The sequence below is a fragment of the Rutilus rutilus genome (assembly GCF_951802725.1).
Source record: "Rutilus rutilus genome assembly, chromosome: 17".
NCBI classification, from domain to species: Eukaryota; Metazoa; Chordata; class Actinopteri; order Cypriniformes; family Leuciscidae; genus Rutilus; species Rutilus rutilus.
The window spans coordinates 17,170,655-17,436,974 of NC_140230.1; the positions used below are offsets into that span (position 1 = coordinate 17,170,655).

At 38.5% G+C, this 266,320-nt stretch overlaps 17 protein-coding genes and 1 long non-coding RNA gene across 38 annotated transcripts; 10 read left to right on the forward strand and 8 right to left on the reverse strand.

Annotated features, from left to right (window-relative positions):
• The first annotated feature begins 849 nt into the window (after positions 1–849).
• lpcat3 (lysophosphatidylcholine acyltransferase 3) lies at positions 850–24,341 on the forward strand. Its single transcript, XM_084435303.1, has 13 exons — positions 850–1,039; positions 2,626–2,733; positions 5,149–5,255; positions 5,829–5,922; positions 6,639–6,673; positions 8,100–8,281; positions 9,362–9,470; positions 12,989–13,075; positions 14,373–14,539; positions 14,661–14,808; positions 20,879–21,034; positions 21,154–21,281; positions 22,958–24,341. The coding sequence occupies exons 1-12, from the start codon at positions 955–957 to the stop codon at positions 21,271–21,273; spliced, it is 1,398 nt and encodes a 465-aa protein (XP_084291429.1). The 5' UTR covers positions 850–954; the 3' UTR covers positions 21,274–21,281; positions 22,958–24,341.
• A 631-nt stretch (positions 24,342–24,972) lies between these two features.
• Positions 24,973–44,066, forward strand: clstn3 (calsyntenin 3). 3 transcript variants are annotated; one of them, XM_084435717.1, is made up of 19 exons: positions 24,973–25,280; positions 26,125–26,191; positions 28,841–28,963; positions 29,770–29,980; positions 30,095–30,303; positions 31,660–31,809; positions 31,922–32,107; positions 32,458–32,745; positions 32,947–33,059; positions 33,241–33,400; positions 36,593–36,652; positions 36,823–36,971; positions 37,225–37,373; positions 38,421–38,647; positions 39,130–39,291; positions 40,981–41,126; positions 41,300–41,435; positions 41,774–41,958; positions 42,526–44,066. In XM_084435717.1, the coding sequence occupies exons 2-19, from the start codon at positions 26,125–26,127 to the stop codon at positions 42,673–42,675; spliced, it is 2,871 nt and encodes a 956-aa protein (XP_084291843.1). In that variant the 5' UTR covers positions 24,973–25,280; the 3' UTR covers positions 42,676–44,066. The 3 variants fall into 3 exon arrangements, with proteins under 3 accessions (XP_084291843.1, XP_084291845.1, XP_084291844.1); XM_084435719.1 differs by having other exon boundaries at positions 24,990–25,084; XM_084435718.1 differs by having other exon boundaries at positions 25,012–25,218.
• Positions 44,067–45,206: 1,140 nt separating this feature from the next.
• Positions 45,207–60,850, forward strand: pex5 (peroxisomal biogenesis factor 5). Of its 3 annotated transcripts, XM_084384883.1 has the most exons (17): positions 45,207–45,488; positions 47,829–47,986; positions 48,611–48,649; positions 48,778–48,895; positions 48,966–49,109; positions 50,499–50,589; positions 51,581–51,671; positions 52,659–52,781; positions 54,263–54,373; positions 55,168–55,251; positions 55,357–55,476; positions 56,386–56,529; positions 56,655–56,725; positions 56,986–57,207; positions 58,370–58,535; positions 59,660–59,817; positions 59,895–60,847. In XM_084384883.1, exons 2-17 carry the CDS (start codon positions 47,873–47,875, stop codon positions 60,133–60,135), a joined length of 2,037 nt encoding a protein of 678 aa, XP_084241009.1. In that variant the 5' UTR covers positions 45,207–45,488; positions 47,829–47,872; the 3' UTR covers positions 60,136–60,847. The 3 variants fall into 3 exon arrangements, with proteins under 3 accessions (XP_084241009.1, XP_084241010.1, XP_084241011.1); XM_084384884.1 differs by lacking the exon at positions 54,263–54,373 and having other exon boundaries at positions 59,895–60,846; XM_084384885.1 differs by lacking the exons at positions 52,659–52,781; positions 54,263–54,373 and having other exon boundaries at positions 45,213–45,488; positions 59,895–60,850.
• Positions 60,851–61,177: 327 nt separating this feature from the next.
• cdca3 (cell division cycle associated 3) lies at positions 61,178–65,311 on the forward strand. The gene is made up of 7 exons (XM_084385010.1): positions 61,178–61,440; positions 61,614–61,765; positions 61,946–62,048; positions 62,743–63,335; positions 64,093–64,432; positions 64,877–64,956; positions 65,062–65,311. Exons 2-7 carry the CDS (start codon positions 61,628–61,630, stop codon positions 65,152–65,154), a joined length of 1,347 nt encoding a protein of 448 aa, XP_084241136.1. The 5' UTR covers positions 61,178–61,440; positions 61,614–61,627; the 3' UTR covers positions 65,155–65,311.
• Positions 65,312–70,187: 4,876 nt separating this feature from the next.
• On the reverse strand, positions 70,188–78,915 carry gnb3a (guanine nucleotide binding protein (G protein), beta polypeptide 3a). Of its 3 annotated transcripts, none has more exons than XM_084385869.1 (9): positions 78,671–78,915; positions 76,795–76,921; positions 76,551–76,696; positions 75,771–75,834; positions 74,302–74,464; positions 74,079–74,145; positions 73,751–73,952; positions 71,080–71,296; positions 70,188–70,969 (listed from the first exon to the last, which is right to left on the reverse strand). In XM_084385869.1, exons 2-9 carry the CDS (start codon positions 76,849–76,851, stop codon positions 70,863–70,865), a joined length of 1,023 nt encoding a protein of 340 aa, XP_084241995.1. In that variant the 5' UTR covers positions 76,852–76,921; positions 78,671–78,915; the 3' UTR covers positions 70,188–70,862. The 3 variants fall into 3 exon arrangements, with proteins under 3 accessions (XP_084241995.1, XP_084241994.1, XP_084241996.1); XM_084385868.1 differs by having other exon boundaries at positions 76,795–76,934; XM_084385870.1 differs by having other exon boundaries at positions 76,795–76,824; positions 78,671–78,811.
• p3h3 (prolyl 3-hydroxylase 3) lies at positions 78,806–90,698 on the reverse strand. The gene is made up of 17 exons (XM_084385867.1): positions 90,377–90,698; positions 89,984–90,168; positions 89,714–89,872; positions 88,932–89,118; positions 88,594–88,725; positions 86,983–87,125; positions 86,728–86,817; positions 86,566–86,618; positions 86,404–86,483; positions 86,162–86,289; positions 85,965–86,060; positions 85,708–85,858; positions 85,458–85,575; positions 84,894–84,969; positions 84,299–84,439; positions 84,060–84,223; positions 78,806–78,915 (listed from the first exon to the last, which is right to left on the reverse strand). The coding sequence occupies exons 1-17, from the start codon at positions 90,663–90,665 to the stop codon at positions 78,864–78,866; spliced, it is 2,244 nt and encodes a 747-aa protein (XP_084241993.1). The 5' UTR covers positions 90,666–90,698; the 3' UTR covers positions 78,806–78,863.
• Positions 90,699–91,882: 1,184 nt separating this feature from the next.
• usp5 (ubiquitin specific peptidase 5 (isopeptidase T)) lies at positions 91,883–103,687 on the forward strand. 4 transcript variants are annotated; one of them, XM_084385871.1, is made up of 20 exons: positions 91,883–92,210; positions 92,672–92,800; positions 94,237–94,303; positions 94,414–94,541; positions 94,760–94,905; positions 95,008–95,213; positions 95,712–95,806; positions 95,911–96,104; positions 96,692–96,763; positions 97,077–97,167; positions 97,340–97,465; positions 97,551–97,704; positions 97,815–97,989; positions 98,068–98,156; positions 98,435–98,620; positions 98,962–99,105; positions 99,201–99,343; positions 102,696–102,846; positions 102,941–103,025; positions 103,169–103,687. In XM_084385871.1, exons 1-20 carry the CDS (start codon positions 92,103–92,105, stop codon positions 103,260–103,262), a joined length of 2,583 nt encoding a protein of 860 aa, XP_084241997.1. In that variant the 5' UTR covers positions 91,883–92,102; the 3' UTR covers positions 103,263–103,687. The 4 variants fall into 4 exon arrangements, with proteins under 4 accessions (XP_084241997.1, XP_084241999.1, XP_084241998.1 ...); XM_084385873.1 differs by having other exon boundaries at positions 98,435–98,563; XM_084385872.1 differs by having other exon boundaries at positions 95,029–95,213.
• A 432-nt stretch (positions 103,688–104,119) lies between these two features.
• On the forward strand, positions 104,120–114,026 carry LOC311276289 (matrix-remodeling-associated protein 5-like). Of its 4 annotated transcripts, none has more exons than XM_084385875.1 (10): positions 104,120–104,536; positions 105,604–105,653; positions 105,792–105,953; positions 106,041–106,172; positions 106,298–106,519; positions 106,609–106,853; positions 107,197–107,299; positions 107,556–107,737; positions 107,819–107,898; positions 113,656–114,026. In XM_084385875.1, exons 2-10 carry the CDS (start codon positions 105,617–105,619, stop codon positions 113,783–113,785), a joined length of 1,293 nt encoding a protein of 430 aa, XP_084242001.1. In that variant the 5' UTR covers positions 104,120–104,536; positions 105,604–105,616; the 3' UTR covers positions 113,786–114,026. The 4 variants fall into 4 exon arrangements, with proteins under 4 accessions (XP_084242001.1, XP_084242004.1, XP_084242003.1 ...); XM_084385878.1 differs by having other exon boundaries at positions 107,822–107,898; XM_084385877.1 differs by having other exon boundaries at positions 106,612–106,853.
• A 1,509-nt stretch (positions 114,027–115,535) lies between these two features.
• On the forward strand, positions 115,536–133,748 carry cd4-1 (CD4-1 molecule). Its single transcript, XM_084435437.1, has 11 exons — positions 115,536–115,686; positions 123,840–123,955; positions 127,539–127,626; positions 127,727–127,882; positions 127,967–128,110; positions 129,657–129,914; positions 130,308–130,676; positions 131,865–132,101; positions 132,188–132,294; positions 132,371–132,417; positions 132,753–133,748. Exons 3-11 carry the CDS (start codon positions 127,572–127,574, stop codon positions 132,781–132,783), a joined length of 1,404 nt encoding a protein of 467 aa, XP_084291563.1. The 5' UTR covers positions 115,536–115,686; positions 123,840–123,955; positions 127,539–127,571; the 3' UTR covers positions 132,784–133,748.
• Positions 133,749–160,046: 26,298 nt separating this feature from the next.
• cxcr3.1 (chemokine (C-X-C motif) receptor 3, tandem duplicate 1) lies at positions 160,047–164,995 on the forward strand. Its single transcript, XM_084386118.1, has 3 exons — positions 160,047–160,127; positions 161,723–162,109; positions 162,993–164,995. Exons 2-3 carry the CDS (start codon positions 161,726–161,728, stop codon positions 163,710–163,712), a joined length of 1,104 nt encoding a protein of 367 aa, XP_084242244.1. The 5' UTR covers positions 160,047–160,127; positions 161,723–161,725; the 3' UTR covers positions 163,713–164,995.
• Positions 164,996–180,983: 15,988 nt separating this feature from the next.
• On the reverse strand, positions 180,984–184,496 carry LOC311275701 (uncharacterized protein). Of its 5 annotated transcripts, XM_084384890.1 has the most exons (5): positions 184,259–184,496; positions 184,130–184,179; positions 182,830–184,026; positions 181,582–182,636; positions 181,076–181,393 (listed from the first exon to the last, which is right to left on the reverse strand). In XM_084384890.1, exons 1-5 carry the CDS (start codon positions 184,285–184,287, stop codon positions 181,151–181,153), a joined length of 2,574 nt encoding a protein of 857 aa, XP_084241016.1. In that variant the 5' UTR covers positions 184,288–184,496; the 3' UTR covers positions 181,076–181,150. The 5 variants fall into 5 exon arrangements, with proteins under 5 accessions (XP_084241015.1, XP_084241014.1, XP_084241013.1 ...); XM_084384889.1 differs by having other exon boundaries at positions 180,984–182,780; positions 183,022–184,026; XM_084384888.1 differs by having other exon boundaries at positions 181,048–182,636.
• A 62-nt stretch (positions 184,497–184,558) lies between these two features.
• LOC311275896 (C-X-C chemokine receptor type 3-like) lies at positions 184,559–196,560 on the reverse strand. Its single transcript, XM_084385189.1, has 5 exons — positions 196,474–196,560; positions 195,234–195,276; positions 190,059–191,251; positions 189,184–189,540; positions 184,559–188,035 (listed from the first exon to the last, which is right to left on the reverse strand). The coding sequence occupies exons 3-5, from the start codon at positions 190,068–190,070 to the stop codon at positions 187,286–187,288; spliced, it is 1,119 nt and encodes a 372-aa protein (XP_084241315.1). The 5' UTR covers positions 190,071–191,251; positions 195,234–195,276; positions 196,474–196,560; the 3' UTR covers positions 184,559–187,285.
• Positions 196,561–197,022: 462 nt separating this feature from the next.
• On the forward strand, positions 197,023–204,526 carry LOC311275895 (uncharacterized protein). Of its 2 annotated transcripts, none has more exons than XM_084385187.1 (16): positions 197,023–197,114; positions 199,525–199,611; positions 199,724–199,835; positions 199,952–200,062; positions 200,147–200,188; positions 200,294–200,329; positions 200,477–200,545; positions 200,739–200,756; positions 200,834–200,893; positions 201,161–201,223; positions 201,378–201,410; positions 201,961–201,993; positions 202,125–202,342; positions 202,430–202,589; positions 202,838–202,941; positions 204,325–204,526. In XM_084385187.1, exons 1-16 carry the CDS (start codon positions 197,058–197,060, stop codon positions 204,358–204,360), a joined length of 1,239 nt encoding a protein of 412 aa, XP_084241313.1. In that variant the 5' UTR covers positions 197,023–197,057; the 3' UTR covers positions 204,361–204,526. The 2 variants fall into 2 exon arrangements, with proteins under 2 accessions (XP_084241313.1, XP_084241314.1); XM_084385188.1 differs by having other exon boundaries at positions 200,294–200,320.
• Positions 201,623–203,626, reverse strand: LOC311275897. Its single transcript, XR_014625006.1, has 4 exons — positions 203,524–203,626; positions 202,374–202,461; positions 202,167–202,280; positions 201,623–201,874 (listed from the first exon to the last, which is right to left on the reverse strand). It is a non-coding gene; the product is annotated as an uncharacterized lncRNA (long non-coding RNA).
• A 13,600-nt stretch (positions 204,527–218,126) lies between the features above and the next one.
• On the reverse strand, positions 218,127–221,522 carry LOC311275703 (uncharacterized protein). 4 transcript variants are annotated; one of them, XM_084384893.1, is made up of 4 exons: positions 221,354–221,522; positions 221,225–221,274; positions 219,157–221,121; positions 218,140–219,059 (listed from the first exon to the last, which is right to left on the reverse strand). In XM_084384893.1, exons 1-4 carry the CDS (start codon positions 221,380–221,382, stop codon positions 218,365–218,367), a joined length of 2,739 nt encoding a protein of 912 aa, XP_084241019.1. In that variant the 5' UTR covers positions 221,383–221,522; the 3' UTR covers positions 218,140–218,364. The 4 variants fall into 4 exon arrangements, with proteins under 4 accessions (XP_084241018.1, XP_084241019.1, XP_084241020.1 ...); XM_084384894.1 differs by having other exon boundaries at positions 218,167–219,796; positions 220,034–221,121; XM_084384895.1 differs by having other exon boundaries at positions 218,175–219,731; positions 219,925–221,121.
• Positions 221,523–223,022: 1,500 nt separating this feature from the next.
• LOC311275771 (C-X-C chemokine receptor type 3-like) lies at positions 223,023–227,506 on the reverse strand. The gene is made up of 3 exons (XM_084385011.1): positions 227,154–227,506; positions 226,279–226,635; positions 223,023–225,130 (listed from the first exon to the last, which is right to left on the reverse strand). Exons 1-3 carry the CDS (start codon positions 227,163–227,165, stop codon positions 224,381–224,383), a joined length of 1,119 nt encoding a protein of 372 aa, XP_084241137.1. The 5' UTR covers positions 227,166–227,506; the 3' UTR covers positions 223,023–224,380.
• Positions 227,507–242,743: 15,237 nt separating this feature from the next.
• Positions 242,744–245,917, reverse strand: cxcr3.2 (chemokine (C-X-C motif) receptor 3, tandem duplicate 2). The gene is made up of 3 exons (XM_084386119.1): positions 245,448–245,917; positions 244,513–244,631; positions 242,744–244,429 (listed from the first exon to the last, which is right to left on the reverse strand). The coding sequence occupies exons 2-3, from the start codon at positions 244,546–244,548 to the stop codon at positions 243,326–243,328; spliced, it is 1,140 nt and encodes a 379-aa protein (XP_084242245.1). The 5' UTR covers positions 244,549–244,631; positions 245,448–245,917; the 3' UTR covers positions 242,744–243,325.
• Positions 245,918–249,412: 3,495 nt separating this feature from the next.
• Positions 249,413–252,086, forward strand: LOC311276249 (uncharacterized protein). The gene is made up of 2 exons (XM_084385819.1): positions 249,413–250,319; positions 250,442–252,086. The coding sequence occupies exons 1-2, from the start codon at positions 250,267–250,269 to the stop codon at positions 251,412–251,414; spliced, it is 1,026 nt and encodes a 341-aa protein (XP_084241945.1). The 5' UTR covers positions 249,413–250,266; the 3' UTR covers positions 251,415–252,086.
• Positions 252,087–266,320: the final 14,234 nt, after the last annotated feature.

A 266,320-nucleotide genomic window follows, 5' to 3' on the forward strand; every position in this document is an offset into this window, starting at 1 on the left:
ATTATTGTACACTTGCGTACTACTGTATATCAATTATTTATTATATAGTTGTTTAAATATATATATTTTTTTTAAAGTTAGTGCTCTAAAAAGAAAATATGCCTACAGTAATAGTGGAAAATGAAGAAGAAGAAGAAAAAAAACACAGTAACAGTTTATTTTAAAGTGTCCTTGTGTACTTACCAAAGTAATAACAGTAAATTATGCATAATTACATGCAACTAACTCTCATCCTACCCTAACCCTATAGTAAGTACATGTTAATTCATATTACTCAGTGCTTATTTGTATAATTACACTGTAACAAGGATGGACACCTTAAAATAAAGTGTAACCAAAAAACAGGCGGGGATCAATACATTTTGCAAGTAATTTATAGTTGTAAGGCATTCCCTTTTTGAAGCAGCTTGAAGCATGTAAATAAAATGATCAAAAAAAATGTAAATGCGAAAACTTGGAGCTGGAAACAATACAAACAGTATGTAGAGCATGATGTGCAACAGGATAAGTGCAGCCAGGCCGTTTGGTTTGACAAACACTAGAGGGCAGTATTGTGAAGCTGCTATATTTTTTATCACTCTATTATTATTTTTACTGTCAAATTGAACAATAAGTCAGTTTCTGCGTATGTCATTCGTTCTATTTGTTCTTTTACTACACAAACCCAGTCTCGCGGACTAATAATGTTTCCATTATTCTAAACGGACTTCAGCTCTAAATAAACAATCTCATCCAAGTTTCGCGTCATTAAGGTGCTTGGCAATGAACTGAAATGGCACAAGGCGCAATATTGCGCAAGGCGTTTGCGAAAGCCGAGATTGAAGGTTCACTGTGAATGGTGTGAGAGGTGACGAGAGGAGGAGTAAGCAAAACGGAGTTAAGGAGCGCGCGAGACCTCACGAGCGCCACACACTCACGGAAACCCAACCGCAGCTACTTCCGCCCACACTAAAGATGGCGGCTCCCTTCTTGGAGAAAATAGCCGAATATTTCGGTTCACCCGAACCGGCGATTCGATTGATTTTGTCTGTTTTATTAGGTAAGTGAACGGCGCACAAGTGAGATCTTTTAGGCTCCGCGGAGAGCTTGTGATGAGTGTCGTTAGGAGTCATTAGAAGCGTGGACAGGTATGTTGTTGTAGTAGTTGTATTTGAAGTCTGCCCAAGTCACACCTCAAGTCTAACCTGTTCCCAGCTGCACTAAAGACACGGAACCAACACCAACTCTCTATTCACACCGACTCTAGCCAGAATCAACTGTCGACAAGGGTGACCTACATGTCACGGTTAACTCCACACATCTGCTAGGATTACAACTAGTTTAACTCGGTAGACCTCCATCTGACAGCTGTCTTTTCATTTTGCAACTGTATTTTAGTGCTTTGACCTACAGTTAGCTGTACGGATTCAATGCAAATGAAGCTGGGTTTCAAGTTACAGGTTGATAAGAATAGGGTTGTGAGAGCAGATAGCAGGGTTATTTGTACTTTGGCCAGGTGCATTGCAGTGGACTGGACTGCTAAACCATTTCAACCAGATGAATGACATATGTGGGCTATCTCATCTGACTGAGCTGGGAAAACATTTGCATGATTTCCATGGAATGACTGTTACAGTACTATTGTAGCGTTTCATGTGTTTGTAACATATATAGTGTTAATACAGTCCCTCAGCAGAGTTTTTACCTTGTGGATCATCAGAATGAAGCCTGCTAAACTTCCAGTTTTAACCTGTGCATGATACACATGTAGATGAAACTGTTTACAATGTAAAGCTGTATTCAATGAGGATGGTGTGAGGAAAACCGTCAAGACCGAAAGTTGAAAACATTTGAACTTTTTACTATGGATGCACAATATATTTTTACGTTTAGATCACCTTCAGCTGACACTCACTTAAATCAGAGTTGTTATTGTTGAACAAAACTATAAATACTATTTAAAACATTTTGATAATTGAAATGAAGTTAAAACAAAATCTAAATCTTAGAATAATTAGACTTGGCCACTAATACAATAGGTTTAAGCTGAAGTTCTATAATTGCTAAAACTGAGATAAAAACAACAACTAATGATACACATGATCAAGCAAAAATGAATCAAAACCTGAGAATGTAGGCTAAACATAACAGCTAATTCAAAATGTTAATAAATACTAATAAAAATGTATAAATACTAGTGCTCACATAAAGTTAGTCTTTAACAACACTAATCATATTAAATGTAATCTTTAGCATATCAAAGTGAATATCCATTTTTCACACTGTAGGCCTACATTAGAATTAAAATTCACCTGCAGTATTAAACCTGTAGTGTTTTTTTTGTAATTTGCTTTGGAGACCAATTAGTGTAGAATTTTAAGATCGGCCATATTGGTCGGTATTACATTATTAATTGGTCGATATTACATTATTAATATTAGATATTATTGGTGCATCCTCAACACAGATCTTACACATTCCTATGTCAAACGCTCCATCAAAACTTTCTCTAGTGTGTCGTGCCCTCAAGACTACAATTTAGCTTGTCAAGTTTATGTGCAATGACACACGCTCATGAAGGAAGCGTTTATCTACAGTTGCCACACATTATATGCCTAATCTGTTTTTCTTTCTTTTCCCCTGTAGGTTATCCCTTTGCACTGGTCTACCGGTGTTTTTTCTTTCATCAGTCTGCGACAGTTGTTCATCTCTTCCACGCATTCTCCGGCCTGGCACTGGCCACGTTTAATTTTGGTGAGATAGAGAACGAAGCAGGGAAGGAGTGAGGAGCTGAAAGATCTGATAACTAGTGTCTTTACAACTGTAACATGTTTAAGTGAGACCTACTAGCTTTTTTTTAGCAGTTAAACACTAGTGGTCATGTTTACGTGAATGTCAGCCTTGTGATTTACGCCAAGGCTCGGCAGTTAGCATCTGCCAGCCCATATTTAGACTGGAGCATTTTTCTGCCCATAGTTCAGTTCCCCTAGTTACTCACAATCTTGAACTTGCTTGTTCACACCGATTCGATTGCATCTTATCTAATCAAACTATAGAGTTGATTCTGGGTATGCTTGCAACATATGTCATTCTCAATATTGAACCACATCAAAGTGGGTTCAAACATAGTTTTCTCACTGAATGGGAGTTTTAAAAGGGAAGATTAAGATTTTTTTTGATTAAGTTTTAAAAGTATTATTAACGGAATATCACAGTTCTGTTTCAAACATTTTGTTTGCTTATGTGGTTCATTTTTGTCAAAGATAAGGGCTTTCCGCAGACCAGTTTCCTTATTACAAAACAGTTGCTCTAAAAATACTACACTACCGTTTAAAAGTTTGGGGTTGGTACGATTTTTTTTAAATGTTTCTGAAATAAGTCTCTTCTGTTCACCACGGCTGCATTATTTTATCTAAAATACAGTAAAAACAGTAATATTTTGAAATATTATACAATAAAAAAAAAGACTCATCCCAGATTTTGAAATGGTGGTGTATATTTCTCATCAGGGCTTGACATTAACACTTGTACTAGTCAGTACTAAATTGAGTTTTAAATTGAGTATTAAAACAGTCAAATACACACACAAAAAAAGGTCAAAATACCGGTCTTGGCGAGTATTCACATAGACACAGTCACTTGTGTTTTAAGTGAACGTAAACACGCATGTTTAACAGTAAAATGGCTCTGTCTCAAATTATGAAAAAACATCTATATGGCAGTTTTTCCCCATGCAATCAATGTCAAAATTGTGGCTGGTAACTTTGGAAAACCACTAGTCACAGTGGCTGGTGAGCAAAAAAGTTAATGCCAAGCCCTGTTTCTCATTCTCATAAAGGTAATAAACACAGGGCATTAAGGGTTTTTATTTTTTATTTTTCATGATATGTTAGTTGTCCAGTGAAAGTGCTTAATTATTTACTTTCGGCCTCCGTCAGATTTCCTCTTGAGGCTGTTCTCTGTAAAGTTATTTAGCATTTAGTGTCCTTGAGAATAATGGAGGGAAAATGAAGGGTATCCTGACTAACTGCTCTGTAGTCTGTGGTCAGGATTTCCTGGTGACTGTGGCTTTAAAGAAGATTGTGACAGAGAGACATGAGGTTTTGTCACCATGGCAATAACCCCTGGTGGTGAGAGAGTGGCTAATGAGAATATGAGTGGCAGGTTGAAAAGCAAGCTAATGAAAACAGATGAGTGTTGTGTTGAGAAATGGGAAAATTAACTTGTGCTTGTATTCTGTGTATTTGCTTTTTTTTTTGTGCTGCATTTGGATCTAATAGCAGGTCTGTCTCTCTTTGTCATTATCTGAGACGTTCTACTTTAGTTTGTCGTTGAGTCTGAGTCTTTCTCTAACTGTTTCCTCTGTTTCTGTTATTTTTTTTAAGGGGTAGTTCACTTTTAAGGGGTTATTATCATTTACTCACCCTCATGTTGTTTCAAACCCACTTGACTTTTCTCCCGTAGATCACAAAAGAAGAATTTTTTAAGAATATCCCAGCCCCTTTTTTTCCGTATAATGAATATGAATGGGAACAGGATTTGACAGGCTCCAAAATGTCAAAGAAATGCACCACTAAAGTATGAATTATCATATAGTCCATATTTCAGCCCTTCTAAAGTCATACAATATGTTTGTGTGATAAACATGCCAAAAATGTTGTTTTTCACTGATAATGTTCCCTTCCACCGTTCAGTGAAGCTTTACAGAATGGTACATCATACTCCATTGGTTCTCATGAGCAAGTCTTATTTATGTCAAAAATGGCATATTTGATTTGTCAGTGAATAAGTTTAAAATTCTGGTCCGTTCCAAAGCTTAGAATATAGCTCACTTTTATAGGCTTAATATATTGATCACTTTTATGATACTTTTAATGGTGTTTTTGTTATTTTGGAGCTTGACATACCCAGTGCTCATTTGTTGGCATGATATGGAAAAGAGAGACCGTCAAAAAATATTACTCATTCAATTACAAAAAAATTCTCCTTTTGTGCTCCACAGAAGAAAGAAAATGACACAAGGGTGAGTAAATGATGACGCAATTGGCATTTTGGCTGAAGTATTCTGTTCTATTAAAAATCTTCATATTGTAGATGAACTGTTGTAGTTATGTGATGGTCTGGTTCTGCTGGAATGCAATAACTCATCTCTCTATGTCCTTCTCTCAGGGTATCAGGTCGGTCACTCCTTCTTATGTATAATCATTCAGTTCTTGATGCTGAGGTTGATGGGAAGGACAGTCACATGCGTTCTGAGTAGCTTTATCTTTCAGATGGTGAGAAACACACACATTCACTTTTCTTTATCTCTTTATCAGTTCTTGTGCTCTTGACGTGATCTTGTGCATGAACTGCTGTAAGCTTAAAGCTACCATATTGGATCATGCATTTAATCCTTATTTTAATAGTTGGAAAAGTGCTTAACATTGCGATGCAGTGCATGCTTATTGAAGTACCAGACTGATACTTCATGACTTTTCTTACACTTATGAACTTATGACATGCTTCAGCCATCCTCCATGACAAATGTTATATTTTATGTCAGGGTCACGCAGACCCCAGTTAAAAAAAACATGATTAAATTCACATGATGAGATTTTCTGCCAGAGAGATACACTCCTGCCAGTTTTCTGGTTTAAAGTCTTTTCATATTTCTGAAAAATGCTTATCTGTTGCGAAAAATCTTTTATTAATGAGACCAGAGGAACCTAAAAGAATGTGAAGGGAAATTAAGAGCTTATTTTTTAAAGTTAACACACCTTTAGGATCTTTTTAACCCCAGACATAAAAACAGTAAAGTCAATGTCAACAGAACCTGAGGCTGTACACTGTCTCTTTTTGTGTGGCAGATATATCTGTTGATGGGTTATTACTACACAGCTACAGACGAGTATGATATCAAATGGACCATGCCTCACTGTGTCCTCACACTCAAACTCATCGGTATGATGCCTGCTTTTAATTGCCATCTCTTCCTTATCTATTATTTCCCTGACTTTATATATTTACAACTGCATTCTGTTAAACTATTTCTCACAAGGCAATCACAAGGTAAATTAACAGATAGTTACAAAATGCCATAGTACAGTAATGGTTGAAGTGTGTGTGTGTGTGTGTGTGTGTGTCTGTATATATTTATGTATATGATGACTGATAAGTGGAAGATGTTGAAAATAATGTTAAATCCTACAAGTGAATTTAGGAATCACATTATTATAATATACAGTATGTTCATTTTTTACAGTGTTATTAAATGATTAGTGTGTTTAAAAAGTGTTTTTGAGTATTAGAGAACAGCAAGGTAATGTAAACTTAAAAACAGTAGAAATTAACATGCACAATAAATATCCACTGCTAAAATTAATTAAAACGTTTCATACTGATAGAAAACAGATATGGTATGTGTTGTAAATCCCTGCTATAGATGTACCTAGGTATGTTTGCAAAACCATGGTATTTTTTACTCTGTACTATTGTAATTACCATTGTTATTACTATTTATTTGATACTTTATCACTATTTTGAAATTTTCCACTGTATAAAAGACGTATTGTCTGTAATATTGTTGTTATATGAGATCAGCATCACCTTTTTTTTCTCCTTCAGTGCTAGTGCTCATGTCATGTTAGTACTGACCATTATTCATTTTCTCATTGCAGGTTTAGCGCTTGATTACTATGACGGTGGAAAAGAAGTGAGTTTGACTTTATGAACTGCTGTTATCTTCCACCATTTCTGTCTTCCTTTGCTCAGTTTGTTCACCTTTCATCCTCTTATCATTATCTCACTGCTTTTCCTCTTCCTGCATCACTCTTTGTATTTTTATGCATGATTTGAGCACAAGGAACTGATGAGGAACCACAAAGTATCTTCTTCAGTTGTGTAGCAGACGTTCTGCTAAATGGCCACTATGGATCAGTGTAATGATTCCTGGCAAGGTGAAATGTAGTGAAGTTCCCCAAGATGTAATTGTGTAATCTTTTAGTTCTATACTGCAGTGATCTCATCTGTGGCTCATATTAAACGCCTCTGTCTAAATATTAATCGTAGCTGTGGCTTGACACAGTTGGCGTCTTCATGTGATTGTGTGAAAGGTTATATCTATTGATTATCTCCCTCTGTGTCAATAACTAGTCACTCAAGAAAGACAATTCCTACTCCTTTTAAAGCAATGTTTTATTGAGGGTGTAAAGATTACCTTATGACCGAAAATAGACTGTTTACACCTGGTATTAACATCCATCTCTGGTGATTTGATCAGTCAGATCGCGCGATGTTTACACCTGGTATCATGCGTCTCCTTTGACCAGCTGTGACATCACTTCACCTTACATCAATTTTTCTCTTAAATACTGTATATTTGTCATTTAAATCAAGTCACAAATGTGATGTTTCACCCTCAGAATGTGGTTTAAGTGAAAAAAGTCACTAAATGTTTTTGTCCCTGTATTAAATACTAACCACTTGATATGGATCTCGGTACCAAGTGTAAAAGTGCTTTTCTTTGTTCACTGGCATGACTATAGTGCATTCCAAACAAGAGTCTTAATTACACTACTGTTCAAAAGTTTTGGTCGGAAAGATTTTTTTGGAAAGAAATGAATTATTTTTTATTTAGCAAAGATGCATTAAATTGATCAAAAGTAACAGAAATCTTTTCTAACTTTATAAATGTCTTTTCAGAATCCTGAAAAAAATGCATCACCTTTTCCTAAACAAATGTTAAGAAGTCTGTTTTCAACATAATAAGATCTGTTTCTTGAGCACCAAATCAACATATTAAAATGATTTCTGAAGGATCATGTGACCCTGAAGTCTGGAGTAATAATGCTGAAAATTCAAATTTGTCACATTAGATTTTAAAATATATTACATTAGAAAACCTTTATTTTAAATGGTAATAATACTTAATAATATTACTGTTTATTCTGTGTTTTTGATCAAATAAACGCAGTCTTGATTACTATAAGAGACTTCTGTCATTAAAAAAATCTTACAGACCCCAAACTTTTAAGTGGAAGTGTATATCTGTTATCTTTATAGATTTGAATATTTTTGCAATATATCTTCTGCGGCCAGTTCCTGTCTTTTAATTCATTTACTCATTTTCTTTTATGTAGCAATCTCAGATAAACGCAGAACAGAAGAAGTCTGCCCTCAGCTCTACGCCGTCTCTGTTGGAGGTCTTTGGTTTCTCATACTTCTATGGAGGCTTTCTGGTAGGGCCTCAGTTCACACTGCGAAACTACCAGATGCTGGTGTCTCGAGAGATGTCCGATGTCCCCGGACAACCACCCAATAGGTAAGCGCACAAAATGTCACAAGTACAACAATACTAGCTTAGCTAAAGTCTGTCAAACCAATGATTTTACTTTCTATAAACAGTTTTTCATCCAAAGTGATTGCAGAATTAATATGTCCATTACAAGGACATTGACTTCTTTCACTTGCTCAAGGACAAAGTGATAATGAACAAGTCTTAGTAACTCACTCAATCTTTGTGTTTGACGTAAACCTTTAAGCTATAGGCATTCATATAGACACTGGATGCTCTAATGCTATTGGATTGGTGGCCATAGAGTTAGAAAATTTGGTCACACTTTAGTTTAGGGTCCAATTCTCACTATTTACTCTGACTTTTGTCTCAGTAAACTCCTAATTACTGCTTATTAATAGTTAGTAAGGCAGTTGTTAAGTTTAGGTATTTGGCTAGGATTAATATGTACTTTATAAGTACTAATAAAAAGCCAATATCCTAGTAATATGCATGCTAATAAGCAACTAGTTTATATAGTGAGAATTGGACCCTAAACTAAAGTTAATGTTAATGGAAGTTTAATTACAAATAAGACATATTACTGGTAAAAATAAGATATCAATCCATTTTGACAAGAAATCAGTTTTCTCACTGTTAAAAATGAACATTCTGTGTTTTGTTGTTTGTATATGAATTGCAATACATCATACCATGAAGAAGATAAATGATTACCAATGCATGAAAAGTCAATCAGAATGCAGACAGATTGTGACATGCTTTTCCACACATAATTTTTCCAATTATATCCCTGAGACAAATAATATAGAACAGCAAAACCCTTCACAATAACTTTATACTGAGAAATAGCATAGTCTTTACTCCCATTGTCACATGGTGTCTCTACTCATTTGCATAAAGTTATGGTTTTCTCAACTTTGTCGAATTGCTGGGCTCACCCATATCATGACTCCAATTGTCGCTTTAGCTTGAAATTGAAAATGAATGATATGCATTTTAGGCAGCACTGCTTTTGACCACAACTTAACTAGTACTGACCCATTAATGCATATTATAGTCCTCTGTTAATGAACTACTTAATCAAACAAACATTTCTTCCTCTTGCAGTGTGGTTCCAGCAATGAAGCGATTCGGTTTAGGTCTGATCACCCTATCTATCTTTGCGATGGGCGGGCCGCTCTACCCAGCTAACTACTATTTAACAGATGAGTTTGAGGTTAGTGGATTGTGACTGAACATACACAGTGTCACAAAATGAATGTTCAGTATTTAAGTTGTTAACAGCCTTGTATCTGTATCTCTTGAGCTGACACTTGTTTTTGTTCTGTGATCTTTTCAATGTGGCGCTGATGCCACAGAAAGCTCACAGTCTGAATAAGAGCACTCTTTAAAGGGTTAGTTCACCCAAAAATGAAAATTCTGTCAGTAATTACTCACCCTCATGTTGTTCCAACCCCGTAAGACTTTCATTCATCTTCGGAACACAAATTAAGATATTTTTGATTAAATCTGAGAGCTCGATCACTCCTCCATAGGCTTCTAAGACACTATAACTTGCTGGCCCAGAAAATGTATTAAAGACATCGTTAATATAGTCCAAGTGACTCCAGTGGCTCAATCTTAAGTTTATAAAGCGACGAGAATACTTTTTGTGCGCAAAAACAAACAAAAATAACGACTTTATTCCACTTTTCATTTCCTTCTCTCTGGGCCTCGAGTCTTTTCACGTAGTGTAATAGCGTAGCGCGTCTGTGTTGCACGTCACCACGTATCACACACATGACCAGCGTCGTCCAATAGTGAGCCTACGTGGTGACGTGCAACACAGACGCGCTACGCTTAAACACTACGTGAAAAGACTCGAGGCCCAGGGAGAAGGAAATGAAAAGTGGAATAAAGTCGTTATTTTTGTTTGTTTTTGCGCACAAAAAGTATTCTCGTCGCTTTATAAACTTAAGATTGAGCCACTGTAGTCACTTGGACTATATTAACGATGTCTTTAATACATTTTCTGGGCCAGCAAGTTATAGGGCCCTATTTTAACGATCTGAAACGTAAGTGTCAAAGCGCACAGCGCAAGTAACTTTGTGGGCGGGTCTTGGCGCTGTTGCTATTTTCCCGGCGGGATAAATGACTCTTGCGCCAGGCGCAAATCTAAAATGGGTTGGTCTGAAGTAGCTTCATTATTCATAGGTGTGGTTTGGGCGTAACGTGAAATAAACCAATCAGAGCGACATCTCACATTCCCTTTAAGAGCAGGCGCGCTTGTTCTAAAGCGGATTCCTATTATAACGGCGGATTTGCCAGGCGCACGCGAGGAGCGGTTCACAGCCAAGGAGAGCAACGCTCTCGTCAGGGACGTTGGGGATGGAGAAACCCACCCAAATTAACTTCGGTTAAAAAGGCGTATGATAATTTGGGTAAATGTGTAAGCTAGGTGTATGCTTTTATAATAAATTATCTATCTATCTATCTATCTATCTATCGTAATAATGTATGATTTGCAAAAATGAAAACTGCTGCTTCTGTGTAGATGAGAGAATCAAAGTGTATGCGCGTTGTGCACACGCTACATTGATTATGGCCAAGCATGCGCCCTTAAAATAGCATATGAATAACATCTGACTTTAAACAATTTTTTCCTGGTTAGTGGCGCAATTGTTTTCTAAACCTGCAAAATAGCATGAAGGAACGTTTGCGCCGGAACACGCCTCCTCTTTGCGCTGAACCGCCCCGGGGAGCGCAAGTTCATTCCCTAGTTTAGCGACGTGCTTCTGTGGAGGGAAAAGCGCGCTTTGCGCGGGTGCAAACTAGGAATGATACATGCGTCAGTGTACAAAGTCAAATGCGCTGGGTGCAAGATAGGGCCCATAGTGTCTTAGAAGCCTATGGAGGAGTGATCCAGCTCTCAGATTTAATCAAAAATATCTTAATTTGTGTTCCGAAGATGAACGAAGGTCTTACGGGGTTGGAACAACATGAGGGTGAGTAATTACTGACAGAATTTTCATTTTTGGGTGAACTAACCCTTTAAGTCTGTCAGGTATAGTCTTGGTGTGTATAGTAATTTTGGAAATGAAAAACGGTTACTGCGAGCCAAATTTTTGACTGAGGTTAAAATGCAGAGGAGCAAGTTAAAATGAGTTCACACAAACAGTGAAAAATTATTCATTGTTAGGGGTGTTCATGTATAACCAAGACTATAGTAATTAAATCAGTTCAGCTTATCAAATTTCAATTAACACATTTCAGCACAAACGTATGGAGCAATCATTCAAGCAGTGAGCTAAAGCTGTAGCTTGCACTGCATGTTACATGCGTATAGAAAGCATGGCTTGCGTATTCTTGCCTTGTAAAAGTAAAGCAGTCTTGATGTAATCATGTGTGGGAGCGCTTTACAAACAACGATTGCGTTTACTTCAAACATTGCGTGTTAAAGGGATAGTTCACCCAAAAATGAAAATTCTGTCATCCTTTACTCACCCAAGTCGTTTCAAACCTGTACGAGTTTCTTTCTTCTGCTGACCACAAAAGAAGATATTTTGAAGAATGTCGGTAATCAAACCGTTGATGGACCTTAGAATGGAATAAAAAAATTACGAAAACCATTGAGGCCCATCAACTGTTTGGTTACTGACGTTCCTTAAAATATCTTCTTTTATGTTCAGCAGAAGAAAGAAATTAAGTTCAGAACAACTTGAGGGTGAGTAAATGATGACAGAATTTTCATTTTTGGGTGAACTATCCCTTTTAAGTACAACATGACAACAAGCACCATAATCATATTGTTATACACGATACTCTTGTTGCGTGCTGTAATTTGGCATATTTTACAAACTATACAATACAATTTTATTGGACAAAGAGTCATATCTGTATTTTCTATAAGTATTATCATTATTGTTAGTAACATAGTGAGTTAAACTAACCTAAACCTAAAACAAAACATTGATTGATTTAACATTGCTCAAATACTTAAGACTAATACTTAATATTTCAGTAATTTCTTTTGACTTAAGTACAGTGAGATGATGTTTTAAATAATGTTTTCAAATTTTGAATGATTACATACAATTACTTTATACAGTAATATCACAATATTCTCAAACAGAATAATGGTCTTTATACAAAATATAGTTGTCTTTGTATTTTAGGAAGGATGCCCCTTGGAATATTTAATTGTTAATTTAATTAGTTGTTAATTTGGTAACATTTTACAGTGGTTTCATTAGTTAACAACTTAAGTTAACATGAACTAATTATAAACAATACTTCTACAGCATTTATTCATCTTATTTAATGTTAATTTCAGCACCTAATACATTTTTTTAAATCAAAAGTAGTATTTGTTAACATTAGCTAATGCACTGTAAACTAACATGAACAATGAACAACTCTATTTTTATTAACTAACATTAACAAAGATTCATGCATACTGTAACTAATGTATTGCTCATTGTTAGTTCATGATAGTTAATACATTAATGTTAACAAATGAGACCTTATTGTAAAGTGTTACCGTTAGTTTGAATGAAAAACAAGTATGAAAAGTCTTGACATCCCTATTCATTATCATTTAAACCTCTTTCTGCAGAAATACAGTAATCATTTGATTGCTGTACGGGACGCAAAATAAAATGAAAACATACTTTTTTTTTTTTTTTAATGGTTTTAAAAAGAAACATTTTTCATAATGCATCAGAAGTGATTAATTTCTTCTTATCTGTGATTCAGGCACATCCGTTCTGGTACAAGTGTGTGTACATCCTAGTGTGGGTGAAAGTAAATCTGTACAAGTACATCAGCTGCTGGCTGATCACGGTGAGTAAACAGCACAACCACAATCCTCCATTAAGAGCACACTTGTGGTAATTGAGAGCCATTACATATCATGCTGCGCACCGTCAATGAATCTTTACTCTCTTCTTGGTGAGGTGTTAGCTGTGAAAAAAGTCAATTACGGTCAAGACGTGGCTTTCTTTTTCTAGCTGAGAATGTGAAACTGAACCTCCTTAGGGTTCGGCAGACTAGACGTACAAGCCACACCTGATCAGGACGCTAAACAGGTTTTCTGGCTTAAAACTTTCTATAGATTGTGAGTTATAGGTGTGCTTGCATTGTTTTAATTGCTTTTTTGATGTTTGGAAAGGTTTCATTGACATTCAGTGGGCCAATTTCTATTGTATTTTACTTTTCTTTCTTTTTTTCTTTCTTTTTTTTGACTTAGGCCACACTTAAAATGTCTGAATGCCTAAATAAAGTCTCAGTTCTGAACAGCATATCTGTTGTTTTATGATTAATAACCAAACCACATCATATATAATTCCACTTGGTTTGATATTTTGTATCAAATGCAAACACATTCATACAGTTTTTAGATGTAACTTAATGGGATAGTTCAACCAAAAATGAAAATTAGCCCATGATTTACTCACCCTCAAGTCATCCTAGGTGTATATGACATTCTTCTTTCAGACAAATACAATCGGAGTTATATTAAAAAATGTCCTGGCTCTTCCAAGCTGAATAATGGCAATGAATGGTCGTATATTTTTTGAAGACCATAAAAGTGCATCCATCCATGATAAAAGTGCTCTACACAGCTCTGGGGGTTTAATAAAGGCCTTCTGAAGCAAAGCGATGCGTTTGTGTAAGAAAAATATCCATATTTAAAACTTTATAAATTTATACATTTTATAACTTTATAAAAAAAACTAGCCTCCGGCCAAACGAACATACGGATTCGACTTAACTGTAAAGTGCAACTTATGCGAGTAATGCGACGTACTGCTGATATTTACGCCACGCCATGACGCACTACGCTACTTCCGACGTCACAAGCTGCGTAAATTGCGCTTTAGGCGCAAGTAGACTGCGTATGTTCGTTTGGCCGGAAGCTAGAATTTTACTTTGTAACGTGATAAATATGAATATTTTCTTACACAAACGCTTCGCTTCAGAAGGCCTTTATTAACCCCTCGGAGCCGCGTGGAGCACCTTTTATGATGGATAGATGCACTTTAATGGACTTCAAACCAGAAACAGCCATTATACAGCTTGGAAGAGCCATAATCATTCCTAAATAAATATATAAATATATATCTCTCTATATTCTTAGGAAGGTGTGTGTATACTCTCCGGGCTGGGCTATAATGGGAAGAACGAAAAAGGGGAGCCCCAATGGGATGCCTGTGCCAATGTGAGGGTGTGGCTATTTGAGACCACGCCCCTCTTCACAGGCACCATCAATTCCTTCAACATCAACACAAATGCTTGGGTGGCCAGGTATGTGCTTTTTTTAATGTATTTGACATTTATTCACATCAGTGACTTTGAAAATCGTATTGTTTTTCTTTGCAATCTATGCGTCAATTTATTTTCTCTCCATTTCTCGTCTACAATACAGGCATGTGTTTAAGAGGTTGAAGTTTTTGGGTAACAAGTTGTTGTCTCAAATGTTCACATTGTTATTCCTGGCTGTCTGGCACGGCTTGCACTCGGGGTACCTCATCTGCTTCTCCGTGGAGTTCATCATTGTCAATGTGGAGAAGCAGGTAACCATGGCAACATTACTATACCAGACATGAGGCGTGAAGTTGTTTAGAATCTAGATGTCTAAAGTCTTTGAGTCACTTACTTTCATGCCAACAGAAGGCAGATCTAAAAGTTTACAGCTTTGAAGATATAGTGTTTCTGAGTTTAGTATCTCACTGAGTATTTATTTGAAATTATTGTCTTGCTCCGATATAATGGCGCTTTTCCACTGCATGGTACGGTACGGCTCGGTTCGGTACGACACGCTTTGGCGCTTTTCCACTGCATGGTACGGTACGGCTCGGTTCGGTACGGCACGCTTATGGCGCATTTCCACTGCATGGTACGGTACGGTACGGCTCGCTTCGGCTCGCTTTAAATGGTACCACCTCTGTTGAGGTTCCAAGCGTACCGTACCGGTACTAAAATGTGACGTGAAAACACTGAAGATCACTGATTGGTCAGACAGAATCGTCACTACCAGTGTCATTGTATTTGCGACACGAGACCATGCACGAGACAAACCCGCTAGATTTAAATAGCCAGTAGACAACAGCCAACGCTGTAGTGTCTTGCAGTTAAAAAGTTTCTTGTAAACTGTTTCTTGCAGTCAGGGGCGGCGCCGGATAATTTTTAACGCATGTGCTGAGGGCACACACACACATATGTGTGTGTGTGTATATATATATATATATATATATATATATATATATATATATATATATATATATATATATATATATATATATATATATATATATTATTAATAAATGAGCAAAACTTGGCCACAAAATATTTAATATTCAATTATTTTAATGATCACAATTAAAGTTTTAATTTTATTAAATTGAACAAGCGCAAAATTCAGCATTCAATCAAATATTCAAAAAGACTAAAAAAAATAATGTTATTTCTCTCTATAGGCGCGTTTACTACGAATATGGCGATCGTCAACTTCATCTTTGCCATGCACAGACAGAAAACACTATTTTATAAATAAAAATCACTGCACGCGTCCCTGGATTTACAAACGCACATCTTGCTTGTTGCACGCACATTATGTCGAAATAACGAGATATTATGTTGAAATAACATTATTATTATTAATTCTTTTTGAATATTTGATTGAATGCTGAATTTTGCGCTTGTTCAATTTAATAAAATTAGGCCTATATATAGCCTATATATATATATACTATTAATAAATGAGGCCATAAACCTTGGCCACAAAATATTTAATATTCAATTATTTTAATGATCACAATTAAAGTTTTAATTTTATTAAAACGCGTGCACTGATTTTTATTTATAAAATAGTGTTTTCTGTCAGTGTCTGTCTGTGCATGGCAAAGATGAAGTTGACGATCGCCATATTCGTAGTAAACGCGCCTATAGAGAGAAATGCACATAGGCCTAATAGATTACATAAGAGAGTAGCCTATTTCTTTTTGTTTTGAATTATTTCGTTTAAAGACATTTCAAGCTTTGTGTATTTGAGGATGAGATGCGCTCCAGTTAACGTACAAGTGACCGCTCGGGCGCCTCAATGATTAAATTGTCTATTTTGCATCTTATTCAATCCAGGCAATTGTTTGATTAAAAAATTATTAAAATTAAGATACAATTTATACAAAACGAAATTCACTTTAAAGAAATGCTTTCTACAAAACAAAACTTAATGAAGTGGTCAAAATTATGTCTGACTCGCTCCATGACCATGTCTCTCTACTCGTGCTGTTCACTTTTCATCAACATAGGCAGATGGAAAAAAAATAACATAACATTAACTAAATGCGCTTTTTTAATGGCAGTTACACATTAGGCCTACTTTCTATTTGTAAAGATTGCTGCACATTCATTTAATTCTGAATTTTGCACACACAAGTTGAAAGGCATTTGTTCAAATCAAGTTCACGGATAATTGTGCGTGCATTTATTAATCATTATGATACTAAAATCATAAAGTAGGCTATGCTATGTACAAAAAATCAGATGAGCCCAGAATATGAACGCAACGTTTAATTACACGTTAAGAATTTTCCTTCCATATAGGAAACCATTATAAGAACGTTTAATTTAAAAACATCCACATGCCGAGAATCAAGAGCACCATCCCCTGTGTTGTGCGTTTGAAATGTGGCGCGTTTACGATGATGTCATGGCAGTAGAGGCGGCAACTATAACGATCAGTCCCACCCATTTTGAAGCGGTACTAACTGCAATGGAAAAGCAACCGAGCTAAAGCGAACCGAACCGTGCCGTACCGAGTCGAGTCGTACCACGCAGTGGAAAAGCGAAGCGAGCCGAACCGTTCCGCGCCGAGTCGAACCGTACCGAGCCGAACCGTGCCGTACCATGCAGTGGAAAAGCGCCATAAGTGATGGAGCAAAAAAACTGCATTCTAGAGTCCTGATATATCAGCTATAAGTTAAAGGGATAGTTCACTTTGAAATTAAATTTTGGTATGTTTTAGCTTACCTCAAGGGCATCCAAGATGTAGGTGTCTTTTTTTCCGCAGTAGATTCAATTTTGATATTTTTAGGTCAAACCGTTCTTGTCTGTCAGTCATATAATGCAGGTCTGTGGTCACCACCTCAAAGAGCATGCACAGAGTCCAAATTAAAACAATTCCCCATCGTCCAAATTAAACAATTTCCCATCGTAAGTACACATTGATGGCCTGAGACACGAAACGAGCGGTTTGTGTCAGAAAACGAACAGTATTTATATCGTTTTTACCTTTTATACACAGCGACGTCCAAGTGATCTGAGGGCGCGGGCGCTTCCTAGTGTGTGACGTGTACGCAGACTGGTGTATAGATATATACACTAGATGTCGCCTTGGCGACGGCAGTTCATTGAACGAATGCCGTAGCCAAGGCGACATCTAGTGTATATATCTATGCACCAGTCTGCGTACACGTCAGGTCAGATCACTTGGACGTCGCTGTGTACAAAAGGTAAAAACGATATAAATACTGTTCGTTTTCTCACACAAACCGCTCGTTTCGTGTCTCAGGCCATCAATGTGTACTTACGATGGGAAATTGTTTAATTTGGACGATGGGGAATTGTTTTAATTTGGACTCTGTGCATGCTCTTTGAGACAGTGACCACAGACCTGCATTATATGACTGACAGACAAGAACGGTTTGACCTAAAAATATCAAAATTGAATCTACTGCGGAAAAAAAGACACCTACATCTTGGATGCCCTTGAGGTAAGCTAAAACATACCAAAATTTAATTTCAAAGTGAACTATCCCTTTAAACTTATCAAATATTAAATCTATTTTGAACGGTTTACACAGGATACATTACACACACACACACAACACTACTACTGTTCAAGAGTGTTTTATTCTCTTCATGCTCTTGTCTTATGCTCACCAAGGCAGCATTTATTTGATAAACAGTATCAGTAATATTGTGAAATATTAATACTATTTAATATATTTGAATATGTTTTAAAATGTAATTTATTCCTGTGATGGTAAAGCTGAATTTTCAGCATCATTACTCCAGTCTTCAGTGTCACATGATCTTTATAAGTCATTCTAATATACTGATTTGCTGCTCAAGAATAATTTCTTATTATTGTTATCAATGTTGAAAAAATTATATGATAAATAGTAGTGCTGTCAAATCGATTAATCGCATCTAACATAAAAGTTTTTGTTTACATAATATATGTGTGTATATATTATATTTTCATATTATATATATATATATATATATATATATATATATATATATATATATATATATATATATATATATATATATATATATATATATATATATAGCTTTCTGTCCCTCCACTGACAACAACGTCATTGCAACTTTCAAGGCCCAGAAAGGTAGTAAAAACATTGTTAAAATAGTCCATGTAACTACAGTGGTTCCACCTTAATATTATGAAGCGACCCAAAAAACACCCCAAATAACGACATTATTCAACAATCTCTTCTCCTCCACGTCATTCTCCTACACTGTTGACGTAGAGTAAACAGTACAACGCTTCTGGGTTCTATGTCGGAACGTAGGTTCACTATTGGCCAGAATCACACGCATCACACACATGACCAGCGTCGGCCAATAGTGAGTCTACGTTCTGACGAAATGTCTACGTTCAAATGTAGATGAGTTTCAAACATTGTGCGCTCAAAGCACACTATTGACGCTCAAACACAGATATGTTCTACGTCAGTGGTTCTCAATTCCAGTCCTCGGGATCCGCTGCTCTGCACATTTTGTATGTCTCCCTTATTTAACACACCTGAACCAGATCATCAGCTCATTAGGAGAGACTCCATGAACTGAACTGAGTGTGTCAGATAAGAGAGACATACAAAATGTGCAGAGCAAGGGGTCCCGAGGACTGGAATTGAGAACCACTGTTCTACGTGTTTAAAGTCTATACAAGATAGTCGTATAAACTCCATGATTTAGCTTAAAGGGTGAAACTGGCTTATGTTGTCCACAATGGTAGGTTTTGAGTGCTGCTCAAACTACGAGATAATAGATGCATGATGTGAAGGGCTTTATTTTCATCTAATTAAAATGCTAGTTTTTTTTTTCTTTCTATCAACCAATGATAATTCTGAAAGAACTCATTAACTGCGTCCGAAATCGCATACTGTCTGAGTAGGTACAACTTTTGAATTTGAACTTAATTTGCGACCATTAAAAGCACATTCTATATAGTATGAATATGGGTAGTATGAATGTAATCCGGACGTACTACACCAGCCATGTTGTCGTTATCATGTGACCTACCAGCGTCCCTTCACCTCCATTCATAAATCCTCTCCCGTGGCCTCATGGGATAGTAAAGTGTCCATTGAATGCGCACTTCAGAATCTCGGAGGTAGTAGTAGGTCATCCGGGGACTTTTCGCCTACTGTTTTTTGAATACTATATATTTGGACATACTACTCTCTTGGCGTACTGTTTTTCGCATACTATATAGTAGGGAAGTATTCAATTTCAGACGCAGCGATTGAGAGCACAGATCATTGGCTGAGATTCTTCTGTTTGACAGATCTAATTGACAGATATACCACACGCTCTTTATTTCAGTGTTGTTGTGGTTGTTTCAGTATGGTTTGCTTTACACATTCTGTGCAAAAGCATACAGTTAAAGTAAACTTCATCATTCAACTGAACTGTGCACGTCTTTTTCCATCTATGCAATAAATGCACATGCTCTAATGAGCGTATTTACTGCTGTGCTATGACCCATTTCAGGGGAAGCCAAAATTACAATTTAAAATCTATCAGAGATATAGAAATGTATCTGCATATTACAAACAAAGCTTCATATGATGAGAAGACTACTTTCTACAACCTTTATATCCTGTGGTCATGGTGAAATTAGGTTCCTCCAATCTTTCATTTAAAAAAAAAAGGAAAGAAAACAACGATGAGGAGGTCGACGATTCCCCAAATTTCTGAATCGATCAGAAGACTGTTGCAGCTGTTTTGAGTATCTATCTTTTTGTGCAACACAATCTTACAGGTTGAAGACAGCTGTGAGTATGTGAGGAGGCATCTCGCCCTTGTAGTCCTACTTTAAAATGTGAGACATCATTAAATGAAAGTCAATGGAACATTTACAATTGATATTTTCCTGTCTGAGCCAAACACATTTTTTTGATGAATGCTGATGGTACAGCGTGATCATTAACCTTCTCAGGAGAAAAACAAAACAAGTTGAAATGTAATATTATTCAGTGAAATATGGCTCTAGGCAAGATTGAAACATTGTGCATGTTTACTTGCGGTATGTGTCCACCGGTGCAGAGTGAGTGGAGCGAAGCGCTTTCGCTTAATTTTTTTATGGGATCTGAGCGACAGGCTCATATATGGAAACTTACATCGAGGCAAAGCAAGCAGTGTTTTTTTACAGCATTTATTAATGCTTAAATACTAAATTTGGACTGTTAATGTTCATTTATACAACTTGAAATTATAAAAAATGTATTAGCATTTTGGGCAGAATATTGAAGCGTTTCTTTCACGTACGTGGACACATGCCATTAAACAATGGCTAAATGTAATATAATTGCTATGTAAATATTTTTGCAGGCTCAGGCACTGGTGCGGGACAGTCCTTTACTGACATCCATCGCTCAGAGTCATCTGTATCCACTTGTATATTTAGTACAGCAGTTTTTTCACTGGCTATTTATGGGATACCCTCTGGTGCCATTCTGCCTCTTCACTTACGACAAGTGGCTCAAGGTGTGTACTTACTCCTCAGGGATTCGTTCATCATTAATCTGATGTTGTCCATGTTCCTAACCACCTTTATCAAAGTGTTTGCTATTGTCATTTACATTTTGAATGCATTTGTTTTCCAGGTTTACTCCTCCATTTATTTCTGTGGTCACATCTTTTTCTTCGCTGCCTTTCTCGTCCTGCCATACCTCCGCAAGGTGTTCGTGCCTCGAAAAAAAGGCAGTGAGAAAAAGGAGGATTAATTAAAAGGGTAAATTTAGCATCCGTCTCTTCTAGACTCTCTTTTGTTTGTGCTACCTGTCTGTTATCACTGTTTTTTTTTTTTGTATGTGTGTGAGAGAGTGGCATCTATTATTTCCTGTGTTTGCTGTTTCCTGTGCTTCAGATCATATTAGTAGTTGCATGAACACCGTCACAATGTCTGTATTACATTACATTACATTATCCATCCATTGTGAGCCGGTCTGACCGATCACAGAAATCATTTTAATATGCTGATTTGCTACGCAAGAAACATGTCTTATTATTATCAAGGTTGAAAACAGCTTTGCTGCCAATATTTTTGTGGAAATCAGTTGTTGTTTTTTCCACAGGATTTATTGAATGTCTTTACTTTTGCTTTTGATCAATTTAATGCATCCTTGTAGCCTGGCTAGCATCAGACCTCGTCTCATTGAGACGTGGTCTGGGAACCACATGTTCATTTTCTCGTATTTGAGGCGTGGTTTACGAATGCCCAGAGCCGTTTATTGAATGTCTATCAAATGCGCCTGTACGTAGCTCATAGCCAATCGTTTCAATTATACCAGATGACGTATGTAGAGCGACAGAAATTCGACGAGGAAGAAGACGATGGGTCAGAGATTGATGTGCACGATGGCGTTCAGCGACTAAACTACTTAGAACACTATCTAAGGCTGCATCGAAAGGTAACTTCGCATCTGAGGCCATGTTGGATCCATAGATATAAACAAACTGCTTCGGTGTGTCGCATAGACGTCATCATCGTCTTGCTGCTCCCTCCCCGTTCTGTGATTGGTTCCCTTTTTGAGGGGGAAATCTGGTCCATGGTGTCCAGGCTGCCTAGCAGCGTGAATAAAATCCCAGGCTAGCATCCTTGCTGAATAAACATTTTATTTATTTATTTTTAAAATTCTGACCCTAAACTTTTGAATGGTAGTGTACGTCACTTTATCCATGTTACTGCATGTTGATAAAGCACAAACAAATTCTAAACAAATGTAAAAAATGTAAACGAAAGCATTGAAAATAAAATCTGCGCACCATTCTTCCAAACCGTGCAAATATTCTTGAATTTTTATCTCGCCTTAAGGGTGATATTTCGAGCAGAATTCAGATAAAAATACAATTAAGTTTGTACATATTTTGTTTAGTTAAGATAAAGTTAAGATCAAGATGAATATATGAAAAAAGTGTCCATAATGCACGTCATTTGAATTCCACTAGCACAAAAAGAAAAAAGATTTGCAGTTTCCGTGTCCTTTCTATTCTGACCCAAATCACTTGAACCCACATCACATCTTAATTACGGCTCCCGAACACGTACGTAGGATCTTCCCAGGAGGACTTATAAGCAGCATAATCATACTTCATTAGATCATGGCTGATGATTCAGTTAGGATCAGTGTGACCATAAGCCATTTAATTCCAGTGGGAAAAATTGTATCATCCTTCTGTCTTCTTTTCACCGGCGCTGCGGCAATGTTTCATTCATCCAGGTCTTCATAAAATGTCTGTTTATTTGTTGCATCACAGTTTTTTTCCCCTCTCATCCAAGCGTTTTGTTTCTGATCATAATGAGTTTGTACTGATAACTGACAACTGATCTTTGACTAAAAATGGTTTAGAATTAGTGACTGTGAAAGTAAAATGATCATCCTTTTTCTTTCTCTTTGTCTTACACAGGTTTGTTTGCGGCCATCTAAGTTTGACTGGAGTGAACTGTGACTTTTAAAGAGCACCTGAAGAGGACAAATTTTAAGGCCTTTAGTAATATATTACTATTTACATACAGCACTGATGTATGTGTACAAATGTTAGTGCGTTGGAAAGTTTTCTCATTCTTTCTGACTAATGAAGAGGGTTAAAAGTTGCAGAAATGCAAGCATTTCTGAGGTTCGATATTCGTTAAATAAGATTTACTGATGTTTGGTGGCTGAAAATAATTATACTGTATCTGCTCATACCATTGCACTCATTACTCACAGGAAACAGGAAACGAGACCATTACTAATCAGAGAACTGGCTTTTGCTGTCGCTGAGGTCATGTGTGCACTTTTAGAGGGAATGTAGAGCATGTATTTGAAAGATGGAAACAAATGAGACCTTTTTTATTTTTCTTTGCTAGCAACTTCCAACTTGTGTACCTTTAGATAGAAAATAAGACACTGAAATGTGAAACACACATAAGAGTGAACAGTGACTGAACATTCACCATCGCCTGGCATTATAAATGAATGTTTTTCATTTTTATAACCTTTTTTTTTCTTGTGATCAGACAACTTCTGATGGGGGACCTTCTCTTTTTTTTTAGGAAGGAGTTTTATTGTGACTGCTTTTTTTTTTGACACGCTTTCATAAAAAGGCTCATTCTGTCATCTCATCCTCTCATTTAACACTGTCTGTCCATCCATCTGACCTTTTCTTATTCATTCCATTTTATCCAGTAAATCTTTTTGTCCTGTGTATGAGCACAAGCAAAACAGAAACACATCAACACTAAACACCGGAATCATATATATGAGGGTAAATTTGTGTCAGTATTATTTAGAGCAGAGTATTATATATTTAAATTATAAGTATTTTAGTGAGCAATGAACTAAACTGCACATAAAAAAACCCACAAAAAAACAACTGCTGTTATTCAGATTGATGAAGTGTGTGTGTGTGCGCGCGCAGTCCTAAAAAATGTCATTTTGTTTCATTGCACAGTGAAGTTATTTTTATACTTATAACTTTCATTCTCAACACTTCAGGATCATCATACATCAGGATCTTTTTTCTATGTGATCTGCTCTCAGTAATTGCTACACATATTTGCCTTCATATCTGTTCTGTATATGACATGACGTATTGAAGATCCTTGGCACAAATGTGCATCACTCTTCAGTGAGGACCGATTTTTAAAACCTGCACCCAGATTTAATCCGAGGGAACAGAGGCTCACTGTAGCAACGGAATTGTTTTATAATATTTATATATGTGGTTGCAAATTTTAATGATGTAAAAATTGTTTTTGGGAAACAACTACTACTGCCTTACTGCTACCAAATGTACAAAAAAAACAAAACAGAGAGAGAGAAAAAAAACAATTACTTTTAAATGAAAACGTTTTTTGTAATATTCATTAAAAAATGCTGGATTTTAACAAAATCTGCTCCAGAGTGTTGTGGTGTTTTTGAACTGTGGTGTCAGGGTTTTAGATCTGTCTGCTGTGGGAGCCGATATGACGTCATCTTGCAGTCTGGGCCCTATAGAGCTGAATCACAGTTGGTGACAGTGGGGAGTTCAAACGCATTCACAAATGTCCTTCGTTTTAGACTCGAGGTGGGAATATGTAGATTGAGGATGAGTAGTAGTTGACACGAGCCCTCCAGATGCTTCCCTCCCAGCCAGATGTATCACACAGCCAGCCATCGCTAATCGGGATGAAAAAAAAAAAGTTTCCTACTATTGACAATGCCTAGCTTATTAATATTAAATAGTTTATGTTAATGTAGCTTGTTAACTTCCTATAGAAACGGCTTGGTTGTTGCATATTAACTACTCCGCTATAACATCCTCCAATGAACACGCTTGGTTAATGAATATTAATTAGCTACGTTCTGACCTTCCAATGGCGGAGGGTTGTACTATGAATATTAAGAACCAAGCCTTCGTCGCAGTAGGATCTGTAAATTCGTTTACCGGGGGTGAGTCCTGAGAGCGAGAGAGACGCAGTGTGGGCGGGTTAAGAAACTGCGAGAGGGAGGAGATATAACACTGTCTTTTTTTCTCACGGCGTCCACCGAAAACGGGGGCATTGGTTTATTGGTATATAATATTCATATTCTTCCAGCTTCGCTCCTTTTCACAGTTCAAATCATTTCGTGAGGCACCGGAGGCCCCATCGCTCCACCCGTTGCGTTCGCTGTGCTCGTGTGTCGGCGGGCATCAGGCTGTCATAGGTGTGTGAGTGTGTGACGGATGCTTAGAGGAGACTGAGCAGGGTACCATCTCACACCTCACGGTAACGTGCATTTCATCCTAAAATAATATTTCTAATTCGATTCGTGCGCTTATGACAGGGGTTAATACCATCTTAACTGTTCTCTGCTTGTAGCCTACATATGTAATGATATGGTGATTTCGGGTCGCTTGAATTTATTTACAGGCTTGAAAAATCGATTCATGTTTGTCGCATATACATGTTACAAATATGAGTGAGCTGTAACATTTTAATAACGCGTTTGAAACACCAGTAGGTTATATCACATCTTCCCGTCATTCAAGTTGGCAGCTTTTCATCTTCATTTATTAAAAAAAAGAATAGCCTATTGATGTAGTTTATGTAAATGGCTTATACATGTTTTCAAAACAGATGTTATTCGAGGACATGTGTAATGAATCACATTTGATATTCTGTTAACAAACCTGCCTATGTGATATATACGCGTCCGCGCGCACAGTCTCGAGGATACACCTGCATGCGCGTGTAAACGAGGATGCGCAGACTTCTCACTTTCACGCGCACTCAAATCGCTTAATATTAAGGTTTTATTGATTGTTGATTGTCACTAGTAAATATGGACTATATATATTATCTCAGATGTAAGCCAGACCTACTCGGTCAAACTAGGCCATAAAGATGATGTCAAGGGTGTTACATATCATATTCACATGTAGCCTACCTCAGAGCTTGTATTAGTCTATATGTTTACGTTTAAAGAAATGCAAGCAAGGAGATATATCTCTGTCTCTCTGTCTCTGTCCTTGCACTTATCTGTTTCTCCTCTGTCCTCTATCTTAAACATGCTTTATATCAGGTTAATGCATGTTATTTCCCTCTGTCCTTCCCCTCCTTCCTCCCTCAGATGGCCAGAATGAGTTTTCTCTCCTTTCTCCTCTTTTGCTTGACTTCGGTTGCCCATGGCAACAAAGGTCAGTCTCCTCCATCCTTTTGAATGTTGATATTGAGCATTGTGTTGATGATGAAGTGCGAATGAGTGTATTAACATTTTCATTGGCAGCTTTTCGGCACGTACAGTTGATTGAAACCAGTAACTTGATTCATTTTGCTGCTGTTAAGTATGAAAACATGTCAGTTATTCAATATATGCCCCCTGTATGAATGACAACTTAGATTTTGTAGAGTACCACAAAAGGTAGGTCTCATCTCAAGGTGAAATGGGAAGAGACAACACTGAAAAAAGTGAAGAGACATGGAATGACACACTGGAAGATAAGAGTGAAGAGATGAAAGCTAATGACATAGATATGTAGACTAACTGGTGGGGGAGCAAAATTTGGAGGAGGACAGAGAGGATGCTTAGATATATATTGTAGGATCTCTGTGAGAAAAAGAGAGGGAGTGAGAGGTCGACTCTTGTCCTTGAAGAAAAGGGTGAAAGCTTATCTATTCTCGTCTTAGCTATTTTTAGAGATGTGGGAAACCGGAGATGCTGTATTTCTTAATTTACGGCTAATGTTTCTCCCGGGTGTGTGATCACAGACATGCGTAGCTCTTTCTGTCTATCCTCCGTCACAGCTGTTGTTAGAGTCGTTCAAAAAAACGCTCTGGTCAGTCTGTGTGAAAGCGGCACGTGTGATAAATGGAGGGAGTCTGTAATCCGAGGAGTAATCCAGTGGTCTGATGCTCAGATTAATGTTATATGGCTGAGTGAGGGATGAGAGGGAGGAAGGCAGGCGTGGGTGGGTGGGAGAGAGAGGGATAGGAAGAGAGATAAATGGCAAAAAAAAACACAGACTGACTTGAAATATGAGAGCGAGGTGGTCAGCATGCAGCCACACATGAAAAATCCTTACATGCAAGACTGGTCCATTGAGTTAGTGGTCAGCACACTGTCTAGTAGGATAATATAATATGACCAGAGTCATTTTAATCAAGCAGGGCACAATAATAAGGATTAGTAGTGATGATTTTACGTGCCTTGCCAACATTTTTACTGGCACAACCGCAAAATAATTATTGGTTTTTATTTTTAACAGTACGTATTTGCTAGAAATGATGTTTTATTAACAAAATTCGGGAGGAGCACGTTCAGATAATCGAACCAATCAGCATCAGAGAAGTTTTCCAGCATCCCTCCTCCACCCCAACTCCTTCTCTCGATTATTCCTATCCCAGCCAGGGATGGGGCTTACTCTGGGTTTGGACTGCACGCCAAATATGCATATTCTATATACTATATCTGATTATATGTTAGTGCGAACTCATGAAATATACATTTTTTAAAAGTTCATTAAATTGATATTTGTTTGCATTTATACTGATATATTTAATATATAAATATACACTGCCATTCAAATGTAGGGATCAGTAAGATTTTTAAATGTTTTTGATTGAAGTCTCTTATGCTCAGTTGCTCACCAAGGCTGCATTTATATGAGCAAAAATACCATAAAAACAGTAATACTTTGAAATATTGTTACTATTTAAAATACCTCTTTTCTATTTCAATATTGTAAAATGGAATTTAATCATGTGAGGGCTAATCTCCAGTCTTTACATCCCTTAGAAATCCTTCTAATGCTTTTTTTTTGGTGGATACTATGATTTTCAGGATTTGGCGTTAATAAAATTATACTGCTCAATGGGAAGTTTAAAAGAACAGCATTTATTTGAAATAGAAATTGTTCCAATTTGTTACAGTGTAAACATTTTTTAGTTTAATGCAAATAAAAGTATTCATTTATAAAAAAAACAAAAAAAAAACTGACTGAACCCAAAAATGTATTGAATGTATTACAAGAAAAAAGCAAATAAAACTTGAAATTATACACCTATAATGTAACACCAACACTCCATAAATAAAAAACTGGAAAACAATGGCATACAAATGCAAAAATATGATTGGTTTGCCGTTTTCAACACATAATGTTTTTAAGACAAGCTAGATAACATTATCTCATTGACAAATCTGGGGAATTTGCAACAACAATACAAAATACATCACAGAAAACCAAACATTTAAGTCAAGGCATAAAATGGGACATTCAAGATAATGATAATGCAGCGCCGACCGGCAAGACCCCAGGCCAGCAGGTCACCCTTATTGTTGAAGATTTCTCTTTTTCATGGAGTTTGATGTAGGTTTGCATGCTTCGGTCTTTCTCTGAGCGTTCACAGAGAGCTTTATGTCTGTACTTGAGTGATAGGTGCAATATACCTCACGGTGTGCGATCAGGCCAAACATCTCTACATCTAATTACTCTGCAAAGCAGCGATGCATATCATTCTGTGTGTTTGTGTGTGTCCATCACACAATTTTGGTGGATCACCATATGGGTATGTTTGTAACTTAATGTGCTAGTGTTTAATGCATACGTACAGCTGGCCGAACCATCGCACCATCTGCCAATAAAATTCAGCACGACATTTTTATTTGTTGCACATTCCTTCGACTTGATCTCCTTGTGTTCGTCTTTGAACCTCTGCTCACTCACCTTCATAACGGCGTGTTATAAATAGTCTTGTCAGAAAAAAAAATAGCCGTTTGTTCTGAATCGCAGTTTGTTCCTGTGTCTCTCACACCTGTCCCTTGCTTTTGTGATTGTTTTTTTTCTCAGCAAATAAACACAAGCCATGGATCGAGACGGAGTACCAAGGGATCGTCATGGAAAACGACAACACTGTCCTCCTCAACCCTCCTCTGTTCGCCCTGGATAAAGACGCACCGCTGCACTATGCAGGTAAAGATGTTGATAATGTCGCACCTTTACTTGTTATAGTCATGCTGTGATGATTAATCCACTTAAAGTCACATTAGCAAAGTTTAGTGGGCTCCATTGTCTTTTGTCAATAGCACAGCTCACACAGATGACACTGTCAAACCAAGCAGTTTTCTGTTGGTCAACGCACCGAATCGATGTGACCAACTTGAAACCGTTGCAAAATCAGCTTGGGGAAATCTATCGCCCATGAAATTCTTGACCGCATAGATTCCTATTAAAATGCCTGGCTTTCACTCCTGAAAATTCACAGAACAATGATGAATTCGCACCTTTAGTCGGTAGTTATAATCTTTTACACCCAAAGTGTGAAACGGAAGCAATAGTTGTGCATAATCATATTACTAATGTACTTCCAATTGACAGGGTCTAGTTAGGGGTTTGGTGTAAGGGTTATTTTGAAGGGGAGGAAGCAACTTTGAAGCTTCTTGCAGCTAGTTCAGTACTGCGGTAAGTAATTACATGTTATGTTTACACAAATTACATGAATTACACAGGGATTAAGGCTGACAGACCTTTCCCCTCCGCAGGCTGAGCTAACATTCACAGTGCCGTGTCATTTGTGACAGCACTTCCTGAACACAGACAAGTGTTTACTTCCAGAAGAACACTCAGCAGCCCTTTTCACATCATTTCACACATTAATGTTTTTCTCACTTGTGTAGTAATGGCACTTTAAATTAGGATTTTGGAAATGGATTGTCACGTACTTTATTATATTTTATTCAAATGTAATCAGTGCAGACTTCTTTTTCTCTTTTTTTTAGGGGAGATCTGTGGGTTTAGGGTTCACAACGGACCAGGTGGTTCTGGTTCGGCACAGTTTGAGGCCGTGGTGTTGGACCGCTCCACTGGAGAAGGTCTGGTTCGGTCCAAGGAGCCTCTGGACTGTGAAAGCCAGAAGGAGCACAGCTTCACCATCCAGGCGTATGACTGCGGTGAAGGTCCTGACGGCACCAACAGCAAGAAATCCCATAAGTAAGAGATTTTTTACTATTTAAATTCCTGGGTTTTGCAAGTTCATGAAAAAAACTGTTGTGGTCATCCATTTTGGATTCTAAATTGCACTCCTAACCATTTTTTTTCCCCAAGGGCCACCGTGCACGTTCGTGTAAATGACGTGAACGAGTTCTCTCCTGTCTTCGTTGAGCGTCGGTATGAGGCGTCGGTGCCTGAAGGTCGTCTGTTTGATCGGATTGTGCGGGTGGAAGCCGTGGATGCCGACTGCTCCCCACAGTACAGCCAGATCTGCTTCTATGACATCATCACACCCAACGTCCCTTTCACCATTGATAACGACGGTGAGAACTACAACTGCAAACAATATTGTTCTATATTTTAGTCTGGTGTTTTAAGTTTTGATGTCTTTAATTTCAAACTAATATCTATTTAATCTCCAGGTTGATGATTAAAATTTAGCATGAATAAAAGGTTTTCACTGTAGCTTCCATACAAGGTTTGATTAAGGCTGTGAGATTGGAAGCAATTTAACTCTAGTTATGAAATAAATAAAAAAAACTGTTGGACTGAATTGAACAATTAAATCTTTTGAACGCATGATGAACATTTTTTTCTCTGAAGTATGAAGGTAAAGGTTGTTTTTTACTAGCTATCTACATATTTTAACAAAAAGGATTTATATGACAAATCTGTATCATTTTCTTTTATGTCCCCTGTATGACTTTATTTCTTCTGTGGACATAAAATACAAAATGTATGTCAGTATTTTTTGTCCATACAATCGAAGTCAGTGGTCTGTTTAGTTCTGTTTAATTATTTAATTTTGATGATGGTGATAAAATTGCCCAAAACTGCTTCTACATTCACCCCCATAATATTATTGTAATATATAATATTGTAATCCTTCCCGTGAAGATCATCATTTTATACAATTGTTCCAAATAATTGTTTATCTCAAAAATGAGGTGGCATCTCAGTGTTAAGCTGGTTTTTAGGGTAACATCCAAGTTCTCTGAACATCCCAGTTTCTGCAGTGAGACTGAGGGATAGTGACCCATCCTGATCATTCAATGCAGATCAGAGCACCCATTGACAGACTGAGGGGGAGGCGATCAATAGCCGACATTTTGTAACATGACAAATGCTGATGAAGAAGGAACTGGCCGATGGAAAGAAAACGAAACAAGGGAGAAAGATACAAAGAGGAAGGCGCACAAGGAAGAGAAGTCCTCCTTTAAGCCATGACTTTGCAGATTTTTCTGCTGTAGTGTGTGTGGTTTGGTTTCGTAATTTGGGTCAGTCCGACTCAGGCTGTACCAGACACCACTGTGTGAATATCCTTTTATTTATTGTGCCACTTCAATATCGTTCTTTTACTCTCTCTCTCTCTCTCTCTTTCTCTCTCTCTCTCTCTCTCTCTCTCTCTCTCTCTCTCTCTCTCTCTCTCTCTCTCTCTCTCCCCTCCAGTTCAAATTTGGCCTTCACCTGTTGCTGTCGTCTTTCATTGCTTTGTTTGTTTTTGCTCTCATTTTCAGCTGCTTTTGAATCTTTTGCTTTCTTTATTTTATGCTCAGTGTCCCTAATCTGTTTTATAATTTCCAATTAGTCACCAAAGCCTCTGGCTTTCAAATATTGTAACATTCTATGTGCCTATCTAGCCATATAAATAAACCTCTCTCTATCTCTTAAAAATCAAGGGAACATAAAGAACACTGAGCCACTGGACTCCAAACGCCAGCGTGTCCACAGTTTCTGGGTGACAGCATTTGATTGTGGGAAGAATCGAGCTCAGGCTGATGCTCAAGTCATAGTCACAGTCAAACCTTCCTGCAAGCCAGGCTGGATCGGTAATTATATTTAAATGTATTTGGCTATGAATTCAACATGATTGAAAATCAACAACGTTATGTCTCAACATATGTTATTTCGTATTATTATATGTGTGTGTTTGAATCACAGGATGGACAAAGCGCATCGAGTATACTCCTGGTTCCGGCAGTATCCCTCTCTTTCCGAACCTGCACTTGGAGACCTGCGAGGAGACGGTTTGGAACATCCAGGCTACTGTTGAGCTTCAGACGGGTCACATTGGGAAGGGCTGTGACAGGGACAGCTACTCCGATCGATCTGTGCGCAGACTCTGTGGTACGTGTGCAAATGGTATCAATTTCTGATCTGGGAAAACGTTTCATTTTTCTGATAAATTGTCTACAGTTTGAATTTGATGATGGCAGACCCTTGTTCATTAGGATTAGACATGATTAGCGGACAGAAAATTGAGGACTTTGGAGTTTATCTGTTGGAGTGCTCACTGTCGCCCAACTGTTCATCTCATTTAGAGCAGATGGGAAAATATCACAAAACATTCCGTTCTCCTCAGATTAGCAGCAGGATGCAAATCCCTTCAAATTAGGGTTTACTCCATAATTCCATAGCTCTTGCTGACACCAGCCTTGTTTTCAAATCAATAATATGTCGGCTTTGAACATTTTCAGGTGCTGTGAGGGGTGAAGTCGACCTCCTTCCACCTCCATCTCCTGCAACCAATTGGACCGCCGCGCTGCCGACTCTACCATCCTCTGATTCATCCCTGGTCTTCTCCTTCAATGGCTCCACCCATGTTGCTGTAGTGCCTGATTCAGTTGCTTCAGCAGTATCCGGCGACCACTTCACCCTGCAGCTCTGGATGCGAAGAGGAGGTGCCAGCTCTCAACCACCAGCCAATCAGGCGAGGGGAACCCGTAAAGAGGAGGAGACTATTGTCTGCAGCACTGTAAAGAATGGTCAGTCTGTGCTAGCTTTGTCATCATGTCAACATTTCAGTAGTCGATACTAGTGCCAGTAAAATTCAAGTGTTGTGTTATTCACACTCTTTTATTTAAAAAGTTTTAATTCTGTTCAAAATTTTTGTATTCAATGGTCATAAATGGTCCCTGGTCATATTTGAGCTGCTCTACTAAACAGTGTTATGATATCATTTCCAGATGACACATACTCTCATTACTCTTTATCGGTACATGGCTGTCGTCTCTCTCTCTTCTATTGGCCGGATGTGTCCGCTGCAAGACCCGTCAAATTCCTTTGGAAACTGGAACAGGTAAATTAACCGTGACAGCAAATCTCAGTTACTCGAATTCTGTCACACACAGTCTGTCACAGGAACTAATTGAGATATCTTGTTTTGCATCATATAAACGCACATCTGCGTTTATATGCAGATTGCGTTTACAGACCCTTTTTTCAGAGCTTAGCTGAACTTTGACTTCTGTCTCTGATAGGTGTGTGACAGTGAGTGGCATCACCTGTCCCTTAGTGTGCAGTTCCCCTCTGTCACACTATATGTGGATGGTGTGACCTTCGACCCTGCACTCATCCATGACAACGGAGCTATCCCCAACCCCGCACCACACCAACGGCTGGTCATCGGAGCATGCTGGGGTAATTTTACAATTAGTCATATGTGATAAATCTTCAATTGGTGTGAAGATATCAGCAGTAGGTGGAGCAGAAATCTGTAGTACTGTTCTTTTCTGAGACTTTGTGTTTCAGCTATTAATAGACTCATATATTATTTAGCTAAACAGAACCGTTCTTACACACTGTGGCTCTCATTTAGAGTGTGTGTGGTGGAAAGATGCTCAAGCTTTCAATCTCCCTCTGTTCTGCCAACTGGGTCACATAGTCTGTGTTCATCACCTCTTAATGTTTTGACACTGAGCTGCGGCTTTAAGTAATAGTTAGCCTAATAATGACAGTTGAGTTATGCCATTATTTACTCACCCTCATGTCATTTCATACCATGAGCAGTAATTATAAAAAAAATAATTTGTGGAACTTGTTATTGTTATGCCGCTTTAGCCATATAAAACCAGTTCATAGTGACCAGGGACTCCATAAAAAACATTTTCCGCTCTGTGCGGGTTGCTTCTCTCCTGCTAAAGATGTTAACCGCCACATTAAGAGCTGCAGATGACGTGGTTATTTTAACAACAGTATCAGAAACGGTGAGCAGGAAAATAGATATTTTTGCTAAAACGCTGCAGAAAACAAGAACGCAGCTAATAGTTATTTTTGACCTGTCATACAGATGACTCAGATCGTTTAACTAAACCAGGTTTTTGACAAGAAGGTATTGTGAAGAATATGAGTAACCAAACAGTTGATGGACACCATTGACTTCCATAGTAGGAAAATAAATACTATGGAGGTCAATGGTGTACATTAACTGGTTACCAGCATTCTTCAAAATATCTTCTTTTGTGTTCAGCAGAAGAAAGAAATGTATACAGGTTTGGAACAAAGCAAATAATGACAGAATTGTCATTTTTGGGTGAACAATCCCTCCTTTAGATGTTTTGATTTTCCCCATACATTAATCAGCATGTTAAGAGCATTTCATAATAAACAATGTTATAATTTGGAACATTTATTTAGAGATGGCGAGGAAAGACAAAAAACTTTGAAATGACTAGTTTACTTTGTTTTGTGCTCATGATGAGAGTTTTGATTATTAAATTATATAAGTTGTTTGTTTTTAGTAGTAGCAAAATATAAAAATGGTCCATAATTTCCTTAAGAGGTAATCTGTGCACCCACAGTATGTTTTCTCAGTCCCAAGGCCTTTTATGAGCCATACACGTACATAGCTGTCTAAAAATAGTAGCCTGTTAAAACGGCTGATCTTACCTTTTCATATTCATAAACAGTTACTTTTTTTGGTAAATATTGGTAAAAAATTCTTAGACATCACTACTTTTGCTCTCGAGCCCAGGATTCTTATCTTTCATAACTATTCATGACTATCATAACTATTTTGAGTGTTTAGTATTTTTTCTTTTATAAAGTATTACGGTACGGCAACCCCGATGGAAATGTATAAGTGTTCCAAAAAAGCATTGCCCTGACCTCCGCTGGGAAAGAAATATAGAGACCGGACCTCTTGGAACTTTAATTGAAAAGAACATGTATATTGCTTTTTTTCTTCCAGTATAAATGACAGAATATAGACTACCATTCAGAAGTTTGGAGTTTTTTCAAAGAAATTAATACTGTTATTCAGCAAGGATGCATTAAAGTGATCAAAGTGACAGTAAAGACATTTATAATGTTACAAAAGATTTCTAATAAATTCATTTCAAATAAATGTTGTTCTTTTGAACATTCATTCATCGTAATCTTTAAAAAAAAAAAAAAAATCAATACTGTTTCCACAAAAATATTAAGCATCATAACTATTTTCAACATTGATGATGAGAAGAAATCTTTAATGAACACTAAACCAACACATTAGAATGATTGCTGAAGGATCATGTGACACTTAAAGGAGAAGTTCACTTTTAAAAAAACTTTTGCTGATAATTTACTCACCCCCATGTCATCCAAGATGTCCATGTCTTTCTTTCTTCAGTCGAAAAGAAATTAAGGTTTTTGATGAAAACATTCCAGGATTTTCCCCCATATTATGGATTCCAATGGGACCCAAACGGTTCAAGGTCCAAATGACAGTTTCAGTGCAGCTGCAAAGGGCTTTAAACGATACCAGACGATGAATAAGGGTCTTATCTAGCGAAACGATCGGTCATTTCAAAAATAAATAAAAAAGTTTAAGTTTTATAAGCACAAATGTTCGCCTTGCTCTGTTCTGTGATGCGCGTTCGTGACGTCACGTAATACGCAATTACGTTGAAAAGGTCACGCTTGAAAAATGTTCTTTTTGGCTTTTTAATATTAAAGCACCTAGGATACGCACACGAATGGGCATTTTAAACGTTAAACTGACACAAATACATTTTAAAATGTATATGGTCCTCCTCCCGCACATTTGTAAACACATCAAACTTGACCTTTTCAACGTAATTGCGTATTACGTGACGTCACGAACGCGCATCACAGAACAGAGCAAGGCGAACATTTGTGCTTATAAAACTTAAACTTTTTTATTTATTTTTGAAATGACCGATCGTTTCGATAGATAAGACCCTTATTCATCGTCTGGTATCGTTTAAAGCCCTTTGCAGCTGCACTGAAACTGTCATTTGGACCTTGAACCGTTTGGGTCCCATTAGAATCCATAATATGGGGAAAAATCCTGGAATGTTTTCATCAAAAACCTTAATTTCTTTTCGACTGAAGAAAGAAAGACATGGACATCTAGGATGACATGGGGGTGAGTAAATTATCAGCAAAAGTTTTTTTTAAAGTGAACTTCTCCTTTAAGACTGGAGTAATGATGCTGAAAATTCAGCTTTACCATAACAGGAATAAATTACATTTTAACGTATAATAAAATAGAAAACTTTTGAACTGTAGAGCAATTTATTTTCATATATTTTTATATATATGGTTTAAATACAGTTTATAACATTAAATATGAATTGTAATACATTAAAATAGCAAATAGTTATTTTTAAATATTTCACAATATTACTTTTTTTTTTTTTTTTACTATATTTTTGATCAAATAAATGCAGCTTTGGCGAGCATTAAAGACTTTTAAACGTTAATGTAAGTTTCAAATTACATGTATGTGAGTGAAGAATGACAGTTCTTTCCATTTTTAGATGAACTATTCCTTAAAAATGAATGAATACAGCTTTTTATTCACTTACTTTCCCTTATTCCTCCCTATAGAGCCAGAAGAGAAATCGAAAGACATTGTGAACAACACCATGCCAGAGAGTAAAGACACAGGTGAACATGCCTATGTTTGTGTGTGGATGAGGGTGTGCAAGTATGTGTTATTCATGAGCTTTCTGGGATCAATAGAGATACTCAGTTAAATGCCAGCATCTGTTTAATGTTCTTAAAATAGTCTGTATCTATATATTCATATTTATATATCTTCTCATTTTGGTCCACAGGGAAGTTTGTCAGTGGTTACAAAGGGCTTTTGTCAGGAGTAACAGTGCGTCCAGGAAATGTGGAGCCACACAGTGTAGTGGAGTGCCTGTATGCCTGTCGAGAGGGCCTTGATTTCGGAGACCTTGAGACTTTGGGCTCAGGCATGAAGGTACATTCAAACTATAATTTTTACCCATAACACAGCCCAGATTCCTTCTCAAAGGCCCATTTCCCCATTTCTTTTTAAATGCACTACTATAAATGTTCTGGTTTGTTTTTTTGTCTAACTGAGATGCAAAATTGTTTTCTGTAGTAATCTGTCAATAGTGCTCAAGTTGCATTTAACCTGGAAAATTCCTGTAACATTTAAACAAGCTCGATTTTTTTTTTCTATTTTACTAACCCTAGTTTATTTTCCTCAGGTGCATGTGAACCCTAGCCAGTCCGTACTGGTGTTAGAGGGAGACGACATTGAAAGTTTCAACCGTGCTGTTCAGCAGGTGACATACAGGAACTCTCTACGATTTGCCACCCCTGGTGTCCGTCCGCTCAAACTCACCACCTCTCTGAGGTACATGACGACCCACATGCTGAAATAGTGATCTTTCTTCAGCATTTCAAATTAACCAACATATCTAAAGTCTTATGAATTCAGACTCAATATTATTAGTCATTTTGTCAATTTACTGCAGTGGACAAGTAGGTTAGTGTTTACCTGCCTAAGCTAAAATTTAAATTAAAAGCGAATTAAAGAGAAGGCGATTAAACAACCAATTGCTAAGTGCAGAGTGAAGAAAATCTGTAAAGATGTTGGGATATCAAGTCAAAGGGTCGCGGTGAGCAGCTGTAGCATCAACAATAAATGTAACCAGCTGCTCACAACCAACATATTAATTAGCACATATTCACATAAACATATGGGCACACATTTCTACATACAGAAGCGTGAATACTGTCACACTATCAAATATTAATTAATAATATAACATACTGATTCATTAATCAAATGAACAACAATTAATCATATATACTTTACCATTTAAAAATTTGGGGTCAGTAAGATTTGTGTAGACTTTTAATTTGTAAAAAAAAAAAAACATTTCAAATGTTTTCACCATTGATAATAATAATAAATGTTTCTTGAGCAGAAAATCATCATATTAGAATGGTTTCTGAAGGATCATGTGACACTGAAGACTGGAATAACGATGCTAAAAAATTCAGCTTTGCCATCACAGATATAAATTACTTTTCAACATATATTAAAATAGTAAACAGTTATTTTAAATTGTAATAATATTTCACAATATTGCTGTTTTTACCGTATTTTTGATCAAACAAATGCAACCTTGGTGAGCATGAGAGACTTTCTTCAAAAATATAAAAAAATCCAACCCAACTCAAACTTATGAATGGTGGTGTAGATCAATAATTTATTACTTAAACCAGACCAAATAAAAATATGACATTATTATAGAAGACAAATCAGCCTAAAGCATTATTAAATGTGTTAGCTTTTAACACATCATAATCATAAAGCATTCCAGCAAAATGACACAAATACTTTATTCTCAAGTATCTAAATATTCAGTTTACACTTCTCTTTTTCCTTCTGCAGGTGTTTCAGTGAAGAGAGCTGTCTCTCTCTCAGACAGCTGGAGGGTTACCTGGTCGTGCTCCAGCCTGACGCCCCGCAGATCTCTCTGTCTGGGGTGGGACCCCACCTGGCCCGACCAGCCGCTGAATTTGAGGGTCCTCAAGGGGTTCCCTTGTTTCCTGAGCTCCGTATCGTCTGCTCCTTGTCTCATGCTGTGAACACAGCTGCTCAGGGCATGGAAGGAGGGGGTAAGCTTTGAACATCTCACCTAAAACTGTGAACTCACAGCTTGATGGATGACCTCTATATGGGCTTTTTTTATCAAAACGAATTCTTTTCATTTATTTCTGGAAAATGATCTCTACATCAGACCCTGTAATAGCCAAGAGGCTCACCTTGATGAATAACTAAGAACAAAAGATCTGCAGTCTAAGAGCGTGTTTTGGTTTTGTCTGGAGGTGGTGCAGCATAGATGGACTTTCTATTAAAGAAGTCAAGATCAATCATCAGATATTTGCAAGTTAGTATGCAAGCGTTGTCTGTCTATAGAAAATGTGAGCAAAACTAGCAATGGAATTGCTTATCTGCTTACAGGTTAACCTATACTCATTCTGTTATTCTGTAACTTTAAGCTTGTGCAATGCAGGAAACAGAACTTTGCTCTCCTCTCACTTCAGTGTTATGGCCAAAGGCTAGAGAGTTATTCAGTATTTTTCTGTCTCTTTATCAGCACTGATGTCAGATGCTGTGGCTCACACTCTGGATGGATGTGAAGTCCAGCCCTTGGGCGAGGAGCTAAACCCAGAAAGGGAGGAGCTTCTGGTTGACATGGAGGCGTTAAGAGAGAGAGGGCTGGACATCATTAACACAACGGCCTACATTGCCATCACTGGTAATTTTTCATCATTAACTTAACAGCTTACATTGCCATTAATTACAATAAAGTTTGTCTTAATTTTGAACAATATGTATAAATTGTTTTAGAAATTGAATAGTGTTTTGTGCTATTGTGCTCGTTTTTGTGCTTCTTCAAAATAAATGTCACTTGGTTTAATATTTTATTGAATAATTTAAAACATTTATACGTTTAAGTGTTACTTTAGAGCCCGGGTACTTTTAGGACTGTTGGTGTGTTCAAGTCATGTCGTCAAGATCGTACCCAGCAAGCAAAAGCTGTCATTTCACCGTCTAGATTAACTATAGACCTGATATAGTCCAGCTATGAGTAACCTACTTCTAGCCCAAATAATCTTGAATTTGGTTACATGGCGCTTGCGAGATGTATGATGTTCCATCATGTAAGCAAAGTCGACAGTGATTACAAGGTGTTTGGTTTAATTTCTTTGACATGTTCTATGGGTAGCCTGTGCTTCTATTCTTGGGCAATGGTTTTCACTGACAGCCCAGATTTTGTCTTGTTTTAGCCTATACGTCAGGGCTGTGTTTGGACGGCTGTTAGACATCTTTTAAAGGCAAAATTGCTTGCTGAGTATTTACGAGTTGAACGCACATGAATCCCACCACAGTGTCGTAAATACCAGTGGGGAGCTCAGGATTTTCTTTAAGCCCCGATCTGTACGAGTTGGGGGCGTGTAAGTGAGAAACATGGCGGAATACCACAATACTTGAGCAGTGATATTGTCAGGCTTTTCTATTAACAGCGCAGTAAGCTAGTTGCCTGCACAGAATATGATAGCATTATAATATAACAATATAATATGTAACACTAAAGTTTACAGTGTCTTCATAAATGAATTAAAAACATAAAAAAGCAAAACACACCTGATGCACATTCCTTGTTCTTCATTTTCTGGAAGCAGATTTTAAGAACCTTGCTGTGTTTTTGAGTAATTGATTAAGAGAAAGTACTCCGCCATCTTACTCCGACGAAAGTTCCCACCTCCTAAATACGAACTTCCCAGGAGGACATGAACGCACCATGTAAATGTAAATCATGTACACTATCGTTCAAAAGTTTGGGGTAAGATTTTTGATTAAGGCTGCACAATATATAATTTTAGCATCGATATCGCGTCCGCGATAGTCACAACAAGGATGTGCAATGTCAAATATAGGAATCAGCTGCTCCCTGGGTAGGAACGCGTTTGATTCGCAGATTAATTGCAAAGTTTATCCATCATAGAGTGAATGTTTATCATTTGCATGTGTTTTAAGTCCTGTCAGTTTAAGCATCAAGCGCAAAAAGACTGGAACTCGCGCGCTTTTTTATGTGTGCGCATTCAATTCTGTTCAGTTCTCTTTCTCTTTCTTTTGAGCTTGATCGGTCATGTGCACGCAACATGAAGTCAAAATGCCTGTTTCGGCAAGTCTCCTCGTAAACAGTCGGTTATGTGTTGTAAACAATTGAGTAAGAAAACGGATGCGAATCATTATATTGGATCCTTGCTTTAGTCTTAAAGTGACAGCAGCCTAATATACCCACAGATGCTTGTCACCAATGTTACTCAAACAACAAAAGAGAAAATCACTTTTGTAGCTTTAACAAAGATAATTTTTTGTTTCATGAACTCATTCTTATTTATTTCACAGGAAATATTCTTTAATCCTTTCTCTCTTTCAGGAGCGGAGTCTATCTCTGTGTACGAGGATGTGTTGCGCTCCATTCGCTATCGCTTAGCAAAGGGCTCTGCTCGTTTTGAAAGAAGATTCCGTCTGTCGTGCTCAGAAATGAACGGCCGGTACACCAGCAACGAGCTCACGCTGGAGGTAATAAACACCTCTGAACACACGCGACACTGATATGGATCCTTCAGCCTGACCTACTGACCTACAGCTGCACTAACCTAGTACACACACTTCTTGACAAAGAACACCATCGAAAGTTTACACTCTTAATGTTGATAATTAACACACAATCTCACTGTCTTTGACTTGCTCAGGTGAACTTCCTGCATTCTCTGGACAGTCTGTACCATCCGTCTCACCTGCTGGCGTCTCAGCAGCAGTTCCTCCACCCATCCCATCACACTGGAGAACTGAGTGGACACACACTCCCCAACCCACACCGCAACTCAGGTACATGTCTGAAATATGCAAACACAAATATTTACTGATATATCTCATTTTTCTTCTAGGTAAAATAGGATTAAAAGTGATTAAATGGTTAGTAAAGTTATTTAAGGGTTATTTAAGCTCTTAAGGTCAATTTATAATGTTAGTAAATTGTCTTTTTTTACTGCAAGAGTTTTGAGTTTTGAAACTTACAGTGTATTGTAATAGTATAATAAAATATTTTAAGTATGTCTTTCTCAAAAGACAGTTTATTCCTCATGATATAACCCTTTAAAAAAGTATAAACTATAAAGAATAAACAATGTCTCTCTCTCTCTCTCTCTCTCTCCTCATGCGTAAAGTTGTTCCAGGAGCTGCAACTGTCATCATCATGGTGTGCGTGGGTTTCTTGGTTGTCATGGTGATTCTTGGCGTCTTCCGCATCCGTTCCATCCACCGTCGTGGTGACGGAGCAAGAGGGGGAGGCAAAGAGGGCAGTAACCAATGGGATGATTCGGCCCTCACCATCATTGTGAACCCAATGGAGGTATGAATCCAAAAGTAGATACATGTACTACTGTTCAAAGCTTTGGGGTCGGTCATTTTTTTTGTTATATTTTTGAGAAAAATAATTGTATGCTCACCAAGGCTGCATTTATTTGATCGAAAATACTGGGGGAAAAAACTGTACTATTGTGAAATATAATTTAAAATAACTGTTTTCTATTTGAAAATGTCATTTATTCCTGTGATGGAGTCTTCAGAGTCACATGTTCCTTCAGAAATCATTCTAATATGCTGATTTGGTGCTCAAGAAACATTTCCTATTAATATATGGATCAGCTGTGCTGCTTAATATTTTTGTGGAAACTATGATTCCCCTTTTCCCAGGAATCCTTAATGAAAATGAAAAACAACATAATTTATTTGTAACATTATAAATAGATCTTTACTGTCAGTTTTGATTAATTTAATGCATCCTTGCTGAATGAAACTGTTATTTTTTTATGTTTTTTAATCTCTTACTCACCCAAACTTTTGTACTGTAGTGTATCAGCATTATTACTGATATGTGTGGTATCTTACACGTCTCTCTTTGCATTCTGTCTCTTAGACATACGAGAACCGCATGGGCATTGCAGCAGATATTGAAGGAGAGTGTGATGATGAGGAAGAAGTAGTGGATTCGCCCGGTGATACCAGTGATGACCAACGAATCATCATCAAGAAAGAGGGAAGAGACTCCGCCCCCAGGCGCTACTGAGCCAATTAGCCATGCCCACATTCTAAAACTCCTCCCACTCATTTAAAATACAGGAATATACACACACAGACTCACCATCAAAGATAATGAAAAAAGTGTCTAAAACACCTGTGACACAATTATAGGTTCTCAGCCTCTGTGAATGCAATGCTTCTCTCTGGAATGTACGCTCCCACAATGCACAAAGCATTCCCTAGTCATCACTCTCGAATCAGATCCCAATATTTATTAATGGCACAATTATGTTCATTCACCCTACAACCTCTCCAATTGATGTGCTCACAACACTGTATTAAACATAAGGAAAACACTAATTGTCAGCTCGTATAAACTAATTGACTCAGAATGTTTCAAATTACAGCCTTTTGTAACTAATCTAATGTCTAAGTACAAAACGACTTCAGAAGCTGTATTTCCTCTGCACAATCTGTCTCTTGATACATTCCTTGAACAAATTCACATGTACAGATATAGAGGACTAGTCAGTAAAGGTGTTTCGTAATAGTGATAGACTGCAGCTAGGTATGCAAGTGCTTTCTTTTAAGCATCACAATACACACGCATGCACGCACACACAAATCTTTTGTGCACCTCTTCTCACAACCTCACGAAAAACACAGTACAGTGCAATGCCCTCTGCTGTATCAGAATGTTAGCTCAACCTGGGCAGTTTTGATTGTACTTAAATGTGTGTAAATACAAATGACTACTACTATTATTATCATTTTTTGTTGTTTCATTATTTGCGTTAATTTTCAGTCTTTGCACTTTCAGATAGGCTAGGCTAGGAATTTTTTTCTAATATCTCTGGTAACATACTGGTAATATACAGTGACAATGACAATAATAGTATTAGTAATAAGAGCGGTAATGATTGGCTTGATGAATGTCTATTTATTTGTGTGTTCAATTGTGTAATTTAAAACTTGTTAATATCTGATTCACAGTGAAACAGAAAGGCACATTATTGTAATGCCTAAACACTCCCACTCTGCCATCATCCTCCCTCTCTCTTTTCTCCTCCGTCCTTTCTCCATCCTTACACTCTTTAGATACTGCCACTGCTTTTTTTGGTTTCTGAATGTACAACTGTGCCAACCCTTCCTCATTCCAGCTCGCACTTCCCTCTCTTTTCCTGTGACTATTTCTCTGTCTGTGTTAGTGTACAGTGGAAACCTGTCAGTAAATAAAGGCCTGTTGTTTTTGCAGTGTGATATTAAGAATGGATAAATTTGCATTAATAAGCTATATTATTTCAATGGTTACCATTGGGACAATTAACTATACTTATAGACACAATGACATGGATTATATGGATTGATTGATTGTTATTGATAACCGTCTGAAGAAATAACCTGTTCAAAAAATTCATAATAAAAACACACGGATGACGTCAGAAGGTGGTCTCTGGTTTTTTCATGTTATTCTTGAAGTTGGATAGTTGAATACAACAGTCAGAATGGCATAAACAGTCAATTTACAACAAGAAACTGACATGAAAGGCCCAAAACATCAGAACGATCAAATCCAAATCAGAAAAGATTAATAAATAAATTTAGGGTAAAAACTGACGGCACATGTTAGCAAGGGCTTCTAAAAATGGTTTAATTCATTTTATAAATATAACAAATGGAGTGGGGAGAGGGAGGTGGTAAGGAATCTACATTTATTTATTTTGCCAATATTATAATGCTATTAATAAAATAAAACAAAACACGGCCGTCTTTGGTTGTTCCATACATTCTATTTTATAAGGTGAAAGTAAAGTATCAGCAACCACAGCTTTCCTATTTGATTAATTTGAAAAAAAAGGTAACAGCCACAGTAAATATAAATAAATATACATATATATATATATATATATATACTGTATATATATATATATATATATGTTCATGTATTTATATATATATATATACGTACAAATAAATAAATATGGCACCGTTTTTTTTTTTTTTTAAAGAAAGCTACATACTTTTTTTAGCAAGAAAACAACTGTACAAATGCAATGGATTAAAAAATGGATTTAAAAAATCACAGAAATCTGAACAATATTATTAAAATTGCAACAAACTTGTTTATTCCCATCCTGTTTCCCAACCACAGCTTTCCTATTTGATTAATTTGAAAAAAAGGTAACAGCCACAATAAATATAAATAAATAAATATATATAACAAGCAAACTTGTTTATTCCCATCCTGTTGGGCAGCATGTTCATTTTCTTGCCATTGTGTTCTTTAAATTAATGAGCTTTACCAGTGTATCGTTCTGGTTGGCTAGCCGTTTATAGCAATACTCCCTTAAATTGCAAAATACACGTGGTATATTCATTTTCAAAAGTTACAGAAGTCAAAAGGTATTGCACAACAGGAATGAATTTAAATCCTTTAAAGCACATTTACCTTGATGTTGAAACAATAGGTTATCAACCTGTCAGTCAAGGCATGCGCTGTCACTTTAGGAACTTTACGTAACTTCAGCGTAAATCTCGCTCCGCCCGTCTTGATGCTCAGCACAGTTCAAAGCGCTTGTCTTTACGCAAACTGCGTTTGTGAATAGCCGGAGCGTAGCGTGTTCGTCTGGCTGGTTCGCTCATGTTTCAGTGGGCCACACGGGGAAGGTAAATAAAGACAGGACGGTCACCAGCGCAACATTTACCCGTCAGGAACCGACAACCGGGGGGCCGTTAACCTCAGCCGTCTTTTTGAGGGCCAGCTTCGTTCTGTCGTGTTTTGTTTTTGTCAAAACTGCATTACTCACGGGATAAAAGGAGAAAGAGAGGAGAAGAGAGGTGACAACATCGCCTGGGCAGGTGAGAGGAGTGAGTTTATTTAGCTTGTAAGCTAACTGTCTGCAGCATAGTTGACTTAGTTGACCTGCTAGCTTTATTGTTATGATTCATAACAGTTAGCTGCTGCACAAACAAGGCTGCGAATAGCTAACCGCTTGTGGTCTAGTACGTTGGGATGTTCATCTGCCATGTACACTTGGAAAAAGCGACACTTGCCCTCAGTAATGTTCCTGTGCTGAAGCCAAACTGACAGCAGACAAGAACCAGATCTGAGCATAAGAGTTATGCATGTATGTTTTCATAACAGTGATCAGATGGCCAACTCAACCGGTGGACACTCTTGTTCATCTCAATGATTTTTCATCAGAGGTGTCATCATGCACGAGGGAAGCTGGCTGTTTTGGAATATTGCATAAGGAAGGACAGCAAAGTAGACCTACACTGTTTGTGCACGTGCAATCTTGGTTAATTGTTAATAGATGTCTTCAGGAACAATGGAATCTGTGTAATCCTTCTAGTCTGGATAAGCTGATGAAACATATGTTTATGTCAGTGGAAAGGTAGCTCAGTCCACAGGATTAATCTCAAGCCGATGATTCATTGTCTTTCAGGCTCTGTTTAGGCTATAGCCTCACGATGATCGCAGTAACTTTCTATGCAACTAGGGCTACAACCTTTCTGATACCAGTCTAGAGGTTCTCAACCTCTTAACATTTAAACGAAGAGAAAACAACAATAAGCTTAAACAAAATCCCATATCATTTTAATTTCTAGACTTGTAAAAGTAATGTAGGCTAAATGATTGAAATGGACATTTTATAATGATTTACAGCATAACATGATGTGCTACATGTTCAAATCAAGTTTTGAGGTCAAAATTATAAATTATTGGTATTTATCTGCTCCGTGAATAATTATACATACCTTAGCAAATAATAATAATTATTATTCGTTACATTTATATAGTGCTTTTCTCTGCACTCAGGTCGCTTTATGTGGAAGGGGGGAATCTCCTCAACCACCACTAAAATTGTTTAGGTCTTTAAAATGAATAAAATAAAATAAGTGAATTGTAGAATAAACATTAGCCTGTTTATTTTCTAGCAACCGGTTAAAATTTACAACAGTGCATCATTTTCTGTCTAATTTTCGCATTGGTCTGAACAAAAACTGCTGACAGGTTGAATGAAAATGTAAATCCACTCTCTGACAGTAGGTGGCACTTATGGAACTGCAGAAATAGAGCCGTTTCCCCAGTAACTGCTGAACATAAAGAAGAATCACCCTAAAATGAAAATTAAGTCATTATTTACTCACCCTGGTGTTGTTCTAATGCCGTATAGCCTTCTTTCTTTTATGGACTACAAAAGGAGATTTAAAAAAAAATGTCCCGCTCACGCTTGTTATATAATGTGAATAGCGACCAGCATCAAGCTTCAAGCTTCAGCATCAAGACGCAACAGTATCACAGAATGATCCCATGTAACGTGTCGTATATTCCAAGTGTTCTGGAGGTATATGATATGTGTTTATCGTAACAAGATGTTATCGCATTCACCTCTGTCACCTGCCATTCTGACTGTCACCTGACAGCAGGAGGTATTTAACTATTTTTGGGATTTCTAGGCATTGTATTTGGTGTCACATTGTCGTTAATCTTGATTTCGAGTGGGACATTTAAAAAAAAAAATCTCCTTTTGTAGTCCATAAAAGAAAGAATGGTGAACGGCATTAGAACAACAGCAGGGTCAGTAATATATGACTTAATTTTCACTTCAGAGTGGTGAAGTATCCCTTTAAGACTTTTAGTCACTACACAGAGGTAAGATAAAAAGAAAATGCCTTTGAAACTTTTCAGAAGACAGTCAGTTCCCTTCATATAACATACAATAATATAATTAATTAATTCATATGTTCATTCACAAAATTTTCCTCAACATTCTTTTAAAACTGCTTATTGCCTCGCCATGTTTTTTATACAAATCAAAACCAATACTGCATGGTTCGCCTGCTTGAGACTATTGCTAACTTTGTTTAATGCTGGATTTTGAGTTTTTCAAATCGCAGTAATCAAATTTGGTTTAATGATAATTAAACTATGAAATGTTAATACTAACCGTCTGGTATTTTATCGTGGTTTATCGTCAAACCGGTAATCGTTTCATCCCTCACATAAATACTGATGAAAGCCTAAATATTAATGCCATTGAATATTTTCGAAAACAATACTAGGCCTATGGGGCCTTCGAATATTGTTGCGGTCAGTAGTGGGCTGAGAACCACTGATCTAGACCCTTAACCACTTCACTACTATCACTTTTATAACATGCCACTTAATGATGACATTTCATTTACCTGTAGATATCTCAAGGTGTTAGTTTGATCCAGCCTCACAGTGTGTTGCCATGGCGATGCGGGAGTTAGTGGATGCGGAATGTGGGGGAGCCAATCCCCTTATGAAACTGACTGGTCACATGACCCAAGAAGGAGGGGCTTGGAGACATCGATCAACACCCACTGTAAGTTCCTAAACTTTTTTTTTTTTTTTTTACCGGGGCAAATGTTTGGCTCAAACACAACTGAACAACTAATCAAGGTCTTCGGGATTATTAGAAAGCTACAGGCTGGTCAGCTTGATCAGAGTTGGAGCTAAACCCTTCAGGAAAGTGGACATAGAGGGCCAGAGTTGAGAACCTCTGATGTAAATATACTGATTTGCCAAGAATGTGTTTATTCATCATACTGTTTACAATCATCCCTAATGATGGTGGCTCCAGCTCTCAAGCATGCTGAAAATAAGACTTTATCCCCAAAAGTCTGATCATCTGATCACAGCCACCCTGTGCTGTTTGAATAAAACATTGACAGATTAATGGCAGAAGTTGTGGTTATTATTTATTGGTAAGCTAACCAAATGATTTATTGTCTGATCAGAAAGTAATTAATAGATTTATCTGAAAAATATTATTAGTTAGTTAGATTATTCATCTAAAAATGATTTCTTTTTGATGCATTAATCAATTATGTGCAGTGATTCATATATATAAATATGCAAATAATCAATAGTTGCTGCCTTGAAAATAATAAAATCTAATGATTAAATTAATATTAAAAGTTTTTTTTTACTCATTTCCCCCCCATAGATTCCTCCTACTCCAATTGAAATAGCCACGGAAGAGGAGGTGTGTATTTTGTTTTTTTAGTATTTCAAGGCGTTTTCAATTTCTATGACCTGATGTTTGTATCGGGTCAAGTAGTCTGTGATCATGTCCCGTGTTCTTACTGACATCCTGTTGCTTTTGAAATCCAGCTGGTCAATGAGTTTCTACAGGCCCCACAACGGCCTCCTCACAGTTTTGACATGGGTCAACTGCTGGAGGAAATGCAGCAGATAGATCAACAGAACTACAGACAGGCTCCACAGAGAGGTAGTGTGCACAAACACACATCCAGACAGCATGTTTAAGTGTGATATAACTATATGTTTTCTTTTCTCAGCTCCTGACGTGGCTGCTCTGGCGCTGTCTGGCGATTGGGCGGCAGAGTTCTTGTCCACTGGTGACTCCGCCTCTTCTTCTGGACAAGCTGGTCTTGATCCAGCTGATGCTGATTGGACCAGAGAATTCATCAATGAAGTTGCAGGTTAATACATTATATATATAATCATACAGTATATGTGTGTGTGTGTTATACAATATTATACACACACACACACCTAACAAAAGTTTTGGCAGTGACATCAATCAATTTTGTGTTTTGCAAAGTTTTTCTCATATTTCTATGGTATACTGGAAAACAATGGTAAGTATTCAATAAGTTTTAAAGGCTTTTATCGCCAAAAGGATTCGATATATGCAATATTTACAGTGATGACCCTTCTTCATAACCTCTGTAATTCACTCATGCTGGACTCATGCCAAATCCTGACTGATGGCGATCCATTCTTGACTTGTTAGTGCTCTGAGTTGATCACAATTTGTGGGCTTTTGGTTGTCCACTCGCCTTTTGAGGATTGACCACTGGTAGACCCCTTTTAAGGGATTAAGATCAGGGGAGGTCCCTGGCCACGGATCCAAAATTTCAATATAATAATCTCAGAGCCACTTCATTATCACTCTTTTCTTGTAACATGGTGCTCCATAATGCTGGAAAATGTATGGTTCATCACCAAATCGCTCCTGGATCATTGAGAGAAGTTGCACTTGCAGGATGTTTTGGTACCATTTTTATACATGGCAGTGTTTTGGGCAGAATTGTGAGAGAAACCACTACCATGGATGAAAAGCAACCCCACAGATGGATGGTCTCAGGATGCTTTACTGTTGGCACGACACATGACTCTTTTCTTCTCCGGAAGAAACAGTCAGTTTTCCAAATGTCCAAAACATTCGAAAGGGGGCTTCAATTGAGAACTTTCAACTTTGCACCAGTCTTCTGCTGTCAAATCCTTGTACTTTCTGTAGAATTTAAAAAGTGTTTTTCTTGGGAAGAAGTGGCTTTTTTTGCTGCCCTTCTTGACACCAGGCCGCTGTCCAAAAGTCTTGGGCTGCAGATGAACTCACACACCTGCTGCATATACTGAGCAAGCTCTACACTGGTGGTGACACGATTCCGTAGCCGAATCTGAAGCCGAAGGAGGAGGAGACACACTTTCCAATGTGCTAATGATATGATGATGTTAGCTGGCTATTGAGCCAGGGCCAAAAGATGACCAGTGATGCTTTTTACAATTACTTAAAATGCATCTGATCTGATCTAGAATCATCTAGAAATAATGTGAATCAACACAACAACTGAGGCAGCAAACTTTGCTAAACACAATTTATGTCACTGCCAAAACTGTTGTATATGGCATATATTATATCCTTTTTTAATTTAAGATGTTATTAGATGTCATTAAAATATCATTAGATGCCATTCAATGTCATTAGGTGACAATTGACAATTCTGACAAATCTTTACTTATCTTTGCCCAGCCATCCTTTCATTCTCCGTAGCTTCACTTTTTCTCACTTTCACTTTGTCTCATAGACCCCGGCCGCTGGGCAGAGGAGTACCTGGAGCAATCAGAGGAGAAGTTATGGCTTGGAGATTTGGGAGAAAGAGAACAGGACAAAGAATGGTATTTTATGTTTCTTAAAAGGAATAATATAGAGAGACTTGGCATAAGAATATTATACACTATCGTTTTTTTATGTTTCGAAAGAAGTCTCTTATACTCACCAAGGCTGCATTCATTTGATCACAAATACAGGTGCTGGTCATAAAATTTGAATATCATCAAAAAGTTGATAGTAATACCATGGTCATTGAACCAGGTTTTGGTTCTTTTGGCAGTGTGGGCAGGTGCAAATCCTGCTGGAAAATGAAGGAAGCATGAAGTGCTCTGAAAATGTCCTGGTAATAAAGCACAGTGGACCAAAGTCCTCTTTTCTGATGAGAGCAAATTTTGCTTCTCATTGGGAGTTCAGACTCAGAGTCTGGAGGAAGAATGGAGAGGCACACAATCCAAGATGCTTGAAGTCCAGCGTGAAGTTTCCACAGTCTGTTGGTTTGGGGAGCCATGTCATCGGCTGGTGTTGGTCCACTGTGCTGTCCACTCAACGCAGCCGTCTATCAGGACATTTTCAGAGCACTTCATGCTTCCTTCAGCAGACAAGCTTTATGGAGATGCTGACTTCATTTTCCAGCAGGATTTGCACCTGCCCACACTGCCAAAAGAACCAAAACCTGGTTCAATGACCATGGTATTACTGTGTAATTACTGTGTGATTTCATGTAATATTCAAATTTTCTGGGATTTTGATTTCGTGGGTTTCATAAGCTGTAAGCCATAATCATCAAAATTATAACAAATAAAGGCTTGAAATATCTCACTTTGCATGTAATGAGTCTATATAATATATTAGTTTCACCTGTTAAGTTGAATTCTTGAAATAAATCAATCTGTCACTTTTGATCAACTTAATGCATCCTTGCCTAATAAAAAAAAATCATATTCAAACATTTGAATGGTAACGTACATAGATTATACTAAGGTTAGATCAAGAGTAATAGATGTTTACAGAGTCCTGATCCTATCCTTACTTTAATGTATTTTTTTATACTATCAGGACACAAGAATACCAGTCAGGTGAAGAACTACGTCAAACAGCGAATGAACTCCTTGCCAAAGTGGACGACCCTAAACTCAAGAACACAGAGGTGAGAGCTAAAGGAAGGGTCTCCCTGCTGTCGGTGTTGTTTAAGTGTTCTTTGAACTGCACCTGAAACACTTTAGTCCAAGTCACCACATGCATTGATATATTAAACAAGCATGCACATATTGCAACTAAAACACAAATTGTAAACCAATAGTTCCAGTTCTAAAAAATATCATTTTAATATGAATAGTCCATTCTATATAAGTTGCTATGTTGCTTGATAACCACAAACTGCCTGCGGTTGGGTTAATAAACTGTTTTACTTGGTAGAAGAACTGTTTATTCTGATAGCTATTAATAAATAAATTTGACCACAAGTAAGACGTTTTTTGGCAATCCACCTTGGTAAAATCCCTGTGTCACATGGCTTCTCATGACATATTGCTGTATTAAATGCAGCAGCACTAGAACGTTGGTAACATAAGTTTATGAAAAAAAATTTTTGCTAGACATTTGACTAAAGTGTATCTATTTCAAAATAAATGCTTTCACTCTGCTTTCACCCATGCCACATCACAGAAATTATCCATCACAACGGAATCCCTCAAGTTAAGATAAAACTGTGTTAATGTTGTCTCAAGGGATCATTTTACATCCCAGAATGCACTTCTGGGTTATATTTAAAAGGTTAAGTAACACATTACTGACCACAGGTTCTCCATGGGATTAAAGATGATTATTATTTAAGTTAATTTTTGCCTTGTGGTTGATGATAAAGTGATGTGACATCGTTCACGTTTTCATGGGCATTTCTTCACTTATTCATTCTGTCTTTTTTCATTTAACTGCTCTGCTTTTGTCATATAATTTGGGATATGTTATGCTTTTGGCCGTTACTCCTTCCTCCTTGTGTCTGACCATAACTGTCAAGAAGAAACCACTGATGGACTTGTGTGTGTGTGTGTGTGTGTGTGTTCAATGCATCGCCAATGTGTTTCCTGTTAGCAGTAGATGTGTAATAGCTGTTGTTGTTGTTGTTATTGTGTAGTTCCTGCGGTTCATTAGGCAGATTGGCGATGGCAGTGTGACTGTGGAGGACAGAGCAGGAAAAGAGCACACTGATAAAGCACAGGCCAAGGAGGCACAGCACTGGGCCTCAAGCCTTACCCAGGTACGAGCCCTTCCCAGCTCCTCTGATAGAGGAAACACTGTGAAGGGTGACACTGCAGCCCTTTGGCAGCCATCTTGGCTCTTCTCAAGCTGTAACTACATGGCATACTGTAAATCCTTGCCGATTTGCACTGCACGGATTTAAATACTAACCCATGTGAAAATACAGTTTTGGATAGTTTCATTTGCTTCAGCGACTGAATTCTATACACACAATGGAGACTAAGACCTCATTTTAAATTTGGTACTCAAAATCATGTATATAAAATATACACTACCAAAAATTTAGAGTATTTGGTTTGAGTATACCAAAAATATACTTAAAAGTTTGGGGTCAGTAAGATTTTTTTTGTTTAAAGAAATTAATAGTTTTATTCAGCAATGATGCATTAAATTTATCAAAAGTGACCGTAAAGACATTTATAATGTATTTTTGATCAGCTTTGGTGAGCATATAAGACTTCTTTCAAAAACATTAAAAAAATCGTACTGACTCCAAACTTTTTAACTGTAGTGTAATCTAATTTCAAAATCATCTATCAAATTATTTGTAATATTTAATTATAAACATGTGACCCTGGACCACAAAACCAGTCACATGGGTCAATTTCTTGAAATTCAGATTTATACATCATCCGAAAGCTGAATAAATAAGCTTTCCATTGATGTATGGTTTGTTAGGATAGGACAATATCTGTCCGAGATACAACTATTTGAAAATCTGGAATCTGAGGGTGCAAAAAAATCGAAACATTGAGAAAATCATCTTTAAAGTTGTCCATTTATGTTCGCGATTGTGCTGCATTCACTCACAGAAATAAATGTTTTATATATTTACAGTAGAAAATTTACAAATTATCTTCATGGAACATGATCTTAATATCCTAATGATTTTTGGCATAAAAGAAAAATCGATAATTTTGACCCATACAATGTATTGTTGGCTATTGCCACAAATAGACCCGTGCGACTCGTGACTGGTTTTGTGATCCAGGGTCACATATTAGTTAATTATAAACATATTAGTTAAAATACTTCGATTTAATACAGTTTATAACAAAACATTATGATGTAAAATGAATAGTTAATGCAGCTTGAGTTTTCACTCAAATTGTTACGCAGATAATATAAATATGAATTGAATTAGAAACTGTATTTTCACTAGTGGTCTCGGACGTTTGGACCTCACTGTATATCAAGCCAAGTCCACGTTTTTTTCAAAGGATAAATCACAATTGTCCAGGTCTAGGTCTTGGAAACTGGCCAACTGAAACTCTTTGTTTTATCCCACGGTTCAAACGAGCAGTAGTTTGTGATATTTCCTTCTTCCTTCTATCATGGACGATCATCATGACATGATCCCTACATTTTAACCTCCATCCATATCTAAATTTTCCCGCTATCCCTAACAATCTCACACCAAACGCACACTATCCATAAATACCCCCTACCTGTACCCTCTGTCCCAAACTGGCTGCCCAGTTCCTGGAATCAAGGGAAAGGAATGTGGAAGTGGAAACCCGAGAGGGCAAAGAGAAGAATGACAAAGTTAAAGCTAAACAGGCAGAGCAGTGGGCTACTCTCGTCAGGCAGGTAGGACCCTGATCACCTGGCAACAGTGATGCAGTAGTCCTGCTATGTGTTTTGCCTGTGTAGGCTTATCATGTTCATTATGTTAACTAGCTCCTGCTGACCTGCTGCCTTAAAGAGAGCAGACTGTTGCTGTAGTTTAATAGTGCTTTTAACATAGTTATCACTGAAAGACGTGTACAGCTAAAACCCTGCTTTTCACTTGTGCCCAGCTACTGAAACCACTTTGACTTCCTGCAATAGTGAAGGTACACTGAGCATTGCTTGCTATTTTTAATATAGAGAGGAAAGGAAAGATGGATGAATGAGGGTGAGTTTTTTTTTCTTCCTCTGTTGGTCTCTCATGCCCTCTTTCTTTTTCCATTACATCCTTTCTTTTTTCCCCCCACTCTCATTCATCACAGTATGTTGTCTTTTTTTCCCTTCACCTGAGTATTATTTAAAGGTGCAGTAAGCAATTTCTGAAAAATGTTGAAAGGGGATCGGACTGAGCACCACAATAAACTTGTAGCCAATCAGCAGGAGGGGGCGTGTCCACTCATGATGGGAGAGGAGAGAGAGTGAGCAAGAGGGAGTATTATCTTGCTTCGCTTCTGCTCTAATAAAAGAAACACTCTTGCATTGTGTGTTCGTGCATTTTGGGGATGGGTGTGTTTGTTTGGGTTGGTTTCAAATATCAACAACGTGTTCAACAACGATTTTGAGAAATCGCTTATTGCACCTTTAAGCATTTGCAGGCTCTGTGATGTGTTAATATGGAGGCTGTTAACAGCCTGGCATGTCGCTGTGCTCGGTAGGTTTCGGCTGATTCTGCAGAATCATGGGTAGATGAATTCGCCACTTATGGGCCAGACTTCCAGCAGGCCAAAGCAGCGGTGGAGGTGAGCCAGGCTGCACACTTGCACACAGATACATGAACTTGAGTGTGATACCTTTGCATTCATTGGTGCTTGTGTTGTTGTGTGTGTGTGTGTGTGTGAGTTCAGAGTGATGTTGATTTCTGGGAGAAACTCCAGCAGGAGTGGGAGGAAATGGCGAAGAGGGATGCTGAAGCTCACCCTTGGCTCTCGGACTTCGACCAGATGCTCAGCAGTTCTTATGACAAGGTATCTGGATATACACCTGTGCCCATTTACAGCATGGATACTTCCATCTAACTGAAACCTTGAGCCCTTTCCCAGGCTGTTATCTGTGCTTTATTACAGTTTATTCAATGGTTAGTTCCGGTCTTTGATTCGTAGTAAAAATAGACAAAATAACTGGCAATATGATGCCTAGAATGTACGTTACTTAATATAAACCTCTTGTTGGACTGTTGTATAAGAGCAATATCATACTCTCAATCACGCTGTTAACTTATATTCAGAAGGACAGCATTTTAAATGTTGCATACTACATATTCACTTTTTTTAATACTAAGTTTAAATTTGCTGCACAAAAATCATTTAATAATTTTCTTTTCTTTAAGTAGATTTTTTTTATTGTTCAGATTCCACATTTTTAAATAAGTCTCTTGTGCTCACCAAGGCTGCATTTATTTGATAAAAAATATAGTAAAAAAAAAAAATTATAATAATAATAATAATAATACTGTGAAATATTATTACAATTTATATTTTTTATAGATTTCTAATTTAACTGAATTTAATTTAACAGCAGCCATTATTCCAGTCTTCAGTGTGATCCTTTAGAAATCATTTTATTTCACATTTTCAAATTTGAATAACTGTTAATGTTATTATTAAGATTATAAAGGTCTTTACTGTCACTTGTGATTAGCCTAATACACTCTTGCTGAATAAAATTATTAATTTATCTCACACACACACACACACACACACACACACACACACACACACACACACAAAAAAAACTTACTGACCCCAAACTTTTGAACAGTGGTGTGTTTTATTCAGATATCCAAACTTTTTAATTAAAAAAATATAATAAATATTTACTTTCATGTTGTTGGTCCCATTAAAATTAATGTGAAGATGCCTTTACTCTTATCCTAGGGATATCAATTTGAAGAAGACAACCCCTACCTGTCCCACGATGATCCGTTTGCCGAGGGCGTGAAGAGGATGGAGGCGGGGGACATTCCTGGAGCCGTACGTCTCTTCGAGAGCGCGGTTCAGAGAGAGCCAGACAACCAGCTGGTCAGAGCCTCATACGTATAAATCCGACATCCAAAAACTGATGATACATTTTGTCTCAAGGGACTCTAACTCTGTTCTACTTGTTTGTCTCTGTAAAACGCTGACTGTGTGTGACGATACTGCAGGCTTGGCAATATCTGGGCACCTGCCAGGCGGAGAACGAGCAAGAGTTTGCTGCTATCAGCGCCCTCCGCAGGTGAGAAGTATAACTGCAGTCTTGCTGTGCACATCAATTAAAGCTGCAGTCGGCAAGTCTGGCAGATTGAGGGGACTTAGCCAATATTTTGAATGTTTACAACTCTCATGCCCCTCCCCCACTATCACCGAGCACCCTCCCATCGAGTTTGCATCCTTCCCATCTGCAGCTTTAAATTCTCCTGACTAGTCTATGACAAATATGATTTATTAAAATACTGCTCCTGCCTTTTAAATTCAAGTCTCAATTGTTGTTTTCAGATGTATTGAGCTGAAAAAGGACAATCTGACGGCCCTCATGGCTCTAGCTGTGAGCTTCACCAATGAGTCACTGCACAGACAGGCCTGCGAGACGCTCCGTGATTGGTTGAGGCACAACCCCAAATACAGGCCTATCCTGGAGCAGCATGAACGAGAGAAGGAGAGGGAGGGTGTGAAAGAGAAGGAGAAAGAGAGGGAGAGATTTGGATCTCTTTTGCCAGAGTAAGAGGATTTTTGAATGCAGTTAAAAAAATACATTCTGGGTTCAAGGTCTGAAAAACTGATCCTGTTTATTTCCATTGTAACTGTGTGCTAACAAGATGCAAGCTATTAATGGCATCTCTTCTTGATAATCAGCTGCGATGAGGAACATTCGATTTTGTTGATTGCACCGGGTACAGGTTTCGCTCCTCATGTATACTGCCGTTCAAAAGTTTGAGTTCAATAAGATATTTCTGAAAGACATGAATACATTTATTCAGTACTTTTATTTCAAATAAATCCAGTTCTTTTTAACTTTTGATTCATCAAATGATACTACAAAAAGTAAGTTTTCTCTAAAATATTAAGCAGCACAAGCACAACTGTTTTGATAATAATAAAAAAGAAATGTTTCTTGAGCACCAAATCAGCATATTAGAAAATTCAGCTTTACTAAATGGTTAGGGCACATAACTGCAACCATGATATCTGCTTTAAAAAAAACTGATGGATGAGTCAGAATTATTTTACCACAAATATGCTGAAAACCTCTGTTAAATTCCGTTAAATCTTATTCATGATTATACAACACTGTGGATTGATCAGATGTGGAAGAAGCCTGTTTTCAGTGCCTGTCGACACCGGCATGAGATATGCATAAGTCACTGGACAGGGCATTGTAACCAAGCAACAGATTTACATTTGTCACCAATCATAAGCGAGCAGTGCTCTAAAAATACATCTAACACAAACACAGTTCCATCTGAGTTCCATCCAAGTGTTTTAATCAGTTGACAGTGCAGATATTAAAATACTTTTTGTATGACTCAAGAAGGATTATATTATATCTTTTCTTCATTAAAGAATATTTTTTTAAAGTAAAATCTACTCACCATTTTGTTCCAAACCTGCCTGACTGGCTAACTTCTGTGGAGCACAAAAGGAGGGATTTCAGAAGAATATTCTGGCCTAATGAAAGTGAATGAGCTCTGGGTTTCTTAAGCTTTTAAAGCACCATGAAAGTGTTTTAAAATTGACTGTATTCCAAGTCTTTTGAAGCTATATGATTGTTTTTTTGGTCATGCGGGCGAGTAAATAATGACAGTATTTGAGTTTTTTAGGTGGACTATCCCTTTGAGCTACAGACTAATCCAGTTCTTTCCTTCTTTCTTCTTCCTCTTAGGGCACTGTTCAGTGAAGTGCAGACGTTGTTTTTGAGTGCGGCGGCCGCTGACCCCGCACGGGTTGACCCTGATCTGCAGTGTGGTCTGGGCGTTCTCTTCAACCTCAGCGGAGAGTATGACAAGGCTGTAGACTGCTTCAGTGCCGCCCTGTCTGTGATGCCACAGGTTGGTTCATTCACACTTAAAAGTGGGGTAAGCGTTATTTGAAAAAACGCTGTTTGGAAGTTAGTCGGACCGACACACGAACAACAGCAGCAAACATTTGTAGCCAATCAGCATTAGCTGACGGTAGAGGAGAAAGAACGAGCAAGAGGGAGATTTGAAGAAAGACTGCAGAAATAGAGATGAGACACAATAAAAAAGAGAAATGCTCAGACGAAATCACTGGAAAATGAAGGGTTATGACTGGGCAAGAGCTTTAGGACTCGCTAGAGAATGCGGTGTTTAGCATCAATTTTAGTGCACTCGCATGCAGGGGGTTCAAGACCGACTCGAAGCAGGGCGGTTAGGATTGGAGGCTGAGTTTTGGAGGCGGAGCTTTGAAGAGAGGGGTGTGTTTGTTTGGGTTGATTTCAAATATCAACAATGTCCAACTGCGCTTTTGAAACATAGCTTACCCCACCTTCAAAGCAGTGACACCAAGAATGATAACTTAAACGATAAATGTAACTATAATATTTTATTAATCGTTCTAATTCTATGAGAATAGGGAAGTCCACACCACAGCTAAATATTATATAGTTATCAGCTAGTTATCATAACGACATAGAGAAATTATATTAAAAAAAAAATTCCAGCTGATGAACGATAAAAACATTGTCAGCCAATCAGAATCCACCCAATTTTTAAAGAGCTTGAGCGTTTAATGTCGGCATGAAATGCAAACATATTTTTCTTCCCTATTGTGACGTGTAGGACGGGACTTGATCTAGTTCATGGGGAATTCATTGGATTGTTGGATCGTTGTAGTTTGCTATTGCTGTGATGTCATGTGAGTGACAGGTTGTCCCACCCTCACGCTAGTTAACACAGGAGAAGAGAAGAGAAGCCGTTGCATTATTCCATAAAACATTACATTTGAATTTCATGGTGACTAAAGCAGCCAGCAACAAAACTGCAGCATGTGCTTATAACAAACAATGTTAATGTGGACACAGATATAGTTCATCATTATAGTTACCTTTATAGTTATTGTTGTTGGTGGGAACAGGTCTTTGTACATTGTTATATTCTACACATTGTTCATCAGTATTTTAGTTCACATTCTTCCTTCTCAACCCTATGTGAAGGATTATCTGCTGTGGAACAAGCTGGGAGCAACTCTTGCAAATGGTAATCGCTCCGAGGAAGCGGTCGCAGCTTACAGACGTGCACTGGAGTTACAGCCTGGATTTGTACGCAGCCGATACAACCTGGGCATCAGCTGTGTCAACCTGGGTGCGCACAGGTTAGTAAAAGAAGAAGGTTTCATTGGGGTAAACCAGCAAACAAAAAGCTAAATGACATTTGTTGTTTCTCCATCAGGGAGGCAGTAGAGCACTTCCTAGAAGCCCTTTCTCTGCAGCGACAGGCCGCCGGGGATGGAGAGGGAGGCGCGGGGCGAGGGCCAGGTACAGCAGTGACTGTGATGTCAGATAACATCTGGTCCACCTTACGCATGGCACTGAGCATGATGGGAGAAAGCTCGCTTTACTCAGCCGCCGACCGGCGAGATCTGGACACGCTGCTGGTGCACTTCTCCCCGAGAGAAGGAGAGACAGAATGAAGGATGGAGGAGTTGAAGGAGCGCATGAAGATAGAATGTGAGTGTGGAGAAGCCTGTTTTGGAGAGAAACATCAAGACTCGTGATGTACATTTCAACAAAGGGACATGACGCCGCTTCACTAAAAGAGTGAAAGCCCATTTAGCTCTAGCACTGCATTAATGGACAGACAGATGCCTGAGAAAAAGAGACATGTTGAAAAGCCCATGGTACAGTTTAAGAACACAACACTATTGCTATGGGTTGTCACAAGTTTACGCTTACAGAGAATCTGTTGTAATTTTTCCATTTTGTTAAACTTGACGATTACTGTTCTTTCCATTGTCCTTATCAAAATGACAGTAATATTTCTCTTATGGGGAAAGTAAGGTCCCTGCACTGTGAGCTCAAGAGTACTTGCCTCTGTTTGACAGAGAAGAGGGATATGGAGATCTAATTGTGTTCTACGTCACTACGGCTCCTGTACAAAGTAACAGTGATTTGCAAGCCTTAAAGTTATATTGGCACCTTCATTCGTAAGCGAGACTGAAAGACATGTCTGTAAGCACTCTTTCTTATCTGATATTTGCTCTTGCTGTAAAATTATTTGCTTAATTGTAAATTCGACTTGCCATATTGTGTATTGTACCATAATTATTAATGTTTTGCATATAGCCAATTCAAATTGCTATTACTTTAAGCAATAAAGCTTTGACAAAGATGCTTAGTAACTTGAGGAAAAAATTAATATTTCCAAGCATAAGTAAATTTATATAATTGTATGAGTTTATAATACACTTTATAATTACATGATTTTAAAAATATATAGATTTTTCTTTGTGGCATTTTAATCAGAGTTTGCTTTTAGCAATAATCAGAATACTAAAATATACTTGTTTTAATATTAATTAAATTCACTAAAGTATTCTTTGTAACAACAGAAGTGTGCAGCGCTTTTGTTTTTTGACTGTAAAGAAGGCGTCAGCATTCAACCAGTCAACACGCGGCTGTATTTCAAATCGCTGATACACGCCCAATAAAATGTATTCACCGTCTCGGCCAGTCAGAAGCGCCGAGGCAGGAACTCTCGTTCTCCTATTGGTCGGTTTAAAAGTCGCCGCAAACACAGAACGACCCATTTAAATCCTCTCACTCGAGTCACGAGGAGTTTGGATTAGAAGACGAAGACTGAAGCATTTATTTTCAGTTGTAATATCTGCTTTTTACATGTACATGTTTAAAACGTGACAGAAACATTCAATCTGATCTGGCGTGAAAGATAAAGGGAATATATAGTGAACTGAGCGTGGAAAACTTTGAGCTTTAAGGTGAGTTTGATTATTGAACAATAACGTTATATTGTTGGTAAAACGTAACATGACACGATGTGCTTGTTTATTTAATGTATTTTAAAAAATCATTAACGTTACCTTATGGGTTTAACTACTTTTTTCGCTTTTTACCATGCAAGTTTTTATAAACCGTGATGTTTTCTGAGTAGAATACAGAGTAAACATGGGATCCAGTGAAAGCAAGATGTCTGTGGCATCAACACCTCGGGTAGATCCGAGCCAGCGGCCGAAAGCAGCGCGTGTAGCGAGACTCGCAGACCCGCGTTCACCGTCCTGTGCTATCGACCGCACACCTTTACAGGTACAAACATACAGTTTAACAACGCTTACTTGTATTACAGTGTAGCCAGTTAAAGTGCTAAATCATTTAGTTGCTTATCGATAAGCCGGACTGTGAGGTGAATTTAGTCATATCTCAGGTTCCTAGTGAGCAATGTACAAAATAAAATAGTTGATTTTTTTACATGTATTTTTCCTGTAGGTGGGTGTGGCTTACTCTCCTCTACCTGCGGTGGAGTCAGTTGGGCCTGGATTTGTTGACCCCCGCTCACCCACGCCTGGCATTACTCGAACACCACTAAAGGGTAAGTCAAGTGTTCTCCATTACAGGTTCTGCATTCTTCATTCACAATAATTAAACCCTATGAAAGGAGCTCAAGCTGAGAGCTAATTAATATTCATTAGCTGAGCCCTTTAGAGTGCAACAGTAACTTGCAGACCATGAACCAAACCAGCCATCTGTGAGTTGAATCACATTTCTCACCAGGATTCATGCTGTTCTAATGCTGTTGTAAAATAATGTGGGCTGATGACTTCAACAAATGCATATACTGTTGATTTAACAACCTCATAGCTCACAGTAGATCAGTCTTTAAGGGTTTGTAATTTATTGTTAAAAATCAGTTTCCCTATGGAGAAAATGATTATTAATTCCAGAACCCGTTGCACTCTGTAGTAAACTCGCTGTCCTCAGCCCTTCCAAATTAAATTTGTGATTGATTGAAGTCGGAACAGGTCTTTTCTTCTTTGTGACATACATCCGAGTGAAACCGGTGATCAGAAAAGAAAATGCAGGGTGAGGATTTAGATCTGTCCATCAGTTGTTGATGGATGGAGGCAGATACTGTATATGAATGTGAGCTTGTAGTTGATTGGTAGAAAGGGGTGGGAGATTTGATAAATTACAGTGCTAATTTTTACAATAGAAATAAAAAAAATGAACCCTATGCATGGCTTAATAGTTCACAATAAGATCAATAACAAGCATCTCCTTTACAGTGAGCGTCACATCTCTCGCTCGGCGGCTGAGCACCTTCTTTCTCAATGATGTCAAGTCCGGTGGCGAGACTATTTCTCCTCTTCCTCCGGTTTCCTTTACCAAACACCCCAGCCTGCCCAATGGGGCTCAGCAAAATGATTCCGGCCCCAGAGAGCCCCTGCTCCCGATGGCAAAAGCTCAGAACTCCGCCTCCCTCAGGGAACACACCGATGCCGTGTTCACCCCTGCGCCGTCCTCTCCTTCACTGGGCTACGGCTCCATATGCAGCAGCCCGTTCGTGTTGATTGGACACGCACAGATGGAGGTAGAGGTGGATCCTGAGGCCTCACTGGAAGAGGCGGAGGAGGCTCTGCTGCTTGGGTCTTCGCCGTTAAAGAGAGAGCTCAGTTTGAGTCTTCTTGCGTGTCATGAAGGCGTTTACTCATCTTCTCTGGAGGAACGTCCTCTGACTCCTCTTCCTCCTGTTGAGACGCAAGCGAATGAAGATCATTCCTTCTCAGTCGCCCCACCACCCACAGAGTCCGAGCCTGTTGCTGAAGCTGTCGTGACCCCGGAGGAAGCTGAGGTCCCATCCCAGACGCCTGACGAACAGGTTTGTTTTTGAGATTGAGATGCCTTTCAAAGGTTTGAGAATATATTGTTTATAATGTTATTCAGCAAAGATGCAGTAAATTGATAAAAAGTGATTGTAGACATTTATAATTTTGCAAAAGAGATCCATTTCAAATAAATGCTGTTCTTTTGAACTTTCTATTCATCAGAATTCTGAAAAAATGTATCATGGTTTCCACAAAAATATTAGGCAGACATTGATAAAAAGAAATGTTTCCCAAGCAGCAAATCAGCATGTTAGAATGATTTCTGATGGATCATGTGACTCTTAAGACTGGAGTAATGATGCTGAAAATTCAGCTTTGCCATCACGAATAAATTATATTTTAAAAATGTATATCAAAGTAGAAATGTTATATAAAATTATATAAAACTGTTTTTACTGTATTTTTCAACAAATGATTACAGCCTTGACTTCAAAGCAATAAATCTTATTGATCTCCAATTTATTATTTATATATATTCGTTTTTGTTGTTGTCTTTTTAAAATAAATTTAACTTATTGCAAATTTATCAAATCATTTGATACATAATTTTATTTTTTTAAACTTATGAAATGGGGGGGGGATACATTTGTTTTTGTAGTTTTACTTAAACTTTAAATGGATTTTTTTTGTGTGTGTGTTGACCAATGAAAATTTCAGGGCCGGTGGGAATCTGAACTCTTTTATAGGCCTGTTTTGGCATCAGAAAAAATCCATACTGAGACTAAATGATGTGTGTCTCTCCTCCATCAGGTCACAGCTGCACTTCCTGAGTTACGCCATGAGCAGCCAGAGGTGAGCAAACCTCTCTCGCCTAGACCGGCTGTTGCCTCCAGCAAATCCAGCCCAGTGACCAGCGTCCAGGTCCAAACGGTGCAGTCTGACATCCATTGTCTGAGGTTTGACACCCGCAGCCCCAGTCAAGCCATTTTTAAGCCCCAGTGGTTGGGGGTGGGCTTCGGGACCGCTGGTGTCAGAGCAAGAAGGGTACAGGGACGTGGAAAAACGTCTGTCTCTTCACCGCTCTCCACCAAAAACACAGCCACAAACGAGAATAACAACATGGTTGTGCGCGCCAAACAAAGACCAAGAGGTGAGCGTGTCTCTCGGCCACATGCTTATGTGCATGCCACATGCTCGGCCACATTAATCGTTCTGATAGTTTCTGATGCTACTTCTGATCCACTTTATTTTTCATAACAGATTTTCTTTGAGTATGCAGGACTTCCAGTTCATTAGCCGCTATTGGTAAATAACTGGAAGAATGGCCATGCAGTAAAAGTTAACTATTTGTGCAGCAAAACAGTATGTTTATGATTGAAGTAATATTAAAACAAATACCAGTTTGCAATATTAAGCAGCACAAACGGATTTTGTTTTTTTACTGCTAAAATAACTGAAAACACTGACAATGGAAGCCTCGCGTATTCAAAAAAGTAAGGTGGATAGAAGACTAACACAAGGATAAATATGTATATTTACTTTTTCTCTGGTTATAAACTAGAAAATTGAGGCATTTGCTTGTTTAATATTACAGAAAAAGTTCTGATTGGTGAAGGCAGATCGCCTCTGCAGATCCTGAGGGAAGCCAATTCACCCAGAGACCGCAACTCTCAGGTAATTACACCGCTCTTAGTCACTACTTGAACATCAGTGCTCCTTTTACTGGAGACGTCCATGTTATGCATGTAATCACTTATGGATCTTCATGTTTCTCGTCAGATGAAGCTGAAAGTGTCCACCCCAGAAAAACAGAGATTCACCCAGATGGACAGGAGAGCTCTGATTCTGTCACTCAACAAGGAGAACGAGTGAGGAAAAACTGGGCACACCAGGATAAACCCAGACAACACTATGTGTATATACTACAATTTTAAGCCTTAAACTACATGATGATTCTATTTTTCCTTTTCTTTGTTGTTTCTTTGTAAATAAACACTGTTTTTAATGTAAATAAAATTAACACTTTTAATTTTGTTTCTTCTTTCTTGAGCTTGTCAGAGGACATTGGATGAAACTATTATTCACAAAAAAACATGCTTGAACAGATTTAAATTTTTGTCATTGCTAAAGACTGTTCACAAAGCAAGTGATAATGCTGCAATATACCACTACTGTAGCCCTGCAGTTATTGAAAAATATCAAAACTCTTCTGCACAATTTTGTCAGAGGTCTGTTAGTTATCAGATATTTGTCCAGGATCAGTGTTGTGCCTACCGTTCAATAGTTTGGGGTCCGTAAGAATTTGTTTTTGAAAGTCTCTTATGCTCACCAAGACCTATTTATTTTATTATAAATACAGTAAAACAATACTATGAAATATTACAATTTAAAGACTTTTAAAAATATATACTTTAAAATTGTAATTTATTGCTGTTGATGGCAAAGCTGAATTTTCAGCATTTTTACTTCAGGCTTCAGTGTGATCCTTCAGAAATCATTCTAATGTTCAAGAAAATGCTGCTTAATATTCTTGTGGAAACTGTGATGCATGTTTTTATAGGTTTCTTTGAATCAATTTTCTCATAGTATATTATATACACAATTTTTGTTTTCAATTCCATCAGATATGTATGGAAGCTTGTTTCCGCCACAGACAGGGTCCCCGCGGATCCTTAAAAGGTCTTAAATTAGATTTTTTTAATTTAACCCTCATGTGGTGTTCAAAACCCTATAACACCTGTGGTGTTCCCGGTCAAAAATGACAGGCCCATAAAAAAAAGCTTAGAAATCACTCATTATACCATATTTTCACCCAATCTTGGATTCAATCTTTTTGTCAACATGTTCTCTTTCAATTAGGACTGGTTTTATATTTTGATTTGCATCTGAATAATCATAGACTCTCATTTATTTGAGAGTAGGCATTTCATTTTTTGAGTAATTTTTGTAAAAAAAATGTTAAATGTTAAATAAAATCTGAAGAAAATTGGTATTGTTGATCACACTAGTCTACTCTAATGTTTCACCAGGAATTTTGTTTTGAAAAACTTTTATTTTGTACAAAATGGCACAGAGTTACTCTTGTGGTGTTCCACTGGGCCATTGAGGGCCATTGTTTCAGTTGGCCATTGAAAGTGATTGGGAGAGACGTGTTAGAAGTCCATGAGGAATATCTTTAGATCTGAGTGATGGATTATGGTTAGTTTGGGCTCTTTTTAATCTTAACAATTTCATGTAAATAATGATGTGCCATTTTCCACAATTTATGCATGCTTCATTGAGTTATGAGTTAAAACGCGACACAAGTGCTAGGCTACATCTATATTCAAGGCTCTGTGTGCGCCTGTTGGGGTTTGTGTGTTACAACTCCATTAGGAATATCTTTAGATCTGAGTGATGGATTATGCTGAGTTTGAGCTGTTTTTAATCATGATAGTCTGCTGAAAACAATGATGTACAGTTTTCTACGATCTGTGCATGCTTTGTGAAGTTATGAGCGAAAACCAAACGTGAGTGCTTCATGAGTATATACTTGGCTAGATGCGTCTGTGGTATTTTCTGTGTTAGAACGCCATGAGAAATATCTTTAGATCTGATCGATGGAATATATTGAGTTTGGGCTCTTTTTAATCGTGAGCTCCTGCTGTAAATAACGATGTGCCATTTTTCATGATCGATGTATGTTTCATGAAGATACGAGTAAAAAGGCCAAGTCTAAGCTACCTTGATTGGCTACGTGAGTCTGTGCGTCTGTGGTATTTTTTTGTGTTAGAACTCCATGAGGAATATCTTTAGTTTTGAGTGATGGATTATGTTGAGTATGGACTCATTTTAATTGTAAGCATCTGCTGTAAATAATGATGTGTCATTTTCCACAATCGGAGCATGGTTCATGAAGTTACGAGCGGAAATGTGTCTAAAATTCAGAATCCATACATGGTTTACACATGGGTCTCTTGAAGGGCTTCTTTTAGAAAAACCTAGCTCAAGTTTAATAAAAAGCCTGAAACAATTATGCTTGTTGTATTCTACTCATTGAGACCTTTCAAATGACATATGACACAGGACTATCTGAGCTGTATGATGTATTTGACATATTGCTGAATGTAATACAAAAAAGTAGTTTATAAATTATGATTTTTTTTCCCTTCTAATTATCAGCAAATAACTCGGCACTACTTAGGAGTTTATCAAATTGGCTACATTCATTGTAAATTTCAGACTCTAAGCTTTCAAATGACACCTATTTTAAGTTGATCAAGGTAATAGTTTTGAAAAATATTATGATTATTTATTTCGCAGCTAGGTGGCGCTTGCTGGGGGTACACTCAGTTTTAGAGTGATAACTCAGCAGTCGTTAGTAGTTGATCAAAGTGATTAGATGCATTAAAAAGCTGAGATTCTAAGCTTTAAAATGATACATATTTTCTGTTGTTCCATTCATTGGATGCATTGGTCTCTCCCATTCACTTTCAATGGCCCATTGAAACAATGGCCCACAATGGCCCTCAATGGCCCAGTGGAACACCACAAGTGTAACTCTGTGCCATATTGTACAAAATAAAAAAAATTCAAAACAAAATTCCTGGTGAAAAATTAAAGTAGACTAGTGTGATCAACAGTGCCAATTTTCTTCAGATTTTATTTAAAATTTCCAAAATTATTCAAAAATAATGTTTTTTTTACTAAAAAAATTAGATGCCTACTCTCAAATAAATGAGGCCTACGATTAATCAGATGCAAATAGAAATATAAAACCAGTCCTAATTGAAAGAGAACAAGTTGACAAAAAGATTGAATCCAATATTGGGTGATAATATAGCATAACAAGTGATTTATAAGCTATTTTGTGTAGGCTCGTCATTTTTGACCGGGAACACCACAAGTGTGACTCTGTGTCATTTTGTACAAAATAAAAGCATTTCAAAAGAAATTTCCTGGTTAAACATTAAAGTAGACTAGTGTGATCAACAGTGCAATTTATTTTCATATTTTTCTCAATATTGCCAAAATTATTAACAAATAATGCTTTTTTCACTCAAAAACTGAGGTGCATAAGCTCGGATAAATGACTCCTACAATTAAACTGTTTGAAAATTGAATACAAAACCAGTCCTAATTGAAAGAAAACAAGTTGATAAAAAGATTTAATCCAATTTTTGGGGATAATATAGCATAACGAGGGATTTATAAGCTATTTTGTGTAGGCCTGTCATTTTTGACCGGGAACACCATAGTGTAACAAGGTAAATAAAAAAACAAATAAAAAATAAAAATTTGGACAACTTGTTATAGTCTCTGTGAAGAAAGTCACTAAGTTTCAGTTCAATGCGATAAAATTAACTAGTATTTTCAGGAAAAAGAAAATCTTCTCCAGTCAAAAATGACATGAACACCACATGAGGGTTAAGGCCATAAAAAGTCTTAAGTCTTATTTTTACTTATGAAAGGTCTTACATTTTAGAATGACACTTTGACTTAGACTTATCTAAATGCTTTAGAAATTAAAACTATCTAATTAGCGTAGGTCTACGTATTATTTTTTTTATTCTATCTTTGTGGGTTTGCTTGTTCACGTGACAATTCGCGTCACTTACGGCAGTATATTAGTCTACGTCTGTCTCCTGCACACGAGAGGAGAGAAGAAAACGAGTAAATGTCAGTTCAATTGTAAGTTAATTCTTTATGTGCTTAGGAGTGTGCGATATTGTCTATGAACTATGATGATATTGTAATCATTGTTTTAACTATGTACGAGGCACTGCGAGTGCGAGCTGACATTGCGTTTCTCTCTCATGCTTGCTTTCACTGCGTGATGTGTCAGTGCAGTTGTTATAGATGTCCCCAAATGAGTTTTTGTCTTATATTTATATCATATTATGTTGTTTTATTAGAATATCACATGAGCAAGAGTGCCGTTTTCCTGTGCACAATTGCAAATGTGCTATTTATGTTATACAAAATTTAAGGTGGTTTTAGTTTCATATTTAAAGTGTCCTTTAATTAAAACGTTAAAATTATAAATCATTTCATATTTAAATATTGAATAGCTTTATTTATGCAATTGTAAATGAAGTGTAAATATAGTAGGCTAATGCCAGTTTTGATGCTGCTTCTGTGTCACCTCTGCACTGCAAGGATGGATTTTAATTTAATGATTTAATTTGACATTAGTACTGTGTTATTCTAATATAATTTAATTTGAATGTTAGAATGTGACATAAAAGGTGATGCATACCTTTAAATACGTTTAGAAACAATGTCCATAGGTAAAAATGCCCCTGGAGATCAATTTAAGGTGGCAAATATTACCCCTTAATAAAAATGTTAATTTCGGTCACTACTGTGAACTGACCACTGCATAGAATATAAAAAATATGAATATCTTCGTGAGTCTGCTGTCAACAACAGGCCTAAACCAGCCAGGATACCAGCAGGCTACAAAAACACAATCAGTAAAATATCATCTAATTATCAACAAAACTTTGAAAATATCGAGACATATTTTTGTCAATATTGCACACCCCTAATGTACGGTTTTAATTTTGATTTCTTCAGGTCTTAAAAAGGCCTTAAAAAGCCTTTAATTTGACTTTAAAAATTGTGCAGATACCTTGACAGAATAAAACCTTTTAAAAGATAATTGCGACTTTTTATCTCACAATTGCGAGTTTGCATCTCGCACTAAACTTGTTCAAATCTAACACTAAACTTGAAAGAATTGCGAGTCTATCTCACAATTCTGACTCTATAACACGCAATTCCGGCTTTATATCATGCAATTCTGAGATAAAAAGTCAGAATTGCGAGCTGTAAACTCGCAATTACCTTTTCTATTTTTTATTCTGTGGTGGAAACAAGCTTCCATAGATAAAATTGTATAGGAAAAAAAATTAGTCAAGTTTGTCAGTAGTTTTTATTTTATTGGCCTGAATAAGCAGAAAAAGACATGACACTATCAGTGAAAATCACAATCCAAAAAAATCTAACACTAAACTTGAAAGAAGTTTCAATCAGACAATCTCACTAAAACTCATTTAATCTATCTATAGTTTGTAAACCACATTTTATAAAAGTGAAAATTCTGTGTAGACTGAAATTGTATACTCGATCTTGCGCAACTATTTTTATTTGGCAACCTCTGTCATGTAGGTTTGATAGCACAGGATGCATTTAGATATCAGTAAGCTTGATTCAACTAGTGTTGAAGACTTATTTCATATGCTATATTGATAATATGCTGTAACACACCCTTGTGTTAATGACCCTATCCAAAAATTACCTCAAAAATCACCAAATAGGTCATGGCTTGGTAAATGCCCACTTTTGCAGTTAGCAGTCCCTGAAAAACTGTTTTCTGTTATTGCATGGTTTCTTTGACAAGACTATTCTACAGATCAAGCCCGTCTCTAAATGAGGTTTTCTTATTCACAATCTTTCTCGTTCTGACGGCACAACAAACACATCTCTTTCCCTCCCTACTTATACAACTATATCCCATAGTCCTGTTTCAATTGTCCCCTTTACATTTTACCCTGTCTTTGACATATTCTGATTTTGCCTCTTTTTGAGACGGCGTTTTAGTTCCAGATCTTCAGAAAGCTATCCCATGATCCCGTGCAGCAGGCCATCCCATCAGGTGTCACGCCAATACAGCTCACTCTGTTGTCATGACCAGACAACACTCCTGTAAAAGACAAACACTTATTTTATTACAGATATTTTTGCATCTGATATATATATTTATCGTTCTCCTGAAGTTCACATCCATCTTTGTATCTCTTTCCAGTGACTCACCCACTCTCTCCGCCTTAAGCGTGTCCCAGATGTTGCAGTTGAAGTCGTCGTACCCAGCGAGGATGAGTCTTCCAGAGAGAGAGGGAGCAAGGGAAGTCACTCCACACATGATGCTGGAGTCCTGGAACGTGATGAGCTCCTGGTCTGAACGCAGGTCGTACAGCTTGCAGGAAGCGTCGTCTGAACCTGTGATCACTGCATTGCCGTTGGGGAAAAACTGAAAAGTGACAGAGAGAAAAATGTATGTATAATATATTGCAAATCTCGCTGCCACTATGCTATGTGGTGGCTGTAAGGAGTTTTAGAGGTTGTTAGTGTGTTGCTATGCAGTTGCTAGGTGATTTCTAAGTTGTTCCAGGTCAAAAGATCCCACCCCGATGGCTGCATCTGAAATCGCATACTTACCTACTATATAGTAGGCTAAAAAGAAGTATGTTTGAATTCACAGTACTCATAAAAGTGTAGGCAGAAAGTACCCGGATGACACTTTACTATCCCATGAGGCCACGGGAAAGGATTTGTGAATGGCGGTGAAGCGATGTAACTGACGCTGGTAGGTCGTGTGATAAGGGCAGCATTGCGAATGTACATCCAGATTAAATTCATACTAAACACACTCCGTTTTTCTGGTCAACTAAAACCAGAAAACCTTTTATACATTTTGGCCATTCATTTACTCAATAGCGGCATTTTGGGGGACTGAAAACGCAAGCTTTTGAAAACGGGTATCAAAGTGCACGTTTTTGAAAACATGCATGCATTTTACATGTTCAGTCTCTAGGCGCATAGTTTTTCTTTACATATCGCCAACTACTGGCCTGGCAGCATAATACAGTGTTTTTAAGCGTGTGAACGGGATCATTTTGACAATGTTGCCGTCTGTATGCGAAAAATGCATTGTACATCATTGAACCCTGAAGCATCTAATTTATATAAAACGCAAGCTTTTGAAAACGGGATTCAAAGTGCAAGGTTTTGAAAATGATCCATTTACTGTCTCCATGTAAACGTCATGCGCATGCATATTACATGTTCACGTATGCAAATTATGTTGTTTCTTGACAAAGTGACATCGCCAACTACTGGCCTGGCATGCATAATACAGCCTTTTTAGCAAATCCATGTGAGCGGGGATCATTTTGACAATGTTGTCGTCTGTTTTTAGCACATCATTGTCGTGTAAACATACCCTAAGACAGGGGTGGGCAAACTACGGCCCGCGGGCCACACACAGTTAGGCTGTTTAATCCGGCCCGTCGAGTATTTAAAAAATTGTCTTAAGATCGCATTCATTTTGCCTTTTCCTTGCAATACTTTGCGTTATATATATATATATATATATATATATATATAGATAGATAGATAATATTGCGTTGCATATATTTGACAATTGGAATATCAGATATTTCATGCCATAGCTAACAAATGTAAAAAAGGAAAAATAACATAAAAGCAGATCATCATTCATTCAGCGCTGTTGTGGCTGCGGTGTGTCACGTATCAATGACGCGTCACCATGGAAACCAAACAGACAGCGACTTAAGCGCATAGACTTGTTGCACGTTAATGTTTTTTCCTTTTTTGGAAACTCACAGAGAAAAAAAATGTTTGGTAACCGCTTGCACACCTGTTTAGTTTTTCCTTTGATTTGTCTGCTATTTAGTTTCTTTGCTCCTCTGGATTTGTGGATGTATCCTGACTAATTCCGTTTACCAACCTTTATCGCCCGGCTTTCGACTACGCTCCCCTGTCTGCCATGTACAGAACCCGGTGTGGCCCTTGAGCCAAAAAGTTTGCCCACCCCTGCCCTAAGATCTTCAGGAGCACTTGATAATTACAGACAGGTGTGTTGGATTTTGGGGATTTTTGCTCATTGTATTAATGAAGCAAAAGCATCTCTCTAACAAACTGCACAGTTTAATGAATCATTCATGTTTATAGTACCAACGGTACCAAATAATCTTCATATCAACGTTAAATACATTGGTTTAGGGCAGTCGTTCTCAACCAGGGGGCCTCAAGATGACTTAAATGGTTTAAAATAAGACAAAACAAGCATTAAATTAAGCTTAAACAACTAAACAAAGATATTTCTTATTATAATTCACCCCCTCAAAGACTGTCTTTGTATAACCAGCTGGACTCTCACTGTCTTTGAAAACCTGTTTATATGAGATAATCTATCTCTAGACCTGAAAAGTCATGTAAATTAATAAAATAGAACTAAAACTATGAAAAATGTTTTCGCTGAGTGAAATAAAGCTGAAATCAAATAAAATATATACATTTTAAATATTAGATTAAAAAAAAAACTGAAATAATTTAAAGTGAATAAATATGAAACAAATAGAAATAAAAAACTAAATAAAATGACAAAAGCGTATAACAAAATGACTAAAAATTTAACAAAATTTTTAATAAATTAAAAAATATATCAAAATAAAAGTTAATTAACAATTGTAATAAATACTATAATATTATATATAATACTAATTGGGGATTTTTATAATGTGTATACATTTTTCTAGATATCAAACTAAACATTTGTAGTGGTGGAAACTGTTAGTAAACAATTTATCCAATTAAATTGGATATATATAATATAAAAAATATGTAAGTCATTTACTTATCCAGTCGACAATGGGGAGCCTTGGAGTCAAAAAGGTCTTACCCCAATGGCGTTGATGTCACTCTCATGCCCTCCAAAGGTCTGTCTGCACTGGCCGTCACGGATGTCCCACAGTTTGGCTGTGAAGTCACAAGCTCCTGAGATGAAAGTGTTGAAGTCAGGAGCAACACCCAGAGACATACAGTCTCCCAAATGTCCAGCGAAGACCGTCTTCTCTGTTCCTGTCTCAATGTCCCACAGAAGACTGGAGAAAGGTCAGAGGTCATGTTATTTATGAAAGTAAGATTTGCTGATCTGAATACATCATTTGTAGCAAAAATGTTCTTTGCTCTTTTAGGTTATAGCTCTTAGAAGTCTAAAGTGAATGTACCAGGTACAGTCTCCAGAGCTGGTGATGATCTCACTGTCACTCAGGAAGCGGCAGCAGGACAGGTAACCTGATCAAAACAAAATCATATACATTAAAAAAAACAGAGACTTCAAGACACAGCTATAGCTGATGTAAAGCATCTCATGGGCTAGATATTGCTCGTGTGGATTGCTAACTGGTTCTTAAATCGGTCTGCATGAGAAGTATTGGAAGTCATTCTCACCTGTGTGTGCTGCGAGCTCACGCATGACCTTCACGTTACCATCTTTAGCCTTCAGGTTATAGATGGAGCACATGTTGTCAAGTCCTCCACATGCCACCATGTTTCCTGAAGGTGCGTACGAACATGTCATCACCCATGAGGACTTCAGGGGGATTGCATGCACCTAAACAACAATCCGAGACAATGGTTTGTTAATATTCTACAGATTAACGTTTTTTTTGGCAAATGGTTATATGTACATTGGGCCTCATTCATGAAACTTCAGAGTAATTTTCAATGATACTTATTCATCAATGTAATTTATTTTCACATTTGACTAATTTGTTAAGCCCGATGCTAACAAGGCGATAAATAATAAATTAACTAACTAACTAATTGGTTAATTGGTTAACTAACTGGTTCACCCAGAAATTACATTTTTGTCATAATTTACTCTCCCTCATGTCATTCCAAGCCTGTATGCATTTCTTCTGCGAAACACACACACACACAAATATATATATTTTGAAGAATGTTGGTAACCAAACAGTTTTGATTTCCATTGTATTTTTTGTACATATAATGGAAGTCAATGGGAACCAAAACTGTTTGGTTACCAACAGTCTTCAAACTATCTTCTTTTATGTTCCAGAGAACAAAGAAAGTCATAAAGGTTTGGAACGACGTAAAGGTGAGTAAATAATAACAGAATTAAAACTTTTGGATGGACTATCCTTTTAACTGATTCATTTTGTTATAATATTATTATTATGGCAAATAGTGTTATTATTATCATCAAAATGCAGTGTCATCAATTAGCTTAAAAGAACACAAAATGGTATGTAATGTTTTTTCATAATAACTATTTTGAAAATATGAACACATTTATATCAAAGGTTTTGTGAACAATTTACATAAAAATGTATTCTACTCATGTTTCATGAATGAGGGCCAATATTTCACAATGGCAACTTTCTCTCATTTGAGACTTTATTTTTCATAATAGCTATGATTGTCATGTAATTGCATAATTTTACCATACTTTCTCATAAGTGTGCCTTTATCAACTGTGAGATTTAAAGTCACAATTGAAAGATACAAAGGCGAGTCAATTGTGAGAAATAAAGTTGCGATAGCACTAAATAAAATCAGAATGACCTTGGTTTATCATAAATATGTTGCATAAAGCAGCTTCCATGTTTTCAAAAAGAACTGAAAGCATCTCAGTCCTGCTTTCGTGCTTCATGCCATTTAAATGCGTCTCCTCCCTCTTGCACACAAATGTGACCACTGGCAGACACTGATTTTCTTAATAGCCTTCGCCAGAAACGATTTGCATTTAAATGTACGTGACAGCAGCTCCAAGTTAAAGCAACAGATTATGTCATTTATTACATCTGTAACAATTAGTAATGATAGGTTCAATGATTTTTTGCAGTTAAGTTCTAATATCACACTGAGGAAAAATTAACTGAAAAACCTTTCAATACCTTATTGGTGCTGTAGCTGTCCCATACAATCAGTTTACCGTCTTGAGATGCACTGACACACAGCCTGAAAGAGAGAGAGAGATTAAATATTTTAGGGGACCACAACAGTGTTATTTTAGTAATATTTATATATTATTTATTAATATTTTGAAGTAGCTTTTATTTTAGTTTTAGTAATTTTGCTATGTGCTTTTGTCATTTTTTTATTTAGCATTCATTTCTTTTTTATTTCCAGTGTTACCAAAGCAACATTTCTGTATTTATATATATATTTATATTTGATTTAAGCTTTAATTTAAATATCGAAAACCACAACTAGTGGATAATGCTGAAGGATGTCGCTAATATCATCAGGGTTATACTTTTGATTCTAAAAGGGAACACATGAATACTAAAATCTTAAGATCTTGAAGGCTACATATTAAATACTTATGACTTATTTTATTTTATCATACTTATGACCTAAACGCAATGCATAAATGCAAATGTATGAAAAATAAAGGTATGAAAAGACTTAATTCAGTGAATTTACTATCACACAAAAATCTGTATAAGCAAAAGATCTGATCCTTTTCCAGGTATTGGTGCAGGATTTTTATATGTATCCATCTGTTTATAATAACGTATCATTAATTTCACTTATCTTTGCCTAATTAAAGCGCAAGTCTATTAAAAATGACATATCAGTATCATGTAAATATGTGTATATCGATATCCTTGTAGACTAGTACATGTGGTACAGCCTGTTTTGCTTTTATTTGCATATATTATTGTGTTTACTTTGAGTCTGTCCCCCAGTGCATGGCATAGATTTTGGCCAGATGTCCTCTCAATGTCTTCCTGGTCTTTAGCTGGACACGTCCCACAACAGCTGTCCCCGCCACATGATCCTGCAGCGTGAGGTCCTGCACTGCTTTACGGGCCGCCTATAGAGCCCAAAACATACAGATATTACAGCTGATCTATAACTGAGAATGAGTCTGTGATGTTCTGTAAAGTTATTTAGGGAACTATTGACACTAACAGTGATGTCATCCTTCAGGCTCTCCGCCTCCTTTCGCAGTTGTTCCATTTCACCCATGGCAACGGTTGTCAGGCACGATCACCCACAGACACAGACAGGAAGTGAGGTCAGTAGATCCAAGAGAATGCTGGGGAAAACTCCTAAATGTGAATATACATTTAATTGTTACAGTAATCATGACAGTGCAATTTATTTGACTGCTTGTGGGAAGAGCTTGTTGTTGTTGCTTTCACTGTGATATATCTTCAGTTGCCCCTTCAACAGCTATTTGCAATTCAAACTCCCTTCGACCTGGTTTGCAAATCCTCACAAATAAGGATGCATGCAAAATTTCACTTGTACCACCACAAACATGCAAGGGCGTAATGAGTCAGAGTCAAGCACACTGACGTACACCTGCTCTCATTTATTCAGATATTACGCACATAGATAGTTTAGTTGATAAATATATTATATATATCTATAGTACATTCATTTTTGGCTAAGTCCAACTGCTCCCATGAAATAAAAGGGACTTTACTGTGTAACAATGATAAGTTTGACTCTATTTACACATTACAACTGCTTTAATTTGCTAAAAAAAAAAAAAAAAATGTGTTGATGAAAACACTTGAGATCTGAGATCCATGTTATATATTATTGACGAGGCTAAACTCTCTCAGTATTGTCATCTGTTATAATTTTGCCCTTCATTTTGGATGGTTAACCCCAGTTCGCTTTTATAATTAGTGTGCAGTCAGTCATCTTAATGAAAATATATTTTGGGAGTCAAGCCGTAACTCTTAAGTTTGAATATAATGTCTTACCTTACAAAAGAAGATTAATGCAAGCTATTTCCTTTTGTTGGATTCTTTTTTTTGAATCTTTGTGTATCTCCCGAGCTCTCATGACCAAATGACTTTTGCCTAAAATTTGTTTGAGAGGAGAAAGCGAGAGAACAGGGGTGTGGATGGGAGAGAGGTGGGCCGGTGGGAGGGAGCTGTCCTGTAAAGGACATCAATAAATAGTCCCTGTTCTAGAACTAAAGGTGAACTTCATACCTATTTGACATCAGTGTGAATTAAACAGCTAGAAAATGTTATTACCAACAAGACCGCGAGCACCAAACGCCATAACCAGAAAGAGATAATGAGAGAGAGAGAGAGCGAGAGAAAGAGAGAGAGAGTTTAAATCCACACTGCTGAGATTTTAAGGGAGGCCTTTTGAATCAAATCTGCTCTCATCCGATTATTGACTGCTCTTTGCATCTGGATAAGAGCTACAGCAGAGATGGGGAGGGGGGGTAGATGGATAGAAACAGAGAGAGAGAAAGAAAAAACTAGGAATGGGTGTGAAAGTGTGGCCTAGCCGTCATTTGAATTATTACTTTGTTGAAAGAACATTCTTACATAATATTATTCAGAAATTTACTAACTTTTCATGGTTAAAAAAGTCCTATAACTATTTATACAGAACCTTAAAGTTATTAATAATGTCTAGCTGATAATTTACATTCATTAAACTATGATTAACTATTAGGGCATTGGAAATTATTTAATTTGTTTAAAACAAGCTTTGTAATGTAGAGAAATTATTATTCATTTTGTACCAATATCCTTTTTATTCAATAGCTTGCCTCTTCTGATATCGTAGAAAATATTTATACGGACTAAAAATGACAGACCAACAAAAAAAAAGTCTATATTTTTATGGATTTAAAGCATAAAACTGATTGACACTTACGTTACGGTTTGGTTCTGACCTGAAGTGGACATTTCTGAGTGGAATTCATTATCATAATCTTAACTTTGCCATAATCATAAGGTAAAACTAAAGCAATCACAAACAAACCCAAAATATACCACTGAATAAGTGAAAAAAAAACTCCATCACTTACCAGTTCCTCTTGGATGTTTCTCCGCTCTATTTGTATTTCTTATACCTTTCCAATTCTCTATCCACTTGCCTTTTCTCGGGACAGTGTTCATTCAGGTTTTCTGCTTTACGCACCTTCTGATCCCCCTCTCTCTCTGTAAACTCTGTGGTGCTGTTGTGATGCCTAGATGAGGATTGGAGGGGATGAAGTGAGATCAGGGCTGAAGGGATAAAGCCTTGGATGGAGAGAGCGAGAGGGAGGGAAATCTGTTAGGAGAGGAGAGAACAGAGAGCAAAAGACAAGAGAACTAAATAGTGGAGAGAATCAGGTCATGGGGTCACATGACAAAAAACCCCCAAAAACAGGTGTGTGGAGGGCCAGGTGAGGGAACAGAGAGGACAATTTTACTTGTTTTCTTTTTCTATCTTTTTTTTTTTTTTTTTAGAGAATGCATATCCATCCATTTTCCCTGTTTAGAAAATAGCAATGCCAATGCCGGCTAAGTTTGCTTTGAGATGAATAGTGCTCATATAAGGTTGAAAAACCCTACAATGAAAAATGTATGGAACAGATTTTTCCAGACCTGATCCTAAAGGCCTTGGTGATGCATCCCTAAACTCTGAACATAGATGTCCCAGAGCACCAAAACTTTTTTAGATGAGGGTCATGGCTAAAGAAGCCTATTAGTCACGAATGAGCAGGCAGAACATCCACAACATTCTCACATGTCATTGTGATGCAAGGAAGCTGAAACCAGTAAATAATGGATTGGAGAGACATTTCTATGTATGGAATGATGAACGGTTTCAGATCACTGGGAGTTGGTGTTGCGTACACCTTGGAAACTGTTTCAAAATGAGTGATATTTATACTTTGAGATGAGCGGAAGGCTACAGTATAATTAGGCACAAGGTGCAATGCGTTTTGTAAATGCTATTGTAACAAAACATAAAACACATTGTTTTGGGAACAGAAATGAGTGAGGATGAATTCTGTGGAGCAAAAGAGCTTAAAAGCCTGTGAACATTTAAGGCTTTGCTTAAATCAATTTTAGCGTCCTGATTTAGAACAGACAAACTATCATTATCATAAATATAACTCGTCCTCCCCCACCTCACTGAGCCAGACAAAACATCACAGCATGGTGGATAAAATCATCACCCGATTTACCAAGGAGGGGGGACAAAGCGACCCATGGGTGGAAAGGATTATATTCTATTAGGACAAAAGGGAATGGTTTACTTTCGCATGGATGAACATTGAGGAAAAGTTATGTGCAGCATTAGGTTCAATGTCATGTAAAAAGCCCTTTGTTGTAATGTATAGTTATGTCGTGTGTATTCATATAGGATAGTCTGTCTCTGTGTGTGTGTGTGTTGGTGGGTCAGGTATTGCCTACATCATGGGGAGCAAATGTTTCCACATGGAAATTAGATCTTGGAAACTGCTAGATTGTGGAATCAGCCAAAATGTACACAAAGAAAACAGCTTATTAAACATGCAAAATAGTGTTTTAATGAAAAAAAGTTTAGGGGGAAACAAACATCACTAGCACAAATTAAAACAATAGAAGTTAATGGAAAGTCCTCACCATGAACAATGAAACTTCAGCTTTATGTTTGTAAATTTTATTTTTTATTTATTTATGTATATATATATATATATATATATATATATAATTTTTTATTTATTACTTAATTTTATACAGGTTAGTTCCTGCCCTTGAATTTGATTGGTCCAACAGCTTTCCAATCTCGCTTTTCACATTTTTGTTTGCGTAATTCACAGTATGTCAGGCTGGGAATTTTAGTGGTGGGAATTTTTCAGAGAGGTTACTTACTAATGCTGGAATTTCTTACTTCGAAACGATCCCTTGAACAATATTGACATTAGATACCATTTTCGATACCACCGGGAAAAACTGCCATTTATACCACCATACACTCTCAGAAAAAAAAGGTACAAAAGCTGTCACTGGGACAGTATCCTTCAAAAGGGTTCTAATATGTACCATTTAGGTACTAATATGTACACTTTTGGTACCAATATGTACCTTTGAGGGACTAAAATGCACTCTTTAGGTACAAATGTGTACCTTTTGAAAAGGTACCGCCACAGTGACAGCTTTTGTACCTTTTTTTCTGAGAGTGTACAGATAATTTATCTCAGAATTATTTTTATAATTTGGGTCATTTTGTTGTAATAGCTTACATACAGCATGGGGAGGCTTTATTTAAATCGTTGAACTAGATTTACACACAAAAAAAAACATCACAAGTAAACAGTCACAGTAACATCAACCGAAGCGAATGAGACGAGTGAGAGGAGATTGGTGTGTGTCAATTCGGAGAGAAGAGAGAGCGAGAGCGCACAGCTGGTAACGGTGTATCGATACTGCAGAAAAGGAGTATTGGAACCTATTCAGATAATTCAGTATTGTTGAATTTCGAAAAATCGATAAATTGACAACACTATTACTTACATAGTTACAACAGTATGTCTTTACGAATGTATCATTGAATCATTCATTTAACCAAATTATTGAACAACACTGATTTGTTTAGGAATGAAACACGACTAAATTATGTTGCTCAGAGATGCGGTTGATTCTGGTTTAGCTTTGTTGGGAAATATTTTCATTGGCAGCAAAAAAATTATACAAAGTATCTGACAATGCTTTGTCTAGTAAGTAAGTTACTCTTGTTTATTTAAAGTATTCATGAAACCAAAATTGGCCCTATTTACTTAGCGCACATTACTAGTCCAACTTAATTCAGAGAAAAAATGAATTTGTCTTTATAATCTTAAATCAGAATCTGAAAATTTGTAACATTCCATGTTCTTGATGGCGAGTTTGGCGTCTGTATCACTCACTGACTGTCCTTCAACCATCCGTCTGCTGTGAGCTAGAGATGGCGAAGAGGTGCGCTAAAATATATTTTTTTCTCAATCAGTATTCCATTTCATTTGGAATTACGTCACAATACTAAAGTCGTTAACAACTTCCGATTTACATGGACTTTAACTGTTATAAAAACAACATTATCACACTCACAATGGTAAATCACAGCTCTTGCTCTTGTGATATTGTTTAAACAATGATTGTTGGAATGTAAATAGACATTGAAGTGGAATCTCACTATGTACAGTTTCACGCTAAACTTTCTTAAAGGGATAGTTCACTTTGAAATAAAATTTTGGTATGTTTTAGCTAACCTCAAGGGCATCCAAGATGTAGGTGTCTTTTTTTCCGCAGAAGTTTCAATTTTGATATTTTTAGGTCAAACCGTTCTTGTCTGTCAGTCGTTTCATGCAGGTCTATGGTCACTGTCTCAAAGAGCATGCACAAAGTCCAAATTAAAACAATTCCCCATCGTCCAAATTAAACAATTCCCCATCGTAAGTACACATTGATGGCCTAAGACACAAAACGAGCGGTTTGTGTGAGAAAACGACCAGTATTTATATAGTTTTTACCTCTTGAACACAGCCGCGTCCAAATGATCTGAGGGCGCGGGCGGGTATAGATATATACATAGATGTCGCCTTGGCTACTGCAGTTCATTGGAACGAAACCGTAGCCAAGCGACATCTAGTGTATACATCTATACCCGCCCGCGGCTGTGTTCAAGAGGTAAAAACTATATAAATACTGGTCGTTTTCTCACACAAACCGCTCGTTTCGTGTCTTAGGCCATCAATGTGTACTTACGATGGGGAATTGTTTAATTTGGACGATGGGGAAATGTTTTAATTTGGACTCTGTGCATGCTCTTTGAGACAGTGACCATAGACCTGCATGAAATGACTGACAGACAAGAACGGTTTGACCTAAAAATATCAAAATTGAAACTACTGCGGAAAAAAAGACACCTACATCTTGGATGCCCTTGAGGTAAGCTAAAACATACTAAAATTTATTTTCAAAGTGAACTATCCCTTTAACACAGAAAAACACCACTATTTCACGTAGCCATTGTTGAGTGATTCTTGAAGCATCCGAGAGGACCCAGTCACTTGCCTGCAGCTGTGTGATTACATTGAGAAATCCAGGTTAAACAAAATGTCTCACTCTGGAAATACCTGGTTAAATGTATGAGAATGGAACATCAACGTTCCATTATCACTATTAATATCCATGCTCTTCAGCACTGGACAAAATCCTCCATAACACCAACATGTTGTGTAATGTTATATGTTGCCACGAGGGAGAAAGGGATTATTTATGAACACATCTCAGTGATAGTAAAACGTCATATGGAAACAGGTCAGAAGGGTCTTAGTCATTTACCTAAGAGGTAACTTCATACATCTGCATTGCTCTTAAACTCTTAACTGTTTTCCAGGCCTAAGGATCAGACACATAGGATCATATTAACACCTTTTGCGCCATTAGCCATTCTGCCCTCTATTTTACAGCACAATGTAGATGTACAGAGGATCAATGGCCGTTGTAAGTATAGCAAGAGTCTGCTTGTTGGCGCATTAGAGGAGGTTCAGTGATATTAGGGTTTGGCTTTAATGGAAGGGCGTCATGTTGAAATGGGGAGTCGGGTATGAATGATTACATGATTTCTTGCCTGGATTATTATTCCATACTCTAAATGGGAGATTTGTAAGCTTCATAAACAAATGCACTCATTTATGAGGGATTATCTATAATCTCGCTCTCCGTCTCTCTCCCACTCCCTCCCTCTTTTTCTCTCTCACTCGTTCCATCAGTGCTAATGTGCCACACCTCCCCTCCTCCCCCACTCCACACACTTGTTTTAATGTACCGTCGTCTAGATCTATTAAACACTTGAACCTTCTGTTTTTTTTCTCTCTTGGTTTTGATTCTGTGAAACAATAATAGATTAATGATAAATGTGCAGACAATCATTTTTTGTTTGCTGCGTTGATCGATATGACAGTGGTTTTGGATTTATATTGACGCCTAGTGGTGTGGATGCAGTTTCACGCAAAAACCCCTTTTAGCCGACCCGCGCCATGTAAAATAAATTAGAATTTATGTGGTTATGAATAGACCACATAGGTCTTGTGTGTACATAATATATTATTTTAAAAATACTATTCATTTTTGATAAGTAAAAGAAATTAGAGGAAAAAAATGTGTATGTCTTTAATAATTAATAAATAATAATTATAAAGAAGAATAAATTACTCCCTGAGTTACATAATTGCAGCATTTGCTGCTTCTTTATTCTTTGATACTTAAAAAACTAACCACAATCAAAACACAAGACATACTGAAACAAGGGCACACACACACACACACACACACACACACACACACACACACACACACACAGAGAGATGTAGAACAGGTCGACAGGGTGAATAAGCAGCATGGCATTTCATGTCCATGGATGTCTATTTTCTGATTGGCTCATTCATCTGTCATTCTTACAGTTCATCCCGTCTTCCTGTCACTCTATCTCTCTCTTTGCTCCTCTCTTTTCCTTGGCTTCTCCCACTGCGGGCAGATTTCACGGCGCTCTCAGTATCACCCTTTTCCTCTTTTACTACACTCTGTCCATCAGCTGCCCATAAGGCTTCAGCTTCCTCACGTTCCTGAAATGAAGTCAAACATATAAATAAGTGCACATAACACCTTTCCTCTTTTATCATCTCTTGAAGTTCCCATACCATATCTCTGTGGAGCTTTTCAGTAGTGAACCAGAGTGCCAGTGCACATCGCCGACCCTCCGTCACTGCAGTAACACCGTGTGGATTGACAGGTCCTGATGTAAATCCAACAAGTCGCCCACAGCTTGGCTTAACCTTGGCCTGAAAGAGAAACAATAGATATAGAGAAAGTCTCAGGCAAAAAAATTGGGTCTCATTCATGTGTGAACACACAAATTTGGGCATGAAATCTGCGTAGAAATGTTTTTTTGTGAGAAGTTATCCTGTGTATATAGACTGTAAAAGGTGTATACAAGTAATATACAAATAATCCACGCAATTATTAGTGAACGAGACTCATTTTCCCTACAATGGTAGTCAATGGGGCCTGAGATTTGTTTGGTTACCAACATTCTTCTAAAAATCTTCCTTTTGTGTAGCAGAACAAAGATATTCATACAGTTTTGGAACAACTTGAGGGGGAGTAAAAAAAACTGAATTTTCATTTTTGGGTGAACTATCCCTTTAATATATTGTTGTAGAGAATGCTTCTGAGAAATCTGTAAATATGGATAAAATAAAAATAAATTAGTGAATATTGGGAAATTAATCTTACAGTGACTGTTTTGGTGTCTCGATCAGTGAAGAAGAAATCACCTCCTTCAAAATCATCATTCAGGTAAACAACTGCACTGTAAAGGCAACAATACAAACAAATCACAGTATGTGCATAAAAGAAAAGTAAAGAAACAACAACAACTATTTCATTATTTTCCAAATGTTTTCCTTTCTATTCAAATGAGGTTCATTATAGAATATGCTGGATTCACAAAAGTCAGTGCTATACCTATTATAAGCAATGCTGCACAATTATTTCCAACAGAAAGCTGGCAGTAAGGAACGTTTGTTTAAATGTATCTAAATACATTATATTGAACATTTCCAGCAGTACTTGTAGCCAATTGAAGTAGATGTGTGACATTTTTACTAATTTTGTGTGTAAGAAGCTTGAATTTCTATTCTGAAATTTTAACCACACACTGTCTTTCATCACCTGAATCTAAATCTTCTGAATTAATTTTCTAGTAAATTAATTTATGCTAATGAAGGAAGCTATCAGCAAGCCTATTCGTTCTAAGTGAATTTCCTGTGTTTTGCCTACATCTACACATCTGTGCACCTGAGATCTCGATGCGTGAAAGCAGGAGCTTCTCTCCAGCACTGCCTGGTTTCTGGCTCCAGGATGCAGTTATCCACATGAACTGGGTGAGAAAGATCTGATCTCCCCTCTTGCTGTCCTTTGTACACAAAGTCATATATGCACTGAGCAAGACGTTAAAATAATAGACCTCATTTATAAAACGTGCGTATGCGCAGATTTGTTTATGTGTGAATAATTGTTCCTGTTGAAGCGCTATAGAGCGCTGTACCTGGGATGGCGGAGCGGCACACCAAGTGTGTGTAAGCAAAGTAGAGAGGAGAGTGACTTCTGAAGTATGAGTCCATCAGAACTTTTACGGTCTCCCCGATCTCGTGCAGCAGCCTGGCATCTGATTGGTTGACCTGTCCATCCTGGGCCAACTGGAAAACAGATATTTTCTAGTATATTATCTAGGATATTTGATGTGAGAATGTCTGTAATTTTATGAATCTTTCTAGTATGTGTCATGAGTGAGTAATATTTCACCTTTAGTGCTCTGAGAACAGTCAAACCCTCAAACTTCTCATGCGGCGTGTGAGGAGAGCGTCGCCCCCGGTAGCCATCACCAGCTGATGCGGCAACCTATTATCCACACATGCAGGATGTGAGGTGAGACTCTTTCAGCTGCTCTCTGCAACAGTAGTTCACATGGCAGATTTTTAAATGATTATTTAAAAGCTCACGGCAGCCAGCTGCGTCACACGGTCACATTCAGATTGGGATAAAACTCCATCCAGCACCACACGGTTGGTCCCGTTCAGCCCCTGATCATCCATCGTGATTGTTACGCCAACCACAGGAACAGGACCACCTGAGTCAAATTTTATATATGTTATTAATTCAGTTCAATAATTATATTACATTACACATTATAAATATTATAAAATGATGGAAGGAACAGGGTGGACAGAAACAGTGGTTGTACCTGCATAAAATCCGCTTTCATCCACTTCTTCTACTTTCTGGCCCTGCTTCAGTTTCTCATGAAGCTGCTCTTTCTCTGTTCTGAGAAGAAGAAAAGTTTGAAGCTGCCAGGAAATTAATCTCACCATTTCCTTTTTGTTATTTTTCCATTTCCCTGTCTCACCTCCAGGTTTCTCGCAGAGCTTCGGGCACAACGTCCTCGGGTGTCCACAGATCCTGATGAGGATAGAGAGTGAGTGAGACTGAGGCCTTTTTTGGCTAGTTTCAGTAAGGGGAACATAAGGTGAGAGGTGAAAGACTCCAGCAACACAAATGAGACATATACCGGGTCACTGAATTTAAAGTCCAAGTTTGCCATCCCAAAGTACAGCAGTCTCTTCTCTTGCAAAGCTCTGCTGACATACTTTGCAATTTCCTTTGAGAGAAAAAAAGATAAAATAGCCATTTTAAAGTCTGTATTGATTTTGCTCATTGACTCATCCATTCATCAAACAGACACACCCATCTATAAATGCAAACATTATTCTTTCTGCCCCATCTCCCATGTGTCATAGTTACTCCAGCAGTCCATTCATCATACCTGCATAGGGCCTGTTTCCTGAGCCTCCGTGTCGCCCTCTATAGTCTGAGAGTAGAGCTCCAGGTTACTAAGGGAGTCTGAATCTGTGGGGTAAAAGAGCAACAAGGAGCGCAAGGTCTCCACCGCCCCCTTCAGGTCACCAGCTGCGGGACACCAAAGAGTGGTATTAAAGACAGTTTTTAGTTAATGAAATTTCTCAAAATTTTCAAACAGAATAGCATTAAGATTTTTTTTTTTCTAACTGTGATCGGAGCTTGAGAACAATCAACACCACCAATTCACCAGTGTTGTTTGTGTTAACTAAAACTATTAAAAATAGTTTTGGTTAATTGAAATAAATCTGAAATAAAATATAGATATTAGATGAAAAACTTTAGAAATGTTGACTTATAACTAACCAAAATAAAATAAGTTTTAAGTACTAAAATGACTAAAACTGAAATAAAAGTAAATTAGAGCTAAATATAAATATAAAAAAATAATAATGGCAAAAGCACATAACAAAATTATTTAAAACTAAAAATTAAAACAAAAATAAAGGCTAAATAAAAATATTAATACTATAATAGTATATGAATAATACTAAGATAACACTGCTATTTACACCCACATTGCAACATAAAAAAAAATTTAGGCTATGCCTATGCGTGACATTGACAGAAATTAGAAATAAGCCAAGGAAAGATAAAAAATAACATATATATATTTGTAGTATTACAAAATTGAGTCATGTCACAAGAGGGAACCACTGTGTTAATGTATTACAATGGTGTCCATACATTAATATTTACTTTATTCAACCAAGTGCAATAGAGTGCAAAAGTGCCACTTTTTCAGCGGCGCTGGTTCCGGAAGTATTTTTTTCCATTCGTTTCTCCCAAAGGGATTTAGTTAAAGTCTTAGTTAAAGTGTTTTAAGCTATGAACCAAGCCAAGCAGCTACAAGGTGAATCACAACATTAGAAAAAAGTTTGATTTGAAGCAAAAACGTATTGAGGGAAAGAACTACAATCCCATGAAGCATTGCAAAAAAGCATAATCAAATTAAAAATGATGGAGAAATATAAAACTACTCATTTAAAAATGTTGATTTCATATATCAAATATTTTAAGTATTTTGAGACCATAGGGAGACATTTGTGGCATGGGAGTGGGTGGAGCTAGCAAGATTTTTTTGCTCTGATTGGTGGAATTTTCTGTACAGCATCATGGGTAATGTAGTTTTTCGCCATGAATTCTGCTATCACACACGATTATTTTAAAACTAAGTTGAAATGATGTGGGCTATCAGCTTCAACAGAAGCAAATACTATCGATTAACAACCTCATAGCTCACAGTGAGGCTGTCTTTAATAGTTAATAGTATCATTAAAAATCATGATTTACTTCTGGAACCGGACTGTTGCACATCTATTACTTTTTTGAAAAGGAAATAAACCAAAACACTGTTTATCTCCAAAAATAAACAGTGAAGAAAAGAGAAGAAAACATTATAATAAATCATTTTTTAAATAATTTAAATAACAAAAACACTGGCATTTGTGAGTAAACACGGGCAGGAAATATCAGTGCTTATGTATTAATAACATCTGATCTATAAATGATGTCTGACCTTTAAACTGTGCAATATGTAGATGCTCAAGCTGTAAGGGCAGAAAGTCCTCCACAGCAGAAACCCTTCCAGGTCGCGTTGACACTAAGGTCACGCACATCTGTTTGCATGACAGCAAGGAGAGAGAGAGGTCTAAAGAGACAAAGAAAGACTGAGTTTACTCTACTGTTATATAATAAACAAAATATGCCATGATGGTGCAACATATTATTTAACATATTCTTTGCAAGTGAGAGAGGAGTTACCAGTTTTACTTTCCCTTGAAATGAGCAGATGTTAAACTACTAATAGTGGCTGCAATAACTTGATAGACTTTGTAAATAAACATCCTTTTTGACCTGCAGCTCTCTCGTAAACTCCCGGTGCAATGTCTGGCTCCTCCGGAAAGACTCGTGGCGCCATCACACACTGAGCTCTGCACTCTTCCGTCTGCTTGAGCGTCTCATTCACACACTCCTTCCACTTCTTCACCGCCTTCACCCAATCAGACGAGCTCTCAGCCAGAACGGCTGCATCATACATCTCCTAAAAAATGATAAACAATGTGAAAAAAGATGGTAGAGAAAGGGGTATACAGGACAGCGAATGTGGTTCATTTCAGAACTTTTATCATTTTGTTTTAGGATTAGGAGAGAGAAAATAAGACGAGTGAGAACAATGAGGTGCAGAAGTATGTAATTTAAAAGAAGTCATCCACATATCCAGCAATTAAGACAAAATACGGCCTGGTCAATGTGGGAAGAAACTGTCAAAATAACAGCCTGCACAACACACTAGAAAAACAAAATAACTGTTATGACTCACAACACTACTAACAGTCATGCGAGCTGCTCAGATGCAATGCAATTTAAAAAAAAAATAGATTAATTTGGTGGTGGTGTTATATTAGTTTGTTTATCATCATCAAGATTTAGTTAGGTCCTCATACATAGTTTTCCAAAATTAACATACTTAATGTATATTAACCGGAAAAGGTGTAGGCTGAAGCCTTAGCTTATTTTACCTACCCCTTATTTCATTATAATTCTATTAAGCTTCACGTCCACTGCTAAATTGAATCTATACATAGTTTTAGTTAACAATAAAAACCCTGACTGCTTTTCTCTTCTGCTGAACTCACCCAGTGTTGCTCCTGCTCTCTCTCTCTGTCCTGGAAGGCTTCATCTTTCACTCCTATCATCCTCCTGTACTTCTCAATGTTGTTCCTCATCTCCAGGTGACTCGGATTGGCCACAAAGAACGTGTGAGCAGCTGAAGCTGCTTTGTCCATTTTATCCAACTGTACAGAGGGGGAAGAGAGCTTAAACTTACAAAACAAAAAGCCAGGGCAGGGTTACTCGTATCTGATTATTATTGGCCTGATTTCATATAAAATGATTACTGATTTTACCTTATAGTAGGTGACTTGCAGGTAGTTGTAAGGGTTTCGTGTTCCAAATTCATACTCGATGTCTGAAGATACTGGGAGCAGGGCAGCAGGAGAAGCACTTCTACCCATGCAGAACCTCACACACTCGGCCCGCACCTGGATCCAGTCTTGCACCCCCAGGTCCCAGAGACTACCATCCGCTGTGTCTACACACATTAACATGCAGTCAACAGGACAAGTCATGGAAAACTCCAGTCTCCAGTTTGCAGGGCATGTTTTGTACTGCTGCGTTAGTTGGACTGAGTTTCAAGCACTGTTATTGAATGAGTTACTGCAGGTCATTGAAACACTCACACAATATGATGGAGATACGCCGAACTCATTTGTCAATCTGTACAAAAAGTTAACGGTTACCTAGTTTGGAGACTTTGTCATCTTCTCCTGTTAAACACTCGTCGTGACATTTTCGTCTGGTCCGCAGGAGCATGTCTCGCGTGGAAATGGATTTCTCCAGGAACTCCGCCGCGCGCTCCCAGTCCTCCTTAAAATACGCCCGAACCCCGCGGTAATAGAGCTCATCGTAAGGGGATAAAAGTCCGGATGATCTCTCTGAAGATAGCCCACTGCCTGCAGTTATAGATACATAGTTGAGAATAAAGAGGAACGCCACGTATACAGGGCTTGTGTTTGAGTGTAGCGCCATAATGCTGGGACTGCAGCTGGGATGTCGGGTGGGAGGGAGTAGGTCCCACAGAGGAATGAGGGGAATACGTGACGACACCGGCAAGAAATATAGGTACAGCACGGGAGAGAAAACTGTGTGCGTCTGTGTGAGGACACATTTGCTTATAATATTGAGTAAATATTGATGTATTATTTTGTGTTTTATTACATTAATTTACTTAATATTGTAAATTATTACTAAAAAGATTTAACTTGTAAGGTTGGGGTTTATCTATAATTAACTAAAAACATAAAGTCAATTAATAATATATTTGTAAAAACTCTGTGGGTTTTTGTTTTTGTTTTCTTTGTATACGTTTTTAATACGTGTGGTACGTTATTATGCTTTGAGACAAACCATGATCAAATTCATCAGTCAACACCATTGAGTATTTTCCATTAAATCTAAAGTGTACTAAATAAAAAAAACGCCCTTAATTCCTAGCGTTAAATATGTGTAACTTACGTGTTACCCCCTGATGTAACCAATCGAACTTAAATTTGTTCTTCTGAAAAATGACTTTTAGAGCTAGGGTTAATTAAGGCCCGTTCACACCAAGGACATCTGTAACGATAGTAATGTTTTAATAATAGTTATAATAATTCTATGAGAATAGGCAAGCCCACACCACAACTATAACGATAATGACAGGAACGATATATTGGAATCACTTAAAAAAAATCTACAAAATCATTGACAACCAATCAGAATCCACCCAACTTTAAAGAGCTGGAGCGTTTAAAGTGACAGACAAAACTGCGTTATCTTTCTTGGTATTCGTGAACCAGGTATGAACTTACGGCCTTTAGGGTTTGTATCAGCCTGGTGTAATCATAATTAGTTGTCTACACTGAACCCACGTCATCCAATCCATATCTTTGATTATTTTTATTTAATAAAACTCCCAGCCGCATGAGGCCAGTATTGTTATTTACATGAGGTAACATTTTCCGCTTTCTCATTTTGTCAACTGTCATGGCTTCCATATTACCGTAATGCACAAAATACATGAGAATTCATAATATAGTTTAAAAAAGAAAGTGTTAGTTATGCCAAGATTACTATGTTGCATTAAACGATCATTTAAATCCTCTTCCATGAAAGACGCTAAACAAACGTGTACATTTGCAATTTTGTTTAAAAAAATTGAAATGTAAAAAAAATATGCGCGTATTTTAGACACTTTACGGTCAAGCATATGCGGATGTAATGAGTGCAGTGTGAGTGTGTGCAGCGCCCCTGGCCTCGAATAAAACACATTGGATCATCAGCAGCAGCTTTCATTGAGGGGAAACCGAGAAAGAAGGGGCTGTCAGAGACTTCAGGCGGACTGTATTTCAGGAGCGGGGGTCAAAAAAACCCAAGCGGGCAAGCGTGTGTGTGTGTAGGCAAGAAGGCAAATTGCGTTTAGCCAGAATGACGGAGGTTAGCGAGATATTGATGTCGGTTCTGTCTACGATTCGGGTTCCGAGGCCCGGAGATCGTGTTCACAAAGACGAGTGCGCCTTCTCATTCGCCAGCCCAGTGAGTTCAGTAGACTGCACAGTCATCGCGCACTTTCGGGAATTTTTATTGATTTATTTGCTTGTTTGTATAAGGTTGCTGTTTTGGGTTTGTCTTCTTACCATCTGTGAGAAGCGGATCGCTAACTAGCGCTCATTTAGTGCTCAAGTTTGCACTATTTTCCTTCATTAGGTCACGCGAGTCATCATTGCACTGTTGACTCTGCACACTTTGGTTACATCTCGATTAAGCCATTCATTTTCTGTAACTTTAAATGATCCGATTATATATAACTTTAGCTAGCTGTGAGCTAGTTATAACGCTAACTTTAGCTAGAAGCTGCAAAGTTTCTTATCTTGAGAAGCCTGTGTGCTTCTGTATCATGCGCGTGAATGTTATTTTGTGGTGTGACCGCCTCATTGAGCGCGTGGTGCTGCTGACAAACAGTTTTTTGTTATAACAGTTCTTTCCAATTGTTTCAGGAGAGTGAGGGAGGCTTGTATCTCTGTATGAACAGCTTTCTCGGCTATGGAAGTAAGTACGTAGACCGACACCACGCCAAAACTGGTCAGAGAGCTTACCTGCACATCACCAGGACCCGGAAAACACAGGTAAGCACATGACGCATCATTCAGTGAATTTATGAATAATAATGTATGATTTGAGTACATGTTCATAAATCTTTAAAGCCACTTTAAAGTCTCCATTCTCCAAACAGAATTGTAAAAAAAGAAAATAGATTGATGACAAACAGGTTTCCCTAACACTCCTCCTGTCTTACATTGGCCAGACAAGCAAAGTCCCGCCCCCAGACTCGTGCCATTGGTTTAGCCAGTGTTGCTGTTTCGGGCTGGGTGGGACAAAGCAATTATTAATGTTCAACCTTTGGGTTGGGAAGTAAAAATTCCATTAATTAATGATATTTTAATAACCATTAAAGCCAGACTTATTGTGAGCTACAAGGTTATTAATAAATGATATATTGAAGCCATTTGTTGAAACCATCAGCCTAGATTTTCAACAAATTTGTCTAACAGTGGAATTCCTGTTGAAGAACTACATTAAACATTATCCATGAATGTCCAAAGAAATCTCCACCAATCAGGGAATTGTGACTAGCAAATCACGCAGAAACACCTCTCCGTGATCACCCGCTTCAATAAAGCACTGCAAATGTTGTAACAGTCAATCTCCCTACACTCTCAAACTAATTAAATATTTGTTTGCATATTTTGCAATAAATGTAAATAAACTGCTCTATGTATGTAAGCAACATTCGTCATTTGTCATTTGCAATGCTATATGGGATTGTAGTTCAACAAAGCCGCTAAGGTCGGATTGAAATGAAAATTCATCTTGTCTACTTAATGCATGCTATAGATCTAATTGAGAACAATTCATGCCTATGTTTCATTTACTTTTTTTTACCTAGTATAATGTTTAATAAAAATGACATTACAGGTCTTTCCTGTGAAAATAACAGGCTTTCTGCAAGTTCATGTTCATCCACCTCCACTTTTTATTGCAACACCCACATCTTAAAATCCACATAAACCGATGCATAGAACCAATAATTATTTTTTTTTATGTTCTGTTATACTCAGATATGTATCACAATACTTAAGATAAGATCTGTCGCCACTTCCGTTTCATTACGACTTTAATTACTCTATGCAGTCTTGTACCTTTTGTATTTTTGTCTGATTTTCCCCTATGGGAAAATTTAATGTAAAAAATACCGTAACCAAGGCTGCAAAAAAATAATAATGGTGTGGGCGCTGTATAGCTGCACAGTTCATTGACTTTTCTGGAAAATCAACATACACGACATGTGGCTTATTTATGTCTCTGCATATTAATATGATATAGGAAAAATTATTTGAATGAGAAACATATTAGAACTTGAATTCACCGTAGTTGATGTGCGACTCTTCATGTCAATGCTTTTGAACTAAGCAAATACGAATTTGCACAACCAAGCTTTGTAGTGTTTCATTTCTTGTGCTGTTCTTCTGGCAAATGTAGACTAACCTTGTCTGTCCATCAGAAGGAGGATGATCCCAATTCTGGATCCGGTGATCCTCCCAAAAAGAAGCCCACAAGACTGGCCATTGGTAAGCACTTGCTTTCTTTTGCCCTATTTTAGTCCACGCTAGTTTTTATTGTAAGTAAGCTTATTTTATGAAACACAAAAGGATGTAAAGCTTTCATGTTTTTCTTGTAGGAATTGAGGGAGGATTTGATGTTGATCAGGAGCAATATGAGGAAGAAGTCAAGGTGGTTCTGTTCCCAGACCGACAGGAAGTCACATCAGAGGATCTAGCCTCCATGCCAGATGTTGTTCGGGAGCGGGTGAATATCATTTTATATTATTGTATTTTGTAACATTATTTTTCACTATGTAATGACTTGTGGATGGCATGTTAATTTTCTTATTAAGCTGTAATAGTCCATTTATAGACTGTCAACTTTTTATTTATTTACCAGATATAATGCTATATAGTCATAATTAAGTGTAAGCTGAATTTTCTAACTGTCATTCGCTGTGTTGTTGTCATTCTGGCTTGCAGGTGTCTCTGTCGATGGCGGGGCTGCAGGCAGCAGACTCCGTGTCCCACGCTCTGCAGGTGCAGCAGTGGGACGGTGAAGTGCGACAGGAGTCAAAATACGCAGCTGAACTTAAACAACTCGACAATGGGGTCAAAATCCCTCCGAGGTATGCACACGTGCAAATGTTGTTGACACATTTGATATGTACTGCTAAGCTCTGAGAATATGATCCCAGAGGAAGTTACAGTAATTGATTGTTTGCATTTAGATGCTCCTATCTTTCTTTTAGTGGTTGGAAGTGTGAGGTCTGTGACCTCCAGGAGAACATCTGGATGAATCTGACAGATGGGAAGGTTTTGTGTGGGCGGAGGTATTTTGATGGATCGGGAGGAAATAACCACGCCCTCTTGCACTACCAGCAGACCGGATACCCATTGGCTGTCAAACTCGGCACAATAACACCTGACGGAGCAGGTGAGACTATCACACAAAATCTACTGGAGTCGAATTAAATGGTCTCTTCTGCTCACCAAGGCTGCATTTATGTATTCAAAAATACAGTCAAACTATAATGTAAAATATCATTACATTTCAAAACATCTTTCAAAATATTTTAAAATCTAATTTATTTCTATGGTGGCAAAGCTGAATTTTCAGCATCATTACTCCAGTTTTCAGTCACATGATCCTTCAGAAATCATTCTAATAAATATACTGATTTGGTTATTGTTATCATCAATGTTGAAAAAAGTTGTGCTGCTTAATGTTTTTGTGAAAATCATGATACAAGTTTTCCAGGATTATTTGATGAATATAAAGAAGAATTTTTGTTTTAAATAGAAGGCTTTTTTGTCTTCAATGTATTTATTCTCACTTTTGATCAATTTACAGTGTGCTCTTTTCTGTAAAAGAAAAAAAAGGACTGACTGTGTATATTTGAAGACATTGTGTGCTGTGTGTCTGTCTTTGCAGATGTCTATTCATATGATGAAGATGATATGGTATTAGATTCTAAGCTTCCAGAACACCTTTCTCACTTTGGCATCGATATGATGACTATGGAAAAGGTACAGTCATTCCTAAAATCTCTGCAAGATGGGTTTTCATTCTTGAAGTGCTTAGGAAGCTGTTCAGAAAAGCTGGTGTTAAAGCGTGTTCCTCCCTCTGTCAGACGGAAAGAACCATGACTGAGCTGGAGATCGCAGTGAACCAGCGTGTGGGAGAGTGGGAGGTGATTCAGGAGTCGGGCACCACTCTGAGGCCCATGTGGGGCCCGGGGCTCACCGGTATGAAGAACCTGGGAAACAGCTGCTACCTCAACTCTGTCATGCAAGTGCTCTTCACCATCCCAGACTTCCAGACCAAGTTAGTGTCTTTCAGAGTGCTTTTGAGAATGTGTGGGATTTTAGTGGTTTTTCCATGTTTTTCATATACACTACCGATCAAAAGTTTTAGGGTCAGTAAGATTACATTTTTCTATTTAAACTCTTTCTATTTCATATAAATGCTGTTCTTTTGAACTTTTTATTAATCAAAAAATCCTGAAAAAATGTTTCAAATATATTAAGCCAAACGGTTTTCAACATTGATAATCAGAAATGTTTTTCAAGCACCAAATCAGCATTTTAGAATGATTTCTGAAGGATCATGTGACACTGAAGAGTAATGATGCTGAAAATCATTACATTTTAAAATAGAAAATAGTTATTTTAAATCGTAATAATATTTCACAATATTACATTTTTGTGTTTTTGATCAAATAAATGCGCCATAAAGGGCTTATTTTAAAAACATAAAAAAATCTTACAGACCCCAAAGTTTTGAATGGTAGTGTGTGTGTGTGTATTAGACATGAATGTTTTATATATTTTTATATTCATAAGTTAACTATTGCTGAAATAAAATGAAGTCTCTAAATACGTCTTTGGTTCCTCTCGCTCTTTAACTGTCAGATACGTTTCCAACATTGACAAGGTCTTTGCTGAGGCGCCCAGTGACCCTACCCAGGACTTTAAGACTCAAGTGTGAGTACCTGACCTACAAACCTTTAAAATAGGGGTGTGTGTTTAGTGATCGTCCACCCCAAAATCTTTTGGAACAACTTGAAGTTGAGTGACAGAATTTTCCTTTTTGGCTGAACTATCCCTTTTATACCATACTTCCAGCAGAGGTCACTATACATCAGTTCTCTCTCTCTCTGCTACCTGAAAGAAAGCAGTGAAAAAACATGAACATCTACTTAGAATTTTTTTTTCAAAAAGCTTAAACACTACAGCAATTTGATGAAATAACCAAAAATGTTTTCTTTCTTCCTTCCTTTTCACTCTTTAATATCAGAGCAAAGCTGGGCTATGGCCTTCTGTCAGGAGAGTACTCTAAGCCGGCCCCGGACCCCGGAGATGACCCCAGTGCCTCCACCGAACCCAGGGTACACGCGCGCACACACCCACCTTTTAACAATTCTAATTCACCGGGTCTCATTCAGGAAAGAAGAGCAGAATTTATGTGCAAATCTTTCATAAATTGTTTCTAATGAAATGTCATTCTGTTTATGTTTAGTTGTTGAGATAAGCCATTCATAAATGATTTTGTTTGTACAGGGTGACCAGGTTGGGATAGCACCTCGCATGTTCAAAGCTCTGGTTGGGCGAGGCCACCCGGAGTTCTCGACCAATCGGCAGCAGGATGCGCAGGAGTTTCTTCTTCACTTTATAAATATGGTGGAGGTAATGATGATGACTTTCTCCTGCTATCTTTGTTTTTCTCTACTTGTGCATTCGCTCAATTCAGCTTTTCTTTTATGTTGGCCAGAGGAACTGTCGGTCTGGCATGAATCCCTCAGAAGCTTTCCGCTTCCTGGTGGAAGAGAAGATCGTATGCCAGCAGTCACAAAAGGCCAAGTATACGCAACGAGTGGACTACATTGTCCAGCTGCCCGTTCCCATGGACCAGGCAACTAATATGGGTTAGACACTTATTGGAATGTAGTTGACTTAATTTCCAGGAAAGACTGGATAAAATAATACTCCATTTTATCCTTCCTCTCATTTATCATCTTCTCTTCCTGTTTATCAGAGGAGCTACAAGAAGCGGAGCGTCGCCGTGATGAGGCGGAGTCATCTGGAGCCCCTCCCCCCCCTGTGACACGTGCTCAAATCCCATTTGCTGCCTGTTTGGCTGCTCTCAGCGAACCAGAAACACTCACAGATTTCTGGAGCTCTGCAGTGCAGGCCAAAACCACTGCCACAAAGTAATAATAATATTCATTTACATTTTTTTTAGTCAGTCTTTGGGTTTCTTCTGTGTGTTAATATATCTTTGTTTCTAGGACCACTCGCTTTGCTTCATTTCCTGACCATCTTGTTATCCAAATCAAGAAATTTACTTTTGGCCTGGATTGGGTTCCTAAAAAACTAGGTGAATACTCTCTCTCTCTCTCTCTCTCTCTCTATATGTATGTATGTATGTATGTATGTATGTATGTATGTGTATATATATATATATATATATATATATATATATATATATATATATATATATATATATATATATATATATATGTATATGTATGTATATGTATTTAAGACCTCTGCTAAAACATGTTCATTCTTTACAAATACATCTATAAATGAAAATAATTCAGTTAATTGGTTTACAGCCATAGTTTGAAGACTAATATATGATCATTTTATTAGATGTGAGCATTGACGTTCCTGACACGCTGGATCTGAGCACGCTCCGGGCCATGGGACAGCAGCCAGGGGAGGAGCTTCTGCCAGAGGTGGCCCCGCCTCCTCTCATGACCCCCGATGTGGAGGTTAAAGGTATCCTGGGTTCCCACGGCAACGAGGAGGACGACTCTCTCTACTCCCCACTGCTGTGTCAGTCTGTCTTTTCTCCTCTTTCCGACTGCATCTGTCTTCACTTGAGCCTGTCTTTCATTCTTTTTCTTTTTCCTTTGCTTTCTTCTTTTTGTCTTCTTTTGTTCATTAAATTAATTTGCTTTAGTTCAAGATAAACACTTTTTTTATGTGGTGCTTTCTATATACATGATGTATCATACAGCCTCAGTATTTAGTTTTCAATTCAATGGAATTTGTCTTGGATTTAAGCATTGGTTAAACTTTTTTTCATTTAATTTTGATTAGCATTCAGTCTATGTAATGATTCCTTGCATCAAAAGCTGTGTGTAGACCACTCTCTTTCTCTGTCTGTCTCTCAGCTCCGGTGTTGGATGACTCAACAGTGTCTCAGCTCTGTGAGATGGGTTTTCCTCTGGAAGCTTGCCGGAAGGCCGTGTACTACACGGGCAACACTGGCATCGACGCTGCTATGAACTGGGTGATGGGGCACATGGATGACCCTGGTAAATACATTCATCAATGAGTGTCAGCTGTAAAGAGGATTTAAAGCAGTATGCAGATTTAGAGTAATAATTCTCTGTGTGTGGTTTTTCTGCAGATTTTTCCGCACCTTTAGTGTTGCCTGGCTCTAGTTCTGCTCCTGGCACAACACCCACTGAGAGTGTACCTGAGGAACACCTTGCAACCATCGTTTCTATGGGCTTCAGTCGAGACCAGGCCACTCGTGCTCTCAGAGCTACGGTGAGAGGCAAAAATATATTGATGCATAGATCTGATTTTTTTTCCAACAAAATTTTTATAGATAAACCTACTGATAGCTACCGTAATCTGTTTCCTCAAATTTTTAAGAATTATTAGATATGTTAGAAAAATAAATGCTCAGATATCTTATGCTCAGATACACTTTTTCCACCGTGACCGTTCTGTTGCGGGTTCCCGGCCTGTGTCCATTCTCAAACCGTATAGTTTGCCGATAGTGCTGCGCGGATCATCATAATCCACGGGTCGGGCGGGCCAAGTAATAAAAACATAACATTTTAAATTAATGAAGGGCGGATGACAGATAAATCATTATAATGTGTTGAGTTTAATAAAGACACAGAACTCTCATCATGGTAAAACGCAATGAACGTGCATCACTCTTTTACTTTCGTTTTCAACAACGTAATTCTCTTCAGGGAAAACCAATCAAGGAAAACATATCAGGGCTCGACATTAACGCTTGTCCGGGACATGTGTTTTTTTTTTTTTTTTTTTTTTTGAAGGGACAAGTGAGAGAAAATTGTACTTGCCCAATCGGACAAATGCCCTGATTAAAACGCCAATATCAAAAAATAAAATAAAAAAATAACAAGGGAATAACCGAAAACGTGATTTCATTTAATGTAAGTGGCGATTGATAGCCTATAGTTGATAATAATATAAATGTCTTACCGTGTTTCCTAACCTTTTGATTGTTAACAGCCTAGTGTCTTATTCTAATTGAATGTATTGATCAAATTGAAGAATTTGAAATGAAAGATGGAGCATACATTTAATAAAATTAGGAAAAAAAACTTTATAAAGGTAAAAAAAAAAAATTCTGATAAGAGTGTTTTCCAACAGTGATGTAATGACAATTTAAGTTTGACAATTGACAATTTGACAATTTAAGTTTGAAGGGAATAAAGCCTCTGTTTAGGTTATTAAGGAAATTTAATTTTGCCAAAAGAAGAACTTTTAATTTAAATAAATGTTAATTTTAAATCAGCCTACTTCACTGTGATATGTTGCCATATTATCATGCTTAACACTGAGAATTTGAATAATTGTAATGTGATGATCAGATGCAGACATCTAAAGATATCAAATTATCATATTTATTTTTAACAGCGGATTTGGGTGACTCAAAGTGCACCAGATTAATGAATTTATCTTTAAAATGTACAACATTTTCTTCCGGGGGGGGGGGGGGCATGCCTCCAGACCCCCATAGAGGTACTGAGGTCCACCCACAAAAAAACTGTGGGAAACATGTATTATGATGATATATGATGGTCTACGAAAAATACTACTTAAACTAAAATGTATTTACTATTAAAATACATGATCAGGATTTTACCACCTCCACCTCGTTTTGAGCCAGGGAAAACCCTGATATATTTCTGTATCGTTAAGCCCCTTTCACAGAGATTCCGGAAAATACACTGATAATGTGTCCCGGGATTTGTCCTGGGAATCGTTTGATTTTGGTTCATTCACACTGCCAGTGATTTTCTGGAATCTGTGCATGTGTTCACACACATCCCGTACAAGACATGTGACATCAAGATGTGATGTATAATGTACGCGTCAACAACGCATTAGCTAGTGTTGTAGAACTAAAGAGAGAGGCTCCCAGGAGCGCGCTTAAACGTCGCACTTTTGATTTTCCCAGCAAAAACGTCCAGTGTCCTTCACTTAAAATCAGTCAAAATTTCTTCTTTGTTAATGTGTAACGTGGACCTTAATCTGCATTTAAAACCCCCGGTCAAAGAGTCGCCCGATAACTACGTAATTTTGATGACACTTCACTAAAACACATCCCTTACGGCATTGGTCCTGCCTTTTGTTCACACAGCAGGGCACGTTCCGGGACTGATCCCAGCAATGTTACTAGGTCTCCATCCCGGGATCAATCCCAGGACGTGTTTCCGTTCACAGAGAAGGCACTCTAGCAATTATATGGCAATTTTCTGGGATCAACGCTCTGTGTGAAAGGGGCTTTAGTTAATGTAAGAAATATTTAATCTTTTTAATAGTTCTCACAACAACAAAAAACTTGCAATTACTCAAGCTACTTCTATATTGCACTGAACAATTAATAATATACAACAATACACTACGCACAAAAGTTTGGGATTGATTTACGTTGAAAAATTTTTTTTTGGAAAGTGTTTATGCCCACCAAGGCTGCATTTATTTGATTTGGTCAGAAAACGGTAATATCATGAAATATCATAAATTATGTGATGCAAAGCTGCATTTTCAACAAGAATTACTCCAGTGACTTCACATGATCCTTCAGAAATCATTCTTATGCTGATTTGGCGCTCAGGAAACATTTCTTATAATCAATTAGGGCTGCCCTCGACTAAAGATTTTTCTAGTTGACAAGTCGTTCATTTAAACGATTAGTCGACTAATCACGCGTTCATATTAACAATCCATAAATCATAACAACGAGCCTTTAATTGCCTATATATTACTAATCAGCGCTCAAACGCAAGCATAAATCTTGCCACAGCACACCGGCAAACATAATGATTATGAGTGTGTCGTGAAAAAACAGGAGGAGACTGTCTAAACATTTAAATAATTTATTGATAATGTTTTGGCTGGAGAGATTAAGTCACGCTGCTGACTCGTCATCTCTGCAGCAGTGGGGAAATATTTTTTGTTAGATTATAAATCTCTTTAATGTCACTTTTGGTCAATTTAATGTCGATGCTGAATAAAATAATTAATTTTATTCACCAAAAAAAAAAAATCTGACTGACCCCAAAACTTTTTAACAGTTGTATAATCTTATGAACTGATATTCCATGAATTGTTGCAGTAAAAAAATATTTCTTATGGTTAAATAAATGACCAAAAGCATAACATTGCCCCCAATTTTGCATGCAAGCTAGTTAAGCACACTGTTTTTACCTCACTGCCATAAATATTACATTCCTTTTAATTTGTGAGACCCAAGAAGTAACAAAAATGATCATTACTTACTCACCCTCAAGTTGTTCCAAACCTGTACGAGTTTCTTTCTTCTTTTGTACACGAAGGAAGATATTTTAAAGAATGGCTGCTGGCAGCTGTCGGGTCACCAACGTTCTTCAAAATATCTTCTTCTTTTTTTTGCTTATTCTTGGGTGAACAATCCCTTTCATGTTAAAAAAAGAAACTCACACAAATCGACGTCTTAAATGTTGGTAATAGGTTACAAAAATTGCAAACGTCAAATAAAGTGAACAGAAAATAAAACCGTCAGTATGTGAATGCAGTGCTCTTTTTCAAAGGCCATTTGTTATCTCCTTCTTTTAAGAGATTCAAGCCCATATTTTTCAATTTCTGTTTGTAGAATAATGTTCTAGAGCGTGCTGTGGACTGGATCTTCTCTCATCTGGATGATCTGGAGTCCATGGATGTGTCTGAGGGTGGACGCTCAGAGGGAGGAAGTGAAGCCAGTCGGGAACCTCCTCCAGGACCACGTGTCCGTGATGGACCAGGAAGTAAGCGTGTTTGTGTGGCATTTTATTTTATTTTTTCTTAAATATTATGCTCTCTTCTAATGATTCAAATCTTTCCCATCCTTTTGTCCTGAAGAGTATGAGCTTTTTGCGTTCATCAGTCACATGGGATCGAGCACAATGTGTGGTCATTATGTCTGCCACATCAAGAAGGACCAACAGTGAGTGAAGTTCTCTCTCCATCAGTGGGCTCCAATCCCTCTATTATTATTCATATGCAGCTCTTGTACAGCAATATCACCTTCTCAGTATTAATTTTCTTCTCAGTGGTTTTATATCCAGCGTCTGTCTTTGTTTCTTTCAGGTGGGTAATCTTTAACGATCAGAAAGTTTGTGCCTCTGAGAAGCCACCTAAGGACCTGGGCTACCTGTACTTTTACAGGAGAGTGGTGGAATAAAGTAAACTAGAATAGTATCTTTCTCTCTCTTTCACCCAGACACACACTCACACACTTCTCTATCTGATCCACTGGAAAAGTAGGTAACAGACTCCTGCTTCTGAACCGATGCGCCATTTAATAAGTCAAAGCACTTCTCCATCGAATTTATTCACTACCGAGAGAAACCAGACGTAATAAAATGGAAGGAAAAAAAAGAGATGTAGGATGTGCGGATTAGAGTGTTCTTACTCGAAACGCCCATATGTTGTACAATGCCTTACCACACACTAGTCTCCTTCGTGCCTCCCCCTGATTGGATTGTGACTATTGTGACATCATCGCTTCTAGAGCTAAGCTCCACCTTCCTTCCCTTTATGTGTTCCAGAATGTTTCTGCAAAATGTTTAATGACAAGTAACTATCACTAAATCACACACACACACACACACAAAAAACAGCTAAATATTATATATTGGAATTTTAAATTTAAAAAAAAAAAATGAATGCAAAAGGTATTGTGCGGTTTCACTTTTTTCCTTATGGTTTGTTCTCCTTTTTTGGGGGAGGAATGAATTCATTTTGTTCTTTTTGCTTTAAAATAAAAAATGTCTCTTTGCTTCTTCTGACTCTGTGTATTGTGATTATGGGTGTGTATTAAACGAACTTTGTTAGCACTATGATCGTATTACAGGAAGGACTGGAACGAACTGAAAGTGCAAAGATTGTTGATAAATGTGAAAGCAATGAATTAAACATGAATTAAATGTAAAAACGACACGAATGACATTTAATTAAGCAAATCTGGTTAACAACGGAAAGTTAAGTTCAAAGGTCAAGCTTTGACGGTAAGTAAATTACAAAGCTCTTTGAATCTTAAGTGAATCTACATTGCGTATCACATTTGCGAGCTTCGTCTGTAATGAAATGTCACTACTGAGATTAATGTGCACATGCTATTTATTTAGGCCTGTTGATTTGGGTGTAAAATACTCATATCGATTAATGTTTAACGTTTTAACCGTAATTCTCAAATCTATCAAGGATTTCCCACTGCGAAGTAGGCCTAACGTTACATGTGAGAGGCGTTTTCTGCCCTACATTGGTTTGTGCTCTCCAAAAACACTTTTTTTTTTTTTTCTTTCTTCCGCTGTCTTGTCTCATTTGAGATTCTGGTGCAGGTTAAGGTTTTCGTCTCGGCTGGTTTCTCACACGCGCTGGTTTTTGCCAGTTGGATTAAAGGCTCATAAACATTTTTTGAAACTTTGTTAACAAAGCAGAAAACGGCATTCAAACGTGAGTATAAACAGCAGAGCTTTCAACTATGAAATCTATTATCTAACTTGTCTTGCATACGCGAAATACGGTTTTAAATAAAAAGCGTCAAACAAACAAATGATGCAACTGAATTATGTTTTTTTATTTATTTTTTAAAGAAAAATCTGTCTTCAATTCCTAGGTGAGATACAGATATATTATTTTAGAACCAAAAGAGGATAATATTTCTTTAACACTCGATCATGATGCTCATTTATATATATATATATTATTGTTTTAATATAGGCTAGCCTATATATTTTTTGGTTTTCTTTTCGTTAACTTTAATGATTTTAAAATATATCGTCATATATAAGGACCGACTTGCACTAATAATAAATGTAACTTAAAAAGTAAAAAACATATGTATATAATTGCTAATTTTAAGAATTGAAAAGTAAACGAAATAAACGATTACAAGATTATAACGTAAGCACAGTATTTTGCAGGATTTATGAAAATGTTTCAGCTTGTCATAGGCTAATAACTAGGCTGATAAAAAACACAAATCTGTAATAAAAACAGCAGATTGAAATAGAAATGCTTATTCGCACCACAGACACTGTAAGGGAAATGTATATTACTATGCATTGAAGATACAATATAAAGCTTTGATAAAAAAAAAAAAAAGTACAATAAACATTTTTATTCATTTTCTACCAATGTGTGTATAATTTGGAGGCATCATATAGCCTATTTTGTTGATGATAACTTGTTTAGCTTAATAGTAATACAAGTGTCTTGGATATTTATCTCAAATTATTCAAATTTCATTTAAATCATTTAAATTAGGACTATATTTACAGAGAAAAAAAAATATTTTAGGTTAAGAGAGAATGAAACAAAATTACCGAAAGCAGTTGCACTTGTGGCTCACAGCCACATTATGTTGATTTCCTGTTTGCCCCTTTTTTTTTCTTAGTTGTTAAAGCATGGGCCTCTTATATACAAACAAAGATTATCAGATAGGATTTTCTCATGGAAATGAAACTCTGGGCTTTTGATTTAAAAAGAAACTTTACATTTCATTCAATATTTTTTTTTAGAAAAAGGAACAGAATGCCAACTTGCAAGATCCTCTTTTTTCTCCTTCTTGGTGAGCATAAATAAACTCATAAAGTGCATTGTAATATTCTGAAGTACCTTTTGTTTTTTTTAAACAGTCTATAATACTCTGCCTGCACAGCTTTTCTTTCTTTAACCCTCCCTTATTCTCCAACATTCTCTCCTTCAGCACTGTGTACATTGTGTGGGAAATGTGATGTATTATATCAGAAAGTGGGGGGTGACATTTACATGGATTGTGGAGCCCTACGTCCGAGAAGTGATGTAGAATGGAGATTGGACGGCACTCACATTGTTACCATTAAGGGCAGAACTGGAACTAAAGCGATGGGTATCAGTTTCTTCTCCTTTTGACACAAAAATGATTGAATATGAAGTATTGTGAGGAGTCATGCTATAATTGATTTTATTTTTAAAGGTAATACCCATATTAAGGATAAAATAAGGGTAAATGATGGAACTTTGAAGGTTCCCAAACTGGAGACAAGAGACTCTGGAGATTATACCTGTGTTCAGACAGGGAAAAAATACACTCTGCGTGTTGTGTCAGGTAAGAGACGACAGCAGTGGCGAGAACCTAGACTTGGCTTTTTTATGTATGTATGTATTTATTTATTTATTTATTTTTAGAATGATTGTATTTTTCATATTTGCTCCCTTTTCTCTCTCTCTCAGTCTTTGCTACACCAGCAGTGCTGGTGCAGTCCAGTAAAGCAGAGCTGCGCTGTGACATTACAGGAGAGCCGAATGCTGAAGTAAAGTGGCTGAATCCCTCTAAAGAAGAAATAAATGAAAAAAAACAAGTGATACAGCTGAAGTCTGTGACTTCAAAAGATAATGGCCAGTGGACATGTCAGGTCAAGGGTTTGGAGATCAGTTTACAATTGACTGTTGTCGGTTAGTGTCCCTAATAGTTAATAAAAGTGTTTATATTATTATAATATTTCACATTTCATGCTATAAATGACATTTGTCTGGGTCTCCAGCAGGTCTCCAGACCAAAGCTGTTGAAGTTGCTGAAGGGCAGAATGCAGTGCTGCCCTGTTCTCTTCCTCAGAGTGTATCTCAACGTGTTGTGGGTGGGAAGTGGAAAGCTGACCACCTCCCTTCCACAGTCTCTTTCCCAACCCTGACGAACTCAGGAAGCTTAAACTGGAATGGCATGAATTCATCAAAAGTCACATTTACTAGTGGACAACTCAGCACAAACTATGATGTCACATTGATGAAAGTGAATACCTTACACTGATCTTGCTTTGAATAAACTATACATAACATTTTCATGTTACACTCTTAAAAAATGAAGGTTCCAATTTTTTTTTGGAAAAAAATAATTTGCATAATATATTAGTATAATTTGGGTTCCACAAATAACGTTTAAGTGAAGAGTTATGAAAAAGAAAAAAAATGTTTGTGCGTGTGAATAATTTTATAAAATGCATAATCTAAAGAGCTTTTAGTGCAATGAAAAAGTTCCATTGATGTTTAAGATTGTTCATGGAACCATAGATCATGCCAATAAAGAACCTTTATTTTAAGAGTTGACAGTCATTTCCTCTCTTATTCTCTCTCAGGCGCAGCCTAGTGATGCAGGGGACTATGTGTGTACAGTGCAGTTCGATGGAGGAGCAGAGCTAACTGCAAAGACGAATTTGACGGTTGTGCCCAAACCTTCAGGTGAAACAAATCTACATTTCACAACTTTACAAAATCAGTCTTGTATATGGATGCACTTTATATATCAGAACCGCATCAGTTATAGTTATTGGCCAAATTGATTATCAGCTTATAGGTATCAGCCAGAATTTTAATATCGCTGCATTCCTATCATAATATAATTTCACAATAGAAAGGATGCACTTTATGTGCATTGTGCACTAAGCAAAATCCTAGATCAACAGCCCAGTCTTAATTTATAATGATCATTGAACAGGTGGAAGTGAACAGGGAGGCACTAAAGTGAGAGGAAAAAACTCTGCAGGTGGGGTACCATGGAACAAGGTGATACATGGCTTACAGCTGTGGATCTGGATTGCCGTAGGAGCCAGTGCTGTGGTTCTGATCGGACTTGTCGTTGTGGTTGTTTTCGTCCTGCGAAGGAACAAACGAATGAAGGTGAGAGGAAGAAAGCCAGCAAGCAAGCAAGCAAGAAAGGAAGTGGCTCATTTAATGTTTTTTTTTTTTTCTTTTATCTAGAAGAGAGTGAAAAAGCTGAGATCCATGCGGCAGCCTCTTACAGCCAAAGACTACTGCCAATGCAACTGCCAATACAACAGGTAGCTCCTCTTCCTTTACTACACAGTGATACTTGTATTACTCACAGTCAGGCTTACTGAGCGTTTGTATGGTCTTTATGTTGCTTTAAAGGGATAGTTCACCTTAAAATAAAAAATGAGTCAGTTTTTTGTCAATGAAAGTCAACGGGGTTCTAAGTGTCTTCAAAATATCTGCTATCGTTCTACAGAAGAAAGAAAGTAATAAAGGTTTGGAATGACATGAGGGTGAGTCAGTGATATCAAAATTTTCATTTTTGGATGAACTTATCCCTTTTTCTAATGCTGCCATTTTGTTATATATTCTCTTCAAATTAATGAAATTTTACATTGTTATTTTTAATGTATCAGTTGATATTGCTTATTTAATGGTTTCTTCTCATTTCCCTATTGTTACATTTATTGTTACATTCCCATTGCCTTTTTCATAATGTTCATAACTATGCCTATAATAAAATAAAATAATAAAAATTCACTTTCAAGCATTTCAAGAGATTTGGACAAACTTATTTGGACAAAATGGTGTAGAATAGTGTAGTAGGATTTAAATAATCTGCCATTCATCTGTTATACGAAACAAATATAATTTTTTATAATTATGCATCCCTATTGTTTATACCAAGGTTATTTTCGTAAACGAAAACTGAAACTAAGACTAAAACTATTGGTCAAAAAACATTTTCGGAAAATTAAATAAAGTAGAAATTTCAACAAAAATGAAAAACTAAAACTAAACGAAACTAACAACAGTTACTGAAAAACTAACTGAAATAAAATAATAATTAGCAAAAATAAATAATCGGTAATAATAAGCTCTCATCTTGTTCCGGAAAATCACTTTTTTCCATTTCATTGCACTACTGTGGCAAGCCAACTAAACATTTAATCCTTAAAACATACTAGTATCTATTTTCATGCTACTAGTGCTTATTTTTTAATACTAGTATCTATTCCATAGTACTAGTGCTTATTCCAATAATGTCTAGTATTTAATTATACATAACTTGTTAAGAAACAATAGAACTAGTGTTTATTTTTTAGTTACATTTTAGATCAAAGATATCCTTACCCTAATAGATACTAGGACTATTTAAATAATCACTATGCAAATAATATGTTGAGACAACATGAGAGAGAGACGACACAGGAAATGGACTGAATTGAACAAGGCCGTTTTTATAATAACAATATAATAATAGCATACCTTTTTAATGGTATTAGAATAAAAAATATATAATAAGCATATGTATATAGTGCATATATACTCTTATTTTGACATGACTCGTGTTCTCAGTTTGATAAATATTAGATACATTTTTTACTTAATATTATTATTATTTAATATTAAAGATTAATATTCAGAATTTTTTATTAAGGAATTATGAATGCTCTCCAAAAGTTCCAATCTCTGGGTTTTGTGGTTGTTTGGCTGGTGGGTATGAATCTGTTTTTGGATCTACTTAACTGTTGTTTGGATTTTATTATTGTCAGTTAAGTCTTTATTATGGCCTACTGTACAGTCAAACCAATAAATGTCACATTAAACACATCTTTTATCGCGTTCATGCTAACCAATTAGCTAGATAAACCAACAAAGCCAGTAACAATGTTCTATAGCCTTAGTTTAGCCTGCATTACCATATGAACTCTGATGTTCATATGGTAATGCAGGTTTGAGAGGTGGCGCCCTGCCAAATCACGACTTGCTTTACGTCACATACTTCAACAACATATGAAGCAGCCTCTATTCAGACGTGCTCTATTCAGACTACTCATTTCAGACGTGAATCATGGCAGAGTTGACGAAGAAAGCGTGGTCAGAAGAGTCAAGGAAAAGAAAACAAGAAACGTACTTACGACAGTAACGTTAAATACAAGTACTCCACAGCGACTCTAGGGGTCGCTGTTTGACAAAAACGATAACTGATATTAATGCCTTTAATATTTAGGGCCCAAGCCCTGAAAGGGCGAAGGCCCTATTGTTTCCGGAAGGGTTTTTCATTATTTATTTTTTTGCCTTTTTGCCACTTTTGGGGCCCTTAACATGCTCAAAAACTCTTGAAATTTTGCACACACGTCAGAACCCGCAGCCATCAGGACTGAAGCTGGTACCCGGGCGTGGCAGGGGGGCTCGACAGCGCCCCCTGGAATGGTGTCCGAAAACTTGGTCCATAAATCAAACACGCTTGCATGTAATAATATGAAACTCAGTACACATATAGATCTCACCGGGCAGAACAACTTTCGTGGTCTAAGTTTTACAAAAGCCCAACAGGAAGTCGGTTATTATACGTTGTTTGGAAAATGCATACAATGGAATGTGAAATACTCCTCCTAGGGAATTCATCCGATCGCCACCAAACTCGGTGTGAATGAAGTCTATTCCATTTAATCTTTGTTTTTCAAGGTTTCAGTGGCTTTTGGGGCCCTTGACATGCTCAAAAACTCTTGAAACTTTGCACACAGGTCAGAACCCGCGGCCATCAGGGCCGGGCTGAAACTGGTACCCGTGCGTGGCAGGGGGGCTCAACAGCGCCCCCTTAAACACGGTCTGAAAACTTGGTCCATATATCAAACACGCTTGCATGAATTAATATGAAACTCGGTACACATATAGATCTCATCAGGCCGAACAACTTCCGCACTCTAAGTTATTAGCTCCGCCCAATAGGAAGTCGGCTATTATGGGTTGTTTGAAAAACGCATGCTGTGGAATTTGATGTACTCCTCCTAGAGAATTCATCCACTCGCCTCCAAACTCGGTCAGCATGAAGTCAAGACATTGAGGATGCTAAATTGCGGACGGATTTTTGATATCTCGAACGGTTTGGCCGTGGCGAGGAAACGAATTTATGGCGAGAAAAGATAAAAACGAAGTGTTAGAACTTCTGCATACATTAACTGATCTTGATGAAACTTCAGCAGTGTGTTCGTGGTAAGAGGCCGATCACATGTATGTAACTATTGTGAGTCAAAGTTATAGCGCCACCAACTGGCAGCAGGAAGTGTGTCACTTTCTAAATGCTTTTGACAAAAATGAAGGGGTTAATTTTATATACAGTCACAAAAATCAGTACGTATATTGGTCTCATCGAGCCGGACAACTTTCTCATTTACAGTCATTAGCTCTGACCAACAGGAAGTCAGATATTTTGGTTTGAATGTGGATTTCTTTGCAAAATCAGCCTCTGTATTTTTACCCACTCCTCTTAAGTGGTTTATACATTTTTTTGTTACATTTATTATATATATATATATAAATATAGCTGCGAGCAGCGATGGAGGGCCCAAGCCGGTGACACCGCCACCCCGGTGGCTTTAGTGTAACTAAAGGCACCAGGGTGGCGTTGCCACCGGCTTGGGCCCGCAATCGCTGCTCGCAGCTATATTTTCTTATTAGTTCCTTAAAGCAACACTATGTAATATTTTTTACCTTAAAATAATGTTTCCAAAATCGTTTCAGTGGTTCATCAAGTCGTAACAGGGTGAAAGACACTTAAGCCTCTGCCTTTGCGGTCCGCGTTTCTGTAGTTCTAATGAGACATAAGAAAACTACAAATTTGACTTGCTTTACGGCAAGCGTTACAATAGTCATTATTTTGTTTTTCTCTGTTTCTGATGTCGCAATACATCATACTTTCATAAAATCATGCATCACACTCTACCTTGTCTGTGGACATCATTCATTCCAAAGCCAGTGCTGGATAAACAGTGGGCATGCCTGCGTGCGACAGTAGGCTGCGGTAGGCTAAATGATTTACGACAGCGGTAATGGACAATTCCGCTTCCAACCTGTAGGGGGACCGCAGAGGAAAAGTTCCATAGTGTTGCTTTAAGAGGTTGAAGATATCTGCAAATTAATAGATACTAGTAGCTATTAGTTTTGATATAATAGCCTATATTAATTTATGACATGTAACTATTCCAATTTTGACTAGTATCTTTTTAAATATTACTAGTAAGTTTCCGTTAGATACTTAGTACTTATTTATTAAATGCTTTTATTTTTCATTAGATACTAGTACCTATTTTATAGATACTAGTAGTTATTCATTAGGTACTAGTACTTACTTATTAGACACTAGTATCTTTTGTAATTGTTACTAGTAACTATTCTTATTTTACTAGTCACAGCTGCTTTTTTACTCGTCTTATGTTAGTCAGAACAGCCACTGGAGAGTTCAATTAAAAATCTTACTAGTAAAAAATCTTACTAGTAACATTTGGAATAAATATTAGTATCTAATAAATAGGTACTAGTATCTATTCAATAAGTACTAGTAGCTAATTAATAAGTACTGGTATCTAATTAAAAGGTATTAGTAGCTAATGAATAAGTACTATAGCTAATGAATAAGTACTAGTATCTAATGAATAAGTACTAGTGTCTATTTAATAGGTACTAGTATCTAATGAATAAGTACTAGTGTCTATTTAATAGGTACTAGTATCTAATGAATGAGTACCAGTATCTAAAAAATAAGAACTATTTCTAATGAATAACGACTAGTATCTATTAAAAAGGTACTAGCATCTAGAATAGGCACTTGTAGCTAATGAATAAGCACTAGTACTTAATGGAATAGATACTAGTATCTAAAAAATAAGTACTAGTAGCATGAAAATAGATACTAGTAGGTTTTAGGGATTACATGTTAAAACGGCTTGCCATAGCCCGCGGCTTTTTTCCGTTTTTCAAAGCAAATTAGCAAAACTGCTCTCTTCTTCTCCTAAGAAGCAGAAATGGCCAAATAAGTATATCCATCATGACTAGACTTTTTGTAAATACAGCTGTACCTTAATTCCAGGTAAGATAACCAACTCATGTGAAACTAAACAAGATACCAATCATATTAGACCAGAGACCACACTAAGCAGAAAACGGAAAAAACAAACAGCATGTCTAGCCCAGAAATAGACCTACATTGGTCAGAATAATAATGTTTGAAAAATGTTTGAAAGGATTAATCATATAAATAACCTTAAAGAATAATCATACGCTTATTTTTTTCTTTTTCTTATACGCCCGTTTAACAAGATTTCATTTTTAATGTGAATGAGAATGAATGAATATTTATTTTTATTATTAAGAGGTTTTCACAAGAGTTAACTATAAACTGCAAACATTAAACTGGAAGTGTTCTGTTAACTGTTAGTTCTGCTAAACTATAATTACTAAATAGAAATGTGTTCACAAAATAAAAACTAAACTAAAACTAACAAAACCATTAATGGAACTAACTAAAACTAAACTGAAATTTATAGGAAATTTGAAAATTATATTAAAATAAAAACTAATAAAAAAATGCAAAATTATAATAACCTTGGTTTACACCAAATCGTAGTTGCTGGTATAATGTCAAAATGAGTAAATGCAGGGATGTTCAGTGTTTGGCAAAGCTACCTTTAAAAGCAATGCTTTAAAGTATTGCATTACTTGTTAAAAAATAACTAATTAGGTTACTTTTTATAGAAAGTTACATTTGCATTGCTTTTTGTCACCTGGTTGCTTGCTTGCTTGTTTGTTTTTTAATAACAAAGTAATTCATTACTTTACTAGTTACTTCAAAAAAGTAATCGGATTACTTGTAATGCATTACCCCCAACACTGGTTATATTTACACAGTTACACATTTGGTTAGTAATATTTCCTTATTCATATAGTTAATAATCCATATCAGTTTAAAGCATAAATGAACGCAGTGTTAAAGCAATAATACTACAGTATTACAGATTTTCACAGCATTTGTTTGTTTGTAGAGCTGAGGCAGAGGTGGAGTTTGGACAGCAAGAGAGGCCGCTTCCAGTGCCCAGAAAACAGCGCAACCCGCGTACACATCCATCAGCCCCAAACTATACATTCGACAAGAGCCGAGAGCAAGACTACTGAGGAAAAAATAAATAAAAATCATGCCACGCTAAGCCTGTGCTTTTAAATGTGCTTCTTGCTTAATGATGCCAACAATGCAAATGAATGAATATGCCATGATTACTGTACTTTTAAATCAAATCTTGCATTTTGCAGAATATATAATATAAATATTTCAGCAACTATACTTTTTGAATGACAATAATGTTGAATGTTGCCGTTTTTCTTTCAAAAAATAAAAATTTTATATTCTTTTAACATGCTTCTACTGTACATGTGTGGGTTTCTCTCTCTCTCTCTCTCTCTCTCTCTCTCTCTCTCTCTCTCTCTGTGTGTGTGTGTGTGTGTGTGTGTGTGTCCGTTTTCAAAGCAAATTAGCAAAACTGCTCTCTTCTTCTCCTAAGAAGCAGAAATGGCCAAATAAGTATATCCATCATGACTAGACTTTTTGTAAATACAGCTGTACCTTAATTCCAGGTAAGATAACCAACTCATGTGAAACTAAACAAGATACCAATCATATTAGACCAGAGACCACACTAAGCAGAAAACGGAAAAAACAAACAGCATGTCTAGCCCAGAAATAGACCTACATTGGTCAGAATAATAATGTTTGAAAGGATTAATCATATAAATGACCTTAAAGAATAATCATAATAATCATACGTTTATTTTTTTTTATTTTTCTTCTACGCCCCGTTTAACAAGATTTCATTTTTAATGTGAATGAGAATGAATGAATATTTTTTTCTTTTTAGTTGCATTTGTTTGGTTCTTTGTTCATCCTCAAACAATTATTTTATTTTTATTATTAAGAGGTTTTCACAAGAGTTAACTATAAACTGCAAACATTAAACTCTGCTGAAATTAAATGTCTTTAACTGGAAGTGTTCTGTTAACTCTGCTAAACTATAATTACTAAAACTAAAACTGAAACTAAACATATAAAAACTAAATAGAAATGTGTTCACAAAATAAAAACTAAACTAAAACTAACAAAACCATTAATGGAACTAACTAAAACTAAACTGAAATTTATAGGAAATTTGAAAATTATATTAAAATAAAAACAATTGAATGTTGCCGTTTTTCTTTCAAAAAATAAAATTTGTATATTCCTTTAACATGCTTCTACTGTACATGTGTGGGTTTCTCTCTCTCTCTCTCTCTCTCTCTCTCTCTCTCTGTGTGTGTGTGTGTGTATGCACTATAGCTTTAATGAACAGAATTAAACTGGTGCAGCTGGCATTTTTTTTTAGTTCACAGGTGTCCATACATGCACAGCTGTTCTTAGACGTCAAAAACAACAAATGACTCAAATGTTTCTTTTTTATGTGATTATATAGCCTACAGCAATTAATAAATTATACTTTCATATTAAGAACATTCATCTGATTTGAGTACAAAAGTGTGTCTGTGTTTTGGCGTAGGATAACATAAATATGCACTGTAAAGAAAGTTTAATTTCTTGAGCGCAACGTTTGTAGAACGCAGTGTCATGCGCAAAGACGCGAGCTCAACGGTCACACACACTCGTCCGTCTAGCGCGCGTTTACATTGAAAAATAATGGAAAAATAGCGCAGTGGAATGGAAAAACGCGTTCTGTGTTAACGGCCCCAAAAGACGTTAGAATGCAAGAGAAAAGAGCTCTAGGAAAGGCTCGCTGATGCAGACGGAAGGCCTTTGGTGTGTTAAATGATGTGTGGCACTGATATAAAGGTAGTAATACTGAACTGTCAAAGTAAAAACAAAGGCATATGCTACGACACCACAGACAGATAAGTGTAGAGCTGCGCAAATCACGTTGCAGTTTCCTGTCCCATGTGTGTGACTGAGTGTGTTTGGAAGAAAATGTCAGTGTAGCTCTGAGATCCTGAACAGAACAGAACATACACACACACACACCCATTTCATCAGAACTGTAAGTATTGCTCTGTTACTATGATGACAAACACAAACTATGCTACTTTTTGTTATTAGTCTGCATGCCTGATATGTGTTTTCTCGTATAAAGCCAAAGGTGTTTTGTCTTCAGCTAAATGTCTGACACAAACGATGAGCTATCAAATATACCATACAAAATGACAGTGGTGGAGATCTTGTTCGTTAATGATGTTTACAAGCAGCTAGTTTTGTTCATTAAAATAATATGGTCCTATATACTGTTTTAAAATTGTATTGTAGTGTGAAGTTCAGCGTAGATGCTTCGGATGCCGATCTGTTGTTTTTGGTGTGCTGTCTGTCTGTAATCATAAAACTCAACGATCAAAAGTTGAATAGCTGAATGATAACATGAATAACCAATTCAAGAGACATTGTTAGGTGTAGCCTATTGATATAGCCTACAGACATAGCTACTATACTAAATATTTCGGGTTGTTTTATTTTTTGGAAGTCTTAGCCTACTGCATAATAAGTTATTTTGTGTCAGTGTGCATGTATGTTGTATTACTCCTATTATTGTTGACATACAGTAGGCTATTTAAACGTGTCAGCCTTTACTGTGTAGAATATTAACAGATTAGACATCGTATTATTAAGTCACTTCTGTTTAATTCTAACCGTCATGTAGGCCAAGGCCTAAATTACTTGAAATTCACAATTATTTGTTGTCGACAGACAAACTCTTAGGCTATAAACTGGGTGAAGATGAAGTCAAAGACTTTAAGCACTGTTCAGGTTTAGTGTTTTGTAGTCTTGTGTGATAAGCTGAAGGTTTGGTGAAGTTTCAACAGTTTCGTAATACGTTAAATGTTCACAGTCCGATTGAATAGCACTTTTTTGCATTTGCTACATTTACTTTAAAACATTTGAGGTCACTGAGATATCAATATAAAACAAAAAAAGGTGTATATTTAGGTAATATTGAACAGAAACAGCACATTTTCATAAACGTAATTTACAATATTAGACATTTTTACATTTAAATTGGAAAAGGGTTCATGTTTAAGTCACTAGTATACCTATATCACATAATGTAGCCTATATATTGCTTCAAAATTTCAAGGTATGGGTTGCTCTAACTGCTAGCCTTTCCCTGTTTGAAACGAAGACTGTGAACAGCTTTTACACTATGAATTATTCATTTTAATAGACACCATCCTCCACCCAGTTTTACTAATGGAAATCCATCCACATAAATTGTAATTTATCAGAACGTATTGTATACAGTGCCCACTTAAAAATGAATGCCATTGCATTAGATAGAAAATATCAATGTAAGCGGCATCTGCAAACAAAATGCTGCTAGAGCGTTCGTCAACTAACTCTTCTGATTCCTGTAGCTCAAACAAGGCTTAATTCCCAGGGCCTGCAGGAACCTGATCAAATGCAATAGAATGCAATGTAAATTGTTTTGGATGAGTGTGTGCCAAATTCAAAACTGGTATTAAGATGCTTTTTAGTGGATGTATATGAAGTCAGCTCCCAAGTTCACACAGGTGTCCAACCAGAGTAACCACAAGAGCTCATCACATTAACTCGTCTGACAATCCAAAAGTATCCAAACATAATTTGAACAGTAAATCTATTTTTTTATCACTTAAATAGTTTGCTTGAAAATTGTGCAACAATGCCATTTAATATGATATTTTATTATCTAATGCAATGGTATTTATTTGTTTAAGTTTGGCTTTGGTGTCCAAATACGTTCTGAGGCCACAACAAATTTGCGATACAAATACAAACGGATGCCCGATCATAAAAAAAACAACTGTGCGTCATTGTCAGACATCACTGCCTTTTGTTAAAGATCTCTTTTTGTGTGTGGATTGTTGAGGAAAATCACAAACAAAACATAGAAGTAGGTCTGCTATCCATCGCGACAACATCAATATAAGGATTTTTATATTGATTGCGTTCCCTCAGGTGAATAAAACGTAGCAAAACGTGCAAGCATGTCGAAGGTGTCATGGAGAGATAATGTTTGTCAGGGTATAGCAATGTAGTCGCAAATGTCTGGGTATGGTTATCTTACATGCTTTTTATATCATGCTAATTTTATTCTGAAAATATAATTCCAGCATAACTGACTTTATAGATGTGCACCGACTTTATGCAACATTAAACTATTCTCGTGTTAGCGGCACGTATAGAGACTGCTGTACTGTAGGAGCCTGATTAGATTTTGGCGACTTTGTCTCAGTCATGATGAGAAAAATATCAATTTACATGCAAATCGTCAAAACATCTTTCCGAAATTCAACCCCTCAAGAACGCTTTTGACCTCAGGTGCAGCTCACGGTGCACAGTGAAAAAATGTCAAATAAACTATTGACTTTTTTTTTAATAATCACCTTTGGTTACACTTTATTTTGAGGTGACATTGTTACAGTGTAATTACACAAATGAGTACTACTTTTTAATTAATTAACTACATGTACTTATAGGGTTTGATTTAGTTGCTTGTAATTATGCATAATTTACTATTATTGCTACAGTAAGTACATGTAACATGTAACTACATCACCTTAAAAAGTGTTACCTCAACTTGTGTTGTCAGTGGTTATAAAAAAGCAGTATTAATGATCACAGTATAAAACAATATAGCAGTGGATTTGGACTCTAGCCGTTTGCTGTTTAATGCAGCGGCCTGTAGTTGTGGAGCGGCACTTGTTCAGTGATTGAAACAAATCTCTGAAATGGAGAACAGACAAATTCTTCAAGACACTAACACAATGACAAAAATCGGAATCTAAATTATTTCATGAGCACAACCATCAGCTGTTTGCGCACACATTGCGTATACCAAATGCATTACAATGGGTAATGCAAAATGCAAAAACAGGTTCGTTTTCTCAGACAAGGATTTATTTGGCTGCTGTCTTTCGTTATCATTAGCCATTTTAAATAATATGATATTTATATCCATGCAAGCATACACTCAGTTCAACTTTGTGCATGCGTGCATTTTGTCAGCTTATGAAAGGGAGTTTGGACAATGTACAAGAAATATGCCATAATCATATTATTTGATATGATTAAATAATAATAATAATCTTTGATATAATGGCAATCCTGCATTAAATTAAGTTCAGTCAGTAGTTGCTTTGACCCAAAATTTAAGGAATCAACATGAAACAAAGGGATCAGTCAGACAAATTATGTGGAACGAGTCGTTAACGGCACAATGATGTTACATTTTTAGAGCATTTATTTCATTACAATCTAAAGAACCTTAGGTTATGACCTTTTCCTTATGTTAATTATTTCAGTAGCTTGGATTTTTAGAGTCATTAGGTATTATCAATATAATGAGAGTTATGATTGGTTTAAAAATATTTTATGTACATTTAAATAAGATCACCGGACAACATCTCTTGATCTTCTGAGAATTCAATCCAGCGTTCTTCTTCTGACTGTAAAGGACGAAAAATAAGCCAGTAAATAATTCAAGGGATAGTTCACCCAAAAATGAAAATTCTGTCATAATTTACTCACCCTCAAATTGTTCCAAACCTGTATACATTTCTTTCTTCTGCTGATCACAAAAGAAGATATTTTGAAGAATGTCGGACACCAACCAGTTGATGAGCCCTATTGACTTCCATAGTATTTTTTAATTTCCATACTATGGAAGTCAATGGGGTCCATCAACTGTTTGGATACCTATATTCTTCAAAATATCTTCTGTTGTGTTCAGCAGAAGAAACAAACTCATACAGGTTAGGAACAATTTGAGGGTGAGTATCCTTTGAAGTCAGCATCCTGATTCCAGAATAGATATGTGTTTCATAGATTCTACATTGGATGTGGAATTAAAAGAATAGGATAAGTGTGTTTTAATGACCAAGGAAACAGCCTTTTTGGATGGTCCAGTGTTACATCACAATGGGCGTGACCCTTCATTTTTAAAACGGCAACACTTGACCTAGGAGTGTGAAACAGTGACCTCAATAAGTTTGAAAATACAGGGTGAATCTGTGTTTGATTTTGTTGTTAGAGTGCTGCTTTTATGAAGGAGGGAGCGATTATCATAATGAGAGCAGGATTCCCTCTTTCACAAAGTGTGTCATACAGACATTTTTCTCTGTTTCTCATCCTCTCACTTCAGCGTTGTCCCACACACATACCACACAATTTGTCAGAGTGTTTTCCAACCTAACAGGTAGTTTCATTCTGGATAGGAAATATGTAATTCATGAGAAAGGAGACAACAGATCTGTCTTTATGGATGGTCTGGGTCTACTGTTATGGAAGAGGCATTTAATAGGCAGTCTTTTTTTGAATGTTTCATATTTTTTACTTCTCTCAGAAGACACATGTCAGGTGTTTCATTCACCTCAATAAAGTAAACAAGTGTCATCTTAACCAGATGTGAATTGTATGGCAGCCACAAATTTTTTTTTTTTAATGTAGGCTATATTGTGCATTCAATGGAATTCCACTTGAAAATGAAAACGAGAACAAGTGTATATATCGGAAATTACACTATAGATGACAAATTTCTGAAAATATGTATGACTTTTTTAAGCATTTCTGTGAAAATTTATGAATAGAGAGGGCCATTTACAGATAGGCCCATCAGCAGAAAAACACAGCATGACGTGAACGCAACAATTACACAATGGAACAAAATCATCGTTTATACTGTGAGGTTCTGAAATATGATCTAATCATCTGTAAATTACTCTAAAAATACACATTTTTGTAAGCCTCACACCAAATGTCAGTAATCTCTCGTTCTGTCGACATCTCTTTCCACTGACATTTACTTGCATTTCAAACCTACAGGACTTCATTAAATGGAGGAGGTTTGCAACTGAAAACTCAAGAATGAAAGCAATATGTCTTTCTATGTCATTTCCACTCACTTTTCCAAAACACCATGTGAAACTCTTAGACTAGAAAACCCAGAAGCTGTTGCCTGCAATGGCGTCCATCTTAGCCTTCTTCAGCTCTCTGCCCTCCTCAGACTTCTTCAACATTTCCGACAGCCCACAGTCTTAGCAGATGAATGTGAATCACTAAACGTTTCTGAAATTTCAGATCTGGTAGAGGATCCCCTGTTAGTCACGCAGGCTTAGCGAATCTCTCACAAAACAGTATTAGGCCTACAATTATCGCTAATTTTAGCACACCAGACAAAGATAGTAGATAAAATGGCAAGAAAAAAGAAAAATTTTGATTATTTCCCCCTGAAAAGTTCTTCATACTAGTTATAAGGTAAGATGTGTGGGAGACGAAGACAATATCAGTCCTCTTCAGTCGAGTACACACAGAAATGACTTGCTGAAGGGGAAACACGTAACGAAAACCTGTATGGGACATATTGAAATAAATCGCCCACTTTTCTTGCTTGCTTTCTTTCAGTAATGATTATGTTGGTGTCTCGACACCTTTTCAGTCTTTGTGAGTAATGAGGGATCCCTCTAAAATGGGTCTTTCCTTACAGCTTCGAGAGAAAAAGGAGAATCAGGGAGAATGTGGATATATATATATATATAGAGAGAGAGAGAGGTAGTGAGAATAGAGTTATCTAAGAGTTCTAAGTAGTAAAGAACTACATGGAGCTAAAGGTATTTTTTGAAGAAGATGAACTGAGCACGGCAGGAAGAGCGAAAATGACAGAGAGGTGAAACCTCAGACACAGATGTGAGGCAGGCAACATGTTTGTTTCGACCTTCATGTGGTTCCCCTTAGCAAACCACTCCTGTTCATACAGCGCTGAAAGATGCTCTCTCTCGCTTTTCTTTAATGCATTTGTTCTTTTACAGCAGGATGCCTTATTCACTCTTAAACATGTTAGAGTTTTACACACTGATGTCGTAGGACAGTCTTTGAAGTTCCACGAAGTGTAGGTCTTAACAAAATCAATGCACTTGTGCTTTAAAGAACCCAGAAAATACAAGGCTTACCCGGAGTAATCATAATGTAAGATGAAGATGTTTCTTCATCAGTAAAAAATAAGCATATAGCCAACTCAAAAACCTTTCAGCGTTAGTTCCTATTAAGAAAAGCGTTCTTTGCCAAACCCAGTGTGCTGCAAAAAATGTCCGAAGTACCTTCAGTGAGCAACTATTAAATTGCTAAGGAGCATTCTCTGGTGTGCGGACTCATTGTTCATCTTTGCGAAGTACCTTCATTACCTTCACCTATACAAGTGCAGCTTGTTTAAATTGGTGTGTATGAAGACTTGTGAATTGCTTGGGCTTTCTAGATCATCTTTAATGCAAATCTAACACAGTAATCAGAATAAGAAGTCAGAAGAATCAGAAGTCATTGAATTTGTGCTTATGAGGCATTTGATTTGGGGAGTTACAAACTATAAATGTAAGAGATAAATCTAAAGAGAAGAGCGAGATCTAAAGAGACGTCTTGTGCAGAAAGATGCTGACTTGACTTGAAAAAAGCATTGTTCTCTTTTCCTAATCATCATTTGTATTCCCGATCGTATCCATTAGCTTTCATTTCAGTATTTGTTTAGTTTAAGGAACTGCATTGGTTTGAATTAGTTCATCTTATAGCAGAAGTGATACAGAGAAACCTTTTAGTCATTAAAAAATAAAGTTAAGCCTGTAAGAGATCGGTCCATTTTTAGAGGAAGTTGGGTTGTGCTAATTTATTTGAATAATATAAGAAACAGTTTGGGTTTATCAGTTAAACAGTCTATAGTTTATCCATGACAGTGCTTCTTTAATGCATTTTAAACTTCATATATTGCCTCATAATTGCATATTACATAAGTATAAATTAAATGAATCTTTTGTACTTTTTTTTTTTTTTAAGAAAAAACATTTAAATTAAGAAAATATTTCCTGTGATTTAACTAGGCATCTACATTTTATTCAAATTCTTTGTCAAGTCAAATTTATCTGAACGTACAGCTGAACAATTTAAAATATTGTATATGTGGTGTTATATGCTGTTTTAGCACACTGAGAACATTTGTACAAGTTACAATTTTTAAAGTTCTTATACAAATTAAATTGAATTATCTGTTCATACCCTAGTGAAAAAAACCTATACCAAAATACCAATACACTTACTGATATAAATATTATAATTAAACTTTATTTGGAGTACTTCTTTACCTCACAGTGCGCATTTCTTAATATTAAGCCTAAAATGTGTTTTAATACTATTAGTAAGGATAGTATGATCTCTTTATAATATCAGTCTTTAAATGCAAGATATTTAAAGTGTACCTAAATTAGTTGTTCCAAATTAGCAAACTTTAAGTATATCAAATTAGTATACCAAAAGTGCAATTGTAGGGTATTTATATCAAGTACATAAATATGTAAATGTATTTGTAGTATACTTAGCATAAAATGTATTTCAAATACATCTTGGTACATTTATTTTTCTCTAGGGTAGCGCAGTCATTATATGTTGTTACATTCCACTCATATTTGCTCAAGCCGCGTACGCACTCCAGTTCCAAGTGCGGGTTAATATTATAGGCATCGGATCTCTGTAAACAGATGATAGATATTTTAATTTTATGTAATGCATGTAAAGGAAAATGGAACAACTGAAAGACAACAGAGGAATAGAAATCGTTAGAGTTTATTCTGTCGGGCTCGGAGCGTTGCATGCTGATAAAGATGTTCATTTATAATAAAATGTTTTAGATAACATCAATAGCTTTAAAACACTGGTTACTAATAGGATACTGACATTTAAAAGTCAGTTAAACAAAAAATTTATCTCAAAAACAGAAAAACCTAAATATAAAATAAGCTTTTCAGAATACATACGGTTACACAAAACATGTTGTCCTCTATATGATAATATTTATTGCAGACTAGAACAACCTATTCAGAACTTTTTTGGGCGTAACAGGACGATGTCTACATTTTTCTGGTTATCATTGGAAACCTTAGGAAACTTTAACATTTTGTCATTTAATTGTTGTCACTGAAACTTTTCCGACATTAATCTGATTGAAAAATTCACTACGAATTATAAATTTACTATGAATTATTATATTGTTCTAACAATCATGTTTGGGAGGAGCTCATTTTCAAGTGATAACTCGGAAAAAGCCACCCAAAAAAAAAAAAAAAAAAAAAAAAAAATTGATTTCAACAGCCTCATGTAAATAACCGGACGTATTCTTTTACCTCTCAGGCCAATCAGACTGAGGGGAGGCGTCAACAGAGGTTAAATAGAAATATTTTGGCCTGTAAGTGAACACATCCGCTGCACAACTTTGAAGAGGAACGATAAAGCATTTTGCTCATAAGGTGAGTATATTTACACAAAGACGTACATTTAATTATAAACTGTTTTATTTACACATGGCAGCTTTAATCAGTTCTTATTATGGATGATTTTATTTGATCTATTTTTATGCTTCTCTAGATCAGAATAGAGGATAAATTCCTTTTTCTACCTTTTTGTAAGTTAAAAACGTAATGAAGCTGCATTATTTACTGTGAAGTCTATAATACTGAATATGCTGAATTACAGAAAGCAAATTTAACAGGAATGAAGCTTTGCACTCTTTATATTTTCGGTTCGATTACTTTGACGGCATACATGTTACATGGTTAAAAACGTGTTTCATACAGAAACAAGAAAACTTTCCAATCCACAATATATAACAAGACATCATATGTACAAGGGATGTTAAACAGACGCATATTTTTTTGGTGAATACAATGCTGGGAAAATGAACTGAAAGACTGTCTTCGGATCTATTATAACATGAACAGTTAATCACATACATGATATTAGAACATCAGTGTTTATATTTCCACAGTCCTTAGTACTAAACTGAATTCATAGCACTCGAGTAGGGCTCTAAAATAGCTTTGAATTACATTAGAATAATTGTATCTCAATCTTAAAAACAACAACAACAAAAACAACATGCTTATTTCATAAAGTCCTTGACTTTTGACTTCTGAAAGCTTTGTTTCAAGTTCTTGGTCTTACTAATGTTCCCCTCCCTTCTCTCCTCCATCTCTGTGTGTCTGTTTACTGTTTAACCTCCATCCTGACCACAGCCCAGATCATCTGTCTTTCTGGGTTAGTTGTTCAGGTGCAGTCTCTGGCTGTCTTTATCTCTACATCTATCGTTTGTGTGCTTCTTCTCTTCTTCCTCTGTTCTGTTTCACATTCTTCACAGACTTCTCCCTCATTTCTTACACATTTCTTTGCTCCACTAGACTTAAAATGTTCATCAGATTACAATTGCTAAGTTCACTATTAGACAGTTTTGTAATAAATGGCAGCAAAATGAAGGAACATTTTAATTCAGATTGAGAGCAATAAACACATGTGGACCTTACGTACTGTGGCTGACTTAAGTTTACCTGTGTCGTCTCCTGATCGACGCTTACAACTCTGTCCTCAAATTTATCTTCTAGGACGTCGCCCGACTCAGCCGACGTCCCTTTTAAACTATAACTTGGGAATAAGATCTCTAGTGTCCAATAACCTGCTGCACAGCAATAATTAAACATACTCCAGACAATGCCTTTGAATATGCTTTAATCACGGCGGGAGAGCCTCAGACCAATTTCAGAGAGAATCCCACCAGCAAAAAGAATACAACAATTTTTATAGAATAGGAGCATGGCAGTAGTGACATGATTCATTACATCGTTTTTCTACAATATGATTGGTTCTTCATATGTATAATTCAGCAAACCCTTCTGTTACTAGGTTTACTAAAAGGAAAATCTGATTTCTTGATTACTTCACTTTGTTACTCAAAGTCATGAGTTTATATATTTAGACATCCGTCTAGTTTCATTTCAAACTTTTGTAATATTCTGACATGATTCAGACATAAACACACTTTCTTTGGCCAAAGTGCATTGTAAAAAAAAAAAAAAAGTTGAGAAAACTTAAAAGTTTCAGGGGCCGCTCACATATCGCGCATAAAAACGCGTCGAAAACGCTAGGTGCGCCGCGTTCTCCTTTTTCCAAAGCGCTCGGGTGGTTGCGCTCCGGAGGCGTCTGTCGTTGCTAAGCTTGGTTCTTGTCACGTGACCTGCGGTGCGCTTGCGGCATTCTGAAAAGTTGAGATGTTTTTATCTCGATGCGGCGCGGACGCGCTTGGAAAAAACGAGCGCGTCGCACCGCGACCGCGTCGCTTCCATTATGAGCGCGCATACCGCGCGGCTACATTTGAAATAACGAACTTGCGCGCGCAAAAGACGCGATATGTGAGCGGCCCCTAAGGCAACCAGCCGCAGGACATTTTTGAGTTTTCTCAACTTACGTGTTTGAGTTATCTCAACTTTTCTCAACTTTTTTCATGTTAAATAGTTGAATAAACTTTAAAAACTGAATTTGTCATACAAACCGTAAGTTGGATTTTTTACTGTGTGTTTGGGAACATTTAGGTTTCAAAAGCATATAAATGTTATTCCTGCAAGAAAAAGAAATGTTAGTTATGGTTAATTAAAAAATTCTATCACAGTACAAAATGGTTGAAACTATTATAACTGCATGTCTCAATTAATGGTGTAAATTCATAGCAGTTTTTTATTCATACAGCAGATGTTTTTATCCAAAGCAACTTCCAATCCCAGAATGCTGCTAATTAATGATTTCATTAGCCATTGATAAGACAGTGTGCCTGTAAATCTTTTATTTATTTGAAAATTGCACTTTTTCATACTGAAATGAACTAATTTAAGACATATCATACATTCATAAATAGCCTTTACCACTCCGCATGAACATGTATATTCCATATGGCTAATTATTTTGAACTATACGTTGTTGGATTTTTAGTACTTTTAATAAAAATGTAACTGCCATTAACAAAAAGTCAAACTGTTCTTTGCAGTATACTTTTGGTTCTTAACTATATTGGTGCAAATTCTACCTCGCAGAAGTTATATTTAAGAAGGTCCTACTTTTTTCATAATAGCTTTATCTTGTTTTATTTTATATATAAATTCAGTGCATTCTATCAATCTAAATAAATAGCCACTTTTTGTTCTCAGTGGTGGACAGGCAAAAATATAAATATTATAAAACATAATTTTACAACCAAAACTGTGAAAAAATCTAGTTGGAACAATATAATTTCCCGTTATATAATTCGATTTTCTTGAATGTGCATTCATGTTTGAGCTTGTTTATCTTAAAATAGTCATAATTTACATTTATCTATTTGGCCGACGATTATTCCAAAGCGATGTGCATTGCAATTAACTTATTAATTTAGAAATCTAAATATGATAAATATAAATATTATGGCAAATGAAAGTAAAAAACTAAAGGATTTACAGAGTGCACATTGTAAAAAATCAGTCTGCATTTTTGTTTGAATCATCAATCTCTTCAGAAGGAGTAAAAGGAGAGATTTCTGTGTATCTCATGCACAAAAAGAGAAAAAAGCCAAGATCAGATATAACAGACATAATGCACACCGCACTCCAAGCTCAGCGACAGCACCAGCAGCGCCATGTGGTGTTTTTTTTCTGTGTGTAAGCGTGGAGAGAGATCCGCCTTTCGTGGAACAACGGAGGAAGAGAGGGGGTGTTTTGGAGGAGGAGGTGAAGAGGTGAAAACGAGAGGGATACGAATCTACTCCCCGCACAATCTCAGCCCACCACAGACACACCTCTCTGCGTCTTTGTCTCGCCGTCTTTCTAGCTGTTGTTCTTTCATGTTTCTTCACTGGTACTTGTCTCCCTTTATGTCTGTAACCCAAAGCCCACTACAAAGCTTCTGTCTCCCCCTCACCATCCTGCAGTTTCTGTTACTGTTTCCCTCAATCACTCAAACAAATCTGAGCCCACCACAAGCCCCCTTCCTTCCTCTATGCTATGTGATGCATTTCTCTATGGCTATGTCTTACAGATCACCATTCATCCTCTCTGCTCTGAGGAAAGAATGATGTTTAGTTGGATACTAATATCGCTGCTTGTTGGATTTCTCAAAGCGCAAGGTAAGTTGCAAATATCTTGACAGTTGTTACATGGCGAAGAGCATGAAATCCAGCCTGTATAAGCATTCTTCTTCTGACCGATGTGTTCTTCTATCATCAGAAAGCCACATGGTAGTTTACGCACAGATTGGAGGGAACGTTACCCTACCTAGATCTGTATGGGGGAAAACAGATAATGTTTATGTGAACTGGTACCGTGGGTCTGACGAAACTCCAACTATCAGCAGGAACCCTGCTGTCAGTGGAGCTCAAAAGGGTGAGATGCATACCGTTTTACGCCGCCATAATAATCAGGCTACCGTGTTTGATATAACTGCACATGTATGTTTGTCTTTTGTAGGGAAAGATATGAAGACACATGCCTCTCTGTCGTCGGATTTCTCTCTCCGAATCTCACCAGTACAAGATTTCGATTTTGAAGTTTGGCGCTGTGAACAGCATGAATTAACGTCTAAATCCTCCAAGACCTACAGACTGTACCGGGGTAAGGCAGAGAAAGTGTGAGTGAGAAACCAAAAGTAGAAAAAGATCCAAATTTTACAGTATCAAAATCTCTTAAAGCAATATTTGACTCAAAAAATGCTTCATTATGTCACTCCTTTTTCTGCGCAACACAAAAGAAGAACTGTTTTTGTCCATTCAATGAAAATCAGTGGGGTCCAAAAACAGCACTGGACCCCACTGAGTTTCATTTTAGGACAAATTAAGGACAATTAATTCCTTTGTTTTCCCCACAAGGAAGTGTTTATTTGAAAGAAATGGTGGGTTATATGTTCAAATAATGTATAATTGTGACAAAAAAAAAAAAAAATCACTTTATGTTAAGGCAAGGTGTATTTTAATAAAAAAAGTATTTTTTTTTTAAAGAAGACCGAAGCCTCAAGTTTAACTTTTTTTTATTATCTAATTTATTAAACAATTGTATAAATGATGGACCAAACAAAACTGCTAAAAACAGTGGTTTAACTTTATTTGTTTAAAACAAAAACAAAAAAAACATTAGTAACAGGAATGAACACTGGGTAATAGGAATGAGTGTCCATATGTGTGTGAGAGAGAGTGTACATGACCGTGTGTGCATGTGTGCTAGTAGTACTTCACAGCAAATGAGGTGGAAAGAGAAAGATGGAGAGAGAGGAGAAGAGAGAGGAAGGGAGAGAGAAGGAAGGAAAGACAAAAAGGAGGGGAAAGAGAGGGTTTGCGGGTGTGTTTCGCTCCTTCCCTTGCAGCATGCCATGGGTGGTTGTTTCTGGCACCTGCATAGTAAGGGTTCTCTCCATCTTCTACAAAATATTAGAAAGATGAAGACAAAAAGTTTGTCACTTCGTGGTCGACTGGCTCACTGTAAGAATGGTATTCACATTGTAAAACTAATACTAAATGTCTACAAAGTAATTGCAACTGTAAAAGTCACAAATCAGGTGAATAGTATTATATCAACTAATATTCACACTAATAAATCAACAAAACAGAGGACTCTACAACTCTAGTCACACAACAATGCAAAAAAAAAAAAAAGATTTCTGAAAGATTTTAATGATTATATTTCATGATAAAGGTTCAGATGTAACAAAAGATACTTTTTAGTGTTTTTTTTATAAATGTTTTAAATTATATATTTTAAATTTACAGTTATAATAATGTTCAGGACATTTTGCTTAATAATAAAATGTATTTTCATGCACATTTATACATACAAATTCGGTGGAATCTACTGTTGAGCTCAATTCAGGATGTACACACTGCAGAAGTAGTCTGTCTCCCTGTGTCATAGGGCTGAACTGCAAAAAAATTTAAAATACATGAAAAAATAATCTATGAATGTATTCTATAATCATCTATCTCCATACTACACTCATAAAGGCAATGATTAAGTCGTATAATTTAACCACTAGAATTATTTTTATCTAAATTCTAAACTGCATATTTGGCATTATGAACAGGATTAACTCCACTCTTATATACACTTAGATATTTTTGCCTATAACTATACACATTACATAATAAGACTCTTTTTTTCTCTGTTTTAGTCACTATACCCAAGGTACCGGCCCTGATTCTTGGTGACTCTCTGTATCTGGAATGTAAACCGGATCCTAGTTCAGCTCAGCCCAGAGTAACATGGATTCCACCTCAAAACTCTTGTCAACAAATCAAGCATAACAGAGAGACGATTTCAGTCACAGATGTGGCCTTGTGTCATGGTGGTGTTTGGACATGCAAGGTGGAGTATGATCGGGATCGGAGAAAAGCTGAAGCAACAACATCTACAATTGTGTCTGTAATAGGTGAGACTCCATGAGTTAAACACACAGTGTATCTATCAATTTATTGGAGTTTTCACATTCTGAGAGTTGCTTACTAAGCAATAAGAAAATGTATAATACACAAGAAACATAAAAGATAATTACAGTCAAGACCTATAAGAATGACGAATATGGTGAAATATGTCAAATTTAATGATGGATCACTGATGAAAGTTATAAAACGTACCTTTTTTTGTAATGCTAAATGTAAATAGATAATATATTTAATATAATTTCAATATCATAATTATACACCTGTTGTTTTTTTATTTGTATTATGTTATTAACAATTGTTTATTTTATGTCCAAAGCTGGTACAAATTGCTAATAGTAATGATAGTGATAATGTTCCTTTTTCATCTCTTTTTTTTCTAGGCCTCTCCCCTTCTCCACCAGATCCCGTTTATACCTCGTTATCATCGTACCCTACAGTCAGCATTCCTTGCTCCCTGTCTTCCAACATTCCCTGGTCCGGGTTAAATGAGTCTGGCCTTCAGGGTGGTAGCTGGAGCTTCACTCCTCTCAGTAACCAAATCCAGTCGCAGACTCTCCTCAGCCTCAGCGTTGGTCCCGTGGTCAGATGGGATAGCACAGACAGCAGGGTCATGGGAAGAGAGTTAAAAGACCAGGATCTATCAATTCATAAACTGCCTGTATCAGTGAAGATCAGGGGGGAGTACAACTGTAACCTGAACTTCAAACGCAATACCCTCAGCAGTAAAGTCAAGGTGGAGGTTCTGCAGGGTAGGTGATAAAGACAAGTTTTGGGGTCTAGTAACTAACCACACTACTAACTTTGCTACTTTCAGTCAATATTGTGACAGCACTTCCATTATGGTGTAGCGTTACAAAGTTACATTTCAAGGAAAGTCTACTCTGCGGCCATATTTGCAACACCTCTGGACAACTATTTCAGGCCAAGACCAAGTCCTATCTTCTTGAATGGGAATATCCTGAAAACTCACAAAATGTACAAACATACATTTAAAGGTATAGCGGAGGATCTTTCCGAATTTTAGATAAGACCCGCCCTCTCCACTTTTTGAATAAGTTTGATTGATTCACCAGAATGATTGACAATTAGGAGGACCAATAGTATAGGTGATCCACCCGAAGTAAAAAATCCTCCGCTATACCTTTAAATAATTTCCACTGGTATTGTCTACACTGGACATTACAATAAATAAGTCAAGATATAACAGAAATCTTGGACTTATACTGACACCTAGTGGCGTGGGTGCAAAAAAACGTTTTACTAGTATTAATTTATACAAGTAAAAGTGTGCATTTTAGGAGTTAAGCAGGTTAGCAACAGCTACTAATATTAGTCTGGTTATGTGATCTCATATAAAATAAATCAGCTTTTCTTAGACTATCCCCCGGTTTCACAAAGGCTTAAGCCTTGTCCCAGACTAACATGCATATTTGAGCTGTTTTAATGGAAAGCAATTTGCATTGACATATCTTAAAATACGTCAGTGTCTTTGTTTTGTCTCAAGATGCACATCAGTAATGTTTTTTTTTCTAAGACACGTTTATAAAAGCTACTTAAATGTCACCTAATTTAACTAAGGCTGAATCCTGGCTTAGTCCGTGAAACCAGGCCTATGACTGTAGTTACCACATATGTGAGTACATGATTTTAAAACATATTTTCAAAAATGTTATTCAAATTAAAACTTTTAATAAGGAGAAAAGTACAGTGTTCCTTTAAATTATGAGTAACTTGTAGCTTCAAAGTTGATTCCCAACAAAATTGACACTGGACATTGAAATGACTTTGGATGAATAAAGGTTCACTGTGCGTTAATAATTACAAAATTTTGGTTCGAAACCACAAATGTTTACGTTTCAAACACTTCATAATCCATTTACAATGCAAACTTTTCTTGGCTTATTCATTCTGAACTCTGCAATTTCTCCTTCTCTTAGTTACCTCATCTGTAGGTTCTCAAGTTAAAGAAGGCCAAATGGTGAATCTGACGTGCACATTAGGACATCCACTTGACCCTGACCTTGAGGTGAAATGGAGATTTCGCTCCTCCACTTTTCCCTCTTCACCTTTTCTGTCCATTCCTGAAGTAAAAATGGAACACAGTGGCCAATGGAAATGTGAACTCTGGAAAAATAAGACGAAGTTGACAGATGCTGTGCTATCATTAAAGATTGGTAAGAGAAGTGAAAGAAAGAGGGAGAGAGTGATGCATGTGAAATTAAATGCGTAACGCTTCTGCCGTCAATCATTTGTTTCACAGAGAAAGCCCCAGTGGACACCTGGCTTTGTGTTGCCATCAGCAGTGGAGTTGTGCTCTTCATCTTGCTCCTTGTTATCGCCATCATAGGCATCCGCAGACACAGACAGGTAATTTGTTTGTCATTCGTGAAGTGTTTGAAAGGTGAAAATCAAATGCCTTATTTCTTTTAATTCTTCTTTACAGATGATGATGTACAGACGACGAAAGACCAGATTCTGCTGCTGCAAAACGTGAGTTTGGTGGTTGTTAGATATGCTAGACATGCTTATAATAACACATACTGTAGCCACAAAACGTGTTTGGACACTTAAAATATATGAATGGCACTGCATTATATAACAAAATTTAGATACGGACCATTTTTGGTTGAATTATGACATGATTAATTACACCTGTGATTAATAGCACACCTGTTTGAACTTGAGGGCCTATAGCATAATTTGTTTGCAAATAACACATTCTGATAATGCATTGAAATCACGTCTACACACTGCATTTATCGTTACTGTACCTATGAACATGCATCATCCTCATCCTCATGTTTGGTTGTCTCTCTCTGTCTCAGTCCTCAGCCAAAGGGATTCTACAAGACCTGAGGATCCTCTGCTTTTCAGTTTTATTACTGATTTACTAAATAATCATGTTAATGTACAGTTGCCTGAACAAAGCCTCTCATAACAGAACTGGCTGTCTTCATTGTGCAGAGGATGCTGGTATTTCTTTGTTGTTGTGTGAAATACACTCATACTATATATAATTGAGCATGCTTGATAGGAACCAATATTAAATGCAACACAGTATGCAGTATCTCTAAAGGTGTAAATAACATGACATATTATAAAGCTTGTCTGGAAGATAAATGTGCCTAGAACATATTGTTACAATAAGGAACCTATACCTGTACATTTTATATTAAAATGGCCCAAAGTGCCTCCTTATATTGTGCTAATATTTTTCATTGACTTCTGTTTACTTATCATTTTATCCTCTGAATGCTCTTTTGCATTTGCAAATGAACTTTCCCCCCTCTTTTTTGCTTTATTATCTTTTTATCTTTATTTAACGAAAAAAGCAACTGAAAAATATTGATAATGTAAAATAAAATAAAAACCATGAAACAAAATTGTATGATCATTCTCACTCCAAAATGTCTTCATTTAAAGCTGATAGAGAAGCGTGATTGTAATATACCATTGAGAAGAAGTACCTTTGGCCTGTTATAAATATTTTTTTCTGAGGACCCCATGACTAGAATAGACTTCCAACAGAACTAAAAGTATTAAAACATATAACATGTCATTGTGGCTTCTCTAAAAGTTGAAAATGTGGTTGCTGTCAAATCAAATTGTGAGCATTTGTAGAGATTCTGGTATGGTAGGTTTGTATTTGTTTGATGAAATCTTTTCTTGTTTGTTTTCATTTCTTTCTTCTTTTTTTTCTCTTCTTTTTTTTTTTAAACATCAACCTGCCTAGGGTCTACAGATGAAAATCTGGCATATTTTACATTTTTTACCATGTAGTATTAATGTGTAATGTGATTAAATAAACCAATAAACAACAATGTTGTGATAGTCTTTTCTTCCCCATTGTGATTAAAGGTTACGAGGGCATATTCATTTAAAATAAATAAAAGTGCACAGATCGTCCTTCGGATGAGACGTTAAACCGAGGTCCTGACTCTCTGTGGTCATTAAAAATCCCATGGCACTTCTCGTAAAGAGTAGGGGTGTAACCCCGGTGTCCTGGCCACATTCCACCCATTGGCCCTTACCAATCATGGCCTCCTAATAATCCCCTTACATTGAATTGGCTCTATCACTCTCTCTCCTCTCCACCTGTAGCTGGTGTGTGGTGAGCGCACTGGCGCCGTTGTACTGTGGCTGCCGTCGCATCATCCAAGTGGATGCTGCACACTGGTGGGGGTTGAGGAGAGATTCCCTGATATGACTGTAAAAAGCGCTTTGGGTGTACAGTAGTACATATGAAAGCGCTATATAAATGCCTCATTCTATAAATCATTTATATAAATGCTGCAATAATCCATAAAAAAAGAACAAGATTTGTCAATTTTAATTTCAATGTGACTTAAATTCCATGCTTGCTCTGATTTGATCCACTAATGTCTGCAGTCTCATCTTGTTTAATAATGTACAGTAGTGGCCAAAATGATCCAGCCTTGGAAAATTGACATCTTCACCCTTTATTCAAATGTTATTTAAAATGTGTTAAAGATTGTGTAAGCATATTGCGTAGTTGTGCTGGATTCAGTTGTTTTATTTGCAGTCAACATTTTTGGACAGGCTGTCATGCAAAACAATTATGAACACATGCAAAAACCAGAGAGAACCAGTGTATGCTTTTTCATGTAAGCTTTTGGTTTTCTATGCATTTTTTGCACAGTAAAATAAGACATGTAGTTTGCCCTTTTTTTTTGCCAATTAATTTGTCAGAAAAATACCTTAGTTTAGTGTTTTGTTTTTCCCTTATTTAATAAAACTTGTACGGTCATTAAAAACAAATTACCCCTCCAGACATCAGTTTTGGCCACTACAGTAGTACATATATGAATATATATGTGTGTGTGTGTGTGTGTGTGTGTGTGTGTGTGTGTAGGATATATATATATATAAATATATATATCCTATATATATTTATTTGACCTATTATTGATTTAACACAAAAGCTATAAATCAGGGTAACTCTTGCTTATCTCCACTAGATGGCAGCAGAGCCAATAAAACGCTGAGGTTTGGAGAGAAATGCTGGCACATCCTGAAACCAAAGTTATAAAAGCTGCAACCTCACATATTATGCAGTATATTTGTATTCAGTGTTTTAGTTGTATTTGATATCTTTAAATATTCAAAAATGTATCTACAAAAAAGTCGGTACCACGCAAGGTAGCCTGCTAACAACATTAGGATCTTAAAAGTCACTGATGAATCAGCAAAGTCATGGAAATAAGTGAGAATAATGAATACCAAATGTCAAAACAGAAATTCATTGAAAAACTTTCTTCTTTTTTTTTTTACTTACATTTTGCGACTTGGAGCAGCTGGACCCCATTGCTTCACAGTCTAACCACTGAAAGATCTAAGACATTTTCTAAAATAACTGAAAATGTGTTCGTCTGAAAAAAGATACAACATATGCATCTCGAACGGCTTGAGGGTGAGTAAATCATGGCTTAAATATCATTTTTGGGCGAACTATCCCACTCTACAAGCAACACAGAACTCTGAGCGCTTGTTCTTTTGTAACCAGCTCCTTTCCTCAGCTTCAATTAGACCAGATGTTCCCAAACTTTTTTTGTCAGAAGAACGCTCCGATTTTAACTTAATATTTCAATAATTCCACACACATTCGCATGTTCATGGTTTTCTGACGTTGGGAACAGTCAGAAGAGACATGCAGGTAAACTGAACTTCGTATTTTGAGCACTTCTTGCATTGTTTTTTTGCCTCTTCACGATGACTCGCTTAATTTAGTCCTAATTTGTAAGTCGCTTTGGACAAAAGCGTCTGCTAAATGACTAAAAATTGCTCAACAGTCCTCAATCTATCAACTTAGCCTACTGTTGATTGTGGACTCCATAACATCCACCTATGGTGAGGTGTGCACTGCTCTGCTGTTATTTTTGACATTACTAAATAACTAAAACCTTTCATTCAAGTTAAATGAACACCATTGGTTCAAGTTGATTTTATTGAGTTTTATTTGTTCCTATTTTGTTAAGATTAGCCTACTTGTTTTAATCACGTGGAACCACTGTCCATGAATGAATGAGTGTGACAGTGCATACCCTGTTGGCTATTTGGAGACTGCAGTTCACCCCACTACAATAATGCATGGGTGAAGGGAGTCAGAGATTGGGGCCATTTGTCTGAATTTTTTTTTTTTTTGAATACACGAGTCCTCTCAGTTTCATGATCAAGCCTGCAGGAAAACACTTGCTGCTTGCTGTTTGTCTTTCAGCTGCAGTCTGGGATGTGTGTGAATGCGGGCCGAGCTCCGGTGTCCCTTCTTTAAATAGCTCTTTATTGGCTGAGACTTTCGCTTACGGCCATACCACCCTGAACACGCCCGATCTCGTAAGCTAAGCAGGGTCGGGCCTGGTTAGTACTTGGATGGGAGACCGCCTGATGACCCCCCCAAGTACATATTCCTCAACCCTGGGATCGATCGAAAATGATCAAAACGGATGGTGCAATCTGGTGGTCAACGTCCTGAAGTGTTATTTACAGAAATTGTCATGTACAATGCCTAGTTTATTGAAATCCACTAGTCTGCTGAATGTTTTGTTTATTATTTTCATAGTTTGAGTTCATGTAACTGATGAGATTCATATAGTCAAGTGGAAAAGTGTGCAATTGTTACATTTTTGGGCTGAATTAAGAAAGGGTGCAATGTATCAGTGCACTCTCACTTTGAAGACATAAGAGCCGTTCACAGAACTCATTGTTGTGACCACCCAGGGGGTACAGCCAGCGCACAGTGTATTCACACCTCTGGTAGTGGCGGAGAAGACACAAGGACTATTGCTTTGATGTGTTTTTTTTTTTACACTATCCCACCCCTTCTGAAACCCAAGCATACAGAGACTCCAAAATACTTGAAATACTTTTACAACTTTTATTTTTCACCCAGAATGTTTCATTTAAAAGGCAATGCATGAAAACACAAGTAAACAAGATCTGTTTGGTTTAAAGCTCGCTCACCACGACAAGGTACAGATCTACGAGCGAGAACACGAGAGACAAACATTTACTACCATTTGCAAACATTTAGTTAAACATGGAGCTGACAGACATACAAACATCACAAGGACACACACACATAAATAGCATTAATAATAATCAAAAACACTTAACAATTAAAAACACAAACTTGTACTTAAGATAAAAATTAACAATTGGTTTGTACAGGCCAAAGCCCAATAAAGACCAGGATTATCCAAAGACTCAGGTCACCAATCAACAAATAAAGGCTCAAGCCATTCCTGTCTGTTACATTTTTTGTGTGTGTTTTCTTTGACAAACTTTTGTTAAACATGAAGCAGACAAAGACATACAAACATCACAAAGACATGAAGCTGACAAAGACAAACAAACAACACGCATGACAAAAACACAGATTATCTGAACATGAACAACCACTAAAGGGTATGTAAACTGATTGTGTTAGATCAGAACTGATTAAGGTTAAAATGATTGCGTTTAGATTGGCCTTGATATTGAACATAGGCCAGAACATGTTTATATAAAATATACTACAAAGTGCATTTTAACAGCAACATAAATAATAATAAAAAACAAAGACAAGAACATTCTTAAGTAAAACTGTAAAGTGCATTTTTTTGAACTATATAAATAAATAGATTGTACTTGCTGAAGCACTTTGAAACACAAACAAACACACACACACACAAACACAAACAAACAAACAAGCCCCTTTCTCTCTCCTACATATGGCACAGGAGAAGTGGCATCACACAGGTAAGTTATTTACACAGTTATTTACAGTTATTTACACAGTTCTCCTCTTTTCCAACTCCGCATCCACCACACTTTTAAAGTGTTCAAAGCTGCTGTACACCACATTATCAAACCCAGAGGTGGTGGATTTCCTAGTGGATGGACAGTAGGAAAATATCTTCTGGGTGCTTCCAGCCACTTTGTCCTTGGAAGGTGTGTACCTCTTCCGCTGTCCACCTCAATTAGGCACGTGGCAAGCCCCACATGGCCGCGAGGACTTGTTCGGCATGAATGCCTTGACTGTTGGTGCAGGAGGTACAAAGCTCTGGCTGCACGATGGCCCACGAAACAGGACAGAGGGAGCCTGTGGCTGTGCGGGGAGAACCAGCAGTATGGGTGCTGCCGACACAGGGGGTGGTCCATAGGTGGGCGCAGCAGGCTTTGGCTGGAGGTGGGTGGATGCAGCAGGCCTTGGCAGAATGGGGGTGGGCGCAGCAGGCTTTGGCCGAGTGGAGGAGGACGACGCCATGGGCTGAACAGGCTGGTTCACAGGAGGCACAGGCTCTGGCTCGTCAACAAATAATCTGGAAATATAAAATACACATGTAATGAGTATTGATATGATGTGTGTGCTATTTGCTTTCCACAGCCAACAGGTGAAACAAAGTGCTTATGACAACTTACCTCCGCGTCTCACCACGCCTTTTTCCAGCCTTGTGATGAACGTGCTGGTACTGGACCTGAGGCCGGTCTGGCGGTGGGAGGGATGTTGGCAGCGCAGGAGCTTCCGGGAACGGTGCGTCCGACAGCACTTTCAGGTGAGGCGTCACCTTCGGCAGTACCGTCGCCCCGTAGTTGGCCTTTTTCTCCTCCCTGGCAATGAAGGTCGAGATGGATTTGGCGTTCAAGTTGGGCAGTGGAATGGCGAGACCGCCGAGGATGGGGTCGTCTCGGACTCGGTCTGCAATCCTCTTATACTGTCCCTTCAAAGAAGCCGTGACCTTGCTGGGGGAGGTGAGCTGATTGGCCGGCGCTAGGTTCTTCAGCATCTTGAGGAGGAGGTAGAGCAGGCGACTGTCCTCGGTCACCTGTGCCGCCTGAGCGTACCTCATGCAGCCAAACTTGGTCTTCTGGGCTGCTCTGGTCTCGGGAGAGTCCGCCCCAAGGCACCGACCGAACAAGGTGTAGCTCCACCTGGACTCGTACCACTTGACGAAGCGGGCGGTGGTCTTGTCGTGGTCGTGGAGAGAGCTGGCGGCGGCGGCGATCTTCTGCCTGAGGTCAGCCGGCACTAGGTGGTGGTCGCTGTTGTGGGCCAGTTCTAGGAGGAGCAAGGCCAGTGCCTCCACTTCCTCTATACCTGGCAGATGCAGATGTCGATGGCTCATCAGCACGTCTTGCAGGGCAGGACTGTCCTCCTCTTCCGCCTGTTCTGCCTGGGTGAGGACGACGTGCTTCCCACAGACTCTGTCTATCGGGTCCTCCTCTGTATCAGAAGACATGCCGAGACCCTCGTCCGCCATCTCGTCGTCTCCCTGCTCAGCCGACGACTCCTCCTCCTCCTGCGACTGCTCTTCCTCAACTGCAAATATGTAATTGTACTAATCACAAACATATCTACACAACAATAGTTTTTTTTTTTTTTACCAGGTTTGTCATCATTGTTTAAGTGTGTGTTCAAGTACTGTACCTTTCTGCACGTAGTAGTCCCTGGCAGTGAAGCTGGTGGACTGGCACATGGCGTACTCGACACCAAGGAGCTCCTCCTCGTCGGGGTGCTCGTACGCTTCGGGGACCGGCATCGGTGCAGCAAAGTTGGGCTCTAGGACGTGCTCCTTGCCGAAGAGAACCTCGGCATGCTGGTTGACGCGCTGGATCTGCCGCACGTCCAAGCACGACGTCTGCCGGCCATGACCACCAGCGACACGGAGCGATGCCATGCGGTGGTTCCACTGCACGGCAAAGGACACCAAGTATACCTGAAACACATTTCCATTTTGACTGTTATTGTGTACAATGTTTACAAGTGATGACTGGAGCTGTGAAATAAAATGTATCATTGAAATTATCATTGACACTTTTCTTTTTAAATTATACTGCTATATGAACATGTGTCTGCAATAAAGCTTTATATATATTATGTTTTAATCACTCACTTGGAATGGCATAATCCCACATCGCTGTGAAGGGACGGTGTTGAACAGGTGGGCATGCAACCCCTCCAGAGAGTTGCTGCCTCGCCGGCACTTGTGCTTGTTCAGTCGGACGCCGTTCATCACCACCACCTTCACAGACACATACAGCGGTATGCCAGGGGGATCCTGTAACACACAACATATTGTAAGGTCCTTATTTATTCTGGTGTCCTTTTGAAATGTTGCCATATACAAGTTTGAATGGTTTTGACGCACGATGACCGCAAAGACATTAACCCACCTGCATGCAATTGAGGTGCTTGCTCGCAATTGCCCAGTGAGCGTCGACTGCCTCTGGCGACTTGAACAGGTGAATGCCATCGATGTCAAGGCCGGCTGGTCCCCGGAACTCAGCAAGGATGGACTCTATCACCAAAGCAGTCTCCTGTAACACATAGGATATATTCTCAGCGTCGAGTGTTTAATAGATCTGGATCAGTTGAATCCATATGTGAATATGAAAGCCACACTTACCACAACCCCACGGGTAATACGCCTCACATACGACCTGATCTGATGAGGCTTGAGGAAGGCCATCATCTCCTCATCAGAGTACCTGCCGTAGAGCTCTGGGTTACCGTTCCTGACCGCCTGGACCAGGAGCATCATGTCCGCCTTGTTGTAGGCGAGCACGGCACCCGCCATGGCACTCATGAAAGCCCCGTACTTGCCGTGGCTCTGCTTGATCACGACGGCGTCCCAGCGGTGCAGCCAGTGGCGGATGTCCAGCCTGTACCCCTCTTCACCCAGTCACCAAACAGATTCTCCAAGAACGACGAACCGCTGTCACTGAAAATGATATCATGACATTTTGTGTAGGTGTGTTAACATGTTGGATTATCCATTTCATCATAGGTTTCAACTGCTATTGAACTCACCGACAGCAGTTGTTGTCCGCGTACACCACCTTTGGAGCAGGAGCGTTGGCACGGCGAAAGCGGGCGACCAGACCTCTGGCCATGCGTGCGTAGCACCCCTCAGACTCGGACGCCACCACCACTTTGGTCAAGAACTGACCCCACTCATTCAGCACGCTGGTGACGTACTGTATGGTGCCCTGGCCGTCGCCGTAGATCTTCTTGAGAATCTATAAAAACAAAGCAGAACATTCATTGTGTGGTGTTTATCAACAGTCAGCCTGTTCCATATGATCACAAGTACTTTATGCTGTACATACCTTCCTCGTGCCGTCGATACACAAGATTTCCCCAGTCGTACTGAGGATTTGGTCCCTGTACACGGGCATCTTCTCCATCTCCAGGATCAGTTGCGCACGCCTCAGGACCCGAGCAGAAGGAAGGGGAGACGGGGCGATGGGAGGGGTGTAAGTGCCGGCTGCTCTGGCAAACGACAGGATGCCTCGCTGAGACGAAGACGATCCAGCCGCCGACATGTGGGCATCGTACAGGAGAGTCTGGTACAGGTCCCGACGCTCCACGTACCACTCGTCATGGCCCTGCTGCAGCAGCCTCTGCACCTTGTTCATTGAGACAGCGTTGAGTCGGTCGCTCATCAGGGTGACCACACTCCTGTCCACAGCACGCTTGCCGCAGATTATGGCAGGGAACATGCTTCTGACGGCCGGGGCGAGGTTCATCAGAATTTTCGGACTGTACGCCAGCCAGGTGTACTGCTGCTGGGCACGGTGGGCGCCGTCCTCCTCGTCGTCGTAGTCGTCACTGTCGTCCGCGTGTGCCTGGCTCGGCTCCTCCCTCAGCTTGAGACAGTGTTTGCACATCAACCTCTCGGTCAGCAGGGTGTAATGGAAGTTCATGCCGCACACTTGCCTGGCGTAGCTGCCGTACCCTCTCTTCTCCAGGTAGTACTCTGGTGGTGCGGGGCAGTTGGTGTTGGGGCAGCGGATCAATGCCTTCATCACGCCGACCGGGCGCCAGAAGAAGGCAGGGGAGGTGAAGAAGGAGAGCATATTGGGCACAGCTCCCTTGACGGCCATAGGAGGTGGGGGCGGGTGGAAGTCCATCTTCTCCTTAAAGAGCTTCCTCTCGGCCATCTCTCCCCTGACATTCTTGTACTTGGACGCCCTCTCGAACAGCCCGTAGGTCTCGTTGGTCTTCAGCCACTTGATGTTCGCGGGGGCTATACCAAGGGCTTGGGCGGATTCAGGCGGCTGCTCCCAGAACTTCTGCCAGCCCTCCAGCACGACGCCACCGGGTTCCGAGGTCTCTCGGAGGGACGAGGGTCCGGGCCTGTCGTCCTGGCACACAGAGCTGGCGAGGTCTCCCCAGGTGGTCAGCTGCGTGCTGACCGACGCCTCAGACCTGTCCAGGACACTCTCTGAAGAGGAGAACACCACAAAAATGTATCAGCTGCACTGCTCGATACATACTGATGAATTTCACGTGGCACAAACACAAGTCCTAGCAGCTCCACAGCATACTACAAAGCCATTTCATGTTCATTTCAGCATAATACTACTATACCTGCAGCAGCCAATAACTCTGCATCGCTGGCGTAGTTGAGGTCCTGCTGAGAGAGGTCGGGGACAGTCGGAGGAGCCCGGTCTTTCTTCGATTGCGCTTTCTGCAGAAAATAAAACACAACCATAGAATAATCTCATAAAATAATACTTTTACTAATACTGGTTACTGCTTAACATCAATTACTCAGGTCTAAAAGGTAACTGAGTTTATCTTACCTTCAACCTCCTGTCAAGGTTCCATGTGACAGGAGGGAACTCTCTGGCGTACTCGAGCAGTCGCTCCTTCTGCCACTTCAGCAGCTCGTTCTGCTCTCCCTGCTGGCAGTACTGGAACAGCAACCACACCAGCCAGCCGACATCGTTTTCTAAAAGCCACCTGAAGGTCTGACCGGCGTACTTCCCGAACACGATGACCAGCTGACCTTTCCACAGCTCACCCCCGGACCTCTTGGCAGCCGCCTCTGCTGTCTTGGGATCCAGCCATGTAGGGTCAACAACGGTGCTGGGGGCCTCTGCCACAGACTTTGCTGCCTCTGTACACTGCAGCCTGGCCTCTCCTTGCCGGTACAAAACGATGTTGGGGTACTGGTGTTGCTGTTGATGGCTGACCAGCAATGATTTGGTGGTCAAGCTCTTCCTGCAGACATCACAGTCAAAGGTCTCCCTAGCGATGGCATGGATCTTCAGATGCCTCGTCAGGTTGGACTTTTCAGTGAAAGTCTTGTCGCACACGTCACACCGATGTCTAGGCTTCTCCATGTTTCATCTGGTACAGTAAAACATGAATAAATGAGTAAAACTAAAAGCAGATGAGGGCTTAAATACATTTTTAGAGACCCTGCAGCCCTCGTAAAAGTAGTAACCAAAAACAGCCCATTTATTCATCACTTTGTTTTTAGAATGCAAATCATGGTTGTCATGTTTACACTTCTAAAGCATATTTACACATCGAATTTCAACTCCACACTGTTGTAACACCATCTCTATGGTCTTAAGAAGTGAGCTAGAGTGTCTGATCACGTTTTTGAAGTATTTCCAGGCATCGTCAGGTCATTACAGCGGCGATTGGTAGCCTCCCAAGCCACGCCTACCGGTAAGAGAGAGTCTCCGTGACGAGTTTGCCCGGGATTTCGAGATCGCCCAAAATGTCCGGGATTCGGCTTTTGCGTTCTACAGTCGCCATTCATCATGTTTACTGTGGCAAGCAGGACGAGGCTGAAGGGCGCGGGAGAACGGCGCGAGGCCGGTGGCGTGATTACTGATGAGCGAGACCTGTGAGACGCACCGGTCTTGCATCTCACGGAGGTGCGGGAATTTTCTTAGCAATGTTAAAATGCACATCAACCGATCACTTGTTTAGCGTTCATGTAAACACTACATTAAGATTCACCAATCGGAATGAATTCAGTTAGATTGAAACAAAAGGTGAGCATGTAAACAATGAATGGCGACTGCAGAAAGCAAACGCCGAATCCCGGACATTTTGGACGATCTCGACGGCCGGACATGTCTGGGAAAAAGTGTATGGTAACCCCTACTACTCAGCTTTCTTCGTCCATGTTTTGTGCAGGTTTCTGCCGGTGAATTCAAACGCACTGGCACTGATCTGTGATAGGTCTGTTAGCGCATTAGGTCCAACCCCCAATGGGCGGGTTTGAAAGGGTGGGAACTAGTGCTTGTAGTCTTAACAGAAATCCCCCGCTCTTACACTTCCTCCTACAATGACGCAAAATGACGATTTTTGCGTCATTGTAGGAGGAAGTGTAAAGAGGTAAATACAGATTTCTCTTGTCTCAGGGGAAAATGAGAAAATGTTGCACGACCATTCAATAGTATGACTGGGTTTCTAACATTGCAAAGCTTAATGCAAATGGGTGGAGTGTTCCTTTAAGAGGTGGCGCCCGACAAATCTCGCAAGAATCACGACTTGCTTTAAGGCACGACGTCACATACATCAACAACAAATGTGCGGAACACTATGCAGTTTCCGTTTTTCTCAAACTGCAACCCCTAGAGTCACTGTGGAGTAGGCTACTTGTATTTAACTTTACTAACGTAAATACCACTCACATGGAGCCGTCTCTGCACTCTTCCGACCGCGCTTTCTTCGTTTTCTTCTTCGGCTCTGCCATGGTTCACGACTGAAATGCGAGCTAGTGTCTTCCATAGAGGCTGCTTCATATGTTGTTGATGTATGTGATGTCATGCTGTAAAGCAAGTTGTGATTCTCGCGAGATTTGATGGGGCGCCACCTCTCAAACCTGCATTGCTGGTTTTGCCAGCGGTGTCCCCCCCTGCTTTGCTATCGGGATGATTCGCCCTACTACGAGTTCGTTTACCATCAAAATGATTTCGAAGCTGTTATATTAAGGTAAAAATCTTTAAGCACCCGTGTGTATGGCTTTGCTGCATGGCACCAAGCTCTGCTAGAAATGAATGGAAGAAATTCTGCATTTCTCAGCCACATGTAAGGGTGCGTTAAATCTGACTAAAGGGATTAATAGAGCATATATTGATCTAGTGGAAAACGAAATATTGACACAATTTACTGTACCGTTATTTTTTAATTGACCATTAGTTTTAAATGGGACAATGCATCCATCCGTCCTTTTAGTTGTGCAGTTTCTCGGCCGCCACAGAGGGAGCTTTAAAGTGGACAAATGTGCATTATAGTACAGCTACTCCTTTACTTAAATCCAAATTTTAAGCAGTTTTTGCTGTGTAATAATTTTTTTATGAAGCTTTTGAGCTTGCACATTACACAATGCACAAAGAGCCGCCTGTTGCATTTTCTGCACATTTCGCGGCGCTGTTTCTCGGCCGCAACAGAGGGTGCGTTAAAGTTGACATAAGCCCATTAGGGCCTATTCACATATCGCGTCTTTTGCGCGCGCAAGTTCGTTATTTCAAATTTAGGCGCGCGGTATGCGCGCTCAGGGGCCGCTCACATATCGCGTCTTTTGCGCGCGCAAGTTCGTTATTTCAAATGTAGCCGCGCGGTATGCGCGCTCATAATGGAAGCGACGCGGTCGCGGTGCGACGCGCTCGTTTTTTCCAAGCGCGTCCGCGCCGCATCGAGATAAAAACATCTCAACTTTTCAGAATGCCGCAAGCGCACCGCAGGTCACGTGACAAGAACCAACCAAGCGCAGCTGATAGTTGCTTAGCAACGACAGACGCCTCCGGAGCGCAACCACCCGAGCGCTTTGGAAAAAAGGAGAACGCGGCGCGCCTAGCGTTTTCGACGCGTTTTTATGCGCGATATGTGAGCGGCCCCTCATAATGGAAGCGACGGGCTCGCGGTGCGACGCGCTAGTTTTTTCCAAGAGCGTCCGCGCCGCATCGAGATAAAAACATCTCAACTTTTCAGAATGCCGCAAGCGCACCGCAGGTCACGTGACAAGAACCAAGCTTAGCAACGACAGACGCCTCCGGAGCGCAACCACCCGAGCGCTTTGGAAAAAGGAGAACGTGGCGCGCCTAGCGTTTTCTATGCGTTTTTAGGCGCGATATGTGAACGCCGCCTTATAGGACTAGGAGTGCTGCTCCTCTAATTAAATTCAAATTTTAAGCACTTCTTACTGTGGAATTCATTTTTTATGAAGCTTTGAACTTGACATTACACAATGCACAATGAACCGCCTATTGTATTTTCTGTACATTTCGTGGCACTGTTTTTCAGCCACCTCAGAGGGTACGTTAAAGTGGAGATGAGCCCTTTATAGTAGAGCTACTCCTCTAAATATATCAAAATTTTAAGCAGTTTTTACTGTGGAATTATTTTTTTTATGATGCTTTGAAATTGACATTGCAAAATGATCCGACTATCGCATTTTTTGCCCAATACGCGGCGCTGTTTCTTGGCCGCATCAGAGGGTGCATTAATGTGGACATAAGCCTCCTAGTAGCCCCGCTCTGGAGGGACCAGACGTGGTTTTCGGAGCTGATGCAGCTACCGGGAACAGCTCCGTGGCCGATTCCGGTGAGGAGAGACCTCCTCTCCCAGGCCAAAAGGAAGCTCTGGCATCCTCATCCCGAGCTGTGGGCCCTGCATGTATGGGCCCTCAACGGGTACCCGTTAACCTCCCAGAGGGAGTTTTAAACACTACCACAGAGGCCAGAGCTCCCTCTACTAGACGCCTCTACGCCTTAAAGTGGTCAGTGTTCTCTAACTGGTGCTCAGCGAGGAACTTACAACCTCAATGCTGTGGAATACCGGAGGTGCTCTCCTTCCTCCAAGAGCTTTTGGACGTGGGTAGATCCACCTCCACGCTCAAAGTATATGTGTCAGCCATAGTGGCATTTGTAACGCCGGCGTCTGGCCAGTCACTGGGGAGAAACGACTTAGTCATCCGTTTCCTCAGGGGAGCGAGGAGGTTAAACCCTCCTCGACCCCCTTCGGTTCCCGTTTGGGACCTCTCCACGGTCCTGGAGGCCATGAAAGGTGACCCATTCGAACCAATGCAGACTGTAGATCTGAAATATCTCTCACTCAAAACTGTTTTTCTGTTGGCTCTTGCCTCAGTCAAGCGTGTGGGTGACCTGCACGCGCTCTCTGTGAGCGCTACCTGTCTTGAATTTGGGCCTAATGACACCAAAGTCATCCTCAAACCGAGACATGGTTATGTTCCTAAAATACTCCCTTCAGAATGCAAGTTATTTCCCTATCTGCTGTCCCTACATCTGACTATGAAAGGGACGCAAACGTTCTCTGCCCTGTTAGGGCTCTTAGGATTTATGTGGAGCGATCTGCTGGTTTCAGACAATCAGAACAGCTCTTTGTATCCTTCGGTGGCCGCACTAAAGGTTTGGCCACCACTAAACAAAGCCTTTCACATTGGATAGTCGATGCTATTTCATTGGCTTACGCGTCCAAAGGTCTCTCTTGCCCCCTGGGTGTCAGAGCTCATTCTACTAGAGGCATGGCCTCTTCCTGGGCTTGGTCCAGTGGGATTTCGCTTCATGATATTTGTATGGCGGCAGACTGGGCCTCCCCGTCTACATTTATCAGGTTTTACAATCTAGAAGTCCCCGCCTTACAGGCTAGACTGCTTTCGGTTTAACCATGTTGCTACAGTTACCTGCCCGACTTAGATCTGGCATATCTGTACTATAATGTATTAAGCACCATTCATTCACATTAGCTTACTCGTCTTATGAGCCCCGGGCACTTGCCCTGGGACGCTGACCGAGAAAGTTTTATTGAGCACGCACAGCGTTTTACATAGGGTTCCCGTAGCGTAAGCTAAAGGCCTCATTATACTTCTGCGTCGGACATACGCCGGAGCCTATACGCCGTAGGCAACGTGTTGGTTTTAATTTATACTTCTGTGTCGTTGTCCGCGTTGACGCGCACCTGGGGAGCATAAAACCCCGAGGGAGGGGTTCTGGCAGACCAATCACAGCGCTTGTGTCCGCGTAGAATTGACGCGTTGTTACATTTTTGGAGAGGTGCACGTCAGGGTACGCCGAAGGGTACGCGCGCTACACACGGCTTACGCAACACGAGAGTACTCTCGAAAGAGAACTTCTCGTTTACTAACGTAACCTCGGTTCCCTGAGATGAGGGAACGAGTGTTGCGTAACCTTGCCGTGCTTGTGCTCTGATACGTGATCGCTTCAGTCGATGAAAACAAAGCACCTATGGTAGGGCGCGGTTTATATAGCCTCGGCCACAACCGTTTTGTCACCGCTGCCTCTCCATAGGTTGCAGCAGTTGCAGCAGAGCAGCCAATAAGCGTGCTAAGCCGCCTCGCTTAGGTCTGCTGCTGCAGCAAGTGCGTTTTAAATTATTACAAATTATAGGATAATTTTGGCTTCAATCTTCTCGAGAAAAAGGGGTTTCCCGTAGCGTAAGCTAAGGCTTACGCAACACTCGTTCCCTCATCTCAGGGAACCGAGGTTACGTTAGTAACCGAGACGAATCTTCACACGCGATACGGACTCCTCCTTTTACCCCGGTCATAATTTACTTTGTTATTTGTTAAATTAAGTCTCTCATAATTTATTTTTGTTTTTGCCTTAACCCTCTGGGCTTCTTCGGGCAAAAATGCCAGAAAAAGTTAATTTTTTGGCTTAATCGGACGGGTATGAAACTTGGTGACTTTTGTTATATTACCTATGTGAACACAGAAAAAAATCAAGGAGATGATTCAGATATGTTAAAGGGTCGTAAAAAAAAAAGTCACTCTTAGCTTCCTTCGGGCAAAAATGACCGACCATAGGAAATGAATGGGAAATAGGAAAACTCAGAGAAACTTTTGATCGTACAAACTACAGATCAGCCACTGAGCAGAAAAAAAGTGTACAGCAATGAAGGGGTGACACTCTAAATAAAAAAATAATAATAAAAGGTGTAGAAATCATATCTATAAGCCTCTCTATGTATTTCTATAGGGAGCTATTGGCAGCCTACTGGCGTTACATGGCATTGCACTGCACTTCTTGTTTAGCGCCACTAAATGGCGCTCTTCTCATGTCAAATTTTTTTTTTTTCTAGATCTACACTCCATTCTAATGGAAAATGTTGTATTTATTGAAAACAAATTAATAAAATTATATAAAAAATATATATTAATTATATATTAATTCTAATGGAAAAATAGCTCAAAACAATTATATAATTAATGCAAAGTACCATAAAAATCTTTAAAAATTCTAAATAAAGATCAAAAAATATTATTGAACAAAAATACATTTAATTGGTTTTCATGGGAAAAACAAAAATTAAATTATAAGGCTTCGTCCCTTTTTGCCTGAAAGGAAGCCGAGAGTGTATTAATGAGGAAGCCCAGAGGATTAAAAGGAACTTTATTTGTGACCCGAGTATTCATTCAAGCCAGCAAATTTCCAACGAAAAATCCCATTCAACTTAAAAATGCACTTCAGGTGTCTTTCACTTACGTACCCCATGTCTTAATGCCAGAGACCGCACTTCCTAATTCAATGTAAAATGTTATTTCATCAGTCATCTCCATCTCCGACTGCTGTAGCCTATATGGTTACAGTATTGACCGGTGTGGTTCCCTCAACATAGATCGTGGCTACGAGAAATAGATGTTGTTTTCTCAAAATATGAAGTCGTGGCCACGAGAAAAATATATTGTTCCCTCAACATATGATCTCGATGCCACGACTTTAGGCTACATCGCGTGGCCACACCATATCATTACCTTAAAAAAAAAGATCTCGTGGCCACGATTTATTATCACGTTCCCACGACTTAATATGACGTTCCCACAAATATCGTGACATTGGTGGCAACAACATTATCATGTTCCCACGAGTTTATATGATGTGGCCATGACAAAACTAAGTGAAACGAATATGTCCCCCTCCCGGTCACCATTATTACGAGCTCTGTTTGGAGTTTTTTTAAAACAGGTGATTTCCCAGAAGTTCGAGATTTAGCTGCTCCATGTCAAACTTTCTCGATCGTTGTGACAATTAACCTGCCACTCCCACACCATACACTCCTCAAAGCCGCAGTAACTTTTCTCTATTTACGGATATGACGACTGCGAGACACACACAGGTGAGTGATGTGTGTACGCAATTTTTCTGTGAAACCATCCTAACAGGTCACTTAAAATAATCCCAATATAAGCACTAATAAAAGGCTTACCATAGTGAATCAAGGTAAGACAAAAACACATTTTGGAAGAATGATTGATGATGTATTGACTCATTATTACCATTATAATAATAATAATAATAATAATGCATTTTATTTAATGGCGACTTATCATAACACCCAAGGTCACCTCACAAGCAATATACAGGTCACTGCATAATACAATACACACAACAAACAAGCCGCATATACGGATAAAGTGTATTAGAGACTCAATACAACATGTTATAAAAACGCTTGTATAAAAAGATATGTCTTAAGACGCGTTTTAAAAGTCAACAAGCAATCGCTATTGCGAACATCAAGGGGAAGAGAGTTCCATAGGTGGGCGGCAGCATAACTAAAAGATCTGGCACCCATGGTGGTTAGTCGAATCCGAGGTTCCACAAGAGAAATTGAAGATGAAGATCTGAGAGCACGTGAAGGAGTGTAAACATGGAGAAGTTGTGTAAGGTATTGGGGTGCAAGATTATGAAGTGCCTTATAAGTAAGTAGCAAGATCTTGAATTCAACTCTATACTTTACTGGAAGCCAGTGCAATTGCTGAAGAACTGGAGAAATGTGCTCAGTAGAAGGTGTTCTAGATAGAACACGAGCTGCAGAATTCTGAACCAACTGAAGCTTATGTAGCAATTTGGAGGGAACACCTGTGAGAAGAGCATTACAGTAATCTATACGTGAAGTGACTAGTGCACGAATGAGAACTGCAGTATTATTATTTGAAAGAAAGCGACGGAGACGGTTAATATTACGCAAGTGGAAGTATGCAATCCGCGTGATATTATTAATTTGAGCTTCAAAGGATAGTGTGCTATCCATGATGACACCCAAACTTTTAACCTGTGAAGAAGGACAGATTGCATGTATTGTCAGTGTACAAAGAAAGACAATTGGATTTAGACAAAACAGATCTAGTGCCAACAAGCAAAGCCTCAATTTTGTTGCCATTTACCTTCAAGAAGTTAGCTGAAAGCCAATCTTTAATTTCAGCTAAACAGCTGGACAAAGATGGTGGTGGAAAAGAACCAGTGGGTTTGGCAGACAGGTAAAGTTGGGTGTCATCCGCATAACATTGGAAATTAACACCATATTTCCTCAAAATATAACCAAAAGGGAGCATATAAATAATGAAAAGAACCCTGGGGAACACCAGTGGTGACTGTAGATGTTCTTGATCGAAAACCCTTTAATTGAATATGCTGACTGCGTCCAGATAGATATGACCTAAACCAAGACAGAGCAGTGCCAGTAATACCAATAGAAGCTAACCTGTCAAGAAGTATCTCATGCGAGACAGTATCAAAGGCAGTGCTCAAGTCTAGAAGGACAAGTATGGTTAAAAGCCCAGAGTCAGCTTCCAACAGTAGATCATTGGTTATTCTGACAAGAGCAGTCTCAGTGCTATGGTGGGGACGAAAGCCAGATTGAAATTGTTCATACAAGTTATTATTGGAAAGATGTTCATGAATTTGAATTGCAATACACTTTTCCACTACCTTAGAGATAAATGGTAAATTTGAAATTGGACGAAAATTATCAAAATTAAATGGATCACCCCCTGGTTTCTTAAGTATGGGAGTAATAATAGCAGATTTGAGATATGGAGATACAGAACCAGAAACAAGTGAAGCATGAACAATTTTAGTAATCAATGGTGACAGGGCTGGTAAACAAGCTTTCACTAAAGGAGTTGGTAGAGGGTCTAACTGACAAGTCGCAGATTTAGATTTACCTATCAGACCCACTATCTCTGAAGTAGTTGGTAGTGTAAAGTTAGAGAAAACAGAGTGGGGAGGTATGTGAGTGATAGACTGACAGGAGTCATTGTGAAGCCTACCAGTAAGTAATTGCTGATGTACATTTTCAACCTTAGATGCAAAAAAAAGTCAAAAAGGGATCACATAAGTCAGTGGAATACATATCAGATGGAAAAGAATCAGGTGGTTGCAGAATATTGTTTACCATCAAGAAATGGAACCTGGAGTTCCCATTGCTAACTCCAATTATGTTGGAGTAGTAATCAGATTTAGCCTTGGACAGTGCTTTTTTATAATTTTGAATATGTTCAGCATACATTTCTTTATGAACAGTAAGGCCAGACCTGACGTGCAACCGCTCTAACTTACGGCCTTTAGTTTTAAGTTCACGCAGTTCAGGTGTAAACCAAGGAGCTGAATGTACAAATGAAACAGTTTGAGTTTTTACAGGTGCGAATTCATCTAAAATCATGTTCAGTCCATCATTGTAGTATCTAACCAGTTCATCAACAGTAGAGAAATCAGATTTACTGGAGAAGATGGCAAGTTCATCAGCAAGAGTAGGCACATCAATGTTCTTAATATTCTGAAATGTGATCGGACGACACAGGTTTACCTTAAAAACTGCAAGCTTGGCACAAAAGGACACCAGCAGGTGATCTGATATGGACAGATCATAAACAGTACAATTATAAGGTGTTATACCAGAACAACAAACAAGATCAAGAGTATGCCCCTAGTGTGAGTGGGCAGTGTGTTAAATTGTTGAATACCAAAGCAATTCAAACATGATAAAAATTCACATGTAAATGCATTACTGACATTGTCTATATGACTGTTAAAATCACCCAGAATGATTACATTTGGAGACATGGAAGATAGATAAGTCAAAAGTTCAGATAGTTCAGTTAAAAAAGCATTATTGCTCTTGGGAGGACGGTAAATAGTTGTGAGGATGGTAGGAATTGCACCATTGATTTTTAAGGCAATTGTTTCAAAAGAAGAATATGTAGACAAAGTTAACTGAGATACTTTCAATTTCTCTTTATGAAGTATTGCTAGCCCCCCTCCCCGTCCCCTATCACGTGATTTACAAACATAACTATATCCTGGGGGAACAGACTGGTTTAGATGAAAAATTATGTTCATTTTGAACCAAAAAAGTTACATAATGTACCTTGAAATCAATTGCATATGGCTACACTTCTTTCAAGCAAAAAAAATCTCTCAATACAAAAGAATATTTTACCATTTACTCACCATCATGTCATTCTAAACCATGACTTTCTTTCTTCTGAAGAACCAAAAAAAAAAAAAAAAAAAATGACTGTTTTAACTAAAGTAAATGGGAAATAATAAAAGATTTTTCATTTTTGGAAGAAATATTCCTTATAAAAATTTGAAACTAGTGAAAGACCACAGAATACTGGGTTATATTGTGCTTGATCTTGCCTTATATGATTCTAAGTGAACTTTAGATTTTCTTCAGGGGAAAAGATCCATCAGCACTCATTTTCTCTTAACATGATACTAAGATGATACCAACTTTTGATGTTTACAAGTAGAGAATTGAGAAATTATGTCCTTTATATCAAGGGTGCTCAATGGTGATCTGCCCTGCTGAATAGTTTTATTTATCTTTTTTTTTTGGTGAGTTTGACTCGAGTGGGAACTATGTAACTAAAGAAAATCATAGTTTATATTATGCAAAGTATTTGTAGGAAGTTCAAGAGTTAACACACATTTACCATATGCACTGAAAAGGGGGCCAAACGCTTAAGAAGAAAAGTTATATTTCCTGTCTGCTGGGGTTTTTTTTTTTTCTCGCACAGCACAGGAAACCACAGAGGTGTAGAGGGCATGGAGACTCAAAGATGTCTTTTTTTTTTTTTTTTACAGTTGTCACTTTTGTCATAGTAACAGTCCTTTTAAGAGCCTTACAGAGCAAATATTCACATCACCTGACAGGTTAAAATCACAGGTCAGGGGTGGAGAAAAAGTTTGTTGTGCGGTCATACTCACTGCCACAGTTCCTCCATCCCACCTCTCAAAATGGGTGAGAACGTGGTAATGTGGTGGAGGACATAATCTTCTCATCATGTATATCGAGGAAGTGAGGTTTTTTTTTTTTATTATCAATATGGCAATGTTTGTGTTTGTTTCTATGATTGTATTTTAAGTTTGTCTGAAACTGTATTTCCCTACAGAAACATTCAGCTGTCATAAAAAAAAAAAAAAAGAAAGAAGCATAAAATACTTAATAACCAAACCCATTTCCTATAAATAAAGATAAACAGCAGTTTTCCCTTAGCCTCAGCAATTCCCTCTTTTTCCACTTCTCTATTTTTTTTAAAAGCCAGCCTTCATGATTTGTCAGGGGTCTTGCTGTTGCATCCTTAAACCTTGCGGTACAGCTTTTGTCATGTGCCTAACTACTAAAAACAAACAAACATTATTCTTTGAGCAGCAAAAAAAACAAAAAACAAAACAGTGGCATTTCTGCAGGATATTACCATGACAATACTGTTACCCAAGAGTAACAATTACATGAGAGTCTTGTTATAAAAGTTGTGCAGTGTCATGAAAGTTACTTATTGTCTTCTCAGTTCCTTAAATGAAACAAGACCATGGCATCAACACCTGCTGCACTATTATTTTGTTTTACATCACAGAACAACCCATATGGACATGATATATTTATGGAAAACAAGTATATATATATATATATATATATAACTAATTTCCATTTTTTATTTGCTGTCAAACATTTCAAAAAGATAAAAAGTCAAGTTTGTGAATGAAATTTAAAATATTAAAATATACCCTGAGATGCACAAACAAGATAAGTTATTTTCTAGTTTTAGTTTCTATTCTCATTCTTAATCTAACAACCTCCAGAGAGATTTATTTTTCAGTGACTGACACACATGCAAAGTACCTACCGACTCACCAATGTCACAATCCAGAAATAGATGTCATCATTAGCCTTCAGTTTACTGGCACATTATTTTTAAAAATAAGGTAACATCATAGCAACATGTTTGCAAGTGTACATTACCTAATATGAAATGCTATTATTGTTTTAACCACTTATTTTATGTATAGGCAATACTACCACATGTATACTTAGCATTTTAACACAGAAACAAACATTTTATAGGGGTACATTTGATATCCATAATTTGTTGCTGCGCAATTTCAGCTGCAGAATTAGGTCAGACTTCCTCTGACCGCAGGTTTAATTACTCAAATGTTGCCACTGCTAAAGAGGTTATTAGTGGTAGCAAACACCATGTGAATCCTGTTCTGCTGTGGAGAGGCAGTGCCTCCTCAAAAAATTTAATGAGAAAATAATCAACAGTACAAAAATAAAACAACGTAAATAGCCTATTACAAAATGTGATAATAAAAAGTGTGTAAATCACTCCTTTTTTTATATTCTCACAATTTTTCTAAAGTGACACTGTCCAAAAGTGACACCAGCAGTTAAAGTTACAGCGTGAGGCAGCGTCTCTCTGGCCTCCTGTGAGCCCATTGAGTTTTAAAGCATCCCGTGGGTTTGGCGGAGGTAATGAATGGGCAAAAGTTGGCTATTCCTGCAATAAATCCCACTTCTTGTTTCTGTGTGTGGGTTCCATGTCTGCAAATCAGTCTGAATGAACAATTAATGGTGAAGAATTATTAAAAAGTAAGTAAACAACTCACCCACTTGGATATTTTTACTTGATGTCAAGTCAAAATCACTTGAAATTACTAACACATTATTTAGTGAGCAATCAGCTTGGTAAAACACAACATGTCTGAGATCATCATGACACTTGCACCATTTACCGATCCCTAAAGTTGACTATAAAAGAACATCTGAACATCAGTTCACAAATAAAATATACATCAAATATTAAATGTGTTGCTGCATTCTTATAGAATGCTTAAAAGGCACTAACTTAATGAGAAATATACTTGGTTTTAATAAATAGAACATTACATTGTTTGTGTAAAAATAACTATTGTTTATTTATTTAACCTGTGAAAGAGTAACTGCAACATGAATTTACATTGGATTAAAAATATATATATATATAAAGCTGTGAGGCCTCCTCATTTCAGAACACCACTGTTTTGTAGGGGAAAGTGGGGCAAGAATAGAAGTGAAATGTTATTACATGCCCCATTGGTGGGGCACCTTGTAACATGTGAGAGGCATGTTGTAACATGACCATAAGACAGCTTAAAATGTTATATGATTTAATAAAAAAAATACAAGAGAAACTAAAATATTTTGTCAATGAAATACAGTAATAAACATTTTCCATATAAAATATATATATATTTTTTTTAACAATTAAAAATAAACAAAATTTGGAGTTTGACAATGAACACTGCAAAACGCAGCTATACCGCATTGTTCAAAAACAATGTGTGCAAATAGATGAAGAAACACATTCAGACATTCAGAACACAACTAACACAACTAACACAACACCCCTCCCTTCCTCTACACACAGCTCTCACAGAACAGGACACAAAGACACCCTATTTTCAGGTTTTTTTTTTTACTGTACTTTAAAGATAATGTTGTAAAGTACGCTTTACAGATATATTTATTGGAAAGGGTTTACAAAATGTCTTTTTATGATGGTTCAATGAACCATAAACAGTTATTGCACACGCACCTGTGGAACAGTCCTTAAGACACTAACAGTTTACAGGCGATAGACAATTAAGGTTACCGTTCCAATAACTTATAGGACATTAAAGAGACATTTCTACTGACTCTGAAAAACACCAGGAGAAAGATGCCCAGACAGAGTCCCTGATCACCTGCCATAGTCCCGCTGAAGGAAGGCACGAGGACTGCAGAGGTGAACAGAACAATAAACTGCAATGTCCGTAATGTAAGTGCGCTACAGGGAGACAGGAAGGACAGCTGATCGTTCGCGCAGTTCTAAACCACATGTAACCATATTTGTGCTTTGGTGAAAGAGTGGAGTAACATCTCACAGCAAGAACTGGCAAACCTGTCGCCGTCCATGAAGATGAGATGCACTGCAACACTTATAGCTGGTGGACACATCGTTATAATGACTGCTACTTTTGATATTGACACCTTTGTTCAGGGACTCTTTATTTTATTTCTGTTTGTGTAATTTGTTCAGTTTATGTCTAAGTTGTTGAATCATTCATATAAATATTTACACATGTTAAATTTGCTGGAACAAAAGCAGTTGAAAGTAGCCTGGAAATCCAGACCTAAATCTGAAAGATTAAGGGTCTGGCGTCGACTAATGAAAATCGGCCAGCTCGAGGGGCGGCACCAAACATGCATTTGAAAATCTCACTGCACGCAATTGGATAACACTACGACCAATCACAACAAGCCCCATACGCTTAGAGCTAACTGTAGATTAGACTCTTGCTGTATCCGGTCGGCAATGACTGCAGAGCCGGAGGCTGCATTTTCAGGACCCCACTTCTAGGACCGCATTTCTAGGACCCTAGGTTTTTAGTGACAGCGCCACCTACCGACTCGGAGAACCATAGTTTTTTTGTGACAGCGCCACCTACCGACTCGGAGAACCCTAGTTTTTTTTGTGACAGCGCCACCTACCGACTCGGAGAACCGCAGTCTCAGGAACGCATTTCCAGGACCCTAGTTGTGCCAGGCAGTATTTCCACCCACCCAGTTTTAACTACATTAGAGTTTTACAGCTTTATTACACCCAAATACTACTTTATTTATTGATGTTGTGGGAACAAAGGTTCTAGAAACACTCATGTCAATAAAGCCCATCTCAACTGAGAAAAAAAAATAATAGAGAGATGCAAGAAATCTGAATAGAAATATCATTGACACAACTTTTTTTCTGACCACACACACACACACACATATATATATATATATATATATATATACACACACACATTTACATATGTATATAATATTTAAAGCACACATTGTGATGTATGCAGCAGCACTACCTACCACCTGGATGCTTTCCCCTCTTTTCGCAATTGTTTTTCTATCAGCCTATTAAATTCTTCAACTTCACTGAAATAGTAAATGGAGAACATAATCACTGCTAGGTTAACAGAAATACTGTTAATGCTTAAACCAATATCTCAACCAACATTATAAAACCATGTCAAAATGAAGAGACGGCTACACATAACATGTATTGTGGGTAACGTTAAACAGGCTGACTGTGAGCACGTGACAGTGAAAACATTAAGATTATTTTAACTGAATTAAAATGGAAAAACAATGAGTAATTAACAAGCTTTCAGAACGAACATGCTACAGTTTTATTGTGCTGTCAATAAGTCAACACAGGCTTAGCATGCAACAGTTCCGTTAAATGAACGTGCTAACAATTCATTTTACAGCATTAGAGGCTAAATACTTTGGCTATGCATTCAAGACTATTTATTTAGCAAATCACCATCACGTTTGCTACGTTAACTTTCCAATTAAATGCATCGCAATTGTAAAAATTGATTCGCATTTGATACTCACACTCTGGTTGTCGTCCATCTTCGCTGCTTCACTGGTCCTCTAATTCGGTAGGTGGCGCTGTCACTAAAAACCTAGGGTCCTAGAAATGCGGTCCTAGAAGTGGGGTCCTGAAAATGCAGCCTCCGGCTCTGCAGGCAGACCCTACTCGGCATTTGGCTACTCGGCATAACAGCAAAAACGCCCTTCTTGCAAAGGAACGTTTCTAGCGCCGTCTTCTGTTCCTCTTTTAGATAAAAAGCCAAGTCTGACTCGTTCATTGTAGCGGCCAAAGCCGTTTCAAACAACTGGTATTCATCCATAGCCATCTTGCAATGTTTACTAATGACTTCGACATCACAGCGCTGTCGCCATCTGTTAAGCTCGCCTCTGGCCCGCCTATATCAGATAACCTGATGTGATTGGTGCAGCTCGGATACAAGGGCATATTTAATGAGCATCATTACTCGACGCCAGAGTAAACTCGCTGAGCAAATTCAATTTGTGCTCTCGCGAGAGAACATTTTTTTTAGTTGTTGCTGAGTTTATGTGTGAATGACATCGCTAACATCCTAAAATAGCATAGGAGACACCGTGTATGTTTAAAGAGTATTTTAAAACGGCTTTGAATGCAGCTCAGCCAATCATAATCAAAGACCTCAATTTGAACCTTTTTTATGGACGACAGAATTTCTATTCTTTAAACAATTTAAAAGTGATGGAAGTCCTATGAAACAATTTGACTAGGGCAATAGAGTAAGGTTTAAAAATGGTTTCAAAAGAGACATTTCCTTATAAGAGTGTGTTGCCCTGAATAGACCAGTGAGAAGTTTTTGGTTGGTGTGGGTTGGTGTTTTAAGGTCTGAGGCTGTAAGAAAGTAAAACAAAAATTGACAGGTGGCACCTCATAACCCAATGTGCAACTTCAACAGTGTTTGACATATAGGTCTACTGTCTGTCTAAGAAATGAATATTTTGTCAAGATTACCAGTCTTTGTCTTTAGCTATCACCACTCTCTAAAGCTATGCTCATCGTCTCCCGGTTCCCTTTTCTTCTGCTTAAAAGAACTCTGCCAGATTTCTCTTCTCTATTCTCCTTCAAACATTCTCATTTGTAGCTTTCACTTGGCCTTTAATAGTAACAAGTACAACCTGACACAATCTAAACAAAATCTCTGCACATAAGGTAGAAAACCAAAACCAGACAACAAAAGTACAAATTAAAATACGTGAGCAGTGATGTGTGCAAGTGAGAATGGCAAGAAATGAAGAACAGGACGTGGTGTAAAGGTGTGAAAAAAACATCCCGTCGCATGTGCATCTGTGACATAAGGATGAAACAAGTAGATGGAACATCTACTTTGCAACAAGTTTGCTTTGCAACGATTACTTTTATAAAATCAGCTTCATACTGATGGAAAACAAACACATTTTTGTAATATGAAAACAGATAACTGTTAACATCAGATAACTAATAACAAAGTTGGCTTGAATTTATTGTTTTCTGACTGAAAAGTTGAAAAAGCTTATAATTTGCAAATACACAAGGCTGAAATGTTATAGCATACAGAACAATAATTACAATTTCTCTGTAGTTGTCAACTTTTTCGTTGCTAGACAAGATCATCTTTAAGAATGATGAACAATACTAATGGACAATCTATGTTTGCCAGCTTGTAACATGCATCCTATTTCTGCATTTCCCTAAGCAAACCATTTCATTGAGAAAGCAAAATCAAAATTTTAAACAGAATTGTGAATGAGTGACAACTGATCGTTATCATATTTCCTCTTTTGAACCCATGGTGCTCCCTGCCACTGTCTCCTCCTCCTCTCTCTCTCTCTTCAGTGCATCTGCATGCCATGACCTTTAGGTCTAATAATGAGTAACACTCAATGTACCAATCATTTCAGCGCCTCTCAACTACTGTGAGATCATTCACTTACACAGGTACGTTTTCTTCCTTCCAAATAACCACAGATCGATTGATGATCACATTGTTGCTGAAATTAATGTTTAATTGTTGTATTAATTTTACATTTGAAGATTATCAGTGATCATCTCTTTTTATTTCAATATTATTGGATTTATTTCTTGCCATAATATTTAGAGCATTTTGCTTCGCTTTATTTGATATCCAATTCAAAAGAGTTTCAAAGGAGCTTCACTTCCAATTACGATGAAATATTTTAAGATTTCGATTTTTTAAAAGTTAAATGTGCATTTCCAGCACAAACAGATTGACATTATTGCGACTGCAGGATGATAAATAAGGGGAAATTCCAGGGGTGACAAATATCACCTACAGAGATTTCAGGTTTCAATCACAGACATTCAGAACATTATTGTAAATAACATGGTTTCGCATAAATTGATCAGGAGACTAGGTACACTCTTAAAAAATAAAGGTTCTAAAAGTGGGTTTTTGCAAACATTTTGGGGTCCCCAAAAACCATTCATTGAACAGTTCTTTAGAGACTTTTTTTTTCTTAGTGTGAAGAACATTTTAATAATCTAAAGAAACTTCTTCCACTAAAGGTGGTTAAAGAACCTTTATTTTTAAGAGTTTATATCCAAACTCAGTCTCATTTTCAAAGAAATGGTTTTTTACCAGGAATGCCCACTCATGGAGGTGTTAGACCGGTTCGTCAGCAACAAACCTGAAAGTCATAGTTGATTCAACTTAGTCTCATCAATGATGAGAATCTGAATTGCATTATGACTGATAGACATCAGTGATGAATGTGCTTTGTGGCCACAGTGTGGTTTTTCATTTTCTCTTATCTGTTCAATCGATCAATTCACAGAATATGAAAACGCTTGATTTGAAAAACAACAGTGTGTACCAAAGCCGCTGTAAATTCACTTATAAAATCTTGGATTTGTCAGTGCGGGAATAAAAATTAATAGGCTATATGAAAAGGCTATAATCCTATGCATCAATATACAACATTCGGTTACATCTTATTTCAAACCTATAGAAACATTCCTTCACAGGATTACAGAAGAAGATACATTTTTATGAATGTTTAAATTGTTTTGTCCATACAGTAAAGGTCAGTGGGGTCCAAAAATCATTTGACCCTACTTTCATTTTATGGACAAAACAAACAAACGAACGAAAACAGAATATCTTCTTTTGTGTCCCAAAGAAGCAAAAAAGTCATAAAGGGTTGGAGCGACATGAGGGTGAGTAAACGATGACAGAATTATTATTTTGGGCGAAGGATTCCTTTATTTTGAGCTTGAAGGTTTTATGCCCCCTTCTGGCCAAAGTATACGTTACTTCAGAAAAAGTTACTTCTTCAGACGTAAACTATAAACTTGAATAAATGTATGGATAAATTGAAATTTTACCCTCAGACTTTAAACCGCACGTTCAGACAAAATCCTGCCAAACACACAAATAGCACATTCTAGTTTAACGTCTCACACTTGAAACATTCATTAAATTATTATATTTCTAAATAAATAAAATAATAAATACACTTATTGAAAATAAATGATAGAAAAAGATACTAATTCTGATGTATGTTTCTTTGCAGAAGATGCATTTTGATGAAAAGACCACCATGACCGCGGATGAACTTAATTTCTCAAGTGTTGATTACGGCAACTACTCAGAGTATGACGAGGACTGCTGTGGAGGAGCAGGACTTGTCTGTGATCAGAGCTCTAGCATGCACTTTGATTCTATTTTTATTCCGGTCCTTTACTCTCTGGTGCTAGTAGTGGGGCTAGTGGGAAATGGGTTGGTTCTGGTGATACTGTGGAAGAAAAGGCAGAGCTTGAATGTTACAGACATCTTCATCCTTCACCTGAGTTTAGCAGACACTCTGCTGGTGCTGACGCTGCCCTTCTGGGCTGTACAGGCAGTGAAGGGCTGGATCTTCGGCAAAGCGCTCTGCAAACTGAACGGAGCTCTGTTCAAGGTGGGCAAAATCTTTGTTGTTTATGTTGTGTTTTTAAATGTTGATTTTATGAAATTTTATTGTTTTATGCATACATTCTGTGATGGAATTGCATGAATGACAATACATTAATAGACATTCACACTAGTAACCTAACCGAAAAATTATAACATCTAAATTAAATGCATTCATTTATACTAATAAAATCTACTTTTATGAGTTTAAACAAGTAAAACACAGCTAATGTTACAATTGCAGCTTACCTTTTACAGTAAAGTTGGAAATACATTCATTTAATCATATCAATTTACAAAGGAGAACAAGAAGCAATCAAACCAACAATAGAGCAACAATATGTAACTGCTGTGTAAGTCCCAGTTAGCACAGTACACATAGCAAGGTTTTTTTTTTTTTTATAAGTTTTTTTATAAATAGAATAGAATAGTTAGTGTTAGTATTAATGGTAGTATTCATTTTGCCTTTTGTGCAATTGATCTTATTATTTATTTATAGATTCTTTTTTCAAATTGATTATTATTATTTGAGCTGTATAGCTGTTTAAATCATTTTCATGGTAACAGTTGTAAAATTGTATATAACTTTACACGGAAAAGGTTAAAAGGTTAATAAGGGATATTTTCACATTAAAATCATGTTAATATATTGTTTATATCTTGTGGCTATACTATTGAAAAAGTGAGCATTTTAGCTGATTTTACGGATCAGCTACTTCCATTGTTCCTCAATGTAACCCTGATTTTTGCTTTTTTTAAGAAGTGTAACATAATTTTTGTGTTAAATAACAAATGCTGTTGATTGAGCCTAACTTGTACAGAAACCAGGAATATTACTTTAAGAATCAACTTCAGGTTTGCAGTCTCTTATTGTCACGTTTCTCCATCAGATCAATTTCTACTGTGGGATTTTCATGCTCTCCTGCATCAGTCTTGACCGCTTCCTGTCCATCGTCTATGCAGTGCAGATGTATTCTCGTAAAAAGCCTATGGTGACTCACTGTTGCTGCCTGATGGTCTGGCTCTTCTGCATTCTTCTCTCCATTCCTGACTTGAAATTCCTTGAGGACTTCGAGGACAGCAGACGACAGGATAAAATAGAATGTGTTGCGGTTTACCCCTCTGATAATTGGCGTCTGTACTCTCGTCTGCTCTACCATATTTTGGGTTTTGCTTTTCCAGCAATAATGATGTTGTTCTGTTACTCTTGCATCCTCGTGCGGCTGCGACGTGGCTCTCAGGGCATGCAGAAGAAGAGGGCCATCCGTGTCATCATAGCCCTCGTACTGGCCTTCTTCATCTGCTGGACACCCTTCAACATCACCCTCATCGTTGACACCATGAAAAACAACCAAACCGTCAGTAACCAAACATCCTGTGATAGCACCACAGCATTGGATGTAGCTCTTACAGCAACTTCCACATTGGGCTACTTACACTGCTGTCTCAACCCAGTGCTTTACGCTTTTGTGGGGGTGAAATTTCGCCAGCAGTTGCGGGACACACTAAGACCGCTGGGCTTCACGCTGAAGGGCCCAGCAGGCCTGGTGTCGCGGAAAAGCTCTGTATGGTCAGAGTCAGTGGAGACATCATACATGTCTGCTATCTGAAAGATCAAACCCATATATGTACAGTCAGTGACCATCTCCTCTTTTTCTGCAACCTTTAACATCTGTATCAGTATTATGTGAAAATAGTTTGGCTTTAAGTACACAAGTGTTTCTGTTCACACCAAGAAGGGTAACTATTAATTGTTCTAATTCTGTGAGAATAGTAAAGTCCACACCACATCTATAACGATAAAGACACAGAAGAACTCCGACTTTCCCAGCTGATGAATGATAAAACCATTAACAGACAATCCGAATCCACCCAACTTTAAAGATGAATTATGTAAGATATATTCTCTTAATCCAGTTTATTGTTCATTGACTACTATTGTTATGCTATGGGTTTATCTCCCCTGAAAGGGTACAAATTTAGCCTCACAGGCACCATTAAAACATTGAGAGTGGTCCACTCAAATCCGTCAATCCCTTTCCAGCTCAACGTATAGCGTGAGTTTGTGGTGTGGCTACATTCAGCTTCAGAAGTACAAGCCTTTTATTTTAGACCTAATAAACAGGTCGTGAAAGCGACAAAGCAAACTGGTCATTGCGATGCTACGCGCTACAATGGACGTTTCAGTATCATACAGCATCATCATGCACCCGTTCAGAAAGACAAATGTACAATGTGCCCAGTGTAAACAGCCTCCAACAGTTCACATGTCAAAAATGAACCCTGGGAATCCTGAAATCTCAAAAACTGTTTGCTGAACTTGCATTTAAATAACATTTTAAATCAGCAGCAAAATCTGACATGAACTGTCTAATTGTTGATTCTTATGCTCAAATAGTGTAAAAAAAAAACAAAAAAAAAAAACTTATTTTCAGGCTAGACCAGCCAATATTTTTTATTGATTTTTTATTTTAGATAAGGCAGTAGTAGGACAGACAGGAGGAGGGAATTGGACCAGGAGAGGGCCCGGAGTCGAGACTTAAACCTATAGATAAATCTTTATTTCTCTTCTCACATGTGGCAGCTACTTTAGGTTATGTTTTGCATTTCTCATACTTGATTTCTTCCTCGCACATTTTGGAGAGAGATAAAACAAATCTGAATTTTACTGTTATACATTTTGAAATTCTGGAGTTATTGTACAGTGTCTACAATTGTTCCAATTGTCTTATGTTTTTATTTTTTTATGATGTTTTTAAATATATTGATTTGCTGTAAATATTTAAAACATATTGAAGGCATACTTGTCATAAGAAGCAGAACTGCAAATGTGTATTTTTTTTGTACTGTCGTCTTATATTTTGAATATTAAAGGTTAACTTCTTTTGTTGAACCTTTGTTTTTTCAGTTGTGTTAGCATAAAACTTCCAGCTACAATGTAAGATGTCTGTCTCATTAATGCTGTAAAACTGCAATACAATAAAATAGAAGAAAATTACAAACACAGTATATGACTTAATGCTATTATGCTTTTTCTACTTTAGTTTGTGTGTAGTGTTGCTGTTTGAGCATTAAAAAGATCCGAAAGGTTACAAAACTCAAAGTCCACTTCAAAGGGAGATATTTTATTTAACAGTTCTAATCCACTTTTCAAGAACTACAACAAACGGCTCGTTTCCGGATCTTATGAAGTCTTCCTCATTTAAATAATCCCCGCCCACGGAATACGCAAAAAAGTTCCAGAGTTTCAAGAGAAGAGGCTTGTTTGAGATGAGCAAAATCTGCGCAGATGCATGCCGATGAAATGTTTCCGTGTGTGGTCCGAGCCAGGGCCGAAAAATTCAGCCCTGGCACTGTAGCCACACCAGCCCACATTACCTCACAGACACGCGCATTCAAATGTGAGGTACGTAAGGGGGTTCGGGGGTATGCTCCCCCGAGAAAATGTGGATTTCTCGGACGCTCCGAGTCGGACCTACATATGTGCATTTTAAGGTGTTTGAAGGCCAAAAAAATTGGATAACAAATAGCTTTAAAAGCATGTCAGTGGGCAGTAGCATAAATTATTTGTCAAGCAGTTGACAGGTGAAAAACACATTCGAGGACCATACAAATATATAAAAATTCATCAACTCATCAACTTATAAATATAGGCTATATTTATACTTATGAATTATCAAGCTGACTAAATCACACGACTGCGCAGCAGTTCACATGCACTCACAATAAAAATACAATATAATTTAAACCAAAGACAAGCTCATTATACAAAGGAAAAAATATTACAGATCTAGACAAATTGAGTTGCTTATAGTTAAAAGAATGTCATGAACGATCGTTTCAGTTAGATATTGAAGAGTGCGAGCCTCGAGCACACGGCTGACACGACAGGAAAGTTCGTTTTTCTTAGTTTTAGTCTATATTCTGACATAGCCTATACCGTGACAACATCTCATCTGACAGAGGACTGTGCGGCGCTGCTGACTGCGTTATTTATAAAAAAAAAAAAAAAAATTGATGTGAGATTGTTCGCTGTTGCGCGCAAATCCTGGAGATATTCTAGGCTGAAATCACTCACGTGGTGCGTCTCTGTGTGAGACAGATTTCAACTATGACCAGAGACAGCAGCAAAGCCAAAGCACATTGAAAATAAGGCAACTTATGATTTACATGGTTTACATAGGCTATTGTCCGGTTTCATATTTGTCAGTCAACTTTTCAAAAAACATTCGGGGCTACACTCAAAACATTCGGGGCTGAAGCCCCGGCAAAATCGGCTGGCGCCGCCACCCGGTCCGACTTGCTCTCTGATGTCATGCTGACATATGTCAAAAAATTCTCGCGACTACAACCCAGACGTGTCGGATTCTGCAGTCGAGCGCAGTTGCTCTCCTCCGACTGCGCTGATCAAAAGCACGATGGGAAACGACTTGCTGACGACACTGTTTAATGCTGGTTTAAACCACCGCGATGTGTTGATCTCTTTTAAAATGTTTTATTTTAAAACTCTGAAATCATATTTTTATGTGGATAAATTATGTGTGAGTACTCCCAAACTCTGACAGTGAGATCTCAATGGGTTATGTGATTGTCATTTTTATAAAAAATAATAATGTCTGTATTAAAGTAAAAATTATTGATAAACACGTATTTGGAATGAAATGAAATAAGTAGCCTACTTTGGGTGTCTTGTTCATCATATTTATTTTCATATAAAAGCAACATAACTTAAATTACATTCAGTTTAATAGAAACACCGTAAAGGCTTGTTCACATCACACAGCTCTGTGCAGACCGATCGGCGGCTGACTTGAAGCAGTATAGTTAAGCCGCCTTTCCACTGGCACTGCACCGACAGCCGTCGGACCGGAAGTTATTAATTTCCAATGGAGAGTCGTACGGGAGCTGCGGGGAGTTCCGATCATATACATGCTATGCGGAAATTTCGGATCCGATTTGAGCTTCGGATGCGTTGAAATATCTGAACTTCTGCGGCTAGACGTATGCGACCGGTCGACCGGATGTGATGTATTCTAATCAAAACTATGAGCGCGAAGCTAGAATTATCAGTAGGCTTGTTTGAGATGCGCCTTGCCTCGCCTGAAATGTAGTCGAGAGTTAGGGTCGGGATGGTGAAATGAAGCCTCGTGAATCACTGAGGCTTTCCCCTGACTGTTCCGGGGAAAGATTGAAAGCTTCGAGAGTGTCGAGAACAGCGCCATCTGGTGCTTATTTAAAATAAAGCAGCCATAAGCCTGTGTTAGAAGCTCTGGCAGATGAAGCAACCACAACACACTCCAGTTTCAATGTTATGTGTACAAATAAAAGCCTTACATGTTTGTGTTTGATTTGTTCATTAAATAAATTCATTTTCTGTCCTCACAAACACATCAACAACGTTAAATAAGATCTGGGGCCGGTTTCACAAAGCTATTTTAGACTGGTCTATAGTGTTAGACAAGTCTAAAATTTGCTCATAGACTAGTCTAATGCAAGTTAGACTGTTTCACAAAAACAAAGACTGACTTAATTTAGACCAAAAAAATTAGACACCTTACCCCCAGGCTAACTTACGCCCGTTTCACAAATACTCCGTTTACAGTGCATATGCGGTGCGTATTTTTTTCCGTACCCATAGCTCACACTGCACGCGGTTGCAGTCCGTCGATCCGTTCCGTTCCAGTACGCTGAATTAAAGTGACAGCGCATGTTTCGTGGTCAAAATGAACACAGATTGACCTGAAAATTTTGTAATTTCCCCATAAATGTGTTTAATGAAATAAAATATAGAAATCTCACCATAAATGTATTTAATTAAATACAACTTTTTTTCACAGTGATTTTTTTTTTACTTTAAGACCAGGGTAAAGCAAGGAAAACTACAATTTACCTCAACAAGGCGACATAATGAACAACACTTGTCTCATTCATGGAGGTGGAAAAACAAGTTCTTTGTGACATGCAAGATTTATTGTATTAAAATTTAAATGCAAAAGAAAAGTCAAGAGAGTCGGCTGTTTTTGTCAATTTTAAGTTTTAATTTAAAATGTTTGCGATTTCAATATAAGTACATGGTTAAATATTTGACCACTTGCTTGAGCAACTTAATATAAGTAGAAGTAATGCATGGAAAAATAGGCCTACGTTGTTTAAATTGTGTTTAAACGTGCATACGTCCATTAAAGAGTGTATATGTGTACAAAGAGAATTGCAATGCTGACAAAACTTTTTTTTTAATAAAAGTTGCTGCATAACTTATGGATTTGAAATAAAAATAGTATTGTGTTTGCCGTGGATAAGTTATGCACTGCAAACGCAGCATATGTGAAAGCACTAGGCTACAGCGCGTGCTGCTCCTGCACCGCATACGCACTGCGCACATGGAGTAGCCTATGTGTGAAACGGACGTTAGACTCGATGTTACCTTGGCAACCAGCAGTAACAATCAGTTACATTACAAACAACCAAAAGAAAAGGGAAAATGGCTCATAATTTAAACTTTTCTTCTTGTTACTACATTCTCCGCTAAATTTCCCAAGTAAAATGTCCTTGTAACTGTTATACTCCTCCCACAAACACATATTTTCCGCTGGGGTAAACTCATAGACAGTAGGCCTATAAACTGGACACAGCGACCCCATTGGATTCAACGGAGACAAGTGAAGTCAATTAGAAGCACTAACTTCCTGATGGTCGAGCGTACTGCGCAGACTCAAACTGAGCTTGACGACGTAGATGTGACGTGAGCAACCCGTCTGTCTTCTAGCAGCTGTGCCAAGCGAAATCTGAATCATTCCCTTCCGCATCTTGCAGAGACGGAGAGTGTGAGTAGAAGCTGTCCATGAGCTAGGAGCAGGAGTAACTTTTGCTAAGTATTTTGATTAATTACTTTGTCACTTTGCCTCCACGTCCCCCCGATTGCGCGCGAGCTTCTCCTCCTGTCCATATGGTAATTCTTTACTGTGCGACAGAGAGTCGCGTGGTTATGACGCAATCGTTAGCCTATTTTTACAAAAACTGCATCTACGGGGCCATAACGTAAGATACAAGGTAATGGAGCCTTTTATACATTTTCGTGTTTCTCTAGAAATAAATAATGGACAAATGGAGTCTGTAAACGGCTCAGATGTAAAGTTATTCGCTGTCAAAGTGACGCCAAAATGAATGGGAGTCAATGGGATGCTAACAGCAGGTGATGGTCTGCTAGCCAATGGCGGCGCCCGGGGAAGCTTCAATGTTTTCCGAAACATTGGGGGCTTGGGTAAACTGCACTGAGCGGTTGAATGCGCTTACTCGATCCGCCATGTTTTTTTTTGTTTTGAAAAGTGTCTTATTTTACCCAGAATGCATTGCAGTGTAGTCCTACTTATGATAGTCAGAGTCTTAAGTGCTTTGTGCAACGGTCTGATTTAGATGTCTATCTGAAGTCTGACTATCTACTATATCTAAGCCATAGTCAAAGTCTATCTTTGTGAAACCAGCCCCTGGGCTTCGAGCCTTCTGACACCCAAAGAGAAACGCGCACGTGATTGGACAGTAAGTGAGGCTTCATTTGTCGTCGATCACGTGACTCTAGTAAACCAATACACACCCCGATACAGGGCTTCACTAGAAATTGTTTCGCATGTGCGATACGCACATCAAAGCTTCAGTGTCATACGTTACATCACTATCGAGAGTAGGCGGCTGCAGTTAGAGGAGGCGTGAAAAAAGCGCAGGCAAGACAGACAGTTCTCTCTTCTCGCAGTGGATCTATGGAAGGCCAAAAGGGCCAAAACGTGTGAAACTGTCGTGTAAACACGTTGTTGCGGCGATCTGCCGGGAGGTGTGTCTGCGCGCGAGTGCATGTGACAGCAGTCTTGCTTCTACATGCGCGTAACAGCGAGCGTGCAGCTCCGCAGCGCGCCTCAGCAGGTGAGCCAAATTAGATTAATTAGTAGCACACGCCAGAGACCGTCAGACAATAGAAGCGGTGCGAGTTTGTTCAGGTTGGCAACGTAGCTAAGAACAGCAGAAGGAAGAAGTCGCTAAAGAAGGACGGAATTAAAACTTATGGGAAAAGGAAAAGATCAAAAGGGCTACCGGTAAGCTCACATCTCCTTACTGGACTCTGAAGTAGGACTCTGGACTCTGGCTACGTAGTAGTTTGAATGGGCAAGTGAAATGTATGGTCTGTTGATAGAGATGCATTGTTAATTGCACTGTTAATAGATTGAAGCTAAAACATTTCTGTACATTGGGTAAATGTTTAGCTTTGTACAAAGAGACTTAACCATTTCTGAACAGAAATAATCTTATGTTAATCTACAGTAAAATCGTTTGGAATGCTTGATTTCCTTTAGGGTGAAATTATGAATGCAATATGTCATATATAAATTCTGTGTAGAATGAGAGGTTAAACAGAGAATAACAGGTTAATTTAAAAGTAAATGGGTCTAAAAGTAGAGCTGACTTTCTGGTTATTCAATGCCTGATTTACATTGTTTACCTGGGTTGATATATAATGAAGTAATGGTTAATCTAAGTGTAAAATATACATACCCTTTGCCTGATGTACTTTGCTGTGCTTTATTGTATTTGATGTGAAATATTGAACTTTATTTAATTTGTTATATTTGTTGTATGTTTAAAGGTTTTTCACCTTCCTTGTTTACTGGTCAAATAAACTGAAGAACGAGTGAAATCCTGAGTCTGATCAAGTCCTTCCCTTTTCAAGTGTGGGAAGCCATGAAGTTTTAAATACACTTGACACACGTAGTTAGGCGTTAACGCGCAATTTACGTGTTAACACGTCATTTACGCATTAACACGTAATGACGTGTTAACACGTAAATCTCGTGTTAACACGTAAATCTCGTGTTAACGCGTAAATTAACACGCAATTTACATGTTAACACGCGATTTACGTGTTAACACGTCATTAAGTGTTAATGCGTAAATGACGTGTTAACACGTAAATTGCGTGTTAACACGTAAAATGCGCGTTAACGCGTAACTACGTGTTTACACAACAGTTTCATACGTTTTGGCCCTTTTGGCCTTCCATACTGGCTGAGTTCTCCGGCTACTCTCAAATCGCTCTCGCGGTACTTTGATGGCACACGTCACAGTCACGTGGCATCGGCGCTGCATCAAGACGGACAAAATTTCTAACCGGCATGCACTGCTTCAAGTCAGCCGCCGATCGGTCTGCGCAGAGCTGCATGAAGTCGAACAAGCCTAAAAGCATGATGGGAAACGACTTACTGACGACACAGCTTAATACTCATTGGTTTAAACAACTGTGGATGTATTGTTGTCTTTTAAAATGTTTGATTTTAAAACTCTAATATCATGTTTTATGTGTATAGCCTATGTTATGTGTGAATATTTCCAAACTATCTGACAGTGCGATCTCTTTGGGTTATGCAATTAAATTTTTTATAAAAAAAATAAAATAAAATAAAAACATATATGTCTGTATTAAAGAAAAAAGTAAACATGTATTTGGAATGGAATTAAATAACAAGTACTTTGGGTGTCTTGTTCATTTTATTTATTTTCATATAGAAGCAACAGAACTTAAATTCCATCCAGTTTATTGGCAACACAGTGCACGAGCGTGAATCCCGTGAATCCCGCGATATCCATCTTTGATCTCACAGGTGTCAGATCCACTGCGTGAAGAGAGAACTGTCCGGCTTGCCTGCTCTTTTTTCACTCCTCTCACTGCAGCCGCCTACTCTCGACTACATTTCAGGCGAGGCAAGGCGCATCTCAAACAAGCCTATTCCGACACCCGTCTCAACGGTGACACCTCGTGGTCACTTGCAGGTGTTGATCTGAAACAACCTTGACAACGAGCCATTCAATTATTATTTTTTTATTATTATTGTATTTTTTCTAATATGTGAAGCTTGTAACCATAGGCTCCTCACTGTGCATAATGTTGTTTCGAAACATCTGCGCTTCGGGATCTCGAAAAGCTTCGGAACGTCAGTTTCCCGTCAGCCATCCGTACCTTGCGCTCGCGAGTGTTTTTTGATATACGTCAGCATGACATCAGAGCCAGGCGGACCGCACTAGGACACATTTCTAACCGGCATGCATCTCGCGGTGATCGGTTCAGTGCAGATTTTGCTCATCTCAAACAAGCCTAATGTCCGACTTGGGACAGCGCTGACGCCACCTGACTGTGACGTAGCCTATTATATCAAAGTACCGCGAGGGCGATTCGATAGCAAGCGGTGGACTCAGCCAGCGCATCTTCTCAGGAGCGACTGCAGGAGCTCTGATTCAAGGTGTGTTCGATATCGGCTGCGGCTGGATGCACCCGATCGGCGAGAGTAGCCGCGTGCAGGCGAGGAGGAGCTGCAAACGGAGACGTGAAGTCGGACACATTCTGGTTCCCGTGGTGACCGCTCACGTGGTGTTTGCATACTTTACCACAGTTGAAGTGAAATAAATGCAATATTTGCCAAATAATAGATGTTTCAGAGACATTTTCATTCAATACTTTATGTACTGCTTCATACAGTGTTTGAACAAGAATAAAGTTCAACATAAGCTACTATCAATGAAGTGGAGTCTACGTTTTTTAATCAGTTTTAATTTGATAAACATGACACAATATAACATCGCAACGACATGAAAAGAGTGTTTACTTTTATAAAAAAAAGATTGAATCCGGCCAATCGTGGAACAGCTGTGTCGTCATCAGCCCTCGTGCAGCCCAGTGCAGCCGCTCTTGAGAAGCTGCACTGGCTGAGTTCTTCGGCTACTCTCGAATAGCTCTCGCGGTACTTTGATGGCATACGTCACAGTCACGTGGTGTCGGCGCTGTATCAAGTCGGACAAAATTTCTAACCGGCATGCACTGCTTCAAGTCAACCGACGATCGGTCTGCGCAGAGCTGCATGAAGTCGAACAAGCCTGAAGACACAACTGTTCCACGATTAGCCGAATGCACCGATGGCAACGATCACGTGTGTTTCGTGTTTTTTACAGTCTATGGTTTATTAGAACACCTTAAGTTCCATGTTCACAAATCTGTTTTTTTTTTATAACAGTAACATCTTTTCATGTAGTTGCGATGTGATTGTGTCATGTTTATCAAAATAAAACTAATAAAAAAACGTAGACCCCACTACATTGGTATTTAAATAATATAGGCTTATGTTGAACTTTTTTCTTGTACAAACAGACGCAGTATTTAGCAGGCTACATAAAGTTTGGAAACCTATCTGAAATGTTTGTGTATCTGGCAAATATTGCATTTATTTCACTTCATCTGTGGTAGAGTATTCTAATACCACGTGAGCAGAAAGTGTCCAATTTCAGCTCCTCCACTCCTGCACGCTGCAACTCTCGCCAATCGGTTACATCCAGCCGCAGACGTAGTCAAACAAACAAACGTAGTGTTTTCTCTGTTTTTTCCACACTGGAAAAAGTTTGTCCTAAGGCTGACAAACTTAGAGTGGTTAAAATTTATTTTAAAACAATGTTCCTGGACATTATAACTTCAACGTTTGTGTGTGCACTGCACATTTTTACGGGAAACAGCAGACAGACTGCCTACAATGTAGGCTATACGCACAAAAGCTTAAAGGGATAGTTCACCCAAAAATGAAAATTAGCCCATGATTTACTCACCCTCAAGTCATCTTAGGTGTATATGACATTCTTCTTACAATCTGAGTTATATTAAAAAAATGTCCTGGCTCTTCCAAGCTTTATAATGGCAATGAATGGTCGTATATTTAGGAAGTTTCTTCGTGTCGCCTATAAAGGCACATGTTACGAATTCACAGTCCTACCCTTTGGGCTCGCACTCAGCCCTCAGACTTTCTGTCTTGTGTGCAGAGGTGGGCTTAGCTCCCCTGAAAATCTCAGGTCAGCAGATTTTGACACACATAGACGATTGGCTTATTATAGCCGAATCGAAGGAGAAAGTGTTGCAGGACACCCGTGTGCTCACACATATCACATCTCTCGGTTTCAGGGTGAATGTGAACAATAGCAACCTTACACCCAGTCATAGTGTGATTTTCTCATGCAAACTCAGTCTCCATGCAAGGGTCTCTCTCAAGAGTCCTGTCTGTCGCAGTTCAGAGAGGGGGTGGAAGTGCAGTATCGCACATGGCTCAGGCTGCAGGGTCTTATGGCTTCATCTATCCAGGTTTTGCCCTTAGGACTCTGCCCCTGAGAATGAAAGTGTTTATGAAATTGGTTTGCACGGCAGCTCTGCGCCACTGGAAGAGCACAGACTTTTACGCACAGGGAACCCCTCTGGGCACAGTGATGTTGTAAGTCTTGACGACAGATGCGTCCTTAACAGGCTGAGGGCAGGGCAGAGGAGGGCAGAACGGTGAGCGGTTTGTGGCCGAGCAGACTACGTTCAGCGCACATAAATAATTTAGAGCTTGACCATATGGAAAGCTCTGAATTATTTTCTGCCTTGCCTGCAGGGACATCATGTGCTCGCACGCTGTGACAATACCACAGTAATGGCATACATTAATCATCAGGGCAGCTCTAGCTCACAAGTTTTTGGTGTGGAGCATGCGAGTTTTCCTGTCGTGGATTTCTCCACTCGATTTCAGAGAACAGGGGTTACAACAGTAAACTATTGTTATTGTTATTGGTGCTTTAGTTTCGTGATTGTGGTGATTAAAGGACAAGTTCGGTATTTTACACTTAAAGCCCTGTTTACAGATCATTTCTGATGAAATAGAACGGTTAAGATTAAAATTTGGACACATGCTGCTGTCCCGAGAATTTTAGGTTTATTTCGCTTTCCCCAAAACCTCTAGAATAGGTGCATAGGTGCACTCGAACATATCCTTCCTAAAACGCATTAAACTTTCGTTTACAAAGAGATGAAACTCACCGAGTGGTCAGGGGTGTTCACTGATATGCTCATACAAAAATCGCTGCAAAAGATGCTTTCCAACAGGTGTTTTACCATTCGTTGTAAAACTGTGGATCTATTTTTCCAAACGTCTCACACCCGTAGATTCTTCCGTTGAGAGCTTGAATAATAGACACTCCAGCCCAGTTGGTGGCGATAATGCACCTTTGCCAATTGCAAGCAAACCGCTGGCATTTCATTGAATCAGAGCCCGTCTACGGAGAGCCTTGGCACTTCCTATTAGCCCCATTGTATCGATCTTGGTTGCAGTTCCAGTAGAATTCCACTGGAGGTGATCGCGGGCGAGTGCAGACTGAATGGGAGTCTATGGGGCTAGACGGCTAAATGTGTCTCTTTCACCCGATTGCCGTTGAGAAATCTCAGACTTTATTGTAGGTTTTGCAAGTTCAACATGGGTTATAGGTCGAAAGTTGAATGAACGAGTACTTATTTCTTTTCGATTTCTTACAGGTTGAGTTGTTGTTGCCCATAACACAGCATTCTGACGTCATTGACATTTTAAAAGACTTTTTAAACCAAATAAGTGGCTCTAAAAAATCTAACACCCAGCAATGTGTAATTTCTTTGCATCTCCTTTCGAATACAACATTCAAATTACTAGACAAAAAATTATATCCTGAGAAAAGTGGATTTTGAGGGTTTTTCGCCATAGACCTCCATTCATTCTGCACTCGCCTGCGAGCGCCCCCGCATGGACAGAGACGTGTTACTGCAGCCAGTCCAGAAACCGGAAGTAAGCAGAGAGTGCCAATTCTCTTCCTATTAGACATTCTCTGATTGAATACACAGAAGAAGCAGAAGAAGAAGCGGCGGAGTAATACCAGAGCCCGTCTACGGAGAGCCTGCCCACTCCCTATTAAGCCCTATTGTACCGAATTTTGGCTGTAGTACCACCAGAGTTCCACTGGGGGCGATCGCCATGAGTGCAAAATGAATGGGAGTCAATGGGGCTAGACAGCTAAATTTGTCTCTTTCACCCGACTGCCGTTGAGAAATCTCAGATCTGATTGTAGATTTTGCAAGTTCAACATGGGTTTTAGGTCGAAAGTTGAATGAACGAGTACTTATGTCGTTTTGATTTCTTACAGGTTGAGTTGTTGTTGCCCATAACACGCTAGCATTCTGCTAATGACGTCAGCATTCTGACGTCATTGACATTTTGAAAGACTTTTTAAAGCAAATAAGTGACTCTAAAAAAGCTAACACCCAGCAATGTGTAATTTCTTTGCATCTCCTTTCGAATACAACATTCAAATTACTGGACAAAAAATTATATCCTGAGAAAAGTGGATTTTGAGGGGTATACCGCCATTGACCTCCATTCATTCTGCACTCGTCCTGTGAGCGCCCTCATATGGAATCAGAGTGGAACTGCAACCAGTTCAGAAGCCGGAAGTGTAGTGAGAGTGAAACTTCTCGCCATATTAGACATTCTCTGGTAATACCGTACCTCACACAGCTCTTTCAATACAAGTCAATGGAGTTGGACAAAAACTACGATAAAACCTGTTGGAAAGCATATTTTGCAGCGATTTTTGTATGAGCATATCAGTGAACACCCCTGACCACTCGGTGAGTTTCATCTCTTTGTAAACGAAAGTTTAATGCGTTTTAGGAAGGATATGTTCGAGTGCACCTATGCACCCATTCTGTAGGTGGGGGGGAAAGCGAAATAAACCTAAAATTCTCGGGACAGCAGCATGTGTCAAAATTTTTATCTTAACCGTTCTATTTCATCAGAAACGATCTGTAAACAGGGCTTTAAGTGTAAAATACCGAACTTGTCCTTTAACATGCAAACTGCATAATAAACATGCATATATTCTTGAATATACAAGAAAAATATTTAAAGAAATAGTGTCCCTTTAATTAAAGACCATATATGCTCTGAAAGTGTAAACCCATTGACCACAGCACAATTAAGTTTAAAGCCTTTATCTGAGGCCGTCTGGCGAGCAGGGGTGCCGTGTAAAAACTCCTTCAAACATTTTAAAATTGCTAAAATGTGTAAAAAATTATTCATTATGTAGCCTACCATCAATCTTGGATGTCTCTAATAACAACAACTAACGCACACAAATGTATAATAAAAATGTAAATCGTAAGTTTTCGGCGTTTAATTGCGGGGTGCTGTATGATTTCATTCCTGTGCTTCATTCCCAGTGCACAAAGCTGCCTCTTTTTCATTGGTTGTTGCGCTTACGGTCAAATCACACGAAAAGTCTGTGTTGCCACGTATTCACATAAATTCAGACTTTGGTTATGTCCCTGCTGTCAACGATAACGCATGCGATTAATGTTTTTTCAGTTTAGCGTATTAAACATATTTAACACAATTAACGCAGCATCCGTTTTTTTTTTTCTGTGATCCTTTGGCTAGCGTTACATTATATGATCACGTTCTTCTTCATGCAAATACTTGTAAACCTTTAAAGCGACAAGACAAAAGAGAACGCGCTGTTTTGTCCAGCTGACACACATGACAGGAAGACACGTGCCAGAATCGACTCTCTCGCACTTGAACGAATAATAACAGAAAACTAGATAAAAAAGTTTGTAGACGAACTTTAAGTTGTCATGAAAAAAAGCCTTGCCAGAAAGTTTGATGAAGTTTTAAAAGCCTGAAGTTTGAAGGTGTTTAGTTTTAAATAGTTTAATTTTTAGTTTAGCAGGCTAATTATAAAAGTTTGAATGCTTTCAGTTTGAAATAGTTTAAGTTTTAGTTTAGTTGTTTTAAAAGTATGAATGTTTTCAGTTTGAAATAGTTTAAGTTTTAGTTTTAGTTTAGTAGTTTGAAGTTTGAAGTTTGAAGGTCTAGTCTAGGGTTAGGGTTAGCTAATGGAGTCTAAAGGGGGTCGCACACCGGACGAGAAGCGCAGCGCCACGTCTTTAAGATTCGAACACATTATTATGACCGCCGCTAGCGTAGCTAGCGAAAGCGGTCATATAGGGATTGTCAAAGTTTTTTTTTTTCTTTTTTTTCTGTCAATCTACTGAATTTTCCGTCAACGATACCAGGGACACCGAAACACCGGGGAACATGAAATTTGGTGAGCATGTAGCCCCACTAGACTTTTACGGAAAAATTTCGTTTGGTCCCCGGGGGCCACTCCCCCCCCCCCCCCCCCCCCGCGCTGGGCCCCCCCAAACCCAAAAAATGCAGTTTTTCCTAAATAACTACTTGAACCGTGGAACCGAGGATGAAGAAATTTTTATGGTATGTTGGTCTTAAGGGCCCACATCAACCTAGCCCATAATTACTCATTTGTGATTTGCGCCCCTCCCATAAAAAATGAAAATGCAATATTATTCTGCTTTAATCGCCCCTATCTTCAGTGGAAATGTTCAGAACTGCACCATATTTCATGTGTATGATTAACTTGACATCCTCTGGGGGTATGCTAAGTTTCGTAGAATTTCATCCATGGGGGGGTATAAAATAAATTCATTTATGTGCACATTTAGTGACTGTACACTCATCGGCCTGTAGATGGTGCTGTTGAGCGAAGGGTTGCTGGTTTAGGATGATACTGTCACACACACACACATGCAGGAATACAAACAAACACAAGCATGCACACACACTGACATCCACACGCACAGACACACACCCATACACACACATACAAATCCACATGCACAGACACACACACACAAACACACATGCGCACACACAAACACACACACATACACACACACACAGACAGACATGCACATACTACTACTTTTTATAGGTATATACATAAACACGCAATACAGCCAAATTGCTCCACGTCATTTATTTTTGTGGAAAGCCAGTGCAGGCCTGAGCGGCGGTCATATTTTGTACCGCCATGCGGTACATCTAGTTCTCTATCAGTGTACACACACCGGCGGCGCCATTCGGCGTCTGTCCGCGGCGCCCAGCTACGGCTCAGGACCTTGTTCAAAATCCTGCCGCGACACAGAGCGCCATACATAGTTTTATATTAAATGTAGCCTACATTTATTTGTCTCAAATTGTTGTTAATGTTTATGCTGACTTCACCCTGTGCTGCAATATACATTTATTTTTACATTAATTTACAGAAATCAGCTGCGTGGATGAAAACTGCTGATGTTATCGGATTTTCAGGTGATAGCCTATTCTCAATTCATTCAGTTAACGGACGCTCTGAGGTAAAGTGAATTCAGACTGCAATATTTGTATTTAATTATACAGTACAATCATAACATAGTAGGCTACAGACATTATCTTAATTACATAATGTCCTTGAACATAACAATATTGCTGGCCATAAACTGAGAACGATGTGCGATACCTCGAGTTGCGCTTCTCGTCCGGTGTGCGACCCCCTTTAGGACCTCTCCAACTGTCAAAATTTGAATTTAGTTTGGAGTTAGAATGAAAGAAAGAAAGATTAGTTAGAAAGAAAGAAAGTTTTAAAAGATTTAAGGTTAAAGTAGTTTATAGATAGATAGATAGATAGATAGATAGATAGATGGATAGAGTAGAAATATTATAATGGAAGCTTAAATGAGTCTTGATTGATTAGAAATAGTAGGCTACATAGAATGGCAGCTAATGGACTCTAATCTGCCTATTTTTGAATTTAGACAGTTGGAGTTTATAGATAGATAGATAGATAGATAGATAGATAGATAGATAGATAGATAGATAGATAGAAATAGTCAGATGATAGATAGATAGATTTTAGTCTCAGAATAATAATAATAATAATAATAATAATCTTAAATAGCCTACAATATCAGTAAGTTGGCTTTTTCAAGCCAACTTAAGTATGCAAGAACAATAGTGATACCTTGCCTTTGGCAAGCACCACTAATAATAATAATCTTAAGTACAATATCAGTAAGTTGGCTTTTCCAAGCCAGCTTAATTATGCCAATGTCCTGTTTGTTGAGTATCCTCATAAGAGCAGTCTTAAATGAGCGTAAAGAGTTGTGAGAAAATGGGACGCGCAGAAGTGACAGCAGAATCAAAGAACACAGGTATAACAGAGAAAATTACTTACTGCTCTTGACTAAAGAACACTTGTAGCTTTAATAAGGATTAATCTATATTTAATTTATCATTTATGCAGTGAAGACTAAAGTGTTTGATAACTTTATTCAATTTCTGTGTAATTTCTACCTGTTAGACAGGAGGGGCACAGGTAAACATGACATTTATGGCTTATGTGAAGATTATTTTAAGTTCACTTACATTAAAAGTTATTTTGGAGCCTATAAATGTTAAAATTGATAGATTTCAATACACTGTAATGTTGAATGGTGATAAATGTTTCAAAGTGAAAAAATAAATTAAAAATTCACTCAAGACATCAGTAGCAGTATTGGTATCATTGATACTGGCCTTTATTCACAAAAAGATGCCATTAAACAAGTATTTAAAATATACTGTCTTTATATTGTTTCTACATTAATTTAGAGATTAACTGAACTTATTACATTATAAAATATAATTAAAAAACAAGCTATCTTGTGCAATTACAACAAAATTATCTCAATATAAAAACAAATACACTGAGTGAGCAAACATTTAAGTGAGATTTGCAACAGTTATTGAGCAATGTTTATAAATGAATAAAAGCCTTAAACGTCATAAAGTGATCTCTTCAGAAGAAATGACTGATTCCTAGACTTTCAATGGATGAAAATATAGAAAAAAAATATATTTAGGCTATGACCGTATAGGTGCTTCCCCGTGGTATAGAAAATTGATACATTTCAAGATAACGTATCAAAGTAGTATCATGACAACACTAGTGTAGGGTGCCACAAAATCTTGAAGGGTGCTATGACTGAAAAAGGGTTGTGAAACACTGGTTTACACTATGAAAGCAATCCAGTCAAATGCATTAGACTACCTCTGGAAGTTGTTGAAAGTGGACAAGCGCAGAACATTTTAGACACCTGTTTTTAGCATCCACTTTTTTGATCTGATCAACCAAAAAGGCATCTCCTGTTTAAACAGGGCATAAGAAAGAAAAAAGCAGATTATGTCAAACAAAGATGAGGTCATGCTAATGCAGCACAAACAATACTAAGACTCCCAGGAGACAAGGTTACAAGTTTGTTTATTTTTCAAAAACAAAGAGCAAACAGTAAATGAAGAAAACAAGGCCAAGTATGCAGCTATGACTTCACTTTATGCAACAACCTCAATATGCCTGGAGATAAATGCTTAGTTTGAGTAGTCTGAGAATACAGAGGTGCTGGACCTTGAAAGCCTGGCTGGACTGACTGCATCAGACTCATAGCTTTAAGTGGTATTTTACTGGGTTTCTCCAAAGGTTTGGAACCAAGAACTGCTGACTGCAGGCCACTGGGCTGGACCACAGACTGGTAACAGGCTTGTGCTGACTGCAGGCCACTGGGCTGGACCACAGACTGGTAACGGGCTTGTGTTGACTGCAGGCCACTGGACTGGGACACAGACTGGTAACGGGATTGTGCTGACTGCAGGCCACTGGGCTGGACCACAGACTGGTAACGGGCTTGTGCTGACTGCAGGCCACTGGGCTGGACCACAGACTGGTAACGGGATTGTGTTGACTGCAGGCCACTGGACTGGGACACAGACTGGTAACGGGCTTGTGCTGACTGCAGGCCACTGGGCTGGACCACAGACTGGTAACGGGATTGTGCTGACTGCAGGCCACTGGGCTGGACCACAGACTGGAAGCGGGATTGTGCTGACTGCAGGCCACTGGGCTGGACCACAGACTGGTAACGGGATTGTGCTGACTGCAGGCCACTGGGCTGGGACACAGACTGGTAGCGGGCTTGTGCTGACTGCAGGCCACTGGGCTGGGACACAGACTGGTAACGGGATTGTGCTGACTGCAGGCCACTGGGCTGGGACACAGACTGGTAACGGGATTGTGCTGACTGCAGGTCACTGGGCTGGGACACAGACTGGTAACGGGATTGTGCTGACTGCAGGCCACTGGGCTGGACCGCAGTCTGGTAACGGGATTGTGCTGACTGCAGGACACTGGGCTGGTCCACAGACTGGTAACGGGCTTGTGCTGACTGCAGGCCACTGGGCTGGACCACAGACTGGTAACGGGATTGTGCTGACTGCAGGCCACTGGGCTGGGACACAGACTGGTAACGGGATTGTGCTGACTGCAGGCCACTGGGCTGGACCGCAGTCTGGTAACGGGATTGTGCTGACTGCAGGCCACTGGGCTGGTCCACAGACTGGTAACGGGCTTGTGCTGACTGCAGGACACTGGGCTGGACCGCAGACTGGTAACGGGCTTGTGCTGACTGCAGGACACTGGGCTGGACCGCAGACTGGTAACGGGATTGTGCTGACTGCAGGCCACTGGGCTGGACCGCAGACTGGTAACGGGATTGTGCTGACTGCAGGCCACTGGGCTGGACCACAGACTGGTAACGGGATTGTGCTGACTGCAGGCCACTGGGCTGGACCACAGACTGGTAGCGGGCTTGTGCTGACTGCAGGCCACTGGGCTGGTCCACAGACTGGTAACGGGATTGTGCTGACTGCAGGCCACTGGGCTGGACCACAGACTGGTAGCGGGCTTGTGCTGACTGCAGGCCACTGGGCTGGACCACAGACTGGTAACGGGATTGTGCTGACTGCAGGCCACTGGACTGGGACACAGACTGGTAACGGGATTGTGGTGACTGCAGGCCACTGGGCTGGACCACAGACTGGTAACGGGATTGTGGTGACTGCAGGCCACTGGGCTGGACCACAGACTGGTAACGGGATTGTGCTGACTGTAGGCCACTGGGCTGAACCATAGACTGGTAACGGGATTGTGGTGACTGCAGGCCACTGGGCTGGACCACAGACTGGTAACGGGATTGTGGTGACTGCAGGCCACTGGGCTGGACCACAGACTGGTAACGGGCTTGTGCTGACTGCAGGCCACTGGGCTGGGACACAGACTGGTAACGGGATAGTGCTGACTGCAGGACACTGGGCTGGGACACAGACTGGTAACGGGCTTGTGCTGACTGCAGGACACTGGGCTGGGACACAGACTGGTAACGGGATTGTGCTGACTGTAGGCCACTGGGCTGAACCATAGACTGGTAGCAGTCCTGTCCTGGATTTTGGCCACTAGGCCAGACAACAGACTGGTATCTAGCTTGAGCTAACTGCAGACCACTGGGCCAGTCCACTGATTGTGAGCCAGTTTGTGTAGGTTTTTGTAAACCAAGCTGGAGCAGAAACTGTGAGCTGGCTTGGGCTGGTTGTTGGATGCCAGATTGTGAGCTGGCTTGGGCTGGTTGCTGGATGCCAGACTGGTCCACAGACTGTGAGCTGGCTTGGGCGGGTTGTTGGATGCCAGACTGTGAGCTGGTTTGGGCTGGTTGTTGGATGCCAGACTGGGAGGTGGTTTGAGCTAGTTGTTGCATGCCAGACTGGGAGGTGGTTTGGGCTGGTTGTTGCATGCCAGACTGGGAGGTGGTTTGGGCTGGTTGTTGCATGCTAGACTGGGAGGTGGTTTGGGCTGGTTGTTGCATGCTAGACTGGTCCACAGACTGTGAGCTGGTTTGGGCTGGTTGTTGCATGCCAGACTGGGAGGTGGTTTGGGCTGGTTGTTGCATGCCAGACTGGGAGGTGGTTTGGGCTGGTTGTTGCATGCCAGACTGGGAGGTGGTTTGGGCTGGTTGTTGCATGCCAGACTGGTCCACAGACTGTGAGTTGGCTTGCACTGTAGACTGGTAACTGACTTCCACTAATTGGCCACTGGACTGGGGGCTGTTCTGCACCATTTCCTGGCTACTAGACACCACAGACTCGTTACTAGACTGTAATGGAGTTTCATAGTTGAGCTGTGTCGGCTCAGGTAGAGACTCAATGTGCATACTTGTACCCATTGCAGTGGTCACAGAACCAGAAACAAGACTGCCACTACCAGCTGAAGAGATCAGAGATCCTTGAAGTTCATTACTAGCATTAGAGTCAGAACCAGGCTCATGTGCATTAGTCACTGATCCAAAACCACTCCTGACAAAGCCACCAACTAGAAGAAAAAAAAAGTAAAAAAGGGGAAAATAAATAAAATAAAGACTCAAACAGACATGCTAGCAAACATGAATTATAGAATTTGCCTGGATAAACCTTACCACTTCCAATATGGTCACAGACACAAAGACTGAGAAGTGCCAAAGAAAACCTAAACACACACACACACACAAAAAAAAATTATTAGATGAATGCCAATTGTTAGCAAATACTACAATTTATCAGCATACCTTAAGAGTCGGCTAGTGGTACCCTCCATGGCCAAACAAAAATACAACAACTAACCACCTCAATAACATCACTAAAAAAACCATACAAAACATACTTGACTTCCAACACATATTAGTGTTGCCAAACGGGACTTTAGTGCTGGCAACTGCCATTTACCAATTGTTTACTGACAATCAGTTGTCATGGGGACATGTAATACTCAATTATTAGGTTCAGGTGTTTCAACTCTTGACAGCTGCCATCTCATTCAAGATATTTGCTTTTTTATACTATGATTAGGCCTACTGGACAAAAAGACAGCACACAAAATACTTTTTTGGGATTAATTAAAATACTTTATTTTTTGTTCAGTGAGAATAAATTTAGCATTTAAGGAAGCAGTAGAATGCTCACTGTTCAAATGTCTTAGTCTAGTCTAAACATGTGAAGGGAAATAAACTGCTGTACCCAAAATAACCACACGATGTCACTATTACGGCAACCATTTTACAGTGCATTCAAAAAATATTGAAGTCCATTTTCTTTACATTATGTTACAGGCAGCCTTATGCTAAAATGCTTAAAACATTTAAATAATAATAAATAAATAACAACAAAGCAAAAAGGCAGATCTGTGATAACTTTGAAAATGTAAATTTATTAAAAAGTTAAAGAAAAAAAAATCTTAACACTTAAAATTCAGCTCATCCCATTTCTCTGGATCATCTTTGAAATGTTTCTACACTTTAACTGGGGTCCACATGTGGCAAATTCAATTGATTGGACATAATTTTAAAAGAAACACACCTGTCTATAAATGGACTAAAAGCTGGAAATATTAAGAAAAATAAGCCATGATGAGGTCCTAGAGCTGCAGAGGCCATATATGGTTTTCCTTTTCATTGAAGCCTCTAGGGGGCAGCTGAGGAGTGCAAATGAATATGAACACACTGCCATAATATTATTGGTCTCATAATAACCTTTATATTCATATTTGTTAATTTGCTAATGCTATAACTGTGTTTACCTCTGTTTACCACATATAATACCGGTGTGGATAGCTTACACACATGACCCAGTTCTCAAAGGTTGACAGACCAGTTATACCATGTCAAAACAGGTCTGTGTAGACAATTACTGTAGGCCTAATGAAACTCGTGATATTCAATATATTCAGTCACTCTACCAGGGTTATGACAGTACACACAGTACTTTTTTTGCTATGGTCTGGCTAAAAACAATAAAAAATTCAAAACACTGGATGCAAAAACTGGGCAAACAGCACTGACTATCTGTCCACACTAGAAAAAGAGATGAATAGAAAATGATCTACATGACTCTTAACAATATTGCATTTCACAAATGTCAGTAAAAACTTTCATCCACATGCACACAAACACAACAGGAAATTAACACAGAAACTTGCAAAAATGCATGTTCCTCACACCGAAAGTGATGTTTATAACTGAGATTCTCAAAATCTATTTTTATATATTAACAATATAACAATACATTTTGGACAGTTTTCTTCATGTAATGACTCATGGGAAATATCTAATGAATACTGATGATATCAGATCGCATGACAGTGCAATCATACTGTCTTTCTACACAATAATGGTAATCACATGTTCTGCTTCAGGAAAAGGAACTGAGTAGGGTGAGACGCATGTGGTTATTTTTGTGTTTATATACCAGAAAGTCTTACTGTACCATAGAACAGTCAAATTTCACTACCTTTATAGAACTTTCTAAGAAAACTGTTTGTTGAAAGTTCACTCTGTTGTCAAAGTCATTGGGGTGGATCACATGTATTAAAATGTGCTTTGGCAGTTTACGGAAAAGTAAAACAAAAATCTTAATGTTTTCTCTCTGCGTTCTACACACAGGCCCTTCTGTTGTTCAAGATGATGATATGCTTTAAGTATTTAGAAGAACAATACACTGCAGTACATTACAAGGACTAGAGCAAATACAAATCCCCTCTTTTTCTTCTCTCTGTCATCATTTCTGTCCTTGGGGATATTCCACTCATGAGAAGGGAAAATTATTTATGCCTAAAAATACCAACAACGGTCTTTCCCAATTACCAATTCACCCTGTAAGAACATACTTCCCCCAAAAGATTTGAGAGGAAAACTTGCTTATGCAACATGGGGAAAGAATCTTTCATGACCCCATCTCACAGGAAACTACAAAACCGTCAAATCATTATTCCTCATTTGACGAGCAATTAATAAACCAAAATTTATTTCTAATATTCTTTTTTCTTTCATAAACATTTACTTAATATTTGAACTTTAACAGAAGTAGCAGAACATAATAAGCTTTCACTTGAAAGTGAAGATAAGAATTTGGGACATTAAAATAGCACTGTGATGGGACCCACCCTTCTAGAGACCACTGAAACATCTAAAAAAATACATGTCATTGTTAAGAAACTGAGATGACTTCCTGTCATGAGAGCAGAAATGATCTTGTTCATCTGCAGACCCGCTGATGGTGGTGATGAAATTCTGACATTTCAAAACTATTTCTCCCAGCTACACCAGACTTTATATAAAAAAATAAATGTATGGTTCATACATGAATGCATGCAACAGTTGACATTTACAATTGCAATATGACAAGGCTGATTTTGAAATTGACAAGTGGAAACGAACAGCTCTATTATCAAGCAAGTAGGCACAGTATATCGGCCAAAATGGCAAATACACTTACAGTACAGCGAAAAAATGAATAAATATCACATTGGACAGAGCAATAATCACCAGCATGATCATTTTACTGAATCAGAAGTGCAAATGAGTTGGCCAGCATTTCTTAATAAGAGCATAATGTTTTACTTCATTATCTAGTACAAAGGAGAATTTACCAGATTGCATGTACAAAACCCTTTGAAGGACTCTGTCGTCCAACATAATTATTCCATACATAGTAATGTCAATTATCTAATGCCTATGTGCTATGTTAAATAAAGAATTCATAAAATATTATGAGATTCAGAGCATCCAGTAGTCAATTATTGTTTTCATTGTATTCATGATTCATGTATCATCCTGTGTTTTTATTGTTGGTTTAAAGTCATTCATAGGTTGAAGTGAACCTTGCTCCTCTTGGACAGAAGCACTACTGTTTACTCCACTAGAGTCCCAAAGCGAAACCTCATTACTGTCTGTTTTACAAGCACTGAACTTCATCAAAGTCAGTGCGCGTCGCCGGAACTCTTTAGAGAGACAGAGGTAAATAACAGGATTGACAACGCAATGGAGAAGTCCGAAAATGGCCGTTATTTTGCTAGCTGTCCACTGCCTCCCTTCACACTCATCTGCCCCTGCTGAGGAGACCCTCTCCACCGGCTGAGCCGTGTTCACGATGAAGGCAATGTTGTAGGGTGTCCAGCAGATGAAAAAAGCCAGCACAAGTGCTGCAATGACAGATGTACTTCGGCCCTTCTTCTTCTTCTGGCATTTGGAGTCGTGCCATAGCTTCAGCAGGACGAAGAAACAACAGAACAGCAGCACAAGTAGAACAAAGCTCACAAGATGTGGAAACCGGGAGGCAAGACGCCAGGAATCAGGTGGATAAAAGTGAACACATTCCCCTTTACCCTTTAAGTGGCTCAGAAAGATCCAATCAGGGATTGAAAGGATCAGGCAAAAGATCCAGATAAGCAGGCAGGAACCGTAAACCACCATAGGTTTTTTACAGGAAAACATCTGTACTCCAGGGACGATGGACAGGTAGCAGTCAACACTGATGCAGGCCAACGTGAAGATACCACAGTAGAAATTGATCTGAAGAGATTTTGAAAGAGAATAGTTATTACAATACTATAGCAGACAGTCATTGACAAATTAGAATGTCCACAATACAAACAAGGAAATACAGTTTAAAAACACAGTATGTTGGTCTCATGTGGTTTTCAAAAACTTTCAAGAAAAGTTTACGTTTATTCATTTTCATAAAATACACACACACACGCAACAGCTTACAAGCAAAATATTAAGGAAAAAAACACTAAACTTGGTTAAGGTATTTATCTGACAATTTTTTTGGCAAAAAAAAAAAAGCAAACTACAGCTACAGGTTTAATTTGACTATGCAAAACAACAACAACTGCATCGAAAAACTACAACAAAAAGTTCACAAGAACAAGCATAAGCTGACCATAATCAATCATTAAAATGTTGTTGGTTCTCTCTTGTTTTTGCATGTATTAATTCATGTTTTCTTTGTATGACAGGCCTGACCAAATATTATGTTATTTTTTACAAATATTATGAATTATTATTAATTCATAAGTATCATTAATATATCAAGTCTTTGGGGAGTCGCACCACATGACATTTTACAATCTGAACTAACCTTGCCATAAAAAGGTCAAATTATCTGATAATTTAAGTTATATTGACCTTGATACAGTCATAAAGGTCTGGAGGGGTCTTTCTATGATATAATTTCTTGTTTTATATTTTTATTCTTCATGTTGGTCATACCAAACAACTTAGATTAAGCAGACAATTTAAAAAGAATGATACGAAATATTAAAGTTTTTTTTTAAGAAAATGGATAAAAACATGCTTATTATTATAGAAGAGGTGTATACAAGTGATTTTAAGTGAATGTTTTTACAAATAAAATAAAAGATAATTAGCTCACGTCATAGCCTCATGTCACTGTTAAAAATAAATTCACATTACACAAAACGTTATTTGTTCTAAAAACAACGGTCTCTTTACCAGATCCCGTCAGAAGATATCAATTTTGTCTGATAACTAAAACCTGTCATTCCAATCCATACTATGCTAACCTGAATTTCAGAGTCTCATTAACTCTTCCAACCATGTCTGATGATTGTGGCCGTTTATACAATAAAAATGGCATTCAACCCAGTAAAGTCTACAGACTTATCAGAGAGATACAGAAGCCTACAGTAACTCACCTTGAAAAGAGCACCAGCCAGTTTGCAGAGTCCTGTGCCCATGTTCCATCCCTTAACCGCATCTACAGCCCAGAGAGGCAGTGTGAGCAGCAGCAGTGTGTCTGATACACTCAGATGAGAGATGAAGATGTCCATCACACTCAGGTTCAGCCTCTTACGCCAAAGTATTACCAGCACCAGTCCGTTTCCCAGCAGCCCCCAGAAGAGCCCCACAGAGTAAAGCAGGGGAATGAAGACCGCCAAAGCACCAGAGACTGTGCTGGACGGGCAGATCACCTCCTTGTACTCATAATCGTAATTATAGTCGAAGGTTTTGTTTTCCTCAAACAGTCCGCGCAGGTCTACCTCCATGTTTGACTAAAATAAAAACAACAGACTTTAGCAAGGGTCAACAAACTGTAGAATGTCTGATACAAGTATGAGTGGACTTATAAAGAGCGGTAAGTGTTAAATGTGCAGTCACATGCTGGGTTTTCACATGATGTTGCAACAATAGCGAAATGGAAAGTAAAACATGGTGGGAGTGGGACAGCTGACTGCTGTTACAGAGAAAACAGATGAGATGAATACGCGCGCGCGCACATAAAAAAAACAAAAAACGAAACCTGTTTTGACATTGAGCTGCTGATCAGCTGAGTTTGCTAATGCATTCAGATATGTTGGGGGGTTTTAAGTTTGCAAAAGTTTTTAAGCTGCTCTCAATCTACACTTGTTTTTTGTCGTTTTTTTTGTTAAACGCGGTCTGTTGTCAGTGATCCAATTATAGCTATATAGGCTTCAACAAAGGTTAAACACAATACAGTAGCTCGTGTTTGAACAGGAGACATAATCATAAAACTAAAACTGTATAATATACAAGGCTGAGATCAACTTACAGGTGTTGCCATGTTCTTGATTCTCTTTGTCTCTTTCTCTTTCTTTCTATGCAGTCCGCATTTTCTTTAGTTTTACGTAATCCATCTGCTGAGAATCGTATGTTTGCTCATTGCAAATACATGAATGTCCGAACGTCCACTTATGTCCTCATTTGGTCCGCTTTGTAACGTTCGGTGCAGGACGTTCCGAGGACGTCCACTTACGTCCGCATTTGGTCCGCTTTGTAACGTTCGGTGCGGGACGTTCCGAGGACATCCACTTACGTCCGCATTTGGTCCGCTTTGTAACGTTCGGTGCGGGACATTCCGAGGACATCCACTTACGTCCGCATTTGGTCCGCTTTGTAACGTTCGGTGCGGGACATTCCGAGGACATCCACTTACGTCCGCATTTGGTCCGCTTTGTAACGTTCGGTGCGGGACGTTCCGAGGACATCCACTTATGTCTGCTGGTTTAAATTGTGGTTCCTTAAAAATCCCTTTAAAGCAATTTTGATAATGGATTTTATGCAGAAACCACGTTCTTAAGTAGGCTATCTTACGTAAGATGGGAAAAAAATATTGATTTTCTTAATATTGGGCTACTCAATATGCTGTTAAAAATGGCCTTTTAAATATTATATTACAAAGAGCCAACTAAACCAGTTTATATTTGCACTATAAAAATTGTACTGTTTTAAAAATGAATAAAAATATCCAAAGCCATGTAATTGTTTACATTAAATCATTTTCCCCACCATTATTATTTTTAAAAACTGTCTATTTAATGTGTGCTTCATAATGTAAATCACAGTTCACATATTCATGCAATAGTTAAAAGAATCCACCATTGTGCAGTGATTTTTGTAACAGATTAAACGTTTGAATAAATGTATGACAATGCTTATTAATGGTTCTTTTTCATGCCTCTGCATTCATGCATATATATATCTTTGCATCCTCCTCCTATATATGAAGTGCTGTGAAAAATAATTGTCACACAGCAAATCTCCACACAAGCACATTAAATCAAGATAAAACAAACTTGACTGTACAACTATAACCAAAATGGAAAACACTTTTATTATTGCTAAGGGTTCAAAATGTAAGCAGAGTAATGCAAACAGAAATGCAGATTGACAGCCGCTGAATCAGATGAAAGCAATGACTTAAAATGCAGGAGGCCCCAAAAAGGATGGAAACGAGTCCAATTGCTGAAAGAAAAGAAAAAAATGCAGGTAAGACATACATTCTCATGTAATCTTGGGGTAATTTAAATTTAAACTGACAAACTGTTGGTCAGGCTGCAAAAGGTTTGTTGCTTGTAATGTTTTTTTCCTCTTTGTTATTTAAAATTCTTAACATGTAATTGTATTAATTTAGTGTTTTAATGTGTAATTATTTTTTAAAAGTAGCCTACTTATAATTACATATGTAATTAAATATTTTAACTTTTTTTAAAATTAATAATTAATTAATAAGAAAACAAAGTTGATCAGCTCATGAGGTGCCTAAAAATTGCCATCCATATTTTACAATGATTTATACTACAGGGCCGTTGAATGCTTGAATCTGATTGGTTGACGAACGTTCTAAGGTGTGCAATTATTTTCAGGGAAACGCACGGCTAAAGTAGTTCCAGGCAGGTCTTGACCGCATTACAGCTCCATATCACTTCGCATAGTCAACTGTAATAGCGGAAAATAGGATACAATTCATAACAAGAAAAAACATTTAGCCCCATGCGCTTGATCTGCAATTTTCAATGTCTAGCTCAACAATCAATGGAAACATGCAGTTTAATTAATAAGTTAAATAAGTATATAGTATAAGTATATAGTCCTATCTATAATCAATATAAAATTAAACTGAATATAGGCTAAATAAATGGATAGTTCTGCAGCACTGATTTTTATTGCAGATAATATAACAAATGAATATTTATTGATAGGCCTACTTGTTAAAAGGGCTTTGTGTTTCATTTATTCGGCTATAGTCTACTGTCATCTGTCAATAATAGGAAAAAAAAGAATGAACAAATTAATTAAATCGAATTGAATTAATAAATAATATTGACGCACATGCTTTTCGGTCTCATTATTACAGCGTCTCTCTCTAATAACTGCATTAATAACTGCATATTATAATGAATGTAATTTGATACTTATGACTGATCATGCCCAAACGCGTTTTCAGTCAGTGTTCAAAGTCGGTGTTTAAAATCTGCTGCAGTCGATGAAAACAGTCAGAGAATGTGTCAGCTAGTCGTGTGTCCCCAGCATTAGTCTGCTATCAGTGGCTCAAACCTCCGTTACTAATCAGCAACGGAGCATGGGATTAGATGCGTAAGAAATTAGTCCTACAAGAGCGTTTTAATGACAAAAACTTTACAAACGTCTTGAAATACATAATCTGAACAATGTTTCAAGGTGTGGTAACTGTAGTATAAGCGGAATAATTGACAACAGGCCGTTGAATTATTAGAAAAATAATGCTTCGCGTCGTGACCGCATTGCAACCTTGGGTGTGCATTATTTTTCTAATAATTCAACGGCCTGTCGTCAATTATTCCTTACTTATTGCTAGTCTTTGTTGAATAATAGAAATGATAAAGAGCTAAAGAGCCTATTAAATCGCAATATTGGTAAAAAATAATACCGCAATATTGGTAAAAATAATTATTTTCCAAAATCATTCAGCCCTAGATATAACTGAGAAGGGTCTGGTGTTAAAGGGATACTTCACCTCTGGAAAAGATGAATGTGTATTTAAAATGGGTAATTTATGTAGTAGAAATGTGAATTTTTTGAATTTTTAGTCTTCTACACTGAGAAAAGCCAGAAAATAATGTTGTTTTTCATCCACAAGCTAAAAATACAACTCCCAGAATGCACTTGCTTCGCTGTCCGAGGAGGCCACGCCTACCGGTAAGAGAGCGCAGTTAAACTCAAGGCGGCTAGCTACTAGTGGGTCTCCGTGATGAGTCTGACAGGGATTTCGAGATCACCCAAATGTCTGGGATTCAGCTTTTGTGTTCTACAGTCTCCATTCATTATTCTACTGATACAAATCTTAATGCTAAATCCAATCACCGCAGATTAGCATCACGCAAAGCAGGGATTTTGGAAAAATGAATCGTTGAACGAATCATTCTGGAGTCGCTGAGCAAATCAGGTAAAAATAAATGACTTTTATAAGACAACAAAAGTGTTTTTTTGTCATTGCATGCATGTAAAACTATTGTTGTGGACTCCCAAAGCAATATTAGGAAAATTTTAAATGCCATAATAGGGGCCCTTTAACCAGGCTACAAAAAATGAGCTTTCAGTAAGATTTTGTATTGGGCGCAGTACCACAAATTCTCCATTAGATGCCAGCAAAACTCCACTGGGACACAGAGGTTTAATTTGTTATTTAGAGTGGAGTTTTTCCTCTCAAATTACACACATTGGGTCTCATTCATGAAACAGGAGCAGAACGAATTTGTGTAAATCGTGTGTAAAATGGTTCTGGTGTAAATTTTAGGATTCATTAAAATGTTCGTATTTCCCAAATGTTAGTTGGTACGAAAGAAATCTACACCTGCTCCCAGCCACGCGTAAATAGTGCGTTTAACATCCGAACGTTTTGCTCATTAATAAGGCTGCCTTTTAATTCACCGTAATCGGGTACATATTTACACAGCATTTAAAAAAAATATTATATATAGTAATTACATACGGTTTTTCTTTTAACTTTTATTACGAGAGCCAGTAATAGCATCTGCAAACGGAACACAAGTCCACAAGTATTTTTCTTTTATTTTTTTTATATTCAAGCTGTTCATTCTTTTTCAAGTCACAAAGGTTGCAGTCAAGCTTCATGTCGAACCATTTTCTTTTCACTTCTGGGACTGTTCGATGAAACTCCATTAACTGCATCTGTAATATTCTGCCAAGCATTTTTACCTAAAGCATTTAGGTATTACCTAAAAAATCCTTTTTTTTTAGGACCTGATACGCCACTATGTACGCTTGAAAATAAAATGTGGCGTTTTGAATGAACTTCTGATAATAAAACTTCAATTTCTGCATCTGAGAAATTTCTCTTCTTCATTTGCTTTTGAGAAGACATGTTGAAATCCTTTGTTTGGTGTCATAATATGATGCCCATATATAGTTGTCAGTCGGTTTTAATGGACGGGATTTATGGTAATTAAGAATGAGCGTGCACGCGCGTCCCATTTACGACTGATTGGAATTCATTAACCCACACACACATTTCACTATCACATCTGACGTTTACGAAGTATTTGTGAATCAGGAGAAGAATTTTCGGGAATGTCTCTTTACGTGCAAATCACTCACATATTTACTTGTATATTCATGAATGAGACCCATTCACATTTTACTTTACTATTACACGCATTCAAACCACACGGAGGAGTAGAAGCATAAAAGGAGGTGTGACGAGATCGAGAGATCGTCGTGAGGGCTGTAGGGAAAAACTTGTAAAACTTTTTTTATTGGAACAAATATATGAATTATACAAATTTATAGCAATTGGTAAAAATTAATTTCATTTATAATTATCATTGGCATAAATTAAAATAATCTGACAGTGAGACCACGGTAACCACAGGTAAAATAGGCATGGCTACTCGCTCACTACCACTGTGTAAGAATTGATAAATTACACAATTCCGGACAGTCTGTTTCGAGGGTGACCCTGGGTGGTCCTCTTTGGTGTTTACCATTTGAACTGGCACTCGTGCACCATCAAGACGAAAGTCTCACCTCCGAATCAACTTCATCTACATCTCTTTCCCTCTCCCTTCACCCCCTCTCTCATGCCTCTCTCATGCTCTGATGATCACCTGATTTCACCCAAGAAAATGTATAGTTTAATGTGAATGATTATTTATCACAGAGTATTTTCATGTTTGGTATCACTTAAAATGTTACAGTGCGACTGGTACAAATGTACCAGAATAAGTAAACAAAGAAAAGAATAAGTAAAACAAAAGGTTTTTAAAGGAGAACTCCGGTCAATTTTAACATTGAGCTCATTTTTTTGTACATTTGGAGTGCTGTCAGTACAGCACACTAAAAATATATGATATATTTAACTTTATTGATTGATAATACTTCAAATGCACAAAAAAATTATAATAGTGATACGGTATCAAGTAGTGGTGTGGCATATTAATTTGCTTACCTACAGCTTCATCCTTCAAGCCACGAAGTAAACTCATCAGGCACTTGAACACAGAAACAGAGGACACAGTAATGAGCATCAATTGTTAGGTTGTGTGAATGCGCTCTAAACAATTTCCCCATGAACTATGCATGTATACACAGAGCAACAGCCTCAACATTAGCTGCAGGGTCATCATCATCATCCTAGATGTTATACATGAATCCCAGAACATCTTCTGGTGGTGAGGCAGCATCCATCTTGCTTCAGCTGGACACTGGATCCCCTCTAATGTCTCTCATCCTTTTCTTTCAATCTAGACATCCTTCACAAGCTATAACTTATCTGCATGTCATAATCCCCTGACCCGGTTAGGGTTGTAAAGTTATACTGGTATAATGATATTTCATGGTACACACACAATTAAACTGAGGGGCTTATTAGTGCACTACATATGGCCTTCACCAAGTTCCAAACAAGTTGCCTATTACATCATATGTCCAGTAAGAGCGGCATTAAGACATTTAAAATGTTCCTCGTCACTCAGTGATACTAAATAACTGTCATAACGGAATTAATGTTTGTTGGTTGAAGACGGTGGTGGAAATAGACGAGCTCGAGTTGATTTCATATTTGTTTCATATAAATTGCGCGAATTTTGTAGTTAATTGTTAGACAAGTTAGTTGCTTCGTTTGATTTACATTATAGGATTAATTAGTTACCATATATTGTATTTATATTAGTTGTGTACAGTTTGATAAGGTTGATTTTCAATAGGTTATAGTTTTTTACCCTTAGATTTAGTGTACAGTTAAGTTGTGTGTATATATAAGCTGTTTACGTGTTTGTGTATATAAGATTAGCTAGTTTATACGCCGTTTGTAGCTTTATTTACTTCTTTGTTTTGTTAGGCCTAACGTTACGCGTCGTGTTCATATAGTAAGGCCTATATTGTTTTCGTAATTTAAGTTTTTTAATTCAGGTCCATTACACCACTGTCCCCGTGAAAACAGTTACATTTGTGGTAAGTACGTTAAATTTATTAATATATTACCCTTTCGTCCACAGCTAACGTTATACGCTGCGGGTCAAGTGCGCGAGACGATTAGCAGCTACATTTCTTGCGCGAGATCATGCAATCCAGAGCTCGCGACGCAAGATCTATGATCTATATAATTGCTTCTTGAATAAAAGAAAGCTAACATTTGATGTAGTTATAATTAAACACATAATTAACGTTTAAATTATGAAACGTCTTACCTTTTAAAGGTGTTTCTGTAGCCGCAGTCTTCCAGATAGCCAGCCGTGTGTGTGTGCGACCGTGTATATGGCCGTGTATAGTTCCTGTTTACCATAGGGGGTTTACTGGCAGACACATAACGTTACTGTCTATCACAGCACACTATACCGCCTCCTATTGTACTGGAGTTTAATTAAAATGAGCTCTAGGGCTGAATACTGTGCAAACACACTGACAAGTAAAGCGGACTATAAAAACAATAGGCGTCCCAGTGCAAGTAGTTTTTTGGCCAAATCACAATAATAGCCTAATTCACCTTTGTTTGTAGAAAGATGTGGTTCACTTCTTGAACATATTACTAAGGTCACAGCTGAGTGTAGATTGTGCAGACCATTCAGCCTGATACATATCTTTATGGAATCATCTTTGAACCTTTATTCATTATATTAACATTTAAATTAATTCAATTTATATTTAAATTATAAATTTAAGCAAACAAATCTAAATAGGGACAATTTACAAATTGTTTAATTAAAAAAAAACATGCTACGACTTTAGTTTAAATATGCTTTGTCACAAAAAAGTTGCTTATATATATTAATTTATGCTTATTTTTATTTTCTCAGCCAGTATACTTCTTGCAAATATGTCATCCAAAAAGGTAAGTTCAGAAGCAAAACAAGTTATATGATTGATACTGGTAGTTTGAGGGGGGAATAAATAGATTAAATCTACAAGTTTACTGAAAAACATAATTTATTGGATCATTGGCAGAGACACCAGTACAGTAGCTTGATGACATCCAAAGAGCGTAGGAGGCAGTACAAAAGAATTTGGACTAGAGTGTCAAGGGCACAAAAGAAGGCAGCCAACAAACCAACTGTCAGTTCAGATGAGATGGCCAGCATTCCTGAAACTGACAGTTTTAGTCACAACCAGCTCTTTGAGGAGGAAAATTGTGTGGTTTCAGATCCAACCCTGTCAAGTTCTGAGAGTGAACAAGACAGTACACCCATGCTGCTCAGAGAACAACTTTCAGAATGGGCATGTGTGTTTCAAATTAAACATAACGCTGTGGATGCTCTCTTGAGCATACTTAAAAAACATGGACATGAAGAACTCCCCCAAACTGCAAGGACACTCTTTGGAAACGAAAACCACTACGAACTTTCTAACAAAGATGGTGTCGAGAGTGTTAAGTTTAATGTGGCAGATCAGCTGTCAAAACATCTGAGCAGATATCCTGCATCTGTGACAGAGCATCTGCAGTCACTTGACCTTTCGATGAACGTTGATGGGCTACCATTATTCAAAAGCACGAACCTATCCCTCTGGCCAGTTCTCTGTTCCATAAACCTGTCACCCGAATGCATTTTCCCCCTCTGCATATCCATTGCTGCATCCAAACCCAAAACACTCAACTTTGTTGATGACATTGTTCAGGAATTGGGAAAACTAATCCAGGATGGTCTAACCTGGGGAGGCAGATGCTTAAACATCCAAGTAAGATGTATTACCTGCGATGCCCCAGCAAAAGCTATGGTCAAGTGTGTAAAGCAGTTTTCTGGATACTATGGGTGCGATAGATGCAACCAGAGGGGATCCTGGCATGGTAGGATTACATATCAAGAAACAAATAACCTGACCATGAGGACAGATGAATCATTCAGGGAGTGCTGGCAACCTGAACACCATCAAGAAGAGCAGATCTCACCCTTCTCTGTCCTCCCGATTGACATGATAAAATCCTTCCCCATAGATTATATGCACCAGAGCTGTCTTGGGGTAATGAAAAAGTTGCTGCTTTTGTGGACAAGAGGTAGAACAGATTTCCGGATGTCATCAGGAGATGTGACCAGTGTAAGCGAGAGGCTGGTGACACTAAAGAAGTCCATTCCTGATTGTTTTGCCAGGAAGCCAAGGGGTTTGGAGGAAATTGAACGCTGGAAAGCAACAGAGTTCAGACAGTTTGCTTTGTACACTGGGAAGATCGTTCTAAAGGGAGTTCTCAACGATCAGCTGTATGAACACTTCTTGTGTTTCAGCACAGCTCTTTGCATTTTAGTGAGCCCAGACCTTACAAAGTCACAAGTACCTTATGCAAACCAGCTGCTGACATATTTTGTGGAGAGAGGACGGGAGCTGTATGGAGAGACATTTTTGGTCTACAATGTCCATTCCTTGCTGCACCTTGCAGAAGATGCCCAAACCTTTGGCAGCCTTGACAACTGCAGTGCATTTAAATTTGAGAGCTATCTTCATCAGGTGAAGAAAATGGTGCGCTCTGGGAAAAACATTTTGGCACAAGTTGCAAATCGCCTGGAGGAAAGATCAAAGTCCAAGATGGAAAACAAGACAAACTTGATGTCATTCAAGAGCCCAAACAATGTGTTTGTGTTAAGCCCTGAACAATGTTGCGAGGTGGTGGCAGAAGAAGAAGACAACACAGTGTTATGCAGAGTCTACACAAATCTACAGCCATATCTGATGACACCGTGTGATTCACGTCTCTACGGAACATACACCGTTAACACTAGGCATTCTCAAATGCTCTGCTTAGAAAGACAGTCACTTCAGAGGAGGGCATTCATTGTGGACGAAAACTATGGGACCAAAATTGTGGTGTCCATTCTTCATACTTTCTAGAGCTTTCTTGACAATGATGAGAGAATGACAATTTGAGTAAGAATACATACTTGAAGTATTCCTTTCGTCCCCTGAGTCTCTACATCTTTCATCCCTGAGTCTCCGCCTCCTAAAGCTTTCCCCTCTGAGTGTCTAACGCCTTTGGCTTCATCCCTGAGTGTCTGGGTCCTGAAGCTTTGCACCCTGAGTCTCTGCCTTTAGAAGATTTGCCCCATGAGTTCCTGCCTCCTGTCTTCTATCCAGCGCCATTAACTTTTGAAAACCTAGATGTTTCCAGTACAACAAAAAATACAACATCAGAAAAACATAATTTAAGCATGAGGTTAGAGAAAGTAGCCAATAATTGTCTATTAATAGGTAATTGTGTACATTAAATTTGTGTATTGCAAGCTGAACTAACAGAGTTATCTGAATTTTACTTACAGATTTATCTCCGCTACGTAGTACTCAATTTCATTGAGCAAAATGAGGTTGAGGTGGCACCATCCTCATGGCTAGAGTGGATCGATGGGGTAAGATTTAGATGATATATATATATTTTTATAATACATAAATGATAAACATTAAAACAAGTCAACTATATACAGAAAACATTAAGTAAACATACTTGTTTCTGTCTGAAAGGTACTGTTTTGCTATTGGCCCAATTCAAATGTTGGGACCAAGGTCAAAAAATGTGCCATTCGAGACGAACACCTCTGGACAAAATATGCAGTCAGAGTATTTTCTGACACAGGTAAAGGAAAAAAAACAAGGCTATCTTCAAGCTCAATAAATACTGGCAACCATTCATAAAATATAAATTGTTTATATAATGTATATTAAGCAAAAGTTGTGCTATTTTGAGAACAGACAGTTACAACCTGGCAAGATACCGGGTCCAAAAAGCACTGGAAACCTCTCATGTTGAGGACTCTGATGAAAACAGTGTACGAAAGATCATCCCACCAAGACGATTCAGAGGTATTAGATCTGTGCTAATACTGTAAATAAACTAAGGTTGGTCACATTAAAAGACAATTTCAGTTTTAACTTTGTTTCTTGCAGAAGAAGAAATCCAGCCCAGAAGAGCACAACAGACACAACACTGTAAGTATACATACAGCATTAAACAAATGAAGTTGAAATGATCAAGGAAAGTCAAATGCATGTCGTCTATAAATATTTTCTTTAAATTATCATTTTGTTTTACAGTTCAGGAGGACAGTGAATCATCACAAGGTGAAATCAGTATGTTACTGTCATTGTATCCATTGTTAAATATTGATAAATTGTTAAACAGTGGGGATGATAAAGGATTTAGAACAGAGACATTTTGCATCTGTTTCTAATTTATATAAAAAAAAATTTCTTACCCTATTGTTTTTAATTCTGAAGATGAGATGTCCTGCTTGAGAGCAAAGAAAACCAAAAAACGGTCAAGATCGACACCAATTAGACCTGAGTGTAAGTAGTGTGTTAAAAAAATTAACTGTTGAATATTTGATTATAATAATGTTAGATGATAATCTAAAGAGTACAGAGAAGTCCCTTTCTATGTTGTGCAAAAATGACTCAATTTAAGAAGGCCTACACATTTAGAAATGTTAAAAAAAAAAAACTTTCAAAGACTGTTAATGCTGTTGTTGTTGTTTTTTAGCTGAGGAGCCTGATGAAGGTAAAATCAATCGAATTTACTTTGATATGTTTATTCTATTATTACTTTTCTACTTACGGTTTTTTTCCTTATGTTAGATGAGGTACAACCTATAACAAAACATACAAAAAGATCCATGTTGCCTGAAGCACCTCGCTGTAAGTGAATTTAAATGTTTTCAGTCATATAGTTGTACTTCCATTGAATTAAAGGAATATTCCAGTATTTGTGGTATAATACTGTATACTTGTTTTCAAATGTATAGTCACATGATTTACACATATGCTAATAACATTTTTATGGCTTATAAAAAGAAAAAGAAAAAAACTACAGATCAAGCATGTACAAGAGTGCAACTGTTGGACTAAAAATGGGTCTTACAGACATTTTTTCTTAATCTAATGATTTATTTTATGTGTTTAAAGTTCCATCTCCTTCATCACAACTGCTGCCACATCAGTCCATTTCTGCCAACTTTCAGAATCAAGGTATACATTAAAATGTTTGTTTTTTGTGTCGACTTTGGAGTCTCCCTGCTAAAATTCGCACTCAGCCTCTGTGAATATATTTGTTGTTGTTTTTTTTATAACTAGACACATGGATACAGATATTAATCTGAATAATGTTTTTGTAACTTGTTAGGAAGTGTGAATGATCCACAATCTCTTCGAGATGGTAACTATTTAATTAATTTCATCATAATTATCTTACAGTCAGTTTTATTAATTGTCTCCCAAACAGACGTATATGTTAATTTTTTGTATTGCTTTAGTTAGTTATGTCATTAATTTCAAAACAAATTCTGAACAGAAATATTAACTGAAGGCTACAAATTTTACTATATTAATTCTCAATATGTAAACATTAATTTTTAATCTTTTGCCTAACATGATGAAAACGGCTTCATGTTCCTTGTCCCCTCACAATGACAGTAAACTAATTATTAGGCTGCATTACATGAATCACGTTACAAAGGCCCATTTTCAGTTCAAAATGTTATAACGTTTAACATTTATAATATAAAACAGTTGTCAAATATGAAATGTTTAGTTTAGGTACTGTACTTACATCTCATCTCGCACTTGACCATGAACACGTGTCGACTTTGGAGTCTCCCTGCTAAAATTCGCACTCAGCCTCTGTGAATATATTTGTTGTTGTTTTTTTTATAACTAGACACATGGATACAGATATTAATCTGAATAATGTTTTTGTAACTTGTTAGGAAGTGTGAATGATCCACAATCTCTTCGAGATGGTAACTATTTAATTTCATCATAATTATCTTACAGTCAGTTTTATTAATTGTCTCCCAAACAGACGTATATGTAAATTTTTTGAATTGCTGTAGTTAGTTATGTCATTAATTTCAAAACAAATTCTGAACAGAAATATACAAGTTATTTGAGAATTTGGAGAGGAGAATCGTACTGAAACTGGACGCAATTCAGGAAAACATCACATCAGCGGTCAGAATGCAGAATATGAGGCAGCCAAACACCTCTGTCTCTGATCTCACAGAGGTGCTAGAGGAACCCTGTAAGACTGTGGAGGAATTAGAAGAGCTGTGTGAGAAGCTAAAGGATGCTGACCTTCGAAAGAAGATGGTAGTGCCACAACACAAGTAACATTACTAACCTGAAATACTAAACAATCCACTCTTGTGATCAATTGCTGTTTTTTGTTGTTTGTAGATTCGTTATCTGTGTCTTCAGAGTGGAGGCACCTTGGGAGATGGAATAAGGAGAATGTTAAAAAAAATTGGAGATAACTCTTTATGGAAACATTACAGCTACAAAGGGAGAAAAGGAAAACTTAAATTTCAGCAGCTCCTAATTAATGATGTGATCATACGTAAGTTTCAAAACTTGCCACTAATGACTAATAATGTGCCAATCCCCAAAATCACAATATTTGGAATGTAAATAAGTTTGTTCATCGTAAATGTATAATTGTAAAATTTGTTAGTTCTCAGTACTTAGCGTTCAGACTCATAGCACTCATTTTGAAAACAAAATGTAATGTTTGAAGCGTTTTAATAGAACTTTCAACATCTATCTGAGTGCAAGTTTTAATAACTGTGATCTCTGTATGTAATCAAGGTGCCTGCAGTAAGGCATATCCACACCAAAAAACCCAGAGTGTGGAGGAAATGATTGCTGTGACCCTGAAACATGCCCCAGATCGTGCAAAAACAGCAACTCAGGCAAGTGCATAGCATTTAATTCTAGCAGTTATAATAGGTTAGATTACATTAGATAGGTACATTGTAACATGACCATATGACAGATTAAAATGTTATCTGATCTAATAAAAAATATACAGGCTGCAAAACAAACTATAATATTTTGTCAATAAAAAACAACTATTACGTTTTTTCATATAAAATGCATTTCAAGACATTTGAAGGATAAGAAATAGCTTTAAAACCATGTCAGCGAGCAGTAGATTATTTGTCAATACCTTATCACCTCTTATGCTATCCATAAGTCCTTATCTTTCTCTCAGTCTTTGCATAGAGCTGAACTTTTTTAATTTACTGAAGGCTACAAATTTTACTATATTAATTCTCAATATGTAAACATTAATTTTTAATCTTTTGCCTAACATGATGAAAACGGCTTCATGTTCCTTGTCCCCTCACAATGACAGTAAACTAATTATTAGGCTGCATTACATGAATCACGTTACAAAGGCCCATTTTCAGTTCAAAATGTTATAACGTTTAACATTTATAATATAAAACAGTTGTCAAATATGAAATGTTTAGTTTAGGTAGGCTACTTACATCTCATCTCGCACTTGACCGTAAACACGTGTCGACTGTGAAGTCTCCCTGCTAAAATTCGCGCTCAGCCTCTGTGAATATAAAAGCCCTCCTACTTTGATTTGATTGGTCATCTCAAATATTTCTGACATTGACGAGCAGTAACAGACCAATGAAGCTCAGTTGAACACGCACACACAAACACACCCTGTCCTCTGTATCTGACGTGTGATTGAATAACGCGCTGATTATAAGATGGGGTTTTTTTCTTTGAAAAAAGAAGTGTAATCAGCAACATTTTAATAATAATAATATCTAACATTTCATAGGAATATTGGTGCATAGCCTAATTTATTTCCATATTCACTTGTTGGGTCTCCCAAAATGGCTGATAAACATGATTTAAGTCTTGATCTCCTCTACAGTGGACATGTATGAAATCAACGCCCTTTGATATTATTGAGATAAAGACTTTCTGAAAGAACAGCTGTTCTGTAACAAAGACTTTATACCAATAATATCAAATATCATAATAAAAAAATCTATAAATATCATTAGATAGCCTAACTTATATTAGCCTACTTATGATGTCATAAGTAAAACAAGAATAGAGTATATTTAATTAGGTCTAATGTATAGGCCTATATCATGTAGCCTATGTCTGAGTTGCGTGTGTGACAAAGTCGCCATGCAAGCTTAGCTTATGAGTTACATTATGAGCTCATATGTAGAGATCAAGCTGCATGATGTTTGCATTTTCACATAAATGCACAACGATAACATAAACAGATACTAATTACTGTGCTCATTTCGTTATTTCAGGTTAGAAGCCAACAGGAAGAATTTCCATCGGAGTAACCCCGGCCACAGCTGACAACCAGATCCAGACCATGCAGACCCCTCCCCAACAGACACACACACACACACACACACACACACACACACACACACACACACACACACACAGACACAGCGTGCGCGAGCGCAACAGACACACACACACACACACACACACACACACACACACACAGACACAGCGTGCGCGAGCGCGTACACACACACACACACACACACACACACACACACACACACACACACACACACACACCTTTAGGCTACAATTGTTCAGTTCAAATAAATGTACTTTGTTCCTTACAATTTCTCACGTGTCTTCTTTGGCCGTTTTCTGGTAAAAAGTAAAATAAAAGTAAAATAAAACGAATTAAGCAAAAGTCCCCTAAATGTCCCGAATGACCGCTGTTGGTCCCGTGAACGTCCTCTTGAACGTTCGGAGGACGTCTTTGCGAACGTCCGCGGGACATCAAGCGGACTCCACATGGGGACGTTCGGGGGGACGTTCGCACAGGCCATTTAGGGGACGTTCTGGGGACCTTTTTTTGTTAGCTGGGTAGTCACTCATCTGTGTGAGACAGATTTCAACAATGACCAGTCAGAGACAGCAGCAAAAAGCCAAACCACAATGAAAATAAGGCAACTTATGATTTACATGGTTTACATAGGCTATTGTCCGGTTTCATATTTGTCAGTCAACTTTTCAAAAAACATTCGGGGCTACACTCAAAACATTCGGGGCTGAAGCCCCGGCAAAATCGTCTGGCGCCGCCTCTGGGTCCGACCCGGTCCGACTTGCTCTCTGATGTCATGCTGACATATGTCAAAAAATTCTCGCGACTACAACCCAGACGTGTCGGATTCTGCAGTCGAGCGCAGTTGCTCTCCTCCGACTGCGCTGATCAAAAGCACGATGGGAAACGACTTGCTGACGACACTGTTTAATGCTCATTGGTTTAAACAACCGCGATGTGTTGATCTCTTTTAAAATGTTTTATTTTAAAACTCTGATATCATGTTTTTATGTGGATAAATTATGTGTGAGTAGCCTACTCCCAAACTCTCTGACAGTGAGATCTCTATGGGTTATGTGATTGTCATTTTTATAAAAAATAATAATACATGTCTGTATTAAAGTAAAAATGATTGATAAACACGTATTTGGAATGAAATGAAATAAGTAGCCTACTTTGGGTGTCTTGTTCATCATATTTATTTTCATATAAAAGCAACAGAACTTAAATTACATTCAGTTTAATAGAAACACCGTAAAGGCTTGTTCACATCACACAGCTCTGTGCAGACCGATCGGCGGCTGACTTGAAGCAGTATAGTTAAGCCGCCTTTCCACTGGCACTGCACCGACAGCCGTCGGACCGGAAGTCATTAATTTCCAATGGAGAGTCGTACGGGAGCTGCGGGGAGTTCCGATCATATACATGCTATGCGGAAATTTCGGATCCGATTTGAGCTTCGGATGCGTTGAAATATCTGAACTTCTGCGGCTAGATGTATGCGACCGGTCGACCGGATGTGATGTATTCTAATCAAAACTATGAGCGCGAAGCTAGAATTATCAGTAGGCTAGGCTTGTTTGAGATGCGCCTTGCCTCGCCTGAAATGTAGTCGAGAGTTAGGGTCGGGATGGTGAAATGAAGCCTCGTGAATCACTTGAGGCTTTCCCCTGACTGTTCCGGGAAAAGATTGAAAGCTTCGAGAGTGTCGAGAACAGCGCCATCTGGTGCTTATTTAAAATAAAGCAGCCATAAGCCTGTGTTAGAAGCTCTGGCAGATGAAGCAACCACAACACACTCCAGTTTCAATGTTATGTGTACAAATAAAAGCCTTACATGTTTGTGTTTGATTTGTTCATTAAATAAATTCATTTTCTCTCCTCACAAACACATCAACAACGTTAAATAAGATCTGGGGCCGGTTTCACAAAGCTATTTTAGACTGGTCTATAGTGTTAGACAAGTCTAAAATTTGCTCATAGACTAGTCTAATGCAAGTTAGACTGTTTCACAAAAACAAAGACTGACTTAATTTAGACCAAAAAAATTAGACACCTTACCCCCAGGCTAACTTACGCCCGTTTCACAAATAGGCTACTCCGTTTACAGTGCGTATGCGGTGCGTATTTTTTTCCGTACCCATAGCTCACACTGCACGCGGTTGCAGTCCGTCGATCCGTTCCGTTCCAGTACGCTGAATTAAAGTGACAGCGCATGTTTCGTGGTCAAAATGAACACAGATTGACCTGAAAATTTAGTAATTTCCCCATAAATGTGTTTAATGAAATAAAATATAGAAATCTCACCATAAATGTATTTAATTAAATACAACTTTTTTTCACAGTGATTTTTTTTTTACTTTAAGACCAGGGTAAAGCAAGGAAAACTACAATTTACCTCAACAAGGCGACATAATGAACAACACTTGTCTCATTCATGGAGGTGGAAAAACAAGTTCTTTGTGACATGCAAGATTTATTGTATTAAAATTTAAATGCAAAAGAAAAGTCAAGAGAGTCGGCTGTTTTTGTCAATTTTAAGTTTTAATTTAAAATGTTTGCGATTTCAATATAAGTACATGGTTAAATATTTGACCACTTGCTTGAGCAACTTAATATAAGTAGAAGTAATGCATGGAAAAATAGGCCTACGTTGTTTAAATTGTGTTTAAACGTGCATACGTCCATTAAAGAGTGTATATGTGTACAAAGAGAATTGCAATGCTGCATAACTTATGGATTTGAAATAAAAATAGTAATGTGTTTGCCGTGGATAAGTTATGCACTGCAAACGCAGCATATGTGAAAGCACTACAGCGCGTGCTGCTCCTGCACCGCATACGCACTGCGCACATGGAGTAGCCTATGTGTGAAACGGACGTTAGACTCGATGTTACCTTGGCAACCAGCAGTAACAATCAGTTACATTACAAACAACCAAAAGAAAAGGGAAAATGGCTCATAATTTAAACTTTTCTTCTTGTTACTACACTCTCCGCTAAATTTCCCAAGTAAAATGTCCTTGTAACTGTTATACTCCTCCCACAAACACATATTTTCCGCTGGGGTAAACTCATAGACAGTAGGCCTATATAAACTGGACACAGCGACCCCATTGGATTCAATGGAGACAAGTGAAGTCAATTAGAAGCACTAACTTAGAGTAGATGTGACGTGAGCAACCCGTCTGTCTTCTAGCAGCTGTGCCAAGCGAAATCTGAATCATTCCCTTCCGCATCTTGCAGAGACGGAGAGTGTGAGTAGAAGCTGTCCATGAGCTAGGAGCAGGAGTAACTTTTGCTAAGTATTTTGATTAATTACTTTGTCACTTTGCCTCCACGTCCCCCCGATTGCGCACGAGCTTCTCCTCCTGTCCATATGGTAATTCTTTACTGTGCGACAGAGAGTCGCGTGGTTATGACGCAATCGTTAGCCTATTTTTACAAAAACTGCATCTACGGGGCCATAACGTAAGATACAAGGTAATGGAGCCTTTTATACATTTTCGTGTTTCTCTAGAAATAAATAATGGACAAATGGAGTCTGTAAACGGCTCAGATGTAAAGTTATTCGCTGTCAAAGTGACGAGTCAATGAGTCAATGGGATGCTAACAGCAGGTGATGGTCTGCTAGCCAATGGCGGCGCCCGGGGAAGCTTCAATGTTTTCCGAAACATTGGGGGCTTGGGTAAACTGCACTGAGCGGTTGAATGCGCTTACTCGATCCGCCATGTTTTTTTTTGTTTTGAAAAGTGTCTTATTTTACCCAGAATGCATTGCAGTGTAGTCCTACTTATGATAGTCAGAGTCTTAAGTGCTTTGTGCAACGGTCTGATTTAGATGTCTATCTGAAGTCTGACTATCTACTAAGCCATAGTCAAAGTCTATCTTTGTGAAACCAGCCCCTGGGCTTCGAGCCTTCTGACACCCAAAGAGAAACGCGCACGTGATTGGACAGTAAGTGAGGCTTCATTTGTCGTCGATCACGTGACTCTAGTAAACCAATACACACCCCGATACAGGGCTTCACTAGAAATTGTTTCGCATGTGCGATACGCACATCAAAGCTTCAGTGTCATACGTTACATCACTATCGAGAGTAGGCGGCTGCAGTTAGAGGAGGCGTGAAAAAAGCGCAGGCAAGACAGACAGTTCTCTCTTCTCGCAGTGGATCTATGGAAGGCCAAAAGGGCCAAAACGTGTGAAACTGTCGTGTAAACACGTAGTTAGGCGTTAACGCGCAATTTACGTGTTAACACGTCATTTACGCATTAACACGTAATGACGTGTTAACACGTAAATCTCGTGTTAACGCGTAAATTAACACGCAATTTACATGTTAACACGCGATTTACGTGTTAACACGTCATTAAGTGTTAATGCGTAAATGACGTGTTAACACGTAAATTGCGTGTTAACACGTAAAATGCGCGTTAACGCGTAACTACGTGTTTACACGACAGTTTCATACGTGTTGGCCCTTTTGGCCTTCCATACTGGCTGAGTTCTCCGGCTACTCTCAAATCGCTCTCGCGGTACTTTGATGGCACACGTCACAGTCACGTGGCGTCGGCGCTGCATCAAGAAGGACAAAATTTCTAACCGGCATGCACTGCTTCAAGTCAGCCGCCGATCGGTCTGCGCAGAGCTGCATGAAGTCGAACAAGCCTAAAAGCATGATGGGAAACGACTTACTGACGACACAGCTTAATACTCATTGGTTTAAACAACTGTGGATGTATTGTTGTCTTTTAAAATGTTTGATTTTAAAACTCTAATATCATGTTTTATGTGTATAGCCTATGTTATGTGTGAATATTTCCAAACTATCTGACAGTGCGATCTCTTTGGGTTATGCAATTCAAATTTTTATAAAAAAAATAAATAAAATAAAAACACATATGTCTGTATTAAAGAAAAAAGTAAACATGTATTTGGAATGGAATTAAATAACAAGTACTTTGGGTGTCTTGTTCATTTTATTTATTTTCATATAGAAGCAACAGAACTTAAATTCCATCCAGTTTATTGGCAACACAGTGCACGAGCGTGAATCCCGTGAATCCCGCGATATCCATCTTTGATCTCACAGGTGTCAGATCCACTGCGTGAAGAGAGAACTGTCCGGCTTGCCTGCTCTTTTTTCACTCCTCCTCTCACTGCAGCCGCCTACTCTCGACTACATTTCAGGCGAGGCAAGGCGCATCTCAAACAAGCCTATTCCGACACCCGTCTCAACGGTGACACCTCGTGGTCACTTGCAGGTGTTGATCTGAAACAACCTTGACAACGAGCCATTCAATTATTATTTTTTTATTATTATTGTATTTTTTCTAATATGTGAAGCTTGTAACCATAGGCTCCTCACTGTGCATAATGTTGTTTCGAAACCTCTGCGCTTCGGGATCTCGAAAAGCTTCGGAACGTCAGTTTCCCGTCAGCCATCCGTACCTTGCGCTCGCGAGTGTTTTTTGATATACGTCAGCATGACATCAGAGCCAGGCGGACCGCACTAGGACACATTTCTAACCGGCATGCATCTCGCGGTGATCGGTTCAGTGCAGATTTTGCTCATCTCAAACAAGCCTAATGTCCGACTTGGGACAGCGCTGACGCCACCTGACTGTGACGTAGCCTATTATATCAAAGTACCGCGAGGGCGATTCGATAGCAAGCGGTGGACTCAGCCAGCGCATCTTCTCAGGAGCGACTGCAGGAGCTCTGATGAAGACACAACTGTTCCACGATTAGCCGAATGCACCGATGGCAACGATCACGTGTGTTTCGTGTTTTTTACAGTCTATGGTTTATTAGAACACCTTAAGTTCCATGTTCACAAATCTGTTTTTTTTTATAACAGTAACATCTTTTCATGTAGCCTAGTTGCGATGTGATTGTGTCATGTTTATCAAAATAAAACTAATAAAAAAACGTAGACCCCACTACATTGGTATTTAAATAATATAGGCTTATGTTGAACTTTTTTCTTGTACAAACAGACGCAGTATTTAGCAGGCTACATAAAGTTTGGAAACCTATCTGAAATGTTTGTGTATCTGACAAATATTGCATTTATTTCACTTCATCTGTGGTAGAGTATTCTAATACCACGTGAGCAGAAAGTGTCCAATTTCAGCTCCTCCACTCCTGCACGCTGCAACTCTCGCCAATCGGTTACATCCAGCCGCAGACGTAGTCAAACAAACAAACGTAGTGTTTTCTCTGTTTTTTTCTACACTGGAAAAAGTTTGTCCTAAGGCTGACAAACTTAGAGTGGTTAAAATTTATTTTAAAACAATGTTCCTGGACATTATAACTTCAACGTTTGTATGTGCACTGCACATTTTTACGGGAAACAGCAGACAGATTGCCTACAATGTAGGCTATACGCACAAAAGCTTAAAGGGATAGTTCACCCAAAAATGAAAATTAGCCCATGATTTACTCACCCTCAAGTCATCTTAGGTGTATATGACATTCTTCTTTCAGACGTATACAATCTGAGTTATATTAAAAAAATGTCCTGGCTCTTCCAAGCTTTATAATGGCAATGAATGGTCGTATATTTAGGAAGTTTCTTCGTGTCGCCTATCAAGGCACATGTTACGAATTCACAGTCCTACCCTTTGGGCTCGCACTCAGCCCTCAGACTTTCTGTCTTGTGTGCAGAGGTGGGCTTAGCTCCCCTGAGAATCTCAGGTCAGCAGATTTTGACACACATAGACGATTGGCTTATTATAGCCGAATCGAAGGAGAAAGTGTTGCAGGACACCTGCCGTGTGCTCACATATCACATCTCTCGGTTTCAGGGTGAATGTGAACAAAACAACCTTACACCCAGTCATAGTGTGATTTTCTCATGCAAACTCAGTCTCCATGCAAGGGTCTCTCTCAAGAGTGCTGTCTGTCGCAGTTCAGAGAGGGGGTGGAAGTGCAGTATCGCACATGGCTCAGGCTGCAGGGTCTTATGGCTTCATCTATCCAGGTTTTGCCCTTAGGACTCTGCCCCTGAGAATGAAAGCGTTTATGAAATTGGTTTGCACGGCAGCTCTGCGCCACTGGAAGAGCACAGACTTTTACGCACAGGGAACCCCTCTGGGCACAGTGATGTTGTAAGTCTTGACGACAGATGCGTCCTTAACAGGCTGAGGGCAGGGCAGAGGAGGGCAGAACGGTGAGCGGTTTGTGGCCGAGCAGACTACGTTCAGCGCACATAAATAATTTAGAGCTTGACCATATGGAAAGCTCTGAATTATTTTCTGCCTTGCCTGCAGGGACATCATGTGCTCGCACGCTGTGACAATACCACAGTAATGGCATACATTAATCATCAGGGCAGCTCTAGCTCACAAGTTTTTGGTGTGGAGCATGCAAGTTTTCCTGTCGTGGATTTCTCCACTCGATTTCAGAGAACAGGGGTTAAACTATTGTTATCGTTATTGGTGCTTTAGTTTCGTGATTGTGGTGATTAAAGGACAAGTTCGGTATTTTACACTTAAAGCCCTGTTTACAGATCATTTCTGATGAAATAGAACGGTTAAGATTAAAATTTGGACACATGCTGCTGTCCCGAGAATTTTAGGTTTATTTCGCTTTCCCCAAAACCTCTGGGTGCATAGGTGCACTCGAACATATCCTTCCTAAAACGCATTAAACTTTCGTTTACAAAGAGATGAAACTCACCGAGTGGTCAGGGGTGTTCACTGATATGCTCATACAAAAATCGCTGCAAAAGATGCTTTCCAACAGGTGTTTTACCATTCGTTGTAAAACTGTGGATCTATTTTTCCAAACGTCTCACACCCGTAGATTCTTCCGTTGAGAGCTTGAATAATAGACACTCCAGCCCAGTTGGTGGCGATAATGCACCTTTGCCAATTGCAAGCAAACCGCTGGCATTTCATTGAATCAGAGCCCGTCTACGGAGAGCCTTGGCACTTCCTATTAGCCCCATTGTATCGATCTTGGTTGCAGTTCCAGTAGAATTCCACTGGAGGTGATCGCGGGCGAGTGCAGACTGAATGGGAGTCTATGGGGCTAGACGGCTAAATGTGTCTCTTTCACCCGATTGCCATTGAGGAATCTCAGACTTTATTGTAGGTTTTGCAAGTTCAACATGGGTTATAGGTCGAAAGTTGAATGAACGAGTACTTATTTCTTTTCGATTTCTTACAGGTTGAGTTGTTGTTGCCCATAACACAGCATTCTGACGTCATTGACATTTTAAAAGACTTTTTAAACCAAATAAGTGGCTCTAAAAAATCTAACACCCAGCAATGTGTAATTTCTTTGCATCTCCTTTCGAATACAACATTCAAATTACTAGACAAAAAATTATATCCTGAGAAAAGTGGATTTTGAGGGTTTTTCGCCATAGACCTCCATTCATTCTGCACTCGCCTGCGAGCGCCCCCGCATGGACAGAGACGTGTTACTGCAGCCAGTCCAGAAACCGGAAGTAAGCAGAGAGTGCCAATTCTCTTCCTATTAGACATTCTCTGATTGAATACACAGAAGAAGCAGAAGAAGAAGCGGCGGAGTAATACCAGAGCCCGTCTACGGAGAGCCTGCCCACTCCCTATTAAGCCCTATTGTACCGAATTTTGGCTGTAGTACCACCAGAGTTCCACTGGGGGCGATCGCCATGAGTGCAAAATGAATGGGAGTCAATGGGGCTAGACAGCTAAATTTGTCTCTTTCACCCGACTGCCGTTGAGAAATCTCAGATCTGATTGTAGATTTTGCAAGTTCAACATGGGTTTTAGGTCGAAAGTTGAATGAACGAGTACTTATGTCGTTTTGATTTCTTACAGGTTGAGTTGTTGTTGCCCATAACACGCTAGCATTCTGCTAATGACGTCAGCATTCTGACGTCATTGACATTTTGAAAGACTTTTTAAAGCAAATAAGTGACTCTAAAAAAGCTAACACCCAGCAATGTGTAATTTCTTTGCATCTCCTTTCGAATACAACATTCAAATTACTGGACAAAAAATTATATCCTGAGAAAAGTGGATTTTGAGGGGTATACCGCCATTGACCTCCATTCATTCTGCACTCGTCCTGTGAGCGCCCTCATATGGAATCAGAGTGGAACTGCAACCAGTTCAGAAGCCGGAAGTGTAGTGAGAGTGAAACTTCTCGCCATATTAGACATTCTCTGGTAATACCGTACCTCACACAGCTCTTTCAATACAAGTCAATGGAGTTGGACAAAAACTACGATAAAACCTGTTGGAAAGCATATTTTGCAGCGATTTTTGTATGAGCATATCAGTGAACACCCCTGACCACTCGGTGAGTTTCATCTCTTTGTAAACGAAAGTTTAATGCGTTTTAGGAAGGATATGTTCGAGTGCACCTATGCACCCATTCTGTAGGTGGGGGGGAAAGCGAAATAAACCTAAAATTCTCGGGACAGCAGCATGTGTCAAAATTTTTATCTTAACCGTTCTATTTCATCAGAAACGATCTGTAAACAGGGCTTTAAGTGTAAAATACCGAACTTGTCCTTTAACATGCAAACTGCATAATAAACATGCATATATTCTTGAATATACAAGAAAAATATTTAAAGAAATAGTGTCCCTTTAATTAAAGACCATATATGCTCTGAAAGTGTAAACCCATTGACCACAGCACAATTAAGTTTAAAGCCTTTATCTGAGGCCGTCTGGCGAGCAGGGGTGCCGTGTAAAAACTCCTTCAAACATTTTAAAATTGCTAAAATGTGTAAAAAATTATTCATTATGTAGCCTACCATCAATCTTGGATGTCTCTAATAACAACAACTAACGCACACAAATGTATAATAAAAATGTAAATCGTAAGTTTTCGGCGTTTAATTGCGGGGTGCTGTATGATTTCATTCCTGTGCTTCATTCCCAGTGCACAAAGCTGCCTCTTTTTCATTGGTTGTTGCGCTTACGGTCAAATCACACGAAAAGTCTGTGTTGCCACGTATTCACATAAATTCAGACTTTGGTTATGTCCCTGCTGTCAACGATAACGCATGCGATTAATGTTTTTTCAGTTTAGCGTATTAAACATATTTAACACAATTAACGCAGCATCCGTTTTTTTTTTTCTGTGATCCTTTGGCTAGCGTTACATTATATGATCACGTTCTTCTTCATGCAAATACTTGTAAACCTTTAAAGCGACAAGACAAAAGAGAACGCGCTGTTTTGTCCAGCTGACACACATGACAGGAAGACACGTGCCAGAATCGACTCTCTCGCACTTGAACGAATAATAACAGAAAACTAGATAAAAAAGTTTGTAGACGAACTTTAAGTTGTCATGAAAAAAAGCCTTGCCAGAAAGTTTGATGAAGTTTTAAAAGCCTGAAGTTTGAAGGTGTTTAGTTTTAAATAGTTTAATTTTTAGTTTAGCAGGCTAATTATAAAAGTTTGAATGCTTTCAGTTTGAAATAGTTTAAGTTTTAGTTTAGTTGTTTTAAAAGTATGAATGTTTTCAGTTTGAAATAGTTTAAGTTTTAGTTTTAGTTTAGTAGTTTGAAGTTTGAAGTTTGAAGGTCTAGTCTAGGGTTAGGGTTAGCTAATGGAGTCTAAAGGGGGTCGCACACCGGACGAGAAGCGCAGCGCCACGTCTTTAAGATTCGAACACATTATTATGACCGCCGCTAGCGTAGCTAGCGAAAGCGGTCATATAGGGATTGTCAAAGTTTTTTTTTTTCTTTTTTTTCTGTCAATCTACTGAATTTTCCGTCAACGATACCAGGGACACCGAAACACCGGGGAACATGAAATTTGGTGAGCATGTAGCCCCACTAGACTTTTACGGAAAAATTTCGTTTGGTCCCCGGGGGCCACTCCCCCCCCCCCCCCCCCCCCGCGCTGGGCCCCCCCAAACCCAAAAAATGCAGTTTTTCCTAAATAACTACTTGAACCGTGGAACCGAGGATGAAGAAATTTTTATGGTATGTTGGTCTTAAGGGCCCACATCAACCTAGCCCATAATTACTCATTTGTGATTTGCGCCCCTCCCATAAAAAATGAAAATGCAATATTATTCTGCTTTAATCGCCCCTATCTTCAGTGGAAATGTTCAGAACTGCACCATATTTCATGTGTATGATTAACTTGACATCCTCTGGGGGTATGCTAAGTTTCGTAGAATTTCATCCATGGGGGGGTATAAAATAAATTCATTTATGTGCACATTTAGTGACTGTACACTCATCGGCCTGTAGATGGTGCTGTTGAGCGAAGGGTTGCTGGTTTAGGATGATACTGTCACACACACACACATGCAGGAATACAAACAAACACAAGCATGCACACACACTGACATCCACACGCACAGACACACACCCATACACACACATACAAATCCACATGCACAGACACACACACACAAACACACATGCGCACACACAAACACACACACATACACACACACACAGACAGACATGCACATACTACTACTTTTTATAGGTATATACATAAACACGCAATACAGCCAAATTGCTCCACGTCATTTATTTTTGTGGAAAGCCAGTGCAGGCCTGAGCGGCGGTCATATTTTGTACCGCCATGCGGTACATCTAGTTCTCTATCAGTGTACACACACCGGCGGCGCCATTCGGCGTCTGTCCGCGGCGCCCAGCTACGGCTCAGGACCTTGTTCAAAATCCTGCCGCGACACAGAGCGCCATACATAGTTTTATATTAAATGTAGCCTACATTTATTTGTCTCAAATTGTTGTTAATGTTTATGCTGACTTCACCCTGTGCTGCAATATACATTTATTTTTACATTAATTTACAGAAATCAGCTGCGTGGATGAAAACTGCTGATGTTATCGGATTTTCAGGTGATAGCCTATTCTCAATTCATTCAGTTAACGGACGCTCTGAGGTAAAGTGAATTCAGACTGCAATATTTGTATTTAATTATACAGTACAATCATAACATAGTAGGCTACAGACATTATCTTAATTACATAATGTCCTTGAACATAACAATATTGCTGGCCATAAACTGAGAACGATGTGCGATACCTCGAGTTGCGCTTCTCGTCCGGTGTGCGACCCCCTTTAGGACCTCTCCAACTGTCAAAATTTGAATTTAGTTTGGAGTTAGAATGAAAGAAAGAAAGATTAGTTAGAAAGAAAGAAAGTTTTAAAAGATTTAAGGTTAAAGTAGTTTATAGATAGATAGATAGATAGATAGATAGATAGATAGATAGATAGATGGATAGAGTAGAAATATTATAATGGAAGCTTAAATGAGTCTTGATTGATTAGAAATAGTAGGCTACATAGAATGGCAGCTAATGGACTCTAATCTGCCTATTTTTGAATTTAGACAGTTGGAGTTTATAGATAGATAGATAGATAGATAGATAGATAGATAGATAGATAGATAGATAGATAGATAGAAATAGTCAGATGATAGATAGATAGATTTTAGTCTCAGAATAATAATAATAATAATAATAATAATCTTAAATAGCCTACAATATCAGTAAGTTGGCTTTTTCAAGCCAACTTAAGTATGCAAGAACAATAGTGATACCTTGCCTTTGGCAAGCACCACTAATAATAATAATCTTAAGTACAATATCAGTAAGTTGGCTTTTCCAAGCCAGCTTAATTATGCCAATGTCCTGTTTGTTGAGTATCCTCATAAGAGCAGTCTTAAATGAGCGTAAAGAGTTGTGAGAAAATGGGACGCGCAGAAGTGACAGCAGAATCAAAGAACACAGGTATAACAGAGAAAATTACTTACTGCTCTTGACTAAAGAACACTTGTAGCTTTAATAAGGATTAATCTATATTTAATTTATCATTTATGCAGTGAAGACTAAAGTGTTTGATAACTTTATTCAATTTCTGTGTAATTTCTACCTGTTAGACAGGAGGGGCACAGGTAAACATGACATTTATGGCTTATGTGAAGATTATTTTAAGTTCACTTACATTAAAAGTTATTTTGGAGCCTATAAATGTTAAAATTGATAGATTTCAATACACTGTAATGTTGAATGGTGATAAATGTTTCAAAGTGAAAAAATAAATTAAAAATTCACTCAAGACATCAGTAGCAGTATTGGTATCATTGATACTGGCCTTTATTCACAAAAAGATGCCATTAAACAAGTATTTAAAATATACTGTCTTTATATTGTTTCTACATTAATTTAGAGATTAACTGAACTTATTACATTATAAAATATAATTAAAAAACAAGCTATCTTGTGCAATTACAACAAAATTATCTCAATATAAAAACAAATACACTGAGTGAGCAAACATTTAAGTGAGATTTGCAACAGTTATTGAGCAATGTTTATAAATGAATAAAAGCCTTAAACGTCATAAAGTGATCTCTTCAGAAGAAATGACTGATTCCTAGACTTTCAATGGATGAAAATATAGAAAAAAAATATATTTAGGCTATGACCGTATAGGTGCTTCCCCGTGGTATAGAAAATTGATACATTTCAAGATAACGTATCAAAGTAGTATCATGACAACACTAGTGTAGGGTGCCACAAAATCTTGAAGGGTGCTATGACTGAAAAAGGGTTGTGAAACACTGGTTTACACTATGAAAGCAATCCAGTCAAATGCATTAGACTACCTCTGGAAGTTGTTGAAAGTGGACAAGCGCAGAACATTTTAGACACCTGTTTTTAGCATCCACTTTTTTGATCTGATCAACCAAAAAGGCATCTCCTGTTTAAACAGGGCATAAGAAAGAAAAAAGCAGATTATGTCAAACAAAGATGAGGTCATGCTAATGCAGCACAAACAATACTAAGACTCCCAGGAGACAAGGTTACAAGTTTGTTTATTTTTCAAAAACAAAGAGCAAACAGTAAATGAAGAAAACAAGGCCAAGTATGCAGCTATGACTTCACTTTATGCAACAACCTCAATATGCCTGGAGATAAATGCTTAGTTTGAGTAGTCTGAGAATACAGAGGTGCTGGACCTTGAAAGCCTGGCTGGACTGACTGCATCAGACTCATAGCTTTAAGTGGTATTTTACTGGGTTTCTCCAAAGGTTTGGAACCAAGAACTGCTGACTGCAGGCCACTGGGCTGGACCACAGACTGGTAACAGGCTTGTGCTGACTGCAGGCCACTGGGCTGGACCACAGACTGGTAACGGGCTTGTGTTGACTGCAGGCCACTGGACTGGGACACAGACTGGTAACGGGATTGTGCTGACTGCAGGCCACTGGGCTGGACCACAGACTGGTAACGGGCTTGTGCTGACTGCAGGCCACTGGGCTGGACCACAGACTGGTAACGGGATTGTGTTGACTGCAGGCCACTGGACTGGGACACAGACTGGTAACGGGCTTGTGCTGACTGCAGGCCACTGGGCTGGACCACAGACTGGTAACGGGATTGTGCTGACTGCAGGCCACTGGGCTGGACCACAGACTGGAAGCGGGATTGTGCTGACTGCAGGCCACTGGGCTGGACCACAGACTGGTAACGGGATTGTGCTGACTGCAGGCCACTGGGCTGGGACACAGACTGGTAGCGGGCTTGTGCTGACTGCAGGCCACTGGGCTGGGACACAGACTGGTAACGGGATTGTGCTGACTGCAGGCCACTGGGCTGGGACACAGACTGGTAACGGGATTGTGCTGACTGCAGGTCACTGGGCTGGGACACAGACTGGTAACGGGATTGTGCTGACTGCAGGCCACTGGGCTGGACCGCAGTCTGGTAACGGGATTGTGCTGACTGCAGGACACTGGGCTGGTCCACAGACTGGTAACGGGCTTGTGCTGACTGCAGGCCACTGGGCTGGACCACAGACTGGTAACGGGATTGTGCTGACTGCAGGCCACTGGGCTGGGACACAGACTGGTAACGGGATTGTGCTGACTGCAGGCCACTGGGCTGGACCGCAGTCTGGTAACGGGATTGTGCTGACTGCAGGCCACTGGGCTGGTCCACAGACTGGTAACGGGCTTGTGCTGACTGCAGGACACTGGGCTGGACCGCAGACTGGTAACGGGCTTGTGCTGACTGCAGGACACTGGGCTGGACCGCAGACTGGTAACGGGATTGTGCTGACTGCAGGCCACTGGGCTGGACCGCAGACTGGTAACGGGATTGTGCTGACTGCAGGCCACTGGGCTGGACCACAGACTGGTAACGGGATTGTGCTGACTGCAGGCCACTGGGCTGGACCACAGACTGGTAGCGGGCTTGTGCTGACTGCAGGCCACTGGGCTGGTCCACAGACTGGTAACGGGATTGTGCTGACTGCAGGCCACTGGGCTGGACCACAGACTGGTAGCGGGCTTGTGCTGACTGCAGGCCACTGGGCTGGACCACAGACTGGTAACGGGATTGTGCTGACTGCAGGCCACTGGACTGGGACACAGACTGGTAACGGGATTGTGGTGACTGCAGGCCACTGGGCTGGACCACAGACTGGTAACGGGATTGTGGTGACTGCAGGCCACTGGGCTGGACCACAGACTGGTAACGGGATTGTGCTGACTGCAGGCCACTGGGCTGGACCACAGACTGGTAACGGGATTGTGGTGACTGCAGGCCACTGGGCTGGACCACAGACTGGTAACGGGATTGTGGTGACTGCAGGCCACTGGGCTGGACCACAGACTGGTAACGGGCTTGTGCTGACTGCAGGCCACTGGGCTGGGACACAGACTGGTAACGGGATAGTGCTGACTGCAGGACACTGGGCTGGGACACAGACTGGTAACGGGCTTGTGCTGACTGCAGGACACTGGGCTGGGACACAGACTGGTAACGGGATTGTGCTGACTGTAGGCCACTGGGCTGAACCATAGACTGGTAGCAGTCCTGTCCTGGATTTTGGCCACTAGGCCAGACAACAGACTGGTATCTAGCTTGAGCTAACTGCAGACCACTGGGCCAGTCCACTGATTGTGAGCCAGTTTGTGTAGGTTTTTGTAAACCAAGCTGGAGCAGAAACTGTGAGCTGGCTTGGGCTGGTTGTTGGATGCCAGATTGTGAGCTGGCTTGGGCTGGTTGCTGGATGCCAGACTGGTCCACAGACTGTGAGCTGGCTTGGGCGGGTTGTTGGATGCCAGACTGTGAGCTGGTTTGGGCTGGTTGTTGGATGCCAGACTGGGAGGTGGTTTGAGCTAGTTGTTGCATGCCAGACTGGGAGGTGGTTTGGGCTGGTTGTTGCATGCCAGACTGGGAGGTGGTTTGGGCTGGTTGTTGCATGCTAGACTGGGAGGTGGTTTGGGCTGGTTGTTGCATGCTAGACTGGTCCACAGACTGTGAGCTGGTTTGGGCTGGTTGTTGCATGCCAGACTGGGAGGTGGTTTGGGCTGGTTGTTGCATGCCAGACTGGGAGGTGGTTTGGGCTGGTTGTTGCATGCCAGACTGGGAGGTGGTTTGGGCTGGTTGTTGCATGCCAGACTGGTCCACAGACTGTGAGTTGGCTTGCACTGTAGACTGGTAACTGACTTCCACTAATTGGCCACTGGACTGGGGGCTGTTCTGCACCATTTCCTGGCTACTAGACACCACAGACTCGTTACTAGACTGTAATGGAGTTTCATAGTTGAGCTGTGTCGGCTCAGGTAGAGACTCAATGTGCATACTTGTACCCATTGCAGTGGTCACAGAACCAGAAACAAGACTGCCACTACCAGCTGAAGAGATCAGAGATCCTTGAAGTTCATTACTAGCATTAGAGTCAGAACCAGGCTCATGTGCATTAGTCACTGATCCAAAACCACTCCTGACAAAGCCACCAACTAGAAGAAAAAAAAAGTAAAAAAGGGGAAAATAAATAAAATAAAGACTCAAACAGACATGCTAGCAAACATGAATTATAGAATTTGCCTGGATAAACCTTACCACTTCCAATATGGTCACAGACACAAAGACTGAGAAGTGCCAAAGAAAACCTAAACACACACACACACACAAAAAAAAATTATTAGATGAATGCCAATTGTTAGCAAATACTACAATTTATCAGCATACCTTAAGAGTCGGCTAGTGGTACCCTCCATGGCCAAACAAAAATACAACAACTAACCACCTCAATAACATCACTAAAAAAACCATACAAAACATACTTGACTTCCAACACATATTAGTGTTGCCAAACGGGACTTTAGTGCTGGCAACTGCCATTTACCAATTGTTTACTGACAATCAGTTGTCATGGGGACATGTAATACTCAATTATTAGGTTCAGGTGTTTCAACTCTTGACAGCTGCCATCTCATTCAAGATATTTGCTTTTTTATACTATGATTAGGCCTACTGGACAAAAAGACAGCACACAAAATACTTTTTTGGGATTAATTAAAATACTTTATTTTTTGTTCAGTGAGAATAAATTTAGCATTTAAGGAAGCAGTAGAATGCTCACTGTTCAAATGTCTTAGTCTAGTCTAAACATGTGAAGGGAAATAAACTGCTGTACCCAAAATAACCACACGATGTCACTATTACGGCAACCATTTTACAGTGCATTCAAAAAATATTGAAGTCCATTTTCTTTACATTATGTTACAGGCAGCCTTATGCTAAAATGCTTAAAACATTTAAATAATAATAAATAAATAACAACAAAGCAAAAAGGCAGATCTGTGATAACTTTGAAAATGTAAATTTATTAAAAAGTTAAAGAAAAAAAAATCTTAACACTTAAAATTCAGCTCATCCCATTTCTCTGGATCATCTTTGAAATGTTTCTACACTTTAACTGGGGTCCACATGTGGCAAATTCAATTGATTGGACATAATTTTAAAAGAAACACACCTGTCTATAAATGGACTAAAAGCTGGAAATATTAAGAAAAATAAGCCATGATGAGGTCCTAGAGCTGCAGAGGCCATATATGGTTTTCCTTTTCATTGAAGCCTCTAGGGGGCAGCTGAGGAGTGCAAATGAATATGAACACACTGCCATAATATTATTGGTCTCATAATAACCTTTATATTCATATTTGTTAATTTGCTAATGCTATAACTGTGTTTACCTCTGTTTACCACATATAATACCGGTGTGGATAGCTTACACACATGACCCAGTTCTCAAAGGTTGACAGACCAGTTATACCATGTCAAAACAGGTCTGTGTAGACAATTACTGTAGGCCTAATGAAACTCGTGATATTCAATATATTCAGTCACTCTACCAGGGTTATGACAGTACACACAGTACTTTTTTTGCTATGGTCTGGCTAAAAACAATAAAAAATTCAAAACACTGGATGCAAAAACTGGGCAAACAGCACTGACTATCTGTCCACACTAGAAAAAGAGATGAATAGAAAATGATCTACATGACTCTTAACAATATTGCATTTCACAAATGTCAGTAAAAACTTTCATCCACATGCACACAAACACAACAGGAAATTAACACAGAAACTTGCAAAAATGCATGTTCCTCACACCGAAAGTGATGTTTATAACTGAGATTCTCAAAATCTATTTTTATATATTAACAATATAACAATACATTTTGGACAGTTTTCTTCATGTAATGACTCATGGGAAATATCTAATGAATACTGATGATATCAGATCGCATGACAGTGCAATCATACTGTCTTTCTACACAATAATGGTAATCACATGTTCTGCTTCAGGAAAAGGAACTGAGTAGGGTGAGACGCATGTGGTTATTTTTGTGTTTATATACCAGAAAGTCTTACTGTACCATAGAACAGTCAAATTTCACTACCTTTATAGAACTTTCTAAGAAAACTGTTTGTTGAAAGTTCACTCTGTTGTCAAAGTCATTGGGGTGGATCACATGTATTAAAATGTGCTTTGGCAGTTTACGGAAAAGTAAAACAAAAATCTTAATGTTTTCTCTCTGCGTTCTACACACAGGCCCTTCTGTTGTTCAAGATGATGATATGCTTTAAGTATTTAGAAGAACAATACACTGCAGTACATTACAAGGACTAGAGCAAATACAAATCCCCTCTTTTTCTTCTCTCTGTCATCATTTCTGTCCTTGGGGATATTCCACTCATGAGAAGGGAAAATTATTTATGCCTAAAAATACCAACAACGGTCTTTCCCAATTACCAATTCACCCTGTAAGAACATACTTCCCCCAAAAGATTTGAGAGGAAAACTTGCTTATGCAACATGGGGAAAGAATCTTTCATGACCCCATCTCACAGGAAACTACAAAACCGTCAAATCATTATTCCTCATTTGACGAGCAATTAATAAACCAAAATTTATTTCTAATATTCTTTTTTCTTTCATAAACATTTACTTAATATTTGAACTTTAACAGAAGTAGCAGAACATAATAAGCTTTCACTTGAAAGTGAAGATAAGAATTTGGGACATTAAAATAGCACTGTGATGGGACCCACCCTTCTAGAGACCACTGAAACATCTAAAAAAATACATGTCATTGTTAAGAAACTGAGATGACTTCCTGTCATGAGAGCAGAAATGATCTTGTTCATCTGCAGACCCGCTGATGGTGGTGATGAAATTCTGACATTTCAAAACTATTTCTCCCAGCTACACCAGACTTTATATAAAAAAATAAATGTATGGTTCATACATGAATGCATGCAACAGTTGACATTTACAATTGCAATATGACAAGGCTGATTTTGAAATTGACAAGTGGAAACGAACAGCTCTATTATCAAGCAAGTAGGCACAGTATATCGGCCAAAATGGCAAATACACTTACAGTACAGCGAAAAAATGAATAAATATCACATTGGACAGAGCAATAATCACCAGCATGATCATTTTACTGAATCAGAAGTGCAAATGAGTTGGCCAGCATTTCTTAATAAGAGCATAATGTTTTACTTCATTATCTAGTACAAAGGAGAATTTACCAGATTGCATGTACAAAACCCTTTGAAGGACTCTGTCGTCCAACATAATTATTCCATACATAGTAATGTCAATTATCTAATGCCTATGTGCTATGTTAAATAAAGAATTCATAAAATATTATGAGATTCAGAGCATCCAGTAGTCAATTATTGTTTTCATTGTATTCATGATTCATGTATCATCCTGTGTTTTTATTGTTGGTTTAAAGTCATTCATAGGTTGAAGTGAACCTTGCTCCTCTTGGACAGAAGCACTACTGTTTACTCCACTAGAGTCCCAAAGCGAAACCTCATTACTGTCTGTTTTACAAGCACTGAACTTCATCAAAGTCAGTGCGCGTCGCCGGAACTCTTTAGAGAGACAGAGGTAAATAACAGGATTGACAACGCAATGGAGAAGTCCGAAAATGGCCGTTATTTTGCTAGCTGTCCACTGCCTCCCTTCACACTCATCTGCCCCTGCTGAGGAGACCCTCTCCACCGGCTGAGCCGTGTTCACGATGAAGGCAATGTTGTAGGGTGTCCAGCAGATGAAAAAAGCCAGCACAAGTGCTGCAATGACAGATGTACTTCGGCCCTTCTTCTTCTTCTGGCATTTGGAGTCGTGCCATAGCTTCAGCAGGACGAAGAAACAACAGAACAGCAGCACAAGTAGAACAAAGCTCACAAGATGTGGAAACCGGGAGGCAAGACGCCAGGAATCAGGTGGATAAAAGTGAACACATTCCCCTTTACCCTTTAAGTGGCTCAGAAAGATCCAATCAGGGATTGAAAGGATCAGGCAAAAGATCCAGATAAGCAGGCAGGAACCGTAAACCACCATAGGTTTTTTACAGGAAAACATCTGTACTCCAGGGACGATGGACAGGTAGCAGTCAACACTGATGCAGGCCAACGTGAAGATACCACAGTAGAAATTGATCTGAAGAGATTTTGAAAGAGAATAGTTATTACAATACTATAGCAGACAGTCATTGACAAATTAGAATGTCCACAATACAAACAAGGAAATACAGTTTAAAAACACAGTATGTTGGTCTCATGTGGTTTTCAAAAACTTTCAAGAAAAGTTTACGTTTATTCATTTTCATAAAATACACACACACACGCAACAGCTTACAAGCAAAATATTAAGGAAAAAAACACTAAACTTGGTTAAGGTATTTATCTGACAATTTTTTTGGCAAAAAAAAAAAAGCAAACTACAGCTACAGGTTTAATTTGACTATGCAAAACAACAACAACTGCATCGAAAAACTACAACAAAAAGTTCACAAGAACAAGCATAAGCTGACCATAATCAATCATTAAAATGTTGTTGGTTCTCTCTTGTTTTTGCATGTATTAATTCATGTTTTCTTTGTATGACAGGCCTGACCAAATATTATGTTATTTTTTACAAATATTATGAATTATTATTAATTCATAAGTATCATTAATATATCAAGTCTTTGGGGAGTCGCACCACATGACATTTTACAATCTGAACTAACCTTGCCATAAAAAGGTCAAATTATCTGATAATTTAAGTTATATTGACCTTGATACAGTCATAAAGGTCTGGAGGGGTCTTTCTATGATATAATTTCTTGTTTTATATTTTTATTCTTCATGTTGGTCATACCAAACAACTTAGATTAAGCAGACAATTTAAAAAGAATGATACGAAATATTAAAGTTTTTTTTTAAGAAAATGGATAAAAACATGCTTATTATTATAGAAGAGGTGTATACAAGTGATTTTAAGTGAATGTTTTTACAAATAAAATAAAAGATAATTAGCTCACGTCATAGCCTCATGTCACTGTTAAAAATAAATTCACATTACACAAAACGTTATTTGTTCTAAAAACAACGGTCTCTTTACCAGATCCCGTCAGAAGATATCAATTTTGTCTGATAACTAAAACCTGTCATTCCAATCCATACTATGCTAACCTGAATTTCAGAGTCTCATTAACTCTTCCAACCATGTCTGATGATTGTGGCCGTTTATACAATAAAAATGGCATTCAACCCAGTAAAGTCTACAGACTTATCAGAGAGATACAGAAGCCTACAGTAACTCACCTTGAAAAGAGCACCAGCCAGTTTGCAGAGTCCTGTGCCCATGTTCCATCCCTTAACCGCATCTACAGCCCAGAGAGGCAGTGTGAGCAGCAGCAGTGTGTCTGATACACTCAGATGAGAGATGAAGATGTCCATCACACTCAGGTTCAGCCTCTTACGCCAAAGTATTACCAGCACCAGTCCGTTTCCCAGCAGCCCCCAGAAGAGCCCCACAGAGTAAAGCAGGGGAATGAAGACCGCCAAAGCACCAGAGACTGTGCTGGACGGGCAGATCACCTCCTTGTACTCATAATCGTAATTATAGTCGAAGGTTTTGTTTTCCTCAAACAGTCCGCGCAGGTCTACCTCCATGTTTGACTAAAATAAAAACAACAGACTTTAGCAAGGGTCAACAAACTGTAGAATGTCTGATACAAGTATGAGTGGACTTATAAAGAGCGGTAAGTGTTAAATGTGCAGTCACATGCTGGGTTTTCACATGATGTTGCAACAATAGCGAAATGGAAAGTAAAACATGGTGGGAGTGGGACAGCTGACTGCTGTTACAGAGAAAACAGATGAGATGAATACGCGCGCGCGCACATAAAAAAAACAAAAAACGAAACCTGTTTTGACATTGAGCTGCTGATCAGCTGAGTTTGCTAATGCATTCAGATATGTTGGGGGGTTTTAAGTTTGCAAAAGTTTTTAAGCTGCTCTCAATCTACACTTGTTTTTTGTCGTTTTTTTTGTTAAACGCGGTCTGTTGTCAGTGATCCAATTATAGCTATATAGGCTTCAACAAAGGTTAAACACAATACAGTAGCTCGTGTTTGAACAGGAGACATAATCATAAAACTAAAACTGTATAATATACAAGGCTGAGATCAACTTACAGGTGTTGCCATGTTCTTGATTCTCTTTGTCTCTTTCTCTTTCTTTCTATGCAGTCCGCATTTTCTTTAGTTTTACGTAATCCATCTGCTGAGAATCGTATGTTTGCTCATTGCAAATACATGGTTAGTTACCGTGCACGCGCAGTGTAAAAGAGGAGGAGGAATAGGTAAGATGATCCTGCCCTTGTTGTTTTTCTTCGTCTTGACCCATCACTTCATCCGGATAGCTATAGTTCCCTCCTACTCGCTACCACGTGCACTCTTGCCCCAACTGGTTAAAGATATCTCTCACAGAACACTTGTAATCGACTCGTTAGCGTTTGGCTTGCCACCCCAAATCTTCTTTCGCCACCAAGCGGCAGCTAACCGTATACGACATTTAGGATCAGTCATATTAAATTTGAACTGAACTTGCTATACATACACCCCACAGGGATTTGATATAGGATCCTTTTTTCCTCAAGCTTTTATTCAAAAGTTCTCAATAACACTATTATTCCTTCCATTAACACAACAAAAGATATTTGATTTTTGCATGCAGTAGCCAACCAAAAAATGTTTTCAGATATCTATTAATAATACAGTGGCCTCAAGGTCCACTTTCCCGCAGAGTTTAACAAACACACAAGATCTTCAACCTTAGAAAGTCACTATTCAAAACACTCAAAAAGTGACAAAAGTAATTCAAAATTCACTATTCCCTACACTACTCTACTAATAATCCACTTGAAGGAGTGAATAAAAAAATGAGTGAGTGAATTCGGACACAAGTGCACCGGAAGGGCTGCCGACATTGTTTGTGCTTGCTGTTTAATAATAATTTGATTTTAAAACTTATAGCAAACTGGCTGCTCCAATGGAAGGCTATAATGAAAATATTTATCTTGAAATTTGCATGGAAACTAGAATGTATAAACCTTAATTAAACATTTTAATTATCGAATAAAAATCAATTTATACCTCTATGATATTACGCTGTAGGGCAGGCTAACCACATTTTGGACCAGTAAATGGATGGATGGATGGATGATTCAGCTGCGAGCGCCATCTTCTGGCGAGACGCGGGAATTTATTCGGCATGGCCCTTACATTATGTGCATTATGTGCATTATGTGTATTCTCTAGCCGTCCGTTAAGTGTATATCAGTTCACTCGTTATTGCAGTGCATTTTGGGATTGAATGAGTGCACTCAATAACCTCCACTATGGTTTCATTAACTCGTTATTGCAGTACATTATGGGATTGAACGAGTGCACACGATAACGTCAATTATGGTTTCGGACACCACAAATGACTGTCCCCTCAAATTGTGCCCTATGTAAGGGTACAGGGGGCAATTTCATAGCCAGTGTTTGATAAGGGCTGGAGCTAAGCTCTGCTGGAAAGTGGATCTCTAGAGCCAGAGTTAAGAACCCGATGTATAATTTATAGAAATAAATATTATATATCCAGTGAAACATGCACCAAATATATGCAGAAGTTTTTTTTTTTTTTTACATAAAAGGCCCACTTATAAAAGTTAAGTACAAAAAGTAGAAAATTTGAAACCCCATTAGAATAATCAACGTTTAACAATCCCTATTGCCTGTTAAAATTTTCAAGTAATGAATGTAACATTTCTTCCCCCTTTTCACAATACTCCATCATCTGCATAATGCTGCATTGATGTCTGGATTCATTTATAATCATAATATTAAAATACAGCTGCAAGCTGCAATTATCTGTCACAGAAATGGTGGCTGTAGTGAAGCTCATGACAAAGGAGAAAACAAAATAGTCTTTAATTGTAACCTCAAACAAGGAAAACATGCAGGAGATAACTTGGAGACACTGAATCGAACTATAACAAACGACACCGGACCAGGAACTAACAAAACTGAGGGCTTAAATACACAGAGCAAACAAAAGAGCTAAGGTAATTAACAGGACAACAGGTGAACGGGATCAATTAAACACACTGGAAAACTGGGTCAAACAGACAAACCTCCAGGGTGATACAGGAGCCAGGGAGGTGCCAGTAGCTCAGGGAACCAGGAACGTGCCGCCTCCGTGGCCTTGACGAGGGATCTTGACTCAGCCTCTGTGGCCAGGGACGGATAGCACCCCATCCCCCCCAAAAAAATCTTGTGAGGTGATACAGAGATGCGTGCTACCCACACACACACAATATGGCTGTAGCCATCAATGACAGCATTGTATACTTGTAAGCAGCCAAGTCGATTACTTTAAGCAGCTGATGGCTGCTGGAAGGTGCTTGTTAATGGACGCGCTCGCTTGGGTGTTATTCACTGCAATGTCCACACCAAGTTAATATGCTTACATTGTAGATTTATTTTACCGTGACTGGTCCTCATTTCTAGTAAGCAAGAGTCCAACAAACAGTCAATAAATCCACAGTTCCAAGTCCTTTACCAGTACAGATTTCCTCAGCATGGCATACAGTGTAGCATAGCTTAGCGGTCAAAAAACTGTGTGCACCTTCCCTCCAGCAACACATGTCACCTGAAGGAAGGTTCCTACCTATATTCAGCAACCAATTACCCAAAAGAGAGACCCCTACTGGACACACACTTACATAAGGTTTAAATAAAGACAAAATGGCTCTTACATACCGGCCCCTAATTGGGATGAATCAAACATACCAATTCCCAACACATAACAAAGAGCCACACATAAATACAAATAGTGAAACTTAAATAGTGATAATGATAACAAAAGCCCTTAGCCCATAGACTCGTGTAAAAAACAAAGCTTCGCTACAGGCCTGTCTATAACACTGGTCTTAGTTTGTAAACGGACAGAGCGAACCAACCCCTTTGTGTCAGGGAATGTTTCCAAAACTCTTCCGAGTGGCCAGGAGCCTCGAGGCGCCGTTGGATCCATAATGGTCACAATGTCTCCAGGCTTGAGGCTATTCTTAGTTTTATTCCATTTCTGCCTCTCCTGCAGCAAAGGTAAGTATTCTCTCACCCATCTCTTCCAAAAGAGATCGGAAATGTATTGGACCTGTCTCCACCTTCTTTTTATGTACAAATCATGTGCATCAAACAATCCAGGGGATAATGTCGGTTTTCCTTTCAGCAACAGAATATGATTAGGGGTCAGAGCTTCAAGATCCATTGGATCATCAGACAATTTGGTGATTGGTCGATCATTTAAAATGGCCTCAACTTCACACAAGACGGTATGGAAACCATCGTCATCGAGCGTCTGCTGTTGGAGAACTGCAGTGAGGATTTTCCTCAACATGCGGATGACTCGCTCCCAAACCCCACCATAATGCGACCCAGCAGGAGGATTGAAACTCCACTTAATGCCCTTCTGGCATAAAACTCCTTGAATGTTAGCCTGATTCAATGATGAAAGTGCCTCTCTAAGTTCTCTCTTTGCCCCTATGAAATTTGTACCATTATCTGATAGAAGATGCTCCACTTGTCCTCTTCTACTGATAAATCGGCGCAGAGCATTAATACACGCATCTGTGTCAAGAGAAGTAGCCAATTCAAGGTGAACTGCTCTGCTGGCCAAGCAGGTGAAGATGACACCATAACGCTTCGCTGTGCCTCTTCCCTTCTTCACCACTATTGGTCCAAAATAGTCAACACCTGTGTTGGTAAATGGTGGATGGTCTGGCAGAATCCTCTCCTTGGGTAGGTCAGCCATCTTCTGCCCCATCATCCGGCCATTATATCTTTTACAGAAACAACATTCTTCTATGATCTTTCTAACAGCTGAGGTGGCACCTGTGATCCAATACCTCCTCCTTAATGTAGACAACATGTGGTTACGCCCACTATGCCCAAGCTGTTGATGTAAATCCTTCAGTATGAGGGTAGACACATGCTGATCTTTAGTGAGGAGTAGTGGATATTTTGTGTCTTCTGGCAAAGAGCCTCGTGTCAGCCGCCCTCCGACTCTCAAAAGCCCCTCATCCAACCATGGGTCCAGCTTATAGATGGTACTCTTTTTGCTCACTATATCCTTTCCAGAAGACAAAGCAGCGATCTCCTCAGGGAATCTTTGCTGTTGGCAGTAGCAAATTATGGCCAGCTCAGCTTCCATACGATCTTCTGCTGACAAAGGTTGTCCTCCTGTTGCACCTTTAACTATTCGACTCTCTTGCACCAAGGCACTTTGCTTGTTGGCATTAGCAATATCTGCCACCATCCTCTTGCGAATTCTTCTCAACAATAATATCCTCTTCAACCTAAGCAACCAGGCAACTGCTACTCGAAGTTTCCTCCAATCTGAAAAGTAAGCCATCAGCCAATCTGTACCCTTCAGTGAACTTTGAGTATTTACCACATTTACAACAGCTTCTTTCTTGACCTCGAGGTCGTCAACCCATACTGCAGTGTGCACAAGATTTTTGGGCCAATCCTCTTCTGGTTTGTACAGAAACTTGGGACCTTCTATCCATCGGGTTTTCTTAATAAATTCTCCAGCCCTCATTCCTCTGGATGCATCATCAGCTGGATTCTCCTTTGAGCCAACATATTGCCACTGTGATGTCTTTGTGCTTTCTCTGATAATAGAGACTCTGTTCGCAACAAAAGTATGAAAACGCTTGTCCTCATTCATGACATACTTGAGCACAGATGTACTGTCTGTCCAAAAGACAGATTCTTGCAACTGGAGCCTCAGCTCTTTCTTTAACATCAGGTCAACACGAACAGCGAGCACAGCAGCAGTTAACTCCAAACGGGGAATAGTGATGACCTTTAAAGGTGTTACTCTGGCTTTGCCCATGAGGAAGGCAACATGAATGTCACCCTTGCTATTCTGGATTCTAAGGTAAGTGACCGTGCCATACCCCTGTTCGCTTGCATCTGAAAAATTATGAAGCTGAGCATTTATGCAAGACCCACAGCTTATGGGCTTAACGCATCTCTCAACTTTGAATTCAGACAGTGCATTCAGCTCCTTCAACCACCTTGTCCAGTCACGCAAAATGTCATAGGGCACAGTCTCATCCCATCCGAAATTCCTCCGACATAACTCCTGTAGCATGATCTTAGCAGGCAGCACAACTGGTGCCAAAAACCCAAGTGGATCATATACTGAACTGGAAATTGATAACATCCCACGTCTTGTGCAGGACTTCTCCTGGACCTCCATTTTGAACTTAAATGAGTCAGTTTCCGCACACCACAGCAATCCAAGTGCTCTCTCAACCGGCAGGCTGTCCCTGTCCAGATCCAGCTCCTTCCACTCTTTGGCTCGGTGCTCCTCGGGAATGGTTTGCAGGACAGTGCGCTTGTTGCTACTCCATTTTGTCAGAGTGAAACCTCCTCGCTGACAAAGAATGGAAAGATCATTAACTAAACAAACTGCTTCATCTTCAGAAGCCACACTCTTAAGGCAATCATCTACATAGAAGTTTTCTTTGAGAGTTTAAACAACCTCTTCTCGGAACTCAGATTGATGATCATCTGCTGTTTTTCTCAAAGCAAAGGCAGCACAACTCGGAGAAGAGACAGCCCCGAAGAGATGGACATTCATGCGAAACACTGCCACTTCTTTTGTAAAATCTCCGTTCTGCCACCACAAAAAACGGATAAAGTCCCGGTCCTCTTCTGCCACCCGTACCTGATGAAACATTGATTGTATGTCACCCATGACCGCTACAGACTCCTGCCTAAACCTCAAGAGAACTCCAATCAACGTGCTTGTGAAATTGGGACCTTGTAAAAGGACTTGATTCAAAGATGTTCCATTGAATGCAGCACCACAATCAAAAACCACCCGCAAGTTCCTCTTCTTGGGATGACGTACCCCATGGTGAGGAATGTACCACACTTTTCCACTCTCACGTTTAAGCTGATGAGTGGGCACTTGCTCTGCATATCCCCTTTTGATCATTTCATTTACAAATGATACATACTCCTGATAAAACTGATCATCTCTCTGAAATCTCCTCTTCAATCCAAGTATCCGCTGTTTTGCCACAGAGAAATTGTTAGGAAGATACACATTTTCTTTTTTAAATGGTAACTTCAAGATGTAATGATTGTCCTGAAGCTTGGCAGAACTCTCTGCAATCTCCAAAAATCTAATATCCTCTCTTGACAATCCTTGCTCTTCTGCAGCTCTTTCATTAAAGTCATGGTTGTATTGTTTAAACAACATCTCTTCCAATCTACACACAGAAATCCTGTTAACCACTGCAGAACAGTCTTCAGCCTCAAAGCTACCTGCATGCACAGGTCCATTGATGACCCAACCTAATGCCGTTCTCATAGCATAAGGGCCATCCCCATGGCTGTTTATGACTTCCCAAGGCTCTAACATCTTAGGAGCGTTGTTTCCAATCAACAAATCAACGTTAGCCATTATGCGGGGAACTTTAACCTTTGCCAGGTAAGGCCACTTAGACAAATCTCCTTTAGACACAATGTTGTCAGAACTTACAGGCATTTGTTTCTGTGTGAGCGTTTGTGGAAGTTGATAGAAGATGTTACCATCAATACCAGACACTTCCAAACCTGAGAGTGCGTATGCTGATACAACTCTTTCCTGTCCCATAGTTTGTAATAGAAATTGAGTTCCTCTACCAGAAAGATTCAGCCGCTGCATAAGACTTTCAGTACAAAAAGTCGCAGAACTGCCAGGATCCAGGAATGCATACGTCTGGATTATCTGATCTCCTTTACTGGCCTTGACTTGAACTGGTAAGATAGAAAGCAGACAGCGATCTTTTCCGGCCCCTGTATGACCACATGTTTCGGCAGATCCTACGAACTTGCATGCATCCGCCTCCTCTGAATTGGCCGTATATCTGTCAACATGAAGCACAGTGGGATGGTGCTGACAACATATCCTACAAGTCAACCGCTTGCCACAATTACGACTCATGTGCCCAGCATTTAAGCAACCAAAACAAAGCTCTTTCTCCTTTAGAAAGTCCATCTTTTCCCTTTGCTTCTTCCTTTTGAATTGTTGACAGTACTCCAATACATGATGCTTAGCACACCACACACATAATGGAATCACTTTAGAATTGTTTGGTGGTAATTCTGTCCTCATATTCTTAGAGGTTTCCCCAGATTCCACTGGTGCAATGCTAGTGGCAAAGATGTTTCCCTTAACTCTGCCTTCTGGACATAGCCTTGGTCGATTAACAGGTCTTGTGATAGTTGGCAGATCCCTAATGTCACCAAACAAAGGATCCATTAGGATGCCCACCTGTCTTTCAATAAAATTCACAAGATCTTTGAACAAAGCTCTACATTGAGTATTTTCCAGAATATTATGTGCGACAGTTCTCCACCGCTCTCTGATCTTGAAAGGCAATTTACACATAATAGCTCTCATATTGCTTGGCATATCTAACTCCTGGAGGTATTGCAATTCCTCAGTGACGTTGCAACAACCACGCAGAAAGAGGGCATACGATTGCAAAGCATTGACATTCTCCCCTTTTATTGCGGGCCAAGACAAGGCTCTTTCCAGATAAGCAGTGGCAATCTTGTACTTATTGCCAAAATGTTCTTGCATCAACTGTTTTGCCTTAGCATATCCAAGGTCCGGAGTCATGTGCAGGCAACTACGTACCAACTCTTGTGGCTGCCCCCTGGTGAACTGTTCCAAGTAATATAAACAATCACTACCGCTTGTCTTCTCCTCCACTCCCCTTTCAAAGGCTCTGATAAACGAAACATACTGAAAAGGATCTCCATCAAATAAAGGTATATCTCTGGCTGGTAAAGAGGAACCACGTTGCTGTTGGACAAGAGCTGATGTTATTTCATTTTGCCTTTGCATTATAGTGCCAATGTCCCCATACTGAATCTGCATTTGTGGCCGAAGAATCATTTCAGATGCTTGTTGTCCATATTGAACTGATGTGGGTCGGGGAATCATTTCAGATGCAAAAGGTCTACGAGGTTGAACTGATATGTCTCCTAATGCATGCTGGGAATTCCGCCTTTCTGAGTCCATACATTCATGCCAAGGCTGCTGACGAATTTTCTGATATGGCACAGAAGACGTCAAAGAGGGATCCACTGCTGGTACTTTATTTGCAGTTTTGCTATAGCCAACAAGTTCAAACTCCTCTGCCATTGGATTTAAGATAGTTGCAGATGGTTTCCCTTCTTCCTTTTCCAATTGAGACTTCACAACATGAGAGGCATTAGAAACACTGCGACTTTCAGAGGCCTTTAGAACTGCAAGTTTAGCATTGGATTCTAATAGCATTGCTTTTAGTTCCAGTTGTTCCTTTTTCCTCTTAATCATCTGCTCTTGCTCCTCCAAGTCCTGCCTTTCCTTTAAAGCTGACATACGAGCAAGCAGTGCAGCCTTATTTGCCTCGGCTATAATTCTGGCAGAAGAAACACTACTGCTTGTACTCGTTTTACTTGGATGTCTACTACCAACATTTGAAATACTATCATCTGGATTGACCCCATCAACATTGTCATTCATGACCTCAGTTGTAGTAATTTCAACATTTTCATTACATGATACCCACATTTTGATTTCAGAAATAAAATCATTATTTACAATCATTTTTGCCTTAAACCATGTGTCATGTTTTTCCTTCTCACTTTCAGGTAACATACCCATCAAAGAACCATGAATACCTTTTACTTCATCAAACAAATCCAAAAGATCAACAAAAGCACTTTGCACCTCTTTTACATTTCTTTGTTGCATCAGACCTTGTATCTTTTTCCTTAAATTAGTAGCTTTAGTTAATACAGATTTTCTATCACTCTGCAACCTTTCAACCCTTTCTACAAACGCTTTAGGAGTTAATTTCACAACACGTTTTTGTTTGTCCATTTGAACATCAACATCAGTAAAAACACCATTGTTCAACTGAAGCGCTTCCATAGGCCTGTGCTCAGTTGCAGCAGGCTCCATAATCTACCGTTTTCAAAGCACAATCGAAGCAACAGTGAATCTAGTTCGCAAAGTTAGTTATACTCTTTGACCACCAATGCATTGGATTTATGTCCCCATGTTGTGTGCACAGAAAGTTAAATGGCCATTCAACAATAAGTAGCGCTACTAAACATACCTCTTCACGTTGGGCGCCATATGAACAAAAGCTCGCTCCTTTGCTGAAGTTTGTAGAGCAGCTCCAGTGTCTTTCCTCGTGCTGGTAGATGGTCCCTGACCCAAAAGCAAAGACGCACACATATAATCCACAGATATGCGATGTCCTCCTGTCGTGGCTGCAGCTGATCTCAGATGTAAACGAAATTGATGCAAAGTTCCTCCAACATTCCACTCAGTCTCGTTCAACAGATGATGAGACTCCAATGCAAAAATAGGTAAACTCAGTTCCTTTTGAGTAAAACAAGTTTTTTGACTAAATGTAAGCAGCCAAGTCGATTACTTTAAGCAGCTGATGGCTGCTGGAAGGTGCTTGTTAATGGACGCGCTCGCTTGGGTGTTATTCACTGCAATGTCCACACCAAGTTAATATGCTTACATTGTAGATTTATTTTACCGTGACTGGTCCTCATTTCTAGTAAGCAAGAGTCCAACAAACAGTCAATAAATCCACAGTTCCAAGTCCTTTACCAGTACAGATTTCCTCAGCATGGCATACAGTGTAGCATAGCTTAGCGGTCAAAAAACTGTGTGCACCTTCCCTCCAGCAACACATGTCACCTGAAGGAAGGTTCCTACCTATATTCAGCAACCAATTACCCAAAAGAGAGACCCCTACTGGACACACACTTACATAAGGTTTAAATAAAGACAAAATGGCTCTTACAATACTCTTGGGTACAGTTCTGGGGCTTGAAGGACTCCGTATCAGACTCATGTTCTGGACTGGGCCTGTGGCTGAGCTCTGTCCCCCAGAGAGGGCTCATGGCTGAGCTCTGGGGCGTGAGTGGGCTACAGGCTGGAAGACTGGAGGGATGTGTGTGTGGTCGCGACAAACAAGAAAAGTACCACCTCTCTGACCATGCCAGGGCAGACAGGATGACAACGCTGTTCGTTAGGTCCATTAGCTGTTGGTACATGCATGAATTTCTTATTATTGCTGTTAATATTATCATTGCAAATAAAAATATGTTTTAAAAATATTATGATATGTGATCCCTATCTGTTCTAAAAAAAAATTACAAAACTTGCCGTCTCTTATTTGGACCAGGTATTACGTTTATTTCTTACATCTGAAACTTATTTAAACTTGTAATGCACAATGAAAATGTGTGTCATATATCACAACAAAACTACTTGAATAGGCCTACACATCTCTTTTTTACCTTTGTTTTGAAGTTTATGACAAACTGGGTTTTTTTATCCTTTAAACAGTTTAATGGCCAACTGAAGTGCCTTGAAACGCACAGCATTATTTAATGTGTTGACATCATTTCCACTGAAACAGGAAGACAGGGTGGGACATCGAACAGCTCCTCCCCTTTTAACAAAACAAAGTGTAATACAGTCGATATTCTGATCATATTTGTTTCCCAAGCACATTTTACCAATTCAAAACCACATCAATCTTAATAAATACTATTAGTTTTATAATCATTTGACATATAATTGTTAACGAGGGCTCAACCTATCTGTCATTGGAGACTATAAGTATTAGGTAAAGTATTAAGTGTGAAACCACCAAAAACTCTTTAAAGTCTTTTGTAGTTGACATGGGTCTTTTCTTCTCAATCTGTTTGTTTTTTTTGCTGATGCCTTAATTTTACAATTTCTAAAGCATTGTATCCTTCTCATGGGCTTTTCATAAGTTGACTTTTGACCTTTCAGTGTGAGCCAAATCTCTTTTTTGGCCTATTTTACATGTAAAACAAAAAAACGGCCTAATCCACATATAAATATAAGGCATTTTCTCACTTTAAGCCCTAACCAACTATTACATATTTCCTATTAATGATTACAATCTTAATAATATTTTTTTTCAAATTGGTAAAATGTGCATGGAAAAACATATAATCAGAATATTAACTTGCCTAATAATTATGCATGCACTGTAAAAAAGAAAGTATTGCTACTCCTATAGTTCTAGTGCCAAGAGGGAGACACAACCAATCCACTTATACAATTCATAGTTGAATTGGAGTCCTGTTTACTTTTTTTTTTACTTTTTTTTTTTTTTTTTGCTTTAATGTTCTAATTCTAATTCTATCATAATTTAATATCGTTATAAACCAGTTTGAATTTTTTTCTTGGAACATTTAAACTTACAGTACAGTACAGTACAGTAAAAACCTCAATAATAAAAAGTTACATACATGTCATACATGTTCTCATTTATGTTTTCAGAGCATCCTGTTCACCACCACCAACTCTGATGATGATCAGTTCAATATTCAGTGCCATCAAGCTTTACCCGACTGATCCATCAAATAAAATATCAGTAAATAAACATTGACATGAGCATCTTCATAGGACAAAAATGAAAAAGTATAATTTTTAAATGTTCATCAAATGCACCCGGTGATTTGGTACAATCAATCTTGTCTTGACTTCTCCCCCAAGCAATGGGTGGCAATTTTGGTCCAGATGTTTATCAATGCTGCAGCAAGATGACAAAGATGATAGATAACATCATAAAGAACAGGTTTTGTCTCTTAAACATACATATTTCCCCACTGTTTGCAAAGACAAAAGTTACACTAATACACTCTAACTGTACTACTGATGTGTTTTGAAGTGTATTACAGATGTAGTGCTCCCTCTAGTGTTTTTATGATCTAAAATGCAGCTGAATTGTATTAAATATTCTCCACGTGTGGTGGTGGCTGGAGAGCTGACCTTTTTGCCCATCAAAAACAAAATACATTTTGTTGCCATTTCTTTTCCACTTGTACATTATCACTCAAACCGTGAAGCATCCATCTATTCTCCAAACCTCTTGTTGATGTGCTTAGGAGGAGCATACAGCAAGACATACAGTATGGCCCTCAAGGTCCACTACTGTCCTACAGAATTTAACTCCAATCTAATCAAACACACTTGATCTAATCAATATCTTCAGGATTAGAAAGCTGCATCTGAGTTTAATCGGGGTTGAAGCTAAACTCTTCAGGAAAGTGGATCAGAGTTGCTTTGTTGTAGAGCCATTGATGTACAGTAAGTGTTTACATTTATGCATACATGGCACACATAAGCCTACATTTCTGGAGCATGTTGAAGACTAATTGAATCCAAGCCTGTTTTACAATAGTAACTGTAAAGAATTGTTTCATAAGTGTTATATTTTATTATTATTATTATTATTATTTACTGAAGTCATAACAGTCAACAAGTGTCTCGTGTTAAAATTATTTCCGGTTTCTTTCAAATACTGGCATGGCAATATTTTCACCATATTTACATGTTTTAATGGTTTGTTATGCAATCAATGATTTAATAAGTTATTATAAAGTGACTAACAGTATATGGTCTATACTGTACACTACAGTGAAGAAAATAGCTTAGGGGTGTTTCCAGTTTTATTTTAGGCCTCCTAGTCTGTTCGGTCATTTTTGACCAATTTCCTTTTTATTTATTTAATAAATAATAAAATAAAATGACTTTTTTAGATATGCAATCTGAACAGTTTACTGCAAAATGGCACTTCAAAATGATTTTAAAAAGAAATACTAAACTAAATAATAATAGTTGGAAAAAGTCTAAATAAATGTCCCAACGTACATTTGTAAGCATAAAAACGAGAATTCTTTCACAGCAGGTAGTGTTGTGAGACTTGTGACAGAAGTCAAGAGTATCAAGAGTTCACACACATTAGACGTCTTATATGGGGACGAACGCTCGATTACGGTGCCGTTGAGAAAACCTGCTACCACCAGATGGCAGTATGTATACTGCCATTTAGTGGTAGCAGGTTTTCTCAAACAGCTGTGTGTGGATCGTGCAAGACTAAACCGGCGAAATGAAAGTCTCAAAATGCAAATGAATCAAATAACCCGTGGCCAGTTGCATAAACTGTTAAAGGGATAATACTCCACTTTAAAATGAAAATTATGTCATCATATACTCACCCTCATGTTGTTTCAAACCTGTATGAATTTCTTTCTTCTGCTGAATATCAGTAACCAGACAGTTTCTGGTCTCATTGACTTGCATAGTAGGAAAAAAATATACTATGGAAGTCAATGAGACCAGAAACTGTCTGGTTACTGATATTCTTCTAAATATCTTTCTTTCTGTTCAGCAGAAGAAAGAAATTCATACAGGTTTGAAACAACATGAGGGTGAGTATATGATGACAGATTTTTCATTTTAAAGTGGAGTATCCCTTTAAGACTAGTCTTACAAGTTAGTCATCCAATTTTATTCTTTAAAACTGTTAATAACTTTTTAAAGTCAGTAACATAAAAACATAGATTGGTCTAATTTGACACCAAACAGTAAGACTGATTACCCCTAACTAACTTCTAGTTGATCATACTAGTTCTTAAGACACAGTCTTAACATAATGGCTATGTTTATGCAACTGGCCCCAGGGGGCCACTGATCCACAAATGCACATCTTATTGTTGGATGCACAAATTCTGACCTAGCCTACATTAATAAAAATTATTTTATATTTTATATTATATATTATATTAATTTTATATTACCAACTATGTCTCTATTTGTACAAAATGCTACACATTCATGTGATTCTGGATTTTGCACACACAAGTTGTATTGTAGGCTATTAGTTTAAATGTAGCCTATATGACGCACATTTGTGAATTAGTCAAATAGATGGGTAGTTGTGCACAGTGCACACATTTATAATTAAGGCACCAGACCTTAATTTAGTTGTTTGTGTGTGTGTTGTGAAATGCTTAAAAACCGCGAAAAGAAAGTCTCAAAATCCAACTGAATCAAATAAGATAAACTCAGAAAAGAGGTCAATAAATGAACGCGTGTCACCTGATCCACACATGCACATATTCTTTGTTGCATGCGCAAATTAGGATACACTAATACAAAGGAAAACATTTGTATTCACAAAAATATCTCTATTTGTACAAATTGCTACACATTCATTCAATTTAGAATTTTGCATACGCAAGTTGAAAGGCATTTGGTTGTGGATAGTAAAAACATACCTGCAACATTTACCAAGTTCATGGATAATTGTGCTTGCACGTGTTAATCATTTTGATATAGGCCTATATATATATATTCATCCCATTTCAAGAGTCTCGATTCTCCTATATCAGGAGTTCCAGGTGTCAAAAGAATTGACTTCATTGTTTCAAGCAATGAAGCCGAGATGCCAGCTGAAACCCATCCTCATTTGTCCGGTTTAATCAATTCCTAATCCTTTTTGGCTTCTTTTTAATGGTGGTGTGCCACCAGTATTTTAAAAAAAGAAACATTATGTTTCATTGTCATTAAGCAGGTGCGAATTGGTCGTGAGATAGCGTTGAAATGAGACACAGTGTGAATCACAGAGGAGCCTACGATCATGGTTTCAGTCAAAGCATTATGCAGACTATTATATAAACATATCTTTAAAGTCTAAATATATACTAAGCTGCATAAACGCTTCAGCTATCTACTGCCCATTATTGTCATAACATGATTTTGACCTTGATTTTGAAGTCATGTTATTTTTTCACCCGATGGCAGCAAACTGGCACAAACTCAAAGCATACGTGTAAAAAGTATATTTTGTGCATGCTACACACTCAAATTGATTTGTTTCGCTATATTGGGTGGACCTTTTTTTTTTTTGGAGTATTGGAGGCAATTGACAATAAAAAAAATGTTTTAAAAAAAAAGTTTGTCAGCAAAAGATAAAAAAATATGAAATGAGGACAATAAAAAACAATATTCATAAACGTATTTCCTCTCTATTGTATAACAACAGATGTTTTTCATTAACAACAGAGGAGGTTTGTTAAATTATACTATACAATATGCAAAAATGGTTACATATATATGCCTACATAAATGGATATTTACAGAAACAGCTGACAAGGTAGCATTTAAAAAAATACAGAAAGGTTTTGGGTCATTTCATCTCATATTCATACAGTAGAAGTTAAGAAAGAGCAAACTATTGTCTTTATGAATTTAATGGCAAAACTCAGCAATACTTAGTAACACTTACTCAGAAAAAAAACAAAAAAAGTATAAAGACTGCAGTTTTCTGTCCGCCATTTTCCCTATTGAATCAGGAAATTCGGGTGTGATGACTCATTAGGGCCCATTTTATTTAATAGCTAAACAGGCTTACGCTGATGTCACTGCGATGACGATGAGCCATGCTACTTGCTATAACGGGGTCAGTTTGGGTGGTTAGCAGCATAGCCAACTGACATTAACTAACAGCCACAGAAGGAAACTTCAGAGCTACCTCAGCAGATGCATACTCTCTAATAGCTAACTAATCCTTATGCTCTTAGGTATACTCATATATATATAAATATATATATAAAATGTAAATTTATTTAATTTTGAAAATTGTACTAGTAGTAAATATAAATACGTACACAATGCTCTCTAAAAGAGGTCATTTTACTTGCATTGAAACAAAAAACAAAACAAAAAATCACACCTAGCTCTGTTTCCTTTGTGGCTGCAGTCATTCTCAGAATAAAATACTCCTTCAGAGAATAACATCCTCCCAATTTACAGCTGAACAAGCATAATAAAAGAAGCGAGTCACACAAATCTTTTATTACAATTTTAATGAAACCTACACTTTATCAGAGGAGGCAGCACAATACAAAAATACCAATACAAATGTTTTACGAAAATTACATAAGGAGAAGACATCCTGTCATATTGATCTACTTCAATTTAAAAAAACAGATTAATAAAAAGATAAACAAAGCTCAATTTGATGATACAGTATTACTTGTTAATAGTATGTATAAAAAAGGAAAAATAAAGAAAGGGGATGTGGAGTCTGAAACCATGGTTTCAGTTCCTTTTTGTAACACTAAACCCAGACAACTTGAGATGATTCACTCTCGTTGTTACAACCACCACGAAAAAGCAGAATTGCTGATGTAACAAAATCAACAGCATTTTACAAAAACATGTTTTTTTTTTTTAAATTGATGACAAAGTCTCCTCTATCAAATGGATGTTAAAATAAATGTTTTTGAAAATGAGAACTTGAAAAGGTTCGGTTTTAATATCACTCAGACTATACAAACTGAAATAGTGGTTCCTTTCCAATTCCAAATAAAAACAACCATCACTTCTCCTCTTGTTCATGTCATTTGCTCTATTTTCAAGCCATGACAGAGAAGTACGAGGTATTCTCACTGTCAACTGAGCTGAATGATCCAGTAGGCCTGCGGATGGTTGACCCCCGACCGTTTGCCCATCCTGCTACTCCGAGGCAGCCCTGGGGTCCTAAAGCAGCCTTGCACATATGGGCGAGCTCACGACGGAACTTTACCCCCACAATGCCGTAGAGTAGTGGATTTAAAGCACAATGTGCCAGCCCCAGGCTTTCAGTCACCAGAACGCCTACATCCAGCACTTTTATCAACCCACAGTTTCTGGCAATGACCCCGAGAGTCTGCAGGCTGTCGGTAAGCCGCAGTGCATTATAAGGTGCCCAACTGACCACAAACACAATTACCAATGAGACGATGAGCCTCAGAGAGCGCCGTTTCTGCCTGCGCGAGGCGTGGCACAGTGCTTTGAAAATGCGAAGGTAGCAATACAGCATGACCAGTAGGGGAAGTATGAATCCAAGGATCAAGCTAACCAGCTGCATGCCGATCTGCCATTGCTGGAAGTTCACTTGTGTATACACTGTCTGGCACATCCACCTATTCATTCCGGTTATTTCCACCACGTCACGGTAGAGCATGTCCACCATGGACAATCCAAAGCAGACTACCCAGATGATGGCGCAGGCCAGCTGAGCGTGGCAGGTCTTGCGTCTCCAGCTGATATTGATGGCATGTACGATAGCCAAGTATCGGTCAAAGCTGATGCAGGCCAGGAATAGCACGCCACAATAGACATTCAGCGAGAACACCGTTCCAGCTAATTTACACATGAACACGCCAAACACCCACTCGTTGATCCACTCGATAGCGAAAAATGGCAACGTGACTGCCAGAAGGAGGTCAGAGATGGCCAAATGGAGCAGGAAGGTGTCTGTCAGTGAGAAGGAGCAGGGACTGTGTCGAGACTGCCGATAGCGGCGGATCACACACAGCACTAGAACGTTACCAAATAGCGCCAGGATAAAGACTAGGATGTAAGCTATAGGGGCAAAGCGACCAAGAATCTCCCATGTTTCCTTCAGACTGCAGGGTTCTGCATCACCATAGGCAACGTCTCCGTCAGAACTGTTACCGTAGTCATAATCTGTGTACTGTATAACAGAGCAAAGGACTTTTCAATATTTTGTTATTTTCTTAATTACTTGCTAGTTTTTTAATACCAACTATCACTCACCCCATAGTCGCCTGTGGATGCTGTGATGTTCTTCATGATGTTCTTCAGAGAACTGAGACATACAAGTAAAACAGTGGGCACGAGATTCACTCGTCTCTCACGCTATCTTGTCTATATGCCTTTTGGAAAAATGTCAGTAGAGAAAAAAAGAGGGGTAAAGAGCGAGAAGTCAGACCACAGAAACTGAATCCTACACTTTCGTATAACCACTGCAAAGGAACTGAAGGCTGCATCAACAGAGAAATAAAACTAAATTCGATTAAAAATCAACATTGAAATCCCCAGTTTGCTGAGGTCAGACATAGCCTAATCCAAAAGTTTCTCGAAAACACTTCGAAAAGAAAAGGAAAAAGGAAAGTTGTGACAGGTTAGTAAACCTGAATGTAAAAAAAAAAGAAGAAAATGTTATGAAAAATGTTGGGTAATTTTATGGTGCAAAAATGGGAATAGTAGAGTACAACTAGAGGGAACTGAAAGTGCTGAAAATTGACATTGCATAAGTTGCCATATGCAATGAAACATAACATAAAAATGATGAAAAATAATATTTTTACCGTTATGTTCCATCAAGATATGTATTTTATATTGTATTTTTGGTAGAGGTGGAGTTAAAAAAAAAAAAAAAAGTCATTTAAAGAGTAGTGTTTTGCTAGAGTCATTAAAAAGACAAGGAATTGATTACTTGAATCAAGCCTGAATGGAAAATAGAGAAAATATTCATAATTGTTGCAATTCATATCAAAACCAAAAGATTATCATTACTGCAGTGAAAGTTTTGTGCGTGTATATATATATATATATATTTCATTTAAAAAAATGTAACAACATATAAAGTACATATTAAACATTTTCAAATATACATATAAAAAAAACACTAATCTATTTTTTAAAGACTGAGTTGTATCAGAGTAACAGTAGAAGTAGAAGTCTCATACCTGTCCTCTCTGTGCTGTCTAATCAGGGGTCTGGCCCAGTGATCTGATGGTGGTAGGATTACTTCTGAAAATGTTCAGGAAACACGTTTATATTACTGCTTCCTGACTTTTTTTCTCTCTTCCCTTTTTGCTCTCTCCACAAAAACATAACCTACTTTTTAAACGTCATATGCAATATTAAAAGTGTCTGCAAAGCAATTTTTTATTAAAATATTTTCTCTTTTACTACTCAGGTTTATAATTGGTTTCCCCTGTAATGATATTCTTATTAGTCTTTCCTGCTAATAAACAGTAAGCTGATGCTCTCTGTCTGTTCTAAATAGATTAGTGATACATGATGATCTGTTGTTTAGACTATTTTCAGATGATTTTTGACCAAACAAACGAACTTGCATGTAACATGAGTTACATCAGAACTTGCATGAGTTTTTCAACAACCAGTTATAGGTGTCACAATCCCCAGTCCAGTCACGTCAGCACACTACATTTCCCATAATCAATCCTGGCTCACACCTGCTCACACTTCACAATCATTCACACCTGCCATCTATCACCTTCATCAGGGTCTGGTCCCGTCGTTCAACACTGAACTTCTACCTGACTACCTACCAGTGGATAACTTACCTGTGTCCCGTCTTGTCTTCAGTGTGACAGTCTTCAGTCCTCCAGCCAATTCTCTTCACAACCTGCAAAAGATAAGACTTGATACATCAGGCATCAATATGCCAGTATCATCATCACGATCTGCAATCTATAGACTCACCGTTAAATTCATGTGTCATTCAATAAACATTCAGACTTTACCTGTGTTTCCAATCTTCTGTTCTATGATAATAGGATTTGGGTGTAATTTGGTTTAGTGGTTAAAGGTACAATATGTAACTTTTTTTTGCTTTAAAAATAGCAAAAATCACTATATCTATGTTATATATGTTTTTTTAGTTGTGTACTTACATTATCTCGACTGTTTCCAACAACTTTCAAACCAGGAGAAATTTGTAATTTAATTCGAAGACACGTCCTGTTTCTTTATTTCCGTTTTGTCGCCGTCAATGGCGTCATATCCGCGTTGTCCCTGGTTTCCGCTCGTACTGCCATAGCAACCAGAGCCCTCTGATAGTAACCAAGGCGACAGACAAACTAACGCATACATTTCAACACATTCAAATGCAGTTTAGTGTGATAGTGTAATGTTAGACCAAGTGAAACAGCGCTGCGTTACCTCACAAGTTTAATTTGTCTAATAAACTGACCTGTGAGTAGTAATTCTGCGTGTAGTTCGGTAGAATGAAATGTCCATATTCCTTTTATATCCGCGGGACTCGCGTCGCGTGTGGAGCTGATAGCTGTCTCTTAGCAATGCCGACCTGCTTCATATCACAGTCATGATAAAAACATTGATGTATTTACTTATCCATAAACATTATTAGATCGGTCGGCTTGACGTTGACGACAAGATCCATAATTCTTAGCAAGTGTTGCATCATCAAACTATGCCTTTGTTATTGTAAGAGGTTAGCGACCCCTAGCGGCGAAAAAAAATTACATAGTGTACGTTTAATTTATATTTGCGCTGTAATATTTCTGAATACAGGTCAGTTTTATCTCCACAGCATTTAAAGCAACAACAATAATTAAAGGTTTTAAAAGGAAAATGTTTTCATTTACATCAAAGCATAGTTTTGTGGTGATGCTCCGACCTATAGTGAAGCTGAGGTCCTTTGCAACATTACAGCCTTTAAGCATTTTTCAGCAGGCCCAGGTATAGACAATGTTTTCACACTCTAAAATCATGTTGTTGTGTATTGAGGGTACTGTCACAGTATAATTGTTTTTCCATTTATTCTCTCTAGGCATATTAATTCTCAGGAGCAAGAATACATTGTAACACAGACCCAATAATGTATATTGACTTTATGAAATGAATCTCTTAAACGATTTGGTTAAGCCTGTGCTGTACACTGAAAAAAATGATTTGTTGAATTTAATAAAATAAAAAAAGTATGGTAAGTGGTTGCACACAATTGATTTTAGCTACATTTAAACAAATGCATTAAGTTGAACTTAATCAATTTTAGTTCAACTTAATGCATGTGTTTAACTGTAGCTAAAATCAATTGTGTGCAACCACTTACCATACTTTTTTATTTTATTAAATTCAACGTATCATTTTTTTTCAGTGTAGTTGTTCACATGTTTACTGTTGGTGCACAACCTAATTTTCACAGAATTACTTGGTGTTAACGCCTTCTCAGAATGTTAACCACATCCTATATGGCCACATAAGCCTAATAAAAATGCAAAAGAGTAAAGCAGAGCAGCCAGATTTCACTATAACATATAGGCCTACCGTATAGGCTATGATCTCTTAAAAAAAAAAAAAAAAAAAAAAACAGAATTGCAACAGAATGAAATATTCCACTTCCAAAATGATGAACCGAGCAATGGCTGCATGGTAAAAAAAAAAGATACATTTCTATTTCATATTCAATTTGAGTTTTCAAAATTGTGCTTTAGATTCAGTTCACAACATCAATGTGCAGCTAAAACCAGAGCAGTGTTTTTTTATATTTTAAGGGCTGTCATTAATTAGGCTAATTATCCTAATATTTTCAGTTTAACGTGTTAAAAATATTTAATCCAGTTAATGCAGCATCTGTATTTTTCCTCTTCCTGGCATCCTTTGGAACAATATATGATCACACTATCTGGTTTCAAGTGTTTTACCGCCCGACTGAGGATGGTCCGCCCGCATGCATCATATGATCAGCCACACTCACCTCTAGGTGCTTTTCTAAACCAGGCTGATGAACATGATGCGCGAGACCCACAGGATGCTTGCGTGTTCAAGCTTCTCCGCCTGGCTGTCTGTTTCTGATCCTGTCGGTAACGTGTTAGTCTCAATGATTAAAACACGCAGAAGCAGGTGTACTGTAAATAAAATGGTGAAAATAAGTGTTTCGAGAGGATTCCAAATGTTTTAACTAGTATTTACTTATTGTGAAAATGAATGAGTAAAATAAACTCAGTGGGGAAAAATGTACTGACAGCTTTCATTCAAACATCTATACTAATGTAATGTCCCTGAAGGAAGGAACGGAGACGTTACGTCAGTGACTAACGTATTGGGATATCGTCTGAGAGCCCAATCTCCTTCAAGTGGTAACAGAACAAACCAATGGACACTGGCGACTGGCGAGTGAGATTTGCATCGCAAACCACTCTCCGTGCTGTGGGTATATAAGGAAGCGTGTGGGACTTACTCATTAAAGGGGTGGTTGAGTGTGATTTCACTTTTCTAACTTTAGTCAGTGTGTAATGTTGCTGTTTGCACATAAACAACATCTGCAAAGTTGCAACGCTCAAAGTTCAAAGCAAAGGAAGATATTTGCTTTTAAAGAAAAGGACTACAACAAACGGCTGGTTGGGACTACACAACATTCCTCTCGGGTTAGTGACATCACTAACCCTAGAATTTACATAAACCCCACCCCCGGGAACACACAGTCCATGTTGAAAAGAGGAAAAGTTGTTGTATAAGAGTACATTTGTGAGTCAGCTCAAACTTTAGCATCCATCTTTTCACATGCAATAGGCTCTATGCACGATCGCTTCCGGGTTTAGTCTCAGCCCGCTCACTCACATCCGGTGCTGCGCTGTAAGCCGTGTTTACATTCTGTGCTGTGAAGATAATGGCAAATTACACTCGCTGTTTACAAGAACTGCCCAAGATTAACGTAAACGACGTCAACACCATTGTGAGGCAGTTTGCTGTCACACCTAAGAGCAAGAGAGAGAAGGGCTTTAAATTATATATTTCAAGCTACATTGACAACTTTGAGGGTGAGTAACGTTGTTCTCTCATATCATGCGAAATTCGACTAACGTTAGCGAATCGCCTTGTAAAATCGTTTTATCCGTTTCTGACAAGTTCATAACGGTCTTTGTATTATTTTATCTATTATTTGGATTATTTGATCAATATTAGTTAAACTTATAGTTTTACGTACATTTGAAAATTGCTTGTTTATTGCGATGTAACCTACATACAAAGTGTGCAATATGATTGTTACTGACTATGAGTCATATTTCAGTTTCCAGTAAAGATCAGTTCTCAGGAGAGGTCAGCGTGAGGGCACCATGTTTCAGGTCGATGAGGAAGTCAGAGCAGCCCCATAGACTAAGAGTAGGAGGACATAAAATACAGCTGTCTCTAAATGAAATGCATGTTTTAAACAGAAGTTGTTTGTGGGTTCTACATCTATACAAAAACAAGCATAGTCAGTAAATGGGTTCATTCCTTTTTTAAAATCATTTAGAATCTGTTTACAAATAACATTAACAATTGAATTATCCTCGCAGATTATATTAAAGGACTCTCGTCCTGTAACACTGTCAGAGAGTAGTTGTTCTTGTGTTGCTGGGACAGCACTGTGCAACCACATTGTTGCACTACTCTACCAAACAGCCCACTACTCACAGCTAGGCATCAGTGCAGTTCCTCCAGTTCATAGCTGTACTGAAACAGAGCAGAGCTGGCACAAACCTAGAGCAATGGTAAGTTAACATGTTAAAATTATATAAAAATACAACTACTGGAAATGCAATAAACTAATAAATACAATGAGCATTATTTGAGTTTGAGGTTTTATTAGCTTAGGATACAAACTTGATCTAGATGACTAGTCAGTGACTAGTCAGTAACAGCATTTCTGTGGACAGTGGTTATTTTTCAGAAAATGTTTTGTGAATAAGTGATGAATTGACTGCTGTATAACTGAGTATATTCTAGGGAGTCAAGCCAGGTCCTGTCAATAAAATGGTGGTTCTGTCTGCAAGACCCAAAGAGAGGAAACTTGCTGAGGGTTTAAGGTACAACGCAAACATTTCATACTAAAGAATAATTATGAAAGATATGAAAAATATGAAAGATTAGACAGACTAAAAAAACTAGAAAAAGTGCTTTTTGATTAATACTTTTCTTTTCATTTCAGGAGTACCCTTTACAAGGCTGTCGCCAGTGAGCTGCCTGACCTCTCAGTCCTCCAAATAGCAGAGGCATATAAGGACTACGTCAGTGCTGTAGCTCCTCCAGTCACTACTATCAGGATGTCACCTGAGGATTCTTTGGTGGATTCTGCCTTTGGTATGGTTCAGTATGGTAGTGTGCTGTCATACCAGCAGCCAGCAGCAGCAACAACATGCAACATCACTCACCATCAAGATGCCCCACCACCGCCACCTCTGCCACTAGTTGGTTACAGCCTTGACGCATCTGTTTGCTTGTTTGTCCATAGCGAACATGGACAACCACACATGACGTCACTGGCAGTAACCTTGGATATGGCTCACAAAATAGAGCATGCCACCAAAGAACAGAGTGCATCAAATGCTTGGCACTCGGCCCGAAAACCCCGGGTAACAGCGTCACGTTTTAGGGAGGTGTGTCATGTGCGTGGACAGAGCTCAGCTGAACACCTTGCTGATAGAATCTACAAGGGAACTCGCCAGACAGCAGACATGAAGAGAGGGCTAGAAATGGAATCTGCTGCAATCGAGGAATACTGTCTGCTGCGAGAAGTTAACTACTACCCTTGTGGGTTCTTAATTCACCCCGATGCACCTTGGCTGGGGGCCTCTCCTGATGGGATTATTTTTGACCCTAAAGAGCACCATGTTTTTGGACTTTTGGAGATAAAATGTCCCAATGTCAAAAGTTACGTGGACTGTCCTTACCTTAAATTTCAGAATGGCACACCAGAACTTAAACAACAGCATGCATACTTTTGGCAAGTTCAAGGACAAATGCTGATTTCAGGATTGGACTGGTGTGATTTTGTCGTTTATGCACAGGATGACATGATGATCCAGCGCATACACAAAGACATCAAAATGTTTCAGACCATTAGAGAGAAAGCTGACCATTTCTTTGTTTACTTTTACCTGCCAAAATGCCTTCAGGTGTAAAAAGACAATAATTTAATATTGTATCAAAGTTTTTTTATTTTATTTACTCAACATCACTGTATATAATGTTAAAAACTGTACAAAGTTATTTATGTGTACATATTTACATTCCTGCAGTGCAACTGTACAAAGTTATTTATGTGTACATATTTACATTCCTGCAGTGCAACTGTACAAAGTTATTTATGTGTACATATTTACATTCCTGCAGTGCAACTGTACAAAGTTATTTATGTGTACATATTTACATTCCTGCAGTGCAACTGTACAAAGTTATTTATGTGTACATATTTACATTCCTGCAGTGCAACTGTACAAAGTTATTTATGTGTACATATTTACATTCCTGCAGTGCAACTGTACAAAGTTATTTATGTGTACATATTTACATTCCTGCAGTGCAACTGTACAAAGTTATTTATATGTACATATTTACATTCCTGCAGTGCAACTGTACAAAGTTATTTATGTGTACATATTTACATTCCTGCAGTGCAACTGTACAAAGTTATTTATGTGTACATATTTACATTCCTGCAGTGCAACTGTACAAAGTTATTTATATGTACATATTTACATTCCTGCAGTGCAACTGTACAAAGTTATTTATGTGTACATATTTACATTCCTGCAGTGCAACTGTACAAAGTTATTTATGTGTACATATTTACATTCCTGCAGTGCAACTGTACAAAGTTATTTATATGTACATATTTACATTATTTATATTTGAACAAAAATAAATCCAAATTCATCAATCCACAAACAAAGTTATCTTGTCTTTAATCCTTTGCCCATGCTCTTACTAAGGGACCATTCTGGTAATTTACAAGGAGGCAAGCAACAGTGTACAGCTGGTTGATGCTCCCTGTGATGGAAAGAGGGATTTCTGTGTCGAACAGCTTGTGTTCCTTCACCCTGCGGATGAGACGCTCGACGTGGACCCTCAGCCGAGCAATGGACTGTGTCTTCTTTACCTCATCAGCCGTCAGCTGTTTCCTTTTTGACAGGAAAGCAGGTCTGTAGACTTTGCATGGCACACAGTCATCAACAAGAAAACCTTTGTCGACCATTATTGCCATTCCAGGTTTCAACAGAGACACAATCCCAGACTGCTTAAAAAGCTCCTTGTCACTGACAGATCCTGCATACAGGGATGACACAAAGGTGACCACACCATGTGGTGCCATGCCGATTAACCCCTTGAAGGTGCAGTGGGACTTGTACTTGGAGAAGACTTCACTTTGAAGCAGAAGAGAGGATGGAGTTTGGCAACGCAGTTCCGTGCAGTCGATCACCACTTGTGTGTCTGGGTAGTCCTGGAACTCATTGGGTAGATGAGCCTTGACTTCCTCCTCAGACATCCATATGCGGACAGAGCCAAGAATGGTGTACAAAAAATTGGCCCAGGTTGTAATAATTCGGCTAACTGTAGACTGATGAATGTTGAATCTGTGGGACAGATCCCGCTGTGTTTGGCCAACTGAGAGGTGGATCATGAAGAGGAAGAACTCATCAATGGGCTGCAGTGACTGACCCTATAAAAATAACAAGGTTTGCAATTATGTACATATAATGTGTAGGCTAGGCTTTCGCTGAAAATGTAAAATTAGGTTCTGTTTTTCTATTTTTTTTTTATTTACCCATGCACTGCCTCTTGTTTCAGCTTCACTCCTCATTGTAGTTGCTCTTGCTCTAGTCACACGAATCATTTTGTGGGTTGCAGGTTCAATGAGTTTCCAGAAAGTCATTAAATGCCTGTAAGTCATGAACCTAAATGAGATGTAAGACATGTTTATTTACATATACATATATACACACACACATACATATACATATACTACATACACACACATATATGCTTGTGTGTGTATATATATGTTTGTTTAAGTGTATATATATATATATATATACACACCACACATATACTTACACAAACATATATATTACACACAAACATATACACACACACACACACACACACACATATATATATATATATATATCCCCTTACCAGTCACCCCCAATTTTGGCAAGTGCTGCATACATGAAATGCCCAAAATAAAAAGGTTACTGCTCATAAGTAATTCTGAATAGAAACATAACACACATACATTTAGAAAGCCAACACTTGAGAGTTTATAGTTCAAGACTCAAAATTAACCAGACTGTTATTAATATTGAGATATATAAGCTCAAACATATTTTGAACTAAAATAATCTGGGATCACCAGTGATCCCTGACTGGTAAGGGGATATATATATATACACTTAAACACATTTACACATACTACATACACACAAATATGCTTGTGTGTGTATATATATATATATATATATACACACACACACACACACACACACACACACACACACATTTACACATACTACATACACACAAATATGCTTGTGTGTGTGTGTGTATATATATATATATATATATATATATACACACACACACACACACACACACACATACTTAAACAAACATATACACACACATACATACATGCATACATACATACATACACACAAATATTTTAAAAACGTACCTAGTGTAGAACCGTATATCATCGTCGGAAGCAGCAAATCGCCCCAAACAAAATCTTTGACTGACTGAAGCCCCGTTCACACTACAAGCGACTTTGTCGCTGCATGTCGCCAGTGGCTGGCGGTGAGGTCGTTAGTGGGCGTTCCCACTACTGGTTGCCTAGTAATGTTTGTGAGTGACATTCACGGATGTTACTCCATGTTGTAGACAACAAATCTGTTTTCTTGCCTCTACAAGCTAACATTTTGGAAGGAAAAGTCTAAATATAAATGGAATCAGAAGTGAAGTGTGACGGATCACGTGTGCTCCACTGACTTCACTCCTATTGGTTGTCGCTCCCGAAAGTCGCTCTTCATTTGCATAAAGTTAAACATTTCTCAACTTTGTCGCGTCACCAGACACGCCCCATCCAGTCGCCAACGGTCGCGACCGCGCGTGTCGCCGGAAGTCGCCCGCTCCCCATTGAAAATGAATGGTATCGCGTCGCTTGGTCGCGTGTAGTGTGAACGTACCTTGACAACTCCTCCACCTGTCTCATTAGTCGCTCCACCTTTTTATGGAGATCTTCGGTCTGGTCCAGTGCATTATCAACTGCGGCGGGTTCTGGAACTGAACAGTAATCATGCTCCAGATAATGGGCATCCATTGGCTCAGGAACCTCATCCACTTGAGTGTCCCGTCTTTGCCATACCCCGGTGCGCCTTGGTTCAGCCACGGAGTAGCCGTTCCACTGAAATAAGGTTGGTGCAGCTCCCTTTCGCAGCAAGCGACGCCCTTTAGGGGTCGAGGGCTCAATCAGATCATCTTTTGTAAAGTGACGACTGCAGACCCTTGTATGAGCTGTGATGTTGTATCTCTCACGTCGAATGTTGTGTATCCACTTTCTGCGTTTCTCTTCGTCCACAGGAAATGTGTGGAAACTCAGTACAGAGTTAAACTTTGAGGAGGCCTCACATAACGGGACACAACAATGTTCAGCCGAACTACTGTCTTCCCGCCGTTGATATGTTAATTTTCTAGAAGCCATCACTAAAATAACTATAATATAATATAATATTATATATTATATATATATATATATGTAATACTTAAATTATAAAACACTGTTAAAGTTTTGCGCTAGAAACGTTACACCACTTCAAATCTCATAGAACGCGCTATGCGGAAGTAAAGACGCTGGCTGAGATCCTACCGGAAATACGTCAGCAGCGTTCGTGCATAGAGCCTATAGAAAGTCACTCTGTGTGCATCTCACAACAGTTCATATATGAGCAATTTATAGATTTATCATGACAGAATATCCTAATTGAAGATAGTTAACTCCACATCAGCAACATAAATTCATCAACTAACCATTCAGAGATGTCTTGTTGCATTCTACATGTTGTCACTTCTTCTTGAGTCTCTCCATCCTTATCTGACTCCATTTAACATTAAAGGCAGAACAGTTTCTGTCATTTTAGTGTGTATGCGTGAGGTAATAGCAGCTGCTAACAGACACAAGCTCTTGAAACCCCGCCCTCTGCAGCAGCTCATTTGCATTTAACTTGCTATATAAAAATATATGTGGGGTATTTTGCGCTAAAACTTCACACACACACTCTGGGGACATCATAGATATATTTTACATCTTGTGAAAAGGGCATTATACCACCCCTTTAAGTTTTCGCTGAGGAGCTGAGCCAGTGCCCGGTTGCTCAGCGGTGGACACAGTGATAGTGGTGACGGGGCGTCACATTAGTAACCTAGACATTTCCTATCAGTCAGTCACGTACAACGTTATGTCAATGACAGACGAATTGGGATCCCTAAGAAAAACGCCACAACCGCTGTGCCTTTCAGCACCCTGTGTATTAAGCTGCCTAATCCCCCCGCACCTGTTGGGGGGGGAAAGAATATCGATCACTCGATGGCTGCTCCTACTTTCCCATACATTGAAACTATTGGATAACACTTGGAAAGCATAGCTATTCCAAATGGAAAGGGACACTTCGGGGGCCACACGCTGCCTGCAGGGAGGTAACATGTGGAGTTACACATATGGACTGACCACTGCGCAATGCTACATATGGAAGGTCTCAGTGGTAGATCCTGCCTTGTCATGGTGGAGTCAATACCAAGCAAAGGCGTCAAGAGTGGGATCTGCCGAGGGAAAGACACGGGCTCACCGATAGGGAAGCCGTATCATGGAAGAATACACTTTTGGGATCACAGGTGAAACTGCCGAAGGGTGCTGGAGGAACTTATCTTCACTGATTCTCACTAACAGTGAACACACAGACTTATCTTCACTGATTCTCAAAGTGTGGTATACGTACCACTAGTGGTACTCAGGCTCCCTCTTGTGGTATGCAGAGGAATCACTGAATTAAATATAAATGAATGTTAAAACACTTTAAAAAAGTTTGCAGCTGCTTCTGGTAGCTGTAGCCATAACTGACATCGACTGTTAGCTACTGTAGCTGCTACAGACTGTGATAAGAGGTGGAGAAGTGTGGATCAGTAGGAGAATGTTTAAGCACAAGAACTAAATAGGATGAGAGTGAACCGAGCACAGGTGCTAGCAGTGGCTAATTTGATAGTGCCGGCGAAGTCCCCAGAGCATCTGCTAGCAGCAGCAAATGGTACAAAACAGTGAGACATTATAAATTATAGACTTGAACTACATCAAATGTGGATTTATTTGGAGCGGGAAAGAGAAAGAGCCCAGGGCACAGAGTGTGGTATGTTGCAAAGTTAAACCATTGCATCTCAAACGGCATCTTGCGACTAAACACATGGTGCTTAAGGACAAACCAGTGTATTTTTTTTATGAAAATGTGATAAACTGAAGCAGTCAAAGTCCACTAGGGCTGCACGATTAATCAAGGAACATAATCAAGGAACTGTGCGGCCGTACCATGAGTGCAGCAGGCGTAATGATATGACGCAGCGCCTGAAAATAGGTCTAATAGGTTAGACAAACTTAGTCCCGGTCACGTTGGAAGAAGTTACCGAGCTGGGGACTATTTTCAGGCGCTGCGTCATATCATTACGCCTGCTGCACCCATGGTACAGCCACACAGTTCCTTGATTATTACGCTGGAATGAGAGTAGTTCCTAGCCATATAGGCTTAGAAAATCGCAACTTTTCATTTTCCGTCGATCTTAGTACACGGTTTAACTACAGAAGAGTCAAGTTTTAAATAGGAAAAATATTGAAACTCTTTGGTCATTTTGAAAGAAATGCTACTGGACTCATCAGAATCAATGATCTGTGCTAAGCTATGCTAAAAGTGGTACCGTCAGACCCGGAGTTCGGCTGAATGGATTCTAAAACGGTAAAACTCATCTGTTTAACTCTGGGGGAGTTGTAAAATGAGCATATTTCCGAAAAAAGTGGAGTATCCCTTTAAGTGTCTTGTAGCGTGCAGTGCAAACTACAAATGCAGTCTTTTTGTAGACTGAGATGGGAAAGCATTTAACAACGTTTTATTCGGCATTTGTTTTAGTGTGAATTACATCATCTCTATTTTGCTTGTTCTTAGCACTGAATATCATGTCGTCATATCTGCGTCGATTCAAGACAAACTTACTACTGTTGTAAAGTTTTTCTTTCTTCAAAGCAGACCAGGAGACGTTGGGATCACGTTCAAAGAGAAGAGTTTCTTTATTTGAGCGCGGCTGCGGTTTCGTCCAACATAATCTAACTCTAATACAGTATGCATTGTAGTTATATACATTCCAAGGGGGATGGATTACATAGAGGTGGAGACTCTGAACAAAGCATGCAAATGAAGTAGGAACACACCCTACTCTGAGTCCAATTGAATCAGCATAACTATTCACATGCTGATACTGGCCAGGAACTCCAATTCCAAGAGCCATCCCAGAGCCATTAAAGACAAAAGGTGAAAGTAAATCAACCTAACGATTCAACATCTGGGCTCCGAAAGGTGAGAATTAAGTGATCTGACTTTAAAACACAATAGAGAAAACAGCTCTGGCAGGAAAGGAGACTCTTTGCTGGAGACTCAATAATCATCTGAAATCAGTCTACTAAACTTTATCAGTTTATATACTATTGCAGTGGAAAAACTAAATTAAACCTTTAATAAAAATGTAATCCAACACTACCATCAAGTTTTTTTTATGACTGTTAAATTCAAACATTGTGAAAGTGAGTTAAAGCTAATCTGTAAATCCGTCTGTCTTCCAATTCAGTTCACAGGTATTTGCATAAGCACTGGCAGAGCTAACAGGTACTTTAGCTTGAAATCATTCTTTATCAATTCATACTGCATGTTATTTTGGGATAAATTATGTCCTAACTATTTATCTGTGTGTATTTTATTAATATGAATCTGTATTTTCTGCTCACATTATAAATATCATTAATAAATTATGGCTAAAATAAATTCTAAACATGTCTCAAAATCTAATGTAGTACACCAAGTTAAATTTAAGATGCCTTATTACTCAATTTTCTCATTTAAATTATATAAATGTATTTAATAATCAGATTAAATGCATATTTAAACTGTTTCAGGCCTCCATGTGAACATTGCACAAGGTTTTGTGGCTATTAAAGGTTGTATCAGCGATTTCAGGCCCAAACATAAAAGATCACATTCATCTAATCTTTCCTAACGATCCGCTAGCTGCCCGCCCCATAAGCATGCCGTCAAAAAACGCGTCTCTGTAGGCAGCCTAGGCTCTGAGATCTGCACACAAAAACAGTTGGTATCACCATCACTCAAAACCAAAATAAACAGTGTTCCAACCAATCACCGACAGGGGTGGGTGTCGTGAGGTTTTCGCGTGCAGCCGTCATAGGCAGCCGTGCACGAGCGCAAAACCTCACAACACCCACCCCTGTCGGTGATTATTATAAAATTAAAATTAAAATTATAAAATTCAAGAAACTTTGCTGCCGTACCATGGGTCCAGCAGGCGTAATGATATGACGCAGCACCTGAAAATAGTCCCCAGCTCAGTAACTTCCAACGTGACTGGTACTAAGTTTGTCTAACCTATTTTTCAGGCACCGAGTCATATCATTAAGCCTGCTATAGTGTCAACGCTGGGGGCAGGCCACTTAAGTCATGTCCCATCCAGGAGGTTCCAGAGGTCTGGACATGGGTGCCATCTGGTGCAATAAATCTTGGGGTGAACGCATTCGAAAAGCATTCTGAATGGAAGCGTGTGAAGGGTCCGATTCAAAACACACAGATTGGTCAAAACCCGCTGCCTTTGTTGGGGCTGTGTCACCTTCCTGCCAGGAACGGAGGTGGAGGCCGCTGGACTGGTATACTTGCAGGAGGGCCATGGCGTGCAGGGCGGAGATGGCCTATCCGGTAGCGCGGTAAGCCTTGGCAGCGAGAGCGGCTGAGAACTTACAGGCCCTGGATGGGAGATGCGGGCGACCCCACCAGGTGGCAGCACTTTGCAGGTTTCACCTGGGGACTCTCCCATACCATTTGGGCAGAAAAAGGTGCCTTCCACGACTTTGTGACCTCCTCAGGCACAGGCTGTGTTAATTCATAACATTTTAATTCAATTTTATTAATTAAACAGCTCATAAACATACTTTATCAGTAGAAAAAACCCCTAGGGTTCTGTTGAACTCCATGGAACCTTTTTTCAGAGCATAGACAAATTATTATTTCTATACATTATATTAATAGACAATTTTAAGTTGATAATTACTTAATATTATTAGGTTTAACGATGACTGATCACAAATTATTAATAAATTACCATACTCATACTGACAGATATTTGAGACAATGAATCAGTCTACCACAGAGCAGCAATATCTCTTTTTCCTAGTGCACATATGCAGGAACTGAATGTCTCAGACACAACAAATGTAACTTGTGGGAGACTGACATAATTTATAACAGCAAAATATAAGGAGTTGATGGATGTTTGCTCTGTATTTTCACTTGCCCATCCAAATAATATATTAATTCAAGTGACACTCTTTTAACATATCAGTCCAAAACAACGTAACAACAATCGTATCTCCTTCATCAATTATTATTTACTTATTTTTTATTTTGTCATTGTCATTATTTTTGCACCTCAGATGTAAAGTAAAAGATAAAGTAAAAGATTCAGAAATGTCCGCATTACTTTACATTTTAACGGTTGCTTATGCACCTGACCTCAGAGCTTCTTGTTTCTAATACTAATGAAACGAGTGGTGTTTCATATCCGTTACTTGATCCCTGTCTAAAACACTTGAAACTGTGGAGCGTGATTTTGACTGAATGGTTGTGCAACATATTTTCAGGAATTGTGCAATCATGTGGCCTTGTGCACGTCTGTATGCGGTTACAGGGATCAGTGTGAGAGAGGAACCGTAGAATTTGCACAATAATTTAAAAATATTAATTTAAAACTATAGAAAACACTGCAGAGTATACTATATATATATATAATTCTTTTCACATAGGCCTAAATAAAGTCCTTTTAAGTTAAATATGAAAATACAGTTCTTCATAACTAGAACAGTAAAACGCATGGAATTTCCTATTCTCAGATGACTTTGGGTGTTTATTTTAAAAAGATCATTTACTTAAGGGGCAGGAGGCTGATTACTGTATTTATACAAGCTGACTTCACAGACGCAGGTAAAAAGGCAAAGAATTAATCAGGACTTTAAATAAGAAAACCATGCAGAGACATGCCCTGATGTGTAAACAGTCAAGTCAAACAGCTCAACAGATTCACTGCACTATTATAAAACTGTACGTCTCCTTGTCTCTGTTGTCCTAACATGCTTTTAGATGTCTAAAGATGTGGCAAATAATAAAAAAAATCTTGGTCTATTAATTAGCATTCTACCTAAGCAGATTTGATCTGATCCACCAAATCACTTGACTGTGGTTATTGTTTGTATATACTGTGCTACTGTATATATGTATACACCCCCCTACTGACGTTTTAATGAAAATGCACGCAGACCTATTCTAAGAAAACACTTTCAAACACCTCAGTCTTTACGTATCATCCATACATTTTTCAACATGAACATGCTCAGCTTGTGACTCTAAGCCATGCATTCTTCCCTAAAAATCTTCCTGCAAAGAATACATTAGTCACATTCCAATTTAAGAGCTTCCCTTTTCAGTTACCTTAGTATTTTGTATTCTGGTATTTTGTATTCTGATTCTTGAGGACATGAAAGTTCAAAGTGTTGCCTTTCAAAAGAGAGCATAGGCCTGAAATCAAAGTTTTTTTTATCTGGTTATCGATTTAATATTTTGCTCTAAAAGGGTTAACAGACTGGTATCTTTGTCTGGTGCAGTCCAGGAGTGGTGATTTTTTTCGTCTGTTAAATCTAACTATCACACCCTCCCCTGCCATACCGTAACCAACACAGCCAGTAAATGGTATAGAGGCACAGGCTTAGGACAAACTCAAAGACACAGACTAAAATCAGAGACAAAAAATAAGAAAAACCATGGCAGGTGTAGATTTAAAAATATGACTATTTCTACCTGTAAACGAAAATCATTCTCTGATTGTTCTTATGGTATGTTCGCAACTTTTATTTACATGTGGCCTGATAATGTATGTCAAAGATGTGGGGGATTTTTCACAAATAGTTTTGTTGGAGAAAAACACAAGAAATATACAGTTATGGTTTACTTTGATTAGTTTGGCATCAATTGCATTCAGGTGATTTTTTGCACTCGATATCTGGCAACAGTACAGTAAGTCAGTACAGTTTTCAGAGCTGCATACTAGCATACTACTTTTAGTTTTGCTATATCTTTATGTGTCAGAAATAGTATTATCAAAGACTGTATGCAAGCTCAGTTCAGAATTCTGCATCAGTGTAAAAAAGTGACCCTATCACACTATAGTGTGCTTTAATGTTTAACCAGGAAGTTTGTTTTGAAATACTTTTGTTTTGTACCAAATAATGATGACTCACTTTAGAGAGATTCTGAAGTGCACATCCGAGTAAGCGGTATTAACATTAAGTGGAGTGGCATCAGAAGCCATTGGCACATGTCATTGTGGCACGTCTGGTTTTCACTTGCATGTGCCACTAAAACTTGTGACGTGCCGAAGAATTACGTAATGTGCCACTGACAATGTTGAAGAACATGTCGCCGTATGTTCTGACACCTCCAGTGCATGGTGACTGACAGATGAATTGAGCAGCTATACTGATGTAATAGTGACACAAAATCCTAAATAAATAGACTAATTTTGAGTGTTTTTTAAATAAAATAAATATCAATTAAATGTATTTACGAATTGGTAATATTTTTCAAACATGTAGTCAGTTTGTGGCACATCTATCTATAATATACATTTGAGTGGCATGTCAGAAGTTTTAGTGACACCTGCCAGTGACAACCGGATAGGCCATAGCGGCATGTGTCAACGGCTTCTGTGCGTAAGATGCCATGCCACTTAATGTTAATACTGCTTCTCATCTGATGAACACTTTACAAACCCATGAGACCAGGAGAGGATTTGTGAATGACAGTGAAATTGCCTGACAAATGTAATATTTCTATTCAAACTACACACATTCATACTATACAACATAGTTTTTTTTTTAACAGGCCTGGAGTAATTACTTATTTACAACCCCATTTCCAGAAAAGTTGGGACGTTTTGTAAAATGCAATAAAATTCACAGTCTGTGATTTGTTAATTCTCTTTAACCTTTTTTTTTTAACTGACAAAATTACAAAGAAAAGTTTTCCAATGTTTTCACTGAACGACATAATTGTATTTTGTAAATATAAACACATTTTGATATTGATGGCTGCAACACACTACAAAAAAGTTGGGACAGAGGCAAAATAAAAGTGAAAAGATTATCCAACTCTTTTTAAACAGTCCACAATAAGTAGGTGAATTGGTAATAGGTGAGGGTATACTGTGTTTGGGTGAAAAAGAGCTTCTCAGTCTTTGTAAGCGAAGATGGGTCATGGCTTACCACTTTGTGCCAGATATCATGAGAGAATTGTCAAACAGTTCAAAAATCACATTTTTAAATGCAAGTTTTCAAAGAATTTATGTCTTTCACCATCTACCATACATAATATCATGAAAAGATTCAGGGAATCCAGAGAAATCTCAGTCTGTGTAGGGCAAGGCAGGAGACCTCCGTTAAATGTGCGTGACCTTTGAGCCCTCAGATGGTATTGCATGAGAAACCGTCTTGCTACTCTGTTAAATACAGCCAAATGTACTCAGGAGTACTTTGGAAAAAACATTTTCACTGAACACAGTGTGACGTTGCATCAAGAAATGTCACTTGAATATTACGCAAGGAGAAAGCTGTACATCAGTCCTATGCGGAGATGCCGGCGAGTTCTCTGGGCCCGAGCTCATCTCAGAAGACAGTGGAAATGTGTGCTGTGGTCAGATGAGTCCATGTTTCAGCTTGTTTATGGAAAAATGGACATTGAGTTCTCAGTCCCAAAGACGAAAGGGACCAACTAGACATTCTTCAGCGACAGGCAAAAGCAAATATCATGGTATGGAGGTGGATCAGTGCAAACGGCATGGGTGACTTGCATTTGTGTGAAGGTACCATTGGCATGGAGGCATATATTTGGATTGTACAGAGACATAAACTACCATCAAGATGACATTTGCACATGCTAAAACAGAGTGGTTTCTAGACAGTGGCTTTTGACAAACCTTACAGGAGAGACAAAACAAAATTTTGACCACAGTTCAATCACCTGTATTATTAACCTTAAACCACAAACATTGCAACCACAGGCATACTTACATGAATGAGTATTTAAGTAATAAACTTATGGCATATTAACACAATGAACATGTTCTAAAACATAAAAAAAAAAATTGGCAATAACGTCAGATGCGCCTTTTTGGCACCAAACATTTCCAAGTCTTCTATGGACATATTGGGCATATCTGCTGAACAATGCAGAAAATAATTGGTCAAAAGGGGAATTGATTGAATAATTAACACTTGAATAACACTTGAACAATTAATTAATTTTTATTTAACTCATTCATTATTTTTTTTATTTTATTTTTTCTCAATTCACTTTTCCATTCTGGGCATCTGCTGAACAGTACAGACTGTAATAAAAGTCACTGAACTTGCTAAACACACTTCTGATTGGCAATTCGGTGGGCGTAAGTCACACATGTGCAAGTCACAAGTAAGTCTCAAGTCTTAACCTTCAAGTCTCAAGCAAGTCCAAGTCAATTTTGTGAAAAGCAAGTCAAGTCACTGCTTTATGTCAAGCAATTCAAGTCAAGTCGTAGCTTGGGTTAAGCAAGTCACTGGCAAGTCATACAAATGTTTGACGATTCAACTGAATTTATATATTAAAATAAGTTAAAACTCTAGTAGTTACGGACTATGGGATTTTTATTTGCAACAAAAAAATTGCAATATGCATTTCTACTCAAAAGGACTCCACATACAGCTGAGTTGTTAATACAATAAAAAAAATAAAAAAAACGTTTAAACTACATAGCCTAAAATGTAACTGAAATTAGGCCAACATAAAAGCATGTAAAATATTGAAACAGCTGCTGTAGAGAGAGAGAGAGAGAGAGAGGTGATTTGAGTGTTGTGAGTGAATGTGTGTGCATCTGTATGAGTGAAGAGTGTATTGTTTGCATGATTGCATGTGCATGGTTGTGCTTGCAAGTTCGAGGTTTTTATTAATTTTTTGTTTGTTTTGTTTTGTTTATTTGTGGATGCATGGTTGGGTCTGTAAGTCTGTATGACTTTTTTTTTTATACAGTCTTTTATGTGCATCCCCAAAAACTATCCATAGGCTTTTCACTCAAAGTCTAACACTGAAGACCAATTATTAGACAGTGTACGATTGCAAATAAAAGTTTACAGTTTGACAAAAGCACAAGGTTGTGTTTTATTGCGAGTGTACACAGATATAAGTAAACACTTTGCAGTTTGAATGATGTCCTGTACTATGAACTAAATGACAGAGTATGTTTTTATGTTTCCACTGTTCGATCGCGCCCACACCTCTCTCTCTCACACACACACACACACACACATGCAACATATTTCAGCATTGCAATCTTGACATCGCACTCGCAGCCTGTTCATTATAGCCACAGAGCTAAGGCGGGACAGATTAGGTGACCAATTAAGGAACACTCCACCGTTTTTTGAAATAGGGCTTATTCACATTCTTTCATACATTTAGATAGGTGGGTAAATGCATTTTTGTCTCAGTGCATGCATTGTTTTAGTTTGACAGGGTCGGCGCTAGCTTAGCTTAGCACAATGAATGGAATCCTTTGTTGCCAGCTAGCATGTCCTGAGTAAAAGTGATACATTTTTTTTTTTAAACCCACGTAATTACTTCTTGTGGCCTGCGTATTCACAACGAGTACAAATAGCGATGCAGATTAACACTAGGTGATTTCTTAGGCAGATATTGACTTGGGACTATATTATGGGGAAGCACAGGCGAAGCACAGCTACTTAGGCGAAGCACTGCTACTTGGGCGCAGAGATATCACGCAACACATGAAATCCCACGACTTCCGTCAACATACCGGTGTGAATAGTAGCTGCCTGGCTATTTTCCCAACAGTACATGAATGGCGATGAACATGGCTGATTTTGTGTGAGCCAGAACCATACCTATATACAAGAGTTTACAGAAAATGAGTGGAAATAGAACGACAGGAGGAGGTTGCGATCGCTCAACAGCCCGAGGACGTGAGGATGAGAACCAACACGAACTGGTGGTGTGAATGTGGGGGAATATGCCAACTGAAATAGGGTGTCTGTGCTGTGGCAAGTGGGACAAGTTTCTGCCATCGATAACCAGGCTCAACGTGTCAGATCAAGATGAGCGTCCCCACAGTTGTGTCACAGCTACCGCGGATTTCACGGCGTTGATTCATCCGGCAGTACTCGATTTTTTTTCCGGTGTGATAAAGTGAACTGGAAAAAACGCCCCACGCCGAATAGACCAAATGGACAGCTGTCCACAGAGTAAGTGATTATTTTAAACATGACACATGTATAGTAAACTGCTTGTAGCCTTCTCCTCTCTAGTAGTTATACTAAAACTCCTGAGTCAAAAGAACCAGGCTAACTTGGTGAGAGAAATATAGCTAACTTAGCCCTCAGTCATTTCATTTTACAGGTAACGATAACAGCGATTTTTATTTTAGTTTGGTTGTTCATGCTAAACAGGTTGAATTCAACATGAGGTTATACTAGAGGAGGCTAACGTTATTTGAATCGTAGTCTATATACAGCTTCTCAGCATCTATCTTATAACCGAATAAAGACATTAACATAAGGAAGAGTAATAAAAGACAACTTACATGTGCACTTTGTTCTGCCTGTGCTTTGAAAATAGATGGG

Bases quoted from the DNA above. Each gene is read 5' to 3' on its own strand.
- lpcat3 (XM_084435303.1), top strand. From the start codon at position 955: ATGGCGGCTCCCTTCTTGGAGAAAATAGCCGAATATTTCGGTTCACCC. The intron at 2,734-5,148 runs GTGAGATAGAGA...TCCTTCTCTCAG, and splicing joins ACTGGCCACGTTTAATTTTG to GGTATCAGGTCGGTCACTCC. The intron at 21,035-21,153 runs GTGTGTACTTAC...TTTGTTTTCCAG, and splicing joins CTTACGACAAGTGGCTCAAG to GTTTACTCCTCCATTTATTT.
- clstn3 (XM_084435717.1), top strand. From the start codon at position 26,125: ATGGCCAGAATGAGTTTTCTCTCCTTTCTCCTCTTTTGCTTGACTTCG. The intron at 26,192-28,840 runs GTCAGTCTCCTC...TTTTTTTCTCAG, and splicing joins GGTTGCCCATGGCAACAAAG to CAAATAAACACAAGCCATGG. The intron at 32,108-32,457 runs GTACGTGTGCAA...GAACATTTTCAG, and splicing joins ATCTGTGCGCAGACTCTGTG to GTGCTGTGAGGGGTGAAGTC.
- pex5 (XM_084384883.1), top strand. From the start codon at position 47,873: ATGGCGATGCGGGAGTTAGTGGATGCGGAATGTGGGGGAGCCAATCCC. The intron at 50,590-51,580 runs GTATTTTATGTT...TTATACTATCAG, and splicing joins AGAGAACAGGACAAAGAATG to GACACAAGAATACCAGTCAG. The intron at 51,672-52,658 runs GTGAGAGCTAAA...GTTATTGTGTAG, and splicing joins CTAAACTCAAGAACACAGAG to TTCCTGCGGTTCATTAGGCA.
- cdca3 (XM_084385010.1), top strand. From the start codon at position 61,628: ATGGGATCCAGTGAAAGCAAGATGTCTGTGGCATCAACACCTCGGGTA. The intron at 61,766-61,945 runs GTACAAACATAC...TTTTTCCTGTAG, and splicing joins TCGACCGCACACCTTTACAG to GTGGGTGTGGCTTACTCTCC. The intron at 64,433-64,876 runs GTGAGCGTGTCT...TTAATATTACAG, and splicing joins CGCCAAACAAAGACCAAGAG to AAAAAGTTCTGATTGGTGAA.
- gnb3a (XM_084385869.1), bottom strand. From the start codon at position 76,851: ATGGGTGAAATGGAACAACTGCGAAAGGAGGCGGAGAGCCTGAAGGAT. The intron at 74,146-74,301 runs GTGAGAATGACT...TGTTTTGATCAG, and splicing joins TGAGCTCGCAGCACACACAG to GTTACCTGTCCTGCTGCCGC. The intron at 71,297-73,750 runs GTAAGACCTTTT...GTCACTTTTCAG, and splicing joins GTGACATCAACGCCATTGGG to TTTTTCCCCAACGGCAATGC.
- p3h3 (XM_084385867.1), bottom strand. From the start codon at position 90,665: ATGGCGCTACACTCAAACACAAGCCCTGTATACGTGGCGTTCCTCTTT. The intron at 86,061-86,161 runs GTGAGCTTTTAA...TGTGGATAATAG, and splicing joins GTGTGACGCAGCTGGCTGCC to GTTGCCGCATCAGCTGGTGA. The intron at 78,916-84,059 runs GTAAGAATGACA...CTCTCCTAACAG, and splicing joins ACAGGAAGACGGGATGAACT to ATTTCCCTCCCTCTCGCTCT.
- usp5 (XM_084385871.1), top strand. From the start codon at position 92,103: ATGACGGAGGTTAGCGAGATATTGATGTCGGTTCTGTCTACGATTCGG. The intron at 92,801-94,236 runs GTAAGCACATGA...TCTGTCCATCAG, and splicing joins CCAGGACCCGGAAAACACAG to AAGGAGGATGATCCCAATTC. The intron at 96,764-97,076 runs GTGAGTACCTGA...CTTTAATATCAG, and splicing joins CAGGACTTTAAGACTCAAGT to AGCAAAGCTGGGCTATGGCC.
- LOC311276289 (XM_084385875.1), top strand. From the start codon at position 105,617: ATGCCAACTTGCAAGATCCTCTTTTTTCTCCTTCTTG. The intron at 105,654-105,791 runs GTGAGCATAAAT...TCTCTCCTTCAG, and splicing joins CCTCTTTTTTCTCCTTCTTG to CACTGTGTACATTGTGTGGG. The intron at 107,300-107,555 runs GTGAAACAAATC...ATCATTGAACAG, and splicing joins GGTTGTGCCCAAACCTTCAG to GTGGAAGTGAACAGGGAGGC.
- cd4-1 (XM_084435437.1), top strand. From the start codon at position 127,572: ATGATGTTTAGTTGGATACTAATATCGCTGCTTGTTGGATTTCTCAAA. The intron at 128,111-129,656 runs GTAAGGCAGAGA...TCTCTGTTTTAG, and splicing joins GACCTACAGACTGTACCGGG to TCACTATACCCAAGGTACCG. The intron at 132,295-132,370 runs GTAATTTGTTTG...TCTTCTTTACAG, and splicing joins GCATCCGCAGACACAGACAG to ATGATGATGTACAGACGACG.
- cxcr3.1 (XM_084386118.1), top strand. From the start codon at position 161,726: ATGCATTTTGATGAAAAGACCACCATGACCGCGGATGAACTTAATTTC. The intron at 162,110-162,992 runs GTGGGCAAAATC...TTTCTCCATCAG, and splicing joins TGAACGGAGCTCTGTTCAAG to ATCAATTTCTACTGTGGGAT.
- LOC311275701 (XM_084384886.1), bottom strand. From the start codon at position 184,287: ATGGAGGGTACCACTAGCCGACTCTTAAG. The intron at 184,180-184,258 runs GTATGCTGATAA...GTGTGTGTTTAG, and splicing joins ACCACTAGCCGACTCTTAAG to GTTTTCTTTGGCACTTCTCA. The intron at 184,027-184,129 runs GTAAGGTTTATC...TTTTTCTTCTAG, and splicing joins CTGTGACCATATTGGAAGTG to TTGGTGGCTTTGTCAGGAGT.
- LOC311275896 (XM_084385189.1), bottom strand. The intron at 188,036-189,183 runs GTGAGTTACTGT...AAATCTCTTCAG, and splicing joins TGGCTGGTGCTCTTTTCAAG to ATCAATTTCTACTGTGGTAT.
- LOC311275895 (XM_084385187.1), top strand. From the start codon at position 197,058: ATGCTTATTTTTATTTTCTCAGCCAGTATACTTCTTGCAAATATGTCA. The intron at 200,063-200,146 runs GTATTAGATCTG...TGTTTCTTGCAG, and splicing joins CCCACCAAGACGATTCAGAG to AAGAAGAAATCCAGCCCAGA. The intron at 202,942-204,324 runs GCAAGTGCATAG...TCGTTATTTCAG, and splicing joins GTGCAAAAACAGCAACTCAG to GTTAGAAGCCAACAGGAAGA.
- LOC311275703 (XM_084384892.1), bottom strand. From the start codon at position 221,382: ATGGAGGGTACCACTAGCCGACTCTTAAG. The intron at 221,275-221,353 runs GTATGCTGATAA...GTGTGTGTTTAG, and splicing joins ACCACTAGCCGACTCTTAAG to GTTTTCTTTGGCACTTCTCA. The intron at 221,122-221,224 runs GTAAGGTTTATC...TTTTTCTTCTAG, and splicing joins CTGTGACCATATTGGAAGTG to TTGGTGGCTTTGTCAGGAGT.
- LOC311275771 (XM_084385011.1), bottom strand. The intron at 225,131-226,278 runs GTGAGTTACTGT...AAATCTCTTCAG, and splicing joins TGGCTGGTGCTCTTTTCAAG to ATCAATTTCTACTGTGGTAT.
- cxcr3.2 (XM_084386119.1), bottom strand. From the start codon at position 244,548: ATGAAGAACATCACAGCATCCACAGGCGACTATGGG. The intron at 244,430-244,512 runs GTGAGTGATAGT...TCTGTTATACAG, and splicing joins CATCCACAGGCGACTATGGG to TACACAGATTATGACTACGG.
- LOC311276249 (XM_084385819.1), top strand. From the start codon at position 250,267: ATGGTGGTTCTGTCTGCAAGACCCAAAGAGAGGAAACTTGCTGAGGGT. The intron at 250,320-250,441 runs GTACAACGCAAA...TTTTCATTTCAG, and splicing joins AAACTTGCTGAGGGTTTAAG to GAGTACCCTTTACAAGGCTG.